We start from the raw sequence: 280,167 nt of genomic DNA on the forward strand, positions 1-280,167 counted from the left end.
ACACCCACTAGAACGGCTAAAATAAAAAAGATAGACAATAACAGGGGCCGGCCCAGTGGCACAGCAGTTAAGTGCGTGTGCTCCGCTTCAGCAGCCTGGGGTTCAGAGGTTCGGATCCCAGGCGTGCGCCGACGCACTGCTGTGGCAGCATCCCGTATAAAGTAGATGAAGATGGGCATGGATGTTAGCCCAGGACCAATCTTCCTCAGCAAAAAGAGGAGGATTGGCATCAGATGTTAGCTCAGGGCTAGTCTTCCTCACAAAAAAAAAAGATAGACAATAACAAATGTTGGCCAGGATGCAAAGAAATAGGAAATCTCAGACATTGGGAATGTAAAATGGTACAGCAACTTTGGAAAACAGTTTGTCAGTTTCTTAAAAAGGTAAATATAGGGGCCGGCCCAGTGGCGTAGTGGTTAAGTGCACACGCTCTTCTTCGGTGGCCCAGGGTTCACAGGTTCAATCCTGGATGGGGACTGATGCACCACTTGTGAAGCCATGCTGTAGCAGCATCCCATATAAAGTACAGGAAGATGGGCACAGATGTTAGCCCAGGGCCAATCTTCCTCAGCAAAAATAGGAGGATTGGCAATAGATGTTAACTAGGACTAATCATCCTCACAGGAAAAAAAAAGTAAATATAAATCTACCATAAGACCTAGCAATTCCACAATTAGGTATCTACCCAAGAGAAATGAAAACCTATGTCCACACAAAGACTTTTACATGAATGTTTATAGCAGTGTTATTCACAATAGCCAAAACCAGAAACAACCCAAATATCCTTCAATGGATAAATCGATACACAAAATGTGGTATATATTCATACAATGGAATAATATTCAGGAATAAAAAGGATATAACTGGAACATAAGGTTGATTCAATATTTTAAAAATCAATTAATGTAATACATTCTATCAGCAGAATAAAAAACAAAAATTACATGATCATCGCAATAGACAAAGAAGAATTTGACAAAACCCAACATCCTTTCATGATAAAAACACTCAACAAATTAGGAATAGAAGGGAACTTCCTCAATCTGATCAAGGTCATCTATGAAAAACACACAGCTAACATCATACCTAATGGTGAAAGACTGAACGCTTTCCCCCTAAGATCAGGAACAAAACAAGGATGTCTACTATCACCATTTCTATTTAACATTGTACTGGAGATCCTAGCCAGGGTAATTAGGCAAGAAAAAGAAATAAAAGGCATCCAAATTGGAAAGGAAGACATAAAACTATCTCTTTTTACAGATGACATGATTTTGTATACAAGAAATTGAAGGAATCACTAAAAATGATTACAAATAATAAACAAGTTTAGCAAGGTTGCAGGATACAAGATCAATGTTAAAAAAAAATCACTTGTATTTTTATACGCTTGCAACAAACAATCCAGAAATGAATGTAGGAAAAAAATCCATTTTGTTAAGTGAAATAGGCCAGTCACAAAAAGACAAAAATTTTATGATTCTACTTATATGAAATACCTAGACCAGTCAAATTCATAGAGACAGAAAGCAGAATGGTGGCTGCCAGGGGCTGGAAAGGGGGGAATGGAGAGTTAGTATTTAATGGGTATAGAGTCTCAGTTTGGGAAGACGGAAAAAGCACTGTTGATGGATAGTGGTGATGGTTGGACAGCAATGAAGATTTTATTTATTTATTTTTCCCCCAAAGCCCCGGTAGATAGTTGTATGTCGTAGTTGCACATCCATTCTAGTTGCTGTATGTGGGACGCGGCCTCAGCATGGCCGGAGAAGCGGTGTGTCGGTGCTCGCCCGGGATCCGAACCCGGGCCGCCAGCAGCGGAGCGCGGGCACTTAACCGCTAAGCCACGGGGCCGGCCCATGGACAGCAATGAGAATGTACTTAATACTACTGAACTATACACTTAAAATGTTTAAAATGGTAAATTTTATGCTTTGTATATTTTACCACCATAAAAAGACGGAAGGAATGAAGTACTGGTACATACTACAACTTGGATGAACCTTGAAAACATTATGCTGAGTGAAAGAAGCTAGTCACAAAAGTCCACATATTACAATTCCATTGAAATGAAAGTCTAAAATAGGGAAATCTACAGAAACAGACAGATTAGGGCTGGGGGTGGGTGATGGGGAATAAAAGACTGATAACTAAAGGGTACAGGGTTTCTTTTTGAGATGATGAAAACGTTCTAAAGTTGACTGTGGTGATTGAACATATCTGAACACATTTTTTTAGCAAGAATATTTTATTTTTCATAAGGAGGCACACAACGTCTGGTTGTCTCTTTTTTTGTGTTAGCAGCCACTAACTGCCTAAATGATTATTGGGGGATGTGAAATGCAAACCTACATTTCTCAATTTATAACAACAGGAATATTAATTTCTGACCTTAGAGACACCAGGCTTCTTACTGAGATTAAACAGGATAATTATAGTTATTTGTGGAGCTACTTTTCTTTGGGTGCTGTACATAATAGTGTGAGGTAGATACCAGGCCCAATAAACAGATAATAAAACTAAGATGCAGAGGTAACTCGCCCAAGATCACACTGTTAAAAATTGGTGGGGTCAGGATTCAAACCCACGTCCATCTAACTATAAAGCTTATGTTTTTTCCATTGCTTCCCTAAAAGATTTATTTCTTGTGGGACTCTAAGCATTTTAAATTAATTATGCAACTCTCCAATAGTACTTTGGTATTGTTACCACACAAAGCACATGATATGCTCTCAGAAAGACAAAAACCAGTCATCAAGAGGCAAGATGGTGGCAGAGAAAGGGCATTTTATTAGAGCTTGCTAGCAAGGGGGAAGATGGCCGACTAATGTCCAAAAGAACCATCTTAACCAGGGCACAGAATCTTGAAGCAGTTATATAGCCCAGTGGGTTATAGGGCAGGCGGTTAGGAATGTTGACCCTCTGGTATTACAGACTGGGAGTCACCACACCAGATCTTTCAGTTGTCATTGCCGATGGCTATCAGCATAGACTCTCTGTCTGGCGGTCATCACATTACTAAGGAACTCAAAAGAGCATAGACTCTCTGTCTGGTGGTCATCACATTACTAAGGAACTCAAAAGAACAAAGAAATCGTCTTATCACAGCTAGGAGGTACATACACAAGCTGGGGTCATAAAATCTACAGAGCAAGTAGATCTCCTGGAGGGTACATATCCAGCTGGGTTAGTTAGTCAGAGGTGATCCAAAGTTACAATATGGTTTCTTTTCTACAATATGGCTTCTCTTATGTCAACTTTGTGTTGAGCCAGTAATCATTATTGCCCCCTTTGTACAGATAAAGAAACTGAGGTTCAAAGAGGTTAGGTAACTTCCCCAAAGCCATGCAGCCTTGGAATAAGGAAGAAAATGGTCTCAGTGTCCTGAAGTGCCATTATGCGTCCGTGTAGCACGCATGTTTGGCTTCCCAGTTCTGTAAGCTTTAAGAATTAGAGAGTGCAATGCATGTGCCTGCTAATAAACAGTAGACAGATGGGAGCCAGTACTTTACGTGCGAGTGTATGAAAGACGTTGCTCTAGTACCGAGATCAGCCCACACGCTAGCTAGGCAGCATAACCACGCCGAAAAGCAAGGTTGCAAATGCACCAGCGCACTGCTTATCATCGGAAGCAGAGAGCAGTGCGCATGCGCGCAGAAGCCCGGCGAATGGGAGAGGCGAACGGTGCCTGAAAGGTCATCCCGCCTCTAGGGGGTGCCAAGCGAGCCTGGCCAGCACCCCAACCCCGCGGCACGCTCTTTTGCATGCACCAGTGCTCGGGATCTCGGGATCCGGTGGAAAGCAGCTTCTTCAGGTTAGCGGTTCCGGATCTCTGGGGCGGGAACACAAGGAGGCAGGGTGAGTGACCGGTCCAGAAACCCGCCAGTTCCGGGGAGCTAAATCGCCCCCAAGTCTACCGCTTGAGGTAACGCGAGAATCGGCGGGGTCTGGCTTCGTGGCGGAAGCGAGGGGAAGTCCTGTTTCGAGCGTGGAGTTGGAGGCGGGGAGACCCGGCTGGGACGCGCTGTCAGGGTCAGCTGACACCACTCCTCTTCCTGGTCATCGTGCTGTCCTCTTTCCCGCCACACCCCCACACACACCCCCCACACCCCCGCCCCGGGTGCACGCTCCCTGCCTGGACCTCGCCATTGGGAAAAGGGATTCCCCCTCTCTGGGAGGAACCTTCTCTCTCTCCACCCTCGGCTTTTCCCGCAGGTGAGGCCTCCATGGAGCGGCTCCTGGCCCAGCTGTGCGGCACCAGCGTGTTGCATCCGCTCCCGTTGTGGGAGGGGGACACCACGGGCCACTGCTTCACCCAGCTGGTGCTCAGCGCCCTGCCCCACGCGCTCCTCGCCGTGCTCAGTGCCTGCCACTGGGGCACCCCGAGGTGGGTAGAGACGGGTGTAAGACATCTGTCCATGTGTGCTTGCAGACCTGACCCGAAACCCTCATCTCCGCGGCAGGATAACCAGAATACGTAGTGAGGACTCTGGAGGCGGACAAAAGTAGAATAAAATCTGGGCATTACCACTTTGGAGCCGTGTGGCTGTTCTGGGGCGTTATGTATCTTCTCTGAGCCTCATAACATCGTTGGGAGGTTTAAATCACATAATGCATTTAAGCATATAGTGCAGTGCCTGGCACATTTTTAAAGGCCCAGCGCGTGATAGAAATCATCACTTTTGTAGATTTTCAGATTATAAGACTGGTTGATGGCTAACTTGGGGTCAGTGTACCAGCCTCCAAGAGCCCGATGTTCTTTCTTCTGTCCCCACATCTCAGGAAATAGAATTATTAACGGTTGCCTTTTATTCCAATGCAAACCCCTCCATATAACTGTGATCAGCTGGACTTTTTTAAAGAAACCTAAAGCACTCGACAATTAAACTTTTTTAGTAACCCAGCCCTGCCAATAAAGGGAATAACAGTCCTCTTTTTATATGAACCTTCAAGACATTCTAATATTGTCTGCTGCAGCCATGTTTTCCTGTACTTGATTTTAGGGCAGACAGATCACCCTTTTGTTTATTAAATATGTTTTCTGCATGACAAGAAGATATAGACAAAACTGAAAAGAGGTTTTTCTTTAGCTAATGGAGTCACAAAAATGATCCACACCACCTTCTACAACCATTGGTAAGACAGAGTAGAATATTCTGAGATTTCATAAAATTTAGGCTGTAGTATTAGAGTATAGAAGCTGTATGTAAGTCAAATTTTTCTTCATCTAATAGTGCTTCAGGTGAATTTAAGGGTTATTAGGTAGATAACTCTCGTAAAAATGAATACTCATCACTTAGTGGTTATCTGTATGAAAATTTAGGATTTTTTTTTTTTTTTTTCTAATTAGGGTCTTCATGTTTGGTACAACCTTAACTCAAAATTGTCAGTTTCTGGGGCCAGCCCCTTGGCGTGGCAGGTAAGTGCACGGCTCCACTTTGGCAGCCTGAGGTTCGCAGGTCCAGATCCCCGGTGCAGCCAACGCACCGCTTGTCAAGCCATGCTGTGGCGTCGTCCCATAGAAAGTGGAGGAAGATGGGCACAGATGTTAGCCCAGGGCCAATCTTCCTCAGCAAAAAACAGGAGGGGTGACATGGATGTTAGCTCAGGGCTGATCTCCCTCACAGAAAAAAAAAAAATTGTCAATTTCTGTGGTGAAAGGATGATCAGAAATGTGGGTACATTAGAAAATGGATTAGGTTAATCGAGGAAGACTTCCTGGGAGAAAAGACCCTGGATTCCAGGGTAAAATGGGATAGAAATAAGGTGTGCAAGACAGAAAAGGGAGTTGATTCTCTCTAGGTAAGTGAGTTATTGGAGGTATGTTTGGGCCCTGAGTCAGCCATGATGTGCCTCCTTTTCTCTTTTCCCCCTTGTCCCCAGGAATCCAGATTACATCCTACACTGCAGTTCTGGCTGGCGCCTCCGACTTGCAGCCTCCTTCCTGCTCTCCGTCTTTCCACTACTAGACCTCCTTCCAGTTGCTTTGCCACCAGGGGCAGGCCCAGGGCCCATAGGGCTAGAGGTGCTGGCAGGGGGCGTGGCAGCTGTGGCCTGGATCAGCCACAGCCTGGCCCTGTGGGCATTGGCGCATTCCCCTCATGGCCGCTCCCGGGGGCCCTTGGCTTTGGCTCTGGCTGCCTTCCTGCCAGCCCCAGCCCTAGTGCTGACCCTGCTGTGGCACTGCCAGCGAGGCACACTTCTGCCCCCACTTCTCCCAGGGCCCCTTTCCCGCCTGTGCCTTCTCATCCTGCAGTTGGCTGCACTCTTGGCTTATGGACTGGGCTGGGCAGTCCCTGGGGCGCCACAGGAACCCTGGGCCCAGGAGCCCCTTCTATCCGAGGGACAGGAACCCGAGGTAGCTGAAGATGGGGAGAGTTGGCTGTCACGCTTTTCCTATGCCTGGCTGACACCCTTGCTGGCCCGCGGGGCCCGTGGAGAGCTCCGACAGCCCCAGGACACTTGCCGCCTCCCCCGCAGGCTGCACCCAACCTACCTGGCCCGTGTCTTCCAGGCACACTGGCAGGAGGGGGCCCGGCTGTGGAGGGCCCTGTATGGGGCATTTGGGCGGCGCTACCTGGCACTTGGACTGCTGAAGCTGGTGGGGACCATGCTGGGATTCTCAGGGCCCCTGCTGCTGTCCCTACTGGTGGGCTTCCTTGAGGGGGGGCAGGAGCCACTAAGCAACGGCCTGCTCTATGCCCTGGGGCTGGCCGGTGGGGCCGTACTGGGCGCTGTGCTGCAGAATCAGTATGGGTATGAGGTACGGAAGGTGACACTTCAGGCACGGGGGGCTGTGCTGAACATCCTGTACCGGAAGGCTTTACAGCTAGGGCCCAGACGCCCTCCTACCGGGGAGACCCTGAACCTACTAGGCACTGATTCTGAGCGGCTGCTCAACTTTGCTGGGAGCTTCCATGAGGCCTGGGGCCTGCCCCTGCAGCTGGCCATAACTCTTTACCTGCTGCACCACCAGGTGGGTGTGGCTTTTGTGGGCGGTCTGATCCTGGCACTGCTGCTGGTACCTGTCAACAAAGTGATTGCCACCCGCATCATGGCCGGCAACCAGGAGATGCTACAGCACAAGGATGCGCGGGTTAAGGTGAGGGGCTGTTTGGGGTCTCTCAGCAGTCTGGAGACCCCACCCAGCATCCTGGTCCCCAGGTCCTCCCATGCACGGTGCTTGAGAGAGAGAGTGTGATTAGAAGTTAAGAGCTCAGACTAGAGAAAGACAGACATGGATTCACATTCCAACTCTACCACTTACTAGTTTAATTGCCTCAGGCAAGTCACTTAACCTCTGGGCCTCCACTTCCTCATTTGTAAAATGAGGATAATAGTAGCTTGCGTCATAGGGTTGTTGTGGGGATCATCTGAGATAATGCTTGGTACAGTGCCAGTCACAAAGGGAGCACTAGATAAATGTGGCCCGTTAGTACTATAGTATTAGTTCATGCAGCCCTAAGCAGCAGCCCTAGGAGGGAGGAGGTAACTGGTCTGGGACCAAATGGGTTTTTAGTGTTACAGCCAGGACCTAAGTCTCCCACCTCCTCATCTAGGCGCCATCCCATGGCCGCGTGTGGAGAGGCCTAGGAGAACCCCAGCTACCTCTTAGGGGTGGGCTGTGGGGAAGGGAGTAGGTCACTCTCCTGCCTGGGCCAACTCTAGGTGTTGAGGGTCTGGCTGAGTCAGTTCTGGATTCTGCAGTGATTGTGGGGACCTTTACAGAGGGGATGTCAGGCGGGGGGTCTATACAGCATAGTTGTCCACCTCTTACTGGAATAGCTTGGAGTGCTAATCGAAGGGTGTGTCCCTGAAAGCTAGTTATGGGATGAGGCCTTTTTCCCTACCCATGACATCTACACGCTACGTCTCCAGGGCCATCTGGAAAGGCTCCAGTGCCTCCCTAGCTTACAGGCTGTGGATGTGCAAATATTAGGATCCAAGGATTTCCTCTGGCCTTTGCCTATCTGGCCTGGGCCCATCAGCCTGTGTGACCCTGGACTGTGCTGCAGCCTCCCATAGCTGTATACTCCTACAGGCATAGTTCCCATACTACCCAAGCCATAGGTCGGACTGGTGACCAGCCTCTGAAGCCCACAACTTCTGGCTTTGGGAAATAGTCCTTAGTCCCTCATCTAATGGAAGGAGGGCTTTACCCCAGCAGGTTAACGCCCCTGCACTTTCCACCACTTCATCTCCTAGGAAGGTGGGGGGATTCCAGCTCCGACCTGCCCTCAGCTGGAGCATATGGAGGAGAAGTAAAAGACTGGCAGGGCAAGCAACCCAGGGCTGAAAAGGGTTTGAGGGCAGGATTTCTGGAAAGGGCTGAGGTGAGGACAACCAGGACTGGGGAGGTACAGAGTATCTGGGGGCTCAGAGTATTCAACATGCTCTGCCAGGAGCCTGGGGAAGACGGGCCGAGGAGAAGGCACAGGAGCAGTGTCTCCACTTCACACTGCTCTCTTGTCCCTGTCCCTAGCTCATGACAGAGCTGCTCAGTGGCGTTCGGGTGATCAAGTTCTTCGGGTGGGAGCAGGCGCTGGGGGTCCGAGTAGAGGCCTGCCGGGCTCGAGAGTTGGGGCGACTCCGGGTCGTCAAATACCTGGATGCGGCCTGTGTGTACCTGTGGGCTGCCCTGCCAGTTGTCATCTCCATCATCATCTTCATCACCTATGTCCTCATGGGGCACCAGCTCACTGCCACCAAGGTGAGGACCAGGAGGGGAGGAGATGGCTGTAAGAGAGCATGGGAGGGAAGCAGCAGCAAGGTGACTGCAGGGGGGTGGGGAGGTGGGCTCAGGCCCTCAGTGCTGGCTGGGAAGGAGGGGAGGAGGATCCTTGGCTACCTTATCCTTTCCCGACCAAGGGGAAATTCTCTGAAGTGACCTTTTTCTGGGGCCTCAAATATATAACACTTCCCTCTGTGAAGGAATTCCTCTTTTTCTGTCTCCTCTTCCTTCGTTTCCAACTTCCAGTCAGGCCCAGGCTCCTTATCCCCATTCTGATGGCCTGGGGAAAAAATCCATGATCCAGTGCTGGGTCTAGCCAGCGCCAGCTGATGTTGCTACTTGGAAATTCTGAGAACATCTCAGGATGAGCTAGGCCTGTGTGCTTATCAAGATGCAACCCTGGAGGAACATCTGGGATTTCAGGGATTCTTGGAGTGGCCGCCTCTAACCCAAGGATTGTCCAGCCAGCCCCAGTTTTGCCACTGCCCTGCTCTTCCCTCAGCAGACCTGTCCACAGGGCCACCCCTAGATCAGGCCTTCAGATAGCTCCTGGGCTTCAGCTGATGCTTCCCCCCGCTCTACCCAACTTAGGTGTTCACTGCCCTGGCACTGGTGCGCATGCTCATTCTGCCCCTCAACAACTTCCCTTGGGTGATCAATGGCCTCCTGGAGGCTAAAGTGTCTTTGTACCGGATCCAGCGTTTCCTTGACCTTCCCAACCACAACCCCAAGGCTTACTACAGCCCAGGTAATGGGAAGCTAGAGGGCAGAACCTGGCACAGGGTGAGGAGGGAACTCTGGCTCCCTGGGGGCTGGACATAGACACTGTCAAGAGGAGCCAGAGGCAGCAGAATCCAGGCCGAGCTGGTGGCCATTTCCTCAGGGAGAATCCTTAGACCAAGACCGAGGCTGCCTTAGCCCTGGGCGGGTAGATATGGGACAGGCAAGCCAACGACATGCCCGTGGTGTACCTTCCCCGAGCAGGTAGGTTGTAGATTAGAAGCCCAAGTTGAGTGGCTGCTTCCCTGTTCAGACCCCCCTACAGAGCCATCTACAGTATTAGAGCTGCATGAAGCCCTGTTCTCCTGGGACCCAGTTGGAACCAGCCAGGAGACCTTCATCAGTCACCTCGAAGTGAAGAAGGTTCGTTGGTCAGACACCCTGTGAGAGTCCCCAGACTAAGGAGGGAGATGCAGACTCAGTGACAGATAAACAAGGACAGAGCCAGTCATAGCCAGATGGCCCTGTAGCTCTGATTACTGAGGGAGGAACTGGAGGGGTTTGCATGAGCAGGTTCTAATCGGAGAGGAGATGACAGCTCATTTCTGAATGTCATTCCTCCAGCACACAGCTTTTTTAGAGTAGTCACATCTCTCCTTGGTCTTTAGACAGCTCACATCCTCCCAGTCCAGACCAACAAGTGTGTTTGTCTCTCTGTGTCCCTCAGAGGCTGTCGAGTTCAGAACAGACCCCAGAGCTTATCCAGCTTCTCCCCCAGGCTGGGGACCTGGGGAGAGGCCCAGCAGCCTTTTCGGAGAAGGATTTTGCAAATAGGACAGATAATCTTCTTTTTAGCCTGGTGAAAAGGAATCACACCCTGTGACTCACACCGGCATACATCGTCAAAGTACTTGAAAGAACATTCCTGGCAGGACAGCGACTCCTGTTCACCCCAGTCCTGAGTTTTCACTCTCCCCTGACCCTAGTCCAACCCTTTGCCCCGCAGCTCAACCCAGCGTTCCCCAGTGGTGCTCCACCACTGCCTCTGCCACCTGTGGCTCACATTTCTGGCTTGGGCTACATGTTTTGTTTTGTGTCTTAGTTCAGGCAAGACAAGGCTGGAATTTTTCAAAGGAATTTTACTAATGTGTCATTTGGGCTTTTTTGGATATAAGTTATAGAAACCCATTGGAGCAGCCTAAGCAAACAAGAGTTTATAATAAGGTTATAGAGATGAATTGCAGAATCAAAAGGCGAGCACACAGCCAGATCTCAGCAACAGCCCAGAACCAAGCCTCGACTCGCATAGCTGTCCTGTCTGCTTCTCTATATTTGCCTCATTTTTCCCTGTGGACCCACTTTCCACTGAGCAGAAGATGTGACTTCAGAGAGCCCTTAGGCTGCAGCCTGAAAGGGAATTCCCAGGGAAGGGTCTCGGATTGGTCCAGTGCCCACTCGTGATCAGTCAACCCTAGCTGGCAGGGTAGGGGCATCACAGACAGAATTTCTGTGAGCCCCACCTATTTCTAGGGAAGGATTTTTTTTTTCCCTTTATGTACAGGGAGATAGCTCAATGAATGTATGTTACAGCTAAGAAATGAAGGGAGAACAGAAAATTTTAAACTGCAAATCACAGAAGTGGGCACTTGTGCAAAGCACTGCTTTTTGCCCTGAGATGTCAGAAGTCTAGCTGCAGGTGGACTTAGCCAGCCCAGCATCCAGGCCGCAAAGCCTGGAGTGCTTCTTTCCCCCTCCCCGTTCTGGGATGCTTGTCTCAGAGCTTTCCGTGGAAGTGCTTAGGCAGTTTTCCTCCCGTTCTCTCTGGCACACTGCTCCTCTTCAGAGGCCATTCACACAGACAGTGACCCTGATAGCCCCTCTGGGTGGAGAATAAAACACCCCACTTCTCTAGGTCCAGCACAGCATCAGTCACTGAGCCACAGCTCAGCCTGTGGGGTGGAGACTTTCTTCCCTGCAGACTAACTAGGGCCTAGAGAAACCTCCTTTCTGTGGGAGTGACTGGCAACCCAGTGCCTCTGGAGGGAGACCTGACACTTGTGTGGCTTCCTTGCAGGGTGTCCTGGTGGGCATTGTGGGGAAGGTGGGCTGCGGGAAGAGCTCGCTGCTGGCCGCCATCACTGGGGAGCTCCACAGGTAAGCAACCTCCAGCACACTCTGTCCTCAGCTCTGCCCTTCAGCAACACTTACCTAGCCCCTGCTGTGTGGTGGACACCTCTTTAGGGGCCAGAGATGCCAAGATGAACAAGACCTGGTCCCTTTCTTGGGAGAGTTTTCAGTCTGGACCAGGAAGGCAGTCAAGAAAGTGAGTTCTCATAATCATGACACTGGAGTGTTCTAAGTGCCATAATAGTGAGTGGAGAAATAAATGGAAATATCTAGCATGAGCTGTGCTTTCAGAAGATGTGGTTGTGCAGGGGAGGGATCCAGAGAGGAACAGAGGTGTGAAGCAGGGCCTTCTTATGTTACCGTGAGAATGAATGAGTGCAGGGTGGTGGCACACTCTCTACTGAGCACATCTAGATATGACAGCTGCTTGGCTGCAGCCAAAGAGCAATTTCTTCCCTTCCCAGTCCAGAATGAGCTTACAGCCTTATTAGGACCCCTTGACCTCAGTGGCTGCCAATCCAGAGAGCCATGTGACATGCAGGGGGACCCTGTGTAGAAGATAGCAGTCTGGAGAGGCTTCTAGGAGGCAGGGGCTGAGTCTGGAGGGACCCACTTAGGAGCTGGCCCCTCATGCTGCTGGCCTGGCTCTCTATAGGCTGTGTGGACGGGTGGCAGTGTGGGGGCTGTCCAAAGGCTTTGGCCTGGCCACCCAGGAACCCTGGATCCAGTTTGCCACCATCCGAGACAACATTCTCTTTGGGAAGACATTTGATGCCCAGCTGTACCAGGAAGTGCTGGAGGCCTGCGCCCTCAATGACGACCTCAGTGTGAGTACCTGGCCGTGAAACCTGGCCACCTGCTTCCCCGTGTCCCTGACACCTCAAGTCAGAGACTTGCTTCTTTGGAAGGGGTTGCTTCTACCTGGGCACCATTTACCTAGACTGGCTGTCAGCCTTCGGTCCTCCCAGGGTGTCCAGCTGCTCAGTTCCCCCTTCCGCATAGGGCCCGGAGGAGTGGTGGTCACTGGGTGTTCCGCGCAGCTGCTGGGGGAACCCTGAGGCCTCTGGGGCTAAGGGAGGGTTCCCTGCGAGGCTTGGCTCTCCGTAGGTCTGACTCATGGTTCTGATTCAAGAGGCCCTCCCTCACCTCCCACTGGGAAGGCTTGTGAGGGTCAAGGTTACTATAGGGAAGGCTGGCAAGCCCTAGATCCCTCACATCCAGCGTACTGAATTTAGAGGGAATGAGATTCCAGATTTCTCCCGTGACTTCCCCACCCAGCCCCCATGTTCCCTGCAGGACTATCATTCCCACTACCCTGTCCAGATAAATGCGGAACTTCCCTAGGAAAGAAGGCCTTGGGTTTGACCATGGGGCATCCTATGTCCATTTATCATTTGTTTCTTTTGTTTTGTTTTGTTTTTGTGAGAGAGATCAGCACTGAGCTAACATCTGATGCCAATCCTCCTCTTTTTTTGCTGAGGAAGATTGGCCCTGAGCTAACATCCGTGCCCATCTTTCTCTACTTTATATGGGATGCCGCCACAGCATGGCCCTACAAGCAGTGCATCGGTGCGCGCCCGGATCTGAACCGGCGAACCCCGGGCCGCCGCAGCGGAGTGCGGCGCCACTGAGCCGGCCCCTATCATTTGTTTCTTCATCAGGCATTTCCCAAAGGTCTACCGGGTACTAGGAACTGTTCTAAGCACTAAGAAAAGAGATGAAGAACAAAGCTTTGCCCTCAGGGGACTCACCATCTGGTACACCATAGGTGCTTCCTCTGGTGTGGGGACCCCTTAGCTAGGGGACCACTCCTGAGGCCGCAGGAAGGCTCGGAGTACATTCCTTCTCTAAAACCCTATGAAAGCCTTCACGTCAAATTTGCCCATCATCATCTTTGCCTGTTACAAAGTCAGGGTAGTGAGTGTGATGGAATGGTTAAGAATCTATGTTCGTGTCCTGCCCTTTACTAGCTGTGGAACAGCCTTGGGCAAGGTAGTTACTCTGAGCTTTGGTCTCATCTGTGAAAAGGAAATACCAACTTCATAAGGTTGTCAAGGGGGTTGGATGAGATGATGCCTATAAAGCACTAAGCACACGAGAGTGTTCAACAAATGCTAGTTGTTGTTGGAATTATGGTTTATCCCCTCTGGCTCACTCACCCCAAATTCAAGTCCAGGCGCCTCAAACTCCCTGGCTCTCTTTTGTTTGTTTTTTTTGTTTTTGTGAGGAAGATCAGCCCTAAGCTAACATCCGATGCCAATGTTCCTCTTTTTGCTGAGGAAGACTGGCCCGGGGCTAACATCCCTGCCCATCTTCCTCTACTTTATATGGGACACTGCCACAGCATGGCCTGACAAGCGGTATGTTGGTGCGTGCCCAGGATCTGAACCTGCGAACCCTGGGGCCGCCAAAGCAGAGCGCGCGCACTTAACCACTGTGCCACCGGGCCGGCCCCTCCCTGGCTCTCTTGACCCGCCGCCGTCTCTTCCCTGTGAAGGGATAGGAAGTGGGGCACAAGGTACAAGGGAGCTCACTCACCAACACTGGGGGGCTTGTCCTGTCAGATCCTGCCTGCTGGGGACCAGACAGAAGTGGGGGAGAAGGGTGTGACCCTCAGCGGGGGACAGCGGGCCCGGATTGCCCTTGCTCGTGCTGTCTACCAGGTAAGTTAAAGATGAGGGAGTCCAGAGCCTTGGGAGCTTGGCTGAGAGAGAAGGGATGGGGATATTTTCGTTAGCATCTGGTTTCTTTTTTTTTTTTTTTTTTTGGTGAGGAAGATCAGCCCTGAGCTAACATCCGTGCTAATCCTCCTCTTTTTGCTGAGGAAGACCGGCTCTGAGCTAACATCTATTGCCAATCCTCCTCATTTTTTTTTCACCAATGCCCCAGTAGATTGTTGTATGTCGTAGTTGCACATCCTTCTAGTTGCTGTATGTGGGACGCGGCCTCAGCATGGCTGGAGAAGCGGTGCATCGGTGCGTGCCCAGGATCTGAACCCGGGCCACCAGTAGCAGAGCGCATGCACTTAACTGCTAAGCCACAGGGCCAGCCCAGCATCTGGTTTCTTCCATGTTCTTGAGGTGTTGGTCCCTTGGCCATTGCATCCCCCTTTTGTAGTTTCAAGGCAGAATTAAAGACCCTTTACAAAGCTTTATGTGGCTTACCTCGCTGGGACCTAGCAAAGCTGAGCACTGGCCCTGGGGCACTGGCCTTGCTTGGCTGGAGGGAAGTCCACCCTCAGGTCTCACCTCCTTCTCTACTGCCATAGGGGTAGCCCCCAGAGTTCCTCTCGACTGTCTTCTCTGACTGCCTCAAGATCATGTCCTAGGAGAGGACCTGGGACATGGTGCCCATGGTGTCCCCTCCTCTCCCTAGGAAAAAGAGCTCTATCTTCTCGATGACCCCCTGGCCGCTGTGGATGCACATGTGGCCAACCACCTGCTGCATCAGTGCATCCTGGGAATGCTGAGCCACACCACACGGCTGCTCTGCACCCACCGCACCGAGTACCTGGAGAGGGCTGATGTGGTGCTGCTGATGGAGGCCGGGCGCCTCGTCCGGGCGGGTAATGTGGGCCACCAGGTGGGAGCCCAGCCGAGTGAGGGAGCCATCTACCTGGGTGTGACAGGGCAAGAGGGACAGATGGATTTTCAAGTGTATAACTTGCACCTGCTCCGTGTGTGGCCTGGGCCCGGTCATCCTTCCGTCTAATGGGAGACCCTCTCCTGCCTTCCCAGAACTGGTGTGAGGAACTGGAGAGCAGGAGGGAAAGGTGCACACTGGTGACGTGCCAGTGGGTTTGGGACTCGAGCTTTGTGACTGGGTGCTTTGGGAACTTAGAGGCCCACGATCTCTGAGAACAGTCTGATGTTCTTGGAGAAGAGAAGCAATCAGATTTAGAATAGTTTTTTTATTAAAAAAAAAAACAAAAAAAACAACCTCTGAAGGAGTATTATCCAGAGGGACATGACCATCTGCAAGTTTACTGGGAGAGAGACAGGAGGAAATGAGGCTCCACCAGAGTGTTAGGAATTTCATGAAGCACGAGGGAAAATCTCTGCAGTAATGAGAGGTGACTGGACAGGGTGCTCACGAGTGGCTGTGACTCTCCTTCTGGAGTGAACATTTTCTCTCTGTGCTGATTGGACTCCAGACACAGAGGGATGGACTTGATGGTCCTGCTCAGAGTCTGGGGGTCCAGGGAAGGGTCCTGTTAGGAAGGGTCAGGGAGGAGGTCTGAAGAGAATAGGAGGTGGATTGGCACACACGTTTAGAAAGCCATAGTATATTCCCAGACAGCCCCTCCTCATCTCTCCTGCTACCTTCCAGGGCCTCCCTCTGAGATCCTGCCATTGGTACAAGCTGTCCCCAAAGCCTGGGCTGAGGAAGGACAAGAGTCTGACACAGGTATGGCCCAGGGGTGAGAGGAAAGGGCTTGCTCTTTACTCCCACACTGGAGAGATGTTTGCTACAGTTCTGAAACACTGAGGTTTTCAACTGTCATCCTGCGAGCTTAATCCCCCCCGACCTCCCTGACCCCTGCAGCCACAGCCCAGTCGGTACAGAACCCAGAGAAGACAAAGGAGAGCCTGGAGGTGGAGGAGAGCACATCTGGCCGCCTGCTGCAGGAAGAAAGCAAGAAGGAGGGTGCCGTGGCCTTCAACGTGTACCAAGCATACTGGAGGGCCATGGGCTGGGGCCTGGCTGTAGCCATCCTCTTCTCTCTGCTCCTCATGCAAGGTAGGAATAAACCGTGGCGCCTCCTTATCCCACCCACAGCCCTATCATCTGGTCCCCATCACATCTGTCACCTTGTACTAGTCATTACAAAGCCCAGAGACTCCCCAGGCTTGGGCAACAGCTGGGACCAGAGGCAGGCTCCCAATTCTGAGAGCGTACCAGGGGCGAGAGGGGTGTGCTCCACAGCCATCTTCTGGACTGCCTCCCAGGCTAGCTCCCATTCTGCAAATCTGAGCTCATGGTCCCTCCAGAGCTGAAGGGTGATGACCCAGGAAAGAAGGGAGGACATGGGATAACAGCACAGTGGGGAGAGCCAGGAGGGTGAAGAAGGGTAGAAACCAGAGTCAAGGGCAGAGGAGGGGATGTTTGACTAGAAGGAAGGAGACGAGTCTCTCTCGCAGCTTTCCCTTCCCATCCCCACCCAGCCACAAGGAACGCTGCTGACTGGTGGCTCTCCCACTGGATCTCTGAGCTGAAGACAGCCAAGAACAGCTCCCAGGAGGCGCCAACCCCCACCAGCCCAGGCTCCACTGGGCTCCTGTCTGCCCAGCTGCTCCTCTTCTCCCCCGGAAGCCTCTAGTGAGTGGCTGTGCTAGGAGCAGGCCTGGTGCTCCCACGGTGGTTGCCAGGCAGGGAGTGAGAGTTGGGGCTGGTGTCTTCTGGAGGACGAGGAGAGGTGGTGTGGGGGAGGGGAAGGGACCCCTGAGTGGCCCTACTTTTGGTTACCCACAGCCCCCTCCCCACCACCCAGCACCTCAGTGTTCCCACTGCCCAAAGCTGCCCCCAATGGCTCCTCAGACATCCGTTTCTACCTCACCGTGTATGCAACCATTGCTGGCGTCAACTCCCTCTGCACCCTCCTCCGGGCAGTGCTCTTTGCGGCGGGCACCCTCCGAGCAGCCACCACCCTGCATCGCCGCTTGCTGCATCGAGTCCTTCTGGTGAGGGAGTAGAGGGCAGGGGGTGGCGTGGGGGAGCCCTCCCAGTACATGGGCTCCATCGGGGGCCCCAACCTTCCTCCTAGTCCTTAGGAGAAAATAGCCCCTCACAGTCCTTGACAACTTGAGACCTGGAGAGGCCGAGAGCAGAGTGGCTGCCTGGGTTCCAACCCAGTTACTTAAGCCTATAGCTTTCTCATCTGTAAAATGAGGAGAAGAGAATCTTCCTCAGAGTCACTTCCATTTTGGACTTCAAGCGCAGAGGGCTAGAAGAATTAATCACCCCTTAGTTCATGCGAGGTCCCTTTTTTGTTTTACTTATTTATCCATCCCCTTTTATCTGCATACCCTATTTCCATTTCCCCTCCTTTCCTTGATAAGCAACCATTCTGTGTTTAATATGTATCTTTTTGTTCGTCTTTTTGCAAAACGCCTGTTTTGTGCGCACGTATATTTACAAATGACATTCCATTTCTTACAGTCTTTATTTAGGGCTGTATCTAAGGTCCATTCCTGTTGCTATTTGTATATCTAGTCTGTCGCTTACCCCATAGACTTATTATGAAGATTAAATTAATTAGTATGTGGAAAGTGCTTAGGACAGTGCCTGGCACATACTAGTGTTCAATTAGCAATTATTATTAATGTTGTTATTATTACAAAGCCCTTTTTTGTCTGTTATCTTTTTAGGGCCTCATAATAACCCTGTGAGGTAGGTACTATTATCCCCATTTTACAGATGAGGAAACTGAGGCTCTGAGAGTATAAGTGACCTGGGCAAGGCTGGTTCCATGGAGAGCTGGGCCGTGAATGCAGTGGCTGTCAGGGAGCAGCTGCCCACTGTCCTGTCTCTCCTCCAGAAGCCAAGGAGTGGACACCTTTAGGCTATGAAGAGATTAATTTCTCATAAGCTGGCAGTAGGAGGTGCTTCAGAAAGTCCTTTGACCTAGTCCCCTGCCTTAAGATGGGACTGTTCCCCAAGTAAAGACAGTTGGGGGACAGGGAAGGCAGGGAGGGGAAGGGGCTGTCTTTGAGACTGTCCCTCCCAACAGGAATCCAGATAGCTAGCAGTTCCCGAGCACTTGCTCCATGCCAGGCAGACTCTGCTAAGCACCTGACTGCTGTATGTATGGCCTTTAATCCTACTAACAGCCTTGTGAGGTGCAATTCCATTATTATCCCTGTTCTTGAGATGACGAATGGGGGCCTTTAAGAGATTAAGCCTCTTGCCTGGCGTCTCACATCTAGTAAGTGGTAGGGCTGGAATCCAAGGAGCAGTCTGACTCCAGAGCCTGAGTGCCTAACCGTGAGACAACACTGACTTTGACTGCTGCCCTCACCCCACTCTGTCCAGCCACAGGCAGTCAGGGTGTTCCTCCTGACATCTAACTAAACCTCACTCACTGGCCTGAAGTCCCCATCTTCTGGAGAGAGATGAGCTCCACGCCCTTGAAAGGGGAGTAAGCATGTCCAGCACAGAGATAGAGGAATGGCCAGCATGGCCTCAGGGTCGCCATTGGCCAGAGGGATGGGAGACTCTCCATCTTTCCCACCCTGCGATATTCTTCCTCCAAGCTCCGCCAGCTGCCCCCAAACTCAGGGGACTACCCCTTTCCTATTCTCTAACTTGGGCCTTCCATCCCCCCAGGGCTGCCCCCAAACCCTTTTCACCAGGCCCTGCCCTCACCTAACAACACCCCCCTCCTCCCAGGCACCAGTGACTTTCTTCGACTCCACGCCCACGGGCCGGGTCCTAAACCGCTTCTCCTCCGACGTGGCCTGTGCGGATGACAGCCTGCCCTTCGTCCTCAACAGCCTCCTGGCCAACGCAGCAGGCCTGCTGGGCCTCCTGGCTGTGCTGGGCTCCGGCCTGCCCTGGCTGCTGCTGCTGCTGCCGCTACTGAGCATCATCTACTATCGTGTGCAGCGCCACTACAGGGCCTCCTCGCGGGAGCTGCGGCGTCTCGGCAGCCTCACCCTGTCTCCACTCTACAGCCACCTGGCCGACACCTTGGCTGGCCTCCCCGTGCTCCGGGCCACCAGGGCCACCTACAGGTGTGTGAAGTCTGCCTCTCTCAACCAGAGCCAGGGGGATGAGGGCTGGGGAAGGGGAGAAGAGGGACCCCTGAGAAGAAGGCCTTGTGGGGGAAGGGGGCTTCAGTTCTCCTGAGAAGGGAAGGGTGGGTAAGGGCACTGGGGGAAAGAGGAAAGAAACAGAAGAAAGGGATAGTGAGGCAGAGCAGACCCCCCTACAAAAGAGCACATTGGCTCCTGTAACCCTGAGGTGAGGCCTGTGGGTGTGCAGATCAGCTCCAAGAAGGAGGCGCTCTGTGGGGAAGGAGTCTGGGCGGGTCAGTGCAACAGTAGAGCGGCCTCCTTCCCTCCTGGCCTCCCCCAGGTTTGAGGAGGAGAACCAGAGACTCCTGGAGCTAAACCAGAGGTGCCAGTTTGCTGCCAGCGCCACGATGCAGTGGCTAGACATTCGGCTACAGCTCATGGGGGCCGCGGTGGTCAGCGCCATCGCAGGCATCGCCCTGATGCAGCACCAGCAGGGCGTCGCTGACCCAGGTGCCACCCCGGGACCCTTCACTCTCACCTCAGAAGCATGTTATTCCCACCCCCTGCCCCCTACCTTTCCCTGCACTGTCCTCCCAACATTTTCACCTCCCACCCAGAGTATCCTGTGAGGATGTGTTGTAATTTTCATTGCCCCCATTTTGGAATTGAGGAAGCTGAGTCTAAGGAGTGACTCGCCCAGGTGGCGGTGGATCTAGGACTTAGAAGGGTCTTCTGATCCTCGCCCTGCCCTGCTCCACCCCATCCCCAGCACTCTGCTCCGCCCCACCTGTCATCCCTCACAGCCTCTCCAGGCCCACTCCACTCCCTTGCATGTAGCCTCCTGTGGTCCTGGTCTGGGTCCTGGCATCTTTTTGTTTCTCTGCTGGCTTCCTTTAAATGCCCACAGTCCGCAGCATGGGATTCCCCTGTTCTGCCCCACCCCTCCCCACACGCACCCCAGTGTCTCAGCCTCCCCTAGCGGCTAGTGCTCCTCTTCCCCAGGACTGGTGGGCCTGTCCCTGTCTTACGCCCTGTCCCTGACGGGCCTGCTCTCGGGCCTGGTGAGCAGCTTCACGCAGACGGAAGCCATGCTGGTGAGCGTCGAGCGGCTGGAGGAGTACTCCTGTGACCTGCCCCAGGAGCCCCAGGACCGGCTGCCACAGGTGGGCTGCACCCCCGCCCCAGTCCTGCGCGCTGGAACCCTGAAGGACCCTCCTGATGGCCCCAGTTCCTTTCCTTTCACTCCTCCCATCTCTCTCAGCTCCTTTAATGTCCCCGTGTGATCTCCCTGTTCTTCACGGCACCCCTTTTCTTTGTGTCCCTGCTCCCCATCTCTCCTATACTTGCCCCCATTCCCCCACCTCTTCTCTCACGCTGTCTGCTTCTCATTCTCTTTACTCTCCAACCCCCCTCCTCCTTCTCGTTCCTCCCCATCTCACTCATCTCCCTCCGTCTCCCACCACCAGCTGGGCATCGGCTGGCTGACCCAGGGGAGCGTGGAGTTCCAGGATGTCGTGTTGGTGTACCGGCCAGGGCTGCCCAATGCCCTGGACGGGGTGACCTTCCGCGTGCAGCCTGGAGAGAAGCTGGGCATCGTGGGCCGCACGGGCTCCGGCAAGTCCTCCCTGTTGTTGGTGCTCTTCCGGCTGCTGGAGCCCAGTTCAGGGCGAGTGCTGCTGGACGGTGTGGACACCAGCCAGCTGGAGTTGGCCGAGCTCAGGTCTGAGGGAGGGAGGAGAGGGGAACCAGATTACTGGCACTTAGGAAGGCCTAGCCAGGAAGGCTGTATATAAACTCCGGGCAGCCGGGGCCGACTAGGGGGCGAGGCGGCGGAGAAGACGAGCAGGTGAGGAGAGCAAGCTCCTAGTGCCCAGGTCCAGATTCACACTGTGGTCTCAAGGTCTTCCATCTGACCCAGGCCCACCTTTCAGCTTCATCTTTCTTGTACTTCCCAGCATACACCCTCCACTCTAGACCACCAGTCACTGCCTCCTGAGTCACTCCCAGGTGCTGTGCCCGACACTGATCCCCTCAGCCCTCAGGCTCAGCAGGCGGTGCTTGGGACAGCTCAAGACCTGGGCCACTTGCCCCTGGCCACAGTGGCCTCATCTGGGGCTAACATCTCCCCACCCCCACCCCCAGGTTAACCCAGTATGGTTTTCACTGAGTTCCATGACGTGGAAAGGTAGGGAAGCTCTGTCCCAAACCCCATTACTGATCTAGGGCCCCGGCCCCTACCCTCCCTGCCTTACCTCATAGCTCTACCATAGAGCTCCCAGGACCCAATTCCAGGCCTGCCTCCAACCTTGAAGCATCCCCTCCCCGTTCAATCTCTGGTCACTCCTTGCCTATCACTGCTGTCCCAGTGACTGCTGGAGTCAGTGCCACACAGTTTAGCTCACTCTTGTTCTCTGTTTTTTTGCACCTCAGTGAGATGCAAGCTCCTAAGGAGCAAGTCTGGGCCTTTGGTTTCTTTGTATTCTTCAGAGCACCGCACAGTTCCCGGTACCCAGCTGACCAGTGCGGGTGCAGAGAGGGGTTATATTCAGATCTTATCCCCAAGCTTCCAGGAGGTGCTAGACCTACAGCTAAAACCCATGCTGCAGCAGAAGTGGCCTCATTTCCAGCCTAGACCCCATGTCCTGTCCCCCGGCTTGTCCCCCAGGTCCCAGCTGGCTATCATCCCCCAAGAGCCCTTTTTGTTCAGTGGGACCGTGAGGGAAAACCTGGACCCCCGGGGCCTGCATGAGGACGGGGCCCTGTGGCAGGCTCTGGAGCAGTGCCACCTGAGGGAGGTGATCCTATCCCTGGGTGAGTACAGACCTCCCCTGCAGGGCTGCAGAAGGAGGGAGCAGGGAGAGGCCCGGGACCTGGGGCTGAAGCTGCTGTGCCTTGCAGGTGGTCTGGACGGTGAGCTGGGCGAGGGGGGCCGGAGCTTATCCCTGGGGCAGAGGCAGCTGCTGTGTCTGGCCAGGGCTCTCCTCACAGATGCCAAGGTAAGGCGAGAGGAGGAGACAATCGAGAGGGCCAGGAAGAAGGCAGGAGACATGTCAGGGGTGAGGATGTGCGTTGGGGAGAAGTCTCAGGGCACCAAGTTAGTTTCCTTTTAGAGCTGGAGGTGGGGAGCTGTAGGCTGGGCTGGGCCAGGAGTGGGGGCTCGTGGTTGGGTAGGAGTGAAAGCTAACCCTCTTCTCCCTCTTCCTCCCCCACCCCCTCCACATGTTCCAGATCCTGTGTATTGACGAGGCCACAGCAAGCGTGGACCAGAAGACAGACCAACTGCTCCAGCAGACCATCTGCAAACGCTTTGCCAACAAGACAGTGCTGACCATTGCCCACAGGTGTGCAAGCGTCCAGAGTGAGACTCTAACGGGGCTATGGCGTCAGGGACCCTAGGGGTCAGGGCCCTAGAGAGTCCACCCCCCCATGAACCTCAGCTCCTCATTCTCCAGGCCCTGACCCAGGCCTTTATAGCACATTGTCTGAGGGAGTCTGCAGCCCCTCCCCTAGCACAGAGCCAGGGACTAAGGCCTGCTGGGCAGACCTGTGCTGTCCAGGGGAGGAGAAGAGGGGACACAGGTCAGCTTTCTTCTCTAGGGCGTTGTCCCCCATGCCCCCACTGACCACCATCTCCCACACAGGCTCAACACCATCCTGAACTCGGACCGGGTGCTGGTGCTGCAAGCAGGGAGGGTGGTAGAGCTGGACTCCCCTGCTGCCCTGCGCAGCCAGCCCCACTCGCTGTTCCAGCAGCTGCTGCAGAGCAGCCAGCAGGGAGCCCACTCCTCTCTCTGAGGGCCCGAGCCCAGTCCCCCACCCTGCAGGGTCTCCCCTCTGTCTGACCCTCTGCTGGGCGGCTGCAAAGGGGCAGGCTGCTTGTTTACATTCTCCTCTGTGGCTCTACCTCTCCCTCATTCCCCAGAGGGAAAAAGGGTGCCCTGGGCTCCTCTTTGGAAACCACTCCTTCTTGAGGGGCAGAGTCCCAAGGCTTGCCCAGGACCAGGCCTCTGCTTGGGCCCTCTTGCATCTGCGACTCCAGGCAGGTTCTTCTGGCAAAGGAGCCCATTTGCACTTTTATAATTTTATTTGATAAAATTCCCATCTTACATTCTAGGTATTAAAAAAATAATATTTCTGGTGTGAGGCTGAGGTCCCTCAGTGTGTGTACCCTAGCTAAGGGGTGGCAAGAAAGGACCACTCCAGTCTGAGGGGTGGAGGTGAAGGAGGGGGCCGGAAAGCCCCCCCGCATCACAGTGCTGTGGTCTTGCCAGGCTCAGAGGGCAGGTCAGGCGGCGGGGGCAGCCCTGCTGGCAGCATGCTGACCTGACACTCCTGGTCCTGGCGGGCTGGGGCATAGTGTGGGGCTGGGTAGCAACAGGGTCCAGGGGGGCAGACACCCCGGCGCCAGGCCCTCAGGGTCAGCAACCCTGTGGACAGGACCAGGGCAGCAGTGAGGGCCCCAAATACCACCACGGCCACCAGGCTAGACTCACCCAGCCCAGCCTCCTGCCTCCGCACCACCTCTTTCACTGAGATGCGCAGCAGGCCAGCCCCCACACTGTGGGGGACAGGCCCCGTGGCAGGTACCACCGCAGCCAAGGTGGGCCCCCGGGGGCTGTCTTGTGTGGTGGCGGGGTCCGGGACAGGTAACACTAGCTCACAAGTCTTGCCACCGTAGCCACTGGGGCAGAGACAGTCGAAGTCATGGACACGGTCCCGACAGCGGGCCCCTCTCTGGCATGGGCGGCTGGCACAGTCATCCAGGTTGATGGTGCAGAAGCGTCCAGCAAAGCCCTCAGGGCAAAGGCAGGAGAAGCGGTTTATGCCATCCAGGCAGGTGGCGCCGTTAGCGCAGGGCCGCATCAGACAGTCGTCTACGTTCACCTCACAGCGGGCACCCACAAAGCCCACCAAGCAGCGGCACGTGAAGTTGAGGGCATAGCCCTGGTCGTCCTGGCACTGCCCACCATTCCGGCATGGGGAGCTGGGTTGGGGGTGGGAGAGGGCATTGACACTGACTTACACCTGCAGGGTGGCCCAGGTCGGCATCCTGACCACTGCCCCCCTCCTTCCAGCTGTGTCACCTTGAGCCACTCTCTCTGCACCTCAAATGCCTCATTTATTTATTTTATTTTTTTGCTGAGGAAGATTCGCCCTGAGCTAACGTCTGTGCTAATCTTCCTCTACTTTGTATGTGGGTTGCCCACATACATTGACCATTGCCCACAGGTGTGCAAGTGTCCAGAGTGAGACTCTAACCAGGGGCTATGGCATCAGGGACCAGCATGGCTGACGAGTGATGCAGGTCCGCGCCCGAGATCCGAACCTGCAAACCTGGGCCACCCAAGCAGAGCGTGCCGAACTCAATCACTATGCCATGGGGCCAGCCCCGAATGCTTTGTTTTAAAAAGGAAAATAAGAATAGTACCCAGCTTCCTAAATTGTGAGGGTTAAATGAGATAACCCGATGTCAGGCAGTTGCACAGGGCCTGGCCCAAAGGCAAGGCTTAAGGCCAGTGTGCTATTATCATCCCCGTAGGCTCTCAGGCCTGAGGCGGAGACGAGGACAGGTCCAGTCCTGCAGGCCCGTTTCTTCACTCGGAATGAGACGTAAGGCTGCCATGTGGAACATCCTTAGGAGCTGCATCCCAACTTCCCTGGGAGGCTGAGGGGAGTCCTAGGTCCTCTACCTCCGCACACCCACCCTCCCCCGTCAGAGCTGTCACACATGGAGCTGGTATACCTCCAGCTCCTACGGATTTTTTGTTGTTGAAGAAATGGTTCAGATGGTACAAAAAAAGTTGATAAACCCTGAACTAGGATAGTTTGCCAGGCTGGGGTTTTATCCTTGGGTGTCCCCATGTGGGGCATCTCTCAGCCCTAACACTTCGCCACCACCCTCAAACAGTCCTGCCTCCTCATCTTCCCATCACCAGATTCTCATCTGACCTCCCACTCATCCCACGGGGCCAGCACTCACCCTGCTTGCTCACAGGGTCCAGCCTTGCGCTCACAGTCACGCCCGTGGAAGCCTGGTGGGCACTCACAGTGGTACTCGCCACCTCCGTCATATATGCACTGGCCTCCGTTCCAGCAGGGGGACTGCGTGGTACAGATGTGCTCGTCTGGAGAGGAGACCAGGAAGGCTCTGGGATAGCCCCTCACATCTGGCACCCAGAACTGCCCAGTTCCCATCCAAGGCTCTGTGGGTGTGGCTTGCACCACAAACCCACCCCGGGCTGGTATGGTGTCGGGGAAAATAACAACAGTGAATCTGGAGTCAGGAGGCTCCTGGCACTGCCAGTCTGTCTCACAGCGACTTTGGACAAGTTGTATCTCATCTGTGGGTCTCAGTTTCCTGTATACAATTTTCCTGTATACAAAATGTATACAGTTTTCAGCAGCTGCTTTGCCTACATCATGGGGTTATGTTCAGGACCAATTCAGACAACAGATAGGTGTAAAGTCTAAAATGATAAAATACCATGTATTTGAAAGATTGAGCCAGATAACAATAGGTGCTCAATAAATATGGATGGGTGTTCTCCCAAGACACATGTTCTCCCCAGCTCCACAGCCACCCTCTCTACTCCCCTACCTTTGTCACAGAATTTGCCCGCCCAGCCACTGTGACAGATGCACTGCCAGGGCTGGTGGCAGGTACCGTGCTGGCAGCCAGGCATCCTCACACAGCGCTCACAGTGCAGCCCCTCCCAGCCTGGGTCACACCTGAGGGGGAGAAGCACAGTCAGGGCTCTGGGTAGGGAGATGTGAGGAAATGGAGGAGGCAAGACCAGAGCTTCTAGAAAACAGGAGGACATAGGACAGCCACTAAGGGAAAGCAGGCCTATCCCAGGTAGGTGTAGGGCTGTGCAGGGTCACAGGACACATATGGAATCAGACCATCAGACACCAGCATCAAGTCCTGCTTCTGCACTTACTTTCTGAGGCTTAGTTTTCTCATCTGTAAATTGGGGATACACCTGGCAGGGACATGTTGAGGGAGAAATTAAATAAGATGATGTCTATAAATGCCCCCAGTACCATTCCTGGCATGTCTGAGGTGCTCAGAAACCCTTAAAAAACAAGAGTGACCTTGAAAGGTCATCAGGATTATCTTCCCACCCTGATTCCAGGCCAAAGCCTGACCTATTTCAGAGAGTCCCCAACACCCCTAGCCTTTCCAGCAGCTTGCCTTGTCAGCTCATTTCTTTATGTCCAGACACTTCCCTCCTGCTACAGAATTTGCCCAACCCCCATCCCAGTGAGTCAACTTCAAATTCATAGAGAAAGATCCTGTTTGATGAGAGTGTCTCCCCAGCAACCCTCCAGCAGCCTTTCTTTTCCAGGCTAAACTAATTATCTTTCCTTTATCTTCCTCTTTCCTCATGGCTCCCAATCTCCAAACTCTCAAGCTTCAGGTCTTTCTCCTGGTATCTTGAGCAGGAATGTTTCAGAAATCCTGATCAAACTTGGGAGAGTAAAGAAGCGGGGAGACATGAGCCAAAAGCGAGGCACAGGGGAACCAGGGGTGGGGAGAGGCTGGTCAGCCCGCCCTGTGGGCCATGAGCGGCTGGCGAGTGAACAGTAGGGTATACACGCCTAGACACTCTGCCCTGAGGCTTGACCTGATTGTGGGTGTGGAGGGCTGGGAAATGGGGAGCAAAGGCTTTGGGAGCACATGCTCGGGAGAAGTACCTGCAGGAGCCGTCAGGCGCACAGCAGCCGTGGGCCAGGTCACAGTAGGAGCTGCAGTCATTGGCTGCAAGAGATTGATGTGGGAGGGCTGAGCCCGGGGTCAGGGTTCAGCTCCCTGAGATGCGGGTCGGGAGAGGTGCGGGTGGACTCAGCTTTGGGGCAGGACAGAAGAGACTCTCATGCTATTCGAAAGACAACCTGGGTCGGCCAACCCCGCGGGTCGGAGCGGCTGCAGTGCCGTCCCTGGCCGGCAGAGGTCAGCGTGAAAGCGAGAGACGGCCAGACAGGGCCTCGACCTGAGCCCGGGGGCGCGCTCACCTCGAGCAGGCAGAACGGGTGCCCCCAGGATGCACAACAGGCACACGAGATGTAGGCAGCGGCAGCCGCTGGGCATGGTCAGCGCCGGCCCCAGGAGGGACGGACGGATGGACGGCCGGACGTGCGGACACCTGTGGGACGGCACAGGCTGGCAGGCGGCCGGACGCGGAGATAGCGGCTTGGATTCCGGTTCCGAGTGACAGAAGCGGAGCGGGGAGAGGGATGTCCTGACAGAGGGGGATAGGGGCAGCGAGGGCGGGGGTGGGGAAGGTCTGAGCAGGCGATGAGAATGGAGACAGGAACCTGGGAACGGACTCTGTGGGAAGGAGGCGAAGGATGGGCAGCGCAGAGCGAGGTCAGGGCGCGGGAAGGGCCGGGGCTGGGAACGCAGTCTGGACGGAGGAGTCCGCGGGGGACAGCGCCGAGAGGCAGCCTCGAGCACGGAGAGGAGGCGAGGGCCGGTTCCCGGCCGCTAGCAGTTTCAGCCCCCCACCCCGGACCCCCCAGCACTTGCTCCCACGTCCCCTTCCGATCTCTGCCGCGCTCGGCTCGGCCACGGCGCCAGGCCTGGAGTCCCCAGAGCGCCCCTAGCCCTGCGCGCCCCTGCCCTCGCGGTCCTCACCTCGGGCTGGGAGGCAGCGCGCCCCGGGGCTCAGAGCGAGGCCGGATCCGACGGGCTCCGCCGAGGGCCGAGCTGGGGCAAGGGGCCGCCCCTAGCGGGCTGCGGGGCCGCGAGCCGAGCCCGCTGCCATGCGAGCCGAGCGCTCGGGAATCTGGGGCTCAAGGCGACTCCGAGCGGCGGCGGCAGAGGCAGCGGCGTCTCCTCGTGCGCGCTTAGGCCGCCTGCCAGGGGCGGCTTGTGCCGGCGGAGCCCGCCTCCCCCCTCCCTCCCCTCCCCGGGCTGCCGCGGGCCCGGCCCCCCACCGCCCGCCGCCGGCGCCCACCCCGCCGCCACGCACGGCGCGCACCTCGCCCCGAAGCTCGCCCCTTCTTCCGCGGTCTCGCGCTCCCCCGGCCCCTACGCTCTGCTGCCGCCTGACCTCTCCGAACGTCCCTTTCTTCAAAAAAGGAGGAAATTACGGGAATCTCAATGGGAGCAGATTGTCAAGTGCCGGCCAAATGTGCGCAGGCCTATTATTCTCCCATCTCGCATCCCCGCTCTCCTGACCCGCGCCCCTCTCCCCACGCCCCACCTCTGCTCTCACCAACCCGCTTCCCATCACGCTTCTCATTTATATCCCATGCAGGCTCAGGGCACATTGCCGCTCCCCGCCCTCCTCCTGTCACCAGCCCACGCCTCCTCCGTCTGTAAATCCTACAATACCTGCTTCATCTGTCTGCTCTTCTCCTCGGCTCTCTCCGCTTTCTTCTCTCCTCATTGCCATCCACAGCCTTCCAGGATCAACCCACGCCTATCTTGAGTATCAGCCTGCCCCGCCCCGCATCCCTCCCGCCGTCAAGTCTGTCTTTCCCACTCCATTCCTTTTCGTGACTACTACTGGGAAGCCTCCCTGGGTTGGGAACGCCCCTGACTCGTAAATGTTCCTCCCAAATTGCCACTTCTGTACCCCGGATCACATCCGTTCTTGACCTCAGGCTAATCGTCAACTGCCCAAACCCAGAGCTCAGACTGAGAATTATGTGGAGGGAGTGGGGAGGACTACCGGTACCCCCAGGCTAAGGGCTCAGAGACACCTGTGCACCGCAAGGACAGGAAACAGAGGGCAGAGGTCAGGAATGCCACTGCCCACCTCTAATCCCTCAGATCAAGATTTCACCACCTTTAAGTTCAAAACATTGGAAGGAGGAGTCCCTAGCCCGTGCAGAGCAGCTTCCTACAGATAGCACCCCACCCACCCAGAAGGACGGAGCCCCTGGACTAACTTTTCTTGCAATCTCCATTGGACTTAGCCACACCCACCCCATCACTCTAGCCACCTTCCCCGAAACTCTGCTCACCTCTTTCCTGAAGCACTTTCTGAATTTGAGTAATGCCAGGGCTCTCAAAATAAATAAAACAATTTTATTTTGTTTAAATTTTTTTTCAGTGAAAAATTGCAAACAACCTATAATGTCCAAAATTACTGTAGGCCAAATAAATTATATGTCAGCGCTATGTGACTATTTAAAGTCATCTTTTTGACGTCTAAAGATGTCAAAAACGCTAAGAATATGTTAAGGGGGGGAGCAAGAAACAAAGCAGAACCTATCTCAATGTTGGCAGTGATTTTTTTTTCTGGATGATGGAATTATAGGTTATTTTTTTCCTATTGCTTTTCAGCATTTCCCCCTTTTCCACAATGAACATGTACAACTTTTTTTGTTATAAAAGAAATTCAATAACATTAAGGAACTTTTGGAATAAAGAAAAAATCACCCATGATCCTAAAAGCTTGATAAAACCACTATTGTTGTTTTGTCCTCTTTTCCTACCCAGATGTTTTTACACAGTACCTGTAATGTTGTATCCTGCTTTTTTTACATGTACTTGTAATTTTTATCCTGCTTTTTACTCCATATCATATGTTGGTAGTCCTCAAAAGCGTAATTTTTTATGACTGCATGATATTCCATTAAATAGACATACCATAATTTATTTGACCTCATTATTGGATGCTTATAAAGTTGTGTTTACTTTTGTGCCATTGTAAATTCATTCAACAAATATTTACTGAGCACCTGTGTGCTACTATTATGCACCAGACATCATCCTAGGCACTGGGGACACAGCTCCTGGATAAATAGTAGTGCCACAAATTTTCACGCATATAGTTTCTTTCCATGGTTTAGGTTCCTTCCTTAAGATAGAGTCTGAATTGATGAGTGGCTGAGTTAAAGAAGTTGTAAAAATGAACAATTCCTTTTCATTAATGAAATTCATTGACACTCACTGATGGAACAATAGAGATATTTGAAGCTTTGGAGGTTGATGGCATCAGACTATATCACTTACTACTCCCTTGTGCTTTGAAGATTTTGGCACGTGGCTTGTTGTCACTCTCTTCACTCCCACTTCTGTCAAATTCTTGGTGATTCTTAATGATGCAGTACCACATAGACAATTATTCCAATAAATGTGATTGTTTGTTTGCAAAGATGGCCAGTACGCTTCCTCCTGTCCCACATGACCCTTTGCAATGATTTTGCTGCTTCTCCTAGCAAAAGGTGGAGTCTGTTTCTCAGCCCCTGGAGTCTGTTTCTCAGACCCTTGAATCTGGGCTGGCTTTATGACTTGCTTTGACTTGAATGTGACAGAAATGACATTGTGTGAGTCCCCAAAGTCTAGGTCTCAAGAGACCTTGTAGCTTGCCCCTTTGCCCTCTTAGAATACTTCTAACATTGTGTAAAGAAGTCCAGTGTAGCCTACTGGAAGATGAGAAGGCCATGGAGGAGAACTGAGGTAACCTGGCCAACAACCACCAGACATGTGAGGTCATATTACCAGCCCCAGTCAAGCTTCCAGATGACTGCAGCCATATGAGTGAGCCTAGGCAAGACCAACAGAAGAAATGCTGAGCAGAGCCCAGCCCATATTACCAAACTACAAGCAGATAAATGGTGGCTGCTTTAAGCCACTAAGTTTTGGGGTGGTTTGTTAATATGGCAATAGATAACTGATAAAACCGGCTTCTCATTTCCTTAGTTTCTTTTTCTCCACCAATGAGGATGGTCCCACCCGAACCTTGTTATTACCAATACTTCACACACTCCATAATCTCAATTTTAAGTATCACACTTTCCTATTACCAATGTGTATCTTTTCAGCCCATGCCCTCTAGTACCTAGACTCAAACAATTTTGGATATTTAGGTTGTGTTTACTTTTCACCATTATAAATACATTCAACAAATCTTGAATTTGGATTCCCTGGGATCACTTATAAGTGCCACATTACAACTTTTGTGGGTCCTCGGCACTTCAGTGAAATTCATGGGCCCCTTCCTTCACAAAAGAATATTAAAAATGATATTTTATGACTGCATTGGTATAAAGACAAATATAATCCAAGCTAGATCCATTATTATTTATTCATTTTTATTATATTCTATTTTTTCTTCTGATTTTAAAATAAATTACAATTAAATCATTTTGTGGGTCTCTAAAGGTATTGTGGGCCTTTGGCACTGTGCCTCCTGTGGATAAGTTGGCCCTGTCTCTCATCTATTGATCATACCTCCTCTTCAGTGTCCCCTAGCCCCATCGCATCCACCCTTCTCTCCTTATCTAGCTTTGATTCCATGATCTGTCATTATAATCAGTCCCTTGCATATGCCAACTCCCTGGCCCCTCTTTCCCATCATATTCATCTGGTAAAACCCCATCACGGTGCCTTCTCCAGCCTGCACACAAGCAGCTGAATGTGGCTGGAAAAACACATCTTCAGGATGACTGGTCTAACTTAAATTCATATTCTCAAACACCCTTTGTGTTGATCACCAATGCTCCTGCCTTTCCTCAGTTCTGTGCACTCTCCCACCCTCCCTGACAGCTATTTTTACCTTCTCTCTCCTCCAACCTCTGACCTGTCCTCCTGTCTCCTCATTCTGCTGGTGGTCTAGCTTCTAACTTCATGGAGAAAATAGAAGCAATCTGAAGAGAATTTCCACATGCTTCCACCGCCTACCTGCATCTGTCTCCACGTATTCTGCAGTCCCTTCTGTTACCATAGATGCACTGCGTGCGTTCTTACCTAGGTGAACCCCTCCACCTTGGCACTAGTTCCCATCCCTCCTCACCTATGTAACTACAGGGCTCCACCAGTTCTTTCCACCTCTTCTGCATCATCAGTTTGCTCATCTCTATGGGATCATTTTCATCATCCTCTCTTCCATCTTAAAATAAATAAATAAGCTCCTTCAATCCCATATTCTCTTCCAGCTACATTTTTCTGCTCTCCTTTACTGAAAACTCTTCAAAAATATTTGTCTATAATTGCTGTCTTCACCGTCTCTCCTCTCATTTTCTTTTGAACTTACTCTCACCCCACGACTCCACCACAATTACTCTTGTCAAGGTCACCGATGCCCTCACCATTGTCTAATCCAATGATTACTTCTCAGTCCTCATCTCACGAGCTCTGTAAGCTGCATTCGATACTGTTGTTCACTGGGCTTCTGGGATCACTCTCACTAGCTTTCCACCTACCGCAATGGCTGCCCCTCCTCAGTCTCCATTGCTTCCTCCTCATCATTCCCAATTTCTTCCATAGCCCCAGGGCCCAATCCTCAGCCCTCGTATCTTTTCTACCTTCATTCACTCCCTTCATGATGTCATCCAGCCTAATGGCTTTAAATTCTAGCTATAAGTTAAGGACTCCCAAGTTAATATTTTCAGCCAAGATTCATCCTTGAAATCCAACTGATTACTTGACATCTCCACTTGGATTGTCCAATAGGCAACTCAAACTTAGCATGTCCAAGTGCAGACTCCTGATTTCCATCCCCAAACAGTCTTCCTTTGTCAGTCTTACCCATCTCAGTAAATGGCTAAGTGTTTTAAACCAAAATCCTTGGCATCAGACTTACCTCTCCCCTTTCACATCCCAGGTACTGCACATCCTGTTGTTGGCTTTGCCTTCAAGTTCGTCTAGAATTAACCACTTTTCATGATCTGACCTCTAACACCCTGGTCTGAGTCCCATTATCTCTTGCCTGGATTACTGCAACAGCTTCTTAATGGGTCTAATATTATCATGTAGCAGCCAGGATGATCCTGATAAAACGGAAGCCAGAGAAATGTGATGTGGAATTCTAAATTGAATTTTGAAACAGAAAAAGATCATTAGTGGAAAAACTGGTTAAGTCTGAATAAAGTCTGGAGTTTAATTTAAGTTAAGGTACCAATGTTGGCTTCTTAGTTTTGACGAATGTACCACGGTAATGTATAATGTTAACACTAGGGGAAACTGGGTGAATGGTATATGGGAACTCTCTTTACTATCTTTGCAACTTCCCTGTAAATCTAAAATTATTCAAAAATAAAAAGTTTATTTAAAAGAAAGAAGTCAGATTATGTCACATGCCTGCTCAAAACCTTCCAGTGGATCCCTCTGACCTTATGTCCTACACTCTCCCTGCCTCATTCTCCTCCAGCTAAACTGGCACCTGTGTTGATCCTTGAATACATCAAGCATGTTCTATGCCTCAGGACCTCCGCACTAGCTGTTCCCTCTGCCTGGAATGCTCTTACTCAGATAACTCCATAGCTCACTCCCTCATTTCATTCATCTCTCAGTTCAAATTTTGTTTTAGTAAAGAGGCCCTTCCTATATAATAACTCTATCCCCACCCCTGGCATAGTTCCTTTATCTATTTTATTTTTGCCCACAACACTTTTATCCACCTGGCCTATATATCTATTACCATATTTATATATTTGCTGGCTCCCTCCACTAGATTATAAGCTCCCTGAGGGCAAGGACTTTGTTTTGTTTACTGCTGTAACCCAGCTCTTGATTTATCACATCACACCTTATACTGCTTATCACTGAATTTGCACTCTTATTGGTCTTAGTTTCTCTGCCTTTATTGAGACTCGGGTCTGTTTCATGGGCAGGATGAGGGATTTAGGTTGATGGTGTGTTCACTGCTTTCTCAAAACTTAGAAGAATTAAAAAATGAATTTCCTATGGGTCAGGCCCTTCCATTTAATCCTCACCACAACCCTGCAAGACAGTCATTATGATTATTCTGATTTTATGAAAGAAGGAGAGGATACAAGGGGTTAGGTGACTTACCCAAGATCACAGAGCTAGTGAGTGAAGAAGCTGGGGTTCAGAGCCAGGCCTGTCTTCCCTTGTGCCATGCTGGTGATCCAGGCAATTGTACAGGGGTGTGGCCGATTATATTTTCCAAGGATGGCTGCCGCAAGATCTCCCATCCCACATGCTCTTCTTATAATGTGACTTTGACACTCCTCCCATTGAGAGGTAGGGTCTATGTTCCCTTCCCTTGATGTTAGGCAGGATTGTAACTATGGTGGAAGTGATGCTATGTGACTTCTGAGGTTAGATCACAGAAGATGGTCTAGGTTTCACCTGATTCTCTTGGGGCGCTTGCCTTTGGAGATCTGAGTTGCCATGTAATCAGTCTGATTGCCCTGAGGTTACTGCGCTATGAGGAAGCCCAAGCTAGCCCCAGCAGAGAGGCCACGTGAAGAGACCTGTGGCTACATGGAGAGGGAGAGAGGCCCAGACAGCCCCCAGCTGCTGCAGCTCCTGCTGTTTCAGCTGCAGCCACTGGCTAACTGCAGTTGCCTGAGAGACAAGGTCAGAACCGCCCAGCTGAGCCCTTCCTAACTCCCTGACCCACAGGAATCTGAGATACTAAAATGACTATTGTCTTAAGCCACTAATTTTGAGGTGATTTGTTATATGCAGTGATAGATAACTGGAACAAAGGGAGTGACAGAACGTCAGAGGTAGGCAAGTCCCTTCTTTCTGGCCTTAGCCTTCCCTTGTAAACAGTAGGCATTAACTCTGTGATCTCTGAGGATGGTTCCAGCCCTGATGTTTGCTGCTTATCCATATGTTGCCACATCCCCCACTGTCCATTTTCACTGCGTCCTCAATACCCAGTCAGTATCCCACCATTTTGTTACTCCCAGAGAGAAAAGTAACACCCCCGGGGCACCGGGGGTTGTCTGCAGATCTGCTGAGGAAAGGAGGTGGGTGCCTCTGGCCTCAATCTGCTTGAGATGTCTTGAAGTGGAGGTGTGGTGTAGTGAAGTAAAAAGAACAGGATTTGTAATCTGGTCGCTGATTGGCATTGGCTGTGTGATACTGAGAAAGTCTCACAGCCTTTTTGGGCCTCAGTTTCCTCATTTGTAAAATGGAGAGAATAGTGCCAGCCTTAATCTCTAACAGGGCTCCAAGCCCACCCCTTTCTCCCATACACCCATTCTGCAGGATGCCTTGAGGTTAAACATTCTGCCCCAGCATTGTTGCCATCCCATTCTCTGGCTCAGTAGCCCAGGATCACTCTTATTACTCTTCAGGCTGTGTGATGTCAAGACAAGAGTACCAGAAGCTGCTTTAAATCCTGGCTCCAACATCCACAGGTGGGTGACCTTCAAGAGACATTTAACTTCTCTGAGCCTCAAGTCTTTGCTGGTAAATAGACAGACATCTGTGTACCAGGCACTGTTCTAAGAACTTTACAAGCAGAAGCTCATTTGAACCTCACAATAACTCTGTGAAGTAGGACTACGCTTAACCCATTTTATAGATGGAGAAACTGAGGCACAGAGAACTTCAGTCATTTGCCCAAGTTGATGCAGCTAGTTAAGTGATAGAGCCAAGACATGAACCCGGGTGGTCTGCTCCACTGTCCTATCCTTGGGAAAGAGACTGCTATGGGCTGTGTGGTCAGAGCCCTCTGGCTGATGCTAATCAACTCGGCTTTCATTTCTGCTTCATAGCACAACTACTGGCTTTCTTTGGAGAACTTTGGGAACAAATTGTGCTGGAAGCCTGATGACCATAGGGTTCTCCTAAGCCTGCCTTAATAGTGGCCTCTTTTCGGGAGCGGGGGGGGGGGGGGGGGGGTGACACACCACTAGACATATGAGACTCATTTCTGGCTTTGATCTCAGACCTGAATAGTAATCACAGCTCCAGAACACCCCAGTCTCCCACCCCTCAGGATTCCCCACTTTCCTGAGCATTTCTTTTCTGAGTACCTGCCAATAAGTCCCTCCTCCAGGGCTCCCAACCACATGGATTCATCTTTTTGGCCTCCTCACCCCTCACCTAGGGGGTGAGTTCTCCAGTTCTCCTCCTCTCTCTTCAGCCTCCTTTTCAAACAAAAAGTTTTATGTACTACCAACACCAAATAAGGGTGCAAAGACAAGAGAACGGGGAGCAAGAGGAGCCACACATTCATTGACCCATCCGCTCGCCGTCAGAGCCTAGCACCATAGTAAGCACTGTGGTCAGGAGCAGGGGAGGGACCCCAGATGCTCAATGAGCATTAGTTGAATCAGTGAATGAATTAACATGAGTGAAAAAAAGTACTGGGCCTTGACCTCGAGCAACTTATAGTCTAGTAGGGCAGGCACATCCACTCACTGCCCACACAGTCCAAGTAAATGAGGGATCAGATGCACCTGTGGGCTCTGGGCCTCATGGAGACCCAGGGGCATGCAGGCCTGGTCCTTGTCCTCACCAGGTAAGAGGAAATCATCTACCTGCTTGTTTTGTCCTGCCACCATCTCTCCAAGCCAGTTCTGGCCAGCCCAGCAAGTAGCGGCCCCAGGCGGGAGCTGAGTTGGTGCAGGGAGGGAGTCACGCATACTCAATCGGTCCACTCTTCACTGGGGCTTTCTGCCAGCCCAGGGGCCTTTGGATCCTGAAACAAATGTCCTCCTCTGGTTGTTTCCTGTCCTCCACCCCCACCGCTTCCTCACTGCAGGAGTTGGAGCCAGCTGCTCAAGGGCTGAAATCCAAACCAGCCATTGTGCCCCACCTCTTGGCTATGTTTGACTCTCTGTGTGTGTTGGCAGGGCCTGTCGTGTGCCTCAGGGGCTGCAGTGCCAAGTCTTAGGCCCTGGGTGCCATGCTTGGGTACCTGGAGATACCTGTTTGGGGAAAGGAGGAAGCTAGGCTAGGGTAGGTGCTAATACTGATTGTGGGCTTTGGGGTTAATTGAGAAATGGCAGAGGGGGACGCTTTTCCCGCTGCTGGGCCCAGTGTACAGTCATGTAGCTAGTGTCCAAAATGTCAGGAGAGCAAACATGTCCATTTGGAATCATGAGAGTGTGCCCACACATGTGCACAGGTCTGGAAGGGCAAGAGGTTCGCCCCATCCAGAATTATGAGCGTAAAGCACACTGGTACCATGGATTCACACACTTGTGAAGCCCCTGCCACCCTGGAACCACCCAGCGCCCCTGAGGGGGTCGCGGATGCATCAACAGCCCAGGCAGGTCATGCTCCAGCCCCTCTAGCAGCTGTGGCAGGAGCCAACCCTGGAGGTTTACTTGAAGCTTCTGGAAGCTGGGCCTCCTCTCTTAACCTTTCATGTATAAATAATTGCTTAGCCTATGGGACAGCACACACACTCAAGGCCACATTTCAGGTGCTGACCTGGGATGCAGGGAAGCCCTCCTGATCAAGCAAAGAGAATGAGGACCGCAGAACTACCCAGTGCCTACCAGGTCAGAGCGAAGAAGGGCCTGACAAACGGGTCCCAGTGCAGCCCAGAAGAGGGAGGTAAGCTGCTGCTTCTGCACTTTCCAAGCTTCCCCAGGACTCAAAATTGAATTCTGAGAGGGGAGGCACAGGTTCTCACTTCAGGCCCAAACTCCAAGGGGGTAGACAAGCCTTGCCCTCAGGGAGTCCCTGCCTTAGAGTTGGGAGGGCTGGGACCCCACCTGAAGCCAGAAAACGAGACTCAGTATCATATAAAGATGTACGGGATGTATATTTTAAGTATATATGTGTGTGTGTGTGTGTGTGTGTTTGCGTGTGTGTGTGAGGAACATTAACCCTGAGCTAACATCTGTTGCCAATCCTCCTCTCTTTGCTGAGGAAGATCGGCCCTGGGCTAACATCCGTGCCCATCCCATCTACTTTATATGGGATGCCGCCACAGCATGGCTTGACAAGCGTCGATGCGCACCTGGGATCTGAACCTGCAAACTCCGGGCCACTGCAGCAGAGGGCGCGCAGTTAACCGCTACGCCACCAGGCCGGCCCCTTAAGTATTTTTCTTAACTGGAAATATTTTTTATTGTGGTAAAATATACATAACATAACATTTACCATTTTAACCATCTTTAAGTGTACAGCTCAGTGACTTAACATTGACTGCCAACATTCACATTGTTGGGCAACCATCATCACTATCCACCTCCAGAACTTTTTCATCTTCCCAACCTGAAACTCTGTACCCATTAAACACTAACCCTCCATCCTCCCCTTCCCCCTGCACCTGGCAACCACCATTCTATTTTCTGTCCCTATGAATTTGACTACTCTAGGTACCTTATATAAATGGAATCATACAGTGTTTGTTCTTTTGTGACTGGCTTACTTCACTTAGCATAATATCCTCAAGGTTCATCCATTTTGTAGCATGTTTCAGAATTTCCCTCCTTTTTATGGCTGAAAAATATTCCATTATAGGTATATACCACATTTTGTTTAGCTATTCACCTGTCGCTGGACACTTAGGTTGCTTCCGTCTTTTGGCTATCGTAATAATGCTGCTATGAACAGCGTTATTGCATACATGGGTGTACAAATATTTGTTTGAGTTCCTGCCTTCATTAAGTACCTTTTAAGAGTTAAGCGGTTTTAAGAATATCAAAGAATGCAAGATCCCACCAAGTTTCAAGGTTTTTAAAATTACATTTCCTAAGCTCCCATCAAATACAACAACCTGAGTTAGGAAAAAGACACTTACACATAATAAAAGCTTATCCACCAGCGTGGCAGCTGTGGACTTCCATTAATAGATGGAAGAATTAGGAAATGGGTATAACTTAAATTTATTTATTTAATTTATTTAGTGTGTTTGTGTGTGTGTGAGGAAGATCAGCCCTGAGCTAACATCCATGCCAATCCTCCTCTTTTTGCTGAGGAAGACTGGCCCTGAGCTAACATCTGTGCCCATCTTCCTCCACTTTATATGGGATGCCGCCACAGCATGGCCTGACAAGCGGTGTGTCGGTGCGCACCGGGGATCCGAACCCGGGCCGCCAGCAGTGGAGCATGCACATTTAACTGCTACACCACAGGGCCGGCCCTGGAAATGGGTATAACTTAAATCTAGGGAAGCAAACCAAGTTATAACCTCTTGAAGTATTGAAATCATTGTTGGGCTGGCCCCGTGGCTTTGGGGGGATAAATAAATAAATAAAATTAAAAAAAAAAAAAAAGAAATCATTGTCAAAATAACCGTGTAAATAGTGTCCAGCATGTCCAGTCAGGGTCACAAATAAGAATAGAGGCAGGCTCCTGGCTTCAAACTGTTAGTAGATAAAGTCCATTGCAACCAAAAAGACTGCATATGGTCTAAGGCCCTTCTAGCTGTCATGATGAACAGTTTAAAGGACTATGGGGCTGAGCCAGGATGGTTTCATCTCTTTTGCCAGCAGTTTCCTCCAATACCCAGAGCTCAAATAGCTGTCTTTGTCCAAGACTCATTTCTAATCCAAGGTCCTTTTCCACCTACATAGCCTGTCAGGCCAAGCCTGCACTCTGCACCAATACATTCAGTCCAGTTGGGAGACTAGGTCTACGCAAACGAAATCAGGAGAAAGAATGGTCTTGGATGGGTGGCTTGTGTCCTGGGAAATACTTGACCACGCTTGTGCAGGTGGGCCCTGCAGCCCCTGCCTGCAGCCCTGTGGACACCGAGGCACAACCATATGAAAACTGTCATCGAAACCTAGTGAGCCTGACTCTTCTGCAAATTGCGGCTACTTTGTAAAACCCTGAAAGCCTAGAAGAGATCTTCAATCTTCACCACCTTCCTCAGAGTTGTCTTATGGTGATAGGATCAACTATGTAATTGTGGCCTAATGAATATATAGGTATACACACATGCATTTGTACATCCACAGAGGGAGTGATGAGGTAAACCAGCCACCTCCTAGTAAAAAGAACTTTATCTCACATATCCTAAAAGTTAAAAACTGTGGAGGACTGTGACTCTTTTTCTTTTCAAAGATACGTTTCTATTTACTTATGCTCTCCTCGTTTACAAAATACAAACTTGGATCCCTTTTCAAATTTATATACTATAAGTTTGTTTACCTGACAGTTCATGGGCCTCCCTTTCCCTGTGCATCACAGAATAATTTCCGGAAAGGTAGAGAGGAGATCTGGGGGTTATAGCTGTTTCGAAAAGAAAACTAGCTTCCTCATTTCTTCCTTTAAGCAGATTCTTTTTAGTAAACAGTAAAAGTCCTGTTTCAAAAAATCTGAGTTTGTGGTCTTCTATCACAATGAATGTTACATTTTGACAGTACTGTATGGCCATTTAAGGGGAACCACGTGGAAATGTATAATGATAAGGAGCCCTTATTTTAAGCTCTGCAAGAGCCAATATGATTGATTCATTTAGTGTAATTTTATCAAATTAATAATAAGAAGAAGTTGTATGGGATTGAAAAGCATGAACAGAATGGGAAATAAAAATGACTGACCCCTCCCTCCAGGGACTGGGGACTCTCTGCTGAGGTTTTATTTGTGTGTGTTGGTGGAGGAGTGAGTGCTTGAGGCCAGTTCCACCAAGGGACAGACCAGCTTCCACCCCTAGGCTCAGGGAAATGGGACACCTCTCCACTCTGAAATGTTGATGAGCAGTGGAGGGGAGAAGACAGGGGAGCAGATGGAATTCCTGGACAATTGTTCCGGCTGTCACCAGAGAAGACAGGCAGGAGGGGGCACTGGATAATTTACAGAGGAACAGATGCTGAGGCTTCTCCGGAACCATCTGGCCAAGAGAGGCCTGGGCTCAGGGTGGATATTTTCTTTAGATCTGAGTAAACTCCTCAATCTCCAGCCCACCCCATTTCCTCTACCTGAACTGTGGCTTTCCCAGGAGGGCTCTGCTCCCTGCGGACCCACCTCCAGAATTCCACCTGGCTCTCATCCCACTCCCTCCTTTGCTGAGCCTGGGTTTTGTCTTTGCTACCATTCCTGATAGGGCCAAGCCTGGCGTTGGGGGCCTGTAACTTCTACCTATGCATTTCCCTGTTTTGTAGTGTTTGCAACCCTTCCTCTCTACCACTATATTCCAAAATCCCTCTATCACTCATCTCCATGCCATTTATTCACTCAATAAACATTTATTGAGCACTTACTATGCCAGGGTTTCTTTTAGACACTGGGGATACAGTGATGAATGAGAAAAAGTCCCAGACCTCTGGAGTTTGCATTGTAGTGGGAGATGGTCAATAAACAAACACAGAAATATTTAATATGTCAGATAATTATAAGTGCTATTAAAGAAAATATTAAAGCAGGGTAAGGAAGAGTGACTGGGAATGTTGTTTTAGATCAAATGGCTATGGAAGGCTTCTCTGAGGTGGTGACCTTTGAGTGGAGACACGAATGGGAATATCTGGAGGAAGAACATTCCAGGCACAGGGAACAGCAAACTAAAAGCTCTAAAGCAGAAGTATGCTTAGTGCGTTGGAGGATGCCATGCTGTTTATTCATTAAGTATTTACCTTGTGCCAGGCACCTGCTAGGGAATACGAAGACGCAATCAGACATAGCTTTTGCCCTGAAGGAACAGCAGCTTAGTGAGGGATACACCATGTAAATAAATCCTTACAGCACAGGATAGCTACAACGAAGTTATGTGCAAGTGGCTAGAGATGCCCAGCAAAAGGAGCACCAAATCCAGTCTGGGGGATTGGGGAAGGCTTTCTGGAGGAGGTGACAATTCGAGCTGAGGGCTGAAGGAGGAGTAGGAATTGATAATGCAAGGGGAAGAGAGGGTGTGGACATTTTAAGGTCTGATGGCCTGAAAACACAGGACAATTGGAAACCTGAAGTCCCTGGGAGAGGTCGAAAATTAGGCTGGTAAGGTGGAAGAGGCTGGGTCATGCGGCTCTCCGCATGGCAAGCTGAGAAGCTGCTTTTATCCTTTGGATGATGGGGAATCAGTGCTACAACTCTATTTTTGTAGTGTTTTCCTCATTCTTTTTTTTTTTCCGGAGCACCAGAATCTTTCCCCACCCTTCCTGCCATTGCCCTACTCCTGACACCTCCTTCCTTCTCCAGCAGCCAGGCCTCCAAACCCTGCTCTTACGAAATCCGTATCTCCCCCACCACCTGATGCCCCAGTTCCGCTCCCGTAGGCCACGCCCATGGCCACGCCCCCGATGACGCTCAGCGCCTTGTGCGTGGGGATTCCCGCGGCCGTGGCCACTACCCGGCCTGCCTCTCGGCAAGATGGCGGCCTGAAGGGAGCGGGTAGCGGCAGAAAGTTTGTTGTGGGATTGGAGTTGTCGGGCCGGGAGGCTAAAGTTGGGGGGGATCGTGGGGACGCTAGCGTGGAGTAGGGGCAGAGGAGGGACTAGCTCCGGGGTTGAGAAGAGGAAATGGAATGGTGGAAGGTTGGAGGCGGGGAGAAAAAAAGAGGGAGATGGGGCGGAGGGGAGGGGGCCTAGGATCCAGTGGCGGCCCTGGGGGAGGGGGTCCAGGACCCAGGAACCCGAAGTAGGTGTGCAGGCCCTGGAGAAGCAGAGTCACGAGTTTGAGGAGAATTTCTTAACCGAGAGTAAAGAAGCCTGGAGCTTGTGGCCGCGGCCCATCTGTGCCAGGCCGCTGGGAGAGGAAAGGGGTCTTTTCTGTGGAGGAGGATAGTAGGGAAGAGGGGCGGAGAGACATGGAAGATACTGGGCAGGTTTGGTAAGGAGGGAACTAAGGCCAGTCAAATGACCCTCTTCCAGACTTAGATCGGTTTTCTACAGTTCCTATAGCAGCGTCTGCCCCAATTTCAGCTGACGACTCAGGGGCCCCAGGGACTGGAAGAAATCGCAGTGCCTGCTTGGAAAGAAGAGGTAGCGACTTGCCCCAGCCCAACCCCAGAGCGGGTAAGGTGGCCTCCAGTGACAGGCTGGCATGTCCCCTGGAAGTAAGGATGCATGGGCCCCGAGCGACGCTGAGAATCATTTAATCTGAGAAGGGCGCTCTTCTATAGAGGTTGCCCTTTGCTTGTGGTCTCTAAATTACCGTGTTCTGCTTAGATTGCACTCAGGTGTTTGAGAGTTGGGTTAGAATTGAGTCTTGTGTGCCTTTACCTGTGCAAGCAGACATGGGCAAGGGCCTAGAGATCAGGCTGAAAGTATTTTAACACATCCCTGTCACAAGCAGTTTCTTACAAGCTCGTTGTATCTTCTTCGATCTTCCCATCACGTCTCCAGTTGGGCATCCTGTCTGAAGTGATTTGTAGGTGACAGATGGTGGGGAGTCTTGAGAAAACTAATTTCTGATGGTGTTCACTGACCATTTAGGTACCTGCTGTCACCAACTCCTGAATTCACTCTTGCAGCGTGTTTACTTCTTTTGATCTTTTCTTTTGGTAAGAAGGGCTCATTGGTGTTCCTTTGGGGATGTGGATTTGGTGGGTAGGTGGGGTCAGAGGTGGGGGAAAAGGCAGATTGGAATTAGGGAAAAGAACCCCAGATCAGTTTATGGTCAAGCTGACTGCTGTAGAGCTCTGGGAATGTTTATCACATGACTTTCTGTGTCTGAGATCCCTGTTTAAGAGCTGCTTTACAGTCTGGACCAGTGTGGTGACGGAAGGAAAGGATTGTAGAACTTGCCCTTTTTTCTTCTGGTAGCTTTATTCTCTTCCTTTGTGTTTTCCCCATCAAACCACATTTAAAAAAACAACAACGAAATGTGTTTCAGTAGCCAAACTAAGCGTGGCTTGAGAGATAGTGGACTTGGGGTTGGAGAAAAGGGAAGGGGTCTGGGGCTACAGAGAATACAGGCCTCACTTCCTTTGATGCCCTGTGGTTATGCCCAAGCTGGAGTTGGGAGCTAGCTCTGCTAGCTCAGGACTAGCATCTGCTCCATGATTGGGCTGGGAGGTCTGATTTGATCCAGGACTCCTCACTAACCATCTCTGCTGCCCCCTCCTCAACCGCCCCCCCCCCCAAAAGAAAAGGCTTACTCTGGACAGACCAACCCAAATCACTGTTACTAGGCCAGCTTCAATGCCTCAATACCTTCAGGTGTCTGAAGAACTGATGCTATTTAGCTGTGACTCCATTCGTAGAAGGTTGAGAACCTTCTCTTCCTGAGGACAATTTGTGGATCCCCCCTTGGAAATTGTGATCAGCAAGGACAGTGTGGTGAGCGTACGTAGAGATTAGGAGCACTAATTCTGGAGCCACACTGCCTGGTTCAAATCCTTACTTTGCCATTTGTAGCTTTGTGATCTTGAGAAATTGCATAGCTCTCTGTGCCTCAGCTTCCTCATCAATCAAATGAGGATGGTAAGAGTACTGGTCTCGTAGGGTTGGTGTGGGGGTTAAACAAGTTAATACATTAATGTATTTAGAATAGTGCCTGACACTCAATACCTATTTGTTGTTATTATGCTAGTCAGATCTCAGCACTAATTTCTGCTTCATGCTTGAACCTGGTGTCTCTCCATGGAGGACCTGTACTGGTTTGGGCTGCTTTCCTGATGTTAGAGAGATGAGGCACAGCTTTTGGATAGTATCAATTTTGCATGTAGTGAGAATATCCTCATTAGGCTGTTTAAAGTGATGTTAAAATGTCAGTGATTTCGTGTTTGAAGCTGTGAGGCTATAGAATTATCTTCTTTGCAGTTGAGTGTTAATAATAATAATAGTGATAATAATAATAGTGCAATAGAGCACGTTCTATGTGCCTGGCACTATTGTAAGTCCTTTACATGTACTAACTAATTTAATTTTCATAACAACCCTATGAAGTAGATGCCGTTTTTATCTCCTTTTTACAGGTGAAGAAATAGAGGTGCAGAGTGGTTAAGTAACTTGTTCAAGGTCACCCAGTTAATAAGTGGCAGAATTGGGATTTGAACCGAGGCAGTCTGGCTTCAGCAATTTAACTTTTCTTTTTATTTGGTATGAAGTTAACTTAAATATGCCTCGTGGCAGTTTGTGTCTTTGTCATGATGGTTAGATGTAGACCTGTTTTTGTTGTTGTTAGTGTTGTCAAGTGGATTTCGACTCTTAGCGACCCTGTGTACAGCAGAGCGGAACCCTGCCCAGTCTTTTGCGCCATCCTCTACCGTCTGGCGCTATATCAGACAATGCTCCACTGCTATTCATAGGATTTTCATGGCCAGTTTTTTAGCAAGTGTGTGGCCAGGTCCTTCTTCCTGGTTTGTCTTAGTCTGGAAGCTCTGCTGAAACCTGTCCCCCATGGGTGACCCTGCTGGTATTTGAAATACTGGTGGCATAGCTTTCAGCATCACAGCAACATGCAGCTGCCACAGTATGATAACCGACAGATGGCTGGTGTGGTTCCCTGACTGGGAAACAACCAAGGCCACGGTGGTGAGAGTGCCGAATCTTAACCACTAGAGCACCAGGGCTGGCTTGTATACCCATATTGTAGTAAAATTTTTGGTTATTTAAAAAATGTTTTAAGAGCTGAGCTGTTCCTCACAGCTCTCTCCTTCCTCTCAGAAATAACAGCTGGTGCAGGGACTGTAGTGAAGGAGCCGTATGTGCCATGTTAGCCAAATCTGGACTCTCTTCATGATTTGACTGCCCTTTGGAAAACCTTGGGCCTAGGATGCGTGAGCAGACTGACATTTGGATCTATTCTTGGCATGCCTTAAAGGTGTGTGTGTGTGTGTGTGTGTGTGTGTGTATTAATGTAGGTGTAAATATAAGGCTCGTTTCTGACTGATTACTGACATAAGCAGTTGAAGTAGCCATAGTGTTAAATTCATAGACAGTCTGGATGTCATCTTTCTTTTAAAAATAGCAAGTAGCAAACTACATAGAAAAAAAAAAAGTGGCATTTTAAACTGCTTCCCCCCCGCAGTTTGAGAGGAAAATGGAAAACCAAAGTGCTTCTGCTAAAGCTTGTGTTGCTGAGGAGGGCCCTGGCGCAGTGCTCCAGGCTCTCCCTTAGCTAGGCTGGAGGCCCGTGTGCAGTCTTAGGGCAGAGGTGTGCCTGAGGTTTGATTGACTGGCTTTCCTTTGCCCTATATTTAAAACTCACTCTTCCCCTCCTTCTGAGTCATGTCCTGTCTATTTAGCACGCCCTCAGGGCCCATCTTTTTCTTCAGTAAATGACTCTCTACCCTGCCATCAAGAGTAGACACGCGCCTGGTGTCTAACCAGATTTAAGGGGAATTGGGGGCTCAGGCCTTAGAGCTTTCCCTGGGAATCCTGACCCAGCCCTGTGATGACTTTTCTATTTGTTGTGGCACATGTGATTTTGAGAGTTGGACGGTGTCTGTCAGACTCTGCTCCCCTCCTCCATTAACTTAGGAGCTACATATCTTAGGATAATATACTTTATCTTGATTTGTGCTGCTGTCAGCATGCTGAAATGTGTTATCTCCTTAGAGTACACCTTTGTGTTTTGGTAGAAGTCTGACTTTCTAGATTCAGGTCACATTTTAGCAAATGATTGAACTGCAGGGTGAAGGCTAATGGATTTTGAGCCGATTCTCCTCCTTTGCTGTTTTCTTTTTGTTGTTATCTAAATCAATTTCTTCTCATAACATCCGTTACGAGACCCGTTATTCATTCGTGTACTATCTTTGAATCTAATCCCTTCACATCCTTTTCACCACATATTTTGAGTGCCAAAGACCTCTGGGTAAACTGGGCCTTCCTTTCTCACCTGGATTCAGCCAGCTCTCTGCACTTATCTCATTCTCTCTTGCTTCTGGGCCTTTGCAGGTGCTGGGCCTGCTGGTGCTGCTGGTCTGGAAAGCGTTCCCCCCTCCTCCCTTTACCTTCCTTTTTGTCCTTCAGGTCTCAGTTTAAATGTCACTTCCTTTGGGATCCCACCTCCCTTTAGTGCCCCTCTGTACTTACTTCTATTTTAACACTTGTGCTGTATTGTAATTGCCTGTTTACTTGTCTGACTCTTACAAGACTTAAGTGCCCTGAGAATAGGGCCTGTGTATTATTTGCTGTTGTGTTCTACCAGTTAGGATAGTGCAGGGCACATAATATTGCTTTATAATGCAGTGGTGCATATAGAATGAATGAAATGTGGTGGGCAGTCTCTCCCCACTCCAATCTATCTTCTGTGCTGCTGTAAAAATTATGTTCCTATAGAAAACGATGCCTGTTCCTTTAGAAATGCTGTGGGTTCTCCCTTGTTTAGGATAAAGTCCACACTCTTTGGCTAGGCATGCAAAAAGGTTCTTTACATTCTGGCCCAAACCCAGCCCTCTGGCCTGAGGTGCTGCCACTCTACTTCATTTTCCTGTTCTTCATTGATCCTAAATTTCCTATGGCTCCTGAACCTGTTATGGTTTACTTTATTCTTTTTTGCTTGTGCACTTCACTCTCTCCATAATGGCCACCCTGTCTCTGAAACTTTGCTCATCCCCTAAGACCCAGCTCCTGTGTCACCTCCAGTGAGGAGACTTCCCTGCTCTCCTTTCCTCCTCGGCCTCCACAGCACTTTGTTTGAACCTCTGTTCTGGTACTTTCCATACTGAGTGGTGAGTTCTCTGTTTACTTGTCTGTCTGTTTCACTGAGCTGACCCTCTGTAGAGGAGGGACCCTCCCTGATCATGGGGTAGGGAGTTGTGAGTGGGGTGAGTAGTGTGATAGAGTCTGACTTTGGAGCTAGGCAGACCTAGTTTATTTTTTTTCCCCCAAAGCCCCAGTAGATAGTTGTATGTCATAGCTGCACATCCTTCTAGTTGCTGTATGTGGGATGCGGCCTCAGCATGGCCGGAGAAGCGGTGCGTCGGTGCGCACCCGGGATCCGAACCCCAGGCCGCCAGCAGCGGAGTGCGCGCATTTAACCGCTAAGCCATGGGGCCGGCCCATAGGCAGACCTAGTTTAAATTCTGACTCTGCCTCTTACCAGCTGGGCAACTTGGGGTAAGTTTCTTAATCAGTAGGATCCTTGGTCTTGTCCCCTATAAAATGAGAGTGACATTATCTTTTTGTAGGAGTATTGGGTATTAGAGATAATGTGTTCACAGCATGTAACATGGTGCCTAGCATATGAAGGATACTCAGTACATATTTGTTGAATGAATGAATCCCATTTTGGAAAAGTCAGTGGATAAGAAAAGGCTTTTTTTAATTCAGGTTAGAATAAGCCTTTTGATTTCTGCCCAGTAGCCAGGAGCATTTCTGAGATGGGAGTAAAATTGAGAGTGTCTCTTTTCTTGTGTTGACGCAATAAAGAAAAGTGAGATTGGGGGCTGGCCCTGGGGCGTGGTGGTTAAGTGCGGTGCGCTCTGCTTCGGTGGCCCGGGTTTGGTTCCTGGGTGCGGACCTATACCACTCATTGGTGGCCATGCTGTGGCAGTGACCCACATACAAAATAGAGGAAGATTGGCACAGATGTTAGCTCAGGGCGAATCTTCCTCAGCAAAAAAAAAAAAAAAAGAAAGAAAGAAAGAAAGAAAAGTGAGATTGGGGACATCATCAATGAGTAGCCTGTGCAAAATAGGATTATTGATGCTTTTCTCCATCTCCTATGATGTAATGACTCCTTTGACAGATCACGACATGCATGCGAGAGTGGTGGTGACCTTGGTGGATGCGGGTGGGGGCGGGTAGGTGGTGGATTTGTAATGTAGTTAAGGCTGTGGATGACTGGATGGGGTGTTTGAGGATCCACGTTTCCTGGAGTTTTATGGACTGAAAAATGTTGGGTGAAGCTGATGGAATACATCTAGGCATTGAGAAAGCCAAACTTCTTGGCCCTAGTTTTCTTAGGGCTTTGATGATCTTCTTGTGCCACAGAACAGGCTTAACTCAGATGCTCCCCAAAAGTGGGGCTGGTAACTGAGAATCACTGTCCATTCTTTGCTTTTTTGTTTTTAGTGTGTCTGATGTAGTTCTTAGGGCACCAGTTCCCAGCAAACACCAAAGGAATTTGTTTCTATAGGTCCAGACCACTTAATTGTATAATGCCAGGTGGTGCTCCGTGTGAGTTTACAATCAGATGAGGAAGATATGTCTGAGTTTTCAGGAGGGCATCCTTCTTGTCTGGTCCTTAAACCCCTGCCCCAGCCAGATGCCTTTCCTCTCTTTCAAAGCACTCACCACACTAGAATGCAAATGGCTGTTAACCTGTCTCTCCCTCACTGAGGGCAAGGTCTTTTACGGAAGGCTGAGCATTTAGGCCCTATATAGTAGGTGCTAGGCAATCCTGGTTACTGTGGGACCTGACCCAGGCTTTCCTTGGTGAGACTAAAGCAGATAGGATCTATCTGGCGAAACCTTTTGAACTCTTAGGACGGAAGATCCTGCATAAGCAAAAGGTGATAGCATTGACAATAGCATTCCTAATTATTTTCCAGGGTTGAGTTAGTGTGGTTAAATGATCTTCCAGGTGCTTGGCTTCAGCTGTCTCCCTTTTCAGCCTTTTTATGTTCTAATAACACGTCCCTGAGCCAGCAGGAAAGGGTTAAAAGAGGAGATGAAGTACACATCGATATATTTTCTTGCTTAATTACCATCTTCTAAAAAGTCTTAGGCTGCTGCCGTCCTCTGTTCTTCGTTAAGCTCCTTTTAGTGCCCTGTGTAACTGGCTTGCTTTTCTGGTTGTATCCTAGTCCTATCTAGGTGTGCCCCATGCCCACAGCCAGGACTTACTACAACTTGTTAATGCCTGGACAAATCAAAAGGATGTAACATGTAGCTACAAGTGGAACGAAGGAGTTTTCCCTGGGGTCTACCCCTTGTCCCTTGGTGCGGGAGTACGCGTGGCAGTGTGGTATATCTTCACTGATGGCATCTTGGCAGGAATGATAAGCTACATTGTATGTTAAGCAGATTTAAGAGGAGATTGCGTGAGCCAACTGGACTGGATTGTGTTGTGTACTTTTTTGGGACTAAGTCTCCTGGACTGGTCATGAGTGCGGCCTGTTCTTTGTTAGTTACTATCTCGTAAGTGCCAACTGTGGGCTAGGTGACATTTGGAATCTATAAAGGACATGGCCTCCTATTTGTGAAGAGCTCCTGTGCTCTCACAGTGAACTGGTAGGAACTCCCTGAGGGGAGGACTGCCTCGCAGGAAGTCAGCCTAGACCCGAAAGCCCTGTGCTTCCACTCAGCTAACCAGTAGGGTGGAACTCTGTGCTTATTCTGGGTCCTGAGCAGTGGCCTCTTTGCACCTTCACAGATAAGCGAGGTGGGGAGTTCAATCTCAGAAGCCTTTGAGGGTCTTTACATCAGGGCAGAATTGCTGTGGCTTTCCTGTGGCTCCCTAGAGAAGACAGCTTTCCAGGCTTTGCACTGGAATTGGAAACTGAGGGTTCTGTCCCAGTTCTGTCTGTGGTCTTGGGCCTCTCCCACTTCAAAAGGGGAGAACTCCACCTGTTCTGTGGGCCTCACTAGGCTACAAGGATCAGAGGAAATATAATGGAAGGGAAAGCACTTCCGGAATGGTAAAGCACAGTGCAGATGAAGGGGCTTGTCCATATGTCTAGGAATTGTATGTTTTCATGATAAACATAATGTATGTCCTTGTATAAAATACCAACCATATAGAAAAACGTACAAAATAAAAAGTGAAAAGACCCTCCTTTTCTTCCCACACTGCTTCTGTCCAAGCCCTATCCCCAGAGATAGTGAACTACTGTTAATCACTTGTCATGTATCCTTCTAATCATTTTTGTGTACTTCTAGACATTCTTATCATGTATTGCCTATAAAATAAACAGAACTCACTAATAGTACATACTGTTCTTCAACTTGCTCTGTTCACCTAACAAGTTACCCCGGGGTCAAGTAGTCCCTGTTGGAGCCTTTGAGGAGCCTGGTTGTAGCTTCTTCCCAGCTTGGTGGCTCCCTCTGGGGCTGGCTCCTCAGAAGGGATGGAGATGCTTTCCTGGAGGTTCTCACCACAGCAGGCCCCTTGGTTATCTCGGAGGGATTATTTTTTATTCTGAGATGAAATTGTCTGGCAGGAGTGGCCTTCAGTGGGAATCAAGATAGATTTAAGTGCCATATGGGCATCAACATTTCCATCTCTCATGTTGTTTCTCCCCTTCACTCCTTTTTTATTTTTGGCTGGGAAGAGAGGAAAATTACCTGATTTCTTAGCCTCTATTTCAGTGCAGAGAGAGTCTCTGGTTTCTGAAACCTTGGATTAGCTGGGTTACTTGCTGCTCTACCTTTTGAAAGCAAACCAAACCCAGCTGGTATTTTTTTTTTTTAATTTTATTTATTTATTTTTTCCCTCAAAGCCCCAGTAGATAGCTGTATGTCATAGTTGCACATCCTTCTAGTTGCTGTATGTGGGACGTGGCCTCAGCATGGCCGGAGAAGCGGTGCGTCGGTGCACGCCCGGGATCCGAACCTGGGCCGCCAGTAGCAGAGCGCGCGCACTTAACCACCAAGCCACGGGGCCGGCTCCCAGCTGGTATTTTTTTGATTTTGTTTTGTGGGTGAGGATTCTGAAGGTAGCCTGTCAATGGCCATGCTTTCTTAGCAGTCCAGGGAAGAGGTCAGAACCCATAGGAAGAGTTGGTCATCTTCTCTTCCAGGTGGTTGTCTCACCTGCAGTCAGGCCTTGGCCTTTTGAGCTCTGGGGCTGTTGTCAGAGCGATATAGGGAGCCCAGTGAGTAGGCCATTGCGTTGGGAAGCCTATTGGAGGCTTTTCCTGCCTGCATTAGTCATTAACCTAGGCTTGAGAGAGGGCCAGGCCCTTCTGTGGGGCCAAGGTGGTCACTGTTCTCCCCTTCTACCCCAAGGCATCTACAGGGCTTTCCAGACCAAAGGGAGAATCCCTCTCCTGTTTTTTCCTTCCCAGCATGTTGCCCTTCTCTATTAAGCACAAGCAGTATTTGCTGATACATTTGTGGTAGCTTTCCTATCCTGTTGCCCCAGGGGTCACATCTTGTGGGGTCTCTGGGACTCCACTGCTGTGGCCGCATTTGTCTTGAGATCTCTAAGCCAGGGTATGTCACTTCCCCTGGGTGGGTCTGGAGGCTTCAGGAAAGTGTTTTCTACTGTTCCTGGGCTTGCTGTGATGGGAACACTAGCCTTTCTGAGTGTTGCTCATTCTGAGGGGATGGATTAGTCCCTGTTGGAGTCTGAGAGCCTGGCTGTAGCAGAGCCTTTATCCTCACTCTTTGTGTTCCTAAGGGGCCAGCTTTCTGGGCAGCACCATCCCCCTGGCCCTTTCAGAAACTGAAAAGTGGCAGTGTGCCGCCTCTGCCCTTGACTGGCCGAGCTCTGGGCCAGGTCACACATTATGCCTCATTATACTGTGCTTTCCATGCAGCTCTTGTTGCAGCCTCTGGTTCCTGGGCCAGTGCTGTCTCAGCCCCTTTCCTTGGAGCCTGTGGGAGGTGGTGGGGTAAACTCTGCCTGCACAGGCACGGGAGGGGTGGCAGCTGCAGCTGTGGGTGGCTTTGTTCTTAGAGCTCAACTTTGAGGACTCTGGTGGAGCCTGGCAGCAGTGTTCAGGGCATAGGCGAGACAGGGGTGCTGCTCCCTGGTAGCAGTGCCCCCTTCCACAACAGCTGTCCTCTCTTTCTGTTGACCAACTAGAGAGCCTTGTTACCTGGGGTCAGCGAGCTGGACTCACTGGTTGGCAGGGGGAGTGCTGCACTTCCACGTGGCATGATTTCTGGATGGGAGAAAGCCCCTGAGGGTATAGTGGTAAGTCTGGAGGAGCTTGCCCTGTCAGGCGAGTGCGGTGTGCACCCTTGGGCATCCTGCAGCTAGGCCTGCCTCTGCTCTCTTTTTGCAGCTCCGGAATTGGGCTGCTCACAAACCAAGCTGTCTGTTTATATGGAGTGCCTGGAGGGCGTCTGCCATGAGTCTGTCGCTAACTGCTAACCGTGCTAACCGGGAGAGCTGGCTGACTGGGGAGAAGACACTAACCCTGTGAGTCTGACTTGGGCCGGCAAACCTGCCCTGGGGGTCCCACCAGCAATGCCTCTGTCCTCCCCTCCTCCTCTCAGCCTGACTGCCTCCTCCCCTTAGTTTACAGCATGGCATCTCCTCTGCTGTCTTGTCCTTTCTACTGAATTCCTTCCATCTTCCCAGTCTCCTTGCTGTGGGTGGGGATGTGCCCCTCCACAGCCAGGAGAGGGGGGCCTCCTATGCACAGTCATCTGCCCCTCTGCCAGCCTGCTGCTGGACTCTGCTCCCCTCACCCTTCCCTCAGTCAGTACCATACCTCTCAGTGCTCCCTTAAAACAGAATTGGTTAGAGTTTCTGTTTCATCTGCTTTTAGCACATGGAGTTTGAGACTATCCCTCAGTTACCATGCTGTTTCTGTTTCACGCCTCAGAGACGGATGGAACTAGAGTAGGAAGGGAATTTTCTTCTAGACCGGATAGTTTGCTCCCTCTATCAAGAGGGGCAGATTGAATGATGTCCCTATTATTCTCACCCCAGGATGATAATTTAGGATCAACTGCAAAGTTCTCAGGGTTGGGGAGGTTGAAGAAAACCTTGGCATGGCTGTGAGAAATTCCCTGAGCAGAAGAGTGAAGCTACTTAAAAGCTGGAGCTCAGAACCAGGTACCCATCTGAGATGTAGCTCCTATTGGTGACCGTTGCTCTGGGAGGTGGAGTGGGTGGAGTTTGGCCCCCCACCTCCTTCCACGTCTGGAGCTTCACGTGGACTTTAGCCGGGAAGAGCTGGGAAAGGCGCCTCAGCCAGAGAGGGCAGGACCTGGCTTTGGACTCCACAGTGGGCCTAAGAGAGGCCTTGGCCTCGGATTTGGAGACGGGTGAACAGGCTGCCATGGAGAAGCTCCTGCCAAACTCCCTTCTCCCTGCAGGCTTGGAAAGGAGAAGGGGGTTCTAGAGATAGTAGGAAGGCTGAGTGCTCGGGGCTCCCTAGTGTTCTACACAGGTAACTCTAGACAGACTCTCCGTGTCTCCAGCCTTTGGAGGCAGTGCAGTGTGGGGTAGGCGGGATGGGCGAACTGGAGACCTGAAGGCCCTCCAAGTGGGTTCTACTCCCCTGGGCTACGAGGGCGAAGGCAGGGAGCTGCCCTCCAGCATGGGATGGGAGACGGGAGTGTGTCAGTGTGAGAGGGCATAGGTGCTGCATGGAGTGTGGGGACCGTGACTGGGGGGTCAGCAAGCTGGAGGGGTTTGTGGCTTGGCTCTGACCAGGAAAGCAAAAGGGGCCTGGAGTGGAGGGCTGGTTCAGGGCCACCCCTCACTGTGCCCTTCCTTGGAGAGGGCATGGGGACTAATGTCAAGTACTGGTTATGATCTTGAGGATTTTTTCGGCCCTCCCTTTATGAGGGGTGGGGGAGTTTGGTTTGCTTGGATCATCATCAGTAGTCTTCAGCCCCTTTGCTCCTGTCAAGTGTTTGCTTGAATGAGAGGCCAGGTGGATAGACTTGACGTATTTGCTCAGCTAGGGAGCCAGGTGAGCTCTCACAGGTCACCAGCACTAGTTCTGTGTCCTCAGGATTACTCTGGGGCAGAATAATTTCCACCCATTTTGGCTTTTAAAAACCTGTCAGTCTGTTCCACTTAGAGCAGGCAGGGGGCCAGTTCAGGGCCACAGGCAGCTTGTCCCAAGACGGTGAGGTTGTACTTGCCCAGAGGGGTGGCAGGCATGGCTGTTAGGGGGGCAGCAGGGCTGGTCTGGGCACAGACTGGCATCTTCCAGTCTAGTCATCCGCCCAGAGCAGAGCCTGCCCAGGCCCCACCCCGTGCTCTGCTGGCTGCTTGCCCGCCACGCGCCCAGGATTGCTGAGGGCTTTGCTCATGTAGCTCAGGAACAGCTGCATGCTGGGAACTGGGGGCTGGTGGCAAGCAGGAGGGGCACCAGGGACGGTGTGGGGAAGACAGAACCCAGCCAGCTCTAGTAGGATCAGCTCACTGTGCTGGGAGACTGTTCTGCCATTCACTGACAGTCAAGGTGGAGAGGGGTCATATTCATGCTGGGGGTGGGGGGGAGGTCCTTGTGAGCAATCCCCAGGGCCCCTGCTGGGTCACCTGGTTACAGGGCTGGCCCTTGCAGGGTGGTGGTTTGTGTTTCTAGGGCCTCAGATGGAGGCAGAGCCTGGATTTCAGAGGCTTGAGAAGCAGCTGGGCTTGCATAGCAGGAGTGTGCCCTGCCCCAGAGGTGCAGCTTCTTCCAGGCTTACAGAGTTCAGAGACTCCGCATCCAGGGTTTATGGTTGAGGACGCTTCCCGCAGGGAAGGCTCTAGTCCCTGTGTGATCAGATGTTCATGTTTTAGCAGTTGATTAGGGGCTTTAGGAAGGGCCTATGTTTATGTTTATTATTTATTTATATCCTGCTGGGTTCCCAGGGAATTAAGGCAGCATACAACACAGCTGGAATGTTCTGAAAAAGGGCTAGTTTTCCTTTTATATTAAAAGCAGTAGCGATTGCTGACTTCTGTTTGACTTTCTTTGGGTGAATTATGAAGAAGAGCTTTAATGATTTTTGTGGTGATGTGTGGGCCCTCCCTGATTCAGAAGATTGGGTTCATTGACCCTTCAAGGTCCGTCACTTGCTTGATTCAGTGCCAGCTGTGAGCAGAAAGGTATATCAGTAGGTGAGGAAGTGGTCTGAGACCAGATAAACTGTTGGGCCATCGTCTCTTAAAGAGACTGTGGGTGATGTGGGGAGCGGGGGAGGGAGCTGATCTCTCTAGGGCAGGGCAGCTGAACCAGTGCGGGTGGAGTGAGGTAGCAGTGCAGAACTTGGGGCGCTGGAAGGGACATCTGGTGGGGGGAAGTCAGAAGTTTGAAAAGCCAAAGAGCCACAGCCATTTTGGATTCCATCCTGTCTGCCTCTACTGGGCCATTGTTGAAGGGGTGGTCTCTGAGCCCTCAGCAGGGAGAAGGCTGGATGCTTGGACCTCCCCTCCTCTCCTGCACCTTTGACTTTGCCCTGGGCCTTGGGCAGACCCACAGAAAGGAAGGCAGAAGGAAGTGAGAGAGTGTCCTTGGCTCTTGGGCTTGAACCTTTTTGCTGTTGCCTCCTGTGGGTGTTTGCTGGGAGTAGGAATTAGGACAGTGGTTTGGAGAGAATCAGGATTCTGAAGAGTTTTCTCCTTATCCTACTCGGTCTCCAGCAGCGGTGATCCCAGACCACGGTGGAGGCCCCTGTCACATACACATACTCTCTGATCCATGAAAGGGAGCAGGTATGAGTCCCAGCTCCTGGTTAAAGAGTGATCCTTGGCAAATGTTTTGTCCTTCGATTAAAGGATACTGCTCAGCCAACTTCTGGCACATTTCTCCTTATATTTGTCTCTGTCTACATTGTCTGCTCAGCTATTCAGTAGGTTCAGAGTGCAGGTTCGCTGTGCGTGCCGAGTCCCATTTCTAATGAAAGTAGACTTTGTTCTCTGGAGGCAGCTAATCATGCCCCATGGGCTGTAATCAGGGAGAAGGTATTTAATACGGGGCAGGCGGCAACAGGCGGCCTGCACCGCCTGGCAGATTGCAACATGGCAATTAGGAAGCTATCACCCCTTCTCTGCCCCAGCAGATACGTGGTTGAGTCTCTCTGAACTGATTTTGAGTAAGTGAAGAATGAATACTATGCAGAAGAGGAAGGAGGAGGCGGGGTTAGGTGGAGTGGGGGCAGTGAGAGGTGAGGAGAGCTGCTTTCTCTTCTCACCCCACCTCCATGAGATGGGGAGGGTTTACTGCTGCTCTGGGCGTCTCCCTCAGCAGTGCCTACGGGTCCAGCTGGAGGAGCCCCAGACCAGACTGGGTCAGCCAGAGGTTTTCACCTAGGCCTCAGTCTTCCTCCCAGAGCATGGCTGTTCTTGTAGTACAAACCCAACACATCATCTGGTAGCTCCCCGTTCTAAGTCATCTGCCTCCAATTCCTTGAAACTCAGGTAGTTTGGGGTGAGGGATGGGAGTGACATTCATCCCTGTTGATTTCTAGACCTTCCAGAAAACCATTTTCTTGGAGGTGCCCTGGAGCCAGCTCAGGACCCAGAGGCCAAAGCCCTCAGAGGCTGCTTGCTTGCTCGTCATGGCCCATGTCCCATTCTGAGTTGTCCAGCTGCTTTATCTAGGGGCCTTGTCTTCTTGACACAGGATTGGGAGTCCTCCTTGGGCTGAAACACTCCAAGGCAACCTGGCAACCTTTGGTGAAGATGTGGCCAGGGGAGGCCGCACATGGTAGCTGGGTCTTCCTGGAGGGACTGCTCTGCTGCCTTCCAGCTCACCTTTCATCTTCTCCCAGCTCGTGGGCCTGGTGTCCAGCTGCTTCTCGCTTTGTTCTCCACTGCACCTGGCATTGGCTCTTACCTCTGGGTCTGTCCTTCCCTGTAGCACTTCCAGTCAAGGACAGCAGCCTGCCAGGCCTGTTGTGTCCCTGTTCAGTGCTGGAATTGTGGGCCCCTGTGGGCTGGATCTGGGGCACTTATCAGATCTCAGGAGTTGGAGCTAGGGCCCCAATACACACTACTATTTATGGACATGGGGTGGGGAGTAGCATAGACTCTCCCTCATGGACTTGTGTTGGGGATACTGCAGGCTCCCTGGTGGCCTGTCTCCCTAGTGGCATTGCCTTCTGCTTCCCCAGTGGGGAGTGGTTCCCCTCCTTGTGACTCTGACGTGTATGGAAAGAGCAGACTGGCTGGGGGAGATAACCCCTGCCCCAGTCACCGCTACCACTCATCCCAGAGAGTCTGGATTGCATTTACTACCCATCTCTACCAGCCACATCTACACTTTCTGCCCCCTCAGCAAGCCAGATATCTGGCCATGGAAGCCCTGGGAATATGTGCCAGGGGGCCAGGGAGTGGGGACTTGAGGTCAAGATGAGGCAGGATGAGGTGTAGGATGTGTGACAACTAGAGCTGGGGCTGCGGGCATGGAGTGAGGCTGCTCTGCCTACAGGTAGAATTTACCAGATAGCTGAGCATGTCAGTGTCCTCCCTGCCCGCCCAGTGCCCATTCAACTGTCCTGGTGTCTAGAGGACGGTGTGGGCATTGGCAGGAATAGGGCTAGGGAAGAAAAGAATAGGCTGAAAATAGAGGGGGGTACACAGGGGCCTGCAGGGAGCAAGCAGCAACTCAACTGACTGGGGAGTAGATGGGGAAGGGCACGGGGGCCTAATTTCTCTGCAGAGAAGGGGAGAAGGCCAGGCCAGCTCTGGAGCCTGCCCTGGATTTTGAAGAAGCCCTTGGCTTCCTGTGTCTCTTACTTCTGTCTCTGCCACCCTTTCCAACTCATATGTACCACACACTTACACCCCGCAAGGATCAGAACCCAGGTATCCAGGCTGGCTTGGGACTTTCTGGGCCTCTCCCCCAGGCCATAGGAGCTCCCACCCCTGGGGCCTTCTGGAGGGGTGGCCCCGGGGAACCTGTAGGGCTGCCTTGCTTGCTCCTCACACCCCAGGAATGTGCTGTCCTCTCAGGCCCGCCCGGATTCCTGCGCAGGGAGTCAGCCCGACACAGCATGCTGCTTGTGCCCTGTGGGGACACGTTCTGCCTCACCATCAAAGGGGTGAAGGTTGGCGGCTCGTGCCTGCTGCCATGCCCCAGTTCCCGCAGAGCCCCAAGCCAGAGACCAAGCTGCCCAGACAGAGGAGGGAGGCCGCTCCTGTTCCCCGCCCTCCCTCCTCTCCATTCCTCCTGCCTCAGGCCCTATTGGAATGTGACAGGAGTCATGGTCAGGGCATGTCCCAACAGCAGGAACACATGCTTTAGCCCGCAAGGCTTCCCTCAGCCCCCAGCTCTGTTTAGGTGGATGGCAGTGGGAAGATTGTTTATGCCCAGAAGGCCACCTAAGGTTACTGCCTCCATTGGTCCCTGTGGTGCCTGCTGCCCCCATGCTGCAGCCTAGCTTATTACAGGTGGGGGCAAAGCTCAGAACCCCAGGAACCTGGAGGGGTCCTCACAGGTCACTCAGACCAGCCACCCTTGTGTAGATGAGGAACAGGCTTATCCAGTTCCTCATCTGGAAGGGACTTACCCAGGGCCACGCAGTGTGTCAGAAGCAGCACTGAGCCTGGAACCCAGGTGTCTCAGCCCCTAGACTTTGGTTTTCTACACTAGGGTTTCTCAAGTTTGGCACTGTCAACATTTTTGTGCTGATAATTCTTTGTCATGGGGGCTGTCCTGTGCATTATAGGATGTTGAGCAGTATCCCTGGCCTCTACCCACTAGATGCCAGTAGCACCCTCCACTGTCATGACAACCAAAAATGTCCTCACACATTTGCTAGATATCTGGGAAAGGCAGGGGCCCACGGGGGGACCAAACTCACCCTGGTTGAGAACCATCATTGCTCTAAACCGCTGCCTTTTCAGATTTTCTCTCCTGGACCTACCCTTCCTCGTTGCAAAGTCTGTTTACCACCATTGTACATGGTGGTAGTCTTTGGGCTCCTTCTGAAAACACTGGTAGGAGCTTTCTTTCCAGCATCTTCTCTGGTATCTACTAGGCTTTTTCCTGGTGTTCTCTTCTGCAACCCATGTTCCCCCAATCTCTTAGTTGTTTCCAGACTCTGAGAGGCCTGGGATATGAACAGGACAGATGTGGGGTAGGAAATGTACAGGACGGGACTAGGCCTATTCCAGAATCAGGTGTGTGGTAAGCTGAGACCATGGACACAGACACGTGACAGTGCTTTCATGGAGAAAGGCAGGAGCTCAGTGCTTCCAGTCCTCTCCCGCCTCCACTGCTTTCCCTTCAGACTCCTGTTCCATGGCCTGGCTCTCCCTGGGGGCCTGCTAGGGACTGGGCAGACCAGCCTGTGGTACTGACAGACAGGCGGCTGACACCTGGTTTCCACTTTCTTCCCTTCTCCGGTTTCAGGATCTCTTGGCTAGAGGAAGTGAAGGGGCCGTGGGATGCGGAGAGCCCCGGGCTAACTCCCGGACAGCAGAACAGAGCAAGCTGCCGACAGACGGATGGTATGTCCCTGTGATGCCTGCACCCCCTACTTGGCTCTCTTCTGGGGACGCTGGCAGATGAGGGGGCTGCCGGGTGACCCCCCTTGGTCGGGGCTGAAAAGAGAGTGGTGGAGGCCAGAGAGGCTTGGCCTTCAGAGCTCGTGAGCTTGGAGACCCCCACTGAGGAGCCTGGTTGGGTGAACATCCTCAAACCCTTACTTTTCTGGTTACGAATTTTTTAAAGCTAACATTTACTGAACATTTCCTAAGTGCCAGGTACTGTTTTTAGTGCTTTATATAATCTTCACAACAGCCCTATGAAATTGCTGCTATTCTCATCCCCAATTTAGAGTTGAGGAAACCGATACATAGGGAGCAGGTTTTCCCTCAGAGGCCTTCTCTTGAGCCCACAAGAGTGAGTGGTGGGCTGCTCTTTGGACTCTTCGCCCCACTCCTGGGGCACAGTCCATTCCTCCTGGTGCCCAGGCCCTGGCCCTGCCTTTCCCACTCTTCTCTTCCCATTGGACCTGGGCTCCCCTCTAGCACTCCCCTGACCCATGGACACTGACACACCAGAGTTCAGTCCTTCTAATGACCCCACCAATGGCCCAGACCTGCCTGCCTGCCTGGTGGCTCCTATCTCTGTCCCCTTTTACCGTTCTTTTTTCCCCTCAGTCCAGAGGCCTCTTGTCCAGGTCTCTGAGCCTCCTACTTCCTTGCTTCCCCTCAGCAGGTCGAGGAGCCCTCACCTCCCAGAATGACCAGTGCGGCCCCTGCTAAGAAACCCTACCGTAAGGCACCACCTGAGCATCGGGAGTTGCGGCTGGAAGTTCTTGGATCCCGGCTGGAGCAGGAGGTCAGCAAGACTGGTACCCTGCGCTGGCTGGCAGAGGCAGGCCTCTGAGGCTGGGTGTCTCGCTGGCTTCTCCCACCTGAGGGGACTTCTCATCTTCTGAGTTGGGGTGAGGCGTTGCTAGTACAGGCCTGGAGCCTGCTAGCTGCAGCAGTGCTGGAAGGGGCAGTGTTGGCTCCTAGAGGACAGCTGTGAGTACATGTCCACAGGTCATGGAACCCCTGTGGATCACTTCGTAGCGCAGCAGAAATGATCCTGCACAGTATTGTTCTTCCTGCAGGAGGCAGCCCACCAGACTGAGGGGTCCTAACGTGCTGGAGGCTGGGACTCTGGCCCTCTGCCAGTGGAGGAGGGCCCTTCAACCTGCGGCCCCTCTAGGGGTTGTTAGGAGGCGGTGCTCCAGCACTTCCCACCAGGCCAGCTGTTCTTCTCTGGCCCTGGAAGTCTGGCCCTTCCTCCAGCTTTGCTTTGTTTGGCTGACATTTGTTAAACACGTGCTGCCTGCTGGAAACTGCGTTAGGTTCTTAGGAGGCCTTCTTCAGTCAACTGCAAAACGTTCTCCAAATCGGTTATCCTCCCTCATTAAGTTTACTGACAGGAGGAAACGAGTGTTGCCGTGGTTTATTCACCTTATTGCCTTGTTTCCACCCTGTTGCGGCAGATGGAGCACGTTTACAGAACCTGAGAGACAGTCAACGCATGCTGCGCATCTGGTGTCCCATGGCCCACTTTGGTCAGATGCAGGGCAGAAGTGCCATGACTTGCCCACTTCAGTTCAGGGAACATGAAATAAAAAGGCCGAGTGTTGTGCTAGGTGCTACCCAGTGGGCATTCCCCTGGTTTTGTAGATAAGGACACTGAGGCTCAGTGAGGTTAAATTAGCCGTAAGCAGTGTGTGGTAGAACGGGATCAAATCCAGGTGTCAGTGGCTCCAGAGGCTGTGGTCTGGGCACCCAGCACATTTTCCTGCCCGTGCCTGGCGTTCTGAAGCAGTCAGCTCCATTTGGAGTGGCCCCGTGACATTTCCCTTTTGCCGTTAGCATGTGCCTGCTCTGCTTTGTGGTTGGCTGAGCTCTGGCTCTTGGGCTGTGACCAGCGTGGGGGCTTGGGGAGGGTGGGGCAGGTGGTTAAAAGCAAGACAAGACACGTCACTCTCTCAGTCAGGCTTGGCCCAGAGGCGCTCTTTCATCCATGCACTTGTTCCTTCCGGGCCTCAATAAAGACCTAACCCTAACCCACCTTCCCCCCAGGGGACAGGAGAGTTTGTCAGAGCTCAGAACCCTCCTAGAGCTCACCTCCCTTCTTCACTTCCCAGGAAGGTCTCTGCCTTGCCTGCAGGGCCCACTGGGAGCTCAGTGAACAGCTGAGAGTCTCTCTTTATCCCCGGGAGAGGTGGCATAGGTACCAGGATTCATTTGCAACTGGCTTTAGGATTAAGAGAGGGGTTGGAGCTGGTGTGGGTAAGGGTGAGGGTTGGAAGGGGTTCTGGAATCTTCTTGTTGGCAGGGGAGAGAATAATCTAGGCTTGTCTGGGCGTTACTGGATTGCCTCCATCTCTGCAGGACCTGATAGCCTACTCTGCTGTGAGAGTCTTTGGGCTTCAGACATGGCCCTTTCCAGGGCTGTTTGGAGGGTGGGCTAAGCATAAGGCCAGTTGGTCCAGAGCTGAGCCTCAACCTTCTGTTCTTTTGTGCCCAGGAGTTCCTGACTGATGCGGAGAGGATGAAGTGAGTATCTGCTGCCTGAGAGCCTGCCCTGCCTCAACTCTGTCCCTCTTAGCTCCAGGCGAGGCTCTGGGTACAGTTGGGCTTTTCCTTGGATTAGGTAAATATTGGGGTGGGGTGTTTTAGGGACTCTGGGAGCAGGCTTGATGTTGTAGATATTCCTTTTGGGAAGAGGTTTTGTTCCATGGGCTCTAAGAGAGCCTGGAATCAAAGGGGGGCTGGCTCTGAGGGCCTGCTCTTGCCAGAGAGCCCTTCCCCAGCTCCTGGCCCCCCTGTGCCAGCTGCCTCCCTGCAGCCCTTTCTGTCAGCCATGTGAGGCCTCTGGAGAAGAGGGCAGTGCTGGGCTGGACTTCCAAGAGATTAATAATGGAGCAGCCTGATTGTGCAGTGAGGAAACTGGAGCTGGGGGCTTGGTGGCCGGCTGGCTTGGGCTGTAACCAGAGATAGGCTAGGAACTGTATCCCCCCCATTCTGTCTTCTCATTCTTGTCCAATGACGGGGTGTTGGACTGCCCTCTGCCTCCCCCATCCTCCAAGCCAGGTCATGTTCTCAGGACCAGCAGGCCTATGGAATCTACTGCCCTAGACTCAGGCTGAGTCCTCATGTCATCCCTACTTCTTCCTTCCTGAGACCAGCCTGGGGCTCCAGGGCTGGGCCTTCTGTCTCTGATGCCCCTCTGCCCTTAACCCCTCACCCTGCTAGGCTGTTGCAGCAGGAGAATGAGGAGCTTCGCCGGCGCTTGGCCTCAGCCACCAGGCGCACTGAGGCCCTGGAGCGTGAGCTGGAAATCGGGCAGGACAGCCTGGAGCTGGAGCTGGGCCAGAGCCGCGAGGAGCTGGACAAGTTTAAGGACAAGTTCCGCAGGTGTGGGCACGAGGGGCCAGGACACACGTGCACACATCTCCCCATTCATAGGTTAGCTGGAAGAGGCCTTCAAGATCATTTGATTCTCATGAGATAACTGAAATTCTGGGAGGAGAATGACTTGCCCAAGATACCATATCAAGGAGGGGCTGAGCAGGGTCCAAAGAATAGGATCTTGACCCAGGGCTCTGCCTGTTATTCCTTTACAGGCTGCAGAACAGCTACACGGCTTCCCAGAGGACCAACCAGGAGCTGGAGGACAAGCTGCACACGCTGGTAACCTGTCCGGGAGGGCAGTTTGCCTGGCACTGTGTTCACAGCATAGCAGGGGGCTAGGACTTGTCAGGGGAATGCCGTTCTGCCCTGGGGCTTGGGGAGGGGGGTGCAGGGGTGCAGTGGTGGGGAGGGGACCGCAGTGTGCTGTGCAAGTCAGGACTGTCCTAATGCTCACACTGTTTCTCTTCTCTCCTCGTCTTCCCCTCATGCTGCCGCCGTTGCTGCTGTGCTCTCCTCTCAGGCCTCTCTTAGCCACAGCTGGATTTTTGCAGTTGCGTCTGAGTTTGTGTGTTTCCTCCTTTGCCCTGGCCTCCTCCTCAGCTGAGATCTGGGATTGCTGGGCCCTGGCACTTTCCTCTGCCCACTCCTTTCCTCTTCCTCTGTGAGGCCCGTTCGGTAGTCAGGGCCTCCCTCCTGGGGGACAGCTGGGGAGCCTGCTCTTGGCTCCAGCAGAGGTGCTGACTGATGTCACCACTGAACACAGCTTCTCAGCTGCGGTGGCAGCGAACCAAGCCATTAGGGGAAAGGGGGGCTGTAGATCCAGTCTGTGAGCTGAAGATCAGAAGTCTGCTTTTGAGCCTTCAGCTCCCTCCCAGCTCAACTAGATAATCTCCCAGGCGCCCCAAGCTGCCAGCCAGCCCCACTCCCCCCTCCCTCCTCCTAGCCCGATCCTGGAAACAGCTACACACAGGCTTCAGCCCCTGGGTTTGCACCGTTATTGCCTCTCGGGTACCAGCTGCCTTGCCTAGGGCGAAGAGCCCTCCAGTTCCCTCAAGGGATGGGCGGCTCTTACACAGCTTCTGTCCCGGGCCCCGGCAGCAGTAGGTCATGCTCAGAAAGCCCCCGTTCCACAGCTAGCCCAGAGAACAGGAGAGGTGTCTGGTCTCCTTCTGTCTGTCCATCATCTGTCTCTATTCCGTCCGCCTTGGCTGCCCTAGCGCCTGTGGCTTCCTGTGTCTCTGGGCTGGAGGAGGTGGAAGGGGAGGAATGGCTGGCTGGGGTGTGGGCTGGGTTCACCACCAGTCTTGTGCCTCAGATCAAGAAGGCTGAGATGGATAGGAAGACACTGGATTGGGAGATCGTGGAGCTGACCAACAAGCTGCTGGATGCCAAGAACACCATCAACAAGCTGGAGGAGCTCAATGTGGGTGCCCCTCGGGGGCCTTCCTCGCCTGTGGCTGGCCCAACCCTGCTCCCTTGGGCCGGGCCAGGCTCCGAACCGTGTCTGTATCTGCAGGAGCGGTACCGGCTGGACTGCAACCTGGCTGTGCAGCTCCTCAAGTGCAACAAGTCTCACTTCCGTAACCACAAGTTCGCCGATGTGAGTAGAACACCCTCCCCGCCAACGCCAGTCCAGCCTTTTTAGGGCTCCTCTAACTCCAGTTTCTATGCCTCTCTCCATTCTCCTGCCTTTAACTCCCCCTTTCTACTTTGCCTTCCCCTCGCCTCCATGTCTCTCTCAAGCCGGTCAGCTGCCACTGGTTGGTGTCCTGTGTCCTGTGCTGTCAAGGGCCCAGCACTAGGGCTGGGGGCTGGCCCTGTTGGTATTTCTGGAACAGAGACAGGGTGAGAGGGACTCAACTTCCGGGTCCCATGCAGGAAGGAGGGGGTGGCCAGAGCTATCAGCCAGAGGAGTATTGAGAGAGGATTGGGCCCAGCTGATCCCCTAACCCCCAGGGGCAAACTTGGGACCCCAAAGCCTCAGGCCTAAGGTTGATGTGGCCTACAGAAGGAGTGAAGGTATTCCCAAGGCTGCTGGTCAGTAAAGATTCTCAAACTTATGTCTGGTTTGGGCAGAAGCCACTGCTGAGATGGGGGAGACAGAAGTTTGAGAGCACGTGGGCCTTAGCACCAATTCAGGGTTCAGGTCCTGGCTGTGTTCATCAAAAGCTTCAAGTTATTTTACCCCCACTGAGCCTCAGTTTGTCTGTGAAGTGAGGATAGACCTTGGCGTGCTGCGAGAACGAGAGAGAGCAGAGTGCGGAGCACACAGTGGTCCTAGTATTTGGTAGCCGTTACTTTTGCCATGAGTCAAGCTGTCTTAGGCTGGGATCAATCATGTCTCTTCCCTTCTTCCGCTCCTTCACTCCAGCTGCCCTGTGAGCTACAGGACATGGTTCGGAAACATCTGCACAGTGGTCAAGAGGCTGCCAGCCTGGAACCTGCCCCTAGCTTGGCACCAGGGGCTGTGGTACCCACCTCCGTCATTGCCCGGGTGTTGGAGAAGCCAGAGTCGCTACTGCTCAATTCAGCCCAGTCAGGCAGTGCCGGGCGCCCCTTGGCTGAGGATGTCTTTGTGCACGTGGACATGAGTGGGGGTGCCCCGGGTGACCCAGCCAGTCCCTCAGCCCCTGGCAGCCCCACCCCCCAACCCAATGGGGAGTGCCAATCTCTGGGCACTGCTGGGGGCTCCCCAGAAGAGGAGCCGCCCCTGCCGGCCTTTGAGAAGCTGAGCCCCTACCCCACCCCGTCTCCACCACACCCACTGTATCCTGGCCGCAAGGTAATAGAGTTCTCTGAGGATAAGGTGCGAATTCCGCGCAATAGCCCCCTGCCCAACTGCACTTACGCTACGCGCCAGGCCATTTCCCTGAGCCTGGTGGAGGAGGGGAGTGAGCGGGCCCGCCCCAGCCCAGTGCCCAGCAGCCCTGCCTCAGCCCAGGCTTCACCCCACCACCAGCCCAGCCCTGCCCCCCCAACACTCAGTGCCCCAGCCAGCTCTGCCAGCTCTGAGGAGGACCTCCTGGCCAGCTGGCAGCGGGCATTTGTGGACCGTGCTCCACCCCCGGCCGCCGTGGCCCAGCGCACAGCCTTTGGACGTGACGCACTCCCTGAGCTGCAGCGCCATTTTGCTCTTAGCCCAGCTGACAGAGATGAGGAGGTTCTGGCACCCTCTCCCCCACCCAGTGAGAGTGGGATTTTGCTGCTACCAGAACCTGACTCTGGCCTTCCCAGGGAGGAGGAGGAAGAAGAGCTGAACCTGCCCATCAGCCCCGAGGAAGAGCGCCAGAGCCTGCTGCCCAGTGGTAGTGGCACAGAGGAGGGGCCTGGCACCTCTCACACTGAGGTTAGGACCTGGGCACTCCCCAGCTCCAGCCGCCCCCAGCGCAGCCCCAAGAGGATGGGGGTGCACCACCTGCACCGTAAGGACAGCCTGACCCAGGCCCAGGAGCAGGGCAACCTGCTCAACTAGGGCCCCTGCTTGCCTTCCTGCCGCTGCTGCACTGGGACTGCAAGGAGGCCTGGACCCTTGCAGCTCAGGGTCCCCTGCCCACCCGAGCCCTTGAACTTTCCTCCCTCCAGGCCTGCACAGCTCTGTTCCCTGTGTGGATGGGGTCAGGCGGTGGCCACATCAGGCCTTTCAGCTGCATTAACTGTGACTGGCACTGGCTTGCCTCATGGTTTTTCCCCTTTCTTCTTAGACTATTTATTCTCCAAAAGTAATATGCAGCCAGGGCTCAAGACCTTTCTTCCAATCAGCCCAGCCCAAATTGGGCTGTTCTGGGGAGCTGAGGGGTTTATTACATAAGTGTTCACTCTCCATCCTCCTCTCAAATCCATGAGTTTTGTTTGTTTTTTTCGGGGTGGGGGGTGTTGTTGGGATTATTAACCTCTAATTTCTATTTTCCACCTGTTTCCCTCTCCCCCAAATCCCCTGCACGAGCTGTTGCCTTCAAGGGGCCTGGCATGGCAGGCCCTCGGGGATGAGGGAGAGGGCTGACTCAGGGCTCTCCTCAGCTGTTTCCTTCCTCCCTCTGGAAGGGAGTAGAGGGTGGGATTCGGGGGCTTCAAGCTCGGCTCTATGTGAGCCCTAGCCCCCCTCCCAACCTTGGCTCTAGACTGTTACTCCCAGCTGTGGGAAATTTTCACACTGATGACTTTTAAAATTAAATAAAACTATTTTACTGGTATGGCCTAATTTGTCTATTAATGACCTTCCTTCTGCCATTCTTCTCCCCATTCTTGAGTATTGCCAGTCCTTATGATGTCTTAGTCTTTGCTAGTGACTCTCCCTTGCCCCACACTGCCAGGGGCTTCCCTGGGCACGGAGCCTCAGGCAGTGGGAGAGGGTACACCTCAAGTAACCTTGGTAGGGCCCAAGTCTCTCCTTGAGGTGGGGTCCAGTCCAGCCCAGCTCTAGAGGTGGGCTCTTTACCTTAGTTATGATTCTTATTGTGGGGCCTGTGTGTCATCCCAGAACCTCAGGACAGAGACCTGAGCTAGACGGGTTGGGGACATTTGGGGCCAGAGAATGGTGCCTGGAGCTTGGGCTGTGGGGTGGCACTGCCCCCTAGTGGTGTCTAATGGTAATTCCAATTCCTCCCCTACTGCCAGCCCCCAGTGACCACAGCCACATGCCAGGTTGTAGAGTTCATAAAATCTCTTCCCAGCCAGTGGGCTGCAGTCAGAGCTGCCAACAAGTGCAGAGGCATTGCTTTGGGTTCAAGTGCCCCCAAGGCTGTTGCTCAGTCACAGTTTCCAGAGCCTCCCACCACACTGCCAGGAGCTGCCAGAGCCCCAGGTACCCCCTCCCCCTCCCAAGCCCCAGAGCCTGACCCTCATATCTGGGGTAAGGTGCTGGGGACACAGACAAATGTAGTGATGCGCAGAAGCCCATATGGAGAGTCACATCTCGGTCTCAGCCAACAGACTGTCCCCTAGTCCTGACGTCATCAGTACCATCTGAGAGCTGGGATCTGTGGAAGGGCAAAAGGGTGTTCAGACCACAATTTGTTCCTCCAGTGGGGACGGCAAATAGGTGAGAAGTGGCCTAGGTTTCCCACACCCACTCTCACTGGTCCCAAGCCTCTTCCAGACCTGGCTCTGATCAACCCTCAGGGCTCTTACCACTGGGGCACATCCAGGGACTGCTGCCCCTCTGGTGGGCAGCGGGCTCCTGCCCTCTCTCTCGTTCCTGGGTGTTGCCAGCCCCTCCTGCCATCTCCTCCTCCTCCTCCCCCTCAGAGAGGAGGTCACAGATCTGCTGCTGCAGCTCCGGGCTAATGCTGTTCTCAGCCAACACCAGGCTCCGCAAAGCCGTGGGGTAATTTTCCACCATGTCCAGCAGGGTCTGAGGTGCAGGAGAGTATGGAAAAGGATGAATACAGTTAGGGCAGCTCCTCAGGCTCCAACCTGCCACTCTTCCCATATGTCCATAGATGCACTGGCTAACCACCACCCCAACCCCTGGCCCATCCCCAAACATGAAGACTTCTTACCTGAGCTGACTGGTTGGTGAGCCCTGTGCCCTCCAAGTCTAGGACCTCTAAGGTGCGGCTGGAGGCCACAGCTACAGCCAGCATCCCTGCCACGTGGTCACCTGGAGAGACAGCACACACTCATCTGCAGGCCTGCTAACCCCTCCTCCCCCTCCACTCTCCATTGCCCTAACAACCTTAGATTCCCACCCCCAGGCCAGGAAACATTGACAATTGGTAGGTGGCCAAGAGGGGAGGATTGTGATTGGTGAGCGACTGGTTGAAGCAGGCCAGGCCCAGGGACAGTGAGGGATGCTTTGATCTACCTGTTGGTCATCTGGTTCTCCACACAAGTGGCTCCTCTACTACCTCCCAGACTCCCCTCTCTTCTTCCTTTCTCCAGTGTGGGCGTTACCATGACAACTGATGGTCCCAGGTTCTTGGATGGGAGTGGGGTGGTGAGAATTGAAGGGGGCTTTCCTGAGCCTCACCCAGGGGGTTGTAGTCCAGATTGAGGACGCGGACCTGGGAGCTGTGGGCCACAGCAATGGCGAGGCGGCTCCAGCCCTTGGGGGTGATGCCAGGGTTGGCACTCAGCGTTAACTCCTTCAAGCCTGGGCAGCATCACAGCAAGAAGCCAAGATGGAGAAGTTCAGGCCCCTCCTCAAGCCCCTCCCCCACCCGGAGTCTCTGTGGTGTCCCTAGTGGCTGGGAGCCCCCCCACAGAGCTCCAGGGCCATTAGAGACCATGCCTTCCCTGCAGCCACCCCCTGCAAGCCTGGATTCCTGCCTCCCTCCTGCTCAGCCCCCAATCCTTTTTCCTGAGAGGATTTTCTCCCACTCTGGCAGAGCCCTCAGCTCTGGGCCACGCGCCCCCTGCTCTCTGCACTTAGTTGTTCATCAAGGCCACACCAGCCCATGCCCTCAGCAGGGCCCTGCTCACCAGACTTGGCCCCATCTGGGGGGAGGAGGCCACAGATGAGGTTGATGGCTTCATCACCCAGCATGCAGTCCCCCAAGTCCAGAGCCACGAGGGCAGGGTGGAGGGCCAAGGCTGGATTTAGCAAGGCCAGCCCCGCATCTGTCAGGGGGCTCCCATGCAGGCTGGGGGTGAGACCAGAGAGCAGAGGTTACTGTAGTCAACAGCCCCATCTGTAGGGGGAAGCAGCACCTTCCCTTATGTGAGCCCTAGAGGTGAGGAGGGCACTCGGTCACAGCACTTGGGAGAGGCCTTGGGAAGGGAGAAAGAAAATTCTAGGTTCTAAAGGAATACAGGTAGAAGATGAATTTCGTTTCTTTTCTGGGGCAGGGACTGGGATCCAGGACGCAGCACAGACAAGGGGTGTGTGGGTGGTGGACTGGGATTCTTCAATGGGCAGATGTAGGGCAGGGGTCTAGTACTCCTTGGGAACTGAGGAGCTGCCCCCGAGAAGGGTGCTTAGGTGAGGAGGTACACGTGCCCTGCTAGGAAGGGGTGGATAAACTATCTCATTTGGGGTGGGGCTGCGCCTGCAAAACTCGGAGATAAGGCATGTGCTTGGAGGGGGTTGTGGACGCCTGGGCAGAGGGATGAGGCGTGTGTGTAAGCGGTGAGAAGGCAGGTTGGTGGAAAGACAGGTACAGGAAAGTGTGTGGAGGAAGAGGAGGTGGCGGGGGAGTGCGAGGAGGGGTGCAGTGCCCGGGACCCCCGTGCGAGGGAGCGCACTCACAAGAGGGACTGGATGGAGCGGTTGGTCCGCAGCGCCTCCGCCAGCTGCTTGATGCGGCTGGGGCTGGACACGACGCCCAGGTTAAGGTTGAGCTGTGCCAGCGACGTGGCCCCGGCCAGGGCCCGGCAGATGCGGCCGAAGTCGCGGTCGCAGAGGCGGCAGCCGCGCAACGAGAGCAGGCGCACGGCGTTGTCGCGCAGGCCGCGGCAGATGTCCCGCACCTCGGCGCCTGACAGCGGCTCCCCCGAAATCTGGATGGAGCTGGGCAGCATCGTACCCGCGGCTGGGCCTCTGGGGCCGGGGCTGGGGCCCGGGCCGCGGCCGAGGTTGGCGGGGCCGCGGGCGGGGTCTGGGTTGGGGTCGGGGCCCGGGCTGGGGGCGCGGCCGAAGCGGGGGCAGCGGCTGCGGCAGAGGCGCAGGCGGAGGCGGCGGCGGCCGCAGGGGCGGCGGCGGCGGCGGCGAGGACCCCGGGGGCCCGGGCCGGAGCCGGCCGGGGTTGCGGGGGCGCCGAGGTCGCCGGCCGGGCCGAGACCGCCGGGCGCTGCGGCCGGGGTGGACCGTGCGGTCCGTGTCTGGGCGGCGGGCCGGGGCGCGAGATCCGGAGCCGACGGGGCGCTGCCTGCGCTTGTCCTCGTCCCTCCGGGTTGCGGCGGCGGCTCGGGGGCCTCGGCTTAGGACGCGCGGGACCGGTCTCCGCTCGGAGGCCGCATCCCCCTCCCCTCCTCCAGCCCGGCTCCCCTACCGCCCCGCGGGGAGAGCCCGAAGCGGGCAGGCGGGCAGCCGGCAGCTTCGGCTTCAGCTCCTGCACCCGAGCGGGCGGCGGGTTCCCATGGCAACCGCCGCGTCACCGCCGCTCGCCCCGCCCCCCGCCCGGCCTAGGGCACGCGGGACCACGAGGGTTGCGCACACCGGGTGGTTCAGGAGTGATGGGCACGCTCTTGCCCCGGGTGTGGGGCCTGACAACAGGTAGCATGTAGGTAGCGGGGTTGAGGCCCGGGACGGGCAGGGGTGGGGACGGGAGAGTGGAGGCACGGCACACGGAAATGGCGTTTGAGACTATTACCGACCGGCCTTTTTTGCCCATTCTCTCGTCGTTCCCCATTCCTAAGGCCAGACACTCGGTGCCTTCCCCTGGACCCCAGGCACGCCCTCGCGTCCCCTTTGGAAGTCCCCAGGGCTTCTCAGGCGCGCCCCGCCCCGCCCCCACGTTCCCGCCCCGGCCCCCGCCAGCGCGGCACGCGCGGGGATGCCAGCCGGGGAAGACATCCCCGCGCGGCCCTCGCCAAGATGGCGGCCCCGGGTCACGGCGGGGCGGAGGCGGCCCGAGCGGCCAGGCGTAGCGGACTCCAAAGGGCCCCTGGGGGAGGGGAGCGCAGGTAGATGCAGGGTGTTGGTGCCGCCCCTTCCCCAGGTGCGTGGGGCACTGAGGCCCTGAGGTTCTCGGTCCCCGTGAGACTAGGGTAGCCGAAATAAAGGGGGTGCCCGGACCAGCGACCTGGGGTGGTGGCAGGGCTATGGAACGTGGGCTGCAGCGTTCAGGAAGGGCACAGTGAGGGCAGTGCTGTTGGAACGTTGTCCACTGGTGATGGTGTGGAGGCCTCACTGTAACAGTCACGCAGGCAAATGCAGGGCATGTCTTATAGTCCCTTGATCGGGAGGGAAAGGTGCTGACCCAGATTTACTAGGGTAATGATTTTTTAAATGAATAATAATAAGCGTAGTGAAGGGAGGTGGAAAATTCTGCGCGCTTGTAACCACCTGAATTAACTCCCTAAGTGGGGGTGGATGGTGCTCTGCTTGGGGTGGTGGTTGTTTTTAAGAGTGAACAGCACTCTTGAAGAGGAAGGATGGAGACAATTCTTGAAGAGTGCTTTGTTCCTCTGGCCCCAGGATAACCAGGGCAAAGCCAAGTTTGACTTCAAATGTGAGCTCCCACAGGAAAATTATCCCTACACAGTGGCCTGGGTGCATAAGGGCTTTGTAATGACACGGGGTCGAGTCTGGAAGTTTTTGTCCAATTGTCATTACTCCACTGGCGTCCCAAGAATGAGGGTGAGCCCAGACTCAAGCTGGGCATGCTGTCCCATCAGGCTCATGGTTCTTGTGTTTGAGGCCTTCCTGCCACTCCAGAGGTCAGGTGTCCCCTGCCCTCAGGGACAAGTTACATATTCAATCACTGCCTTCAATGTAGTCTGGGCTGTCCCACCTTCATCCTGCCTGGATGAGGGTATAAAGAAGGGAACAGGTGACATTACCACCACTGACAAGAACAGGAAAGTGTATAGGGGGCAGGGAGGACCACTGGAGGGGTAGCTGCAGTTCCAGACTTCAATCAGTATTTTAATTACCAAGTCTGTCTTAGCAAGACATTGTGTGAGAGACAAAGAGGAAGGAAGGGGTAGGTGGAGAGGGCCTCGGAGGAGCTGGCCCACTTTCTGCACTGGCTGCAGAGCCTGCAGTCCCGGCCACGCGTTCTTGGCCTTGCGCCCTTCAGAAGCCCTGACAGGCGTCAAGGAGGTGCTTAAGCGGCTACAGCTCTGTGGCAGCTGCAGACCCCATCAAAGAGACACATGTCATCAGTACTGTCCTTTAATCCTCCTCCGCTCCGCAGCTGGGGGAAAGGGGGCCGGCCAAGGATTTCAGGTGGGGTCAGTGTGACTGCAGGGTCACTGCGACAGCCTTGGCTGTGGCGTTGAGCAGGGTGGCGGGAATCCTAGCAGCAGGGAGCGCAGCAGGGATGTCTCTGGGGACCCTCTGCATGGGTGGAATGTTGGGGCCCTCCAGTGTGTCCAGGATCCCTGAAAGGAGGACGGAAGGTGAGTGAGAGTCGGCTGGGCCCTGCCCTAGGCAGCTCTCTCCCCGCCCCCCCGGCCCCCCAGGCCCTCCTGTCACTCACCCTCTACCACCTTGTGGTAGGCAAAATGCAGATAGAGCAGGAAGAGCATGTGCAGGGCAGCCAGAGTGCCACAGAGGAGCAGCCGCTGTGTGGGGCCCACAGTCCGTGACACCAACACTGCCACCTAGAGCCACAGGAATACAGTTCAGAGGGCCTGGCTCCGAAGTGAGCAGTGTGGAGAAGACACTCCTCCCTGGAGCAGAACCATCTTTGGGCTCCTCCCTCCCACTGAGAGCACTTTGTGGGGTTCTGCCCGAGCTCTGGGCTGTTTAACCCAACTCCCTGGGAGGACAGCCCACCTCTGGACACCTCTTGCCCAGCTTACCATGCGCAGGGTGGACAGCCCCCCCACCAGCAGCCAGAAGAGGTAGAAGAGGGCGTGGAGGTGGATGTTATAGGTGATGAACAGGACGATGCAGTGCCCAAAGAGGCCGTAGCCCTAGGAAGGAGGATGGTGGAGAGGAAAATCACTCAGGCTGTGCTGGCCTAGACCCTCATGGGGACCCTGACAAAGAAGTGGTCCACTGGCCAGCTCACCCCACTCCATGCCCTGGGGCCCCAAGACAGATGCAGACCAAGGCCTAACTACTCTTTTAAGATCACCCTTGCCTACAACCATGCGGGACTCCTTACCAGCAGTGCCAGCATCTGCAGCATGGTGATCTGGGCATTGCACAGGTAGGCGAGGAAGTAAATGAAGGACGAGACACCCAGCCAGTAGCCGAAGCAGGTGCCAATGGCTGTGCCCATCAGGGTGCCCTCCCGCTGTGGGATGAATGCTCTACTTAGTCCTGGGAGGCCTCTGGTCTCAGCCTCCCCCAGGGCCTTCCTCAGAGGCTGCTGCTACCTCACTCCACCATCGTCTCCTTGGGCAGCTTTCAACTCAGTTCAGCCACCCCCCAAAGTCCTCTGTCCTGCTTACGATAATGGTGTCAGATGTCTTCATCCCGTGGAGGAGGATGGCAACCAGCGTGAAGACCAGCATGAGAGGTCCATAGAGCTCACCTGCGATTTTCTGTCAATATACCAACTCACTCAGGCTGGAGAGTACAATGGCCCTTCTGTTGATGCCTTCCCATGCTTTGCCTGGTGGCCCCACCCTCTGCCCTAGTGCCTCCCCGGGCTCTTCCAGACATGCTACCCCCTATTCACCTGGGGGAAGTTGACCATCTTGATAGGGATCATGGACTCCAGGAGCCTGGGAGAGGAGAGGAGAGATGAGAGCAGAGGCAGCACTAGGCTATGAGGTTCTGGAGGGCCTGAATCTTATTCATCTCTCTAACTCCAGAGAACATGCTGGATGGTAAAGGGAGAAGAGAACAGTAAAGATGGACAAGGAATGAGGGAATCACTTCCTTGCCCCTAAAAATGCTTCCAGGAAGGACAACCCTCCGATGCCGTGCTGACTGATGCAACAGCAAAATGGAGAACTCAGCCCAGCTGGGCCTCAGGAGAAGGCATGACCATTTACCTATTTGACCTGCTCCCCTTTAAAAGACAGGCAAACCCCAGGGGAGAATGCCCAGCATTCAGGGCTGTGAAGGTGAAGCCCTGGGAGAGGTTTACAAGGAAAGGTTTTCCTTGAGGGAGCCAGTGTGCCTCCTGCCTCTTCCCACTTACCGTTTCTCCCGGCACTGCTGAGCTTGTTCTTTAAAGTATAGCTAAGTGGTAAAAACATCCAGGCAAAAGGAAGAAAAAGTACAAGTCACTCCCTCACCCTCTTCTTAAGCGGGTAGCTCCTAACAATACCTTGGATTTTGGCTAGATTTTACTTCCTTTGGCAAACCTGCCTTGTCCCACCCTCCAGCCTACTCTGGGTCCAGGTGTCCCTCCCGTGTGCCCCACCATAGCACATGAGTGCTGTATTGTAACTGCACTTGAGGGCAAGGCTCTCATCCATTTTTACCACTGAATCAGACATAACTACTAACGTGCCGGGCACAGAGCAAATGCTTCATAAAGCCTTGCGGAGTGGTACTGGGTATTTGATAAGCATTGGTTACATTAACGGGTAAACAAAGAACCAAGCCAAGATTAAATCCAGTTCTTGAAAAGTCATTCAACAACTATGCACTGATGTTCTGGTTCAGAAACTGTTGTGGTGCTGGGAATAAAAAGATAAATAAAACAGAGCCTGCTTTTGAGGTGAAATCTGGGGACACAGACACAGGAATAAGAAAGTACAGCTTGGCTGAAATGTTATCTGTTAGAGGAAAGCAGAAAGATCTATAGGACCACTAGGAGAGGACAAAAAGGATGGGGATGAGGAATGGAGAACAAAGGAAGTGACATCTGAGCTAGGTTTTGAGGGAAGATGAGTAGTTTGCTAGATGGAGAAGAGGAAAAAGGCAATGCGTTATCCCCATGTCCTGTTCTATGACGGGTAAGAGGTACGGTGTGGCTGGGCACAGGTGCAATGATGAGGCCTGCGGGGGTCATGAAGAGGGGAGCCTAAGACTTGGTATCTGGTTGTGGTTTGGATGAAGGACTAGGTGTTAAGAGGGCAGCTTCTGTCAGGAGAAGGATCCTCACCTGCTTCGCACCTGGGCAGGCTCCACATCAAAGTAGGGTCTCAGGATGTCGATGTTGGCGTACAAGCTGAAGGCCCTGGAGGCTTGTCTCTTCCCTGCCTGCCACATCTGAAGTAAGGAAGACGGGGGTGGGGTGGGTGGGTATTGTGAGACTCTTGGCTCTAGGCCTTGTAGCTTATTTTCTGTTGGATTTCTACATGGTTCTAACTGGACAATCTGGGGTGAACTTCAACACCAACTCCAGAACCTGGGGGCTGCTTAGGTATACTTTTCCACCTGCCAGGGATCCACTCTTGCTTACCTGATCAGCCACCTGCCTGCTCAGCTGTCCCTTAAAGCCCTTCATGCCCAGGAACTCCCCATCCTCTTCTTCAGCAGCAGCTGCATCAGCATCTACTTCTTCCTCGCGCAGGCGCTGATGCAGCTCACCCATGTCCTCGAAGCTGGAGCCTGAGGTATCATCCATGTTCTCCATGTCAATCACAGCCGAGCCCCCACCCTGTGAAGACAATGGCTCCTAGAGTGCAGGACCTTTCTGCTCCATCCATTAAGTCCTCCTCTGTTCATCCCAGGGTTTGGGGCCTTGTTCTGTCACTGCTGGGGATATGGCTTGGAATCACCACAGATCATGCCACTATCTTCCCCTCTTTTGCTCTCAAAACGCTTGGTTGGTTGGCTCTCTTCTTGCCTGGGAAACCTACTCCCTGTCTTCCATACCTGTCTTTCTCCTATCTTCCCTATCAAAGCCTCAAAGGGCTCCAAAAGTGTCCATGTCCATTTCCTTTGTCTTTCCCAACCCCTAAACGAGGCTGCGTACACAGTATGGTTTTAGCCAGCGCCAGTGGATCCCGCCCACCACTCCGTCATGCCTGACCCCGACCGACCTCCTAATTGTTCCGAAAGAGCGGGCGAGCCCAGAGATCTGAGGCCCTCCGGCTGGAGTACCAGTCTGGACCTTTCAGGTCAGCACTAACCCCAATGCCTTTCGTGTGCACGAAGACCCAAAGGAGAGCAAAAGGGCTGCAAATGGAGCAGACGTCCAGGCTCCAAGGGAGGGTCCCCACGACACTTCAGGACGGCTGCCGGCCCTGGGGCTGCTAGCAGTCGGAGCCTTGGGGCCATTACCTGGATGTTTTCTTCGAACCCTCCCCATTCTGGGCCAGCCCCGTTTCGGGCGCCCCCGGCCGGCGCCGCCGTAGTTGCCATGGCTCTCGAGAGCCCCCGTCGCTGAAGCCCGCGCTGGCACCGAGCGCGGAGTAGTGGGAGAGACGTGGGACTGACGGAGGGAGATGTCCAGGGACGAGAGAGAGAGGTGGGACCCACCGGAACGCAAAAGAGACGAACCCGGATGTTTGGCCAAGACTGACTGCCGGAAGTTGGGGACGTGGACGGAGGCGGGGCAGAATCTCGCGATATTTAAGATTCCAGGAGGTGGTGCGTTGCCACGGAGACGGAGGAGGGCGACTAGAACGCACGCGTCAGTTTGCTGCTCTAGTCACGTGCAGAGGTTGAAGATGGCGGCGGCGCAGGCGGTGGAAGAGATGCGGAGCCGCGTGGTTCTAGGGGAGTTCGGGGTTCGCAATGTAAGCCCTGTGCCCTTGACCTCGGGAGGAGAAATGAGAGCGAGACAGGGATGAGTTTGGATCGGTGTGGGGACAGACTTGGGCTCGCTGCCCCTTCGCAGCAGACTCGTCTCTTTGCCCTAGGTTCATACCACCAACTTTCCCGGTAACTATTCCGGCTATGATGATGCCTGGGACCAGGACCACTTCGAGAAGGTGGGTGGGGCCGGAGAGGGTATGAGGAACGGACCGTGTGATGTGAGCAGCCCCTCCCTTACAAGGTGCCCTTGGGGGTTCGCTCCGTTCATGAAACGTTTATTGAGCAGTGTGCTAGGCACTCCGTGTACACGGTTTCTGCCCTCTTTTGCGAACAAGAAGTTCAGTCTTGTTGGAAAAGAGCGCGCGTAAACAAATGATTCCAGTATGATGTGGTAAAAGCGGTGAATGGCAGTAAGGAAGATTGGGGGTGGGGTGAGGGGTATCCCACAGAGGCACTTAATCTAGAATGGGAAAGGGGGCAGAGGTATGAATGATTTTCTTACTGAAGGAGATGACATCTGAATTGAGCCTTAAACGGTGAGTGGAAGCTGACGACAGCGAAGGATGAGGAAGGACTAAGAACAGAAGCTGAATTATAAAGGCCTTTGTGAGCTGTGCTCCGGCTACGTCCAAGCAGTTAATTATTGCTAGAATGTAAAGCGGGCCGGCGTGCATAGGAATAAGGAGCTTTTGAAGAGCTCTTAAGTAGAGCTGATAAGATTTGCAACTTTAATGGTTGGGAGAGAATGAATCTGAGGATCATCGTATGGGGCAGGCAGATTTGTGATAGAATTGTATAGGGAGCTGAGGTTGAAGGCATGAACTAAGATTATCATCACGGAAATAGAGCAAAGGAGAGAGAGAAGGTAAGTTTGGTGATTGCTTTGATATGGGCTGTGAGGGGGAGCGTGAGATGATCTAGCTCGGGGAACTGCTTTGATGGATGGTGGTGTCCTTTACTGATGAGAAATGGGTCTGGGGGAGGGGAATGATGATGCGTTCCGTTTCCTGCATGTGGAGAAGTCTAGCAGGCTAGTAGAATATATGTTTGAAATGAGATCAGAAGTGAGATATAATGTGAGGAGTTGTTAGTACAGATAGTTGCTAAAACCATGAGTGTGGTCAGGTCACTCTGGAGAGAGACAAAAACCTGGGAAATAGTAACATTTATGGGGTGGGTGGAAGATAGTGAATTTAGGATTCATCGGAAAAAGAAGGAAGAGAACCAGAAGACTGGTGCTCAGAAATCAAGGCAGTAGTTTGAAAATAGGGAGATTCTAGCAACAATGCCAAATGCAGCAGAGGAGTCTAGTAAGATAAGGGTTAAGTAGTGTCACATGGAAGCCTGTTCTTTAGTAGAATAGCCTCCGTGGATGGACTGGCTGGAAGCCATATGGCAGAGGGTTTTAAATGAATGAAAGGTAAAAACAGGAAGACTTTTCAAGAAACTAATAAAGGATTGGAGGAGAAAGGAACATCTAATGAGGGACATCTGGGCCAAGGGAGGTTTTTGGATGAGAGAGAATGTTAAAACGTTGAGAGGAAGGTCCAGAGGGTAGGTACCCTGTTCTATAGAGAACAGACTTCATTTAGTGCTTTTCCTGTCCTTTTAGAATTTCCGTGTGGATGTGGTACACATGGATGAAAACTCATTGGAGTTTGACATGGTGGGAATCGACGCAGCCATAGCCAATGCTTTTCGACGCATTCTGCTAGCCGAGGTATCGGTGGGCATGGTGGCAAGGGTGGACTTGTGAGGGGAAACAGTGCCATGGCCTCGCTTGGAGAATTATCTCAAGCCACCCCTCCTCTTTATTTTTCCTGTAATATTGCTGAGCATTCCTCCTCATTCTTTGAAAACTTTTTATCAAGCATTCTTCTAGGAAGAGGTCTCTCCCATCTCCCTATGTCAGGAGGCGGGGAGTACATGGGGAGTCTATGAGATCTTTGTAGATGATTCTTATTTCTTGGGCAGGTACCAACCATGGCTGTGGAAAAGGTCCTGGTGTACAACAACACGTCCATTGTCCAGGATGAGATCCTCGCTCATCGCTTGGGGCTCATTCCCATTCATGCTGATCCCCGTCTTTTTGAATATCGGAACCAAGGTGAGTGTTTGAGAAAGTGAAATTTTGGGAAAAGGCAAGCAGCTTGCCTGTGAAGTAGATTCTGGAATCAGACTGCCTGTGTTCAAATCCTGGATTGACTACTGCATGACCTTGGGCAAGTTACTCATCTTTTGGTACATCAGTTGTTACCTCTGAGAACACTTGCCCTTGCCTTCCTCAGTTTGTCAAGAGGATTAAATGAGAAATGTAAACAACACACTCAGTATGGTGTCTAGCACTCAAACGTTGACTAGTTCTTTAAGAGCTGCCACCTCCCCCCTTTCTGCAGGAGATGAAGAAGGCACAGAGATAGATACTCTGCAGTTTCGGCTGCAAGTCAGGTGTACTCGGAACCCCCATGCTGCTAAAGATTCCTCTGACCCCAATGAACTCTATGTGAACCACAAAGGTGAGGAGTGGTAGGGAGAGGGAGAAGGCCCACCTGTTGGTGGGTGCTAGTTTTAGGGACTGAGGTCTTCTGATGTGCTTCTCCCCCCAGTGTACACCAGGCACATGACATGGGTGCCCCTGGGAAACCAGGCTGACCTCTTCCCGGAGGGCACTATCCGACCAGTGCATGATGATATCCTCATTGCTCAGCTGCGGCCTGGCCAGGAGATTGACTTGCTCATGCACTGTGTCAAAGGCATTGGTAAGAACTGTATGGGCTGCCCTGGGCAGGAGGGCAGTTCAGTTACAGTGGGGCCACGTGTGACTGAGGTACTCTGCTGAGGTGTCCCTGACAGGCAGAAAGCCAGTGGGCCTTTGCTGTTAGTGGCTTAGGGAACGTGAAGAAGGGTTTCTTACAGGCTCTGATTTCTCTCTTCCCTCCAGGCAAAGATCATGCCAAGTTTTCACCTGTGGCAACAGCCAGTTACAGGCTCCTGCCAGATATCGCCCTGCTTGAGCCGGTGGAAGGGGACGCAGCTGAGGAGCTGAGCCGTTGCTTTTCACCTGGTGTTATTGAGCTGCAGGAAGTCCAAGGTATGGTTTTTGGGATGCCGTTCAGGTCAGGACCTCAAGTATGTATTTTTTGAAGGTAGCACAGAGAAATAAAAGCTCTGGGCTCACGTATTTATAACATAGTTTGTTTTCATTAGGTAAAAAGGTGGCCAGAGTTGCCAATCCCCGGCTAGATACCTTTAGCAGGGAAGTCTTCCGGCATGAGAAGTTCAAGAAGGTTGTACGGCTGGCTCGGGTCCGGGACCATTATATCTGTGAGTATCAAGCTGGGGGGCGGGGGGCAGGTCTTCGGTACTGCAGCTTCCTTGCAGAGTCCAGACGTGGAATCGGGCAATAACTTACACAGGAGCTTTTGCAGGCCCTGCCTGGGCTAAAGTGTCTCTTTGGTCCCCAGTCTCTGTCGAGTCAACAGGGGTGTTGCCACCAGATGTGCTGGTGAGTGAAGCCATCAAGGTACTGATGGGGAAGTGCCGGCGGTTCTTGGATGAACTAGATGCGGTTCAGATGGACTGAAGTTTACACTGGACTTATGGCATGGCTGGGCTTGCAGGCTTGCTCCTGAGGCCAACTGAAGATTCTGGATTTTTTTTTTTTTTTTTTGTGAGGAAGATCAGCCCTGAACTAACACCCATGCTAATCCTCCTCTTTTTGCTGAGGAAGACCGGCTCTGAGCTAACATCTATTGCCAGTCCTCTTCCCCCCCCCCCCACCCAAAGCCCCACTAGATAGTTGTATGTCATAGTTCCACATCCTTCTAGCTGCTCTATGTGGGATGCAGCCTCAGCATGGCTGGAGAGGCAGTGCGTCGGTGTGCACCCGGGATCCGAACCAGGGCCGCCAATAGCGGAGCATGCGCACTTAACCGCTAAGCCACGGGGCCAGCCCAAGATTCTGGATTCTAACTTGCCCCCACAGGAGTGCTGTAGAGAGCCCAGTGTGACTAGGGGTCCTCAGTTTTTCTGGGACAATTACGGCTTTATTTTCAGTCAATACATTTTGTTAAGTGTACCACAAAACGTGACTTTTATGCCTTTGTAAGGTGTTAATGTAAATAAATTCACATTCAAAAAGCCTTTTGTCAGAGACCACTTCTTGAGTTTTGGCCCCCAAAAATGGGGCCTCACCTAAGAACAGGCTTGGTATTATTTAGCAATTTGGAACACTGGGCTCAAATGTCACTGTGGGTCAGGGCTAAGACCCTCTGACGCCTCATGAGAAATGCCAAATTGAGGTGGTTTCTGGGGGGCACAGCCAGACCCTAGAAAAACATTGTGTGCCACTGTAATCCACTGTCTCCTGGATTATTACCAGAGGAAGTTCCTGTTGGAAAAAAGGTGGCTTATAGCAGTCAAGTCACATTGCTATTGGGCCACATGAGGAAGAACAGCAGTTCCCTTTGGACAGTCTCTCAGTCAGGTCCAGAGGCCACCAGTGACCACTGTGAGAACGGTATGGGCTGCCTGGTCTAGGTGTCAGGAATAGAAACCTTTTTCTAGCTGGCATACTACTTCAGAACACTTGACGGAGCAGGCCCATCAGTCACGCTTCTTCCTGCGCAGTCCCCTTAGCAGGATGCTCACAAGGAACATTGACCCTGGAGTATGCCACTGGTTTGAAAGAGGCAGCTGGGGCCCTTCTGTAGGAAATTGAGATTTTTACTGACATGCAGATGTGCTTTAGAGTTAATGTTTCTACAAAAGGTTCTATAAACAATAGAAAACTTCTAGCATGAAGTCACAGGATGTTAAAAATATTACAACACAATAAATACAACTATGCCCTCCACAGCCCCAACCAGAGGAGTAGGCAGCATCAAGTCTGGAGGGAAACATGCGTTAAGAAAGCCTTCACAGTTGACAGGAAGAAGCCCAGAGCACCACCCAGAAAAAGGGTGTGGGGCAAGTCTGTGCCGCAGAACAGATACACGGGACTCCAAGTCCTGTTTCCCCAGCTTCGCCTCTTCCCTACCCAACCCGCACCAGCTCACAGCTGTAGCTTCGGTCCACGCCACTCCACTCAGTCCTCACTGAAACCCTCTTGTCAGCGGATTGGATCAGTGATAGGCCTGTTTTTGTGCAGAACTCAGACATACTATATGGTTTCTGGAGGCATTAAGCCTGACTATGGCCAGCAACGATCTCAAGGCTAGGGTTCCACATCCATGTCCCCTCTGCTTACAGGGCTGTCCAGTGACCTCTAGAATGGAGACTCACAGGTTGTGATGGGAAGGCATATTTTCTTTTGGAAATGGCCCATGAGAGAAGTGACCAGGGACCTGAAAGACCATGGGATTTTTGAAGGCACCTGGACTCAGCTAGTCTAGGAGAAGAGACCAGGTGGCTTTGCTAGCTGCTTGTCACAGATGTAGCCTAGCTGGTCTGCATTATCCTTAGATGCCAGTGGCATCATGTGACACTAGATAGGGTACTGTGGCTCTTGTGCCTGAGTGGACCCTGGGGCTGAGGAAACCACACTGAGGGGTCGGTCATGGAAGGGGGACATTAGAGAGCACTACAGACCCTGGCCCAGCCTGTCCCTGAAGGTGCTACACTTGCTCATGTCCAGAGCTTAGCAGTTGCCTGTACCGTGGGATCCCATCAGGTAGCCAGATTCTTGCTCAAAACAAAGAGAGGGAACTGGCCAAATTCACTTCAGCATTAGGCACCTGACCCAGACATGTCCCTGGGGGATGGGAAGGTTCCCTGCCAGCCCAGCAGCAAGGGGGCTCAGGGGGACTGCAATGGTCCAGGAGAAACTCTGGCACAAGTAGTTCAGGGCTGAGCCCTCGCCGTAAGCCTGGCTAGTCGCAGTGTCGGGGACAGCGCCCCTTGTTCCCACTGCACAGGCATATGGTTGCACGGGGGCAGGAGCCACTCTGCTCTAGCTTTTCTCTCTTGGAAAAGCCAAAACTCCAAGTAGAATGGGAGCTACCTGGGAGATGCAGACAGAATGGTGTAAGCCCTGACTCCCTTTCTTGATACTTGATACTTTAGTATAATGACTTCCGGCCCTGCACAGGGCCCACTCTCTCCAGCTCCAGACCTGGAGCTTTCTCCAGGCTGACAATGGTGGAAAGTGAGGTGGCAGTGGAGAGGGGCCTGGACATTAGCTACGAAGGGGAAGAGATGACAATAAAGGCCGAGGAAGGATGCCCAAAAGCTTGATTCAGGGTTCAAAGATGGTGGCCAGGCTGCCCTCCTCGTTGTCCAGCACCTCTGTCTCCAGCATTGGCTTTGTTTTTTTGAAAAGCGAGGGAAGATTCTTAATGTGAACTTCCTTTCGGAACTGCTCTCCCAAGGGTTTCTGTGGAAAACAAATGAGAGAGAACTAATGCTGGGCCCTGAATAGTGGGTTGTTTTAAAGACCATTACCCACCGTAACGGCCAGTGGCTATAGGTGCTTTCTGGTTTGTCTGTACGCATGGTCGAGGAAGACTGCAGGGGTGGCTGAGAGCACTAAGGAAGGGGCATGACCTACCCCGATGCAACCCGCAATGAGGCGTTTGAACTGGTCCTTCCGACGCTTGTCAGCCACCTTCTGCAGAGAGGGGTTCAAAAGCTTGCAGTCAAACTGGTCCAGAGAGTCCTTCTGTATTTCAGGAATCTGTTCCATCACAGCTCTTATCTCCAGGTACCTAGGGCGCTGAGAATGGGGATGCACCCACTCAACGGTGTGGGTTTGGGCCCTGCCACCTTTGCCAATCCCTGCCACACCCACCTCGCAGGGGCATCTCTAGCAACTTCGCAGCTGCCTCCATTTAGGATAAGGCCCAAATGACTGGGAGCAGGCTGTGACGGTGAAGCCACAGCCCCCCTGCCCCCTTGCCTTTTCCACTCACCAGCGCCTCATATATCTGGAAGGCCAGGTGGACCAGGGAAGCCATGCAGCCGTCGTGCTGCCCGTGTGTCTGTAAGCCCTTTAGCACACTGGTGAAAAGCCACGTAACGGCGTCTGCCAGCAGCGTCCCTGATAGCACCTGGGGAGACAGCTGTGCTCAGGGCCAAAGTGGACTCTGAAGGGCCGGCCCAGCACCCCAATCTCCCAACTGAGTCAGTCAATCCTCATGACCCAGACTTTTCAAAAGGGGTGAGAAGGGGTGAATAACCGTACTTGTTTGAGGAGAGGCCAGCAGAGCTGTGTGGTTGTCCTCTGGCAGGACAGAGTATCCTTCCAGGCCAGGGAATTGAAGGCAGTAATTAATAGCGCTGTACAAACATCCTAACGAAAGAGGATGAAGGATTATAATGAGAAAACAAGCGCAGTTTTCTGAGTATTATGCATCAGGAGCTGGAGTTTTAATAGGTAAGCAGGAAAATGATAACAGCAGCTACTGAAGAGAAATGAGTTTACTTCTCTCTACGTATATCAGGCAGTCAAAAAGAAAAATCAGAGGCCGTCCTGGTGGCATAGCGGTTAAATTCACGTGCTACACTTCAGTGGCCCAGGGTTCGCAGGTTCAGATCCCGGGTGCGGACCCGACACACTGCTCATTGAGCCATGCTGTGGCGGCGTCCTATATAAAGTAGAGGAAGATGGGCATGGATGTTAGCCCAGGGCCAATCTTCCTCAGCAAAACGAGGAGGATTGGCAACAGATGTTAGCTTAGGGCTAGTCTTCCTCACCAAAAAAAAAAAAAAAAAAAAGGAAAAAAAACCAACATAGAAGAGAAAACCTGTGTGCAGGAAGGAGAGAGAGCTCAGGCCCAGGGGAGGCTGCACTCCAGGAACTGGCATCAGTGTGCCTGTGTTTTCCTGAGAGCCTTTGCCCACGCCAGCACGGGAGACCCATGGCCTTGCGCTTTCCCCCATTTTCGGGGGGCTTTAGGAACAGGAACTTAACTCATATAAAGGAGTATTACCCAAAAAACTTTTCTGACGGAATCACAGTGAGAAAAACAGAAGCTGGCTCCCCGGCCAGGAAAGGAGGGAAACATCACCTGCTTTCCACCCACCTCATGCTTCATCAGACATTTGCCCAGGTCCGTAAGCTCCGCCATGGCTGAGGGGGCCACCTCTGTGGCCATCATCTCTTCATCTGCAAGCAGAGAGCAGAATGTTAAGCTCCATCCTTCCAGAACAGAGAAGAATATCCTGTTCTGACAGAAGCCCAAAGTAAAGGACAGTTGAGTATCCTGGGCTGACTGGTGGTTGAGCAGGACTGGGACAGCCCCCAGCCTCATAACAGGGTGCCCTGGCCACGGCAGATCTAGAGACGCATCTAGCTGTACACCTGGCAAACAGTGGGGAACACGGGATTTTCTGGACAGTTACTTAAAAAGCTGCAAATGCTGAGGATCTTTTGTCGCTGAACAAATATTTGTGGACCCGCGGCAGCAGGCACTGACTTAGTTACTAGGTTATAACAGGAACAGGACTAAGTCCCTTCCCTGATTGGAGTCTACATTCTAGTGAGGGAGACAAGTAATAAATGGATATATAAATAAAACAATGCTAGGCAGTGATAAGTGCTATGAAGAAAACTAGAGCAGAGGAAGAATGCAGAGTGGCTGGGATTGCTGTTTTTGACAAGTTGGTCATGGAAGACCTCTTGGAGGTGACATTTGAGCAGAAACCTGAATGAAGCAAGGGGATAGGCACATATACAGTTGGGAGAAAAATCTTTCTAGACAGAGGAAACAGCAAGTGCAAAGGCCCTGAGGTAGGAGTATGCTGGAGGAATACAGCAAGAGGGCCAGCACAGATCAAAGCTAGATACACAACATCTTACCCACACCAGGCTTCAAGGGAAACAGTTTCTATGGGAACTGAGCTAGTTACAGAAGGGACAATATTTAGGAGCCTGAGGGCAGACCTCCGAGGGCCATGCAACAGGCTCACTTACCATCTCCATCTGCAGGGGGAGCAGTACCGTGGTCAGCACCTTTCTTTGAAACACAGCACACCGCTAGAGCAAGAAAGCAGGGTTACTGGGCTTACTACGGCCAGACAACAGCCACCTCAGGCCAATGGATCCCAAACGGACTCTGGGCAGGTGAGGAGGGGGAGGTGGGGTACTGTCCAGGCACAAAATCAGCTTCATCAGAGGAAAAAGAGGCATTCGACCAGACTGTGTTCTGGTTCCTCTTCAAGTTCAATTAACTGGAGGAAGATTACAGAATTCTCTGAGAGTAAGTGACGAGGAGAGGATGCCTGACACATCCCTGGTCTACTGTGGATCTCAAACAAATGAAATGACCAAAACATAAAAAAGAAAATTAACCACCTTCATTTCCAAGAATTAAAATTTTTCCCTATTTAGACAAAGCTAGGAAGTTATTCCTACCATTAATCCAAATTCCTTCTGCTATTTTAGACATTTCCTCATAATCTGGCCTTAGTATGAACAACTACAATTCACTTCACAATTCATAAAATGCCCTTGGTTGATTTAAGGACTACCTAGTTTCTATCTAGTTAATTATTTCTTATCAATCTGTCAGTATCGCTGCAAACATGCCTTATAATGGGGCTGGGTGACCAGTACTTTTTCCAGAAAAATTCTTCTCTACTACCCTGGATTCCCACATTCCACTTACTGATTAGGTCCATGACTTCTCGGGTTAACATCCTCACCAGTTGTTCCTCCAGCATCTCTTGAGACTCGGGATTTTCATCTGCAGTCTCATCTTCTCCACTGCAGAAAACCAGGGGGCCCAGTTGCATGGGAGTGCAAAGTGACCCTAACCAGACCCTCTGTGCCCACCTCCTTCTCCTGGCTTCCTTCTGGCCTACATTCTATGCAAATGTTGGGAATGGATAGTAATGATCCACTGAGGGATATTATTACTTATGACTATATCCATTTGGACAGAGGGTACTGGATCAAAATCCTAAGTGGGTACGGATGTCTCACCATCTTCCTAAGGCAGCTGAAGATTGCCCCTATGAGCGCTTCATCTGAGTCTGCCTAACGGTCATAGACAAGCCATCTACCGTCTAGGCCGAGAATGACTATAACCTACTGCTGTTCGAGCCCTGGATGGCAGAATCCTCCCCTGCCACCCTCTTCCATCTCCCACCCCAAAAGTGGCTGCCAGCTCATCCAGCAAGAAGAGATGTTCCTTACCAAAGCAGGCTCCTCTGGTTGATGACTTGCCATTTTTGGGAAAGCCTCTGAGAAAACAAAAAGGAAATAAACACTAGTACTGGGGAGAAGGTTGGAACAGATAACATCTAAGGTCCATTTCATGGTTAGAATTAGACAATGATGATTCCAGACTTCAATGACAGAGCCTTGGGAGACCCTACCAGATACGGTTTCTGTAACCTCTCCCACACCCATGATGAGGGCAGCATATTAAACACTACTTTGCTTGGAAACGGTCAACAACATTTTAGAATTTCTGGGTCTCTCTGGACACACCTGTTCTCCACCCAGCTGGTCCCCCTGCTTAATTCCATAGTCAGAGAAACAGACCCAGGGGGAGTACCCCCCCATGATTCCCCTTCAGTTAACGGGAGGCTAGTAGCAGAATCTGAGCCTATAGATGCAATTGAACCACTGTGTGGGCAATTGAACCAGTTTGGTTCTTGCGGGGCTGCTCAATCCACTGCAGCAAGGATAGTCTGCTGGGGGGGGGGGTGGCTGCACAGCCATCCTGGCAGGGCTAGGAGACAACACTCTCAGGAGCTCCTGACTTGCAAAACTCATGAGAGGCCATCCTTCCTCTGTGAATGTCTGTCTATTCAAGTCCATTGCCCATTTTTGAATCATTTTTGTTGTTGAGTTTTGGAAGTCACTCTATATATTCTGAATATTAATCCCTTATCAGATATATGATTTGCAAATATTTCTCCCATTCTGTGGGTTGCCTTTTTACTCTGTGGATAGGACTTTTGCCAAGTCCTATCTGCTGCCCTTTCTGACCGATCTCTTACCATGTGGAGGTAGGTGAAGAGAGGTCCAAGGATGGGAGACACCAGGGCTTCATAGTGCTCCGGGGGACAGAAGAGCACCAGAGGCTTCACAAAGACCCATGCCACAGCACGTTAAGAAGTTTTAGCACAAGAGTACGCACCCCTCACCTGCCAGGCTGGAAACCTGCCAGGCAGCAGGTTGCTCCCTTGGGCAGAGTCAACCCCCAAAGGACTTGCAAGATACCAAGAACATCCTGTGTTAAAAGGCAAAAATCTTCAACCTCTTTTCCGAAAATCTGAAGCTGCATGGATACTCAACTCTATTATATTTTTAGTTGAACTGTCTTTTCTACCAGGCTGCACGTTATGGGCACTGGGTTGCCTGAAAATAGGGAAGAAAAAAATAGGAGGGACACCCTTATAATATTGTAAACTCTCCTTTACCATTCTCCTTACAATATAACTTCAGGGAAGAAAGACACTCATAAAAACATTTAAAAAAAGTCCAAATGAGAATGAAGTATGAGTGCCTTTTCAAAGAGGAAGCACCTGACAAAACATAGAAAAGGGATAAAAGCTTCATCTTTCCTATTTCTAAGAAGTGGGATGGTAAAGATTTACCCCTAAGGAGAAAGAGCTTTTCAGGACCCCCCTGGACTGCCTTCGTGTTTTTCCTGCTATTTACTTCCATCTTCCTGTCCTTGTAATGTGGTTATTATACACTTAGAAAAATGATTCCATCTATTCCACACAGCTCAGCTCTGCCTCCTCTGGTGCCTGTGAACTGTTCCTGTCTTCAATCTTCTGGCCCTTTGGGTTATCTAGGGACTTTTGAAAGGATATGAAGCATGGGTCTGAGTCGGTAGTCAGGAATATTGTTCAAGTTGACGAAGGCCGAGCTGAGGAGCTGGGTAGCAAGGTGTTCCACGGTGTAGAAGTCCTGCTGCATGGAAGGGCCTGCCTTCCCTAGGATATGAAAACTGTAAGGGAAAATCATGGGCAATGACAAATCCAACATCTGTTATTGCCAACCCTGGCTACCCCGGGAATTTCTAGTCTATGATAAGACCTCTCAGTTAGAAAAGCAATTGTATTTACTCCCTAAGAGAACTTTAGCTTCATCAGTCTACTTCAAAGATGTGGACTTAATCTTTTATCAAAAGTGAAAATAACACCTCCCCCCACCCCCCACTTTTAAGGACACTTCTTCTTTTTTTTTTTTGTGAGGAAGCTCGGTCCTGAGCTAACATCTGCCAATCCTCCTCTTTTTGCTAAGGAAGACTGGCCCTGGGCTAACATCCATGCCCATCTTCCTCCACTTTATATGGGATGCCGCCACAGCATGGCTTGACAAGCGGTGCGTCGGTGTGCACCCGGGATCCGAACCAGCGAACCCCGGGCCGCCACAGTGGAGTGTGTGCACTTAACCACTTGCGCCACCGGGCTGGCCCCTAAGGACACTTCTTGATAGCAGATTCAGCATCTTTTTTTTTTTTTGAGCAAGATCAGCCCCAAGCCAACATCCATGCTAATCCTCCTTTTTTTTTTTTTTTTTTTTTGCTGAGGAAGACCAGCTCTGAACCAACATCCCTTGCCAATCCTCCTCCTTTTTTTCCCCAAAGCCCCAGTAAACAGCTGCATGCCACAGTTGCACATGCCTCCAGCTGCTGTATGTGGGACGCGGCCCCAGTATGGCTGGAGATGTGGTGCGTCGGTGCGGCCCGGGGTTCCAAACCCGGGCTGCCAGCAGTGGAGCGCACGCACCCAATGGCTAAGCCACGGCACTGGCCCTCAGCATCTTTTTAAAGACAGAAGTTGGTACCCAGGAACTTCATAAGTAATGCGGATTTACAATGGAGCATTTCTCACTAGCTTGGCTCATTAGAGGAGCACTGGGTTAGTGAGGCCAATGCCCTGGGTGTGGCGGAATACAGGAGCGCCAGCTACCTCCCCATCCTGCACCCAGGACCCAAAGACAAAATCTGGCCAACTACCTTCCAGCGTCCCATGAAAAGCAGCCACAAGGAGTGAGGGATCTTAGAAAATGCATTCCCACCACTAGATTTTCTATTTTGGTCTCATCATTTTACGTAATGGAGAACACACCTACCTATTTTTCTTTTAAAAGTTAATTGTAAAACATTTCAAACATACAGAAAATTACAGAATATAACAGACAAGTTGGGCATAAAATATCAAGTCATGGCTAGGACTGACGCACCTATGACAATTATAAAAAAGCAAATGCAAGAAAGCAGTCTGTTCATTTTGATGTGACACTAGAATCATTAGTTTCCTGTCAAATTCTTACCTCATCTTACCTGTATACTAGAATTCTAGATTGAAAGTCCAACTCATGGCCATTCCTATGTAATGCATATCTAGGAGAACAGGGAGAGGCAGCACTGGTTCCTTACCAGTTTTCATAGAGGGTGCTGAAGAAACGCTGCATTCTTTCCAAGACTGTTTTGTAGACAGGATAGTCATTCAGTTCCAGGAGAGGCTGAGGTAATCCTACAGAGAAAGACAGGTCAGGAACATGCTGCTTCACTGCCCAGAGTCTCACCTGCCAACACCCTGCAGCAGGCAGGTGTGGTTTGGGGGTGGGGGGTGAGGGGACTATAAATGAAAGCAGCTGGCCAGTTGGAGGTGCTAAGGGCTCCCCTACAGGTGACCGCTGCACTGTCTTGGCAGGGAAAGGTGAAGGCTACTGAAGTACCCAGAACTTCAGAGTAGACCTGGCCACTCCAACTTCTGCCTGGGTTTCTCCTGATGGGACTTGTACCAAAACACACAATGACAGCTCAAAATGATCTCTCCATACAACAAGCGGATGCCCCTCATCCCTTTTTACGTTGTGGAACCTCTTTTTCAAGCAAAACTTTATGTAAAAGCCCAAGATGTGTAGTAGATCAAAATGAAACCCACTTACCTCAGTATAACAACTGCCTTAAAAGATCTATACTTCTAATCAGAGCAAGTCAAGTCTTGCTCATGGCTGGAAGCTGCCAGAGGGAATTGTTTGTCCATTCTAGTATGTTTTGGTTGACCATTTACTTCTATAGCGGGAGTTCCTGGCTTAATTTGAATAACTGAATAGGGGGGAGGGGAATGGATTATGAAGCAACACCTACTTTTTATATTAATGGCAAGACATTTCTTGGAAGTTCTACTTTTACTGGTGTCTGCAACATGGACCTTAAGTGTAATGGTGCCAAAGGAATGGCCCAGGTCTGTGCAGGCCAAGACAGAAGGACATGAGCTCTGGAGAGGCAAACCAACACCCTTCCTTTCATTAATGTCACAGCTGAGGAATGCTCACTGGATTGCTTAATCATGGCCACGCCCAGGCAGAGGTTATGGCTGGAACGAAGAGATACTGAGGGGGCTGTGATGGTGAGCCAGCATGAAGCTTCAAAGATTGGGATAAGGTTGAGACAACTCTGGACGTCTCTAGCTCTAACTTCTAACCACTGCCTTGCTCTCTGTGTTCCAGCCACATGAGTCACCCCTCTCTACTCCCTGGACATATGAAGCTCTTTCCTGCAGGCCTCGGGATCTTGTACCTGCCATTCTGTTTGCCCAGAATACTCAGCATCTCCTCTTGCCCCCACCCTGGTAGGCTCCTACTCATCCTCTAAGTCTCCACTGGGAGGCACTCTTCTGACTCCTCTCCAAGACTGGGTTAGGTCTCCCAATAACCACACTCACAGCCACTTTCCTTCACAGCATATATCACAATTATGATTGCACAGTTATTTGCTAATGGGAAATATGACTTAAAGCAACATTCTAATCAAGGTAACAAATGGGAAACCTGGCTTAGAATCTATTCTTTTAAAAATTTTGATAATATACATAATATTGTACTCATTAAAGCTATTTAAGCTTAATTGTTTTCATACTTTTTTTTTCATATATGAAAGACAGGAAAGTATGCTAATATTCTTCAGGCCAAAAAACCATAGTTTATTTATAATCTAAAGGCTCTCAAACACACTACTACCTGGAGGGGTTAATGTGGGCAGGGGGAGAAACTGCCTCTGAAGACCTTCTCTGTACGCTAAGGTAACGAAGTAAACGCACTTGTTCCTAGACAGTGTGTAGGAACTCCATATATTTCTGAACAAACAGGTGGTCAAGGTGAGGACAAGGAGGTGACACAAGGCACAGGGAAGCTGCTTGAGGAGCCCAAGAGATAAGGTGAACTTCAAGAAAACAAAAGGTTAGATTTCTTACCTAAAATAGCAGATTTTTCCGCTTCAAGCATATCCAGAGCCTTTGTGAAAGGCTCCGCCATTTTGGCTAGCATTTCTGGTGCATATAAAGTATTGTGAGTTCTGAAAGAAACAAGGATGCTCTGTGAACTTTTCCTAGTCTGCCGCAGAAGGCAAGTGTAGGTTTCACCTTGTAATCAGTGATACTACACTTACATAGAAACAGATCTCCCTATGAACACTACTCCCAGCAGGGGAAAGAAAAGAAGGTATAAACATGTAAATGTCTCCCTGGAAAAGGGAATAGGCTTGAAGCTATTTAGCTGCATAGTATACAAACCTAATAGCAATCAGGACAAGAACCACATCCTGAGATAGCCAGACAACATCATAGTCTGAAGCTAGAAAGCAAAACTCTTTTAACCCTGACACGTGCCTGGCACTCCCAGTTTTCTGCCCGCCAGTGACACAGGATGAAGTGTCAGGGGCACTGTGGATTCTCAGGCAGGAACTCAGGGCAGGGAGGAATATGCCGCCATTTTTCAGATGTTTTGTCTCCATTCCAAGAGCTGGGACCCTCCAATGCCCTGACAGTTGTTCAGCCTCCGAGAGGAACACTCACAATTCCCAGCATGTGCGTGTGTCCCCCACCAAAATGACTTACCTGAGCAGTTACTGGCTTTGTGTGACTAAGGAGCACTGACTACGGACCTGATCTACCTGCCGTCCACAGTGGCCCCTCCTGCCCACAAGAACTGCACCACTGAACAATCTACAGCCAGAGAGCACACCTGCCTGTTTTTCTTTTAAAAGTTAATGATAAAACATTTCAAATATACAGAAAATTACAGAATATAAAAGATATCAGGCAAGGGTAAATATTTAAGATGCACACTGAACAGATCATTTTAGACCATGCTTATTAAAAACAAAAACGTTAACATTGTTTTTTAAATCTAACCATGTACACTCACTAGTACGCACATTTAAACCGCCTTTTAGGACACCACTTAATAAGTTAATTCCAGCTTATTTCCCCATGTCCCTACTGAGAGGTATTGTTTGTCTCCACTATTTGCTTGCACAAAGAGCCCAGCAATGAGCTTTATCTATGGAGGTCTCCTTGGGTACATGTCTGAAAGTTTCTCTGTGGTGGACATAAACAGGTAGAATTACTGGATACTGGGTCCTTTGCAACTCATGGGCTGCAAATACCTTCTCCCAGTCTGTGGCCTGACTTGCTTATACTGACATTTGCAATAGGCTTTACTTTCTTTTTTTTACTGTGATAAAATAAATATAATATAAAACTTACCACTGTTAAGTGTACAGTTCAGGGGTATTAAATACACTCCCACTGTTGTGCAACCACCACCACCATCCACCCCCATGACTATTTTCATCTTATAAAACTCAAACTCTATACCCATTAAACGATAATTTCCCACTCCCCCATCCCCCTAGCCCCTGGCAACCACCATTCTACTTTCTGTCTCTATGATTTTGACTACTCTTTTTTTTTTTTTTAATTTTATTTATTTATTTTTCCCCCAAAGCCCCAGTAGATAGTTGTATGTCATAGCTGCACATCCTTCTAGTTGCTGTATGTGGGACGCGGCCTCAGCATGGCCAGAGAAGCGGTGCGTCGGTGCGTGCCCGGGATCCGAACCCCGGGCCGCCAGCAGCGGAGCGCGCGCACTTAACCGCTAAGCCACGGGGCCGGCCCTTGACTACTCTTTTAATTATCACATATAAGTGGAATCATACAGTATTTGTCTTTCTGTGACTGGCTTATTTCACTTCACATAATATCCTCAAGGTTCATCTATATTGTAGCATATTGCAGAATTTCTTTTCTTTTAAAGGCTGAATAATGTTTCATTATGTGTGTGTATATATATGTATATACACCACATTTTGCTTATCCGTTCCCCCATCAATGGCCACTTGGGTTGCTTCAATGTTTTAGCTATTGTGAATACTGCTGCTATGAACATGGGTATACAAATTTATCTCCTCAAGACCCTGTTTTCAATTCTTCTGAGTATATACCCAGAACTGGAATTGCTGGATCATATGATAATTCTATTTTTAATCTTTTGAGGAACCTCCATACTGTTTTCCACAGCAGCTGTACCATTTTGCTTTCCCACCAACAGTGCACAAGGGTTCTAATTTCTCTGCATCCTCACCAATACTTGTTATTTTCTGTTTTTTTTATAGCCATCCTAATGGATGTGAAGTGGTACCTCATTGTAGTTTTGATTTGCACTTCTCTAATGATTCGTGATGTTGAGTGTCTTTTCATGTACTTAGAGCATCTTTCCATGTACATCCCTTTATCTTCTTTGGAGAAATGTCTATTTAAGTCCTTTGCCCATGTTTAAATTGGGTTTTTTTGTTGTTGTTGAGTTTTGGAACTTCTCTGTATATTCTGATTATTAATCTCTTATCAGATATATGATTTGCAAATATTTCTCCCATTCTGTGGGTTGCCATTTTACTCTGTGGGTAGTGTCTTTTGATGCACGAAATTTTAGGAATTTTCACGAAATCCAATTTGTCTATTTTTTCTTTTGTTACCTGTGCCTTTGGTGTCATATCCAAGAAATCATCGCCAAATCCAAAGCTGTGAAGCTTTTGCCCTGATTTAAGAGTTTTGTTTTAGGTCTTAACATTCAAGTCCTAGATCCATTTTGAATTAATTTTTGTATACGGTGTTAGATGAGGGTCCAACTTCATTCTTTTGCATGTGGATATCCAGTTTTTCCAGCACCATTTACTGAAAAGACTGTCTTTTCCCCATTGAATAGTCTTGGCACCTTTCTCAAAAATCATTTGACCATATATGTGAGAGTTTATTTCTGGCTTTTCTATTCCATTGGTCTATATGTCTGTCTTTATGCCATTACCACACTGTTTTGATTACTGTAGCTTTGCAGGAGGTTTTGATAATAGAAAGTGTGAGTCCTCCAGTTTTGTTTTTCTTTTTCAAGATTGTTTTGGGTATCCTAGGTGCCTTGAGATTCCATATGAATTTTAAGACAGGTTTTTCTATTTCTGAAAGAAACGTCATTGAGATTTTTAGATCGTCTAGATCCTTCTGGACGTGAATGTAGTATTCACATTTTAATAATATTAAGTCTTCCAATCCATGAACATGGGATGTGTTTCCATTTATTTATGTCTTCTTTAATTTCTTTCAGCAATGTTTTGTAGTTTTCATTGTATAAGTCTTTCATCTCCTTGAATAAGTTAATTCCTAAGCATTTTATTTTGTTTTTGATGCTATTTTATTTTTTTGTGTGAGGAAGATCAGCCCTGAACTAACATCCGTTGCCAATCCTCTTCTTTTTGCTGAGGAAGATTGGCCCTGGGCTAACATCTGTGCCCCTCTTCCTCTACTTTATATGGGACACCGCCACAGCATGGCTTGACAATGATGCGTCAGTCCGAGCCCGGGATCCAAACCTGTGGGCTGAAGCTGAGCACGCAGACTTAACCTCTATGCCACCGGGCCGGCCCCTAGTTTATTTATTGTAGTGTAATGTTCAAATTCCTTTCTCATTTCCTTTTGTGTATATTCTATAGCTATTTTCTTTGTGGTTACCCTGGGGATTACACGTAACGTTCTAAAGCTGTAACAGTCTAATTTGAATTTTCACCAGCTTAACTTCAATAACATACAAAAACTCTGCTCCTTTACAGCTCTGTCCCCACCCTTTTCAGTTGCTGATGTCACAAAATTACTTTATACACTGTGTGCCCCAAAACGTAAACTAATAATTCTTTTAAATGCATCAGTTTCCTAAATTTTGTAGAAAACAAGATTTGAAGTTATAAGCCGAAGTTACAGTAATACTAGCTTTTACACTATCAGTTTTTTTTCTTTAAATGTATTAGTCTCTTAAATCATGTAGAAACGAAACAAAAGTACTGTTACAAACCATTGTTACAATAACACTAGGTTTTATAATTATCTATGTACTTACCTTTATTAAGATCTTTATTTCTCCATACAGCTTTGAGGTACTGTCTAGTGTCCTTTTATTTCACCTTGCAGGACCCCCATGAGCATTTCTCTCAGGTCAGGTCTAGTGGTCATGAATTCCCTCAGCTTTTATTTATCTGAGAATGTCTTCATTTCTCCCTCACTTTTGAAAGACAGTTTTGCCAGATATAGGATTCTTGGTTGACAGTTCTTTTTTTCTTTTAGCACTCTATCAGCCTACTATTTTCTGGCCTCAGAGAAATCTGCTGAAAATCTTTTTGAGGATCCCCTGTATATGATGATTCACTTGTCTCTTGCTGCCTTCAAGATTCTGTCTTTTGAAAGTTTGATTATAATGTGTCTTGGTGTGGGTCTCTTTGAGTTCATCTTACTCAGGGTTTGATGAGATTCCTGAATGTTTAAGTCTTTCATCAAGTTTGGTAAGTTTTCAGCCATTATTTCTTCAAATATTCTCTATGCCCCTTTCTCTCTCTTCTCCTTCTGGGACTCCCACAATTCATATGTTACTCCACTTGATGGTGTCCCACACATCCCTTGGGCTCTGTTCACTTCAATCTTTTTTCTTTCTGTTCCTCAGCCTCGATAATTTCACATTCGCCGATTCTTTCTTCTGCCTGCTCAAATCTGTCTTTGAATCCCTTTAGTGAATTTTTCATTTTACTTATTGTACTTTTCAGCCCCAGAATTTCTGTTTGGTTTGTTTTTAGGTTTTCTATCTCTTTATTTATATTTCCATTTTGTTCACACATCATTTTCTTTTTTTGCATGTGTGTATGTGAGGAAGATCAGCCCTGTGCTAACATCTGCCAATCCTCCTCTTTTTTTGCTGAGGAAGACTGGCCCTGGGCTAATATCCGTGCCCATCTTCCTCCATTTTATATGGGACACCACCACAGCATGGCTTGCCAAGCGGTGCGTCAGTGTCTGCCCAGGATCTGAACCGGCGAACCCTGGGATGCTGCAGCAGAGCACGTGCACTTAACCACTTGCTCCACTGGGCCGGCCCCCACACCATTTTCTTGACTTTCCTCACATCTTCCTCTAGGTCTTCCAGCATCTTTAAGATAGCTATTTTAAAGTCTTTGTCTAGTATATCTACCATTAGGTCTTCTTCAGGGATAGTTTCTGTTGACTTTTTTCCTTTGAATAAGTCATACTTTCCTGTTTCTTTGTATACTTGTGATTTTTTGCTGAACACTGGATATCTGAGTCTAATAATGTGGTAACTCTGAAAATCATATTCTCCCCCTTCCCCAGGATTTGCTGTTTTTTGATTTTTTTTTTTGTTCTTTTGATTTTTTGATTGGCTGTCTCTGTGCCAAAGATCCACCTGAGCTGTAAACTTAATGTCTTCTCAGGTCTTTTCTGAGCCTTTCCCTGGGCACACAGAGATACTTTCTAATTTTCCCTGTATAAATAGTTGTTTTGGAATGTACTAGTCTTTAAAGTCTGGCTCCCAAAAGGGGAAAAAGCAAACAATGAAACAGGAGAGGAAGGGCACTGGCTCCTTAAATCTGAAAGTCACTTCAGTCAGAGGGGGAGAGGCTTGCAACACTGTGGGAAGGTACGACAATGGGTGCCTCTGTGATCAGAAGCAGCAATCAGTGATTAAAGCACAGATCTCCGATATTTGGAGTACAGGGTCCTTTTTGTCCATCCTGGCTCCTGCAAGCTGTGTGCAAGCTGCACTAGGAACATGTGCACAGCTGCCTGCCAAGGGATGGGTAGTGGGGGTGGGCGATGGGTAGTTGCTACTGTGCTAAAGAGCTGATATTGACCAAAAATAACCACAATTTACTGTTGGTAAGTTTTCCCCTGGAAGTTGCAAGGTTTCAACAGATTCCAGAGTTCCAAAACAGTCACATCAGACAGATTCTGCCAGTGCACTTCTTGTCTAGGCAGGGAGATACAATCCTGGTGCTTTCTACTCTGCCAGCTTTCCTGGGCTTTACTTGTAATGCAATCAAACTTATCAACCTCTACCTTATGGTTTGTTCTTCTTGTGTCTTGTTTAAGAAATTCACTATTCTAATACCATAAGTACTGCCTCGAAGTTTTGCCTTCAGGGTTTTAATCCATTTGAAATTTATTTTTGTGTACAGTGGCAGGTAGGAATCCAATTTTTTCTTCCCATAGAAAGACAATTGTCCCTACACCATGCATTGAATAATTTATCTTTTTCTCACTGACTTGTATTACTTCTGTCATACATCGATCTGTCACACATACCCTAATAGTCTTTGTAGACACTTTTACCATGGTGTTGAACCCATCATCACCTATAAAGGATTTCTACTAAAAAAAACCAGTATCAGATTAATTTTCTAGTCCAGGAGTCAGACAGTAAATAGTTTAGATTTAGCCAGCCATATGCTCTCTCTCTTTTTTTTTTTTTTTTTGGTGAGGAAGATTAGCTCTGAGCTAATAACATCTGTTGCCAATCCTCCTCTTTTTGTTGAAGAAAATTGGCCCTAGGCCAACATCTGTGCCCATATTCCTCTACTTTATATGTGGGACACCTGCCACAGCATGGCTTGATAAGCGATGCATAGGCCTGCGTCTAGGATCCAAACCCTCGAACCTCGGGCCACTGAAGCACAGTGCACGAACCTAACCACTAAACCACGGGGCCAGCCCCTAGGTTTTCTATCTTTTTAAGTTAGTTATAGTAAGTTACATTTTCCCTGGAAATTATCTTTTTTGTTTTGTGAGGAAGATCAGCCCTGAGCTAACATCCATTGCCAATCCTCCTCTTTTTTCTGAGGAAGATTGGCCCTGGGCTAACATTCGTGCCCATCTTCCTCTACTTTATATGGGACGACGCCACAGCGTGGCTTGACAAGCGGTGCGTCAATGCGCACCCAAGATCCCAACCTGTGAACCCTGGGCAGCTGAAGTGGAGCGTGTGCAGTTAACCACTTGTGCCACCAGGCTGGCCCCTATCATTTTTTTCTTAAGCTTTCAAATTTACTAATGCTATTATTGATATTTTTAAAGAACCAGCTTTATTTTTATTAAAAATTTTTTTTATTGAGGCAAAATTCACGTAACATAAAATTAACCATTTTAAAGTATACAATTCAGTGGTATTTAATACATTCACGATATTGTGCAACCACCCACTATCTAGTTCTTCCCCCCTCCCCAAGCCCCAGTACATAGTTGTATGTCATAGCTGCACATCCTTCTAGTTGCTGTATGTGGGATGCGGCCTCAGCATGGCTGGAGAAGTGGTGCGTCAGTGCACGCCCGGGATCCGAACACGGGCCGCCACCAGCGGAGCGCGCGCACTTAACCGCTAAGCCACAGGGCCAGCCCACCCACTATCTAGTTCTATCAAAACATTTCTATCACTTCTCCAAAAAACCCCTGTACCCATTAAATAGTAGCAGTTAATCTCCATTTCTCCCTTCCCCCAGCTTCTGGCAACCACAAATTTATTTTTTGTCTCCACAAATTTATTTTTTGTCTCTATGGATTTATCTATTATAGATATTTCATATAAATGGAATTATACAATATGTGGCCTTCTCTGTCTGGCTTCTTTCACTTAGCATAATGTTTTCAAAGTTCATCCACATTACAGTGTGTATCAGTACTTCATTTCTTTTTGTGGCTGAATAATATTCCATTGTATGTTTATACCATATTTTGTTCACCCATTCATCCACTGATGGACATTTAGGTTGTTTCCATCATTTGGCTATTGGGATACAGTGCTACTAAAACATTAGTTAACAAGTATTTGTTTGAGTACCTGTTGGCAATTCTTTTGGGTATATACATAGGAGTGGAATTGCCAAACTGTTTTCCACAGTGGTTGAACCATATTACATTCCTACCAGCAATGTACAAAGGTTCCAATTTCTCTACTTCCTTGCCAACACCTGTTATTTTGGTTTATTTATTTATTATTATTATCTATTATAACCATCCTACTGGCTGTGAAGTGGTATCTCATTATGGTTTGTTTTTTTTTTTGAAATTTTATTTATTTTATTCCCCCAAAGCCCCAGCAGATAGTTGTATGTCATAGCTGCACATCCTTCTAGTTGCTGTATGTGGGATGCGGCCTCAGCATGGCTGGACAAGCGGTGTGTCGGTGCGTGCCCGGGATCCGAACCCAGGCTGCCAGCAGCGGAGTGCGTGCACTTAACTGCTAAGCCACGGGGTCAGCCCTCATTATGGTTTTTGATTTGCACTTCCCTAATGACTAATGGTGCTGAACATCTCTTCATGGGTTTGTTGGCCATTTGTATATTTTCTTTGGAGAAATGTCTATTCAAGTCTTTGCCCATGTTCTGAATGGGTTGTCTTTTTTTTTTTTTTTTTGTGAGGAAGATCAGCCCTGAGCTAACATCCATGCTAATCCCCCTCTTTTTGCTGAGGAAGACTGGCTCTGAGCTAACATCTATTGCCAATCCTCCTCCTTTTTTCCCCCAAAGCCCCAGTAGATAGTTGTATGTCATAGTTGCACATTCTTCTAGTTGCTGTATGTGGGACGCGGCCTCAGCATGGCCGGAGAAGCGGTGCGTTGGTATGCCCCCGGGATGCAAACCCGGGCCGCCAGTAGCAGAGCGCGCACACTTCACTGCTAAGCCATGGGGCCGGCCCTGAATGGGTGGTCTTTTTCTATACGTCTATCCTTATGCCAGTACCAAACTATTTTGATTACTGTAGCTTTATAGTAAGTTTTGAAACTGAGAAGTTTGCATCCCCCAACGTTATTCTTTTTCAAGATAGTTTTGGCTTTTGGAGGCCTCTTGCAATTCCGTATGAATCGAAGGATCAGCTTTTCCACTTCCGCAAAAAAGGTCACTGGAATTTCAATACGGATTGCATTCAATCTCTAGAGTGCTTTGGGTAGTATGCCATCTTAACAAAATTAAATCTTTCAATTCATGAATATAGGATGGCTTTCTATTTATTTAGGTTGTCTTTAACTTCAGGAATGTTTTATAGTTTTCAGTGTGTAAGTCTTTCACATCCTTGGTTATATTTATTCCTAAGTACTTTATTCTTTTGAATGCTATTATAAATGGAATTATTTTCTTAATTTTCTTTTGGAATCATTCATTGCTGGTGTATAGAAACACAACTGATTTCTGTCTGTTGATCTTGTATCCTGTAACTTTGCTGAATTTGTTTTATTAGCAGTAGTAATTTTTTTGTGTTTTTTTGGGGATTTTCTGTCATTTGTGAATAGAGATAGTTTTACTTCTTTGCCAATTTGGATGCCTTTATTTCTTTTTCTTGCCTGATTGCTCTGTCTTGGACTTCCAGTACCCAATGTTGAATAGCAGTGGTGAAAGTGGGCATCCTTGTCTTGTTGCTATTGGTAGGGGGAAAGCTTTGCACCTTCCACCATTGAGTATGAAGTAAGCCATGGATTTTTCATAAAAATAATTTTTCATGTTGAGGAAATTCCTTTGTAGTCCTAGTTCGCTCATTGTTTTTATCATGAAAGGGTGTTGGATTTTGTCAAATGCTTTTTCTGTGTCAGTTAAGATGATGGTGTGGGTTTTTTCCTTTGTTCTCTTAATATGGTGTACTACACTGATTTACTTTCATATGTTGAACCATTCTGACATCTCTGGGATAAATCCTACTTGGTCATGGTGTATAATCATTTTAACGTGCTGTTGGATTCAGTGTGCTCGTATTCTGTGAGGCTGCCCACAACTCTGCCTTAGCCTTTACCTCCTGCTGTGTGGAGCCCAAAGACTGGTAAGAAGTGCCATTTACTTTTAAAAGCTACAATTTGCCATCTTTTTAGTTTCTGAATTAAGTTTTTCTTGGTTGTCTGGGAAGATGTCTAACACCACAAAATGATTTCTGATAAAATCAGTTCTTCCTTAGAAGAAATTCATAGTCTTTTTTTTTTTTCCCTCTAAAGCCCCAGCAGATAGTTGTATGTCATAGCTGCACATCCTTCTAGTTGCTGTACGTGGGACATGGCCTCAGCATGGCCAGAGAAGCAGTGCGTCAGTCCGCGTCCGGGATCTGAACCCGGGCCGCCAGCAGCGGAGCGCACGCACTTAACCACCAAGCCACGGGGCCGGCCCAGAAATTCATAGTCTTAAGTTTGACAGGGAGCAGACGAGCTATCTGTTTTGTATTCTTTAATGAAGTGTGATTGTGACCTCAAGATATAATTAAAAAAACAGAAGGGTTAAAGCATCATTATGTCAAATATTCCTGATGCTACAACAGAATCTTGTATTCTTTATAGTCTCCTCTCCTCCTCAAGGAGATGGCACCATGGTGGGTGCACCTCTAACTCACAAGCAGTGACAGGAGGACTCAGACTACATACCGCTCCAATACCTCTGACTCCAGGTCAGGTGGTCACAAGCAAAGACATCTACAACCCCTAGTAATATTCAGGCTCCTGAAATATCACCTTTCGTGACACACTTGCAAGTCAGAGCTCTGTGCTTCCATGTTAAGAGGCACTAGTTATTGCTTGGCAAAGAAAATGACAATCAGATAATAAAAGTTGTAAGTTTTGTACCATCTGTACCTACCTGAAATATTCTTAGTATCACCAGCTAAGAGTATAATCACTATGCAAAACAAGATTTTACACATATAAAGATTTCAACAAAATATATAGAAAATTTATGGAAACAATGTAACAAACTTAAGTTAACCAAAAAGCTGTTATCATTCTAAACAGACGATAAGAATGTACCTTTCGAGAACCAGAGAATTCTGCTCCCCACATCTGTCCTCCATCCAACCCACTAGGAACAACACTGTCCAATAGAAATACAATGTAAGCCACATAAGCCATTTAAAATTTTCTAGTCAGCCAAACTTAAAAAGTGAAAAGAAACATATTAAATTAATTATATTTTATGTAACCCAATGCATCAAAAATTCATTTCAACATGTTATCAATATAAAAAATTATTAATATTTTGCATTCTTTTTTGTACTAAGTTTTCGAAATGTGATGTGTATTTTACACTTACAGCTTATGTCAATTCAGACTAGCCACATTACATCACTTGGCTGGCTCAATACCCAGCCACGTGTGGCTAGTGGCTACCATATTGAACAGTGCAGCTCTGACACTTTCTTTGCTTATCAGACAATCTACAAGAGTTAAAACTCACAGCTCCAATACATAATTGGTGGGAATGTAAATTAGTACACCACTTTAGAAAACTATTTGTTTCTATCTACGACAACTGAAAATGCACATACCTTATAAACCAAGAATTCTACTCCTACATGTAGGATTCTACTCCTACCCAACAGAAATTATGTATACACCAAAAGACATTTACAAGAACATTAACAGCAGCACTATTTGTAATAATAAAATGCTGGAAACTACCCAAAAGTCCCTCAATGCTAAATGGATAAATAAGTTACAGTATGTTCACACAATGAAATACCATATAAGCAATGAGAATGAACAAACCACAACTATATGCAATAATAACACAGATGACTCTCACAAACAATATTGAGCAAGAGAAGCCAGACACGAAGGAGGACATGCTTTTGACTCCATTTATTAAAGCTCCAAAAACCAGAGAAAATGCTAAAAGTCAGAGTAGTGGTCAGCCTTGAGGGGCAGGTACTGACTGAAAAGAGGTGTTGGGTGAGGTTGTTTCTTAATGTGGGCGCTGGTTATACAGATGTGTCCACTTTGTGAAAATGCATCTGCAAGCACTCATAATTTGTGTCCTTTTCTTATATATATTTGTGCCCTTACATTATACTTCAGATAAAATTTACTACAAAAACAAGACAAAATTCTGATAGCTCCAGCTGCATAGTACTCAAGGAATCTAACTGCTCCATAACTACAGTCAACATTTTTCAAAATACCTTTTGATTGACTTTGGGATGTTCCAAAAGCACTGAACTCTTAGAAAAATATCAAGGTAACAACCATACTGTTCTTGTGGCCTCCTCGCTGAGCCAGGCATGAACCTTGTTTCCAGGTCTGAGTTCTCATCACATGGACTCTGGCCACAGGCCTAAAAAGGCCGCTCAGTGAATCTGCTGCAATCTGACTTCATCACTTTCATATTTCTCTAAGCTACAAAAGAACCTTTTGGTTGTAAAAACATCAATATGGAAACAAATCTTTCCTTGACTAAATATTTTATTACCCTTTCAACATGCATGCCATACTTCTTTACTGAAATCTCTTTCCTCCTTTTTTTTCTTGTGAGGAAGAGTAGCCCTGAGCTAACACCTGTTGCCAATCCTCCTTTTTTTTTTCTTTGCTGAGGAAGATTGGCCCTGGATAACATCCATGCCCATCTTCCTCTACTTTATGTGGGATGCCTGCCACAGCGTGATTTGATGAGTGGTACATAGGTCTGCGCCTTGGATCCGAATCTGGAAACCCTGGGCTGCCAGAAGCAGAGCGCACGAGCTTAACCGCTATGCCACTGGGCCAGCCCCTTTCCTCCTTTTGAAACCACAACACAATACTGCCTACTTCCACAGACACATCTACAACTGGAGTGTGTGAACAACTCTTTCACACACTCCAGTCCTCCAATTAGGTCAACATTAACTTAAAACCTTTGATTCTTAAGCTTATGATCTAAAGTGTCTGGTGCCAGCAGAACATCCCCGAGACATGAGTAATTTGGTTTGCCCAGTTGAGACTTCACTCTTACCCCCTGGATAAGAAGCCAAAAAGCATTGGAACAGAGTTCTAACCTGTAACTCAGAAATACTATGAGATATAAAAAGCGATCCAGTTTTGCTTTGGCCAGTAAGAAGTGAATTCTATCCAAAGCCTACCTTTCTCTGCAGAGAGCATCCCTGAATCATCAAACACACATCAAGGAATCAACAAGCCTGGACTTTGCCTACTTCCACTTGTGATTTATAACAGTGATTTTGAACTTTTAATGTGCACACAAACCAGCTGGGGATCTCACTAAAATGCAGATTCTGTCTTACTATGTCTGAGGTGGGGCCCCGATTCTGATTTCAAACAAGCTCTCAAGAGACTGCTGACGCTGCTGGTCTGAGGACTCAGCTCCTCAGAGGTAAAGACCTAGGAAAGTGAGAGAACATGTAGCATGCCTTCCTTTGGCATATTTAGCCACTGGATGTTTGGTCCATTTGAGGTCAGAGTCATTACGGATAAATTCAGATTAGTGCATTTGAATACCACCCAGAGAAACACCACTACAGAAAGCAAATGTCCTGCTCCCAATAAATAAGTCTTTTAGTGGCAAAAATTTACACCAAATAAAGCTTAAAATAAAAAATAGGGATGAAGTATAAAGAAGCAGGAGAAGAACACAGAAGAGGCTCGAAATGAGAAAAGGCATTTTGAGATCAGCCCCATGTGTTCACTTGGAATGCAAGACTTGTGCAAGTGAGAGCTAATATTATTTTTAAAAAGAGACCCCCTCCAGAAAGAAAGAGGACCTAATCCCTCATTTATCACTACCATGATCTGAAGAAATATAAACAGATTCAACTTTTGAGATTCTTAAGGTAAGAAAATAAAAAAACAACAGAGAAGAACCATTATTCTGACTCACCTTATAAGGGCAAGCAAATTGTCAAGAAGTTTCAGAATCTGTTCTGTGCAGGGGTTACGGAAGACTGGATTTCCAGTGGGCATATAACCCACCACGAATCCTCCAGCTTTGGCCTCTTCTAGGTCGGTGGGCCAGCAAGTTCGTTTCACAACACCCAGGATGCTGTACACACAAAAGCTCATCTTTTAAAAAACATAAAAATGAAAGGTAAGCATAAAAGGGGAAGAAAAGACAAAAGTGCTATTAGATCTATGCAAGGTTATGGCAAAAGTGATACAGAGGCCAGAGAGAAGGAAAACAGCCCCGCCCCCATCCCTGTCCCTTCCTTTAAGGTCACATCCAAGAGAGGTTCTTTCATTGCCATCTGCAGGATGAGTGGTAGGATCTAGAACCTTCCCTTTCATGAGGATGTCCTTCCAGAGTCTGCAGTGACCCCCTCGCAGGACCCCAATTAGAAGGTGGCTTGGACATGGTTCAAAACAAAGTGTTTAGACTCCCAACATTCCATCCTGTTTTGGAGTTGACCCTGTACCCTCCAGCTCAGGCCTTGATGGCTTTTGCCCTAATCCTCACTCATGGTACTCTCAACCAACCTAATATAACTTTTGCCATAATGGAGCCAGAAACAGTGCTTATTTGAATAACAAAAAACTGAAAAATTTCAGGTTTGCAAGTTAAGCCATCATTTAGAACTTTACATGCCAGAGAGCAATGGCAGGGAGGACTCACCCTGCTGACCAAGTTCTGACCTACTTCCTCATTACACCTTCAGTCTCCAGAGCTATTCAGAGATCCTTAAAACCAAATTAATGATTTCATAGAAAAGACTGTCTGCTCTGCTGTGGGAACTAACTTAAGAATTCAAGACTAAAGAAGAAAAGAAAGGAGAAGCTTAGGGAGTGGAGACCCCCAGATTTCTCACTCATATAGGAAAAACAGAAATCTATAAGAAACTTGACAAATGATAACACGCTGCTCCTACCCGTGGCCAATGCAACCTCCCATTCCCAGGAGAGGCTTACTCACTCGTGCACGGTTTAAGCCACAGGGATCCTCCAGGCCCGGGTCACAGCTCTTCTGATCTGCACCCACATAGGCAATAAAAGCATCAACATCTGACAGCACTCTAAAGGTTGGAGGGGAAAGACAAGTTACTCCACGATTCTAAGCAGGGACGGTTTCTTCCACAGGAGCTAATAAGCTATGATTACTGGGCCCCAAAGAGCAATTGTTACAGTGAGAGGAAGTTAATCATGTTAATTGGCAGCTGTCATTTGAAGGTTCAAACTTCTCTTCCCACTTCTAAATGTTATCATCGACACTTTAAGAATCAAAAAGGGTACAAGCTTGAGAATGCTACGTAGGCACAGATGAGTGTCTGTGTGGCTCCGACTGTATGTGGCCCCAGTGGCTGTCCTCATTTCTCTACATGTGCAGGTGCTGCAACGCAGACATCACAGTAGACCTCGCTCTGTGGCCTCCTGACACATACTATCCATCTTCACTCCCTACACCTCTGTACAACACGGTGATATTTTCAGCGATTAGAACACAAGACTGCTTTCAGAGGCCTCCAGATATCACCGAGAGTGCATTACACCTTGGTATCCTTACACCCCGCCCTGGGCATAGGTCTTGAAATAGAATGGGTGCTGAAGTGCACTGAGGGGCAGGGGCAGGGCATCTCCTCCACCTGTGCATGTCTTCAGACAGCCAGAGGCTGGCCACTGGTGCCATTAGCTCCTCTAGGAACACCTTCTGACGCTCGTAGTTCTTGAACTGGTTGCTAATGAGAACCAGGGCTTCCATGAGGGCACACTTCTCCATCTGTGTCAGGAGTAGCTCATTGGAGAGGAGTTGCTTCACATGGTTATAAAGCATGTCGAAATTGGGCTGAAGATTACAAAGAAAAACGCAGATTACAAAGAAAAAAAATTTAGAGGTGGTGAAGGTCTGATTTTTGGGGAGAGGTGGCTCAAGGAAGGTGGAAAGAGGACCAAGGCATTCCCAGGAAGGTCAGGCCTATCAGACTGTCACTTAGCAATTTAGTCATAACAGTCTTCTTTTGCGAACAAGCAAGGCAGTTTAGGCAGAAGGTGGTTCTTGTCTGGAGTATTTGGGGAACTGCACTTTCCCATACTACAGCTGTGAAAACAATCTGTCTTTTTTCTACATCAGCTTTTATAGTATCTTCACAAAGATCAGTTGGTTCTATATATATATAGGGAGACAAACAGCTGCTGTGCATTCAGAGAAGAAATTTCTGGTTAATTTGTAATCTGGAGTAGTGCTAAATTTCTTACAGAAACCTTCCAAAAAAGGTTGGGGTTTGCATCTGGCTTCTCTCAAGATTAGGCACATCATTTGGCAGCAGTAGTTAAGAACATCAAATAGTACAATAAAGAGGTGTACAATGACAGGGAAAACTATTCATTTTGAGGGAATATATTTTCATTTATAACTCCACTATTAAGTAGGAGAGGAAGAAGACACCAACTCAAGAATGCTTATTCTAAGCAAAGCTCCAGCTCTTAGCTTTCCCTTTATGTGAGGTATAATTAGGGCTGGATTTTCAGAGAAACGTAACCAAACTCGACAGGTCTCAGTGGCTACTTGGCCAGTCCAGTGGCTTACCAGCACGAGCTGGGGGTAGTCACGACACATCTTGATGATGGAGGAACAGGCATGTCTCCTCACATTCCTCACTGCCCGGGTTCTGGGGGCCTGGGAAGAGACAATCAACAAGCTTGGAGCCACTTTTAATATAATTTATAGATGCTGCATAGAATCATGTAAATATCTCCTTCAGAGGCAAATTCACAGTCAGTTTTCCCAACTGTGGGAGTACAATGGAGTGACGTTTACAGTCACTATGAGTCCACATGCTGACTGTCTGCCCTAGAGTATGTCTAGTACAAACACTCTATCTTCTGACAGTCGCCTGCCTTCACTACCCCTTCTACTTATGAAAAAATCTAGACAAAGTATTAGGGATTCATACTTTTGCTCTCAAGAAGTTAGAATTTGTTGAATTCATGGTCTTACCTTACTTTCTTCAACTGTTTCAAAAGTGACAGATGAAAACAGCTAAGGGAAAGGAAGAAAAGGTTACTCATCAGTACCAAATGCATAAAGTATTTTAAATAGCAGTTATCATAGAGTTTCCAAAAATATCCCAAAAGTGTAAACAACATGGTAACAAAAGGGCTTTCAACTGGTGTTACAAAGTTTTAGATGTTCATTTTCTCAGATAACGACAAGAGGCTTGAGATCACAATTTTACCATCAAACATTTTACAAAGATAAAGGTCATAGAATCCCAGAACAATTCATGCCATCTACCAAGCACTCTCCCTTCTCCACGTTTTAAGAGTTGAGTGATCTACCCTCCCTGATTCCGTTTCGTAACTTCCCATTTCCTCTTTGACTCAATGCACTATGACTGCTGCTCTAGTCACTGTGATGGAACAACACTCTAACACAGATCCAATCGAGAACCCAGTGGACATTTTCCAATTCTTAGAGAATTTTTGTTGCGACAAATGAGTCCACCTTTTTGAAGTTCTATGGCCTTTGTGACACAACACGTTCTCCACTTCTCTGGCTCTCTCTTTTTTCTTCTTTGGCGGCTACTTCTCCTTTTTTGCCCTCCTCCCCCAGTGACGGTAAGCCCCAGGGTTCCCTGCTTGAGCTACAGGTCTAACTCTGGATACATATCTTCTTTCCTAGGGCTTCACCTCTACTCTTGGTACTTCTATGATGCTGCTGCCTTAATTTATCTCATTGTTTTCTAGAGTCTAAATCTTTAACCTCCAATAGCCAATTTACTGTGACGTGTCGCCACCTACATGTTGTACATATACTTCAAACACAGTATTCCAAAACACAACTCACTCCCTTCTCTTCCTTACTGCTATGGAATCCAGTATTCTCACTCAGGAGGTGCTCTATGACTCACCTAGTCACCTAAACTGGAAGCCCGAAAACTGTCTACACTGACTTTCCTTGCACAAATTCCCCCTCAGTAATCCGCCAGCAAGGTCTGATACCCTTCTTTAGGTATGTTTTCCATTTCTCAGTGTATATGTCTATAAATTGCAATGCCATGTAGGTACGGTATTGGTTTATGTCACTTTCTTCCCAAAGAGAGTGCTCCTAAAGGGTGAGGCTTTTCTACTAGCGTGGTGCCTGATCCACAGTTAAGTACTGAGTAAGTATTTGATAAACAAATAAATCACTGTCTGTTTACTACTTGTCTCACACTTTCAAAAACAGTTACAAAAAATAATTAGCTTAAAAATGCCAAAATAAAGTTTACAAAGGAGATGGAGTTTACCTTGGAGAAGACCTGGGGCAGGAACTCTGGTCTGTAGGTGACAAATGGAAAGAGTGCTGAGACATTAGTGAGGACACAGGACAGGATAAGGGGATCCTTGGTGTCAAAGTTCAGGACCATTTGCAATAGCTCTATTCCATCATTAACAGGAATTTCCTGTAATACAGACAGGAAAAGGAGGTTGACACGGCTGATGACCACTTTTGCTAAATTTCCTTTAGACTCTAGTTTATAAATACATAGTAGGTTGCCACATATGGTTTTATATACTACTGCTTTTTAACCTTTAAAATTCTAACCATTACCCCCATGTTATTAAAAATTTTCATAAATGATGCCACCACGTGCCATCTTAGGGTCGCAGCTTTTCCTACTACTAGAAATTGAAAATGTTTCCAGTTCTTCACTATTGTAAATAATGCTAATAGCAAAAATATGTTTGGCTACATTTTCAATTATTTCATTTGAATAACAGACTTTTGGGGATGGCTGTAATTACTGGGTCAAAAGATTGTTGCCTTTCTTCTTTACGGGCTGTGTCAATTGATTCTCCAACCATCCATTCTTATCATGTTCTCAGCAGCAGTGAGTTTATTCCCTAAACCCTTTGCTTATTTAGTAAGTAAAAAAAGATGAGTTTATTTAAATTTGCATGTCTTTATTAATGAGGTCGAATTTTTTTCATATTTATTAACCACTTTAGTTTCTCCCCTGTATGTTATCTGATCACATCTTTTGTCCATTTCTCCATTGAGTTCTAGTATTTTTCTTATCAATTTATAAAAAAATCTTATTGTGAAATATTCCAGGCATTTAAAAAGGTATAAGCAATACTTTATGACCCTCCATACAACCACTTTGAGAGGTACAATGTTACTGATACAGTGGTTGCTCTGTGCCCATACCCTCCTTTTCAGCCCTAGAGGTGGCCACTATCCCAAATTTGGTGTTCACAGATTCCTTCATTTCTGTATACTATTGCCACAAATGTACATATTCCTAATTACACAGTGTTGTGTGTTTACTTTTGTAGCTTGCTGTTTTGGGTCAACATTATATTTCAGAATCATTGTTATTCACAGTATAACCCTAGTTCATTTTCACTGCTCTATAAATATATCACAATCTATTCTATACAATCTATTGGTGGATATAAAGTTTTTTTCTTGGCTTAACATACAAGGCTTCTATGAATACTGGTGGTTTGGTACCAGGGTTTCTTCAGAGCACAGACTTAGGAGTGGAGCTGCTGGATTGTAAGGCTATGCATCTTCACCAGGATAGTGCCAAATTATTCTCCAAAGTTGTAATATTCTTTGTACTCTATAAGCAATGTTTATAACAGACACAAGCTTTCTATAATATGGATATCAATCCCATTCATATTTATTGCAAATACTGTTCAAAGTTTGCCTTTTAAAGTTTATTTTATAAGTTAAAAAAAATATGTACAGCCATTAATTTTTTTGTGATTACTTTCATTTTTTTTCAACTTAGGGACCTTTCTCCAAACAGTTAATTTTCCCTAATGCTATTTATTAAATGACCCAATCTTTCTTGATTTCTTTGGGATGCTTATATATGCTCCAGGTTGTTTCTGGCTATTTTGTTTCAATGAGCGATGTCTAATGCCAGTACCACACTGCTTTAAAATACTGTAGCTTTATATTTTACTCTCTGAGGCAAATCAATCCTCATCTTCAACATATGATCCTTTTTTCTCCAAAGCTGCTCCCTACATTAATCCATTGCTAAAGCTGCTGAAGCAAGGCTCTACCCAATGTTCTCAGATGCACACTACTGGAAACACCAGCTCAGCTAATGCCACTATGCACCAGGTGAGGAGCTTTGCCACCTTTTTAGCCAAAGAACCTCTTGGTCAAACTCTTTCACATGATAAAAGCTGAGCTGCTCTGACTGACCCTGGGGTGAGGGTGGGGATTGAGGGCAGAAACAAAGCAGTCTGCAAAACCACTGGGCTAGGTAATACTCTGCAGAGTCAGAAACTGACAGCAGCAAGTGGGAATGTAACAGGCTGAGATCTGTCACTTGCACACTCCTGGGACATATAATGTGTTAGCTTCATTAACAAGTAGGTGAATAATTTCATCACATGTATATATATTCACCAAACACTCACCTGTCCTGATTAGGAATGCTTCATTCTGACTCATTTCATTTTGGTGAAGAAAAAAAGGTTTTAGAGTCAGAGGTTTACTTTAAGTCATTAACAAGCCTAAATACTACCATCTGGGATTCTCCTGAGGAAAAAAATAATTCAGTTCTATTTGTTTTTCTCCCCACCACTTGTTCTGACTCCTACCAAATTTCTAATTGTCACCTATGCTTTGTCCCCAGCCCACATCTTTCTCCTATATACATTCCAAACTATTTTTTGTATCTTTTGACCAATTAGTATTTGGTATTATGAGCAAATATTATCATATTCAAGGTCTTAATATAAAATCCAGCCTACAAACAACTAGGCACCACTCACCTCCTAATACTGCCAGTCCTTTCACACATCTAAAAACATGTACTTGACTAACCCTGACCATTTCATTCTCTTGCCTTCAAGCAGGATTATACCCACATATGTGGATCCCTTTAAGGTGTCTAACTTAAAAAATGCCAGGAAAGGAAACAACAGGACCACTTCCCTTGATTTAAGAAAGGGCTTTCTTGATTTGCCACACTTACTCTATTAGATAAGTTCCATCTAAATCTGAAAAAAGGCTAACTTAGTAAAAAATGCCGGATCCAAGTAGGGTTTCCCATCTAGATTTTGGAATAAACTCAGGATGCCATCATTTCAAACTGAAATGAATCAAAATAAAAGCAGATGAAGTTAACGATCCTGAGATCTAATTTGTTAATATACCACTTGTAAGAAAAAGCACTATAACTCACTTACCTTCAAGGGACTTAGAAAGATTCTTTCTACAACTAACCTAGAATATACTAAGGCATAAGTATCCCAAACTGAGTGATCCAATTATTTTAATCTAATTAATGTAGTTAATATAGTATGTACCGTTATCCAATTAATTATAGCTGCATCTAATGTAACGTTATAAGAGAAGGGTGAGAGGTGCCATGAAGTATAGAAAAACAAGTACTATTTATTCAGATTATTCAGGGAAGAGGATCACTGATCAGCCAACATGAATATTCTGGTCTATTTGCCACAAACTGAAAAGGATGCTTAATGGGAAATATCTCTTAAGATTTTCCAATTCAGTGTTTCCATCACTGTCCTTACTGCAACAGTTATCCTACCTGTGGCTCACTGTACTATCAGGCTTGTCTTACTATCCCCTTAAAATGAATACTAAACAATGTAGGGGCTTAGAGACAGGGAGACCTGAGTTTCGGTCCCAGCTCTGCTATTTACTAGGTATTTGAACTTGAGTATATTATTTAACCTCTCTGAATCTCAGTTTCCTCTTCTGTAAGATGCACATCCACAGATTTTCCTCTCCCTCTGCCAGTTTTCAAAAGATCAAAATCATTATGCAATCAGCATGGGAAACAGTTACTTACTTCTTTATCTAGTGTTCGAAACATCTGGTTGATTACACTCTCCAAAAAAAAAGTCATGGCTTCCCACTGCACGAATGAAGGTGAGAAGATGGAGCAGAGGGTGCCTTCTCCAGTTCCAGCTGTAGGAGAACAGGGTTTTAAAACACACACACACACTTATCAACACTGTAGGATCACAGAAGACACAGAGAGACAGTGGGGCCTTAGAGATCACTTGGTCATTTCACGGTTGAAGTAACAGGGCAATCTAACCCCTCTCAGCCTGGGAAAAGAAAAGAACAAAAAGCAGAGACGGGTCCCTATCCTGCCTCCACCTCTAATGATGAGCTGCCTGAATTCACTATGAGCCTTGTCTGTAAAACCATTTTGAGCACTGAATGAGATTTACATGTAAACATCAAAAACAAGGCCTGGCCAATTAGAGGCATAAAAATTAATTTCTCCCATCCCCCTCCTTTATAATCTGTCTATGGGAATATACATAATTAAGATATTTGAGACCATAAAGAATCCTTCCAACAAAGAACTGATATAAGATACAAAATGCTGCTTCACATCTAGCAGCCTCACGACAATGGCAAGGGCAATGTCTACAGAACTGTGCCACCCTCCAAGGTCACAAGTATCATCAAAGTACATCACTCAAATAGCGAGGCACAGGCAAAAAGATTTAGAAATTACTTCTCTTGCTTCCATAAAGTATTCTTGTTTACTAGCTTCATCTTGGTGCAGCATATTTGGGCCTCCACAAACATTCAGTTACTAGATGCTGGGGATCTTCAATGGTCAATTGTGAATATGCAAAACTGAAGGTTAAATCCCATGAATGTCAAGTAACTAGTGTACTTAGTAATTGACCATTAATATGGAACTTTTCTAAAGCAGTCACTTACACCCTCTCCTGCTTTATTAGTCCTGCCTGTCACCCACAGCATGCATTAATAAGATGATAGACAGAAGATATGGAGTACAGAGAAGCTACCTGGCTTATGCATTAGGGTAGAGGGGGGTTACCGTGATTTTAAATAAAGTGGCATTTCCCAAAGGCTTTGAGGTGGCTGACTGATATGGGAAGTCCCTGTACTGCTGTTATGCCTCACTAACAAGACATTCTTTCTGAGTTTAGGAGTGGTGCTACGCAAGAACTTGGTCAAAAAGCTTTAAAAAGTTAAATCATGCCATTTGTTAAGATGGTGCCTGAACTGAAGTAATAAAATCAACAACAAACAACTGGTTGATTCTGTTCGAAAAGAAAAATGAAGGCAAAACTTATAGGGACGTGGGTTTACCCTAATTTAAACAGATTAAAAATTTGGTGTTTTCTGCTTTCTCTGTCTGGGCGTATAAACGAAAAGGCTCACTGCCTAGGATGAAACTGGACAGTGAGCAAAGCTATTTTTGAACACTATTAACATATTATTCTGAAGTGTGGCTCAGAGAGATTATTTCCTATGTATAGTTTTGATACAGTATTTCACTAATGTTCCGAAATAAAAAAAAACCCTTACAGTTAATGGAGCCAGTATCCACAGAAGTTGAGAGCTGATACTTTAGCCACTCTCCAGACATCTGGAAGCTAGTCTTGGGATCCAAACGACATGCTAACCTCATTACTTCTCCTTGCTGGGCCCGGGAGGCTGCCAAGAGAAAGACAGGAATCAATAACTGGCACATAATAGGTACTTAGTTAATGTTCATTCATTTATCCATCCCAGGGGGAAAATGGTCAAAGAGACTCTGTTTTGCAGACTTGTGCTATGAATATAACAAATGTTCCATAAAGCTTTGTTAACAAATCCAGAAATTTTCAAAAATAATCTCTGGAAACTGTGCTACCAGCTAGATCCTATGAGCAGTAAACTAAAAGTGGTCGCCCAGTAGCGTAGTGGTAAAGTTCGTGCATTCCGCTTCGGCGGCCCGGGGTTCCTGGGTTCAGTTCCCAGGCACAGACCTATGCACTGCTCATCAAGCCATGCTGTGGCGACACCCCATAGATAAAGTAGAGGAAGAGTGGCACAGATGTTAGCTCAGCGACAATCTTCCTCAAGCAAAACGAGGAGGATTGGCAACAGATGTTAGCTCAGGGCCAATCTCCTCCCCCAAAAAAAGTGGTTTCTCATTTCTATTGAAAGGAAATCAGGTTGGTACAGATGTAAAATGATACAGCTGCTGTGGAAAACAGTCTGGCAGTCCCTCAAAACATTAAACATGGAATTACCACATGATCCAGTAATTCCCTTCCTAGGCCTATACCCAAAAGAAATAAAAACAGATGTCCACTCAAAAACTTGTACACAAAAAGTTATCAGCATTATTCTTAATGGCCAAGAGGTGGAAACAACTCAAATAGCCCTCAACTTATGAATGGATGAATAAAATGTGGCATATTCATAAAATGAAATATTATTGACAATAAAAAGAAATGAAGTACTGATATATGCTACAACATGAATGAATTTTAAAAATTCTACTCAGTGAAAGAAGGCAGTTACAAAAGACCACAAATTGTATGATTCCATTTATATGAAATGTTCAGAATAGGCGAAATACAGAAATAGAAAGTGAATTAGTGGTTGCCCAGGCCTGGGAGGGATGAGGTTTGGGGATAACTGCTGATAAGTACAGAGTTTCTTGGGGTCACGAAAATGTCCTAAAATTGATTGTGGTGATGGCTGCATAACTCTGAAAATATGAAAGTCATTGAATTATATACTATAAATGGGCGAATTGTATGGTAAATGAATTATATTGCAATAAAGCTGTTATTAAAAGAAAAACCAGGCTACAGAAAACCCAGCACAGAATTAGGATATATATCGGTTTTTATTCTCTTTTTTAGAAGAAAGACCCACAAGGTAAGATGGTATTTAATCCTAAGTAAAAAAAAAAATCCAAGAGTGCCTTTTGTATGGTTACTGGTTTTTTAAAATTTTTTTTTTGAGGAAGATTGGCCCTGAGCTAACATCTGTTGCCAATCTTCCTCCTTTTTTCCTTTTTTCTCCCCAAAGCCCCAGGAGATAGTTGTACATCCTTTTAGTTGCTCTGCGTGGGATGCCGCCTCAGCATGGCTTGATGAGTGGTGCATAGGTCCGTGCCCAGGATCCGAACCTGCGAACCCCAGGTGACGAAACGGAGAGCACGAACTTAACCGCTACGCCACCGGCTGGCCCCTAGTTACTGTCTTTAAACATCAGTGTCCAGAGCCAGCCCCGTGGCTTGGCGGTTAAGTGCGCGCGCTCTGCTGCTGGCGGCCCGGGTTCGGATCCCAGGCGTGCACCGAGGCACCGCTTCTCCGGCCATGCTGAGGCTGCGTCCCACATACAGCAACTAGAAGGATGTGCAGCTATGACATACAACTATCTACTGGGGCTTTGGGGGAAAAAAAATAATAAAATTATAAAACAAAACAAAACAAAACATCAATGTCTAAAACAGTATGTGTGTGGTTGTGTGTCTGTGTGTGTGTGTAAGAGAGAACACTACACCTGGAATGAATGAGTATGATCCAGCACCTCTGCAATGTGAAACTAGAGATTAAACAGGCTGCTGTAGATTTGGGGCTCTTTAATATAGAACCCCAAAGATCATGCACCATGATTCATAACACTAGATGTCATTCTGAGACTGTTAGGAGAAATTTCAGGCCAATAGCACTTACAGTTGAAGAAAGCGTTGAAGTCCTCATCACTATCAAAATCAAATCGAGAGTATTCACAGCTAGGGCTGTCTGTTTTAGAAGGAAAGCCCATCTGGAAAGAGAAAGATAATCAGGGTAGGGATGAAAATGGACCTACCAAAAGAGTCTTAAACTCCAGGAGCTCAAGGACTTTTTAATTTGTTTAAGAAGAATTAAGGGTTTGCATGAGATACTTTGTGATAAGTAACTGCTTCTCGTCTACCCCAAGTCCACAATTTGCTCCCAGTTCCAATAATCCTGAGAGTAGTACAGAAGAGAAAACTATTAGATATTCTCTTCCAGGTTCCTCGTGGAGAATTAAATTCTGCAATTTGTTTAGGGTCTTTGAGTATAAAGATGTCCCAAGACAAGGTGCTAATACAGCATGCAATAAGTAAAAAAGAATTGAGAACTATTTGTCTCCTTAAATGAGAATAAGCATGGAGCTTTGTATGTTTCATTCACAAAGTATTGAAGACCATGGTAAAGAATTAGAACATGGTGTGCTAGGCGCTAGATGAATCCCTTGAGGAAATAAGAGGACCTTGAATGGGTCCCATTCTCTGATTTTTTTTTTTTTTTGCTGGGAAAGATTTGCCCTGAGCTAACATCTCTTGCCAGTCTTCCTCTCTTTTTTTTTTTCCCCTCCCCAAAGCCCCAGTACATAGCTGTATATTCTAGTTGTAAGTCCTTCCAGCTCTTCTATGTGAGCTGCTGCCACAGCATGTCTACTGACAGACGAGTGGTGTGGTTCCACACCCGGGAACCGAACCCAGGCCGCCGAAGCAGAGTGTGTCGAACTTTAACCACTAGGCCATCAGGGCTGGCTCCCATTCTCTGATTTTACAAATTAAGATTAAGCATCTGTGGGCTCCAAGAGCCCTTCGCAGATCTCAGGGAATTTATAAGCACCTCTCTACTGAGGTAGTGAGCAACCTGCTTCCACTCTCCCTCCCTTCTCATTCACCTTCCTGACTCTCACTTGACCTTCAGAAACAATCAGATATTATTTCCTCTTGGAATCCTCTTGACTCCACCCTCCTTTCTGCTTTTAACCTCTGAAAAGTAACTATCACATTGTATGGTCATGGTCACTGTTCTTGTCCTATCCCTTCTTTCTCCCTAGCACCACCAATACTTGGTAAATGAGTGCTCCAAAATATGAGAGAGTAGATATGATAATCATTATGGACTGCTTTCTTCTTGAGGAATAAGAGAATAATATGCCCAAAGAAAGGATCTTAGTGACCAAGACAGCGCTGTCAATGATGCCAGTCTAAGCCTTATTATGTGTATTCATCTACATGCCACGTGTTTAGATTCCCACAACAAACCTTGACCAAGTTAGTCATAGAAGCACGAAGATATTTTGGTATTATTGCTAATAGCAAAGGGTCACGGGATAGGATCTCATGCCGGAAGAGGGCTCCCCAAGTCATTTGAGTTGAAGAGCGTAGAAACTAAAGAGAAAAACAGAGAAAAATTTCAGTTTAAGGATTTGGATTTTATCTTAACCAGGATTATTACTTAGCCCAGCAATTATCAACTATATTTCTTCATGGAAGTAAATCTCTATAATACTCTGAACTGTCCATACTGTAGTGTAACAGTAATGACTGCTCATTATGGACCACACATTAGTAAGACAGGCTGTGGACCAGGTGCAATTCCTGGAATGTGAGCTGAACTCCACTACTTTCTCCTTTATGCAAGAAAGGATGTGGGAATCTCAGCGTGATATTACAAGGAAAATATTGAATTGGATGAAATTACTTTTATAATAACACAATTAATCAGACTTTTCTATTTAAAATATCTTTAGTGGAAAATCACCTGGGACATAACTGATATCTGCCTGAGCATTATCAGAACATTACCTGAGGGCAAAAGCTACTGACCTAGATGCTGTGATGCTTAGCTCAGAAAGAAGACTCAATAATTCTCTTAATGAAATGACACTATAGTTATTCCCTAGGGCCTTAAGAGTCACATTTTACACATGAGCCACTAATGACTTCAGGCCACAGTGCTTGATTTTGGTTTACCTAACTAAACTTTTGAGAAGTTACCTGCATAAAGTTTACCTGACTTGGATGGGTTGTGAAAGCAAGAAAGGATTCCAGGTATTTTCCAAAGTTTGCTGGTGTTTCTACATCAGAATCCACGCCCTGTAGGACAAAAAGACCACACTACATCAATGATGTTGATGGAGGGCTAGGGGGAGTGGGAGGAGAGGAGTAACAAATACAGATAACTGAAACCCTCAGATATTTCAGTTTTGAAAGGACTTTGTACTTTCTTGTAGTGTAAAGGCATCATTTCAAGGGCTAAAAAACAGGAAAGCTGCTCTATCGCCTAATCGTCATTAAAACCCATTCTGTGGTCAAATAGTAAAATGAAAAAGAGGTTTCATTTCAGAAATCACAGGAAGAAGAAATCCATATTATTTATTCACACCTGGTCTATCCACATCTCTGTGACCCAACCTATTAAATAACCACTCAATGGCATCTGTCTTCTGTCTGAAGCTCTATCCTCCCTGACCATGCAAGCCACCACAAAACGGCATGACATTAAACACAAATGTCTGTACCAATGCCTTATCTTCTAGCTTGTAAGACTGAGTATTACATTTTTCCATAAAGACAGGTATTTCCAGGTCAATCCGATGAAAGTTTTCTTTTATGATCCAATAATACATCCTTTAGATTTGGGAAAAGGGTTCTTTATTCAAATCCATGATCTAATACGACTTTAAAGGGTAATGCACTTAGCAGACTGATGTTCTACAAGTACCAAAATTCACAAGAGCAGCGTTGACTTTATGGAATTACAGATGTGGATGTTTGCTGTTGATATTTAACAAATCAACAAACTGATTTGTTAAAAGAAATTTATATCATTCAAACCCTATTAAAAGAATTTATAGAATAATATGAAATAAGCTGTAGGGCAATACCTCATCAGGCTAAAATCAATGGCATGTGTCACCCCTTATACAAATACAACTTTCTAAATGCTCTCCTCAAATGGCCCTGAAACTCTCCAGAAAGTAAGTGCTCACCAGCAATGCACACAGCTGATTGCCCAGAGCACACAAGACCTGACAGAGTCTCTTTAGGAAGACATAGTGTTTTTCTACCAAGCCTCCTCCGTCAGCAGTCCTGTAAAATGAGAAAATGGTCTGATTAATTGCACATCAAGAAAACCAAAGGGATTCCCATCAAATGGAGCTGTATGTGGTCTGTACTTCAACAATCACATTTCAGTTGATTACTAAAGTTAAAAAAAAAATACAAAAAACCACCACCAAAAAACCTTCAACCAAACATTAAAAAATTGATGAGGAATAGGGGTTCAATACAATCTCATCCCTAAAGAGACACTCTAATTTTCGGCATTATACGGTCCTTGGGTATTTTGGATAATAACATAAACTCTGAGCATGACTCGATAAAACATGCATATACTTATATGCACAAGAAGCTGCACAAAAAGACAATGGTTGATACCCAGGCAAGACTTAGATTCCTAGGAGAGCGTGTAACAATTCCTCACAGCACTGACAAAATTAAAAGGACTATAATCAAGAGAATGAGAAGACAAGCCACAGACTGGGAGAAAATATTTGCAAAAGACATCTGATAAAGGACTGCTACCCAAAATATATAAAGAACTCTTAAAACCCAACAATAAGAAAACAACCTGATTGAAAAATGGGCCAAAGACCTTAGCAGACATCTCACCAAAGAAGATACACAGATAGCAAATAAATATATGAAAAGATGCTCCACATCATATGTCATCAAGGAATTACAAATTAAAATAATGAGATACCACTACACACCTATTAGAGTGGCCAAAATCCAGAACACTGACAACACCAAATGCCATCAAGGATGTGGAGCAAAGGAACTCTCCTTCATTGCTGGTCAGAATGCAAAGTGGTACAACCACTTTGGAAGACAGTTTGACAGTTTCTTACAAAATTAAGCATACTCTTACTATATAATCCAGCCATCGTGCTTCTTGGTATTTACCCAAAGAAGCTGAAAACAAGTACAAGTTCACACAAAAACCTGCTTGTTTATAGCATGTTAAACCTGGATGTTTACAGCAGCTTTCCTCATAATTGCCAAAACCTGGAAGCAACCAAGATGTCCTTTGGTAGGTGAATGGATAAATAAACTCTGATACATCCAGACAATGGAATATTATTCAGTGCTAAAAAGAAATGAGCTATCAAGGCATGAAAAACAGGGAGGGACCATAAATGCATATTACTAAGGGAAAGAAGTCAATCTGAAAAGGCTACGTACTATTTGATTCAACTACATGACATTCTGGAAAAGGCAAAATTATGGAGAAAGTTAAAGGACCAGTTGTTGCCAGGGGTTGGGGTGGGGGAGGAGGGATGAATAAGCACAGTACAGAGGATTTTTAGGGCAGTGAAAATACTCTGTATGATTCTATAATGATGGATACATATTATTACACATTTGTTGAAACTCATAGAATGTACAATACCAAGAGTAAACTACGGACTTCGGATGATTACTTTTCAATGTAGGTTCATCAGTTGTAACAAATTTACCATTCTGGCGGGGGACGTTGATAATGGGGGAGGCTATGCATTTGTGGGGGCCTGGGGTATACAGAAAATCTCTGTACCTTTCCCTGAATTTTGCTGTGAACCTAAAACTGCTCTAAAAAAAAAAGTCAAAAAAAAAAAGACTAATAAAAACATAACTTTGTGTCTCATTTTTCCGAGTCATTTAGTTTAGCTCTGTAATCCCTTATCTGCTATTTTAGAATCCAAAAAGCTCTTTAAATTAAAAAATTTTTATAACTTATTTGGCAGCAAAACCTGACCTGATATGATGTAGGACTATTCACACTAACAGGAATTAATAATGACAAGTGTGGACAGCAGCCTTATTAGCTGTGTTCTGGAGGCAGTAGAGAATAATGTAAAAAGCATGGGCCTCAGGGTGAGCAAGACCTAGGCTTTAGTGATGGCGAAAGGCAGGATGGCATTACGGCTTCCAGTGCAGGTTCTAGAATCTGACTGCCTAGGTTTGAATCATAGCTTTACTAACCAGTACCAGTAGCACAAATGGCAATGGGACACCTCAGCGTGAATGTCCTGGTCTCTCTGGAACTAAGAAATGGGCCTTGAAAGAGCAACTACAGTAGCCACCCAAAAGTCATGTTATTAATTTAATTAACAGAGCCCCTTAAAAACAGAGCTGTAGTTTCCATAGGAAAGAAAGCCATCATAAAAGCTGTGTTGGAATGGACAGTAAGAGATTTTAAGTAATACATATGTATCTCACATCTTTTCATTTGTCCTCGGAACCAAGAGTAAGTGAAGAGTATTGAAAAGAGGGTGTTGCGACAGCTTCAACTATTTGTAATACACAGTTCTACCTGACCCCCTGGTACAAAACACATATCAGAAAAGGCTTTAATAATTTCCAGAGCAATTAGAAGAAAATAAGCAGAAGCCATTATTTCAGAACATAGAATGTGTTTAAAGGTTTTATGCACACATTTCTCAGTGAACACAGTATTCCTGCTGCTTCCAAGAGCCTCAGCACTCCAAGCATTGATTACTTTGACAAGGAAAGCAGGGAGGAGAGTCTGGAGTTCTGCAATCAAGGCAGGCCCTGGGACAGACTCTGGTCCAGCAGAACAGTCTTCTCAGGCCTAATCACCAAGGCTACTAGGAGGCTTAAGGATCATCAGAAGCAGACAAAGAGAATCAAGGAGATGAGCTTTCTGGGGAAAATGGGGAAAACTGTGAAAGTGAGTGGGTGCTGTGTGTCAACGGGCACATCTTATTTCCACATAAAGTCTTCAGAAAGGTTAAAAAGTCCCTTTAAGGGCCGGCCCCGTGGCTTAACGGTTAAGCGCGCGCGCTCCAATGCTGGCACCCTGGGTTCGGATCCCGGGCGCGCAGTGACGCGCCGCTTCTCTGGCCATGCTGAAGCCGAGTCCCACATACAGCAACTAGAAGGATGTGCAGCCATGGCATACAACTATCTACTGGGGCCTTGGGGGGAAAAATAAATAAATAAAATCTTAAAAAAAAAAAAAAAAAAAAAAGTCCCTTTAAGACTGCCTGATTTTCCTATTAAAAACACTGTCAATTGACTGCCAACATTCAGATAGGAACTTTAGATATATCCAAATAAGATATAAAAACGACAAAGAAATTAGAAAATACAGAGAAAAGCAGACACTCACTGTGCAGCAGAGAGTATATAATGCATGGCAACATCTCCAAATAAGACCATCAAGGGCTTCCGGTCTTCCAACTTGCCCTAGACCCAATTTTGGGGAAACACAGGTAACACAAACTATATTATTAAAAGCCTCCAAGTACTAACATCTCTTATACCTACACAATCAAACATACTGACTTCATAATTTCTCACATAGCCCCGGAGCTGACTGAACACTAGAAAAAAGCCAACTCTTTAAAACCAAATCTGGATATGACTTATATTTTTTAAATGTATTGGGCAATAACGCTGATAGGAAAGCAAAGTAAATTACATCTGAAGATAACATTCCTATGGAGAAAAGAGTCATGGTCCCATTTGTTAGCCAAGACAGATATAAAGCTAGTGTCACCACCATCTAAGATTCTCTGACATAACACTAAGTGAGTTTTAAACTTTAACATCACTTTTATCTCATATCTTAACTGTAAAGTGCCAAGATTCATAGCTGTTTCAAGAACCAAGTAGCCTGACAAATCTCTGTATATTCTGCCAATGGATCCCTAGAATACTGGCAAACTACTGTCCAAAGGAGTTGGAGGCAGATAATTAAGTTGGCATCAAGTAAAAAAAAAACTCCAAACCTTTAAATGTCTTTTTGCTACAACACGCAATTAAACAAACATACACACCCTTCAGAGAATCCGAGGATAAAAGTCAGTTTGAAGTGGTAACTTACTTTTCTGCTGACTGCAATGAGAAGACACTCAGCTGCTCCCAACTGAAGTTCCTGCTCGTTCAGAAGCAGGCACAGCATCTCTAGCAGTTTACAGTTTTCAGCAGTAATATGACTCATGGACACCCAGTCAATGTAGCCTGCTAGAGTATTCAGTGCTGCCACTCCTACTCGACAGTGTGCTTGGGCCTGCATGAAAAGAAATTATCTTTGACCATTAAGTCCTCACTAACAGACAAGGAAGCTGTGGTTATACCTGAGCTGCTTCTATTTTCTAATTCTAAAAAGAAAATGATTTTTAAGAAAATGTACTCATGGAACAGTCACTGATAGGGAACTCGAAAGTTTTCTTCTGATACACAATCACTTTTCAAACGATGGCATTTTCAATGTCCATCCATAAGACCATACTGGCATGTGTGGCAATTTTATCTCCTTCAAGAAATCTCAAATATTATAATTTTAACTCCCTTCCACCAGAGCTCAGTGATCAAATAAATCAAGGCTGCGGTCACCCTCCACTAGGTGTATGCATCTCTGTACCTGAAAGCCTCAAAGAAGTCTCCTTCCAACTCCACAAAGAGCTCTTACCTTTAACTCCTGAGAATTATCTGTCTTCTGAAAGAAAAGAAGTATAAGGATCCAGTGTTTTTAATGAGGAAAAGGCTATGTAATAACTTTCCACCCCCATAACCAAGGCCTTGAATAATGATTTTCAAATACAGACTCAACTTTTAATCTTGGAAAAGAAAACAACTTGACTAAGAACACATAAGTGATATGCTCCCTAAGAAGGACAGGTTATTTTAATCTTAGCAAAATGACAAAAAGTTAACAGAGCTAACACAAATTTATTAGAACATTAAGATCCACAAAGACAGTTTCAAAGGACACAGTTTACAAAGAAATACAACTAACAGATGATCAATGAATACGGCTCAACATTGCTAATGAGGAAAGAAATATAGTTTAAAACAAAGTAGTGGCATTTTTTCCATATTAAAATAAAGACAAATTATAACTAGCAAAGGTACACTGAAATGATGTAATGTTAATGGAAAAAAGCAAGAAACAAAATTAAATGAATACAATTTATGACCATGTATGTATGGACATAACTATAGGAAAACCATGTACACAAAAATATTAGATGCTAAATAGATGAAAATAATATCTGTTCAGTAAATATATAATTATCACTTATTTTTACCCTTATATTTCAACTTCCATAAAAATATTACACAACGCTTATAATTTACAAGTGTATAAAATTAATATTTTCCCAGCAACTTGTGAAATTAAAATTAAGAATAACTCCTGAAGACAGTTAAAGGAGAATACAAGCAAGAATAACAACTTCTGAAGTATCTGAAAACTGACCACCATTAGGATCATAAAAGATTTATTTTACAATTCCTTCCCTCAATTTTCAAAAAATATTTTTTTAATAAAGAACAAGTATTAATGGTGACAGATGGTAACTAGACATATCATGGTGATCACTTCATAATGTACAAAAATATCAAATCACTATGTTGTACACCTGAAACTAATATATTGTATGTCAATTATATTTCAATTGAAAAAAAAAAAAAGAACAAGTATTAAGCCTTCATCATCAGTGATCAAGCAGAGATGTTAATGGGGCAGAGATGAGTAGAACCTCTCACCAGCATCTACTGATGCTGCCCAAGAAGGAAAAGGGATCCAAGTGACAACAGCCAAGTCCAGCCTTTACCCTCCACTCCAACAAATCTTCCTTCCGATTTGGATCCTCCATGCCCCCTGGGACCAGTGCAGGAGCCAGGTGATGGGACAGGGAGAGTGAGCCTACTCAGCCCACAGTTGTTTACCATTCAACCTAGGCCCCAACTGGGAGAGTGAAGGGATGGAAGCAGAGAAGGAACTATGAGCAAACTGAGAAGTTCCAGGTACAAAAGATGGCTTTGGTCTGCTCTGGTCCTGGGCACAAGTGGTATGGTAGCCTAGTTTAAGAGATGGAGAGAACTGAAACTAAGGCTAAAGAAAAACACCACAGTGGATGTGTCTCCAACCCGTGTCAGACCATCGCCAATCAGCCCTGCTCTGGCACACTGGCTAGATTTCTACAGCATCTAAGTATTCGTACTTTGTTCTTCTTCTCCTAGGGGAAAATGAAAAGAACAGCTCCTTCACCCTCAACACACATAGGATTTTAAATGCAAATATTTTCTTTTGAAAAATGTTGGGGAGATATTTGTGGGGAAAGAGTCCATTCTAGTAAAAACAATGGGGTTTGAATTCCACTGCAACCATTTATTAGGAGATCTTTAATAATACTCTTGGGGGTGGGGGGAATACTCTCTGAACCCTGGTTTCCTCATTTGTAAAATGTAGGTGATACCTTCTGACTCTTAGAGTTGTTCTGAGGATTAAATAACATATAAAGTGTCAACAAGTGTATGGCGTATTAGGTACTCACTGTGAGTTCCTCCCCACTCTAACAGCTCATAGTACCCTCTCATCATCTGTGTCAGTTATCTATCCCTTCTCTGAAAACAGACCAATGAAGCTGCCAGGGGCATAAAAATAACTAATTTTAATTAATTCTGTTTTGTGAAATAAGCACATATAAGAATTCTAGATCAGGGTTTTTCAACCTCAGTACTACTGATGTTTTGGGTTGGATAATTCTTCATTGTGGGGGACTGCTCTGTGCATTATAGAAAGATTAGCAGCATCCCTGGCCTCTACCCACTAGATGCCAGTAGCAACCCTTGGTTGTGACAACCTAGGGGGCAAAATCACCCCCTGTTGAGAACCAGTGTACTAGACTAACTTTCACACTGCCTTCCTCTGAAGGCTCTCTGCTAAAAATGACAATGTTTGGAGAGACAGTATCTGGCTTGCCCTTGTCTGCAGAAGAAATACTTCATCAGGAAGAATAAAATATCTGGCATATGTAGTCAAGATTAATAAGACTTGCAGTTTCCTCTGCAAAAGGGACCAGGACCAAATGGGACATCAGAATTTAACAGGGATACTGCTCCGATCTATCAGAAATCTGGGCTTTCAAATATTAAGAATTAACCTTCACTTTTAAAACATTTTAAGAATTTTTTTTATTATAAAAGGAATTATTTTTTCTAGTAGATGTGGAAACTCACTGAACTGAGTTTTTCAGAAAATTAGTTCAGTTTTTCCTGTCATCTGTTTCTTTTTTGCTTATAAAATGGCCTTTTGTTTTGCTGAACTCAACTCCCTACTTCTTTGCTAAAGGATTATTTTAACTTTAAAAAACAAACAAAAAAACCACTCATATTAGAAAATAGGACTTTGGGAGGCGAGGAATCCCTTACCACTTGCCGGTACTTGTTTACATTTTCTTGAAGTGTGTTAAGTAGAAAACTGAAGATCCTTTCCATGTTCTGGGTTAATGTTTGCTGGATATCCCTTCTTCTTTGAGGGGGTAGTGTCTGAAAGGTCACTACGTCCTCTGCCAGTCGCAAAAGAATGAACATGACTAATTCTGTCTGTGTTTCCTATATCAATAGAAATAAGCTAGTTAAACTAAAACATCTTTTTCATTATAGGTATGCCCAAAGGCTCTTTTCTGTTGACAAAACAAAGAAACCCCCAAAGAGCCAAAAAAAACCAAACTGAATTGATACAGCTGTGTTTCATACCCCTTGTTTGGAGAGAGTGTCCAATTCTATTAGCATGTCAGGCCAGTGCTGTGGCCACTCCCGCTTGATCATTTCTACTACAATTCGAGACAGGACGTCTTTAATATGGTTCTCCTCTTCCAAAATATTCAGTGTTCCCTGAAAAAGAACAAGAGATAAGTCTGAAAGACTGCATTCAAGGTAAAAACCTGGGCTGTAAAAGTGTACAAAACTCATCAGCAGGCCTGCTTTGAAACTAACCAAAATAAACAAACCTGTTCTCCATGTCTGAGTCACTTGTCCTGCATTCTCACTAATCATTCTGCCCACTTAAAGCTTAAGGGAGGGTTGCATCAGCTAATAAAATGGCTGTCACACAGAGCAAGGAGGACATCACTGCTCTCCTTTACAAACCGAAGAGACTCTCATATTGTTTCATTTTGTAAGAGGGTCAGGGGAGAAGTATAGAAATAAGGAGTACATGGAGAGGCTGATAAAATGAGAGTTACGAGAAGCAACTGAAAACTTTACCAACAGTTCTACTATTAGAAGATACAGAAAGACTATTACTGGGACTCTCTTCTGAATTTTGATATCAAGATTAATAAATTATGACTTCTATCAAGTTTCCCCAGAACTAGCAAAATACAAATCCTAGCTAGCTATGTTAATTAATAATTTTAAAGGGATTTTTTTTTTTTTTCCAATAAAGGCACTAGACTTTGGGGATGAAAAGGGGTGGGAATTCCACTTTTCTTGCCCTTTGTAAAATAGAAAAAAAAGGCTGTGGATTTTAAACATGTTTAAAGTCATATTATAACTCCTGAAACAAATTCATTCTGCAATTTTTTATTGCTAGTATCATAGTTCATTTTGGAATAAAAGGAAACAAACAGCAAAGTGCCATCTAATTTAGATCTAAGAATCTTATTCATTTGCTGAACAAGTTTAATCTCCTCTGCCCTATCTTCATACTTTTAAAAACAGAAGTCAACACATAAGGGATTAATTAAACCTAGTAAGACAAATGTGATGAATTATGATTTCTAGTGATGGTGGTTCTTTTTACCTTGAAGGTTAACATTTAATATTATACAAAGCATGCTGTTTGACCTTTGTAGAATCAGTGAATTTTTACACAAATGCTACACTGAAGAAGTCACACCTTGTCTAAACTACCTTGGAAACACAAGTCTTCCAATCAACCATTCCTTACATTTGCAATCAGCTCCATGACACTATTCTTCAGATAGACCTTCTCCAACCGAGACATGCTGTTCCACCGAAACCTGGTCAAAATGCATAAAGTCAACAGAACCACATTAGAAGTCTTCTCTTCATAAGAGACTAGCTTCGATTCCTGTGTTAGGTTATGCTGGTGATTTCATTAAGAAATTATACTTTTGACTTTGTACCCTTCGAAGAATGGACAAAACCAGTCCACATTTAACCAAAATGCTAAAATAACAGAAAAATTCTTGGGAAAGAGTTTTATATAGACAGTGGTCTATTAACTGGAATCCACACAAGATTTGTGCACAGATTAGCTCTTCCCCTTGATTTTACTGACAAACTAAAATCAAATACATCTGGGACAACTGCAACAATGTAGTTGCTTTTTGGAAAATACCATCTTGATACCACTAACTCCCTTTCAGGCTGGCTTACAAGGTAATGGCACAATTCCAGAAAAACTGTGGCGAAGTCTTAAAAGCTGATTCTTCTGATAGGCACTGGGCATAGGAGACTCAAGTCAGGAAGGGTTTTCAGTTATTCTCATATAAGCCTCCTTTGGATTTGCCCTTCAGAGAAGGCACACACTCAAACTTAAAAAAAAAAAACTTAAAGGCACAGTGATTAATCAGAGATTTATTTACCTAAACATTGCATTATTCTAATAACACTTTGAGTTGGCTGGTATACAGTAAGAGCTCAATAAAAGCTGGCTGAATAACTATCAGCTAATATTTGTAGAATGCTTAGTATTAGTACCACTCACTTTACATGGATGAAGAAACTGCAGAAGAGAAAGGTTAAATGCTGAATGAGAGCTCCCAAGAGGCTGTACTAACCTCTCGGGGACCATTCCTTTCTTCTTGGGGACTGCTCTTTTCTATTAACCCAAAGAGTATCTCTATGAGTTACATAAGAAACAAAGATTTGCTCTCTCACAGACTTCGGTGGTAATATCCAAAAGCTCCTTACTTGACAACATGTTCCAGGATCTGAAGGCCAAAATGTCTGACGATGGCAATTTGTGTTTTCTCAGCCAACCTCAAGCCACAGGGGACACAGATAGGGCACTTTTCTTTAAACTCCTCACAAAACTGAAAGAAGAAAAGTTAGCATTTCTCCTAGGAGCCAAGACAGTGGGGACTAAAAAATCTTCATCTTAAGAAACTCTAACCTGAACTATATATAAATATATATATTTTTTTTTTCTGAGGAAGATTCACCCTGAGCTAACATCCACGCCAATCTTCCTCTATTTTTTAGTATGTGGGCTGCCAGCACAGCATGGCTGCTCACAGAGCGGTATAGGTCTGCACCCAGGAACTGAACCTGGGCCACTGAAACAGAGGACACTGAACTGAACCACTCGGCCACTGGGGCGGGCCCTGAGCTTTATTTTTAAGTTGCAAAATCTAGATCAATATTATATGAGTAAAGAACCAATAAACATTCCTTTCCTTTGGATAGTTCCAGATTTTCCATGCTATGTCCAACTAATGTTGAAAAACATTCTTGACCTAAATGAGTAAAAAATTATTTGTTAGATGTGATACACCTGCGAAGTACATAGGGGTGACATGACAATTCCTAGCATTTGCTTTAAAAACCTTTGGTGGAGGGGAAGAGATAAAGCAAATGTGGCGAAATCTTTACAACTGCTGAGTTTAGGGGATAGGTATATACAAGGTCACTGTAGTATTCTACTTTTGTGTCTATTTTCAGTATTTCATAGCAAAAAACAAACTAATAGAACCCAATTGTTTCTGATTCCAAATCCTGTGGCATACATCTAAATACCGAAACGTTTCCTCCAAGTGATGCTCACTTTACTTTATGAAGTTACATCAGTTAAAACAGGCATAGCACAAGTGTTTTTTCCGAGTAGTCATTTCTCAAAGCCCACATACAGAGTTTGATACGGGAATAAGTTTGCACTCTACTAGTATCCCCATTTGTATTAGCATTCCCAAATTGCAACACGAGAGTCAGTCCCAGGAGCTGAGCATCCGGGACTCAAGAAAACTACTTTCAGGAAACCAAAGTGCCCTTGTTAAAATGCAAAGTAAGTGGTGGAAGTTCATCTTTGCGAAAAATAGCCTAAGAATAACCCAGACTAAAAAACATGGGGGAAGGGGGTGTGACAGTTAGCCCAGAGATACCCAAGATACAGAAAAGGGTTGGCGAGAAGTGTAAGGATGCAAGTAAAGAGGTGCTAGGGGGGCTGGAGCTCGATTAGGACGGGTCAGGAGAGTGGGTGAGCAAGGAAACGTTTAGCGCAGAGGAGATCATAAAGAATGTAGCTGGTGTTGGGGACGGGATGGGCACGTGTGCCACGGGAAGGCGAGGGGACGCGGGGATGCGGGGCTTGAGGGAATGAAATGGGTGCAGCCGGCTCTGGAGAGGGTCGTGGTGCGGACAAAAGTGAACGGAAGTGAGGAAGGGGGAGGAGAGGGCAGTGGGAAGTGATCGGGAGATGAGAAGCAGCTAGGGATCGGAGTGTCCCGGGAGAAGGGGAGGCGCGGCGAGCAGAGAAGGCGGGGATGGGAAGAGGCGCGGAGGGCGGCGAGGCGGAGGCCCCCCGGGGTTGGGGAGGGAGGTCCAGAGGCCTCGTGGCCCGGAGACGACCAGGGTTATGGGCGGCGCCGGGACGCCTGGGGCTGGGGGAGGGTCTCGGGGCAGGCCCAGGTCGCCAGACCCCAGCTACCTTGAGGGCTTCCAGCCGGTAGCGCTGGGTGGAGCTGGGGTCCATCATGACCGTCACCGCTTTCACGAGCTGCTCGCACAGCGCGTTCACTTGATCCATCGCCATGGCTAGTGACTTGTGCCGCAAGCGCCCACCACAGCCGTCCCAGGAGCACGAGGGACGCACGGCTCCCTTGGCGGGACCCACGCTGGTACCGGGCCGCGGCGGGCTGGGGGGTGGGGAGCGGGAGGAGGAGCGTGAGCGGCAGAAGCTCCACGGGGAAGGAGCCGGCGCTGCGCACGCGCCCGACTCGCCACTGCGCACGCGCCCGACTCGCCACTGCGCACGCGCCCGACTCGCCACTGCGCACGCGCCCGCGGAAGTGGAGGCTCTCTGGTACGGTTACTCCTCGGTGGGCGGGGCGGGAGACGGAAGGGCCGCGGTGCGCAGGCGCGTCAACGGCCCTTCGCGGCGCGCGCGCAGTTCGATCCCTGTCAGGCGGGCTGGCAGCTGGGTGCCCCGCCCTGGGCTGGACCCACCCGGCTGTGCGGCGGCTGCCCGAGCACTGATCCTTTGCGACCCTTGGTCCGTTCCTCCGTCGTTACGGGGAATAAATCTCACTCGAAACCAGAAACTGGCCCGCTCCTGGAAAGGGGTCAGATATTGCAGATCCCTTCGTCTTCCAGTGGACCCCCAGCCCATCATCGGCGGCGTCCGCGGTTGGCAGTTTTGCCCGGCGTTCGTCACCTTGGTAAGAGAATTTAGAACCGTTCGGTATCACTGTTTTCAGACTTTGCATGTTGCCTTGGCTGTTGGTTTTATGATATAGCAGTGGCCAGTGACAACGTTGGGCCGGAATTACATGAATTAGAAATACATGCTCACTGAGAGATAAGCCCTGGTATTATCCTCTAAGAGCATTTTTCTTGTGGAAACTATATTTTTTCCGTAGCTCTTCACTTGTACTGCTTTTCCTTGGATGTGTTATTACCTGATCAGCACCAAACTTGTTTTGTACAGATTGGTATAAATGGCGATATTTAAAGATGAAGCCGGTCCGGTGGCACAGCGGTTAAGTTCGCGCGCTCCACTTCCGCGGCCCGGAGTTCCCAGGTTCCGATCCCGGGCGTGGCCCGACGCATTGCTTGTCAGGCCATGATGTGGCGGCGTCCCACATATAAAGTAGAGGAAGATGGGCACGGATGTTAGCCCAGGGCCAATCTTCCTCAGCAAAAAGAGGAGGATTGGCATCAGGTGTTTGCTCAGGGCTAATCTTCCACACAAAAAAATAAAGATCAATTATTGAAGGTTTGTGCAGTTTTGATCACTTGAAATGCTGTATATAAGACTTCAAAGTAGTGTAATCCTTCCGAAAGGAGGGTTTTTGCAGAGAGTGTTTCATTTTCCAGCAAGCTCTTGCTTTAAAAAGCTCTTGCTTTCTCCAGCAAAATACCTAAACTGAAAACTTCAACAGCCTTATTATCTGTTAAAGTCTGCATATGGGTTTTTGTGTTTGTATATTCAGTAAAATGTTCGCTGGACTTAAATCACTGCTTCCTATTCATACTCCACGTCTGCTATTTGTATCTAATATGGAACTTACCTGGGTTTTTTGTGAAAATGCACTTATTATTTTTATTCTGGCATTATGTATTCCAGTACCACACAAAAGCCACTGCAAAGTAAAGTGATTTCTGACATGTTATGGTTTTAACTTATAAATGTTTAAAGTATCACATTCTGCCTGTTTTAGGTGAGTGGAATTTATAAGGAATCAATGCTTTGACTACTCTGATTTTTTTAATTTATTGTTTTCTTTCCACTAATCTTCCAACTTGTAGTTGCATGCCACTTTTTTCAAGGTGAATGGTAGTTTTTGACACTTTTTTAGAATACAGTTGAGTACTTACTCAACTGTATAACCTGTGTTTCTCGTATTTAAATCATGAATTACTGGTGTTTCCATAAGTATCTTATTTACTTTAGGTCAGTGGTTCCCAATCTGTACTGCATATTAAAACTGCCTAGAGATCTTTTAAAAATCACAGTGCCCAGGTCACACCCATACCAATTAAATTAGGATGTCTGGTGGTAGAAGCCAGATATCAATATTATTTAAATGTTACTAGGTGATTCCAATTTGGAGCAAAGTTTGGGAGCCACTGCTTTAGTTTACATTCCTTCTTTCAGATCTCTAACAATGTTAAATGATAACATTGGTCTCTATCCACTGTCAAGTATGTAAGGTTTGTTCTTGCAGTCTACCATCCATACCTTTATGTATGTCTACCCATGAATAGTGTGTAAGTATTGTTTTCTTTTATCTTGAAAAATTGATGTGAATGGGTAGAAAATCACCATTAGAAGAACACTATAAAGTAATTGTTATAGGTAAGATCCACTGATGGGTGCTTAGTGGTTGAAAGTTTGAGGAGAAACAGGATATTTGCATAGTCTCAAAATATCTCCCCTAAGATATCAGTTACAAAAGGAAAAGTAGTAACTTTACAGTGAGAAACCTGGCAAACGCTATCTCAACGAAATGATCATGGTTAACATCACCAGTAATAAGACATATTGACATCTTGTACCTCCCAATGTGATACACTGAGAGGAGCACATCACTTTCATAATATTCTTGCTGAAAATGCGTAACTTCAATCTAATCAAGAGAAAACATCAGACAAACCTAAATTGAGATACAGTCTCAAAGTAACTGACTAGTTCTCTTCAAAAGCGTCAAGGTCATGAAAAACAAGGGAAGACTGAGGAAGTGTCACAGATTGGAGACCACTAAGGAGACTTGATGACTAAGATTGGATCCTAGATTGGATCCTGAAACAGAAAAAAGACATTAGTGGAATAACCGGTGAAATTCAAGCAAAGTATGTAGTTGAATATTATACCAATATTCATTTTTGTTTGTTTTTATTTATTTTTTGTTGTTGTTTATTGCGGTAACATTGGTTTGTAACATTGGTTTATAACATTGTATAAATTTCAGGTGTACATCATTATACTTCTGTTTCTGCATGGATTACATCATGTTCTCATGTTCACCACCCAATATTCATTTTTTAGTTTTGATAATTGTGCTATATAAAATGTTAACATTAGGGGAAACTGGGTGTAGGAGAACCCTACTGTTTTTGCAACTTTTCTATAAGTCTAAAATTATTTCAAAATAAAAACTTAAAAAAATTCACATGAATGCTATGAGGTTATATAACATTTTCTGCTTCTCTTTTCTCTGAACTTATACTTGAGATTTGTCTATCAACTAGATTAACTGTTGGGTTTATCCCTCTATTGACGTGCATTGTGGTTTTAATTTGCATTTCCTATGACTAATGATGTTGAGCCCATTTTTGTGTGCTTTTTGACTATTTGTATATCTTCTTTTGTGAAGTGTTCAATTCTTTTGCGGGATGGGTATTTTTAAAGCTTTTAATACTTATTACCTTCCTAAAATTGTACCAATTAATTATTCTCCTGCAAGCAATATATGCAAATACCTATTTCATTCTTATTAGTTTCCATGCTCCATATGCTCATGGTAACTCAACAATGGAAGAATGGAGATAAAATTTTCCTTGGCACTTTGGATTAGGTATCCTTTCTGACTGTCCATAAAGTCTTAAAATACTGTCTTACAGAAAAATGGCTGATGGACAGGACCGGGTGGTTGTTCTAGTGGACATGGACTGTTTTTTTGTTCAAGTGGAGCAGCGGCAAAATCCTCATTTGAGGAATAAACCTTGTGCAGTCGTACAGTACAAAACATGGAAGGGTGGTGGGTATGTATCTTAGTTATTGTTGTAACTGTCAACTACTATTTTAATTCTGTAAGACTACAATGGCACTATGCTAGGTCCTATTTTTGAGATTTCTGAACTGCCGTGTTTGAGATCAAATAGTGGCATCTGTGACCAAAGTTTCTACTATTATGTTTATAGGCTATTCATGTTAAATTTTAATTATTTTTGATTGTGATCATGTAATATTTTTCTGTTTCCCTTTTTTCCTAACCTTAGAATAATTGCAGTGAGTTATGAAGCTCGTGCATTTGGGGTCGCTAGAAGCATGTGGGCAGATGATGCTAAGAAGTTATGTCCAAATCTTCTACTGGCAGAAGTTCGTCAGACACGTGGGAAAGCTGACCTCACCAAGTAAGAAGAAAAGATTGTTTAAGGAGAATGGGAGAGTTGGAAATAATATTCCATGAGGCTAGGAACTGATGTCTCAAATTTGTTTTGTATAAATAACATCTGAAAAAGTTCCCTTTGGTCAGCCAGCTTTTCTGTGTGAAATGAAAACAGATTTTGATATTGTGTTGCAGGAGAAGGTCTGAGTCATCATAATCTATAACAATTGCTGCCCTTAACACCCTTTCAGTTCCTTAATTATTTAAAAATTTGTTGTTATGATTAAAACTTACTACCAATTCCCAGGTTCTCAGGCCAAAAATCTGAAGTGTTTGAATAAGTTGTGAAACTAAGAGTTTTTCCAGAGAAGGCTGAGTCAAACTGACATTCTAGTACGATATCTAGAATTACTTGCCAGAACTGAACAATCTCAAAGGAGATTACCTTCTCTGTTTTTGAACTGAGCTGTCTCTCCCCAAATTTTGGAAGGTTAGCCCTGGAATTGGAGACTTGTATAGGCATAGCCAAGTTAGAGGTAGGTACAAGCCCCAGCCATTATAATAATTCTAATAGCTAGTATGTATTGAGCATATGTCATATGCAAGGTACTGTGTTAAGCTCTCCATAGGCAATATCTCTTAAATCTCACATTGTTATAAGGTAGGTTCTAGTATTAATTACCCCTCCCCTGTGCCACCCCCCAACTCCACCCCCACCCCATCCCCCACCGACACACACACGCACACAGATGAGGAAACAAGTTTAGAGAGGTTAAATAATTTAAGTTCACACAGCTAGAAAGAAGAAGACTGGGGATTCGATTTTTTTCAGATTCCAGTATTCATATCCTCACAGTACACTATATTGTGTGGTGTTTGGGGATCATGCTTTGACTTAAGATTTGAGATATTCCTGAATTCACCTATGAATTAGAAGTTTAAAGGTGGAGTGTCATAGCCAACCTCACATTGGAGTTATTGCCAGAAAAGAAGACAGATTTGACTGAAAATTAATACCTTAACCTTAAAGTAGAATTAATTAGCTAATGGACATATGTTACATTGCACTGAATAGAATTTTATCCTGGTAAAGACAATATAACTTTCCAGAAATATAGGTGTCTTCAGAGTGTGATTTTGAAAAGCTACACGCCACCAACTTTAAACTGGATCATTTCATTCTTAAAATCTTCATCAAATAATGAACAAAGGCAGTTTTTAGAAAATTTAGGAGTGAGTTCATAGACTAGAGAGTTATTAAGACCTGGAGATTTAAAATTCTTATTTTAATAAGTAACCTGAGATACCAGGTTATAACAATATGATTTTCAGAAACATATATACACTAAATTTATCAAATATTCTTAAAAATACCTTGGAGTAATTTGCTCAAGAGGCTGTGAAGGAACACCAACTATTGCAAGAGTATCCTTTCCTTCTCTGTATGTGTGTGAGTATATTGTGCTCTCATGCCCTCACGCACGCTCGCGAGCTCTTTTTTCCCTTGATGTCTGACTCTCCTTTCTCCAACCCAAATAATGATTAAAAGAAAAAAAGCTTTCTCTAATTTTTTCTTTCTCTAATTCTCTCATTTGAGAATGTTTTAGAACAATAATTATGTTAGCTTTTATAGCTATCTTAGTGAAGAGGTGCAAATATTTCCATTTTTATAATAAAAAAATACATTCAACAAGAGCAAAGAACTTACTTTAAATTCCATAGCAAGTCCAAAGCAAGGAAAATATCCATATATTGCCATAGAAAACTAGCTATATACAGCCAACAGAGCTGCTTGTTATGGTTTGAATGGAAGGTATATGGTGAGATTGGTATCCCCTGGGGAAGGCTGTCTGTCTGCCCAGATGCATCACCACATTCTAGACACTTATCTTCAACTTGATAATTTGAATGTTAGTATATCCAGAAGTGATTGGACTTGGTTGTGTGTGTGTGTATATATATATATATGTAGGGAGGACCAACTCACATGTTAATCAAACTCACCAGTGACTGAAGTATAAAATCCATATGTCACTTTGTTAATTTATAATGAGAAATACCATCCTGAGGAAGACCAGATACTCAGGTTCACTGATCAGTGCAGTGTTCCCTGTAAGATACCTCTTATTTGAAGACAAAAGTAGAAGCAGAATACTATGTGGTGGATATATGAAAATAACAGAAGGAATAGGTGATCGTAGTAAAATGTTTTCTAGTAAATAAGTCTGAAGCATTGTTTTCCTCTTTAGAGAGATCCTTGTTTATGGTCGGGATGCTTTCTACTTTGGTATTGCTAGAGTTGCACTAAAAATGTTTGCCTCCATGGTTCTTTTTCCTTGCTTTTGTTATTGACCATCTGCCTGCTCATTCACCCCTTCAGTTGGGCTACTATCTACTCTTTGTCAGTCCGCCCTTTCTCTCTTTAAGGAGACTTACACTGGTTATGTATATTATTGTTCCATTATGAGAGGGAGGGGATGGGGTCAACAATTTCAATGTTGCCTTCTTCTATTGCCTACATGTATAATCTTTATACTTTTTAGGTACCGGGAAGCCAGTGTGGAAGTGATGGAGGTAATGTCTCGTTTTGCTGGGATTGAACGTGCCAGCATTGATGAGGCTTTTCTAGACCTGACCAGTGTTGTACGAGAGAGACTACAAAAGCTACAAGGTCAGCCTATCTCAGCAGACTTGTTGCCAAGCACGTTCATTGAAGGGTTGCCCCAAGGCCCTACAACAGCAGAAGGGACTGTTGAGAAAGGTACTTCCATAGCATCATATTGCTTCTGCTTCCTGCCTTTGGAACCTGCTTTGCTTGGTCACGCTGACCTTTCTTGGATTGATTGAAAGGAAACTTAGACTTCAACCTGAATGAATCACAAAGACTCACATGGAAGGATATACAAATTCTCTTATCTTTCCAGGTATATTGATATTGAGAAGCTGTGAAATCTGTATGAAATCAAGTTTCTCTTCGATATAACTAGGGCAGATTAGAGTTATCAATAGAAGCCTGATGAGCACTTCCATCATTTGTAGGTTAATTTGTATTATTGTAACTTGGTTTCTTCATCGTAAGAAGGGTGAGCTTTTTTAAGGGGGAACTTCAAATAGAGGGAGTTGAATTTCTAATCAGTTCTTACACAATATCATCAATGGGCTCTGCAAGGCCTCTCTCATTTTATTTTACTTATTTTTACTTCTTTTCCCCTTCATAGTGATTCCCCCTACTCCCTCTACCCTCCCACCCCTCACACCCTCTAGCACCCACTGATATATTTGGTGTATCTTCTTAAATATGTATATGTCTTTATAAATTATATAGTGTTGCTTGTATATGTGCTTTTTATCTTTTTTTATTTCTTTTATTTTTGGTGAGGAAGCTTGTCCATGAGCTAACATCTGTTGCCAATCTTCCTCTTTTTGCTGAGAAAGATTGGCTCTGAACAAACATCTGTGCCCATCTTCCTCTATTTTGTATATGGGACGCCTTCACAGCATGGCTTGATGAGTGGTGCATTGGTCTGCACCTGGGATCCGAACCCTCGAACCCCAGGCCGCTGTAGCGGAGCGTGCAAACCCAACTACTATGCCACCCGGTGGCCCCTGTATATGTGCTTTTTAAATTTGTGCTTTTTTTGAGGAAGATTAGCCCTAAGCTAACATCTGTTGCCAATCCTCCTCTTTTTGCTGAGGAAGATTGGCTCTGGGCTAACATCCATGCCCATGTTCCTCTACTTTATATGGGACGCTGCCACAGCGTGGCTTGACAAGCAGTGTGTCGGTCTGTGCCCGAGATCTGAACCTGTGAACCCTGGGCTGCTGAAATGGAGCGTTTGAACTTAACCACTATGCCACCAGGCCAGCCCCTTAAATGTGTGCTTTTTAATTACAAGATAGTATTGTATTATAGATCTCATTCTTTTTCTTAATTTTCTTTCAATGGTGATTTTACAGATCTATCCATGTAGGTGTATTTATGTGTAATTGATTGCTTTTAATTGCAGCATAATCCATGATATGGACCTTCCATGTTTACAGACCATTCTCCTAGCAATGAACTCATTTGTTGTTTCTAACTTCCTACTATTTATATGATGAATGTCCTCATTCATTGTCTTTTGGACCAATGCAAGGGTTTCTCCAGGAAATGTTTTCAGGAGTGGACTGCTAGGTCATAGGATATACACATATACTTAGTTTCACTAAATACTGCCAAATTGCTCACCAGAATGGCTGTAACAGTTTAACCTCCCCGTGGGCAGTTCATAAGAATTCCCATTTCCCGCTTATCCTCACCAGCAATTGGTATTATCTAATGTTTAAAAATATTTGCCAATGTGATGGCTATAACGTGGTATTTTGTATTTTTGGTTTGTTTTAATTTACATTTCTCTATTTACTAATTGAGGTTGAGCATCTCTTTATATACTTGTTAGCCAATTGAGTTTCTACTTTTGTAAATTGCTTATTTATAATCTTTACCCAATTTTCCATTGAATTTCCTGCCTTTTTTTTTGTAAGAGTTCCTTATATATCCTAGTATTAGTCCCTTGTCTATTTTTGACATTGCAAATATCTTCTCCCAAGTCTGTCATCCATTGACTTTGTTTACGTTGTACTTTGCTGAACAAAATTCTTTTAGTCTATCAGTTTTTCACCTTATGGCTTGTGCATTTTTTTGTGTGTGTGTGTGAGGAAGATCAGCCCTGAGCTAACATCTGCCAATCCTTCCTCTTTTTGCTGAGGAAGACTGGCCCTGGGCTAACATCCGTGCCCATCTTCCTCCACTTTATATGGGATGCCACCACAGCATGGCTTGACAAGCGGTGCGTTGGTGTGCGCCCGGGATCCGAACTGGCGAACCCCAGGCCACCGCAGCGGAGCGTGCGCACTTAACCACTTGCGCCACCAGGCTGGCCCCATGGCTTGTGCATTTTGAATCTCATTTTAGACATTCATTTCTACTACCAGAAGTTCACAAAGACATTTTTCTGCATTTTATTCTATTTGCCTTATAGTTTATTTTTAGATATTTCAACCATATGGAGTTCACCTTTTTATTTGATTTAAGGTAGGGAGCCACCTTAATTATTATTCTTATAGTGAGCCAGTTTTCCCAACAATTATTTATTAAACCCTCCATTATTTCTCAACTTCCTATATGTAAGTGGGTCTGTTTCTGTAGTGACCCATTAGTCTGTCTGCTTCTACTCCAGAAATATTGTTTTTATTACTGTTTGTAGTATGTCATAATATTTGATAAGGACTCCCCTCTGCTTTTTTTTTTTTTTCAAAATTATCTTAGCTGTTTGTGCACCTTTATTGTTCAGTATGCATTTTAGAATACATCAGTTGAATTCCTCAAAAACTCCTGATGGAAATTACATTGACTTTACATATTTAGAGAGGATAGTTATCTTAATGTTAAATTATCTCATCTATAAACATATCATAGCTCACCAATTTTTAGGTCTTCATTTATGTCCCTTTTAGTGATTTTTTTTTAAGTTAAAATTTTTGATTTGTCTGTTGTAATATTTCTGCTTCTTCTGAGGTGTTGAATCCAGTATATTTTCCTTTTTCTTTCTCATCTAAACTTCTAATTATAATATATAGAATTATGTAATATATATAATATATATAAAGTATACTGATTGTAAGTGTACATCTTGACTAATTTTCATAAAGTAAACCCCTTCTGTAAGCAGCACCCAGATCAAAAAACAACATCAGAACTCTAGAAGCCTACTTTGCTACCCTTCCAGTCACTATCCATCCGTCTCTTGCCTCTCCTACAGTAACCACTGTTCTGATTTCTATTTAGCTTATTTTTAAACTTTATAAAATTGAAGTCATGCAGTATATACTCGAGTCTGCCTTCATTCACTCAACATTGTCTTTGTGAGATTCATCCATTCTGTGTATGTAGTTGAGTTTGTTTACTGTCATTGCTGTGTAGTATTCCATTATATGAATATACCACAATTTATCCATTTTACTATTGATGAATATTTGGGTTATTTCCAGTTTGGGGCTATTAAAACTAGTTCTGCTATGAACATTCTTGTAAATATCTTTTGGTGAACAAATGTATGCATTTCTGTTGGGTATGTGACTAGAAGTGCTCATTGTAGGGTTTGCCTATATTCAGCTTTAATTTGCCTATAGTCAGCTTTAGTAGATACTTCCAAACAGTTTTCCAAAATGGTTGTACCAATTCATAATCTCACTAGCAGCATATGAGAGTTCCAGTTGTTCCACATCCTTGTCAACACTTGCTTTTTTCTTTTTTTTCATTTTAGCCATTTTGATGGATGTGATAAAACCACATTGTGGATTTAGTTTGCATGTCCCTGTTGTTAATGAAATAGAGCACCTTTTTGTAAGTTTATGGACCATTTATATATCTTCTTTTATGAAGTGCCTGTTTAAGTCTTTTGTACATTTTTTGGTTGGATTGTCTTATTCATCTGTAAGACTTCTTTATATATTCTGGATATGGGTCCTTTATCAAATATATGTACTGCAAATATATTCCAGTCTGTGGCTTTTTTTTCACCCTCTTAATGGTGGCTTTTGATGAACAGAGGTTCTTAATTTTAATTTGGTCCAATTTATCTTTTTTTATGGATAGTATTTTTTATGTCCTGCTTAAGAAATCTTTACCTACCTCAAGGTCATGAACAAATTCTTCTGTCTTATTCTAGAAGCTTTATTGTTTTGCCTTTTACATTTAGATTTAAAATCCATTGTGTGTGTGTGTCTGTAGGGTGTGAGGTAGGGATCAAGATTCCTTTTTTTATTATATGAGTATCCAATTATTATATCTTATTAAAGCTTTACTTTTTTTCTATATAAAGGTCTTGTGCATTCATTTGTTATGTTAGCTCCTAGATGCTTTAATTTTTTTATTGCTATTGTGATTTTACATTTTTTTCTGTTGTATTTTCTCCTTGACTATTGATGTGTAGGGGAATGATGTAATTTTTTCATAAGTTCATCTTTATTTATCTACCTGTCAAAAACTTGTGATATAATCTGCATGAAAGTGCTTTAATAAATAAAATGTACTTGATGGTTAAAAATATTTTCTTATGGGCTGGCCCCGTGGCTTAGCGGTTAAGTGCGCGCGCTCCACTACCGGAGGCCTGGGTTCGGATCCTGGGTGCACACCGACGCACTGCTTCTCCAGCCATGCTGAGGCCCCGTCCCACATACAGCAACTAGAAGGAAGTGCAGCTATGACACAACTATCTACTGGGGCTTTGGGGGAAAAAATAAATTAAAAAAAAATTAAAAAAAAAAAAAGTATTTTCTTAGACTAGAATAAAATTAGGGCAATAAAATCTTGCTTTTGTGTTAATATTAGATTATGATAGTTCTGGGTAACCAGAGCTAAGAGAATCTGGGTCTTATATTTTTTTAATCAAATATTATGAAAGTGGAACTCACCTGGATCTCCCAGAACAAATAATTCTGCATCTAGAGGTTTTTCAACAGGGTGTCTACACTTTTTTTCTAGACATTTTTCTAGTACTTTTGATAATGGCTATATTCAAAACACTGTATCTATTTTCCCCTTCATTTGTAACATGTACTTTTAGAACTATTATTTTGTAACATTATTCAGAAGAGCTCTTTCAGTAAAAAACTTAGAATGTTGGACATTAACAAAAAGGAAACTGGATACAAATCTATAGTAAGTTAGCTTCTTGGGGGGAACTGTAAGCCAATTTGTTATTACTTGTAAAAACTATACACATTTGTCTGGAAAAAGCTCCAAGAGAGTTTAGCTTATTTCTGGTTATAGTGGCGAATTTCCCATGGGTTCCATATTTTAAAATAAGATGTAAGATGTCAAGTTTCCTTTTGCTGTTGAACAGTTGTATGATATGCCTTTAATATGTTGTGTTGAAGGGTAATAGTAGAACTGCCCAGGGAAGCTTGTGGGAAGGACCATTGAGGAATTATTTTATTCTCTGATCCTGATTTAGCAGAGTTTATCAAGCTAAAGGCTGTAGATCCTTTAGTTCTTTAGGGAAAATACAATGAACAATAAAAATGTGCCACTTAAAGGAGGCAAAATTATGTACATAAACATTTGATGATGAAACATGTCATGATTTTCTTTATTATTCTGGGATCAGAGTCAGAAATTTAATGATCATAATAAGGAAGATTTTCTTTCGTCTCAGCTGTGTGTATCACATTTTATTGAGTGGCTAATTTTTTTTAAATAAAAAATTGGTTTTTTGAGGGCTATATACCCTTTTTTGTGTGTGTGTGTGAGGAAGATCAGCTCTGAGCTAACATCCATGCCAATCCTCCTCTTTTTTTTTGCTGAGGAAGACCGGCCCTGAGCTAACATCTATTGCCAGTCCTCCTCCTTTTTTTTCCCTTTTTCTCCCCAAAGCCCCAGTAGATAGTTGTATGTCATAGTTGCACATCCTTGTACTTGCTGTATGTGGGACGCCACCTCAGCATGGCTGGACAAGCGGTGCATTGGTGCGCGCCCGGAATCCGAACCCGGGCCGCCAGTAGCAGAGCGCCTGCACTTAACCGCTAAGCCACGGGGCCGGCCCTACCCTTTTGAAAATCTGTTGAAAGCTGTGCACCTTTGCTTGCCTTGGAAAAATACATATCTACACATTAGACAATTGTGTGTGCAGTTTTCGGGAGATTCACAGACCCTCTGAAACCCACATACCTCAGAGTAAGAACTATTATTACACATTACATTGGTTCTGGGCTGCAATTCATTGTTGAAGAGTTCTCTGGCTGAAAATGATGGTACATACCTTCGTTGGTGGTCAGATATTACTTCAACTCAAATGGATGTGCTCCTCTTTCTTCTACACCTATCTTTCTTACCAATGTACATTTTTATTTAAAATGCCAATGTTTATAAAGAAGTGTTAGCAAGACTGGCCCTGTGCTAACATCTGTTGCCAATCTTCCTCTTTTTCTTTTTTCTCCCCAAAGCCCCAGTATGTAGTTGTATATCATAGTTATAGAGTTGTAGCTCTTCTATGTGGGACACCACTTCAGCATGGCTTGATGAGTGGTGAGTATGTCCGCACCCAGGATCCGAACCTGCAAACTCTGGGCCACCAAAGCAGAACACGTGAACTTAACCGCTACACCACTGGGCCAGCCCCAGAAGTCTTATTTCTATGTCTTATATATCTGTTGCTTTAATGTGTCCAGTTTAAATATTAAGCTTCCAGGTGCAGTGATATCTTATTTATAGAGTTCAGAACAGTGCAATGTCTAGTAAATGGTTTATGATGATATTTCATATCATATTCCTGAGTCTTCATATGATGTGTACAGCCAAAAGAACTGATAACAGAAATTAGCTGATCTAAGGGCATATAAGTTTCCCAGAAATTATTTTTCATGGATGTGACATATTTTAAATCTAGGAAAAGAGACCAGGTATTTGTGATGTTTTGATACTGATGTTCCCATTCAACTTTACAATCCTGCCTCTTTTTTTTTTCTTTTTTGTGAGGAAGATCAGCCCTGAGCTAACATCCATGCCAATCTTCCTCTTTTTGCTGAGGAAGACTGGCCCTTGGCTAACATCTGTGCCCATCTTCCTCCACTTTATATGGGACGCTGCCACAGCATGGCCTGACAAGCAGTGCATCCGTGTGCGCCCAGGATCCGAACCTAGGCCGCCACCAGCGGAGTGTGCGCACTTAACCGCTACGCCATGGGGCCGGCCCCCATCCTGGCTTTTAATTCAAAGCTGGCAGTCTTGCTCAGTAATGCTGCATTTACAACTCTGTATTTTCTGTTTCTGAAATAGTTATGTGTGTGGAAAGTTTAAGTAGTAGGATTATTTAAAAATAATACTCAAAAACTCCCAGTGAAAACTTTCCCTTTGGGGCCATTTTGTAACTAATTTTTGTTAACTAAGGAACTCATTTGTTCTCTCCTCTCGTTGCTTGCTCTTAATTCATTTCTTTCTAAGCACATATTGAACATCTTTGAAACAGTTGTGTTTCAAATCAACTGTCAAAGATGAGAGTTGTGGGAGTTGGAGATACGCCTTGCCAGCTTTGAAGAAGTAAGCTGCCTTCTTATGAGAGGGCCTTTGGAGAAGCCCCCATGGCTAGGCCCTGAGAGCTGCCCTCTGCTGACAGCCAGCAAGAAAACAAGGAGCTTAATCCTACAGCCACAAGATGATAAATTCTGCCAACAACCAGAAGGAACTTGGAAGGCACTAATCAGTTCGTAGTAGAGAGGAGGGCACACCTGTTATCAGTACAGGGACTTCTCTTTTGTAGTTACAGTCCCTGGAGTTGTGGAGTCTAGCTAGAGGTTTATCAGTTTAACCCCAAAGTTTTGGCACAAGTCATTAATGCTCATTCTTATGCCCGTTCTATTCAACGTTGTACTGGAGGTACAAGACGGTGCCATCAGAACAGAAGAGGAAATAAAAGATATTCAGCTGTGAAGGAAGAAGTAAACCTTCTTTGCAGGTGACATGACCATGTTTGTAGAACATCCCAAGGAATCGACGTCTCTCCCCCGAAAAAACCAACAAAATTAGAATAAGCGAGATTAGCATTTTGCAAAGGTCAAAGTCAGTACGCAAAAATCAATAGTATTTCTATATACTAATATTAAAAATGGGAAATTAAAATTTAAAAAGCAATATCATTTGCAATAGCATTAAAATCATGAAATTATTAGAGGTAAATTTAACAATATACATGAGAAACCAGTTCAGTGAAAAGTACAAAACATCACTGAGAGAAATTAAAGAAGATGAAATCAATGGAGAGACATACCATGCTCATGGATCAAAAGACTAAAGATTATTAAAGCTCAAGTCTTCCCAAATTGACCTAAAGATTCATTGCATTCCCTTGCAAAATCCCAGCAGGATTGTATAAAATTTGACAAACTGATTTTAAAATTTGTAAGGAAAGGCAAACAACTTTGAAAAAGAAAAAAACAAGTTGGAAGACTTACACTGCCTGATTTTAAGACTTCAGTATAAATTTACAGTAACGGGCAGTGTGGTATTGGTGTAAGGTGAGACATATAGAGCAATGGTATGTACAGAAGAGAAAGCACACAGTCCCCACAATTGTTTTGGTCACTTGGTTTCCACAAAGGTACCCAGATAATTCACTGGAAGAGGAAAGTCTTTTCTCAGCTTTAGTGGGCATTTTACACCAAAAACTACCTGAATCTTCTCCCTCTAGTCCAGTGTATCAGAGAAAAACCAAAATTTTATAGGTTCTTCTTACTAGAGAAGAGAAGGAAACAAAAGAAGGCTGCTGATTTTCTGCAGTCCTGATGAATTGATGTGGATACAGAGTAACAGGAGATCACAGTGTTACCTCATCCAGAAGAGCAATAATGAAGAAACCTACAGCAGAGAAAATTTGGCTCTACTAGTTAAGAAAAAGAGTCCAGAAAACCCCATAATTTCAATAAATTATTCATATTTTTATGTTTCCCAAATCTAATATATGGTTTTAAATGAAGGATAACATTTATTGTGGTTTTTTTTTTTTTTTTGGTGAGGAAGATTAGCCCTGAGCTAACATCTGTTGCCAATCCTCCTCTTTTTTTGCTGAGGAAGATTGGCCCTAGGCTAACATCCATGCCCATCTTCTTCTACTTTATACATGGGACTCCTGCCACAGCATGGCTCAATAAGCGGTGCGTAGGCCTGCGCCTGGGATCCGAACCTGCAAACCCTGGGCCGCTGAAGCGGAGCACGTGAACTTAACCACTACACCACTGGGCCAGCCCAACATTTATTGTTCTTAATATATGCCAAGGCACTGTGCTAAGGAGCTTTACATAAGATTATATATCTATTAATCCTCACAATAATCCTATGAGGCACAGAACTCTCATCCTCATTTTATAGACAACGAAACTGAAGCTTAGAGAATTATGTAACTTTCTCAAAGTCACATAGTAAGTTGTGAAGCCAATATTTGAACCCTGCCTGACTGCAGAATGTGTTCTCTGCTACACCTGTTACAGATAAGAGCTAAAAGACTTTAGTGGGGCACCCCAAAGTTAGCCAATGTAATTGGAGAGGACCTCATGGTAGATGAGACTTGAATAAGCCCTGAAGTATAGATATGATTTATGTAAGCAGAGGAGAGAAGAACAGAGTTAAAGAGTAAGAGCAGGGAAATAGAATAAATGATATCTTAAGATAGAAGCATGATATATTCAGGAAATTGTAAGGATATAACAAACTTGGGATTAGCGGAAGATAAATTGAAAAGGGCAGATGGTGTTCAATGCCAATTTTTAGAGTTGGTACTTTATTCTGTAGGTGTGAGAGAGCAAATGACAGTTTTGAACAGGGGATAAGATTCATAACATTGGTATTTGATAATATTTAATTTGTGGGCATTGTGTAGAATGCATTCAGGGAGAGGGTGGTTTAGGAGTTAAGGTGGTCTAGGCAAGAATGAAGAAAAATTGAATAAAATAGGGTGGGTTGCAGTGGATATGTGAAATATTTTGAAGTGGGCTTTGTTGACTAACTAAATAATGGGGAATGAAAGAAAAGAAGCCACTATTATTTGGACTTTAAGACTTAACTAGCAATAGGGTATTGTTTGGGAAAGTGAGCCTTTGAGGAGGAAGATATAATAAAGGTTGATTTTAGTTCTGTTTAGTTTGAAACTATAATGAAAAATTCAAGAAGTGTTATTGTGTAGGGAGGTGGAGATAAGGGATTAGAGTCTAAGAGTCTGGGGATAGAGATTAAGATTTACATGTGCTCAGCATAAGCAAACTGAAACATAAGCCAGTACCAGCTCACCAAGAGAAAAAAGCATATATACAGAGAAGAGGAGAGTGTTGCTCAGTGTCTACAGTTACAGTGTTAGAGGAGGGAGATAAGCCAGCAAAGGAAAGAAGCAGGAATCATCAAGAGTTGGAAGATATTTCCTTCTGTGTGCTCATCTTCCTCCTCTTCTCTATATATGTCAACCTTCACTCTACCTCGCCAAGATACTTTGAGCGTATTTTCTTACCTTGTTCATACCTCATTACTGCCTCTAAAGCAGCATGTCTCTATTTCCTATGTACCGAACTCTCTTGCTATATAATTATTTTTGTATGATTTTTCAAAATTGTGACTAGTTCTAAATTGATAGTAAGATATTTTCAAGGCCCTGAGTCCCAAGCTCCATCTAATTTAAATAGCTTGTCAGAAGAATAAATCTTCTAGTGCCTCTGATTGGATTTTAAGCTACTCAACTGGAACTAGCCTCTAAAAATATAGAAATACTAACAAGTTTATATTGAAGTGTGAGTTCTGAATATTTTCTAATTGAATAACATAGAATTCTTGGGGATATACAAGGGGAAGTTGGAGGAAGAATGTTCAAGAGAACTGAAGAGAGAAAACAGATGTGCTTTTAAATCACTGCTCATGGAAGATAATATTAATACAAAATATTTGTTGCATATTAGAACCATAAGGTTCAGCCTGTGCTGAAGCCAAGGCTGCTGGAATTGGTATGAAGGAGAAATTGATCTCTCTTGTGAGTACTGGATAGTCTTGCAAAATGGCTGCCATTTTTTGTGACAAACTACATGTCTAAAGTACCTGAAATCTAAGCATTTTTGTATTAGATAACACAAATAAAATCCTGATTTAAAAAAAAATGTCTGAATGTGACCTCTCAACTTTTTCAGAGGAGATGCGAAAACAAGGCTTACTTCAATGGCTTGATTCTCTTCAAATGGATAACCCCACCTCTCCAGAGCTGCAGCTCACCATGGGAGCAGTGATTGTGGAGGAAATGAGAGCAGCCATAGAGAGGAAGACTGGCTTTCAGTGTTCAGCTGGAATTTCACACAATAAGGTGAAGGCTAATAGATTTCAAAGAGAAACACAGATATTTGTAGTTAAATACAGCAATCATAGATATGAGTGGGGCATTTAAGTCATTACACATATACTTTGAAATGGGTTTCTATTTAAAATTCATGTTGAGGACCAAATAAAAGCCTAAGTAATTCTTTAATGAACCAGCCTTGGTGGTCTAGTGGTTAAGATTTGGCACTCTCACCTCCGCGGCGTGGATTCCTTTCCTGGTCAGGGAACCACACCACCCATCTGTCAGTTGTCATACTGTGGCAGCTGAGTGTTGCTGTGATCTGAAAGCTATGCCACCAGTATTTCAAATACCAGCAGGGTCACCCATGGTGGATGGGTTCAGTGAAGAAAGACTAGGAAGAAAGACCTGGCTACCCACTTCTGAAAAAATTGGCCATGAAAGCCCTATGAATAGCAGTGGAGCATTGTCTGATACAGCCCCTGAAAGGGTAAGAGGATGGTGCAAAAAGACGGGGCAGGGTTCTGCTCTGCTGTATACAGGGCTGCTAGGAGTCAGAATTGGCACTAACAACAAAAATTCTTTAATGTGGGAATCAACATTGAACATGTACTTTCCTAAGAAGCAGGCTGAAAATTTGCAGAACATATTTATATAGTTGCATCCCAAGTATTTCCTTAGTGATTGAACTCTCTACAGGAAGGAGGAGGCTAGTCTTTGAATTTTATGTATGAATCTATTTCTTTTCCTTTCACTTGCTGGATATTCTAGTATTATCCCATTTCTTATGTGGAGTTGCCTGAGTGTTTTATGCTTTTGCCCATTCCCACTTTTCTAATGAGAGCAATAAGAGAATGGAGCAGTAAAATTTTATTAATTTGGATCACTTTTTTCACTTAGGGAATACAGACAATTCTCAATAATCCAGGGGCAGAATAACTGGTTTTCTGATTCAAGTGCAGTGAGGGCCTGGGATCTTCATCCCCTTCAGTCCAGGCTCAATCATTGGGCGGTGGCTCATTATCCTTGGTTACTACCTTCTCCCCCTTCCTCCAGTAGGAGGAAAGTTGCCAAACTACCTGGCAGAGCTTTGTGGGTTTTTTTCTGGTTGGGTGGAGGGAGGGGAAACCAAAGTCCCCATGTAGTAATTTAAACCAGACTAAATGTTGCCCAGTAGAATTTCCAGAGAATCTCTCCAATGAAGTTAAAGATTGATTTTATACTTTTCCTACCAATTATAATTTGTGAAATGATACCACTAAAGTACCTTATTCTTTGACAAGAGTTCTCCAGGATTTAATTTTTTTCAATTTGAAGTCTTGTTTATAGTATAAGAAGATTTTTGCTATTGGAGAATGATTTTGAGCCTAATTTCTATTGAACCAGATACTAAATTATGGTAATCTATATTAAATCTGAGACTCAAAATGGACTAACCATTAATCAAGAAGTGTAAATAAATGGTGTAGGGTAAAACAAACTTGTTTTACCATCTTAAGTTTCTTCTGCAGCTTCTCTTCATTTACCCTCTTGAAGTGGGAGAACCTCAAGGAATAGATGGGGGCGGAAAAAACTACTAAAGGAAAACCGAGAATGGAAGATGTGAAAAGAACAATGAGGATAATGATAGTGGGTCATGTTTTCCACTGAGGATGTTGTGGCACACCACGGTTTAGAGATGTCTTGAGTTTCTGGTTTTGTTTTTGTTTTTAATGTGGAAACCATTAGTTACAGCCCTTAAGCTGTGCCTGTATGTGTGTGTTCATATTCACCAACTCTGTGTGTGGGTGGCGTTGACAATAATCAGGTTTTATACTTTCCATGTTCCAGGTCCTGGCAAAACTAGGCTGTGGACTAAACAAGCCCAACCACCAGACCCTGATCCCACATGGGTCAGTCCCACAGCTCTTCAGCCAAATGCCTATTAGCAAAGTGTAAGTATTCAGGGAGCACCTTAAATTTCACTCACACACTTGTGAAGGCACTCTCTGTAGTTTCTTCTGTTCCTTATAAAGATTGGAGCCAGGGAAAATGGGTACCAGGGAGGTAGGAGGGAAATAACACAGAAAGTTTTGAAAAACACACTTAGACTTTTTTCTTAATGAACCTTCAATTCTGGATTACCTGTGGAAGACACTTAATCCTAAATTTTAAAAAATGAACTGATTTTTAGCTATAAGTTTAACTTCTCTCTAGGCTTTTTATTCAAGTCTATTACTAAATAACAAAATAAATAGGAATTTTCCTTCTTTTCTTTCTTCTAATATCACATCAAGGTGTTCAGGGCTACTGAATTGCTCCAAACCAGGCATGAGAAAAGAAGCCAAATAAAATGAATAACTAGGTTGTGCCTACCAACTGTGTGTCCTTGACAAAGGCTTATAATATTGTTGAAGGGACAAAATATAACAGTTCAAAGCAACAAAGTGCTATCACAAGACTGTACACGAGTAATTGCTGCTAAATGAATTGTATAGATAGTGACCAAACTCACAGAGGAGAAGAGTAATCTGAGAAGGATTTATGAAAAAGGCATGGGATTTTGTTTTGAGATTTGGCAAAATTTGGAGAGTCAGATGAGAATAGAAGAGCAATATTGATTAGGAGAATGTTTTGAACACAAAGGGGGAAAGTATAAGATATTTTCAGTGAACTGGGACATAAACTAGTTTAGCTGGACCATATTGAGAAAGTGATAAGTGATCTTATAGGACTGAAAAGATAAGTTGAGGACAGATTATAGGAAGCCTAAAAGGCCAAGCTGAATAATTTTGACTACATTCTTAAATATAAAAGGTTTTAGCCATGAAAGGGATTTGTTTTGGGATTGGAATTTTAATCCCTAAATGGGACAGTAGATCCTATATAATTGAAAGTTTTATATACAGTTGACTTGATAACTAATGACTTTAACCTTTTGTTTATGCTATTGTTAATCTTCTTCCCATGTCTTAACTCCCAGAGTATCAGAATTCTCAGAATCATCTAGTCTTAAGCTAGAAAATTAATGGTCTACAGGACCAATATGTGCTCTCTCTTTTTTGTGTGTGTGAGGAAGATCAGCCCTGAGCTAACATCCATGCCAATCCTCCTCTTTTTGCTGAGGAAGACTGGCCCTGAGCTAACATCTATTGCCAATCCTCCTCCATTTTTTTTTCCCTTTTTCTCCCCAAAGCCCCAGTAGATAGTTGTATGTCATAGTTGCACATCCTTCTAGTTGCTGTACATGGGATGCCACCTCAGCATGGCCGGACAAGCGGTGCATCGGTGTGCACCCAGGATCCCAACCCAGGCCGCCAGCAGTGGAGCACGCACACTCGACCGCCAAGCCACGGGGCCGACCCTCTCATTTTTTTTTTGAACCTACTTACACGAGCAAAATACCTTATGTCTAGCAAAATACCTTATGTCTGCTGCTAACGAGATATTTATGATGTGACCTATAAATTCTTTGTCTTTTTTGTTAGCCGTAATCTTGGAGGAAAGCTAGGGGCCTCTGTCATTGGAATACTGGGGATAGAATACATGGGTGAACTGACCCAGTTCACTGAATCCCAGCTCCAGAGTCATTTTGGGGAAAAGAATGGGTAAGTGATTCCTAATACTTTTAAATCATAACCTTTATGGAGATGCTAAATTCAAATATAGACAAAAGCATCTAGTAAAATCTAGACCTATCTTTAGGTTAATGTTTGTTCTTCAAGGTAATTTCATTGGTCTTTTTGCTTTAAAATATTAGATCACTATGGCCTATCAGTCTGGAGTAGTTTTCTCATGTACCTAAATAGGTTGATGGATAGGAACTGTTACTTTGAAGCTTGGATATATACAACATTTGTGTGTACTAAGATGCTGATATTCCCTTAAAATCCTTGTATTTAGGCTTAGTAAGTACCAAAAAACTTGAGGATATGAATCAATGGCTTGCTTGGCACTTTTCCAAAAATACAGCTGATGACTTGGCTTTGGAAAGCATAACTGGTGTCCCTCTCCTTGGCAATATATTGCACTGGAATTCATGGGGAAGGGCAGGGATTCTGTCAGAGGTGAGGTATACTTAATTTTGGACAAATTCTTCCTTTTTCATGAAAGGGATAAAAGGGTAGTATAATATAGGTATTTTGTTTTGTTTTAACAACAATAATCATTTGCTTTCACCTTAAACTTTTTTGCTGGTTTTATTAGTTCTTGGCTATATGCCATGTGCCGTGGGATTGAACATGATCCAGTTAAACCCAGGCAAATACCCAAAACCATTGGCTGCTGCAAGAACTTCCCAGCAAAAACGGCTCTGACAACCCCGGAACAGGTAGGCAGGCATTCTTGACAGAATATTGCCTCTTTTAAGGGGGTTAGGGGGTAGGTTTTGGTAGCTGTGGAAGGTTTAATAAGTTAGATGGGACCTTTATGCTGTAAAGTATGAAGGGAATAGAAGTCCTTTTTTTGTGTTGAAGATTGACTAAACTTGTGATTTATTATTTTTTCCTTTTTTTCACCTAAAAAAGAAATAAAATGGAACTGATTGAAGTTCGAAATGGAATTACTCATTTTTTGGTAGGTGGAAACTTGGAAGGCCTAGGATATTGTACCTCGAGTTTATGTCTTTTCTTTTTTCTCAGAGCTGGAACATGCCTGAAGTTCACCTGATGGCATGCCAGCAGGAAAAGAAAATGAAAATCTTGAGCTAGGGCAGGTCAGAGTACTGAAGACTTCTATGATCTGGGGATCCCTTGGTTATGGGGGAGCCTTTTTTGCACACTTCCATTTGGGCGAGAACTGAACAAATCCACCATCTAGTTCTATGATAAACCTAGAGTTTTTAAGTGAAAGATTAAAATCTCAATACTTTTTTAGGTACAATGGTGGCTTTTGCAATTAGCCCAGGAACTAGAGGAGAGACTAACCAAGGACCAAAATGATGTAAGATTTTCTTTCTTTTTTCCTGGGATGAGCTTTGGGATTTAAATACCAGTTGCTTCTTACCTTATGAAGTAGAAACAAAGATACAAAAAGACACCAGCCTAGGAAATTTTAAGAAATCGTTTATCTTTTTCCATAAAACTCAACATGATCTTTGAAAGCCTGGATCTTTGAACATAAGACCTCACTACCCCTGTCTCCCTCATTACCATTTGCCTCTACTTTCTTGTAGATTTCTTACCTAACTCCTGCTGCAACCCTGAATATACAGTGGTTCTTCATCAGAGCACTGAGCCATTAAGTAGGACAGTTAGGAAGTGGACTATAAATTATTGGACCTAAACATAGTCCATCTGACGAAGAAGTACTGGCAGTTTTAGAGACAGAATATTACACCAAAATTTTGACATCTGATGATTAGTTTCTTTATCCTCTCCTTTTTTTCCCAAACAACTTTATTAGACATATATTTTATATACCATAAAATTGATCCTTTATAGTATACAGTTCAGTAGTTTTAGTATATTCCAGAGTTGTTCAACTATTCCAGTCAATTTAAGAACATTTTCATCACACACACAAAGAATCCTATACCCATTAGGAGTTACTCCCCCAGCCCTAGGCAACCACTAGTTTGCTTTTGCTTTGTGTATCTATAGATTTACTATTCTGGACATTTCATATAAATGGAATAATATAATATGTGGCCTTTTGTTACTGGCTGGAAATCTTTCAGATAACATAATATTTTCAAGATTCACCCATATTGTAGCATGTATCAGTACTTTATTCCTTTTTATGACTGAGTAACATTCTGTTGTATGGATACACCACATATTGTTGATCCATTCATCAGTGAATGGATATTTGAGTTGTTTCCACTTTTCGGCTGTTATGAGTAATGTTGCTATGAACATTCATGTTCAAATTTTTGTGTAGACATATGTTTTCATTTCTCTTGGGTATATACCTAAGAGTAGAATTGCTGGGTTACATGGTAACTCTAAGTTTAGCATTTTGAGGAACTGCCAGACTATTGCTGCACTGTTTTACATTCCAAGAAATATAAGCGAGTTCTAACTTCTCTAGATCTTTGTTATTTCTTTTTTTATTTTAGCCATACTAGTGGGTGTGAAGTGGTATCTCACTGTGGTTTTCAGGTGCTTATTGGCCATTTTCTTACCTTCTTTGGAGAAATGTCTGTCGAGATCCTTTGCCCATTTTTGAAATGGGTTATTGTCTCTTTATTATTGAGTTTTAAGAGTTCTTTATATATTCTGAGTATAAGTCCTTTGTCAGATATATAATTTGCAAATATTTCCTCCCATTCTGTGGGTTTTCTTTTCACTTTCCTGATGGTATTGTTTGATGTGTTTGCTGTGTCCTCTCCTGTTGAAACATCTGGGAATCCTACAAGTCAACTGTACCCTATCATGAATCATCCAAAACCACCGGTTTGTCCCTTTTTAGCTGAATTGGTGGTGAATGTTCTTTGGTAGACAACATAAAGAGGGATATGATCCCAGTTGTGTTATGGGCATATTGACTTTGTCCACTAGGTGTCACTCTGTTCTCCTCTCTCTATAATAAGCCCCTGGGCTTTTCTTCCCACTTTGTATCCATAGGGATCCTGAAAATGAATCAATCCTTAAGCTGCCAAAAAGAATTGTGACATAGAAGATCCAGTCACTTCACTGTTTAAAATATTCTGGTGGCTTCCCTTCACACTAAGTCATGTGTGGATTTCTTTTCTCTTATTCTATAACCAATATGATTTGATGTCTGGCTACTTCTCTGACCTCATCTCCTATCCTCTCCCCTTACTCACTCTGCTCCAGCCTCCACTCCACTGGCCTCCTTCCCTTTTATTTAACACACCAAGTAAGCTCCCACCTTTGCACTTTGTACTTGCTGTTCCTTAGGTCTGGAGAATCTTTGCTCATATATTCTTAAAATTTGTTCCTTCACTTTATTCAGGTCTCTGCTCAAATTTCACCTTCTCCAAGAGGCATTCCTCAATTACCCAATCACATCAGCAGCCTCCATCACTCTCTGCCTTACTCTACTTTTTTCCATAGCAGTTTGTAGTCATTTCTATTACATGCCTACTTGTTTATTACCTGTAGATCCTACTATAAGGTAAGATCCATGAGGGCCTGGACTTTATTTTGTTCTCTCCTGTATCTCCAGACAGTGTCTGATACATAGTAGGCATTTAGTTATAGTTGAATGGTTTTAGTTAACAAGGACTCATTTGTAATTGCCAATTTGTATTCTCTCAAGATATACAAATCTGTATGAATTGTACCTACAAAATGTACAAAAATACAAAATATATTTTTACCCAAAAAAATAGTTGCTGCTCTTGGCTTGTTTGCCTTAAGCGTATTTCTTCTCACTAGCATCTTTTGATTTAGAGGGGATCCCTATGTAGACTTTTCAGCTTTTTATATTTTAGCCTCTTGACCTTTATTTCTTAGTTTTCTTTACATCAATAGTATTTAGATGCTTACACTTCACTGAAAAGTGAATCGACGATCTTGTTCTCTGGAGGCAGGCTCACTACACTGTATCGTCTATAGAAGGGCTGTAAGAAGGAGGTGTTAGTAGAAACTTTTGCTCTTATTAAGCATAAGAGCATCAGGACAGATTAAAGAATAGATCCACTACTTAATCTTGACATTCTAGCTTGGAACTTCCTTTCAGACAATTACTTACATGAACCCTTCCTTCAGTCACAAAATAGAATATAGTACTGTAGGTATTTGTTATAATCATCCTGCATGGACACTAGAAAAAACATTCAGGAGTCCATTTTCATTTATTCTGTCCTGTTCCCATCACCTGTCAAAATATCCTAGATATTCTAATATTCCATCATCCAAATTATTATGTCTTCTCCAATTACTTCTTATACCTGGAAATAGCACAAAATTTTTTTTAAATTTTAAATTAAACTTGAGTATTTCCAAACCATTCTGTCACCCTGATTCGTTTAATTTCCTCTTATGCAGTTCAGTATATAGAATCCAGATGCTCATGGTAACTTTAGTTCTAGTCTCAATCCTTTTACACCCACAGAATGACAGGGTGGCCACCCAGCTGGTTGTCAGCCTTCGTGTACAAGGAGATAGACGTTACAGCAGCCTGCGCCGCTGCTGTGCCCTTACCCACTATGATGCTCACAAGATGAGCCATGACGCATTTGCTGTCATCAGGAACTGTAATACTTCAGGAATCCAAACTGAATGGTGAGTTTCTTTCTAGCTTGTCTTCTCAGATGAGATTTATACTCTGTTCTTGATCTAAAACAAGTGGGCATATAAACTTTCCAGCTGAGTAGGTTCTTTGTGACTCTGGCTAGCAGGAACTATTACAGAGGGGAATGGTCATGCACTAAGGCGAGAGAACATAGTAGAAACACTAGAAACAAGGCAGCTCAGCTGCAGTTTTGTTTTTTTTTTTTTGTGAGGAAGATCAGCCCTGAGCTAACATCCATGCCAATCCTCCTCTTTTTGCTGAGGAAGACTGGCCCTGGGCTAACATCTGTGCCCATCTTCCTCTACTTTATATGGGATGCCGCCAGAGCACGGCCTGACAAGCGGTGCGTCGGTGCACGCCTGGGATCTGAACCCAGGCTGCCAGCAGCGGAGCGCACGCACTTAACTGCTACGCCACGGGGCCGGCCTCGCAGCTGCAACTTCTTTGGCTGCATTTGGTGCATTCCAGTTCCCACTGGTAGGTTTGAGAGGCAGGGTGAACCAATACTATCCCTGCCTGTATCCATTTGCCATAGTTAGGGGAATGACCAAGTGCACTTGGAAGTACAGAACTCATTTCAAGAATACACATAGGAACTTCTCTGTCAACTACTTGATTGTTCTATCTTAAAAGCATCTTCCTTGATAATGAAAGTACCTATATTCACTGATAATCTCTATCTAACATCCCAACTCAGTTGCAAGCTCCACTGGTATAACACCAAATGTCATATTAATAAACTTCACTTCAGGTGGTCATGAAAAATAACCAAATATATGATTGGAGTGTGTTCACTTACTGTCCAGATATTAAGGATTTTCAGTATTGAAATCCTTTAATTTTTTACTTAACATAGCCTGTTGCACTGAAAAAAGGACTCCAAATTCACAATGGAAATATAATTATGTGAGAAAGATAAATTGGTGGTTTACTTATAGATCTATATTGAAGATTATAAAAATAAAAGTTCAGTTAACCACCTAAGTTATTGCTTATCTAAATATGTGGGCACTACTATTATATGTACAGACCTACAATATGATGGGGCCTCTAAAGTTGGAGTCTTTATTCTTCACTTAGAATAATTTATTTAACTTTTACTTCCTGGTATATTTGTTTATTTTCAAATATTGAACAGTTTTTTACTGAACCAAATGATAATTGTGATACTATGTTTATATGAAACCTTAAAAATTGACAGACTATAACAAACTCTACTCACCAAGAGGGTGAAACTTATTGACGGGGAAGCATCAAAATTATCTGATTTTATAAGACTGTCCCAAAGCATGAAACTGAGGATCGTGAGATACTGTCATAATAATTTTAAAATGGCATTTACTTTTTACCTCATCGAGGGACTAATCTGTATATAAAAGCACATTTCAATTTCTGAAATTCAACTTATGTGAAAATTTATTTAGGTAATTAGACATAATGAGGAACTTTATGACAGGAATTTCTTGAAATGTTTTTGAGACTAGGATAGCTATCCAAAAGCAGTTGTGGAATTTCATTGTCTAGAAATTCCAGAGCTGAAAGTCTGTCAGAGTTAGGGTTAGGTGGTACCCTCTTTAAAAACCGGAGAATGGGTAATAGGATTTTTCAAGTCTTTCCAGTCTAAATATTCTAAAGTTGCCCTGAATAAAATTTCTTGCACCAACCTGAATTACAGCAGCTCTTCAGCAGTATCTTATGAAAATAATAATACCTAGCTATCAGGGGATCTGACTTATTACATGTCTGACTTAGTAGGTGCTCAGTGAGTCAGTGGTTCTCAAGGTGTGATCCTAGACCAGCAGTATCAGCATTCCCTGGGAACTTGTTAGAAAGGCAGATTCTCTGCCCATCCCAGGTCTATTGGATCTGTATTAATCTGATATACCCTAAAGTCTGAGAACCAGTGCAGTAATAATTTCCTCTTGCGGAAGAACCAGAATCCCAGTCAAATGTAAATACAAATTGAATCTGTACCTGGTGCTAATCCTGTGCCTTTCCTTTCTATACAGGTCCCCTCCCCTCACAATGCTTTTCCTCTGTGCTACCAAATTCTCTGCCTTTACTCCTTCATCTTGCACAGACATCACCACTTTCCTGAGCAGTGACCCATGTTCAATGCCAAAGGTGCCAATTACTAGTTCAGAAGCTAAGACTCAAGGAAGTGGCCCAGCAGTGACAGCCACTAAGAAAGCAACCACTTCTCTGGAATCATTCTTCCAAAAAGCTGCAGAAAAACAGAAAGTCAAAGAAACTTCGCTTTCATCTCTTACTGCCACTGCCCAGGCTCCCATGAGCAATTCACCATCCAAGCCCTCATTACCTTTCCAAACCAGTCATGCTACAGGAACTGAGCCCTTCTTTAAGCAGAAGAGTCTACTTCTAAAGCAGACCCAGCTTAATAATACTTCAGTTTTCTTCCCTCCACAAAATCCACGATCCAGCCCTCAAGAGTTACCAAACGATTTTGCAACAGAATATCCTGATTGTGCCCCTGTCTGTGAAGAGGTGTTGAAGCTAGGATCCTCTAGAGCAACTCCTGCAGAGATGGATTTGACCCAGAACAGCCCAAGCAGGCTTGCTTCTTTAACTTCCAAGTGTGCTCTGGAGGGAGCGCAGAAGGCAACTACCACCCCAAGTCTCCTGGCTGCTGAGGACCAAATGCCCTGTGAGAAGTGTGGCTCTCTGGTACCTGTATGGGAGATGCCAGAACACACGGACTATCATTTTGCATTGGAGTTGCAGAAATCCTTTTTGCAGCCCTACTCCTCAAACCCCCAGGTTGTTCTTGCCAGTTCTCCTCAAAGCAAAAGAAATCCCAAGAGCCCTTTGGCTTCCAGTAGTAAACGCCCTAGGCCTGAGGGCATGCAGACATTGGAATCATTTTTTAAGCCATTAACACACTAGTACTGCCCTTAGGCTTGCTGTAGGGTTTTAATATTTTATCTGTAACCTAGGAGATGGAAATATGTTCACTTCTCAATGAAATTCGTAACTTTATGAAGTTTTTAATACGAAAAGTAATCCAGCTAGATGCTGAGTTAAGGCTCCCATCTTTTCACAGGCATGGATTCTAATCCCATTGCTGATAGAGATGTACAAATTTATCTTCCAGAGATATAACTGCTTTGAGTTTTTAATTGTTGGAGTTTAAGAAGGCAGCGTCATATAGTAAAAAATGTGTGGGCCTTGAAGCCTAAGAGATGTGGTTCCAAACCTGGCTCTGCCTCGTGGAATATGGCCTTGAGCAAGTCACTTTCCTCACTTTTCCCCATCTGTAAAATTGAGATAATACCTTATGGATTATTGAAGATTAAGAATGATGTATTTAAAGTAGGTAGCTTAAAGTTGGCACAGAAAAGGAACTGAGTAAAAAAATGTTTTAAAAAAAATTTTTCCCCTAGCTCTGTGACGGGGCAGTTCAGATAACACCTTGACCAAAATGTGAGGTTTGAGAATGTGAGGTGAAGACTTGAAACCCTAAAGTGATAATTAGTTTAGGGCAGGGCTCTGTATACAGAAGCTTTTTTTTTTTTTTTTTTGCTGAGGAAGACCGGCTCTGAGCTAACATCTATTGCCAATCCTCCTTCCCCCCCGCTCCCCAAAGCCCCAGTAGATAGTTGTATGTCATAGTTGCACATCCTTCTAGTTGCTGTATGTGGGACGCGGCCTCAGCATGGCTGGAGAAGCGGTGCGTCGGTGTGTGCCCGGGATCCGAACCTCGGGCCGCCAGTAGCGGAGTGCGTGCACTTAACCGCTAAGCCACGGGGCCGGCCCTACAGAAGCTTGTTAGTGAACAAAAATTCAACGAGTAAACTTAAAAGATCTAATTTGTTTTATTCAACGATTCATGAATCGGCAGCATCCCATCTAGTAAACAGAAAGGTGCTCAGATGAGTTGTACAAAATGCAAGATATTTATAGGCAGAAACTGGATGGGACAAGAAAGTTATTAGCAAAAGAAAAGGATTGTTTCAGGCAAGGTCACCAGTCACCTTTCTTTGGGGAAAGGGTGGCAGGGTCTTATCAGGCAGATTACCTCACTAACGTTTTCAGGAATTTCTGGACTTATCAGTTTAAGGTCACATTCCTGGGAGGGACTGAAACTGCAATTAAGTCTTGCTTTGCTGTCCTGGGTACAAGTGACTCCACCTTGGGCCTGCTGTTTCTTTTAACAAGCTACTCAATACTGAATTTCATACAAGTAAACGCTATTATAGCCACAATTTTAGTCAGTAGCCCTTCTACCTCTTGCATTTTGTTCTAATGTAGAATGATGATGTTACTGGACCAGTTCAGGAACTCTGTTTAGATTGGAAAAGTCATGATCAGAACTAGAGCATCTCTAGAACCTTGCTACTCAGTGTGGTTTTGAGGAGCAGCAGCATCAGTGTCAGCAGGGAACTTGTTAGAAATAGTCTCAGCCTCACCCCCACCCCTACTGAGTCAGAATCTGTGTATTAACAAGATTCCCCAGGGTGTATCTTAAAGTTTGAGAAATACTGATTTAGAAGATACCAATGGCTGGCCAGGTTTGTAGAGGGCAATGACATTTCCTTAAATGCTGAAATACAAATTTAAGAGGTAAGTGCTTGGGCCTTCAGGGTCACTGGCATGTTCATCTCTTCCCTACTGAAGTATGAATAGTTTGCTTAGGGTTTTAAATTAATTATTGGAGCTTATTGTACTTGTCCATGTTTATAGTACTATATTCTTAATCTTCATTCTTATTTGTGCAAAGTCAGTGTCTTTTTTTGGCTTTTCTGATATGGGATACCTTGAATTACACAGAGAACCCGAGTGAAGATGAACTGAGCTAGGCGGTGGTGGTGGGGAAAGTGGGTACGGAGAATTGTGTACATATCCCCCCTCCCATACATAGAAACAAACCAACTGCTTTTGAAGCTTATTTGTAAATTGGGGGTCTGTATTTAGTTTGAAGAAGGGGGGAATGTTTGAAAACCACTGGGTCTAGCAGGAAATTATTTCTTCCTCCAAAAACATTTTCCACTTTGGTGGCAGTTAAATATCTAATAAAAGACAGTATTCACAGGCCGCCACAGTGGCGTAGTGGTTAAGTTTGCATGCTCTGCTTCGGCTGCCCAGGGTTCGTGGGTTCGGATCCCAGGTGTGGACCTAGGCACTGCTCATCAAGCTGTGCTGTGGCATTGTTCCATATACAAAATAGAGGAAGACTGGCACGGATGTTAGCTCAGGGCTGATCTTCCTCACCAAAAAAAGAAAAAAAAAGACAGTATTCGCTGTGTACATGGCCCTTTCCCTACTAGATTTGTAGTTTCTTGAAGGCAAGAATTCTGCACAGTACCTTGCACATAATAAGTATTTGATATTCACTGGATGAAACATACATAGTGAAAAATTTTAGATGATTACCAGAACTGGAAAAATAAAAATGTACATACTACTGGCGGGGGGGGAGCCTGCCTTATATGTTTTTATCCTCCTAAATATTCCATTAATGTAGCAAAGTGAGTCACTAGTTCCTAGAGATGTCTCATTAAGTACAGAGATAATTTTCCAAATTTCCTTACTTAATCCAGAGAAAAGTTAAAAAAGAAAAAAAAAAAAGCCTGAGATGAAGCAATCATCTCCTTTGGGCGCTGTACAGATCAAGCTGAACAAATTTTTAACACGTTGGTTGACTGGAAGGAGTCATACTGAAAAGTAATATGGACTTCATTGGACTTCTAGAGGCCAAGATGGGTAGTGGGGGCAGGGGGTGGGGAACTAGTGGGTAATCAATAAGACAATACCAGCAGCACACCTTCTGTTTTCTTGGCAATGCCAACCCTGCCCCAGCACACTGGCAACAAGCCTGTGGAGGGGACAGCAGACAGACATGCAAAGGTCAGTGTTGGGTGAAAGCTACAGTACCTTTTTGCTGAATATAACCTTTCCTCAAAACTGTTTATCAGCAACTGTACAGAAGGAAGTAAATAGCTCTTAGTTCCCAACACAGGAAGAAGTTCTTCAACCCCAGGCTTCTTAGTAGCAAGTTAAACCAGTGACATTTCAAAAAGCAGCTGAGCTTGAGTGATAGGGAAACTATCACTTTAACACCTTGGGATGCCCCAGGGGAGATTAGGCCATGTTTATCATTAAATTTCTTTTGCAAAGATCAGTACTCAAAATGCAGACCCTACTTTTCCAGTTTAACCTTAGGCCATATTCCTCTACCCATAAAATGTGATAGGTACAGGAAGAAAGGACTAAGGTTTGGCCAGGCAGCCCTCAGAGCCAAGAAGCCAGTTTAGGCTATATAAACCTCACTTCAGGCTATTTTGCATTGCTAGGAGAAGCTGAGGACCAGATTACCATATCTCTAAATTCTACTCTTCATTAAGTAGCTGGCATGCTAATCTCTATAAATTTCCAACAGGGCACAGTAGTGGGCTCCTTACCATTGTGACCATTAGCAAGTGTCCACTCCTCAAGTACAGGGTGGTGACCCATCTCAGCTGAAAAGGCAGCAGTTTCATTTGCTATTCTGGTCACTCAAAGAACTATGCAAAACAGGCCAGAATACTTGGTCACAATACTGGGACACTGATTGCATGTTGGGGAGAGGAAAGGAAGAATGGCGAATGAGATACCAGACAGGTTCTTTCCCCATTCAGGGCTCAGCAGTGTTAGGGTTTCACTTGTCTCTAATCCTGGAGAGGAGTCTAGCTCTGGAAGCTGAGCCTGTGTCTTAAGCATAAGCACAGTGTGTTCAATAAAACATTTTTATTCTGTACAATATATATATGTGTATTTAAATATATATATATTTATATGCAGAGAAACCTCAACCACCAAATCCCTGAGTCCATGGGAACCCAGGACACTAACAAAAGGAAAGGAGGGAGTCCATGCCCTAAAAAGTAGAAATATGGCAACATCTTTCCCTTTCCTCTAGGTTCCCTGCAACAGAGGGAAAGGGATGGTCACTGCAAATTACTAAAACGAGAGGACTTACATGGGAGCAGGAAGGGGGGTGAGGGTGGCAGGATGGGGAGCTGTGGGTCAGGTCCCCAGCCACCACCAGTCTGGGAGAGGAAAACATACTGTTTGATCCAGCATTAAAACCAACAGGTCACTGCAAAGGGGAGGACAAGACTGATTAACGTGCAGCTGACCTTCGGTATGCCGAGCCTCCGCTCGGCAGCCCCACGCCTGGGCCAGCACAACAAATAGCACCAGTGGGGCCTATGGGAGGACAAACTGGGGAAATGGCCCTTGAGTGAAGAAGGGAAGGGGGATAAAGCTGAAGAACGGGCCTCATGTCTCAGCACAGGGTGGGAGCACAGCCATTCACTGTCCCTGTGCCATTTCTTCAGATCCTGGGCCACCAGATGGCCAGGAGCAGATGTCTTTGTCCACAGTCAGTTAGAGATGGGCAACTTACATGGTCTTGAGAAGAGGTATAGAAAAAGGAGTGCTTCCGAGGACCACCCCCAGTTGTTGTGACAATTCCTGAAGTGCAGGGACCACACCAGCCCAGTCCTGACAGTGGGGCCGAGGTGGCAGCAGTCAGCTCCCTCCAGTGGACAGGCCATGGAGTTGCCCGGGTTGATGGGCCAACCAGGTGGACACAGTTGCTGAGCACTGCCCTGAATTCTGTCTTCTCCCTCAGGACTGCCCCTCCCTGGCCACACTAAGCTTGGCACCTCTCCAGAAAAGTGGCAGGGAGCACCCCTCTTTCCCTAGCCTATTAACACACAGAGCCGCCAACGTGGGGCAGCGTGGCCAGAAGTCACCTTATATATTGTAGGGACAGCAATAGAGCTGTGCCCGCCTGGAGTTCAGAAGCCCATGTTGGCCTGGGCCTCTCCTGCTGCAATGGCTTGCACATCAGTGACATGGCCGATGCCCTTGGTGACACCCTCCCGGAACAGCAGCTTGGCGCCCACCTTCAGGTACTCTGGGTGTTTCAGGAAGCGGAAACGTACCACTGCCTTCTCCCCTGTCCGCAGCTTGTCCTGCAGCAGACACGCAGTCACTGGCCCTGGACAGTGCCTCCTGTCCCATTCTCTACCAGCTTTGGCTCTCCACCCTCAGGGGCCTATCAGGCTTCTACCCACCCCAAGTGGGGCTTTGTTCCCTTTGTAGGATCAGGGAATTCTCTACAAGTCTAAGGTCAGACCTCCTTCCTTTCTGGAGGCAGGAGAATTCTGATTTTTTCCTGGGAAAACGGGGGCATGGCTGGGTCCCTCTCACCTTGGCATGGATCTTTTCCACCACTGCCGTCTGACGTACGTTGCCCACATGTACTGTCACCTGGAAGCCTCGCCGGAAGGTGGTAGCATGGAATAGTAGGACTATTTCTGCCTCGAACACTGAGCAGATGGTGGGATTCATCTCGGGGCTCACCATCACCATGCCCTGGGGAGGCACAGCCCCCAGACCCAGAAAGGGCAGACCTCGCATTAGTCTCTCCCTCCCCAGCCACCCTCACAGCCTTTACAGCTCCTAAATTTCCTCTTTTTCTAGGACTTCAAACACAAAGACCTCAGGCGACAATACTCAAAACGCTTCTTTTAGAGGGAACCCATCCACCCACCTCCCATGTCCTCTAACTCTTCTAATGCTTTGAATTTTTAGGGTCCAGGACACTCGGATTGCACCACAGTGATTTATATTTAGTGATTTGTGCTTTATGAGTATTCTAAGCATTTTTAATACACGGACAGTCTGTGTAACCAGCTTTCTGGGTTAGAGACCATGTTTTCTTTGAGGGCCTCTGAAGCATCTTAGACAGGTGCTTCTCACTCAAGTAGCCAGTCTCCCAGGCACTTCTCTTTGTGTTCCCTCTCCAACCCACCCTCCCACCTCACCTTGCGAAGAAGTGCACGATCAAAGTCCCCGAGGGCCAATGTGGCAGCCTGACCAGCTCGCAGCACACGACAGGCGGAGCGGTTGCGCTGGATGCTGCATACTCTCAGCTCCAGGAAGCAGCCATCGTCCGTGGGGCCCACCACCAGCTGGTCCCCCTCACGGCAAATCCCACTGCAGCCCAGAAGGCAGGTGGCACAGTGTCAGCCTAGCTCCCCTACCTACTTCTCTGCTAGGGTCACCCAGACCATTCTTTCTCTTCTAAAGTTGAGTCCCTTAGGTGGGGAAAGAGACCCTAAATTCTGATCTGGAGGAAGGGCAGATGACTGCCTCGCCCCAGTCCAGAGTTGAGACTCTGACGGCTAATGCCAGGAAAGGCAGTGACGACTGGCAGAAAGGTAACTGCTGGTTTGACAGTGAACACCTGATCCCTGAAAGAGCAAGTTATCCCCTTGGGTTTCAGCCTCTGCTTTGGAAAGAGTCTCAAGGGACCTCTCATTTCCCTACCTGGAGATTAAGTCAGTTGAATATATTCTAGTTTTCTTCTTGGGGCCCAAGACCCACACTTCTCCCTCAGGGGCCTGGAGATTCCCAGTAAGCAGCAATAGTGTTTCTTCCCTCATAAGCCAACAGACTAGCTTTCTCCAGCTCTCTGGATGGTGAAAGCCTAATCTGGAAACAAGTGCATCTTTTCGATGGGTTCTGTTCAACTCCAGGGGCTCCTGTGGGCCACGATGTCTTCAAGTGTATGGGTATGTGAGGGCTGAGTGGGTGGGGAGCAAGCAAGTAATTCACCTGGAAAGTGTCCCTCCAACGACTGTCCCCACCTCTGGTACCGTGTAGATTTCATCCACCTTAAGCCAAAGAAGGTTCTATCAATGGCCTGCTAAGCAGGGCTGACAGGTCCCCAAATCTCTAAACAGATTCAAGGCTCAGTCAGAATCAGTCCCTCCCAGTTCCCCAGCTCACTGCCCGTTTGGGCGGCCAATTACCTGGAACTCCGTCAGCTGCTGCATGAGTTCCTCCTGCTCTTTGCTATTGGTGAGTGGTGGCAGGATATTCAGAAAGACTTTGAGCAGGTCCAGACTCTCTCCAGACACGCTAGACAGTGTGAAGATAGGGGTGACACTGTAGAGGGAGGCATAGAATGGACAGATGAGGAAAGTTCTAACAAGAAGCAGAAGCTAGAGCCACATATATGGAAAGGTGACCTTCTCTCTGGGTGGTTAGGGGCCCTTCTTTCCTATCTGCTAGCCATCTCAGGAGCTCTGGGCCCTCTCTCTGTCAGCCAGCCAAGGAATGTGGCACGTGAAGCCCATCCCAAAGCCCAAGGGAGACGGTGAACGCCAGGCATAGCACTTCGTCTCCAGGGTCTCAGGCATCAGCAAAGCTCCAGGCTGGCTTGGGAGAAGGGCCAAGCCCTCTAGCCAAGACTGTCTCCCACAATCCCGACCTGAAAAACCACAGAACTAAGCCAGAACTGGTCTGGTCCTGGGGTGGAACACCATGCTCCGGGGCTCTGTGGCAGTCTTCCCGGTGGATCAGGGCTCTGGAGTGAGAAAGGCTTACTTGGGTGACTGGGCAAACTGCTGGGCAGCAGTGACGGCATCATCCTCGGAGGTAACCAGCATGGGGACCTTGTGGCAACCAGGCTGCTTGAGGACCCGCTCTAGCTGCCGTACCGTCCTCTCCACTGTGGTCTTGGCACACAGGTCCACTTTGCTGACCACGATGAAGAAGGGCACTTTCAGGGCGAGGGCCAGGCCCAGATGTTCCCTGGTGGTGCCAGCTGCCTCAGAGAAGGCAAGCAGGCAGAAGGAGAGAAGAATGAGAATGTGGGAAGGAAGCAAGGGAGCCAGAGTTCATCTGGCTCCCAGATTTGAAGAGGCCTACGGTAGGAGAGAGTGAGCACCTCCCTCCAGCCCCACCCCTGTCCCAATGCCTCGTACCAATCCCAGTGTTAGCACTGACGAGGAGCAGGGCACAGTCAGGGCAGTATGAGGTGAGGCCAAAGATGGTGGTGTGTAGGTACTTGTGGTGGCCTGCCAGGTCGATGAAGGTGATCATCTTGGAGCTGCTCTCACAGATCTCTTCTGCCGTCCGTGAGTCACTGTAATTCACCACCTAGCCCAGAGCCCAGGGCTCTCAGTGTCCCCTGCCAGCCTCCCCAACCCTTTAAGAGTCGCCAGGACCTAAACCAGTCCCTGGGTGACCCTGCTTCTTAACCTGAGCCCCATTTCTGATTCCATTCAGCTGATTCCCCATTTGTTTTCTAAGGAGGCCAGAGCTTGTTCAGTGCCCTCTGGGCTTTCATCTACACTACTCCAAAAAGTCTCCACACTCTGCCCTCGGACTCGGTCCTTCTCCACACCATCCCATCCTCAGAGTCCGGCCCCACTGGGTCCCGTTGATTGCATGCACCTCTCCCTTGCTGTTAAAGCCCAGGATCTCGAAGCTGATGCTGGAGGTTCGGCCAGACTGAATCTCATGCAGGTGGCGGAAAAGGTTGAGTCGAGCCCGGCCCCGCCCATTGTCCAGCTCTCCCTGGGTCAGGACTCCAAGCAGAGTCGACTTCCCTGAGTCCACATTCCCCAGGACGGCCACACGGAGGTCTAGGAACTGTGGACGAATTGCCAGAGGTAAGGGCTCCAATCCCTCACCTCTCTCCACTGAAGGTTGGGTCAAGGGCAGTGACACTCCCTGGGGAATAAATGATGAACTAGACAACCCCGGGATCTCAGGCTAGGGGAGAGCCTGCCGCAACAGGGCCCTCCTGGGAAGCATGTGCGTGGGAGGCGGAGAAGGGTATGTGCTCACCTGCTGGTTGTCAGGGACCTTTCGTACCAACACCTCAGTGATCTTCCGGGGCATGTCGCTATCATAATCTACTTCTCGCTCCCGGAGAACAGTGATGTCGGCCCCGACCCTGTTACAGCAAGGCCACAGGTGCCATATCTCACCTGTAATTCCGCCCCAACCCCCTTCCATTTTGGCTCTGGACGGATGGCCTTCTCACACCTCCCACAGAGCTCCCAACACTTTACTTCACATTCTACCACCCTCCAATCTACCCCGCGTCCATAGCTCCCTTTAAACCAACCAACCAACCTCAAATCAAGGAGCAAAAAAGCCTAGATCCAATGAGGAGGAGCCCAGAACACTAATCTTTTGTCAAGAGAAGGCAGCAGAAGGAAAGTCCCTCCCTGGCCCCTCCGGCCCTAGGTATGCATGGGTCCTCCCCAGAGTAAGGTAAAGGAGAAGGGAGGGGAGGGGAGGGGGAAGAGGAAACATACTTCTCCGCCATCCGGTGCAGGGTCTTGAGGGAGGCCCGCATCTCCTCCTCAGCCAGCCCCACCAGCAGCCCATTGTCCTCTACCCCAATCTGGTAGACGGCCTCACCGCGGCCCTCCTGGAGCCGCCATTTCATCTGTGTCACCAGGTGCTCAAAGCGGTACTGGGATGGATTCACTAGCTTCAGCTTAGGGCAGGTGAGGTATCATGAGAAGGTGAAATCAGAGATGCTCCTCCTAAACCCACATGCTCCCCACCTGTCCTGCTGCAAGGACCAGGATCTTCCCTTCTCACTTAAACCCCTTCATCTCTGACCTCCTCTAACAGTGAGTCCCCCTCCAACAGAATGAGGTACAGAGCCCTTACTCTGAACCACATCCCTAAATTGCTATAGAGATCATGAAATTGGAAGATGATTTCTCAGAGAAATCATCCCACACCAGCAAGGACAACCTGCCCCTCCCCTAAGACTCACTTTATATTCGATGTTTCCATCTTCAGCCTGAAAAGAAACAGGGAGCAGTTTTACCACACACCATTCAGACCCAACCCCTACTTCCCCCTGATTCTCGATGAGGCCTAGGCAGCTAACTCGAGAGCAGGAAGCCTCAGCCGCACCTGCTTAGGCAGGTGCACGCCCAAGGTCATTGGCAGACAAGCCCTCTACTCAGCCCCAGTGTGACCTCTCTGAAGGAAAGGCCTCTCTAAGAACAGAGCAAGTCACCTATCTAAGCCAGGAACAGAACTCTGAGTCCCTCCTTTCCTTCATCACTGGCAGCACATACTTCCTAGACGCAAGATCACTCCTTCCTTCTCCCCAGGGCCTCAAACTGCTGTCCCCAGAAGTCTATGTCTCCTGTGTGTCCAGGCTGCTGAGGCTGTTCTCTTCCACTGGTCTGAGAGACACCATTTCCTTCCTGCCCGCCCCTCTCAGCTGATGTCATCAAGAGTAAGATGCAAGAGGCTGCAAGAGGTTCTGGACCAGGGCCAAAGGATGAGCTGAGTGCTGGTCACAAGCCCAATGAAAGAGGAGCCCAGGTGAGAGAGGTGCAGGGTTCCAAAGTTGGGGCTGAGATGAAAAGAAGATACACAGAAAATGTAAGGAAGGGGACAGACTCCACAAACCAGACTCACTGTGGCTTTTACCTCCTGTCTCCTGACCCTCACGCTTCAGTTGAGGTGAAATCCTGAATCCACCCCACAATCTCCTCTACCTCTTCCCTGTATCAGGTGACCCAACACAGAAGTGTCCTGTTGCCTGAGCCTTCCCCTCTCAGCTGCAAAGGGATATGACATTTGCTTGTTCTGCCTGACCTGCATTTCTGCACTCCTCCTCCCTGGCCATTTCATTTTTATTCTTCCGTTCCTGTCATCATTCCACCCCTTCAAGGCCCTCTGACTCCCAAGCTCTAACAGGGTTTCACCCATAATCTCCACCTCATGGAGTATAAGGGAGATCTTTTTCCATCAACAGAGACCTTCCTTTATCATTTTGCTGGAGATGCATAATTAGGATGGGTGGCTTCAGAAAACTGATACAAGGATGATGGTCCAGGCCAATGATTCTCAAAGTATGGTCCTAGGACCAGCAGCATTAGCATCACCTGGGAATCTGTAAGAAATGCAGATTACCAGGCCCACCTCTGACCTACTAAAATCAGAAATTCTAGGTGTGGGGCAGCAATCCAGGTGATGCTGATACACGCTAAAGTTTGATAACCAGTGGTTTAGGCTCTTCCCCTGGGTCCTCCTTTCCTAAGAGCGACAAAGTAGCAATTACTCTCTGCCTTAGGGATTAATGAAACAGGTATGTGGAGGCTGTCCTCACTTCCCCGTAGGACAGGCAAAGGGCAGGAGGACTAAGCCTGACTGTTGTCTGGTTGTGTTTGTGTGTGTGTGTGAATGTGTGTGTACTCAGGGACAGGGAGGGAACACATTGCTTTTTTCCTCGAGTACTCCCCTCCTCCCTTTGGAACAAGTTTAGAAAACTCTGCCTCTTCATCCCAGCATGCCGTCTCCCTTCTCCTGTTGCAGCACAGGCAGGGGGCCGGGGCATTCTACTCTGCTCTTCCCAAGGGGATGCGGTGGGATCCCCTCTCCCCACTTCTCCTCCTGGAGTTATCTAGATCAGAATGGGGGAACCCTCCCTCTCCACTCTTCCTCCTGGGGTCCTGACACCAGAAAGGAGGCCAGTCTCTATCACTCCTCCTGGGGTCCTGGGACCGGAAGGAGTGGTTCTCCTCTCCCCCGGGGTCTTGACACCGGAAAGGGGTATTAATTGTCCCTGTCCCGCCTTCCTGGAGTGCCCGGACCGGAAGGAGTGGTTTCCTCTCGTTCCGCCACTTCTCAAGTGCTCACCTCGGGGGGCAGGTACGGGGGATTGTTGGCTTTGGCCGCTCTGTTCCTTCCGTTCTTCTTCTTCCCCTTTGGGCCCCCGCAGCCGCTGCTGCCGCCGGCTCCCCTAGCCTTGAGGGTTCCGCCCACGGCTGGGCCCCCTCCCGGCCGGCAGCAGCCGCCGAACAGCTCCGATACCCGCGAGTCCATCGGCCTCTGCCACCAGCCCCCCGCCCAGCCCCTCCCCCCCGCCACCGCCACCGGGGCCGCCGCCGCCCCTACTGCCGCCGCCGCCCCTACTGCCGCCGCCGCGTCCGGCCAGCCAGAGGAGAACGGGGTGGGGCCCTCCGCAGGCCACGCCCCCTCCTCTGGCCCCGGCTAGCGTCAGAAACAGCCGCGGGGCACCACGGGATATAGAGTCCTCAAGCCTGGGACCTCCCTCAGAAGAGCTCACCGCCGCCCTACAACTCCCAGGAGGCATCGCGGTGCAAGGGGCCGCGCTGGGCTTCGGGGCGTAGGCAAGGAGCGCGCCTTTGCGCGCAAAGACCTAAGGGAGCTGTAGTCTGGTTCCTAGTCTCCGCGCTCCGAGCGGGTCTTTTCCTAGGGCCCGGGGGAAGTTTAGAGCCCGGCGGCGTGTGGGTGGGGCAGTCCCAGGAGGCTGAGGGTTTACATCAGAATCAGGCTTTGTGTACGCTCCTCGGTTTGGCCCCTTAGCTCAATCCCAGACTACAGTTTTTGGACCTGGAGAGCTGCAAAATTCAGGGCGACTGGTCCCTCCCCCCTGCTGTCTCCGCCCCTGCCTCAGTTTCTTCCTCGACAGCTGGCGTGCTGTCGGGGTGAGTCAGGGCAAATGCCAGGGCAGAGGCGGATGGTGGTTAGCCTAATTACAGCTGTTATTGTTGCGATGATTATGCCGCCTTTACACAGTAGTCACTGCTTTATTACCAGGTTGGCACCCTCCGGGGGCTAGTTTTAGCAGCGGGAGACACCGCGGTGGCCCCGACACGAGGCCCGAACCCGTAAACCAGCCTTGCTGCTTGAGGGCTACAAGGATGCCCGCAGCGAGTATTACCCCTCCTCTTTGTTTTGAAGCAGAACCAATCCGGGAGAACGGAGTTTGGTTTTAAAACAGCCGGGGCTGTAGGAGGGGCCTGGCCCCTTCTCGGGGCGGGGCTGGGGCTCCGGTTACGTCAACCACTGCGAGGGCGGGGGACGTAGCTGAGAATAGAAACTTGGCCAAGGGCCCCGGGGGAATACAGTACTGACTTTTGACTTTTTTGCCAAGGCATGTCTCTTGCTCTTTAGGGCTCTTGCAGTCAGCAAAGAGTAAATAAACCAGTGTACAAGATACTAGAAAGGCAGAGTGGAGAAGCAGTTAGTGTTGCTGGGCTGGGAGTCAGGACGCCAGGGTTCAATTCCCAGCCCCCACGGCTGTCTCATGACTCACCACCACTCACCGTATGTCCACTTCCCCTCTTCACAAACAGCGAGATGCTCTCACACAGCCAAGAAATAAAACAGCCCTTCCCTCCAGACCTCAGTTTTCCTTGGAAAACTCGAAGCAGCAATAGTGGCTTACCTCGGGTGATCGTTTCAGGGGTTCAGACCTGGTGGAGTCCATGGCTTTTCCCCAAGAACAGGAGGGACGCAGGTTGCTGTAGATCACGTAGTTGCTGTCCACATGGCATAACTTCCCAAAGCAGTGGGAGCAGAAGGACCAAAATCTGCAGAAGGGCCTAGCAGACCCAGCCAATTATGTGGTCTTCAGTGGTTGAAAGCACATGTGACTTCTTTCTTCTCCAACCTGTTCATCTAAAGGAAGGTTACATTGCAGAGGTCAACCCTAGCCAAGGGCACAGTTCCACCAGGGAAACTGCCACGTAGAGGCTGAGGCTGAAGAACTCAGTGAGAGATCTCAAGAAGGATGGGGATTGGAAGGGAGAACTAAGACCATACCCACAACATTCTCACCACCACCAGCTCTGGTCTCTTTTGATAACCAGGGCCTGCTGCACTCGCCTGATAACACCTGTCCTCTCCTCTTCATGGATTTTCAGCCACCTCAACACACAATTTCACTTCATCCATCCCAAAACCCTTGTCTTCTAAGTGGAGAACTTCTTTTAAGAGATGAGAGGGGGTAACCTGTTCTGATATCCCATTCTTGAACAATCTTGCTTACCAGACAGGAGTGAAGGCTGGCAGAGGAGTAGGCTGAACAGGGATGTCTGTCCAGGAGGAGGTCAGGGTCCTGGGAGATGGAATGTGGTCTTTGTGTTTAGTTCCCTGGAGGTGTTACTTATGAGGTGGTTGGCTGTGGGATATGTATACACATACACACACACACATTTTTCCTGGCCTGTAATTAGTCATTTATTGTTTGTGTATATGATACCAAACCTCTTAATCTCAAGTTCAGGTGCCTGATGCACAGCAAGCCAAACACTGAGACATGGGTGCTTAGAGATGGAGAAAGATTTATTCAAATTGGCCAAAATGAGTAGATGGGAGCCTGGGTTCACTCAAATCTGCCTCCCCAAGAACAGAAAGCAGGGGTTTTATAGAGTTTAGCAAGAAGAGCTTTGGGGAAACAAAAGGGTCACTCCCGATAAGCCCCTGGGCAATCTGACTTCTGGGCTTCAACAGCTGCTGGGTGCCTGCCATTGCCATTCGGTGATCGATCCCAACCTCCCCGAAGGCATTCTCTTTCTTCTGCAAAACAAGCTCACAAATCCTCAGAGACCCCTGGGTCACCTCTCAAGTTAAACAGGAAAAACAGCAAATTTGTTTAATATCTACACTACATCTCAGGTACCCAGCTTCATATAGTACATTTACATAGTTTTAAACTCAGATTTAGCAATCTTTCCCTTTATACTTTTTTGGTTTTGTGTCATGCGTAGGCTAGCCCCACTCCTAGATTATGAATTATTCCTTTTTTTTAAATAATTTTATTATTATTATTTATTTATTTCCCCCCCCAAAGCCTCAGTAGATAGTTGTATGTCATAGCTGCACATCCTTCTAGTTGCTGTATGTGGGACGCGGCCTCAGCATGGCCAGAGAAGCAGTGTGTCCGTGCGCGTCCGGGATCCGAAGCCGGGCTGCCAGCAGCAGAGCGCACGCACTTAACCGCTAAGCCACAGGGCCCGCCTATGAATTATTCCTGAATATTTTATTCTAGGAGTTTGAGGTTTAATTTTATGTTTAGATCTCTGATCCATTTGGAATTTATCTTTATGTAACATGTGTAGTAGGAAATAGTTTGACTTCTTTTCCCTCTAAATGGGTAGGGAATTGTCTCAAGCTATTTGCTTTGAAAAGTCAACCTCATTATATACTAAGATCTACATATACGTGGATCTGTTTCTGGACTTTCTTCTGTTTTATTATTTGTTTGTGTATTCCTCAGCCAATACCACAGTATTGTTAAAGAGAAAACCATAGGCCCAAAATGGCGTTACTTGTGCTAAAGCCCACGATACCAAACCCAGATTTAATACCTAATGTAACTGCAGTTTCAACCTTCCCTGGAAATATAATCTTAATCAGCCAGTCTGGAATTTTCTGGTTAATACCAATGAGGTAGTCTGTCATGTGGGCTCTCTCCATTCCTCCAGACCCCAAAAGGAAGCCAAGGCAATCTGCATGATATACCACTTGCTGGTCAATACCACCGCCCACCCCCACCCCCCCGCCCCAGGCAAAAGAAAATGCCCCGGCCCAAAATAATCCTTTTTTGTCTTTTGCTAATAACTTCCTTGCCCCATCCTTCTGCCTATAAAAACTTTCCATTTTGTATAAGTCCTAGTAGTATCTCTTGGCTTGCTAGAGGAGATGCTGCCTGATTCATGAATTGTTTAATAAAGCCAGTTAGATCTTCAAATTTACTTGGTTGAATTTTGTTTTTTAACAGTGTTTTAATCCTTATACTTTTATAGTATGTTTTGATCTTTGGTCCCTACTTCCTGAAACACACCCTTTTCTTGGCCTCTGTGACCTGACCTTGTCTATTCCACCCCCCACTCCCCCCATATGTCTATTTTTCTTTATACTTCTCTAGCTACTCCTTAGTCTCCTGCACAGGTTTTTCTCTCTGCTCATCCTTTAAACATTAGTGTCTTCAGGAACCTAGCTCATCCTCATTCTACACACCCTCCTGGATGATCTTATCCACTCCCATGTTGATGACTCTCAAATACATATCTTTATTCCTAGTGGTGTTCCTAAATATCCTAAAAATGGAATAACAAACTCAACCTATCAAAAACTGAACTTATCTTTTCTCCTTACCTACACGCCAATAAACCTAGTCCACCTCTAGTATTCTCTCCTTCATTGAATGGCACAACTCGCCATAGAGTTGCTGAAGTCAAAAACCTGCTTGTCTTCTTGGCAGTCTCTCTCTATTTTTCCTCTTCTTCCTAGAATCAACCACCAAGTCATGCTCCTTGGACCTCCTAAATATCTCTAGGGTTCACCAGTTCTCTCCACCCCACTGTGACTACCCTAGTTCAGGCCTCTTTCACCACTCACTTGGGTAATTGCAGTAGCTAGTTCTAACTGGTATCCCTGCCTCCTCTTTTACTCTCCCTGTAATCTAATCTCTACACTGCAGCAGGTGTAGAGATTAAATTTATAAAATGTAAATTTAATCATGTCACTCTCCTACTTAAACCTTTCAAAGCTTCCCCATCCCCCTACAGGATCAAGTTCAAATTCTTTAAGATGGCTTATAAAGCCTTGCCTTGATCTGGCTCCTGTTTGTCCACCACAGCTTTTTTTTTTTTTTTAAAGATTTTATTTATTTTATTTTTTCCCCCCAAAGCCCCAGTGGATAGTTGTATGTCATAGCTGCACATCCTTCTAGTTGCTGTATGTGGGACTCGGCCTCAGGATGAACGGAGAAGCGGTGCCTCGATGCGCACCCGGGATCTGAACCCGGGCCACCAGCATCGCAGCGCACGCACTTAACCGCCAAGCCACAGGGCGGGCCCTCCACCACAGCTTTAACTCTCTATAATCTGAACTCTTTTCATTCCTTGAATAGAGGATGCTCTTGTCTCTCGACGTCTCCAATACCTCCAGGCCTTCCTCTTTACCTTTACTCATCCTACAGGTCACAGTTTCTTGGGCACATTTGCTCTGGGACCACCGCTTGCTCCCACTCTGTCTAGGTTCGGCGTCCCGGTTCTTCACGTCCACCGCCCATGCACACCCCACTGTATAATTCATCACATTGTATTGTATCTATAGGCAGTGAACCCCTTGAGGACAGCGCCTGCCCCTGGCTTGTCTGCTGCAGTCTCCAGCACCTAGGACAGGGCCTGGCACGAAGTATGTGCACAGTGAATAGCGAACGGAGGAGAGAACGCACGCGTGAGGGGGGGTGTCCGCTGGAAGGCAGCGCTCAGTGGCTGAGAGCGCGTGGGCTCCCTGTCGAGAAAGCGCTCGGTGTTCCCGTGCCAGCGCGTCGAGGAGGGAGCATAAGGTTCAAATCGTAACCCAGCCCAGCCTCCACCACACTGCGGCGGAGCCACGCCCCCTTCCGGCCCCGCGGAGCCGGAAGTGGAGGCGCGGGCTTCCCATGATACCCCGCGGGGCGCATATTCAAACCGCACGGAGAGGAGGGAGGAGGTCGTGATGGCGGCCCCAGAGCCGGAAGTGCTGTCTCAGGCAGCAGTCCCTGGTAAGGCCTGGGATCCCGAGCTCGGGGATCCTTGGCGACCTGTTTCGTCCCTGCTGCCGCTCTCTTTGGTCACTTAACCCTTTGCTGTTTTCTGGCCCGTCTTCCTTGTCCCCATTCGCGGCGTCCCTCCCGGCTCTGGCTGGGCCCCAGTGACTCCATCGCCCCCACCCTGTCTTCGTCTCGGCGGCGTTCTGGACTCCGCTGGACTACACTGTCTTTCAGCTCGTTTCCCCAGATCAGGGCCTCCGCTTTCTGAGCGGAGACCCAGTCGCTGCCTCCGAAATTCCCCCCTACCCCATTATCTGGCGGTCACTTAAATCTCCGTAGGCGACTGGGATCGGGAATCTCCCCACCGTCGCCCACGCAGGAATTTGCGGAGGGAATGTGCTTGTGTCCACCACTCCGCAGTGGTGGCTGATGTGGCCACAAGGGAATGAGAAACCCGACTTTGGTCTTTTAAGTTTTTCATTTTTCTCTCTTGTCCCTCTGTGCACCTGCTAGATTTAGAGTGGTGTGAGAAGTCGGAGGAAACCCACGCCCCCCAAATAGAACTACTTGAGACCACCTCTGCTCAGCAACCTCCTAACCCTTCGGAGCCCTTTTGCCCCAGAGACTGCATGGTGCCAGTGGTGTTTCCCGGTCCTGTGAGCCAGGAAGGCTGCTGTCGGTTTACTTGTGAACTTCTGAAGCATATCATGTACCAACGGCAGCAACTCCCTCTGCCCTATGAACAGCTTAAGCACTTCTACCGAAAACCTTCTCTCCAGGTAGGCACATGTGGGGAGACTTTGTGGCTATTAGATGGTAGCCTGGTAAAAAGGGGATCTAAGGGATTCTTCCGGGGCTGTCGGCCTAAGCTCTAGGGAATGTGTTTCAGCCCCATGGCTTCAGTCACCTTCTCCCCACTCTAGTCTTCGATAGTCTAACCTTCCTGGCTTATTCTCTTTTTTTTCTGAAACCCCTATTGTGTGTTGCATTTGGACTTCATGAACTGACCCTGTAAGTTTAGTCTCTTTTCTCTCCAAATTTTCATCTCTCTGTTTTTATGTTATACTTTGTGGCAGACTTCCTTGACTTTATATTTTATGTTCTAACACTTGTATTCATTTTTTCTCTTTTTGAGGGCAATCATAGTCTTAAGAGCTCATTCTTAAGTTTTGGGCGTACCTTTTTTTCTTTCTTTCTTTTTTTTTGTGAGGAAGATCAGCCCTGAGCTAACATCCATGCTAATCCTCCTCTTTTTGCTGAGACCCTGAGCTAACGTCTATTGCCAATCCTCCTCCTTTTTTTTCTTTTCCCCTTTTTCTCCCCAAAGCCCCAGTAGATAGTTGTATGTCATAGCTGCACATCCTTCTAGTTGCCGTATGTGGGACGCGGCCTCAGCATGGCCGGACAAGCGGTGCGTCGGTGCGCGCCCGGGATCCGAACCCGGGGCCGCCAGTAGCGGAGCGCGCGCACTTAACCGCTAAGCCACAGGGCTGGCCCTGCGTGTACCTTTTTAATGGCATCCTGTTGTTTCATGTCTGTATGAACTTCTCTTACCTGAGGATATTAATTATTGTATTTTTGAAGTTTCCTTCTGTTCCTTGCACTGTCTCAGTTTCTACCAGATTTCTTTTTCTGTTCGTTTTGCTCTCTGACTTTAATGTTAGAGGCTTTTATTCTGTGTCTGGTAAATATTTAAGAATAAGTCATTGAAGACTGTGTGCGTGGCTGGGCCTGTGAGCGGATAGACTTTGCTCTAAGAATATTGGGTGGGAATCTAGTGATCTCCTTGGGGGACTTCCAAAACGTCAGTGTTGGAAAGTCTTCTCTCTGGGGGGAGAAAATTGGCACAGGTTTTCACACAGTCCCCCTGTGTTCACTCTTGCCTTCTGTGTCTAAATTGCCAATTCCTGAGCCTTTCTGGGGTTCTGCAGTTTCAATCAGTTTGTTTCTCATGGGGGTCCCTTCTGTCAGCACTTGGTATTCAGCTCTTTTGAACTCTTCCATCTGCTCTCTCTTCCAAAAATTTGTTATTGTCTTCGGCCACTGTCGTCTATTCTCCGGTTCTCTTTGTTGTTTGGAGTTCTCTTTCTCTCTCCTCCCCCCCCTTCCTTCTTTCCTTTCTTCCTCCCTTGCTTCCTCTCTCATTTAGTAGTGTTTCAAATGGGATCACAAATAAGCATGTATTCAATTTGCCTTGTTTAACTGGAAGACCAATTCCAGAATCCCCTTTATTAAACCAAATTATCCTCATTCTTGTTATGCTTCCAGCACAGCAAAACTTTGCCGCCTGCCATGCTACCAAATCTCCTTGACTATTTTAGTTGCTTATTTCTGGATGCCTTCCTGCTTCAGAACACTGTCTTTGCTGTTCTAAGCATGGGAGAATTATAGTTTGGTAAAAAGAATATATTTTCCTTTTTGATATATTGCCCTCTGATAAAACTCAACGTCTTAGCCATGGAAATTCAGTCTTATATGTCTACTGCATCCCAACAGGATTCTTCAAAGGGCATTAGCTTCTCCCTCCCCTGTCCTGCTCTCTCACTATTCTGTGTCCTCATAGGCGGAGGACGTGGTAAAGAAGAAACCTCGAGCCACTGCTGAGGTGAACAGCAGGAAATGCCAACAAGCCCTGGCAGAACTGGAGAGTGTCCTCGGCCACCTAGAGGGTCTCTTTGCCCGGACACTAGTACCACGAGTGCTTATCCTCCTTGGTGGCAGTGTTGTAAGTCCCAAGGAGTTCTACGAGCTTGACTTGTCCCGCTTGGCCCCCAACAGCATGGACCAGAGCCTGAGTACAGCGGCTTGTTTGCGTCGTCTCTTCCGAGCTATTTTCATGGCTGATGCCTTCAGTGAGCTGCAGGCTCCTCCACTCATGGGCACCATCGTCATGGCACAGGGGCATCGCGACTGTGGGGAAGATTGGTTTCGACCCAAGCTCAACTACCGAGTGCCCAGCCGGGGCCATAAACTGACTGTGACCCTGTCCTGTGGCAGACCCTCTATCCCAACCACGGCCTGGGAGGATTACATTTGGTTCCAGGCACCAGTGACACTTAAAGGCTTCCATGAGTGAATGGGGGTACTTCTTAACCGTGAACACAATGGCTAAATTATTTTTCCCCCTGTGGCTATGTGTCACCCATCTCTTGCTTGGAGCTAGAGTTGCTTCCAGGTGAGAGGAAGGGTCTGTCTTTCTGGCTGCCTGCCTGCCTGCCTGCCCTCCTCAGACTTCCTGGTGGGTTGATGGTATGGCTGTGGCTGTAATAATCATCATTGAACAACATCTCTTTGAATCCAAGGTTGATTTTCCTAGAGGGTGCTGGGTCAGGCATTTCTGTTTGGGGTTGGAAAGCAAACTTGGGCCCGTAGACAGATACTCCTGTGGGAGTAGCCCTTTTCTGCTTTTTGCTGTGGCCTTCCAGAATTTTTACCAGGGACATAATAATGTGGGTGTGACTCATGAACTTAAATATAAAATGAATGAATTCATATTAAATTTTCCTGAAACTCTTTTGGCTTACAGAGACTTTTCAGGCTTGAGGCTAGAGTATTTTGTTTTTCTCCTTGGCCTCTTATGCTTCAGGACTTCCAGGATTTTTTTACTAATGGCTCTTTCTCTTCATCAGCTCCAGGCCAGTCTGGGAGGTTAAGTGACTTGGCCAAGGTTCTATAATGATTTGATATCAGAGTTGGGACTAGGGTCCTCAGCAGCTAACTCCTAGCCGGATGTTCTTTCCTTGCCACATACTGGTTTTTGTGACCGTTAAAATATATGTGCCCAAAGCAGAGGTCACACAGGGGAAGAGGCTGAGAGACTGGGCTGAGAAAAGAAAACTGAGAGGGTCTTTGCAAAGCCTGATTGAGCTGTAGGCTAAGGCCCCAGGACTGCCCTGTCGGATCAGCTCCCTGAGGCCAAACGTCCGTCCTGGAGTTCTGCCCAGCCTGTCTCCATTACGGTTGTCTGGCAGCTGCTGGCAGTTCCTGTTGGCAGTGTTGTCCTTAGGCAAACCCTGCCCTCCTGCCTGTGGCGCTTCCTCCTCAGCTGCCCTCTGACGTGGCTGTCCTGATCCTTGCTGTTATCTTTTCTTGCTTGATGCTGTCCTCACTGCTAAGCATCGATGCTTTGTCTCTGAGAACACCTGCTTATTTCTTGGAAACAATTTGAAGACAGAATCCTTACCCTGCTAGTGTTGGAGGTGTGTGTGTGTGTGTGTGTGTGTAAACGAGGACAATATAAATATAGGCTTTTTTTATGTTTTAAGAAGAAGGAATGAATATTTTGTGTTTTGTTAAAACATAAAAATAGTTTATATTTTATACTATGTTTTAAGCACTTTACATACATTATCTAATTTAACCTTACAAAGTACGTATTATTGTTCCCACTTTGTAGATAAGGTTTGGGGAGATTGAATAACTTGCCTAAGTGGTGAAACCTGGATTCAAACCCAGTATGCCTGGCTTCAGAGGCTGAGTGCTTCACACTGTGCTGTACACCCTGTGTGGTTTTACTCTGAAATAATGCAACTCTGCCAAAGGTGGTAGCATTGGAAAGCTGCAGCACTCCCCTCTCTGGCTTCAGATTGTGGTTCCTGATATGGGACCTGACATTAAAAGATGCTGAGTAAATACGGAATCAGTGAAAACAAAAGGTTTGGGTTCTTTTCTGTGCCGTGACCACTTAAAGCATATTCTATCAGCTAGAATTTCTGCTATTTTTATGTCTGATGATATTACCTTACAGAAGAGGAATAGGGCCATGTCTCCCATTGGGAAGGGACAGGCTGAGGGGTCTGACTAAGGGGATGGAGAGCTTTGAACGAGGGAGTTATAAATTGTTTAAGAAGGAAGACATATTAAGCCAAGTCAGCTGCCTCAAATACTACTTCTAAAAGCCTTCATAAACAATGCCTAGACAATCAAAACAAAGTAATTAGCTTGGTAATTTAGACACTGAGTTCTCTATTGGCTTGGCATTGGGGCCCAGATCATTCTGATTTCATGAGTCCTCTCCAAAGGAATCCAGAAATTAAAAGATCAGGTAATAATATTAACAATAAATCCCATCTCCTTCCCTGACAACAAGCTTGCTGAGGTACCTGTTTATCAGTTGGACCTTGGCTGGGGACTCCAGAGGTGGATGTGAAAAAGTAGTCTCTAGCCCAGGGGGTGAAGAGCCCCAGCTGCAGTGGGGTTCTGGTCTTTCATTTGTTGCTAACATTTGGGCCTAAAAGCAACGGTGGGGAGCCCAAGGTAGGTAAATGTAGGTGGTGGTTGATGGGAAAGTGTAGTCTGTACATGTCACCCTTTTTGTACCTCTCTTCACACCCTGCTTTCCCAAGGTGTGGCTCTATACCTTGCCCCACTGCCTAGGTCTCCATTTGCCACTTTGGTGGAATAGTCCTATGGAAGGGTAAATAAAGAGACATCTGGTGAAGACTGAAGAAAGTGGAATGGATGGACCCCATTCTGTAAGACCTCAAAGGGGGATTAATTATCTTAGAATCCTAGACTTTTAGAGCAAAGAGGATCTCAGACTCTTTTCTTCACAGATAAATCTGAGTCCAAGAAGGGACACGACTGCAGTGAAATAATACAGCTAGTGTCACTATTGTTTGTCTTCCCAAGCTCCCCTGCATATATGGTGAGGACTCAATAAATGTCAGCTATGTGGAAGGGCTCAGGAAAGGCAAAAATACAGTAGTTTCCCTTATCTGCGGTTTTGCTTTCTGCTGTTTCAGTTACCGGTGGTGGTCAGTTGCAAAGCAAATGAATCTGTCCTCAGGTCAGTAGTAGCCTGACGCTACTTTACAATGCCCACCTCATTCCCCTCACTTCCTCCCATCATGTAGGCATTGTATCATCTCAAATCATCATAAAAAGTGTGAGTACAGTACAGTTAGATATTTTGAGAGCGAGATACCACCCATTTACATAACTTTTTTACAGTATATTGTTATGATTGTTCTATTTTATTTGTTTTTTGTTAATCTCTGTAATTTATTTATTATTTATTTTTTTTGTGAGGAAGATCAGCCCTGAGCTAACATCTGCCAATCCTCCTCATTTTGCTGAGGAAGACCGGCCCTGAGCTAACATCGGTGCTCATCTTCCTCCACTTTATATGGGACACCGCCACAGCATGGCCTGAGAAGCGGTGCGCCCCCGGGATCCCAATCGGCCAACCCCAGGCCCCCACAGCCGAACGCATGCCCTTAACCGCTTGCGCCAATAGGCCAGCTCCTCTGTGTGTAATTTATAAAACTTTATCTTAGGTATGTATGTATATGAAAAATCATAGTATATCTAGGATTGGGTACTATCCGTGGTTTCAGGCATCCACTGGGGGTCTCAAGGATAAGGGAGTTGGAACCTCCAACCCCTCGCTGTAGCCTGTCTCTGTTGGGGAAATCGCCCTGTTGCCGTGACAACTGAACATATCCGGTCTCCAACTCCGGAAAGGAAGAGAGCGGGAACTAGTATATGTATGCCCAGGCTTTTTGGAAAGGCTCCTTGAGGAGAAGGGCTGGCCAGACGACCCGAGAGGGCTGGGCCAGAGGCGGTCAGGTGGGTGGAATCCTGCTCCCTGTCTGGCGGAAGGGCGGAGCTTTGGGTTTCCATGGAGCCGGCTTCTCCTAGCAACCTGGCGGGCGTTGAGCAGAGCCGCCGGGGCGATGGACGCCGAGAGCCTTCTGCTGTCTCTGGAGCTGGCGTCCGGCAGTGGGCAGGGCCTCAGTCCGGACCGTCGGGCCTCACTGCTTACTTCCCTGATGCTGGTTAAGCGCGACTACCGCTACAATCGGGTCCTCTTCTGGGGCCGCATCCTCGGCCTCGTCGCCGATTACTACATCGCGCAGGGCCTGAGCGAGGACCAGCTCGCACCGCGCAAGACACTCTACAGGTGGAGGCGGCGCCCGGGGGCCGAGGCCGCAGCGGGATGCTGAAGGGAGGGTCGGGGGGGCCGGGAGGGGCGGTGCCTACGGGGTGGAAGACGCGGGTTGACAGGGTCCGAGGAGGAGGGAATGGGGAGGGGCCTGAGAGGCGCGGCCCGGGACCGAACGAGCAGTTTGAGGATTAAGCGGGACCCGAGTACAGAGCTAGCCTGAGGGGGCGGGGAAATGGTGGGCGGGGTCCAAGAGGGCGGGGCCCTGGGAGGCCACGCTCCAGGCGTAGGGGGCGGGGTGCAAGAGAAACTTAGAGGCCGGTGGGTTTATAATAGAGGCACAGTCAGGAACAGAGGCGGAGCAAGGTGAAAGTTCCTGGAGAATGGAGACCTGGAGTAGAAGCCAGGCGTAAGCCAGAGCCCGGCCTGGCATTCTGAAGAGCTCAAGTTGGAGAAGGGTCAGAGAAGCCCCTGGGGGTGGTGCGGTGCTGTTTGGAAGCGGGTCCAGAAGCATCTTCGATGGAGTTGTTGGCTGTTGGCTCACAGCAGGAGGCGCTTTAGGAAGCAGTGAACGAACGCGGAATGAGAGAGAAGGGATGTAGAACTGGAGGAAATTCCCTGGACAGTACCATACAGGACCATCCTGCTTCTTTTTGACTACCCCCAGCGATGACGGGGAGCTCAGCATCTTACAAAGCAGTCCCTTCGGGCCACAGGGAGATGGATACTTCATTTATCTATCCATGCATCAATCCAACATTGGTTGGATGCATCCTGTGCTAGACTTTGCTTACAAAGATGTTGCTAAGACTCACCCCGTCTCCAAGTTATTCACATCTTGAGGAGGGAGACGGATGCGTAACCCAGTAATTACAGCAATAATGTGTTAAAACTAGAACAGAGTTGTATACAAAGGGAGACCAAAGCGGGGCATTCTTCTAGCGAGGAATTAAATAAGATTACTAAGGGAGTAACTTCGTTGAGATCTGAACGATGATCAGGAGTTCTCCAGGAAGATGTGAGGGAAAGGCGTGCCAATTAGAGGGAACAGTTATGCAAACTTGTTGGCTGGAGCTGGCTTGGGGTGTTTGGGAGAACAGCAGTGGCAGCCTCATGTGTTATATAGAACTGGATGGAGAAGCCAAGGGGTTTGAACTTTGTCTGTAGGCTGTGGGGAGCCATTGAGGAGCTTTAAGCAAGAAAAGCCTGCTCAGATCTGAGTGGGCAGGATGGCCTGGAAGTGGGTGAGCATTTAGGAGTCTCTTGCAGTGTCCAGATGAGGGGGACTGGAAGGAAGAGGTAGCTGAGGGAATGGAGGGGAGAGGATAGGTTGGAAAGATTTAAGTGATAGAACTGGCAGGACTTGTGACTGATTGAATGGGGGAAAGGTGAGGAAGAGGTCAAAGTTGACCTCTTCTTCCAGCTTAGGCAGCTGGGTGGGTGCTGGCACCACTCACTGGGAGAGGATTCGGGGAACAGGACTAGGGAAGACCTAGTGAATCTGGCATGAGGTGCCTGTGGGGCAGGGTGATAAGGAGGCATATTCAAGTACAGATCTGTAGTCCAGAAGAAACATTTAGACTGAAGATAGTGATTTGGGACTCATTTTATTTTTTTCCCATAAGTTTTTGTTTCTTCAGCACCTGCTATGTGCCAGGCATTGGTCTAGGTGCCAGGAATTCAATGGTAAATGAGACAACGCCCTTGTCTTCATGAAGCTTACATTGTAGTATGTGTGTAAGGGGAGGGGAGACAGACAATAAATAAACACGCTCATGTATTACATGCCAGCTGGTGCTAAGTGCCAAGGGGGAGAGAGAACACAGGATGGGGCCCTATTTGGTGGTGAGGGATGGCCTCTCTGATAAGGTAACCATTGAGAAGAGACCAGAGGCAACTGAGAGAATGAGCTATATATTTATCGGAGAAAAGAGAATTCCAGGCAAGTGCAAAGGCCCTGAGGCAGACATGTGCCTAGGGTGTTTGTGAAGCCCCAGAGAGTCTAGTGTGGCTAGAGAGGAATGAGTGAGGGGGAGCATTGTAGGACATGGGGTCAGAGAGGTAAGGGACCGGACACAATCACGCAGGGCTTCGTGGGGCATTGGAAATAGTTGGTTTAATGGGAAGTCATTGGAAGTTTCTGCACAGAGACATGATCTGGCTTAGGTTTTAACAGTTGGGTGGGAACTAGACTGAAAAGGGAGCAGGTCTGGAAGTGGGGAGACCGGTTAGGAGGCTATTGCAATATCTAGGCAAGAGTAGATGATAGCTTGGACCAGGGAGGAAGCAGTGGAGGTGGATGGATTCTGGACACCGACTAGGCAGTAGCTGGGGCTCTGTGAGTGAGTGGCTGAGTCAGGTGGGTGAGACTGCAGAGAGAAAAGAGGGGTGAGGATAGATCCCTGCAAATACTTAGGACACTGGAGGAGGGAGAGGGAGGTGTCACAGGAAATAGAAATGGAAATGCATCTGTTGGCTTTTAGGTCCCATGGATGACTTTCTCCTAAGCAGTCTCTTGGGTGGTGGGGGCAGAATCACGGTGCAGTGGGCAAAGAGTGAAAGCAAGGGGGAGGAAGGGCTCCCATAGGGCAAATCATTGTTCTGAGGTTGTTGTTCAGAGTTCGGGAAGACGAGGGAGGGACAGGAAAAGGGCATTTTCTGGAGAGGAATAGATTTGAGGGCTATTGTTTTAGAAAGCTGAAAAGTTTTTATGTTGAGAAGGAGCCAGTGGAGAATGAAGGGTGAAAAGATGAGCAGAGACTGGGCTGGGGACACAGGTCCTGAGTGGATTAGAGAGGAGTGGGAGGACATCCTCTCCTGGCAGGAAGTGAGAAAGAAGGGACCAGGCTGGCGAGTGCTCCTGGAGACCTCAGAGGAGGGGAGGTCCTTGAGCCTGGGTTGGGCTTTCTTGAGAAACGGGGGGAAGGTGGCTGTGCTGCTGGCTCAGTAGGCAGGCTGAGCACGAATCTGGGGCCCACCAAAGCAGAGACACCTGCAAATAAGGAAAGTTCAGCTTCCAGAAACTCATCTGGAATCTCACAGTATAGAAATCTAGGAAGAAGCTCTTGGGATTTCGGCATACGTGAAGCTTTTGTGACCTTTTTAAAAAAATAAAATTGAGGGACCTGCCCGGTGGCATAGCACTTAAGTGCGCGCGCTCCGCTTCAGCAGCCTGGAGTTTGCAGGTTCGGATCCCAGGCGCACACTGACGCACTGCTTGTCAGGCCATGCTGTAGTGGCATCCCATATAAAGTAGAGGAAGATGGGCACGGATGTTAGCCCAGGGCGAATCTTCCTCAGCAAAAAGAGGAGGATTGGCATCGGATGTTAGCTCAGGGCTGATCTTCCTCACAAAAATAAAAAAAATAGAATTGAATTTGCGTCACATATGGGGGTGGGGTGCACTAAGGGCACTTGGGGCTTCTAAGGGGAAAACTATGCAGCTTTTCTTGGGCCTCACCCCTTGGGAGAAGGGGCAGTGGTGGGACCTGAGGGCGAGGGGGAGCTGGAATCCGGGGTGATGCGGGTGTTGTTGGCAGCCTGAACTGCATGGAGTGGAGCCTCCTGCCCCCTGCCACAGAGGAGATGGCGATGCAGACGTCTGTGGTGAAGGGTCGCTTCATGGGGGACCCCTCGCATGAGTATGAGCACACCCAGCTGCAGAAGGTGCACGAGGGCGAAAAGGTCTTTGAGGAAGAAGTGGTGGTGAGTGAAGGAGGGCCTGAAGGAAGAGGGCCTGGGCCAGCCCTAGCCCAGTAGAAACTCTGGCGGCAACAACATAACACACAGCTCCAGAGCCACAGGGTGGAGGGTGGATGGGCAGCTCTTGTGGGAGCCTGGCTCTGGGGCAGGGGCTGGGAAAAGGGGTCTGTGCTGTGCTCTAGGGTAAGGGAATGTGCACAGGCTCTTATATGTTTGTATCAATTTTTATCTTACTAGATAATACATCCACACGGTTCAAAATTCGAAGGTACAAAAAGGAATATAGTAAAGTTTGCCTCCCAGCCCTGTCCACCAGTCATCCAGGCCCTCTTTCTGGGGCACATGAATGTAATCTTTTTGCGTGTGTGTTGTGTCCAAATCTTGCTACTCAAAGCGCAGTCTGGATTAGAAGCATCACCATGCCCTGGGAGTTAGAAATGCAGAATAATCGGTAACATCAGGATCTGCATTTTAACACATTCCCAGGGGATTCGCATACACATTCTAGTGTGAGAAGCTCTGCTTCCAGAGATGTTTGATGCGAATACAAGCTCAGCAAATACCTTACCTCTACATACAGTCATGTGTTGGTTCACAATGGGAATACGTTTTGAAAAATGTGTCGTTAGGCAATTTCGTCATTGTGCGAACATCATAGAGTGTACCTACACAAACCTAGATGGTGTAGCTTACCACACATATAAGCTAATGGTACTAATCTTATGGGACCACCATCGTGTATGCTGTTCATCACTGACCGAAATGTTATGCGGCGCATGACTGTAGTCTCTTTTTATCTTAAAAAAAACTAAAACAAATGGCAGCACGTTATGCACACAGTTCTGCACCTTGTTTTTTTCACCTAACAATACATTTTGGAGATCTTTCTTTCTCAGTACCTTAAAGAGCCTCCCATTCTTTTTACCATTGTGTGAATGTACCATAATTTAACCAGTGTCTTATTCATGGAAATGTAGGTTTTCACGTTTTAGCTCTGACAAGCAGGGCCATGATGAATGACCTTGTACAGACGTCATTTCCAATGTGTGGAGTCTATCTGAAGGATCAATTCCTAGAAATGGAATTGCTAGGTCAAAAATAAAGAGCCCAAGTTTTGAAACTAGACAAACTCAGAATTCAAAGTCCAGCCTCTGCACTCGAGCCTAGGTGATGCAAAAAGTCTGGCTCCAGGTCTGTGATGCCTCAGCTGCAACCCCTGCCCTTCCCACCTGACAAACTTAACTTTCCCTCAGTTTTATTTTCTGTAAAATTGGGATAATTATATTTACTTAGCAGGCTTGTGCAGATTAAATGAGGTGACATATTTAAGGCCCCTGGCCTGGGCACTTATTAAGTATTAGTTTCCATCTCCTCCTTTGCAGACAATTCTGGTAGGCAGCCCATGGAAAATAGGTGGCCGAGTGACTCTAGGGACTCCTGGTGACATGTTTTCCTTGTCACATGCGGCTTTTTCCTAAACTGAAGTCCTTTAGTTTAGGGTTGCCCTTGATATTGATGGTAACCAAATTTCATCTGTGTAGAGATATTATAATATGCGGTGATGCTTGAGAAATAGTATTAAGTCAAAGAGCAGGATATGAAACTATATAAAATTTTGCTTTAAATATATACATAGAAAAAAAGAATGGAAGGAAGTATATGTTATCAGTGACTGTCTTTAGGAGGTGGGATTATGAGTGGTTCTGATTTTCTTAGGTATGTGTAAAATATTTCTATATTACCAAATATTCTACAGTAAGCATGATTGCTTTTGTATTTTAAAAAGGCAAAATAAGCAGCACTTAAATATGATGATAGGATGGTATGTTTCTGGACGGGCACATAAGAAACTGTTAACAGTGGTTGCCCCAGTGAGGGCAATTGGGGCACCAGGGATGGGGTGAGAGAGACTGCTTTTTTTTTGGAGTTTTAAATATTGCACCACCAGTATGTATTACCAATTTAAAAAAGAAAGAAAGATGGGGCTGGCCTGGTGGCGTAGTGGTGAAGTTCACGAGCTCCACTTTGGTGGCCCAGGGTTCACAGGTTTGGATCCTAGTTGTGGACTGACGCATCACTCAAGCCATACTGTGGCGGTGTCCCACATACAAAAATGGAGGAAGATGGGCACAGATGTTAGCTCAGAGCCAAGCTTCCTCAGCAAAAAGAGGAAGATTGGCAACAGATGTTAGCTCAGGGCCAATCTTCCTCACCAAAAAAATAAAAAAATAAATAAATAAAAGAGAAAGAAAGAAAGAAAATCTTGATGGGAAAGACAGGGAGGGCTCGCTTAGCCAGTGATTTTCCATGGACCTGGCATCTACACTGTGGTGACCCACGTCAGATGGTCATGCCCTTGGACCAGGGGTGAGTGGGTACAGTGCCCTGACAGGATGGCTCATCTCCTGTCTTCTCAGGTCCAGATCAAGGAAGAGACCCGCTTGGTGTCCATCATTGACCAGATTGACAAGGCTGTGGCTGTCATTCCCCGAGGCGCCCTCTTTAAGACTCCTTTTGGACCCATCCATGTCAATCGGACCTTTGAAGGTGAGTTCTCTGGGGCCTCTCTCAAGGGCAGGAGGGCGTCTCTTCCCAAGCATAGTCAGACACATGTCTAGGAGTCCAGGGAAACCTGCCCACTTCCTCAGAGAAGGAATAGTTGTGGCCACATCACTTGGGAGGATGGCCCAATGGCCTGGCATGGGTGGTTGGCAAGGGCTACCTGGTCACTGGACAGTGACTCTTTTCTGCCTGAGGGTGGGAGAGCATTTGGCTATCTGGGGCCCAGGGCTTTGCATGGGTCCCTGCCTCTTCCCACCTTCCTCCTCTTTGGTTCCTCCTTATTGCAGGATCTGGGCCAAGTTTGGGCTGAGGGAACATTACTGCCTTTTCTTCCTTCAGTTCTCTGTGGTCCCCTCCATGTGGTCCCCATGCACAGAGAAAGGGGGCTGTGGGGTTTGGCGCTGACCATCCCTTCCTACCTGCTATCTCTTTTTAGGACTGTCCTTGTCCGAAGCCAAGAAGCTCAGTTCCTACTTCCACTTCAGGGAGCCTGTTGAGCTGAAGAACAAGACCTTGCTTGAGAAGGCCGACCTGGACCCCTCCCTGGACTTCTTGGACTCCTTGGAGCATGACATCCCCAAAGGTAACAGTCTATTACTTCGAGGACACTGGATTTGCCCCTAAGTCAGAGCAGTGGGCCATGCCTCCTGCCACTCTTCTCTGAGAGTGGAACCAAGGGCCTGGGTGGGCATTGGTGGTTCACTGTAGGCCCTTGAGGGTGGGGCTTCCCCAGGGCCCAGTACAGGGCTCAGGTCATAGCAAAGAGTTGGTAAATGTGTGTGGACAAAAGGAAGGATTGTCTTCCATATGCTTCCACAGACAGGAAGTCTCTCAGTGTCTCTTTTGATTTTCCTATCAATCATGGATGGAGGCAGGTTGGGAATCTTCCCCCAAACATCTCTGAAAACACCCCTGAAGATACTAGCCGTACATATGTCTCAACTGTTAGTTTTGGGGTTAGATCCAGTGCTTGGCACACAGCTGGTGCTCAGTGAGTGGGTGCTGATTGACTGACTAGCTAACCACTTGCTAAGGAAATGAGTTCTGTCCATTTGCATCCTGCTATGTGTGTGGTACTTTTTAATCTTAAAACGTACAGCTTCAGAGGCTTTCCTGTACTTCAGGGCCCAGGCACACACCCAGGCACACACCCAGCACTTGGTGGTGGGGTCACAGAGACCCCATTTCCTTCCCCTGAGCCTCGCCAGTACAGAAGAGCGTGTCCTGGGAAGAGGCTCTTGCTTGGATGCTGTACCCAGGACAGGTGCCAGGCTCTGGGAAATTGGGGGCCAGACCCAAGGCACTGACTCAGTGCCCCTGCTTCTTTCCCGCCCCACGCAAACATGTTCTGTGAACTGGAGGGGTCTGTTGTTGATGATGACAGTGACAATGATAATGATAATAACAACTCATAAAAGCAATGACACTGCTTATTGTGTGCCAGGCACTGTACTCAGCCCTCTCCCTGCCTTATTTCATCTTAATCTTCACAGCCAACCTATGAGGTAGATACGATTATCATCCCCATTTTACAGATGAAGAAATAGAGGTTCAGAGAGTTAAACCCAAGGACACAGTAAGTGTTCGAGTGCTAGACTCCAGGGCTCTGGCATGAACTGTGGTGTCAAGTAGATGGTGTTTCCTTTTAAGTGGCAGTGAGAACAGCAGGACAACAGTCACCCCAACCCCTAGGGGAATACTTCTGAGGAGCAACGAGCCACTCTGTCGGACTGGAACTCAGAAGGGAGTGGGATGGCAGGGGTGGTTCAAGTCCAGGGCTCTGGAATTAGATAGCCTGGGTTGGAATCAACCACTTACTAGCTGCGTAACCTTGGGTAAGTCCCTCAATTTCCTTGTGCCTCAATTTCCTCATTTCTAAAAGGAGAAGAATATTTTCCACCTCACTGGGTTATTATGAGAATTAAATGAGTTAACATGTACGAAATGCTCATAACGGTGCCTAACACATAGTAAGGACTCAAATAAAGATTAATAAGGCCTTACAGGTGGGTTGGGCTGGCCTGGGAGGGCCTAGAAGGCCAAGGGGTAGGAGGCCTAGACCAAGGCAGTAGGCACACCTGGTGGCTTGTGAGCAGGTCTGTGATAACAAGGCAGTGGTGCACGGATGGATGGGGAAAGGGCAAGCCAGGGATCTGGAGGCCACTTCAGGGCTACTGCAGTGCCCCAGGGGCCAGATGATGGGTCCTGAGTGGGTCAGCGCTGCCAGCAAGGAATGGCTACTCTGGCCTCCACCACAAGGGGGAGCCCAAGTCAAGCCTCCTTGAGCATAGAAAGGGGCTCCTGGACCCGTGGGGAGATAAAGAAGGTTTACAGGGGCTGGGGCATTTCTCATCCATCAGGCACACTTTCCAGACTCCTATTATCTCCTCCAATGCTGTGCTCCCAGCCTGGCCAGGAGCCGGAGGGGGCTGCACATCCCCGGTTGATAAATGGAGTCAGGAACCCTGTGGTGGTGGGACCCAGCGCCAGGGGCTCAGTGGTGGGCTGAGAAAAGTCTTCTTAATGTCCCTAATCTGGGGGCAGCAGCCCTGCCTCCCTGATTCAGGGTGTGGCTGGAAAGCTCTGCTGGGTGCTGACTTCCGAGCCTTCTCACACCCAGCTGGATGCTCCAGGGCGGGCGGAGGAGGCCCTCCCTCCACAGTGCTGCGTGATTAGGAGGGCTCACACAAGAGCACCTTCTCCCCCTTAGAGCCTTGTCCTCTGTGCAGTGCGAGGGGCGAGGAGGGTGCTAGACCAAAGCCGGGCCTAGATGGGGTGTAGGGACCCAGCGAAGTCTTCCTAAAGGAACCCTATCCACCCTGTCTGCTCTGCCATTTGGAATAAGGGGACACAAGAGGCAGCTGTCTCTCCTGCAGCAGAGTATGTAAGTTATGGAGCTTTGGGGGTCTTCCTAAAGGATGCTGGGGCCACAGTGATGTGTCCAGTTGGCAAGTGAATTCATCAGGCCCCTGGGAGGAACAGGATCTGGGCCTGGGAGGTGGGTGAGTTGCAGTGGCCTGAGGCCCAGACATCTTGCCCTACTGGTGGGCCTCAGGGCTGAAGGACTCACTGACGTTCAGCATCCCAGTCCACCCCTGCATGTTGCTTTGTCCTCAGTGCTGGAGCCTTGGGAGCTGAGGGCTTCTGGTATCTCCTGGGCATGTGGGCCTGAGGGGAGGGATGCTCCTGGCCTGACCCTGGGAAACCTTACAGCTTCTGGGCCTCCAGCTCCCTTCCTCCCAGATCCATCACCAGAAAGCCTCCAGGAAGTCCGGCCCAGCTTTTTCTCACGATGGCTTGGCGGGGGCCGTGGTGTGAGGGTGGAAGTGTGGATGGTCGGGGGAGAGCAGACACTCTGATTTTGCTTCCAGACTCCCTTCCTCATCTGCCAGTCAAAGAGCAGAAGGAGCTGCTGGGAGGCTGCCCTGCTAGGCAGACAGCAGCCGGAATGGGCTGGGCTGCTAAGTGAGGCCAAAATCCTTGGGACACCAGCACTGGCTGGAGAGATGGAATTTGGCCGCTATTTTCTGCCGAGGTAGGATCATTGTTTCCTTTCTGGGTCTGAGGCAGTTGTTCAGGGGGACTTCATGTCACCTGTGAGCAGGTATGGTTTAGGTTGGCCCTGTCCCTGGGACTCCTGCTCTCTGTGCCCATGGAGGTGGGCCAGTTGCTCGGCAGTTTGACCCTGGGCCAGCCTTGGCTGAGGAGAGGATAGGGAGGGATATTGCCTGGGCCACTCATGCCCTTCTAAGCTGTCCTGTCGTGTCCTGCGGTCTGCTGAGTTTTGTGGGAGTGGGTAGCTTTGGGGGCAGAACCATAGTCCTGGTGGGCGCAGGGCAACAGCTAAGAGTTCTCTGAGCTTGGGCTGCAGCCAGGTGAGACATATGGAGCACCAGGTCAGGAGGCCAGATTTCTAGGTAGTACTCTGCCATTCAATGCTCCTTAACCTTTCACTCCATCAGCAAATAGCCACTGAGCAGCCACTATGTGCCAGGCACTGGGGATGCCGTTGTGAACAAGACAGATGCTGTCCTTGCCTCACAGAGATCTGGGAAGATCAAATGAGACAGAGGATGGGAAGTAGAAATGTGAAATAGAAGCTGCCTCAAAAACAAAGTCAGTGGTGTCCTGGGAAGCAGAGAGGGGCAGGCAGAGCTGAGACGGAAGCAGAGCGCAAGGGGCAGAGGGCAGAGCTCCTGTCCTTGCTCCGCCTCGGGCTGGAGCTGGCAAACCTCAGGAACGGCCAGGCACAGGGCCTCTGGGGTTCCAGCACAAGCAAGCTCTCAGCAGCAATGCCCAGTTCAGGCAGCAGAGGGCAGCAAGGGGCCTCCCTGCCTAGAAACCAGCCTTTAAAAGGTGGTGGTCGTGGTGGCTGGGGAGGGGATGGGGGACGGAGAAGACAGGAGCATTGGAGAGTGGTGGGAACAAGGGGCCCAGGATCTTGTCGGTGTGTGCAGGTGGCTCCTCCCACCCAGTTCCTTGGCAGCCTGGCTGACAGGTGCTCAGCCTTCTGGACCTGGGCCTGGCCTGGTCCAGACAGGCCATCAATTAGACAGGGCACTCTTCTGCCTCTCGCCCCACCCCGCCAGACTCTACGTGGTTTGACCCTACCTTGTCGTTCTGGTGTGTGTGGGGAGAGTGGCCGCTCTGAGAAGGTACCCATGCCATTTCTGTGGTGTGACAAGTTATGTGGTGCCAGTCTGAGAAGAGGGTTTAAGCTATCTGCTGCCACTGGACAGCCCTGATCCCCAGCCTGGCCCACTCTCCCCCTCAAACTTAATATAAGAACTTTGTTGCCTTTCTTCCTGGAGGGCAGGGGAATGTAATTATGATTAGCATACCCTAGCCTGAGGTTTCCACACTAGCAAGGTGGGTGAGACCCCAAGGGCCCAGGAAACCCAGGAGGACTTCCTACTGATTGCAGGAGGCCCCATTCCCGATTTACCAGCTTGTTCCCCACCACATCTTCAAAAAACAGAGCTTGTGGAGAAAAGTGGCTGCCAGGGGGCAGGAGGGGAGGTTTGGGGAGACTTGGGGGAGACCAGGGGCTGTGAACTGAAACACAAGGGCCGCAGGAGGCTGCTTCCCCTGGAGTCCTAGAGGCGGCAGCAGCAGCTGGCTGGGCCCAAGCCTTTCTAGCAGTTGCAGTAAGACAAGCAGGTGAAGGTGACAGCAAGTGCCTGGCTTCTCAGGTAGATGCTACGTGACTCCTGGCACGTTGGGAGTCTGTGTGTTTCCTGGGCGACCAGCTGAGCCAGGGACAAGGAGAGGACAGGAGTGTGACAGGAATGCAAGGGAGGGAGGGAGGCAGTGTTGTTGGCTGGCGTGCCCCTCACATGCCGCTTCTATACTCTGCCAGCACTCTTAGGCCTGCTTGGCACTGCCCCCTGCCCTGGTGGGGTCACTGCATTTCTCTAGCATCCTTGACAGTTTCTCCTTGCTCTCTAGGGCTGGGCGAGGGGGAAGCCCCTGCTGATGAGCCTGGGCCTCCTCATCCACTGGAGGCAAGAGGTGGCCAAACCCTAGGTGGGCAGCTGGTATGAGGGGTCAGGACCCAGCCCTTGCCCAGGGGTGTGCCAAGGTGCTAGCGACAGCGACGTGATGAGAGTGGTCTGGTTGGGGCACTCCAGGACTCCATTTGGCCCAGGCAGGCTGCAAGCTGCCCTCTCCGGGTAGGCAGAGAGGAGTGAGGCAGAGCGTGACCTTTCTTAGTTCAAAGAGGCTGTGTGGCCAAGGGCAGGGAGGGACTGTCTCCAGATGATCCTCTGGGCACTGGTGGGGGTGACTAAGGGGGGCTAGGGAATGTCCCTTCCTGGGGTCTGTGCTTCTGGCTAAACGCTGAATGCAGCCAACTGGGAACACTTAGTTCTGTTACATCCCACTCCCATTACCCCTAAGCAATGTTTTCTGGAATGAGTGACTAGGAAAGTGACAGGCTAGGGCCTCTAGAACTCTGAGGGCCTCGGGTACCCAGAGAGACAAGTTGTAGGAGCCAGGGGAAATACTCCCCCCTTCTCTGGCCAGGAAAGGCACCCCCTCTTAGGTAGTGCCCCAGCCAGAGCTCTGGTAACCCAGGGACACTCTTCTTTCCTCTTGATGCTGTCTGGCTGGCACTGTGTGGGCCTGGGGGAGTGGAACCAAGCCCACACTGGCTTCCACTTCATCATCTCATGCATGGGTGGTGGCACTTGCAGGCCACTGCAGAGTGCTGAGATGGGCTCCAAGCCAGCCTCTCTGTAAGCGGCCAGGGCTAGCTGACCTACATGCACCCGGAAAGCTCTGGCTTTGACCTGGGCAGGTGACAGACCCTGAGCAGGGTTGAGCTGCCAACAGGGCCAGGGGTTCCTGGCCGTCACATCTCTTGGATGCAGGGTGGCCCCCTGTGGGTGGGACTGAGCTGTGAGGCTGCTGGGTGTGGAGTGACCAGGGTGGGCCATGGTTGGAGGAGGCCTGTGGGAAGCTGGGGCAGTGGGAGCCAAGCAGCCGGGCTGAGCTGGCAGCCGATGAAGGCCTCAGCGAAGCTCAGTGCATCACAGGCTGGTCCAGCACCAAAACCTTCAAAGCATTTGCCTTTCTGGCGGGGCCTGGAACAGAGCTGCGGCTGGGCCAGGGAGAGGCCTCAGCGCGCAGGGGAATAGAAGCTCCAGATCTGCATCCAGAGGCGATTTTCCCAGGCTCCTTCCTCCCACACAGCAGCTCCCTCCCTCGGTCTGGAGCTGGATCAGGCCCTTCCCACCAAGTCCTCAAGGCTGCACAACTCAGCCCCAGGCTGGGTTGCTCGTCTAGGGAGCAAAATCTGGGACAGACAAAGGCTCGTTAGCTGCACTCAAGTCCCCTCCAGCCAAGACAGCTCCCAGTCTACCAGCTGCCAGAGAGGGCTATTGAGCTGGGAAACCTGAAACGGCCAAACTTCCATGTGAGCCCCTGGTCAGGTCTACTCCTTATCAGAGCAGAGGCTTCTGGGACTGGGGAAGAGAGAACAAAATGGCAAGCAGGGGCAAATGGCACTAGGACTGAAGGTCACTGGTGACTACCCCTGGTTTAGGGCACGGGAGCCTGGAGTCTCCCCTAGTCTGGCCCCAACTCCCCTCTGCCTGTGGATTCAGCTTCCTCCCCCACTCAACCTTTAACTAGATTTGCTGACAGGAACAAAACGGACTGGTTTGAGTTTCACCTCTTTTCATTTCCTTTGCCCTCCCTCTGGAAGTGGTTTTAATGAGCAGTGAAATGGCTAAGAGGCAATCAGGAGGAGTAAAGCACAGGGATAATTAAATTGTCTTCCCTTTTCCCAGTGGAACCTTAGCACCCAGGCCTGGTTGCCCAAGGAGCTGGGGGCCTCTGCATACCCAGCAGAGCTCCAGCTCCAGAGCACCCAGGCCTTGCCTCCTGCCCGCCTCCTCCCAGGGTCCTGGAGCATCCAGATGGAGAGGGGCAACGCCCTGGTGGTCCTGCGCAGCCTGCTCTGGCCAGGCCTTACCTTCTACCACGCTCCCCGCACCAAGAACTGTGGCTACATCTACGTGGGCACCGGTGAGAAGAACATAGACTTGCCCTTCATGCTGTAGGAGAGGGCCAGCCAGGGATTGTTTTGTAGAGTCTAAACATTATTTTCATAAATTTCAGTCAATTTGGTCTGTTCTGTCCTGCTGCTTCCCCTCATCTCCACCTCCATCTGGTATCCAGGTTCTGAGGAGAGGACCACTGAGCTGGAAGACCCAGCTCTAAAGCAAGTGGCAGAGGGTTGGAATGTGCTAATGAGAGAGATGATGGTGGGTGGAAATGGCAGCGGGAGAAGGTGACAGCCAGAAGCCCTTTGAGGAAGGCACTCTCTTGGACTCAGATGAGAGCTGCATGTAGGCCAGGCAGCCCAACTCACCTCGTTGCAGCCCCCCAGGCTGAAGAGCTAACAGCTATCAATAAAGAGAATGGGAACCTGTTTGGCCCATGAACTCCCTCCAGTTGCATTCATATAGCCCATCACAAGAGCTCAGCAACTGGCTGGAAATGGGCTCAAGGCACCCCCCACCCCTTCCCAAGCAGTGAGCACACACACCCAGTGGGTGAGTACATGAGCCTGGTTTATGACATTCCTTTGGGCAAAACTCGTGTCCCCCAGCACTGAGCTCGGCCCAAGCCAGTCATGAGACCACAGCAGCTGCCAAGGGACCCAACTGCCCTGCCTGCCCCTAGCTCCCCGCACTGTTGCTGGGCAGGTCGAGGGCTCTGAAGTTGGTCCCACTGCCCCTCGTGTCCTTCATGTTGGAGGCGCGGGGCCGCCCTGGTGGGATGGGGTGGGAGTGGAGGAGGAGCTCTGGCCAGGTTCTCAGGAAGCCCTCAGTCAATGGTACAGCACCAAAGGCCTTCTTGAGTAGGAGATGTTGTCTTTCAGGAGGGGTGACCCGACAGCCATGCGCACCTTGTTCCAGCGGTGGCCTTTATTGTAGATGGGCTTGACAGAGCGGGGAGACCAGCGGGTCAGGTACCTGTACAGGGAGGACCAGGGGGTGGCTGTGAGGCTTGGGGCCCCTGCTGGAGCTGGGAGAGTGGGTACTGCCTTCTTGGGCCAAAGCTGTGGTTGGCCAACCAAACCCTTTCACCAGTTTTCCTTTCTCGAGGAGTAGGGGCTTTTCCTGGGAGCAACCGCTGAGTGTGCTGTAAACAGATGGGCTGGGCTCTTGCTGCCGCAAGCGTGTGTGGCCAGGGTCAGGCAGCCCAGGGCCACGCTCCCTTGATCTTTATGAGTTGTCAGTGTTTGTGTGTATTTGCTGGGGGAGAAGGCGGAGGAAGAGGCTGCTCGGAGAGCAGATCACTCCTCTCTGGCCTCAGCCATGGGGAGAGGAGAGGTTGATTTAAGGGCCTGGAGGAATCCTTCCCTCTTCCCTACTTGGCTCACTCTGCCATCCCAGCCTTCAGGGAGCTCCCCTGGGCAGCCAAGACTGCTGCAGGACCCCAGCCCATCACCCAACCTATGACGGAGGCTAAGGGAGAGAGCCTGTGGGTGCAAACCTAGCCCAGGAAGGTTCCTGTAAGTAGCAGGGGGGTGAGGAAGGATGGCTGCCGCCCACAGACCTTTAGCCTCCTTTGGGGATGTCCAGGGCCCTGATAGTTCCTGGAAAAGTGGCTCATGCCGGCTGGGATTGGGGTTTACTCCATCCAGAATGAAACTTGGACCCTGTCCAGAGAGGCCCACCCTTCGTCCTGAAAGCTCAGCCACGGCAAAGGCCAGGCTCCTCCCCTGCCTCCACTCTAGGTTGGGGCTCAACCCAGCTGCCTCTAGAGACTCTCAAATGAGGGTTTTTTAATTAAAAAATTAATAACCTTCACTGAAAATTTTTAGATAAAAAATGATTGCTCATTTATACATTTCAACTGCGCTCCCCTGGACCTCGGTCTTCTGCCCTCAGCCCTGTGCAAAGGGGACAGCTCTGAGAGGAAGTAAAAAGCCATGGGACGTGCTGGCCTACACTCAAGTGTGCGGTGGGCACGCAGGGGAGTGCTGTCGAGGTCAGTGTCCCCAGCAGGGAGCCGTGTGTGGAGTGAGCTGGCCTCAGGGACTGCCTTTTCTGTGGCTGGCGTTGCGGGGCAGCAGAAGCCTACAGGTAAAGGGAGGGGAACCTGGCAGGCCCCATGCCGGCACCTCCCGGTCTTCAGACGGCGGCCGTGGGAAAGGAGTGCTCGTGGATTCAAGGACCCCAGGAGGTGCCCAGGCTGGCCGGTTTCTCCAGAGCTGCTGTCCTAGGGCTGTACTTTCCCCCCTGCCCTGGAGAGCCCTGAGAGAAGCTGGGCTTCAGCTAGCCCTGGGCCCGATGCCTGTGCCACAAAGAGCAGCCAGCTGGCAGGGCAGGGGAGTTGGGGGGCCTGCAGTCAGCTCTCTGGGAACACTGCAGCTCTAGGAAGAACCAAGGCTCTTTCCTAAGTGAGCTCCTTCCTACCTCTCCTGAGCGGGCGGGGAAGAAGGAAGCGTGGCTCCCCCGGGGCCCCAGCAGAGCGTGGGCCAGCGCATGGCAGCTCAAGGACCTCTGGATGGAATCATAAAGTCCCTTGCAAGGGAATCAACCTCCCTCATAGCCAGGACTCTGCTTCCCCCCTAAGATGGCCTTTTGCAACCGAAGAATCCCCACACGTCATCAATCCTGTGTCACGTTAAAGGACACCGGATATATGCGAGGGAGCCTGGCCTCACTTCAAAGGCCTGAGGGCAGGATGGCTTATGTCCGTAGGCCTGCTGCTGTCTCTTAACAAGTCAGGGTTGGGGGTGGGGTGGGCTCAACCCCAAAATGGTCCACAGCATGTTTGGGAGACAGGAAGAGGTTAATATGTGCTGTTGCCCAATGGCTGCTGGCAGATGGCCCAGCTAGCAATGTGGGAGGTGCAGGTGGAGATGCGCACAGGGCCAGGGTGCTGGCGAGGCATCAGTGAAGACCTAGCTCTGGCCCTGCACCCCCAGCCCAGCACTCTGTGGCTGGTATCTGCCTGGCCTCCCACCTTCCATGCCTGGCTTCTGTTGGGGATCAGCCTAGGAGGTTTGCTAGGGGTGGGGTGTCTTGCTTTGCTTCAGCCGTCTTTGGTGCCCTACAAAGAGCAGTTCCAGTGGCAGCTGGACAAGCTGAAGGAGGGAGGGGCCACTGATAGGGGAGAACAAGAAGAAACACCAAAATCAGTTTTATAGACTCGTATCTACAATCAAAAAGGGGGTAATATAGATCTAAGAGTATGTGAGTGTGGTAATGTCAGAGATGGGGGAGGGAAAGGAACTCACAATAGGATGGCTGTTTGAGTGTTGGACAGGAATCTGCTCCTATACCAGAGGGAGCCACTGTGCTTAGGCTGAAAGGCAGAATGATTGACTCTAGATTCTAGGGGCCTTCCTCTCTTCCTCTATAAAACCTCAGGACCTCCTGGGCAGCTGTGCAGGATGTTAACTGCACAACTCTAGGGAGCACCATTTACAACCTAGTCTACATGGATGCTGCCTTGCAGTTTTGCAGTGTACGACTTGCACAGCTACATAGAGTGGCCCTACCCCAGAGAGCCCTTCCATTTGTAAGGCCTCATCTTGCCCTTTAATAACCCTAGTGCTCGGATACTGAAAGTTTGTAGAAGTACTCTGACATTCCCATAGCAACCCTGTATGATGTCATAAACAGGGGATTAGCACATTCTAATGCCCAACCAGCAGAGCTTCTTACCCTCCTTGCCCCTGTGCTAAGTGCCCTACTGGGGAGGGCAGAGGAAAGAGGCTGAGGCCAGCAGGGGAGGGTGACAGAAGCGTGCACAGTATCAACTGCAGCAGCAGTGGGACTGATGGGGGTGGGTGCTCAAGCTGGAGGGATGGAACGGACAACCAGGGAGCACTCGAGCTTTCCTGAGCTGTGGGATGAGCTCCAGTAAATGGCTTCCCCAGAGGAATACAGTGAGACTGAGGGCCTGCAGAATGCATAGGGTGTTGACACCCAGGGTTGCTTACCGGTTGAGCTGGGGTTTGCTCTTCGGAACGAATCCTTCAGGAAGCCGAGGCCTATGATTTGGGAATAGACCTGAGTGGAGGGAAGCATATAAGGGGATGGTGTCTGCAGCTCCCTCTGCAGCTCTTGGGGGCCAGAGGGAAAGCCCACCCAAGTGGGTAGAGGGCTGGCACTGGGGGATGAATATAATGAAGGCTCTGGATGTCCATTTCTCTTCCTGGAAGAGCTGGAACATGGGGCAGCAGGGGGGAGGATGGCACGTATAGCCCTCTGCCCCTTAGCCCCGAGGGGGCCTTCTACCTGCTCGGTGGGCCATCTTCACACACTCCTCAATCTTGCGGTGCTCTTCCTGGCACAGGCCTGTGATTTTTCGGGGCAGCATGCCTCCATGAGGCCGGATAAACTGACTGAGCAGCAGAACATCCTAGTGGAAACAGAAAACAGGAGATGAGGGTCAGTTGAGTGGATGTTTGATGCTGGGGAGCCAGGGCCGCGTGGCCTACAGGGGAGGCTGTCGTACCCTGGCACTCCAAGAGGCTGATGTTTCCCTTGGGAAATGACCTGAGCCCACTCCCTTCACACAGAGCTTTGCACACTGGTCTGCTACCTTCATCCTAACAAAAGTTAAATCGCAACTTCGTAAGATTTTCTGACCGCATTACCAACCCCAAGAGCTCCCAGCTCTTCCATGAGATAAAATCTTTTGACAGACTAGAGAACAGAAACTCTTTGGAAGTGTTAACCATCTATCATGTACCTGAAGTATCTTTCCTGGTGACGAAAGGTCTGTTGTTATTCTCGGGTGAGGCAGAGGGTATGTCATCTATTTCCATACAGGAGGGAAAACCTGTACTATTTCTGCGCCCAACACCTACATGCCACAGGCCAGAATACACACAGACAGCCCCCTCCACCTTCTGCCGTGCCCTCGGAAGTGCTAGTTGGCGTACAAACTGAGGAAGAAGGGAGCAGCGTTGTGAAGTTAAATCCCACATCTTCGAAGCCCCCTGTGAGCAGTTGTGAATGGCTTCTTGGGCTTCCTTTGGTCCATCAGACTGCTTTGGACAAGTCAAGGAAACAAGGATAAACAGGAGCCAGAACCAAGATAAGAGACCACTTCCCCTCCCAGCTCTCACAGGATGGCTGAGGGGGTTAAATAAAAGCCACCATCTCCCATCCCGCCCACCCCCAGGGGCCTGGCGTGCCATTCTTAGCAGTCATGTTCCACAGCCCGACTTGCTGCCCTGGCAGGCGCCTTGCTGTATAACCGCAGATTTGTTTTAATCATTGGACGGCTCCTGAGGGACCCAGGCCCCCAATTCCCACCCCTGTAATCTTCAGAATCGGATGAAAAGAACTTGGATTGGATTATCCAGGGCTAATAAACTGGGCTCACACCCCAGCCCCCCGACCGTAGGCTGCCAAACAAGCTGACAGCTCTGTGCAGCTCAGGCTAACGGCGTCCTAAGTGGAGGGGGTGAAAGAAAACAACTTTAGCCTTTACCTCGGAGGGGATTAGATTTCTTCTGCTGGATAAACAGAGCCAAGTCCATTTCCTGGAAACGGCTGGTAGGAAGAGTGCCCCATGGTGGCTGGGCAGGTGTGGGGTTCACCGCCCCATCTGCCGCTGGGATTCCAAGTATGCCCACAACCCCACTAACTTCCATGTCAAAAGAAGCTGTGAACACTGCCCTGTGGCCTGCAAGCTTCCTCTTACTCCAGGCAGCCATAAGCAGAAGGGCCGGGGGCACGGCAAAGGAACCCCCTGCCCCACCCGGGGTGGCCTGAAACCAAGGCTCCCAGCCCAGGAGATTAGTTGGGTCATTCTGTTCAGATCCCATGCGCATGTGGCCTCTCCTGCTCTTACCACCTGACGGGGATCTCTGCCCTTAACCATCCCATTCCACAGAGGGGCATAAGGACAACTTGCAGGTCAAACTGGCCCAGAGCCTGAATCACCTGAAACCTAAAAATAGCGTGCTTAATGTCACCAATAGAACTCTGCAAGACAAGTATGGATTGCTCCAGGGCTGTGTCCTTTCCCCCAGGCCCTCCCCATTTCTAGGGAGGATGTCGAGTAGTAGTTGACATCATAGGCTCTGCCTGGGTTTGTGTCCCCAGAATTTGTATCCCAGCTCTGATACCTACTAGCTGGGTGATCTGAGGCAAGTTCGTTAACTTCTCCATGCCTCAAATTTTCTCATTTGTAAAATAAGGATGAAAAAACTACCTATTTCATAGGGATACCATGAAAACTAAGTGAATGAAGACATGCAAATGCTTCCAACAGGGCCTGACACAGAGCCTGCACTCACTGCAGGTCACCTATCCTTGTTACTCACTATCATCTTTCCATGGAAACAACAGCTCTAGAAGAGCTGGAGCAAACAGGAGTCTTTGTAGCTCCAGTATGGTAAGAGACAGTAACGTCCCCAGATCACAGTGAGGACTCTCCAAATACACCCTCATTATAAGAGGAGGAAAGCCAAACCCAGATCGTGATTCCCTCCCCTTGGGACTACCACCCTGCAAGAGCAGGTCCCAGGGCTATGGTGGTCTGAATCCCATGCATGCAGACTGTGAACTAAGTCAGTGACTCTTAGCCCTGGCTGCACATTAGAATCACCTGGGGAGCTTTAAAAAATAATGATGGCCAGGCTCCACCCCAGGCCAACTGAATCAATGTCTGGGGGTGGGGCCTGAGCATTTTTTTAAAGCTCCCTCGAGATTCTAATGTGCAGCCAGGGTTGAGAGCCACTGAACAAAATGCTCTGTCTTTGCTGGCTCCATGAGATGTAGCAGTGGCTATGGGAGGGGATGCTGCTTAAGTTCACCAGGAACATGACCTCTGGGACACGCAGAGCAGAGTGAATTGCATCCAGACTTACCTCATAGCCATACTTATGCTTCAGGTTCCACCGGCAGATGGGGCACTGGCCTGAGGGGTTAGGGGGAAGTGGACTTTCCTGGGGAGTCCCTGTGATACGGCCTTCAATCTAGGAGGCAGAGAAAGAGAGCCAGTAAGGGAGAGGGCCATGTGGAAGCTCTGATCCTTGAGCAGCCCCTCAAATGGTGGGAATGCTGGTGAAAGTTCATCTCTGGGGGTCTTGTGGGAGTAGCTAATAGGTCTCTCCGGCTGAATTGTGGTGGTGGTTCTGTGGTTACTGTATATTGGACCATGGGGGTGGCCATAGAGATGTGGTTTGGTAGCCTGCAAGGGTAGTGGAAACTGAGCTTAATGCTGGTGGCAAAAGGGAGAGGTTTGCTGTATCCGCTGCATGGTACCTTACCTTCCTCAAAAAAAAAAAAAACACCAGAACATTATGCTTCCCTCTCTTCGATTTGCGAAAAAGTAATGCACATGGTAAAAAGTTTCAAACTGCACAGGGATGTAGAGTCCAAGGGAAGTCTGCCTCCCACCCCACATACCCTTCTCAGAGGAAACTGCAGTTGCCAGCTTTATCTTACAGAGGTAAGTCTATGCCGGGGGTTCTCAACCAGGCATGACTTTGTTCCCCAGGAGACACTGGACAATGTCTGAAACATTTTTGATTGGCATAACTGGGGGATAGGGTGCTACTAGCATCTAGCAGGAAAGCTGCTAACCCTCCTACCATGCACAGGACAGCCCCCATCACAAAGAATTAGCCAGCCCAGAATGCCAGTGGTGCTGAGGCTCAGAAACCCTGGTCAATGCCTATACAAGCAGATATCTATGTGCACCCTTGCTGCTTCTCTTTTTTTTTGTTTTTGCTGAGGAAGATTCGCCCTGTGCTAACATCTGTGCCAATCTTCCTCTACTTTGCATGTGGGACGCCACCACAGCATGGCTGGTTAGTAACGCAGGTCTGCGCCTGGGATCCAAACCCGTGAACCTGGGCCACTGAAGCGGAGCACGCAGAACTTGAACCACTTGGCCATGTGGCTGGCCCCTTTCTCTCTCTCTTTTTTTCCTTTCTCTCTCTCTTATTTTATTTACTTATTTATTTATTTATTTTTTTAAAGATTTTAGTTATTTATTTTTTCCCCCCAAATCCCCAGTAGATAGTTGTATGTCATAGCTGCACATTCTTCTAGTTGCTGTATGTGGGACGCGGCCTCAGCGTGGCCGGAGAAGCGGTGTGTCAGTGCGCGCCCGGGATCCGAACCCGGGCTGCCAGCAGCAGAGCGCACGCACTTAACCACTAAGCCACGGGGCCGGCCCCTTTCTCTCTCTTTTAAAACACAGATGGGAGGATACATTCCCCTGTCATCCTCCTCACTTTTATCATTTTGGATGCCACCTTTCAAACCCTGCTGAGGCCACGTGTGAAATGATCTCCGCCATCGGTGCTGCATCCTGGACACAGCCTTGGAATTACGAAGTGCAATAGACCAATGATCTGGGAGTTAGCTCCAATTGTAAGAGGCGGAGTGTAGAAAGCCTTGCTGATTGAGGCCATGATTACCAGAGTGAGGCTGGGCCAGGTCTGAGAGGCTTTCGGAGAGTAGCAGCACTGTCCCCTGGGGGAGAAGTGGCAAAAGGGAGAGGGGGCTGGAAGCAATGCTTGGCTGTTCAGGGCATTGCTGCCTACGGTTCTGCCAAGGCCACCACAGCTGTGCCAGAAATGGAGAAGTGGTTAGGGAAAATGTGTAGGTGCTTTGTACACCTTGGGAGGGGGTTAAGGTAGGCCTAGGGAGAGACCTAACATTTACTGACCCATTATATGCCTGGCTCTATGCTAATAATGGTTCACATGTATCATCTCATTTAACTCCCACAACCTAGTGAGGGAGGCATCATGATCTTATTTTAGAGATGAAGAAAGTGAGACCCTAGAAAGTGAGCAGTACCCAAAGTCAGCCATGGCAGTACCTCTCCAGGCATGGATGGGCTTCCCTCCCCCAGGGGCTCTCACAGTGCCCCAGTGTCTCCATGTTCATTCTACAAATAGCAATTCACACCCCATATGAAAAACATCCTTCACACTCAAAAGCCAGATGTGTTTCTCTCCACCAGCATGGAATTTCTAAGGTGAACGCTCGTTTCGGCTTTGAATAAAGGAGCCAAAAAGAGGACAGGGCCCCCTAAAAGAACTGTTTGGAGGCTAAGCAGTGAAAAGGCTGAGGGAATATTCTGGGGAAGACCCAAAGAGGGAACCCTAAGGGCTTGTCCTGGGGAGAAGACTGCCTTGGGGAGGACTGAGCCTGGCTGGCTGCCAGAAGGGTTAAATCCCTGGTTGACAGGGAACTTACAGAGGCTTCTGGGAACTCTGGGGAGTGGTTGAGGATTTCTTGGAGGCATGGAAGGCCATGTGAAAACAACATTGTCTTTTAGGGATTATAGGATAATCTAGGCCCCATGACTCCCTGAGGAGGGGAGGTGAGATGGGCCCAATGAGGGAAAGGGGGGAGTGGGTGGATGAAGAATCCTTCTAGCTTTCTCACCCACAGACAAGCCAGGGCGCCAGCTAGTGAGCCCAGGACCCAGAGAGTGCCACCTTTTAAACTGCATCACGTAAGAAGTAGCTTCTAGGAGAAAGGAAAGGAACTGAGATCTAGGCTCCTGGCCCTGGGTCAACTCACTCTGGCCTCTAGACCTGCTGTTGCCTTAGTTTCCCCTTTGGGAAACTGATTTATCACCTGCCAGAGAACATATCAGCAAAGACCTCTGAGACTGTGTCATACGAAAGGCCACTTTAATCAAATAACAGATGCCTCAGTTCAGGCACAGCGACTGTTCCTGATTAACCACACTAGAGCACGCAGCTAGAAAAAGAGCAGACTGGGATCTGGTCACAGAGGAGCTGATCCTGGAGCCAGGAGTCCAGTTTGGGCCTCCCTCTCTCAGAGGAGCAGCCAGGCAGCTCCAAGCCTTACAGAGGTTATAAGTGGCCAACTCGATGATACTTACTATAGTCGTCTTCCCTTCTTGGATCTCCACCACTGCAGAGATAAAGGGGAAAAATTAGGTCAGCCATTTAATAAGGAACAGGGAGTTTCAAGTAACAGCTCAAATTCTACACATGCAGAAAAATGGAGCCTTCAGTCTGCACTCTCCCACGGTTCCCACCTGGAACAGAAAGCGTGCAGGGTTCACCTCCAAGTGCCAAGGCTCTATGCCCTCGAGACTGGGTGGGGGCAAGCCCAGATGCCTAAGTAACCTCATCTCTCTGGGATTAAGGGTCTCCACACTCTTTTTGCCTTTCTAAGCTGAGATTCATCTTGGTTCTATCCAAGGGAATTGGCAAGATCCTGCCTTACAGTGGCCAGCAATAATGACCTAAGAGTGGGGGCGGGGGACAGCAGCATCTCAAAGACCTTCAAAAGTAACCACTGCATGTGTCCTTTCATGAAGAGAATCACACAAACATAGTTTCTGACCTTGAGGAGTCTGCAATCTAAAATACAGTGCCGAACTAACACTGCTCCAGGGGCCTCTCGGAGGATAAGCAATGAGACAAGCTCACTCCTAAAACTCACCAAGAGCCTTGTGTTCAAGCTGTGCGACGACAGCTGATGAGTTAAACCCTCTCCTCTCCCTGCAGGGTTGCATTTTGTTACCCACATTGGAGAGGGGTGATGGAAGACGTAAAGGGCCTGCAGACACTGGGTCCAGACAGAACTTCAAGGCGAGTACTACGATTCCAAATCGAGAGGCACTCCCTCAGCTCTTTGCTGATTTATGTCTGAGGTGGTCAGAGGGAACTTGAGGGCGAGACAGTTAAGTTGCACACATCTGTCAGGTTGTCATTCTGCATCTCACTTACCCAGGATGCAGAATGACAACTTCAACAATACTCAAAGGAAGAACTAAGCTAATAGCCCACATTTGGCAAATATAATCAAATAGAAAGTTCTTGGAGATTCTCCCTTGTTCTCCCAGTTTCTTTAGAAAGAAAGAAGCAATAGCTGTTAGCATAGGAACTGGCATACAGCAGATGCTCAATAAATGCTAGCTAGCATTTGGGGAGCAAAATACTTACCATGGTCCCCTTCTGACTACTAATTACTGTAACAGAAAACTTTGGCCCACATAGCTAGGCTGCAAACTGTCTCCCCAAATACTAAAAGCATATTTTAATAGCAGCTTGGCTACCACAATGAGTTTTACTCAGCTCTACCAAGGCAAGAAGTAGTACAGATTAGAAAGAGCCCAAGGTTCTTAACTGTGAGCATCTAGTGAAGGTTCTAGACCTCTCCCTAGAACATGTCCATCAGCATACACACAGGTAGACATGGATTTCAGGAGGCTCCTCGGCCCCTGAAGCTACGCTCCTAAATGGTAATACTGGGTTATTGGGGGGGGGTGGGATTTTAGCTTGTTCATTATGCCTATCTGTATTCTCAAAGTTTCTAAAATAAACATGTACTGCTTTTGCAATAAAAAATAAACAATAAAAAGAAAGAACGAGAATGTCTAAAGAAAAAAGTGAGGCAATTCTAACCCCACCGGAGGCCCACGGCAGCATCTGTGATCACTGAGCTCTGTGACCGACACCTAATTGGACACAGACTGCCAGGAATTGTCCCTTATTTATTTTCTGGGCAAGGCCATTCATAAAGACTCATTATTCCAAACCAACCCACCCGAGAGCCCCTCTGTGTCCAACTCCAGACACACAAAGGAGTAACAATGGCCAGAAAGGCCCTGAGGCTTTCTCCAGAGAACTGCAGTCACTAAGCAATTCAAAGACAAACAAGGTTTCTCCCTGTAAAAGAAAATGCGTCACCCCACACACAGATCTACTTGTACAGAACAGAGACCAGCCCAAACGGGATGTGGGTGAGACCAACCTGGTGCTCAGTCTGGAGGCCAGCACAGCTGCAGGGGGACAGGCACTGCAATGTGTCACCCTACAAATGTAGGGGAGCAGCAGGGAGGCACGGCCCAGCCCAGCTGGGCTTCCAGGCACCCCAGAAACTTTGCAAATTTCCACAAACCAAGTTGGGAGAGGGACAGGCAACCAAAATCTGAGCACAGGTTGGGGGACAGTTTTTAAGAATCCCGATAGGAAACAAAAGGAGACACACATCCTGGTACCACTCGAATCAGCACGAGAACAATGCCCTAAAACACGATGCAGATAAACATGTGGTTCCCCTCTCCATGGAGGCACTTGGGTCCTAACCATGAGGTAAACAAGTCTAACAAAACACACATCACTCCCGGCAAAGCACCAAACCCTGAAGTCATCCCGCTGGCCCCTGGAAAAGAGATCAAAGACTGTGGCAAGCTCCACTGTTCACGAGCTCCCCACACAGCAACTCTACGCCAGTGAATCATCTTACTATAAGCCAATGGGTAAAACAATAGGCAGATGCTTATCTAATAGAGAAAATTTGTCAACCAGAAGGAATGACCTGAGAACTCATCCGAGATTGAGATTGATCAGGGCGGCCGTCTTAGTCCAGAGGCAAAAGGCCTGGCTGGAGCCTAAAGAGGCCCTAGCAGATTTTAAGCCTCTGAAAACAGGAGATAGGAATCAAAATAGCATTGATTTTCAGTATGCATACAAAAACATGTCAAAAACAAACAAACCCTGAGATCCATTTTGTCCCTGGCCTCCTCTCCATTCAAGAGAAGTGGGGGTGGCTAAGAAAAGCTGAACTAAGAGATTTAGGCACTAACAGAAGACTTGTTTAGAAACAGATAGAATCACCCTTGTGTTCTGAGAGATGGCTATATCAAGTATACTTAGGACAGATAGGAAGCAGTTTTCTAAACTAGAATTAAGGGCCCAAATCTTCTAAGACAGGCACTTCTCATACACATCAAATAACGTGACCCACACGAGAAAACACATTTGCGGAGCATCCGTGGAGTGTACAACCCAGTTCCACCTACTGCGGAGAGTTACAACAGAATGGGAAGACACGGTCTTTGCCCTAGAGGAGAGAAGGGAACTAAACCAAGTATGGGAACTTTACCATCAAGTCCATGCCTCATAAAGACGTCCTTTGAGTACTTGACTGAATACTCACCTAGGATGGAGTCCAAGATAACTGAATTATAATAGTCTAGAGCAAACAGCATGGCAGTGAGATTGCATTGAACGCAAAAAGACCTTGATGGCCACAGAAACACAGACACAGTAAACTGCAGCAGTATAAAGACCCAACTGTTTAGTAAAGGAGGAAGTGAGCAAAGACGAATGAGGAGTGGAGGGCGCTGCTGCAGGAAGTGCCCAGAGACCAAGATCCTCCTTGGAAAGGAAAGAATGGAGTAACTGAAAGGCAAGATGGCTAAAAGCGGCACTAGCAGTCTTATGGAGTGTGTGTCTGAGGTGTGTGCTGGCACCTCTGGCCATTGACTACTTTTCTCAAACTCCTTCCTCACTCAAGCACTGCTCCCTTTTGTTCATCTTTAATTCTACCACTAAAGTTTTCCGATTCTCTCATCACCTACCCCCTTCTTTGCCCTTGGACCCCAAGGGAATGTCCTCTGTGCTATGCTTCAGAACGAGAAGTCTTATTGCTGCACAAAAATCTCTTTCCACAGGCAGGTTACTCTGGACTCCATCCTTTGAATTCTTTAAAGCCCCCACTCACTCACTCCTCTCTCAAAGCTTTTAGCTATAGGGCTGCCCATCCTGCCAGGCACATCCTTGTCTGAAATGTTAGGTCCTCCAGAAGGCCTCTTTAGCTAACTGGAAAAGATGAAGAGAACCCCTTCAGCCTTACTCATTTTAACACACTCCGCTCTGAGTGTCTGATAGACCATTACTGTTGATTCAGAGTTACATGTGTTTACTGTTCTTGTTTTAAATACATTTCCTTCACAAATGCTCTATGAGTGATAAGGCAGGAATGAAGTCTAACACAACCTTTGCTAACTCTGGCGTGGTCAACCATAAAAACACTAAATGGTCTTCAGCAAGTTAACTGATGAGAGCTTTCAGGGAACAAGGGGACTCGGGAAAGCCCTGCCATGGAGTACCAAGGTGACGTTACTGGTGGAGAGGGAAGAGTGCTGGCTCTACTTCCAGCTCCACCACTTACTGCTGTGTGATGTTGGGCAGCTACTGAACCCCTCTAAACCAGACTTCCTCATTTATAAGAATGTCAGTAAGAATTTAAGGATTGTTGAGAAGACTGAATACATGTGGGTGGAAGCACTAGCACAGTGCTTGCAGCAGGCATTCAGTAAACCAGGATTTCCATTTTTGTCATCCTTCAGTCTTGCTTCCTCCATAATAATCTTTTTTCGCTTTGTGTGTCCCTCTTGTCAAACTTTAGACCAGGCTTTCTCAACAGCAGCTGACATTGTGAGCTAGGTGGTTCTTTGCTGTGGAGAGCTGTCCTGTGCACTGTAAGATATTTAGAAGCATCCCTGGCCTCTGTCCACCAGATGCCAGGAGTATCAGTTGTGAAAACCAAAAATGTCTCTAGACATCGCCAAATGTTCCCTGGGGTACAAAAGTGCCCCCAGTTTAGAACCACTGCTTTAGACTGAGAGTGTCTACAGGCAGGAGCACTGGTGCTGGGTGCTCAAGAACGCTGACTAAAATTAAGTAGTACTACCTGATACTCTGAAAAGGAGGATGCTTGAATATTTTCAGCAAGACACCCAGCTTCCTTCCTACAACTTTAAATTCTATGTGTACAATATTGTTTGGGTGTCAAATACACCAGCTGGGACCAGCGAAAAATTAGCTATATGTGTAATACTTTATGCCTTATACATAATGGGTAGAATACCAAGAGAAAGTATTTTCATTTAGAGGCTTTGGAGACAGGTAGTTCTCAAGAAGAATACAGAATATGGTAGTGCCTTCATGTAAGATTACATCAATTCAATTATTTGGCTTTTAAGTCTGACAGTGAGTAACACAGAAGAGCCACCAACCCAAGTATTTACAGAGAGGCAGACTTCAGAGACCCACCTGATTATATAGTCCATCATTTTACAAACTCTCCAACTGAAAAAATTCAATCTCAAATATTCCTTTGTGAAAAAACAAACAAAACTATTCCTCTTGCCTATCCTCTGGGAACACGGCACAGAACTGTTTTCAACTTTGAATTTCATAAAGGATATGTAAAGTTCAGCTATTCGTGTTTCACACTTGGCAGACACCCTCAAAAATGTTATGGGCATACGCTTATTTTGCAGCATGGGAATAGATGAAACATCTTATCCAAGTCCTTTCTATCATCAGCATCATCTCTTTGGCGTCTTCCAAAAGAAGACTCTGAATGGATTAGTTTATCTAATGTTAACCAGGCAGCATCTGGATTTTGTTGTTCTTTCTAGCAAATGTTTCATCTTCGCTTCACAGCTAAATTCTTCACACGTACCTATTTCCGTTTCCTCGTGAACTATCTCTTCGATTTCCCCAAACTAAGTTCCTTGTCTGCCATTCTATTAGAATTACTGTTTGAAAGCTAAAAAAGGAGATCTCTTCTGAGACAAGTCCAATACTCTCTTCATTAGGCTCTTCATTTTGGACTCTTCTGCTGCCTCTGACACAATGATCACTCTTTTCCTCTAGATACATCTCAGCTTTAAAGGATATGCTGGTCAATACTATGCCAGAATCTTAAAAAAACAAAATCACATCACTTCTTCTGCATATCACTCATCCTTTCCTGCTTTTAGCAGTGTACAAAGGAAGGCTATGTCCTGAAACACCTTTTCATTCTCTGCTGGATTCTATCCTTTTATAAGCCTGTTTAAGACACATCCCCCTTATAAAAACTTCCAATTGGGTTCCTGTTTCTGTTAACCAAATCTCCCTGTACTTCCTCATGTAAATACAGTAGTCCCCCCTTATTCGTGGTTTCACTTTCCATGGTTTCAGTTACTCGTGGTCAACCACGGTCCAAAAAAAAAGGAAAATTCCAGAAATAAACAATTCATAAGTTTTAAATTTGCCACCATTCTGAGTAATGTGATGAAATCTCACGCTGTCCTGCTTGGGATGTGAATCATCCCTTTGTCCATCCTATCCACGCTGTATAGGCTACCCTCCCATTAGTCACTTAGTAGCCATGGTTATTGAAGGGACTGTTGTGGTACTGCAGTGCTTGTGTTCAAGTAACCCTTATTTTACTTAATAATGCACACGGGTAGCAATGCTGGCAATTCAGATATGCCTAAGAAAACCTGTAAAGTGCTACCTTTAAGTGAAAAGATGAAAGTTCTTGACTTAAGGAAAGAAAAAAAATCATATGCTGAGGTTGCTAAGATCTATGGTAACTTTTATTACAGCATATTGTTATAATTGTTCTATTTTATTAGTTATTGTTGTTAATCTCTTACTGTGCCTAATTTATAAACTTTATCGTAGATACGTATGTTTAGAAAAAAACATAGTACGTATATATAGGGTTCAGTACTATCCACGGATTCAGGCATGCACTGGGGGTCTTGGAACGTACCCCTTGCAGATAAGGGGGGAATACTGTACCTAACTCATATTTATTGCAGCGTATAGGTACCATCTCATTAGAGCCTAACTTCTCAGGAAAAGGGCTGTGTATTCTCTTTATCCAGAATCCGTTGACAGCTTGAAGTACAGCACTTGGCCTTCAGTAAGCTCTCAGGTCAATGCTAGAATCAGGCTGCCTTTCCAAACTTAAGACTAACGCAAAGCAGAACCACCGTCTAGCATTTGCCTCTGTTTCAGCTGTTCAAAGGCCTTTCCACCTTAGCTTCCACCTCCCAGGGAGACTAGCGGCCCAGGCAGAAAAAGCCGCCGTCAGATCACAGCATTTTCAGAGGAGAAAGTGGAAAAGGAGGCCCTGGGGAGGGCATCCAGATGTCCTTCCCACATGGCCCAGAGATTCTTTAACGAAGGAGGCGGTGGTTCGGCGAATACAGAAGAGAGAATTAACATGCAGACCCTTACCGAAAACTTTTCTGAACCCTGGGACAGGTTTCTCTTCTGTCCCTAACTAAGCAGGCTTTTCCCTCCGTCCTCCCAGCCCCCCCCTCCCCGCCCGTGAGGACATTCACGAGGGGTAGCGAGTCATGATAACAGCATCAGGGGCTGTAAGAGACTTTCAAGCAGCCCCGGAGCGCTGGCCATCTCCGACGTCTCAGAACCGCGGGCAGAAAAAGGAGGGAGGGGCGCACAGGGGCCGGAGGAAGCAACCTCTGCCGCTCTTCGCAACCTTGGGAGGTCGCTGGGACCCAGGACTCACCTTCCCTGAACCCGCGAGCTGGAGGCCGAGCCCAGCTGGTTGCGGCCGGGCCTCCCACGAGCCCTCGGAACAGCCGCCCACAGCCGCTTACCAGCACATTGAGGGCCGCCATCTTGAAAACCAACGCTGACCCCTTATGCACTTCCGCTTCCGGAACGGCGCGCGCAGCTGCAGTGGTGGGCAGGAACTGTGCGGCTTGTGGGCTTGTCGCTCAGTTGCTACTGTTAGTTCTGTTTCCCTCACCACTCCGGCCTTGGGCTAAGTGGAGAGGGTACTGTGTTAGGCCTGTGCTTCATTCCAAGGGTCTAGGGGAGGTCTTCTAGCTCCTGTCTGCCAGTCCTCGAAGTTTCCAAGGTGGCTTTTGTTCCCTGGCAGGCTTCCTTGGTCAAATCGCATGCACTACCCCTATTTCTTTAAAGCTTTTTCTTCTCTGCAAGTCAGATGTGGGTTTTCAGCCTCTTGTGGCTGGAGCTAGGCCTGTACAGGAGAGCAGGAGAGGTTGAAATGATTAGGAACTCTGGTTCTGGAGCATCAGGTATAAGGCAGACCTGGGACAGAATTAATACCCCCCCCCCACTTGTCCTTTCATTCTCATACACTTAGCACTTCCTTTGGGCCCCAGAGCTTGTGCACAGCTATTGCCTCAGCCTGCTCTTTGGCCACCTGGTAAACTCGTAGTGTTTCTCAGGTCTCAGCTCAAACTTCACTTCCATGGTGGAGTCTTCCTTAAAAACCTCCCTGTTACTGGTTCTCAGCACCAGATAGCTCTCCATCTTAGTCCTTGGCACAACTGCAGTTTTACATTTCTTTGTATATGTGTCTCCCCACCAGACTGTAAGCTCCATGAAGGCAGGGACATTGTTTTTTGTTGAATCTCATATCTCAAGCACTTAGCACAGTCCCTGACACATAATAAGAGTGCAATATATATTTGTTGAATGAATGAGTAGAACCTATTTTATATGGTTGTTGTGAAGATTAGATAAAACTTAAGTGCTTGATAAACATAAGCTAATTAATAGGGCAATTACTGAGATGGCCCTCGTGCCAGGGCCAAACTTTTCACAAGTTAGACTTACTTGCCTAGTAAGGAAACTTATAGTACCAAAAAGAGAACACAACTGCCCAATTTTCCCTCTTTTGGATTTTCAGGACATATAGGATGTTCCCCTGGGGCCATATAAGAAAGGAAAGCCATTCACAGCTCAATTCTTCCACTTGGTGGTTAGCATATTCTTTTCCATCCTCCACAATAAACCTGGAGGGGATTTTCTAATTATCCTACTCTGATTCATAGATGGGAAAATCAGGCTCATTAAATGGCACAGCATGTTCCCTGAGAGGGGGAGGGGAAGGAGCCCATCTTCCAGTTGGGACTGCCTGGAGGACTAGGAGGATGCAGAGCAGCTGCTGCATCTGGAGCTTGAGTGGCATCACCAAAGACAAGGAGAGCAGAAGAAATGTGTTGGGGTACCTTAAGACATTCCATTCAGCAAAGGCAGATCCTGGGAAGGGGAAACTTGAGAGAAAGGTCAATCTAGGTGGGTGAGGCAGACACATGGATTAGGAGTGGAGCAGAGGGTTTTGGTGGGATATAGGTCTAGGTATCCAGGCCAGGGTCAGGCGAGCCTTGGCTCTTTCTATAGCTCCCACTTTCTGTCTGTACAGATGACCTTGAGTCCTTCCTGCTTGTACCACATCCCTTGTTTCTTTACAAGTCCCCAATTTCTGGGGATCTGGTAGGGATCAGGGCAGTAACAGAGCCCCACCTAGAACTTGTTTTGGAGATAGTGAGCTGAAGTACTCGAGTGCCAACCCTCTCCTCATTATCTTATCCTAACTTATCAAAAACAAATTTCATTTTAAAAAACAACTTGTATTTTCTACAATGACAAGTAACATGTGATCATTGTAAAAAAATGAAACAATAGATAAAGTAGAAAGAAAATAAATATCATCCATAATCCAGAGATAAGCATAATTTGCATTTAGCAAAATGAAATAATACTATGCATATTCTTTGCTCTGTAATATTTTATTTTTTCTGAATCCATTTATTATTTGTTCCTACATGAAAAAACAATTCTGTCAGACTAGATTTTGCTCAGGAAACTAGCCTTTAAAATTTTTTTTTTAGTTAAAGAATAATCTATATAACAAAGTACCTAAATTATCAGCGTACTAGCTTGATGAATTTCACAAAGGAAACACACTACCCACATCAACAAGTAGAACATTACTAGTGCTCCAGAACAACCCCTGGTGTCCCTTTCCAGATATTACCCTCCTAAGGGTAATCATTTATCCTGAATTTTTGCACCATAAATTACTTTTTCCTGCATTTGAACTTTATATAAATAGAATCTTATGTAGCATGTGCTCTTCTGTGTCTACCTTCATCTTCTCATCAACATCATGTTTGGGAGATTCACCCATATTGTTATATATGGTTGTCATTCACTCATTCTCATTGCTGAATAATGTTTCACTGTGATTGTACTAGAATTTATTTATCCTTTCTTTTGTTGATAGGATTTGGATACTTTCCAGTTGGGACTATTACAAATACTGCTGTGATGAACATTCTTCTATATGATTTTTGGTGAATGCAAGAACAAACTTCTCTCAGGAATATATGTAGGAGTAGAACTGTTGGGTTGTAGCGTATGTATGTCCTCAGCTTTAGTAGATACTGCCAAACCGTTTTCCAAAGCAGTTGTACGGTTTATTCTGGTACCAGCTGTGATTAAGTTTCCAGTTGCTCCACATCCTTTTCAATATTTGATATTTTTTTGTACTTTTCATCTTGGCCATTTTGGTGAGTATGGAGTAGGATCTCATAGTGATTTTAATATACATTTCTCTGATGCCTAATGAAGATGAGTCACTTTTCATATGTCTATAAGCCACTTAGATATCTTCTTTTGTAAAATGTCTGTTCAAGTCTTTGGCCCATTTTATATTGAGTTGCCTGTCTTTTTCTTATTGATTTGTAGAAGTTCTTTATATATTTGGATACTTGTCCCTTGTTGGATATACGTACTGCAAATGTCATCTCCCTCTCTCTGGGTTGCCTTTTCATTCTTCTATAGTATATTTTTTGAGGAAAAGTATTTTTAATATAGTGTAATTTATCAGGTTTTTTTTCCTTTACGGTTGGCATTTTTGGTTTCTTATTTAAATTTATTTCTTCTTCAAGGTCAAGAGGAAGTTCTCCTATGTTTTCTTCCAAAAGCTTTATTGTTTTGCCTTTCACATTAAATCTAAACTTATTTGGTATTGTTTTTTATGTGGTCTGAGATTGGGATTAAGATTCGGTTTTTTTCCATAGTGATATTTAACTGACCCAGCACCATTTACAGTCATGCATCGCTTAATGACAGGGATACGTTCTGAGAAATGAGTCATTAGGTGATTTCGTCATTGTGAGAACATCATAGAGTGTACTTAAACCTAGATGGTATAGCCTACTACACACCTAGGCTATATGGTGTAGCCTATTGCTCCTAGGCTACAAACCTGTGCACCATGTTACTGTACTGAATACCGTAGGCAACTGTAACACAATGGTAAGTGTTTGTGTATCTAAACATGTCTAAACATAGAAAAGGTATAGTAAAAATATAGTATAAAAGATAAAAAATGGTACACCTGTATAAGGCACTTCCTGTGTATGGAGCTTGCCAGACTGGAAATTGCTCTGGATGAGTCAGTGAGTGAGTGGTGAGTGAATGTGAAGACCTAGAACATTATTGTACACTACTGTAGACTTTATAAACTATACACTTAGGCTACACTAAATTTATAAAAAATATTTTTCTTTCTTCAGTAATAAATTAGCCTTAGCTTACTGTAATTTTATAACCTTTTTAATTTTTTTTAACTTTTTGAGTCTTTTTTCTTTTTGTGAGGAGACCAGCCCTGTGCTAACATCTGCCAATCCTCCTCTTTTTCTGCTCAGGAAGACTGGCCCTGGGCTAACATCCGTGCACATCTTCCTCTACTTTACATGGGACGCCGCCACAGCATGGCTTGCCAAGCAGTATGTCGGTGCGCACCAGGGATCCGAACCGGCGAACCCCGGGCTGCCGCAGCAGAGCTCGAGCACTTAACCGTCTGCGCCGCGGGGCCAGGCCCCACCACATGGCTTTGACAAGGGTTGTGTCGGTGTGCGCCTGGGATCCAAACCTGCGAACCTCGGGCTGCTAAAGCGGAGCTCGCACACTTAACTGCTTGCGTCACTGGGCCGGCCCCTTTTGAGTCTTTTGTAATAACATTTAGCTTAAAACACAAACATTGTACAGCTTTACAAAAATATTTTCTTTCTTTATATCCTTATTCTATAAGCTTTTTTCTATTTTTAAAATGTTTTGTTTTTTACTGTTTTTTACTTTTTTACTTTTAAATCTTTTTTTGTTAAAAACTAAGACACAAATACACGCATTAGCCTAGGCCTACACAGGGTCAGGATCATCAATATCACTGTTTTCCATCTCCACATTTTGTCCCACTGGAAGGTCTTCAGGGGCAATAACAGACATGGAGCTGTCATCTCCTATGATAACAATGTCTTCTTCTGGAATACCTCCTGGAGGACCTGCCTGAGGCTCTTCTTGAGGGGGTGTCACTCCAGAAATATGTCCATGGTGGTTTGCTTGGTTTGTTCCTATCTTTCTTTCTTTCTTTGTTTTTTGTGAGGAAGATTGGCCCTGAGCTAACATCTGCCAATCCTCCTCTTTTTGCTGAGGAAGACTGGCCCTGGGCTAACATCCATGTCCATCTTCCTCTGCTTTATATGGGATGCCACCACAGCATGGCTTGCCAAGCGGTGCGTTGGTGCACGCCCAGGATCCGAACTGGTGAACCCCGGGCCGCCGCAGTGGAGCGCGTGCACTTAACGCTTGCGCCACCAGGCCGGCCCCTGTTTGTTCCTATTTTTCATCACAGATTTGCTTGTAAACAGATAACGCACCATGAACATTCCTCTCTATTATTGAAAACCTTCTGGTGTTAGGCCCAGGTTTTCACACTTTTTAAGGAGCTTGTTGAGGTTTGGAAAAGCTTCTGCTAAACCCTTCAGTGTGAATTTTCTTGGGGTTCTTCTTTTTTTTCTCCCGCAGTTTCCTTTTCTCATATCTGTTCTTCAGCTCTGTGTTCCTGTTCCAGTTCTGATAATTCCTCATTAGTCAGTTCCTCAAGAACCACCTCTAGGAGCTCCTCAATGTCATCCTCATTCACACCCAGGTTAAAGTTGTTTGCCATCTCAACCACAGCCCTGTTGATTTTTGCAACCTCCTCATCCTTGGCAAATCCTTTGAAGTCATGGAAGAACCTCTAGAATGTGTTCTTCCAGATGCCATTCATATACTCCTTGGTGACATCACCCCAAGCCCAAGCAAGATTCTTGATGCAGTCATAGATGTTGTAATCCTTCTAGAATTGCATCAGTGTCTTTCTCAGTGGCCGCAATAGCCTGGGCAAAGGTCCTCCTTAGGTAATAGGCCTTAAAAGCTGCTAACTTCTTGATCCATTGGTTGGATCAAAGAGGTGGTGTTTGGGGGCCGGCCTGGTGGTGTAGTGGTTAAGTTTGCTTGCTCCACTTTTGTGGACCGGGGTTCACAGGTTCCGATCCCAGGCGTGAAGCTATGTGCTGCTTGTCAAGTCATGCTGTGGCAGGCGTCCCACATATAAAGTAGAAGAAGATGGGCATGGATGTTAGCCCAGAGCCAATCTTCCTCAGCACAAAGAGGAAGATTGGCAACAGATGTTAGCTCAGGACTAATCTTCCTCACCAAAAAAAGGGTGGTGTTTGGAGAGAGATACACTGGTTTGATATTGGGATAAAGATCATCAATAAAGGAGGATGTTTAGGAGCATTATCAACAAGAAGCAAAATCTTGAAAGGTAAGTTATTCTCCAAACAGGACTTCTCCATTTTGCCTGCATAGCAATTCAGGAGGGCATCTTGGGAGAGGAGCTGGGTCATCCATGACTTCTTACTGCTCCTGTAGTACACTGGCAGTGTGTGCTTACTGATATGCTTGAAGGCCCTGGGTTCTCACTGTGCCAGATCACAAAGGGTTTCAATTTGTAGCCTGCAACATTGCCCCCAAGCAAGACTGTCATCCTGTCCTTAAAAGCCTTGAAACCTGGCATTGACTTGGCCTCTTTATAGATGAAAGTCCTTTCAGGCATCTGTTTCCAGAAAAGGGAGTTTTCATCCATATTGAATATTTGCTCTGGCAAGTAATTTTCCTCCACAATCAGCTTATCTCAAGTTCCCAAAAATTCTTCAGCTGCCTTCACATCAGCACTTGCAGATTTACCACTCGCTTTCACAATATGTCATGAACAACGATTCTTGAGTTGTTTAAACCACCAGAGCCAGCAGTAAATTCAACATCATAGTCGAATCCTGCCTTTTCTTTCCACATTGCAAACAAACTTTTTGTTTTGGCCATGATCGTCATGTTGCTGAGAGGGATATGCTTCTGTGTCTGGTCTTCAATCCAGGTCATTAGAAGTTTCTCTGTCTGAAAAGTGCTGTTCCCAAATTTTTGTTAGTCTCATTGCCTTCAGTGAAGCAGATCCTTTAATAGCTCCCATCACTTTGTTCTTCAAGATCGTAGCCATGGTGGAATGGGACATGCCTGACTGGCGAGCAATGACCATCACAGATTTTCCAACTTCGTAGTCCTTCATCACTTTAATTTCATTTTCAGGTCAATCACTTGACATGGCCTCTTACTGGAAACATTAGCAGTAGATTTTGTATGCTTAGGGGCCATGATGAACAAAACAACACGAGATTAAATCAGGCACGAGAGAAAATGATGCAATCAAAAGACACGGTAAACATGAGATGTATGAGGCTGCTGCCAGTGTAACACGGCATGCTGTTTTACAGTAAGCTTTTTTTTAATAAGTAGAAAGAGTACACTCTAAAATAACAATTAAAAGTATAGTATAGTAAATATATAAACCAGTAACATAGCCATTTATTATCAAGTATTATGTACCATATATAATTGTATGTACTGTACTTTTATATGACTAGCAGTGCAGTAGGTTTGTTTATACCAGCATCACCACAGACGTGTGAGTAATGTGTTATGCTACCACGTTATGATGGCTACAGTGTCACTAGGTGATAGGAATTTTTCAGCTCCATTATAATCTTATGGGACCACTGTAGTATATATTGTCCGTCATTGACTGAAACGTCCTGATGTGGTACATAACTGTATTAAAAATATCATACTTTCCCCCATTACATTTTTCTGATGTAGATCTGTTTCTGGAATCTCTATTTGTGTCTTTTTCTGTCCTTTAGCACCATTTTTAATGGCTGTATACTGTTTCATTGTCTGGAAGTGCCATAACTTACTCAACCAATTACCAATTGCTAGGCATTTAGGTTGCTTTTAATTTGAACATATTTTTAAGACCTATCTCCTTACTCTAAAAGTACCATCTTCTATTTCATCAGTGAGTCTATACCCCTCTCCCCAGTTGGGTATGTTGTGGATTGTTTTTTTTTTTAAGTACAACTGTGTTGTGGAATAAAAGGGAGTGAGATCCCTTCTCTGGGGTCTGCAAAATGGTAGCTGCCACCCAAAGGAAGGATCTTTTCAAGAGCCAGAGTTTCTGGGGCTGTTGGCAGAGTCACTCACATGAATGGGAAGTATTTCCAGCTGCAATAGCTATCCTGGAACTTGAAAAGCAGCAATGATACTGTATGCACATATATGACAGAAGGGAGGCTGATGAACCTCTCTTTATCCTGACAAAATCTTCTATCCACCACCTCTTCTGAGGAGCCCAGCCCCCTTGCCTCTACCCCATTTCCCAAGGAAATCTTTCTTTTTTTTTAAATTTATTTTTTTGGTGAGGAAGATTGTCCCTGAGCTAACATCCATTGCCAATCTTCCTCTTTTTGCTTGAGGAAGATTGTCCCTGAACTAACATCTGTGCCAGTCTTCCTCTATTTTGTATGTGGGACACTCCCACAGCATGGCTTGATGAGCAGTGTGTAGGTCCACACCCGAGATCCAAACCCGCGAACCCAAGGCCGTCGAAGCTGAGCGTGCTAACTTAACCACTACGCCACTGGGCTGGCCCCCAAGGAAATCTTTCTTCCACCTCTTGTCCTGGACCCTATATCTTAAATCTGGAGATAACTCAAGTCCCAAGTAAAGTGTCCTAATGAAGATGTTCAGGGAAACATTCACACGAGAGGAACCCAGAAATGTTCATTTTGCCAAGAAAAACTTAAACTCACAGCAGAAATGATCTGGTCTGGTGACTTGCTGCCAGTCAACAGGGCAGCCAGCTCAGGCCAGAGCGAGGGCAAGAATTAGGAAGGCACGGGTGGGTCAGCCTGTCCATGGCTTTGGGGCTGAGGCAGTTTCTGGTCCCATCTGTGGATGAGTGTTCTCTTCCAGCCTTCCTTCCACCTCGCCCAGGAAGAGTGGGTCAGAGCCAAGAGCCACACAGATGTGCGCTGTGAATGAGCAGAGGCAATGAAAAGGCATGGGAAGGTGGAGAGAGCTGATCTGGTAGAGACCCCAGTGGGAGGGGGCTGCAAGAGAAACCGGGAGAAAGGGCTGGCAGAATGAGTGACTGTCATGTTGGCTTTCTCCTAATTAACCATGGTTCCCTTACAAACCCCCTGCCGATTCCCAGCTTGTCCACTGAACCATAACAACACGTGGCCTGCCCTGCCCAGGCCGGGAGCTGCGAGCTGAGGCTGTGAGCCTCCCAAGAAGGGTCTGGTTTCATTTGCAGCCACTGCCTTTCCTCCCAGCTGACTTTGTGCAGATGACGGAAGGGACAGCACTTCAATCTGTGGAGAGCTCGGGGTTGGGGGGACAGCCAGGGACTGCTGGCTTTGGGCTCTCCTGGCTGCTCACCTCGGTTTCCCATGACCTTTAAAAAAGGGCAGTTTCCTGCTTGTTTGGGCTGCTGCCTCCAAACAGGTATGAGTGGGGGTGAGCGAGGAGAACTTGGACAAAGAACCTCTTGCTTGGTGGTGGCCTCTCTACAGGTGTGCCCTGTTGACGCAATGATCCCGGAAACAACTGGGGTGTGTCTAGAGTCCTTGCTAATTCATTATTTTCCATTGATTTCTCAGTGCGGCTTTTCTTCCTCACTAGGGCTCTTACTCTGTCCAAGTTCTTCGTCTTATCCCCTCACTCATTCATTGATTCATTTCACCAACAAGTATCAATTGAGCAGCTACTATGTGCCTTTTGTCAGCAAATGAAAACATGCACCAGGGGACCACTCTTCAGGAGTAAACTCTCTTGTCTGACAAAGAAACATTTTGTACACCGGATGATTGCCCTGGGATTTATTTGCTTTCTCTCTCCCTCCCTTTCCAAAACTTTTGAAAATAGTGAAATAAAACACACATTCAGAAAAAGCACATCAAACTTAAATGTACCATATAACAGATTAATTATAAAGCAAAACGGATTCATTTCTGTGCTGGATCCCTAGGGCATGTTGCTACCCTAAGATGGACAAGGGAGGAAAATTCAAAAGAGAAGGGGAACTGGTGAGAGGCAGCTTGAGGGGCCTTCAGAACCCCGAAACCTTTCAGGAAAGTGAGGCCAGAGGAGGGAGGCCCCAAGCAAAGCTGCTGAAGCAGAGAAAGCCTCCGGTGTCCTTTGTGTGCACTGCTCAGGCACAGGCCAGCATCCTCTCCCAGTGAGTGCCCCCCAGTAGGGACCCCCAGTGCTTGGCCGGCATTAGCTTCACCCCGGCTTCAGCCAGTGGTTGGGGCCAGCGAGACCTACCCAACCCAGTTTCCTCCCAAACTAAGCCAGCGCTGGCTGTGGCCCGCGGTTCTGCAGAGGGCTGGATGCCCCTTCTGAAAAGGCCTTCATGTTCCTGTCAGGCTGAGAAGCTCATCAGATTTCTTTCTCCCAGTGCCGGAATTCACTTCTTGCATAAGGAGAAGGTTTTAACGTTTTAGAACACTTTGGACTATTGGCACAGTTTTGCTAATGGGTACAAAATGGTCCCCTAGGCAGATGCTGTCCCCTGTACGCACATGGGGACTTATACAAAAGCAAAAGAAAGAGCTATAGACTGAAATCTGGCTCTGCTCTAACCAACTAGCAACCTGAAGTCAGATCCTCTCTCTGGGCCTCAGTTCCTCCATCGGTAAGGAACCTATCTGGTTCTAGAATTCTGATGCTATGAACAGTGCCATCCTTGTAACACAGAGTGGCAGAGTTCAATCTTTAGCTTCCTCCTCCCCACTCTGCTCTCCTTCAGAGAGCTCACCCACTTTCACTCCTTGGCTCTCCCCTTGAAGTTGATAAGTCCAAATTCATAGCGATGCTTTTTTGAGCTCCAGCCTCTGTCTCTGACTGCCTACAGAAATTTCCATTTGGTTCTTCTGAAGGAGCTTGAATGCACACCATGTTTAAGTAAGGCCACTACCACCTTCGTGAGAAATGCCATCAGTGCTGTCGGTCTCCCTGTCATTCACAGCATCACCATCAACTGCCCCTCCATCCAATTTCAGACGTTTTCATAAATTTCACAAATTTCAAAGTTACCTCATGATTTCCCCTTCTTTCTTACCATTTCAATTTCCACCATCTTCCAATAGCTCAATTTGCCCATTGCCTTCAGTTTCCCCATCTCCAATCTACTCTACTTTCTCTGTCTAATTTCTCTAAACACCCTTGGTCACTTTCTTGCTTGATGGCATCTCATTGCCCACATCTGGCCTCTGAATATGCATTTTTAAGCAACTCTTGGAAGACTAAAGTCTGAGAACTGCTGACCAAGGGGACAAAAGTCCCAGCTCTGCAGCTTGACATATAGGGCCTTCCATGATGTGGCACTCCCTATCTTTCCCACTTTTTTCCCCCTCTTCTCCCACACAGACTCTCAAAACCTACCCTGTGCTCATTTTCCTTCCCTCCTTTACTCTCACCATGTTCCTCTTCAGGGGTGCCCTCCCTCAGCTCCTATTCAAAGCCCTCCCTTCCTTCAAGACCTGGCCCACTTCTCACCTCCTTTGTCAGGACTTCCTCCGTCGGATCTCTCTGCACATTCTCTCTTCCCTTCCTGTCACTCCAGTGCTGGTCTTCTCCTACCTCTGGCTACTTGATTGCATGCTATTCCACATTAGCCAGGACTCTCTGGGTTGTAAGTGACATGACTGTAGAAGGACATTTGCTGACCTCTTATAACCAACCCAGGATGGGCAGGGTTCAGTGGGGCTGGGGGGCAGCTGGAACCAGAGACTCAGACACCCCCAGCCTCCTCCTATCCTCCTCATGTCTCTCTTTCTCTCTGCATTTTGGCTTTATTCACTCGTTCTCTCCCTGTGAGGCTGCCAGCAGTTCTAGCCCCGAGATAGGGCTTGAGATACTAAGATTGGCAGGCCCCAGTGGAACTATAGGGAGAAACTGCAGGAAAGGAAAAGAAGAGGGGTTTCCCCAAAGAAAGGAAGTACTATTTCAAGATCAAGAGAAAGTGCTGAACAGAAAAAGTAACAAATGGTCTCCCCCATGTTATTTAGGAGTCAGGTCAGCTCTGCATGACAGAAGACCCCAAATAGCAGTGACTTAATAAGGTGGCAAAGGACTCTGGAAGCAGTCAGAGACCCAGGCTCCTTCTGGCTTCTTGCTTTGCCACCTCATAGTCCTAGATGACTGCTTGAGCGCCAGCCATTCTGCCCAAAGAGTCTAGGGAGCAGAAAGGAGAAATAAATGAAGAGTGGCCTATCATGCCACCCTTTAAAGAGCCAACTGGAAGTTGTATGCCCTTTAGCGTATATCCCTTATGTTGCCAGAACTTAGTTATACAGCTATACCTCGCTGTAAGGGCTTCGGGGAAATGTCTTAATTCTGGGCAGCCACGTGCACAGCTAACAATCAAGGGTGCTATTACACACTAAGAAAGAAGGAGAGAATGGATGTTGGACAAGTAGCAGCCTGTGCCATGACCACATCCATGAGGTGCTTTGAGGGGGCATTTCCAGCTGATGGGGAACACACTGCTCTGCAAGGTGACCTGCTCCATTTTTGGACAGCCCAAATCTTCCCCTCTGGGACTTAAACCTGGTCCTGCTGGTCCTTGCTCTGCCCCCTAGCCTTTTCTACACTATGGCATTTAAATGATTGGAAGACAGCACTGGCACCCAAGTCTGTTTTGGTCCAATCATCCTTAACTTTTATTTTTCTCTTATATGTACCAGACCTCAGTGCTCTGGTGTGCAGCTGAGGCTCATCAGTATCTTCCTTAAAATGTGATGCCCTAAGCTGGGCCCAGTGTCCCAGATGTTGTGTGACCAGTACAGGATGTCATTGGGCTATTGGCACCCCCATCTCATCCCCCTACATCTGTTAATGTGCCCAAGATTGAGAGAGAATGTGGCATCTCAGGTCTGATGGGCTTGTTGTCAACTTACCTCACATTCATCCTTACGTGGATGTGACGGTGCCAAAGGGCTGACACTCCGTAATCCGTTCCTCTGGCGGGCTGTCTGACTCCAAAGCAGGTCTTTACACGCATCTGTGCCAACTGCCATGTTGCTCTTGTGGAACCTTCATTTAATTCTTGTCTGTTGGCTGGTGGATTTGCTTCTCCTTCTGACTTCTGCCAGGGTCAGGAGCCATGTCCTCTTCATCTTCCAAGTTCCCCATGGAGCCCAGTTTCGTTTTTTCCTTCCTTTGGGTGAGTTTATTTCCCTAAGTAAAGTGCAAGGTCTTGCAGAGCAATAGAAAGCACCCTGGACTCAGAGTATGTTGCAGACTGGGTTCCCGAGAAGTGGACTCTGAGTCGCGGGTTAGTGTGGAGTGAGTTTTTTAGGGAGTGCTCTTAGGATCAGTGCTAAGGGAAGGGATCCCTGCTAGAGGGAAGGGAAGGAAGGAGGATTGGCAGAAGGAGAAGTCAAGCTGCATTGGGGTCTCAGTGAAATGTCCCAGCCCAGGGAGTTCTGGAGCTGGGATGATCTTGTCCCTCAAGGAGGGACAAGAGAGCCAGGTCTTTATATCTTCATGACAATCAGCCATTGGATGTGGGCAGGTCACCCCCTCTTCAGCCAGGTGGTCTCCACGGAGATTGGCAGCTCAGGCCTTTCTGCCTGCAGCACTCTCAGCAGCTGGAAAATGGGGTCTTTACTCCTGAAATGGGGTCTGAACAGTGTGCCCACCAGAGTGGAAGACCTGAGTGGGGGCTCTAGAGTTGTCACTGACCAGCTAGGTCAGCCTGGGCCAGTTCTTTCCCCTTGCTGAGCCTCACTTTCCCCTCTCATAACAATGATGTCTGGGGAGTCACCAGGTGGGATGTGCTGAGGGTGGGTCATGATCTGGTGTTCAGATAGGATGGGAGCTCTGCTAAAAGGCATGATCTGAATCCAGGGGAGATGCCCAGGTCCTCCCACAAATCCTCAGCCCTATCTGGGTTGTTGTGGGTGTTATCAGAGGGCCAGAGCTGGGCATCTAGGTGAAAGGGAGACCACTTTAGGAACCAGTTGGCAGGAGCCCCTGGGGAGCTCTACCATTTGGAATGGTTTTCCTCTGAATCCTGAAAGGCCTAGTAGGGGACAAAAGCCACAGAATGGTTGTCATGGACTGAAAGTTTGTGTCCTCCCCAGATTTACATGTTGAAGCCCTAACCCCCAATGTGATGGCATTAGGAGGTGGAGCCTTTGGGAGGTACTTAGGTTGAGATGAGTCATGAGGATGAAGCCCCCATGATGGGATTAGTGTCCTTATGAAAAGAGGAAGCGACAACAGAGCTTCTCTCTCTGCCTTGTGAGGACACGGTGAGAATGGGGCCATGTGCAAGCCAGCAAGTGGACCCTCACCCAGAACCAAATCTGTCCACACTTGATCCTGGACTACCCAGCCTTCAAAACTGTGAGAAATGAATGTCTGTTTTTTAAGCCACCTTGTGTATGGTATTTTGTTACAGCAGCTCGAGCTGACTAAGACAGTGGTGGTGGGAGAGGGAGGAAGGAGACAGCTGAAGAAAGCCTGGGGACATTGCTGATGAGTAGGCAGGAGAGCTGGGTGTGAGTGTTCGGTCCGCCTCCAACTGGCCATGTGACCTGGCGCATCGCCTAGCCTGCTCTGGACTCCAGTGACCTCATCTGAAGAGTGGAAGGTTGGGCAGGGAGTCTCTGAGGTCATCTCCAGCTTTATGATTCCATCTCTCTAGAGCTACACTACTTCCGTCGCTGGGGCTGGGATGGGCAGAGGGGAGAGACTGGGAGCCAGGAGACTGAGCTTCCTCCTCTTTTCCTTCCCTCTGGCCCTGCCGTTCCTACAGATGCCATTGCAGGCACCGCATGAAGACTGTCCTTAGGTGGAGGTGGGTCAGGGTGGGGTTGGAGGGTAGGTAGGGGTGGTGAGGAGACTGCAGCGGCCAGACAAGTGCAGTCACAACACTCCCTCGTGCTGTCCTTCCCTGCTGTGGCAACCTCGGGGTCAGCTTTGGATCTGACAGTTTCAGGATGAATTTATTAAAGATATTAATAATAAAAGAATGTAAACTAGATTTTATCTGTGACATGGATACTCACGACCACGTGGTATGCACTGCATGCACAGCTCATGTGTACGTGTGTGTGTGTGTGTGAGAGAGAGAGAGCGGGCTGTCATAACTTGGTGTTTGGAAAAATGCCACCTTTCCCTGTTGCTCACAGTTTCCTTTTGACCCCTGAGGAGATTTTCCGTTGTATTTATCACCACTAGCTGCCAGGCCTTGGACCGTGAGAACCCAGGGGAGGAAGTGGAGCCAGCCTCTCTGCCCACTCCTTTGGGTCATTGGGAGGCACCCCGAGCAAAGGGAGAGGGAGAATGCTTTCTTTGCTTTCCTTTTTCTATCCCATCTGACCTTTCAAAGGGATCTAGGTCCTGCTACCCTCCTCTCTGAGAAACTGCATGCAGGCTTGAGTGGAGGCAGGGGACGGATGGGATGCTCCTTAGGGGCTTCCCGGCCAGCTTGGTCCCAGGATCTCCGTGGGGGCCCAGGGCATGGGGCCATTCCACAGTCCCTGCTGCCTCTGTCCCTGAGGCCTGTGAATGTCATTGGCCTCAGGCCTCCAGGTTCCCAGATTTGAGGGTCTCTTACCAGTGGAATCACCCCTTGTTCTCCCAGCAGTCCTGGGAGGCAGGAAAGGGCAGGCAGAGCTGGTTCCTCTTTCTGGAATGACCTCCCAGCTCCAAAGAGGACAAGTGACTTGCTCAAAGTGACACAGAAAGTTAGAGACAGACTCCTAGTCAATCAAGTGACCTGGCATCTAGACATGGAGGAATTGTATTTGCTTTCTCTGGTTGGGAGATGGGAGGGGCTGGAAAAATTATTTTCGGCTGGTCAGGTAGTCCTGGGGGGGCAGGATATTCCTTGTGGTCCCACCCATGGTCACCTGCTGTGACTAAGAAGGGCCTGTTCTGCTCCCTGCACCCTGAATCTGCCAGGGAACTGGGTGGGGGGTAGGGCGTGGGGAGAGAGCAGAGCTCAAGATGGAGAGAGAGAGAGGCCAGGACAGGGGAAGGCCGAAAGGGAGGGAAAGGGCCTGGGGACAGAGGGAGTTGGAGAAGGAGCAAATACTGTCCTGGAAAACAACTCGCTTCCCCTTTCCAGGCTCCCTGCCTGCCTGCCTTCCCCACTGGAGACAGTAATTTAGAATAACAAGTCATAATTTGATTATATTCTCTTCCAGCCTCCCAGGGTAAACAAGGATCTCCTCTAGAAGGAAGGAACAGCACGGCCCAGACTTCTGCACACACTCCTGGCCTGGACAGGGGTTTCCCCTCCTGGCTCTTCCTGGGTGCGCTTGAAACACATTTGGGTGGCTTCAACCCCCATATTCTCTACTAAAGTTTACATTCTCCTTCTGTCTCCCGCCCCCTCCTCCCCCTCCTCCTCTTGGCCCTCCCTGTAAATGTCCTCACCCTGAAGCCTGCATGCCGTGTAAATATTTAAATCCATCTATTATTTCCTGTTTATTAGCAGTGTAAATCCTGAGTTCATTCATTGTGCGTCTGTCCTGCTGTATCTGTCTCAGAAGGGGAGGCCTGAAGGCAGGGCCGTGTGTCCATCCTTCCCTGGGGACAGCCTTGCTCAGGCCTGTGGTCAGCTGTATCACCAATGCTGGCTTTGATTTTATTTTTTTCCACATTTTTTTTTATTGTGGTAAAATATGTATAACGTAAAATTTACCATCTTAACCATTTTTAAGTGCACAGTTCAGCCCTATTAAATACATTCATAATGTTGTGCAGCCATCATCACCATCCATCTCCAGGACTCTTTTCATCTTGCAAAACTGAAACACTGTATCCATTAAACACTAACTCCCCCTTTCCCTCTTCCCCTAGCCCCTGGTAACTACCATTCTACTTTCTGTCTCTATGATGTTGATTATTCCACATATCTCATATAAGTGGAATCGTACAGGATTTGTTTTTTTGTGACTGGCTTATTTCACTTAGCATAATATCTTCAGGGTTCATTCACATTGTAGCATATGTCAGACTTTCCTTCCTTTTCAAGGCTGTATAATATTCCATTGTGTATTATACCACATTTTGCTTATCTATTCATCTGTCAATAGACACTTGGGCTGCTTCCATGTTTTAGCTATTGTGAATAATGTTACTATGAACATAGGTGTGAAATCAGCTTTTATTTTTTATAATAAAAGTCTACTTTCAGGGCCGGCCCCGTGGCTTAGCAGTTAAGTGCGCGCGCACTCCGCTGCTGGCGGCCTGGGTTCGGATCCCGGGCGCGCACCAACGCACTGCTTCTCCGGCCATGCTGAGGCCGCGTCCCACATACAGCAACTAGAAGGATGTGCAACTATGACGTACAACAATCTACTGGGGCTTTGGAGGGAAAAAAATAAATAAATAAAATCTTTAAAAAAAAAAAAAAAGGCTACTTTCATTGATTGGTTACTAAATGCTCAGGACTGTGTAGACTTAATCACTTAATTATCACAAGTACCTCCCGGGTGGCAACTATTCTCTCCATTTTATGGAGGAAGAAATTGAGGTTCTGAGAAGCCAAATAATTTGCCCAAGGTGAGGACAGGGGAGAGCGAGGACCAGGGTCTGCCCATGCCCTAACCAGGACCTTTTACTGCATTGTGTTGATGGTGGACTTGAAGCAGGAGTCTCAGGGTATATTACCCACCCTGCAGCCCCAGAAAGGGCAGACTCCTTCCCTGACCCTCTGCCCAGTGAGAGAATCCATCCTCCTGTCTGCATGACTCAGTCAGGAGGGGTTCTTGCTCCTGGCTACACATTGGAATCACCCGCAGAATCACCCGCGTAGCTTTAAAAGCAGAAGATGCCCTAGCCTCTCCCCCGAGTTAAATCCACCAGTTAAATTGAGCTCCCTGGGGGCTGGAGCCCAGGCATCAGCATTTAAAAAAACCTCCCCAGGTGCTTCTCTGTGCTGCCAGGATTGAGAAGCACTGGGTTGGAAGAGAGGAGGGGAAGGGGACAGAAGGATTTACTCCCCATTCATCCTCTTGTCTTCCCCTGTGAACCACCCCAAAGGGCCATGGATGCCCCAAGTCCAATGGCTCATAGCCCCTGGGATGCCTCGTCTTCTGCCTCCAGGGGTTCTGTTTAGTGTATGTGTACCTCACAGACAGGATGGCCTGGACACAGGGCCCTGTGGGGCCCTGGATGGACCTAGCAAAACCAGCCAGACCTTAGAATGAAAACAGTTGCTGAGAACCCTCAGGCTGCCGGCATTTCTGTCACCTCCTCATCAGGGATGAGAGCAGTGAGGTGGGGGGCAGGGGTCAGTGTGTCATTAGGAGGGTGGGGAGTAGAGGGAGCCAGGAGTACTGGGGCTCCACAGGGTGGGGTCAGGGAAGTCATCATCCATCCCCACCCCTAGCTCTTTAGCCTGTGACTGTACCACATCTCTCCTTGGTGTCCCTGCTGCCAGCAGCACCCATCCCCCCAGTCTCCCTGAGATCCTGTTAAATCCAGGGTGGTGTCCAGGCCTGGAGAATTTCCAGGTTGGGCTCTGCCCTAAGGCCTCCAGCCTCAGGGGCTGCTTGAATGAGGGCACATTGGGGTGAGGAGCTCGATTAGTCTGTCCTGGATCTCTTCCTCTGAGCCAGCCTTGAGCCAAGAACTCCAAGGTCCATGTGGGAATAGCAGGCAGCCAGTTCAGTTCCCACCACAACATGGAGGATGTGGGGGTGGGGGGTTGAGGGTGGGCACAGCAGGAGGAGGCTTGCCTTGGGCACTAGAAGACTTGGGTTCAGCCACTGCCATGCTGTGTGATCTTGGATAATCGCTTCTCCTCGCTGGTTCTAAGCATCTCCACCTGCATTATAAAGGGGTTGGCCCATATCACTGGTTCTCAAACTCATCTGCACATTGGAGTCTTTTGGGGAGCTTTAAAATCTACCATCACTGGATTTCATCCTCAGAGACGCTAATTTAATTGGTGTAGGTTGTGGCCTGAGCATCAGGCGTTTTAGAAGATCCTCAGGTGATTCTAATTTACAGCCACGTTTGAGAACCACTGTTCTAGATAACTGCTCCCTAACCACAGTCACATCATGGCACCCATAGAACGAGGTAGTATTTTAACAGCACCCTGTTAACAGAGGTGACCGCAGAGGAGGCTCCAGCTGCCCACCTGCCAGGCCGCCCCTAAGGGCCGCAGGGCTCGGGGTCTCTGTACCAGCAAGAAACTCTTGTGTCCCTCCAGCTGAAGCTTATTGCCTCATTGGCCCTCCAGGCGAGGGATACGTGATGTTCGCGCTGAAGTCCCGGGTGGTTTACAAAGTTACAGGTGAAACATGGGGCATCTTCTTGGAGCATAAATTTCCTGGAAGACTTTAGGAAAACAAATTGTGATTCACTTTGTAAGTAACTTGAGATATTTAAAGAATATAATAACAGGGATAGCTATATCCTGGAGTAGAACGCAAGGCTCACATATATTTGAAACTAAAAGATCAGATGTCAAAGAGATTTGACCATTGTGTCAGGAGGCATGGGCCTGTGCCTGGATAGAGGGTCCATATTCCCTGACTTGGATGACAGTTTGAGGAAAACTCTGGAGAAGCCCTGAGTCCGTCTGTGCATCAGCACATGGATCAGAGGGAAGGAGAAGCATTAACTCCTGTCAGTTCAGGAAGGCTTCTTGGAGGAGGCAGCATTTTAGGAAGGTTCTTCTGGAAGGGGAGGGAAGAAAGGAACTGGTTGGGAGAAGGGCATGGGCAGGCTCTATAGAGCCTGCAGCAGGAATACAAACTCAGACAATGTCCTTCTCGCCCTTGGCCTGTGAATTCAAGAAAGCCCCCTAGATCCCTCTAACACACACGCCTACCCCTCTAACACACACACCCTTGAGGCTGACCTGGCCCTCAGCCCACCTGCCTGGAGCATCTGGTGCCAGATTGCAACACCAGAGCCCTCTCTGCCTTGTCCTGGCTTTAGCAGCCTGCCACTGAGTCACTATTGCAGAGGTAGCAGCTGACCACCCAGGCAGGAGAGCAGCCCAGTTGCCCCAGTGTCCTGCCATTTCCCCCTGCCTCCTTGCTCTGGTCCCCAGGCCTGAGAGAGGCCCCCTGACCTGAATGGTCAGGAGCAGGCTGGGAGAGGGGGAAACGAAGGCTCCCCTGTTTCCTCTGTGAAGTCTGCCTGGCAGACTGCCCCTCCCCAGTGGCCTCCAAGAGATTGGGTACAGCCCAAGGAGACTGTAGGAGGGGCACTCAGGGCCTGAGCCCTGGGTCCTCTGTCCAGTAGCCTCGCTATCAGAGAGCAGGCATGAGCCCCAGAGCCTACCAGCTTCTTAGCAGAGTGGCTGGGCCCATAATGCCCTGGGGCACCGAGCATCTTCTCCAAGCTTGAGGACTGACCCTTGCTTCTGTGCATCCCATCCCAGGGAGGTAGCACAGCACAGCTGTTGACAACATGGACTATTTGTAAATTCGCTATGTATCTACCATCATGTCCTGGGTGCCTAGACAGAGCCTGGCACATAGTAGGTGCTCAGTGAGTATTTCTTGAATAAACAAAAGGAGCCAGACTCTGGATTTGAATCCCACTGGGACTTCTCTGGGCTGTAATTATTTAGTTCTGTAAACTGGCGACAGGAGTAGAACCTCCTCCACAGGATTAACGTGTATAAAGCCTTGAGGCAGTGCCTAGCACATGCTAAGCACTCAGTAAGTGTTTGCTGTCATCTTAAATCTCTGGCCTTATTTTCCAGTTCCACCTCCCCATGAAAGGCTCTCTCTTGCCCTCCTCTGAGCCCCTGCTGGGGTGACAGCTGATACCAGTGGGGACCAGCTGGACCTGGCATTACACACTTTTGGGGCCTAGGACAGTGTCCAGACCAGCCATGTGTGGGGCCCTCTTCCTTTCCCTTCCCTTAGCATGCCTGTGGGTGAAATGTGGTTCAAACACATGTAGACAGAGTCCTGCCTGGTGTGAAGGGCAGGAGGGGCTCATGGACCATGAGGTAGAGTGACAGGGCCCAGGATTTCCCCTCTGGATCCTTCCTTCCCCTGCCAGAGTGGTCTTGCTAAGCCAGAAAGAAGACCATGTCACTCCCTTGCTTACTTCTCCTCCATGGTTCTCTGTCTCTTGCAGCACAATCCCAGGACCCTGCAGGGGCCTGCATGGCTCCCAGCCTTCTGCTCCCCTCCCCTCCCCATCTTGTCTGTGGCTGTGACTCTTGGGCTCCACATGCTGGTCACCCCAGATGACCTACTCTCACCAGCTGGCCCACAGTCTCCACAATATGACGCATATGCTATCCAGAGAGAGGCCTGGTGGCCTGGCCACCACACAAATGAGATGGCTCGGGCTGCTGCCTGGAAAGCTCCGCACCCCGGCTCCCCCTGCCCTCATTTACTTTTCTTTGAAGGTTCAGCTCAAACATTACCTCCTTTGAAAAGCCTTTGTTGGGCCGGCGCCATGGCTTAGCGGTTAAGTGCGCGCGCTCCGCTGCTGGCGGCCCGGGTTCGGATCCCGGGCGTGCACTGATGCACTGCTTCTCCAGCCATGCTGACACCGCATCCCACATACAGCAACTAGAAGGATGTGCAGCTATGACGTACAACTGTCTACTGGGGCTTTGGGGGAAAAAATAAATAAATAAATAAAATTATTAAAAAAAAAAAAGAAAAGCCTTTGTTGACTCCTGCAACCATTTGGCTCACAAATTCCCTTTCCAGTTGTCTAACCGATAAGGAGCTTTATTGTGCTTCCTTGTTCATGTGCCACTTTTCTCCAGTCGATGAGTAACTTCTTCAGGGGCCCGTATCCCTGGTGCCTATCATGGGGCTTGCGGTTTAGGGAGCTCAGTGAAAACTTGTGAAATGAAGAATGGGTGAAAGGATGGATTTCCTGGTACACATTACTCACTGGTACACATCAAAGCTGAGGGGTGTTGCACTCGGCGGGGCCGTGGGGCATATCTGCTTGGGCTGGGACTTGTGTGTGCACACACTTGGGAGCACGGACAGTGGGGAAGCAGGTTGGGCCACTCTGGGCCGGGGTTGGTGGTTTGGGAGCTGGAAGGGCCAGCCTTATCCTGTCCCCTGCCTGTTTCCTGGTAGCCTCGTTGGGGCCTCTGACTACTGGGCAGGGATTTGGGGTCAGACCAAGATTTGTCTTTCTTCAAGAGCTGTGTTGCTCCCTACCTTTCACCTCTGGCATTGGTGGCTGCTCCAAGCTGTACCCATCAAGGGGCCCCCAGATGTAGACTTCTGCCCTTCAGGGTCTCGGCTTGGGTGAGAGTCAGAGGATGGAGAAGATCTTGGAAGGTGATCTTGTCCAGCCCCCTGCCTCCAAGCAGGCCTAGACTGAGAGTGTCTGTTCTTTTCCTCAAAAACTCTGGAGAGGGAGACTCCATAAGGCCTTTTCCTCCCCATTTCAGCCCCAGGCTCTGGCTGGGCTGGGCCCCTCCATCTCATTTGTGTGGTGGCCAGGCCAGCCTCTCTCTGGATAGCACATGCTTTATATTGTGGTCGTGTGAGGCAATTTAAATAGTTGAGAGCGTTATGTTCTGGGTTCAGATTGGGTTCAGACCCCAGCTCTGCCACTTGTTAGCTGTGATGTTGGGCAAGTTCCTTAATCTTATCTGTGCCTCAGTTTCCTTATCTGTACAATGGGGATTAATAATAGGGTTGTTGGTAGGGTTGCTGTGAAGATTAAATGAGTTGATGCATGAAAAGCATTTAGAGGAGCATCTGGCGTGTAGTAAAATGCTCAATAAATGTGAGCTGTTATTCTTACACAGCTGCCCTCCTGCTCCAGATCTGGCCTGTGTTCCACACTCTCCGTCTGTCTTCCCATGTCCCTGCACTTACTTCACCAAACCTATTCGTCTGACAGACATTTAGTAGGAGTCCCCTGTGGGAGCCATGCTGTGCCAGGCATTGAGGGAGGGACAGAGGAGAATAAGTTGGGGTCCCTGCCCTTAGGATGCTGAGTCCCCTGGAGCCTTGACATGGTGTGCATGCAAACAGCTGTGATGCTAGAGTTAAAGGATGAATGAGACAGGTTTCTGCCTTCAAGAAACTCGCGGTCCAAATGGGAGGCTCGTGCGCCAACAGACCCGCAGAAAAACTGAAACGCCATTTATACAGAAGCTGCTGCAGCTCTTTCTGCTTTCTAGGAATGTGGTATGTTTCATCTTGGGGAAGTGGTTCTTTTGTGGGGAAAACACAGCGATGGGCCTTTTGGGTGAGAAAACCATGGTCTGAAGGGTGAAGATGAGGTCAAGAGAGAGCGAAGGTTTTGCATAACATAAGGTGTTGAGGAAACTTGGCGTCTCTGAGGCAGCTGGGCAGAGAGGGATGCGGGTAGGGCCCTTGAAAGAAGGCCAGTGGCTGAGGAAAATATATTTGCATATTTCAAAATTCTAAGTGTACGAAGGTGTATGTGAGGAAAAGTCTCCCTCCACCCCTGCGCCCAGCCACTAAGGTTACCACCAGTTTCTTATGTGGCTTCCCAGAGATATTCTATGCATATACAGCAAATGTATATAGACATATTTTCCCTTCTTCCGTCTCCCCCTTTCTTTTGCAAATATGTCATTCACAGTATCCTGCACCTAGCTTTGTATTTACTTAGTGGTCATTCCGTGAGCAGCAAGAGCTTTCTCATTATTTTTTCACAGCTGCGCAGCGTTCCTCTGTGTGTGCGTACCGGGGTTTATTTACCCAGACTCCTATTGTTTCACCTTGATGTTGAAGTTGGTTCCTGCTTGGTGCTGTAATTTCCTGTCATACACTTGAAACTTCAGGAAAGTCTGCCACACAGATGTGGGCCTGATGAAGCATAGAAGCAGATCACCACCCAGCCGAGGGCTTCATGAGGAAACACTTGGAAGACCCCCCTGTCCCAGCCCTCAGGGACACTGGGAAGGGCTCTGCACTTTCCACAGCATGTGGGTGGGGGCTCAAGCCTTCCTCCGGGGTGTTATAGGAAAGGGTAAGTCAAGGAGGCCCCAGGTCAAGAAGTCATCCAGATTTGAGATGCCCGAGTTAGTCAAATAATGGCAATATAATTAGAAATGCAGGCGAATGTGATCGTGTGGGCAGAATCCCAAGGTCACAGAATGCCAGAGCTGGAAGGACTGCAGAGACCACTGAGCACTCCCCCCTCGTAGTCATATTAATACAAACAGTTAACATTTGTTGAACCCTACTCTGTGCCAGGCAGAGTTCCAAGTGCTTTGTATTTGTTAACCCGTTTCATCCTCACATTAGCCTTTGAGGTGGACACTATCACTATGCCCATTTTAGTTAAAGAAACTGGGCTGCCAAGAGGACACGTAACATTCCCAAGTCCACAGAGCTAATAAGAGAAGAGCTGGCAGTCAAAACCCAGGAGTCTGGTCTGGAGCCCATGCTCTGAATCTTTGCACATTCCACCTCTTACACGGGTGAGGAGACTGAGCCCAGAGGGGACGTCACACAGCAAGTTGGTGGCAGAGCCGGGGGGCTAGAATCCAGGACCCTTTTAGGACACCGCCCTTTTTGGACATCATTTTACCTGATGAACTCAGAGCAGGGTATGTGTGCATGCAGGCGCACGTGCGTGTGTGTGTATGTGTGTGTGCAGGGGGAGAGGCCAGCAGGGGTATGGCTCTGTGCGGATGAAGAGAAATCCTTCGAATTCGTTCCGGGTGGTGGTTGTGGGGATAGCCTGGTGCCTGGGGACATGCTGAAGACCTGACACAGGTTGGTCTGGGGTGTGTCCTGAAGACCCCCACTGTTGATTCAAGAGATATATTTGACTCTTGGTGCTCTTCCAACTGTGGTTTGTCCACTTGGTGGCTTTTCTGTGGCCCAAACTGGCTCCTTGCCTTGTCCACAAGCCCACCTATCGTCAGTAGCATCACTTTACCACATAAGCAGGACCCACAGTGTTTATGGGGTGGGGAGCATTTACTCAAGAAAACAAAGAAACCACATGCAGGTTAGAACCGTGTATACAGTGAGGACTCCATAAATGCTCTTAGGGGTCCCCTGTAAAGGTCTAATGAAAGTGACTTGGGGATTGGGAGTGGTGGCTTCAGGAATCTCTTTCTGACCTCTTCCACGATGGGGCACTTTCAACAACTGTCCCAGTTAGGCTACAGAGCATGCCACCTTGCTGGTGGCCACTCCCCAGGCACAGCCCAAGTGTCTGTCTGCTGCAGCTCTGAGGCCACCTGTGAGTCTGTCTCAGACTGAGAGTTCCACCCCACTGCAGTCGGTGAAGACTGTGAGATGGTGCAGGGCGGTTGTCCCGTCTTGGCTCCTGTCTCTTCTTCCTGCTCCCACAACAGCCTGTGCCCTCCCACGGCTCTGCTCATGTTGGACTTGCCCAGCACTGTGAGCAACTCGAGGGCATCTCAGCCTCCCAGCCCCCAATACAGTGCCTGGCGCTTAGTGGGCCCACTCATCAAAGCCCACGGAGCCGACGTGTGAGTCCACCAGCCTGCCATTCTGTCTTAGAGGAACGCTGTCTCCTCCTCTGTTCTCTAAGCCTGGCCCTCGCTAAGTCTCCCTTCCTGACTCCCAAAGGAGCTCGTGATTCTCGCCAGCCTGACTTTTTTAAAAAACAGCTTTATTGAGATATAATTCACATACCATAAATTCACCCACTTAAAGTGACAATTCAGTGGTTTTAGTCTGGTCACAGAGTTGTGCAACCGTCCCCACCATCAGTTTTAGAGTGTTTTCATCACCAGCCCGCCCGTCTTTTGGCAGCACCCATCCTCCTCAGCTTTCAAACACCCACAGGTCTTCCTCAACTTAAAAAAAAAAGGAAAGCCTCCCCTGACCCTGCTTTGCACTCTCTGGCCATTGTGCAACATGTTTCCCTCTTTCCATGACTAAACCTCTTGAATGAGCTGTTCACGCCCACTGTCTTCATTGTCTCAGATTCAAGAAACATTTTTAAAAATTGTCTACAAGGAACCATGCCAGAGGTTTTCCTATACATCATCTCATTTAATCCTTGCAAACATCATGTGAGCTGGGAATGATTACCTCTATTTTAGGGGTGAGAAAGCCAAGGCAGAGAGAAAAGTGACTTGCCCAAGAGGCTTGGCCAGGATTTGAACCCTACTCTGCATGAATCCAGGGCTGTTTTGCTCTGCTGCCTGCCATCCCTGTGGCAAACCTAGCTGCATGGTGCAGCTGTTGGCCTTCTCGCTCATCCCTTGGGCTGGGTGCTCCTCAAGTTCCACTACCCCTCAAATGACCATTCTGTTTCAACCAGCTTGATGTCCTTCATGCCAGGCTCATTCTCTTTTCTAAGCCTTTGTTCAAGCTGTTCCTCTCACCTGGCATCATTTTCCTTCCTCCTTTCTGCCTTGGAATAGCTGAAAATTCTTTTTTTTGGATCTGACTCAGATCTACTTTCCCCATGAGAACTTCCTAAATCTTTGATTGAGTCTGCCTATCCTTGATTGAGCTGAGTCTTGAGGGCTATGGCTTGCTTCATTCCTTATCTAACAGCTTGGTCTTGATATTGAAATTGTTGTGGGCGCAGTTTTAAATCTCCTGGGGCTCTGGAACCACATTGGTACCCTACAACCTGCACTTTGCTATGTTATGAATGGAGCAGATGCTCAGTAAGTGCTCTGGAAGAAAGGAAAGAAAGGGAGAAGGAAGGGGAGGGAGGGAAGGAGGAGGGGGAAAGGAGGAAGGAAGGAGGGAAGAAAGGATGGAAGGAAGGAAGGAAGGAAGAGTTTGGGGGTAATATGGTGGTAGTGAGAGTGAGGGTCTCAGGAGATACAGATGTGAAGGTATTTTCAATTGTCAAGCCTATTTTAAGGGCAAAGTAAAATTGGTGTCTTAGCAAGGAGCCACACATATGCTATGTGCTCAATGATTACTGTTTGCATTAAGATGAATAACCCCCACCCCGACTCCCACCCCCTGCAGGAGATGGTGGAGGTGGTGCTTTTGTCCTCTTCTGGGTAAAGAGTCTTTGGAGCTGGGACCACATCTGTCCCTGATGACTCTCCTGGACTCAGCACAGGGCCTGACACATGCAGCTCTCCAAAAATGTTTGGCTAAAGAATGGATTTACCTGTAGTCCACTTGAATCCCCTGAGATGTGCTGTCCCACAGGTGTCCTCAGGATATATACCAGCTCAGTTTCCTCCTTCATTCAAGAAATATTTATTAAGCACCTACTGTGTGCCGAATGTGGTTCTAGGTGCTTGAGATGCAGCAGTGAACAAAACATATAGATTTGCCTGCTTACGTGGAGCTGACATTCTAGTGGGCAAGAGAGATGATAAAGAAGAAAGCATAAAAATAAGTCAATTATTGGGTATACTAGAATCCGATAAGGGCTTTGGAAATTAAGAGTTGAGAAGGATAAGGGGAGAAGATTGGGAGTGTTGAGGGAAGGGTGGTTACAGAAAAAAATAGTTTGATCAGAGTAGGCCTAATTGAGAGGTGAGATTTAGGATCAAAACCTGAAGGAAGTGAGGGAGTGAGCCATGAGGATATTTGGGGGAAGAGCATTCAAGGCAAAGAAAACAACTAGAGCAAAGGCCCTGAGGCAAGAATGCAGTATATGGGTCAGTGTGGCTGGAGCAGGGGGACGCGGGGGAGTGGTGGGAAGAGAGGGAGAGGGCGGAGGTCAGATGGTGTGGGTCTTGGAGGGCATTATGAGGGCTTGGCTTTACTCAGAGTGGAAAGTAATGGTGGAGGGTGTTGAGCAAAGGAGGGATGAGGTTAGCTTAAAAATGGTCAACTCTATCTCTGGTTACTGTGTGGAGGGTAGACTGTAGGGTCCAAGGGCAGAAGGAGAGAGACCTGTAAGACGCCACTGAAGTAATTCAGGAGAGGGCGGGTGGCAGCCTGGCGCAAGCAGTGGAGGGGGTTGAGAGTGGTGGGTTCTGAATATATTTTGAAGGTAGAGCCAACAAGACTTCCTGGTGATTGAAGGTGAGATGTAGGGAAGAGTTGTCAGTGGCAGCTCCAAAATTTCTGGCCTGAGCCAGAAGGATGGAATAGCTGTTAGCTGTGATGGGGAAGCTGTGGGTGAAGCGCCTTTAGAGGGAAAGTTCAGAGGTTTGGTTTTGGGCATGTTGAGTTTGAGATGTCTAAGCGCCCAGGTGGAGCTGACACTTAGGCAGTTGACTGTTCAGGTCTGGAATCCTTTGATCTGGGTGACTTGAGTCTGCTCTTTCCCACCTGTGCAGGGCTGCTGCCAGGCACAGATGTGCTCTTCCTGTGGGCTACGACCGTTCAGTGAATGGGGTTGCCCTGTTTCTGAGGCTTGGTTTCCTCATTTGCAAGACTGATTTAATAATACTCATTTTGGAGGCTGTTGTGGGGGGTCCAATGAGAGAGTAGACTAAAGCACTTAGCACAGTGCCTGGGACAAAAGAAGCACTCAGAGGGAGTGAAAAAATAACAGAGCACCAGCCTGGATTGGCTCCTGCGGACCAGTCATGAAATGGGTTAAGGGGGTGTGGATTAGGGAGGAGGGAGAGGAAAGGCTAAGAATGAGGCCAAGCCTGGGGGATGTGATTTCATTGTTCCAGGGGGACTGGAGCTTGTCGGGCAACAGGAAGGAGAACGAGCAGTTGAAGTGGGTGTAGGGGCCATGCAACTGCAGGTGCCGGAACAGCTCCTTGGCCTGGGGCTGAGCAGCCGTTCTCTGAGTGTCCCAGCCGGGATGATGAGGGGCAGGCTGTCCGGTTGCGTGTGGACATTGCCCCTTTGCAGTAGCAGCCGCGGGAGACGTTAACCAGCTCTTGGCTTTTTAGAGCCCATGACTTCCCAGGGGAGAATCCAGGACGTCCTCAGCTTTTCTTTCAGGCCCAGCACATGGCTTGGTGTGCAGCAAGGTTTGGTTTTGGTTTAATGAATCTTAGTATCTGTCCTTCCCTCCACATCTATAAAACCGTGGCTAAGAAACCTTAGTTTCCAGAATTGCTGTGAAGATGACATGTGATGGCATATAAGGAAGCACCTTCATAGCAGTGATGACATTTAACGCCTGGGATAACTGAGTCTCAGAGAAGTTCAGTAATCTCCCCAAGGCCACAGGTGTTACGGGGTGGAGGGAGATTTGCACCCCATCTCCCTTAGCAGGGGGTCTTCAGCAAGTCAGGAAAGTGAGGAGGGCAGAGCTGGGCAGAGACAAGGGAGTCAGGCTCCATCTGGGTAGGGCATGGCTTACAGAGCAGGTCCAGGCGTGGGGTAGATGTGCTGGATGTAGGCACTAAAGAGTGAGACCCCAGAACGTGGGGCAGGGAGTAGAGTGAGGGGAAGGTGTCCCCCCAGCTTCCTGCAGCTCTTAGAGCCGAGGGAGTGAATGTTTTTGGGTGTGGACCAGACCACGGAACCCTCTTGCTGGGGAGGTTCCGTCCTCCATTGCACAGATGAGGCTGCTCAGGCTAGGACCTTGCTCAAGGTCACACAGACCAACAGTAATGGAGCCAGGATTGTGACCCAGCTCTGCTCGACCACAAAGGCTGCCCTCTTTCCACTACGCCACACGAGGTCATAGTGACCCCCAGGCAGCAGGGGGATGGACAAGATCAGATGACCTTTTGATGATCTCTTCCGGCAGAAACATTCTCTCAGTTTCTGCTCCCTGGTCTCCCTCCACACTCGCCCCTGCCTCCTCCCTTTCTCTTCCCTCCTTATTACTCAACCCCTAGTAACCCCACTGGCTGTCTGCAGGGCTGGGGGAGGAGGAGACCAGCTCTTCTGGGTGACGGTTACTCACATTAATTCTCTGTGGCCTGCCCATCTCCCTCCCACCCCACCAACACGTGGTGCAGACATCCCTCCCCCACCCTGTCCTCTGCAAGCAGCAGCGGCTGAGGGGTACTTTCCAGAATCAGCCACAGAGAACAGCTGGAGCAGGGAGGGGGAGGTGGGAGAGGAGATGGAGGCTAACATCTTCCAGATGTGCCAGGGCACGAGAGCTGTGGAAGCCTCCGGTCCAGTGGTCTCCTGCCGTGGCTGGGCGGCTGGGATGGGCTGGCTCCCATGTCCAGGGCTTCAGAATTGCCAAGGCAACTGGGCAGATCCCTACTCGAAAACTGCATGCAAATCCAAGTGTGCAGGGTGAGGGAGACCTCCGTGCTGCACCTGCAGGGGCCCTGGGAAAACCCCTGGGGCCCTGCTGCTCTCTGTGGCCTTTTTTTTTTAACAACCAACTATTACTTTATTTATATTACTATGCTTCAGATAAATGAAAGAGACAACTAAGCAGTTCTGCCCCATTTCAGGAAAAGTTTCCAGTCAGCACCAATTACCAAATAACTAGGAATGGTGACATCGTTGGGTCAAGACCAACAAGGAAGAATGGGCTCTGGTGCTGCAGCTCATCTCCAATGAGATGAGGGCACGATGGCCAGCACAGGCCAGGCTAACACTGCGCTGAACGCGAATTCAGCTCTCTCCTCAGAAGGCGGCAAATCAAGTGAAGTAACTGGGTTTTTAAAAAAAAAGTTTTAAAGTGAAGCCCAAATAAGTTTAAAAACTATGCTCTTGACGTATTTTCCTTCTAAAATTTCCATAAAACACACTTTTTCCCTAAGGATATTAATGTTAATACTAATACTGTCTACCCGGGCTACGCTGCCAGTCGGGGAGGCACAGGGCACAGCAGCTCAGAGGGCAGGGTCTGATTCACGTGCTCAGACTCAAATCTCAGCTCAGCCACTTACGGCTCTGAGACCCGAGGCAAACTGTGCGGCTCCCTCAGCCATGAAATGGTTTCTATTTCATGAAGTTTTTATTAGTTAAATGAGACAGTCTATGCAAAACACTAACGCGGTGCCTGGCATGTAGTAAGTTAGTACCGTTTGGAGAAGACCTACTTGTTTCAGAAGCTATGCCATTTTATCCATGCAACCTGGAAGCTAGCTATGAGTACCCTCATTTTTATGAGAGGAAATTGAAACTCAGAAAGGCTAAATTACCTGTCCAGGGCCACACAGGTGTTAAGTGGCAGGGCTGTGACTTAAACCCAGACCTATTAGACCCTGAAACCCAGGCTCATTATGCTGTGCCCCTCCCTGTGTGTTTCTTTATTGTTTTATCATCAGTGGTAGAAGGTTGTAGGACCTGCTGGGGGCTCAGGACGTCATTTTCAGTCCTGCCTGTTGGAGGAGAGAACTGATTCAGAAAAATAGACAACAGCTTGGGGGTTCAGAGGGGCCCTGGAAGGAGAAGGCAAGTGTCCTGGAGGGGGGACTAGGGACAGGAGATTTCAGGAGCGTGGTAGGAGCAGGGGACAGGGTATCTAGAGGTTGGAAGGAGTCCAGGTTGTCCTAGGGTGCCCTCAAAGGCTACTCAGAGCCCCCCTGAGCAGAGCCCCAGAGTCCACTGGTGGCTCTTTCTCTCAGTGTGTGTTTCTTGCTTTGCCAGTTGCTGCTCCTCTTCTGCACGTCTTCTCCTTGGCTGGGGCGAGGTGGTGGAGGGTCTCCAGAATTCCCCTTTGTGGGATGGGGGGAAGGAGAGCAGCGAGGAGGAGAACCAAGTGAGGGGCTGGAGCCGGCCAGCAGGGAGGCCCGCCACTGGCCCAGCTCCCGGGGCCTGGGCCTGAGAGGGGAGCTGCCTGCCCCTCGCCATTCCCTCCCCCTGCCCCCCAGGGCTCCTTGGCCACTGAGCCTGCCAGCTGGGCCTCCGCCAAGCCAAACAGCTGCCAGGGGGAGAGGAAGAAGCATTTCCGAGCAGAGAGGCCCCTGTGGGCTCCGACTCAAGCCTAGAATCCCCCTTTCTCATCGCCAAGTGAAAAGAGGAGTCTGTGCACATGCACACAGGCATGCACGCATGGCACCAGGGAGCCCGGGTCACAGGGCCAGAGGACCAGGGATGCTGTTGGGGGGGGCCGGGGGGGTGGATGGTGTCTGCGAGCAGGGCTGGGGAGGGATAGAGGACAGGGTCTGTGACTGTGCCAGGTGGTAGGGAGGTTGGGGAATTATGCTTGGCTCGCTCAGAGGTTGAGGGGAGGTAGTGGGGTGAATAGTTTCTCCCCAAAATTTGTATCCGCCTGGAACCTCCTAGTGCGATCTTATTTGGAAATAGGTCTTTGCAGATGTAATTAAGGTAAAGACTGAGATGAGATCATGCTGGATTAGGGTGGGTCCTAAATCCAGTGAAAGTAGCCTTCTAAGAAACAGAAAAGAATATACAGAGACCGGGGAGAAGGCCATGTGAAGATCCACATGGAGACAGAGGCACAAATTGGAGCCCCAGGCCGGCGAACGCCTTGAGCCACTGGAAGCCGGAAGAGATGCGGGAGGATTCTCCCCTGGAGCCTTTGGCAGGAGCAGGACTCTGATGACACCTTGATTTCAGACTTCTGGCCTCCAGAACTGCAAGAGAATAAATTTCTATTGTTTTAGGCCACCAGGTTTGCGGTAATTTGTTATGGCAGCTCTAGAAAACTAGCGCAGGGAGGCGTATGGTTAAAGAGGTCAGGGGAGTGGGTGGGTAGGCCAGGGCTTGATAAGAAAGCCTTGGAAAACAGAATGAAAAAGATGTATTATTTATCGTGCCACTCTTCTGTGCCAGGCATTTTTAAAGATACTTATCTCAGTTCTTACAATGACCCTGCCAGTAAGAATTATGATTCCCGTTCTGCAGTGAGGTTCAGACCCAAGGTTGTTCTGCTTAGTTGGGATTCCAGTGTCGGATCCTCTGTCTCCTAGGCCTGGCCTCTTCCCACCTTCACTCAAGCGAGTCCTCAGCAACTTCCGGGTCAGATGATATGTGCTTCAAGTTGGAGGGAAGGTCTCCAGAAGTCCAGGAGGGGAACATATTACGCCTCACTGGGGCATTGGGGAAGGGTCATTACCCCATTGCTCTGGGGGGCCTTCTGTGACCGGATGCCCTGGACAATCTCTACTCACCACTATGCTCCTATAGTCCTCAGGGACATGTCACATCCCTGAGCCTTAGAGAGAGGAGATAGCCCCATTCACCCTATTCCCACTGCCACAACCACCATCACTACCTCCACTGCCGTCACCGTCTCCAGCAATGCCACCACCTCTACCATCACTACCAGCCCCTCCATCACCACCAGCCACCATCACCTCCACAACTGTAGTCATCATCACCATTACCACCAACACGGCCTCCATCACCATCAGCACCACTGAAACTGCTAGAACTACTGTCACAGCCAGTCCTTCCATGTCCATGTAACCACCTCCATCACTTCCCCTCTACCCCTTCCACCACCACCACCACAATCACCATTACTACGTGAATTAATGGAGAGGTTAGAGGCAGGCAAGGGGACTCAGGAGATTTCCTGTGACAGGACAGCTGAGCAGAATTTAGCAGGGGAGGAGTTGGAGTTGGGATATGTCTGGCTGACAGACGTGACCAGTAGTAAAGGATTGCCCTAAGTTCAGCCTTGTTGAGAGGGGAGTTGAGTCCTGGCTGGACTAAATGCTTAGCGGGACAGGCTGTCTTCGCAGGCATGGGTTCGGGCGGGTGGAGGTTGTTTGAGCGACATATCCCGGCCCTGGCTGGCTCGTGCTAGTCTCTGGCGGATGTGGATTTTGGCGGGTCCCTGGCTCTTGGCCATCAGCTCGGCCAGGCCATGGCAGTGAGGTCATGAGAGTGGCTGTACTGGGAGTACTGGGAGTGGGGAGAGATGGAGGGGGCCCGCCCTGGCTGGGAGAGGAAGAAGGCCTCTCTCCCCAGGCTGACTCTACCGAAAATGATGAAGTAAGCAAGTCTTGCCACTCCATTCCCCCCAGACTCCCCTCCACTCTGCCTGCCCAGCATCTCACGGGCTCTGGGTGCTATGGGCTCTGTCTGCCACGGGATCTGAGTTTCTCTTTCCTAGAGATATCTGGCTAGTCACTTCAGCCATCTGAGAGAATACAGGAACCAGAAGGCTCTGATCTGGGGGCAGGGAGAGAATTGACTATTGCAGAGGGGTGTCCCATTTCTCCACTTGGCTGGGCAGCCCCTCCTTCCACATTAGGCCAGGTGTGTGTGTGTGGTGGTGGCGGGGATGGTGGCAGAATATTCCAGAAGCTCAGGCCACAGCTGCTCCCCTTGCCTCTTCCCTGCAAGCCCTGCCACCTCCACTGCCTTTAAGGATGGGACTGGCTGGCTCTGGGAACAGCCTCTCTCAATCCTTTCAAACCCCTAAACTGCCCAAATGCCAGGCTAATCCCACCTCTAAGATCGCACTTGAGAGCTTCGGGAAGTGGGAAACAATACTATCGTGGGATGTGTTTATCTTTGCATCAGGCGTGAGAGCTGGGCAGACAGGCTGGCGACTAGAGAGGCCGAGGGGCCACTGAGTCCCAGAGACAGCGGATTGGAGAGTCAGGTCAGTGAGCACTGGGGAGGGGCCCAGGCTTTCCCCCATGGCCTGGGAAGTGGGTGTGGCTGAGCCACCTCCCACTTGCCACTGCAAATCACTCCTCAGGGGAAGGCCTTTTGCTTCTCCTGGTTAGGAAAGGGTTTCCCGGGTTAGGAAAGACTTTGGCAGGACACGGAGACCTTTTGATGATGACACAATGATGACAGCCAGTGTTTATTGAGTGCTCACTATATATTAGGCCCTTTCCAAGCATTTTATATGTATTAACTCATTTCATCCCCCGAAAATCGCTATACGATGAGATTACCGTTATCTGTATTTTACAGTTGAGGAAATGGAGGCACAGATGAGTTAGGACGCTTGCTGAAGGTTGTACTGTTGATGAGAATTGGGCCTAGGATTTGTACGCTGTCCGTCTGGCTCTAGATCTCGTGCTCTTCTTTACTCCAGAGTGGGGTGGGGGTGGATTTCCTCCTCTGAAGTCAAGTCCCCACTCCAAACCTGCAGACTCCTTCTTCCCCAGCACAGAAATGGGAGCCAGGAGCCTTGGGGTCTTGTCCCTCTAGTGTGCTCTGTGACTGTGGGCGGATCCTGGCTCTCTGGCCTGTTTCCTCATCTGTCCTCTGCAGGCATTGCACTGAGCCTGCTGCTCCCTGAAGGCCCTTCCAGGTACCATCCAGAGTTGAGCTAGCCCATCTTGGAACTACTCCTGTTTGTTGGGCCTCCCTGGGAGCAGCCTGGCCCCTGGGAATGACTCAGGGAGAGGGGAAGACAATGGCCTGGAAGACCCCTGTGTGTCTGGACAGCTCTTGTGTGGCCCTGTGGCAGCCGCCTCTTTGATTCTGCTCTATCAAGAGGAGCAGCAGTATCACAGATTGGAGATGATAGCCAAATGTGCTCACTTACCCAAAGACCCCCGTCTGTGGGTGGGGGTGGGGGCGGGGGCTGGAAGAGGGTCTGCTGGGATCTGGTTCCCACCAACCCTGGACTCCCCCTGGCCTCCCCTCACTGTGCCCCCTACCTCCAAGGCAGTGGTAGAGACAGGGGCAGACCCTTGGCTCTCACTACCCTCTTATCTCACTTTCTCCTCCAGCCCTCAGAGCACCCAGTGGGCAGCATCTCAAATTTTCCTCCTCACCCCACCAAGCCCTTTCGTCCCCTCCAAATCACACCCTGGACAGCCTTTCTATTTATCCAGTAGACATATACTAAGTGCCTACTATGTGCTGGGCACCATGCTGGGTGTAGGAAGACAGGGACGGATAAAGCTTGATCCCTGCCCTAAGGAGCTCACGGCCTCGTGGGGATTAACCCCAAACCAGTCCCTCATTCCTCACCATCCATACTTTATCACTTAGGTGCACCCTCACGCCTTTGGAGGATCACCAAAGGTGGAGGACAGAGGTGGAGAGAGGGATTTTCTGGGGTCTGGAGGTCAGACAAGTTCTGGAGGCACCAGAGCAAGCAGTAAGAATGGAAGCTGGAGACAGCAGGCCCCAGGAGGGGTGCATCTGGCCTGGGACCCCTTTCTTTTCACAGCTGCCTGAGCCAATGCCTGAGGAGGAGCAGGATGGTGGTGCCATCTTTCTCGTTGCTGGAGGAGACTTCCTGCAAGACAATAGCCAGTTTGCTGAGCTGGTATCCTGAGACCTCTTAAGGCCAACTTGGCTGTGGTGAGTAGATGATCCCAGAATTTTAAGAGAGAGGAGCACAGAGCCACAGAGGTTAGGATGGAGGCAGGGGAGGGCAAACTTCCGTGTAGGGCAGTTAAACTCTGTTAGAGAAGCTGGTGAATCTGAGGAGGTGGGTCTAGTTGGGTTAATCTGTATGGAAAGCAATTGCAGGGCCTTGTGAAATGGGGAATAGACTCATTTAAAATATTAAGGTCATTCATTCACTCATTTCATCGACAAAGTTTATTGAGTGACTAGTATACTCCAGGCACTGTGTTAGGAGCTGAGGATTCAGGGGTGAAAAGACGGATTCAGTTCCTGCCTACTCGAAAATTGTGTTCAAGTAGAGAGAAAGACAATAAGATGATTACTATATGAAAAAACTATTTCTATACAGATTTGAAAAGCATTAGAGAGAAGTATAGGATGGGTTGCTACGAGAATTTATAACAGTTCGACCTGCCTGAGTCTGTGTGATTGGGGAAGACTTCCCTGAGGTAATCCATTTAAGCTGAGGCTTACAGGATGAGATCAGTGTGTTAGGGTCAGCTGTGAGCGACAGAAAAACCTCCCAAATAATGGTGGTGTGAACGAGATAAAAGTTTATTTCTCTCTCACACAAATGAAGCCCAGAGCTAGGTAGTCCAGGGCTTATAGGACATCTCCATAGCCATCAAGGACCCAGGCTCCTTCTAGGAGCCTGATGTTGCTCTGCCATTCTCAAATACATACACAGCTTCCATCCCACAGTCCGAAATGGCTGCTTCAACTCCAGCCATTACGCTCACAGTCCTGTCAGTGGGAAGGAGAAAAGAGGAGATAGAAGGGCATGCCCCTTCCTTTAAGGAGACATCTTTGTGGGTAGCACACACCATTTCTACTCATATACTACTGTCCAGAGCCTGGTTATACACCTAGCTGCAAAAGAGGCTGGGGAATTTGTCTTTATTCTGGGCAACTATAGGGCTACCTACAGATCAGCAGTCCTATTACTAAAGAAGAAGGGGACATGGATAGAAGTCTATGCCACATGGAATTAGCTGGGTGAGAGATGGGGGTGATGGAGACTAGAGTGCCAGAGAGGACCAGCATGTATGAAGGCCCTTAGGCAGGGAGGGCATTAAGAGTGAATCAAAGACTCCTGGTTTCTGGTGTGATCAGCTGAGTGACTGGTGGTTGCATTTGCTGAGCTAAGGAACCCCGAAGAAGGAACAGGTTTGGTGATCACGACAAATTCACTGTTGGACCAATTGAGTTGAATGGCCTGTGAGCCATCCACGGAGAGAGGCTCATGGATGTATGGGTCTGGACTCAGGAGACAGGTCTATATTGGGAATTGTAGGCATATTAGTGGCAACTGCAGCCATCACAGGAGAGAATGAGAAGGCCCAGGGAGCAGTGTAGAGTAAGGAGAGAAAACGTCTGAGAACCCCAGGAAGATGTTCACCCTCATTTTGTGGCTTCCTGGTCTCTGGTTCCTTTTTGGGGAATCGTCTCTCTGCCAACTTGTGGGATGATAAATCAGCTGATCTACTCTGCCACTCCAGAGTTTGGAAGGATCCCTAGAGACCTGTTCCACCAGACCCTCCCTCTCACCTCCATGGGACATAAGCTTAGCTGGCCAGATGCTCTCTTGGGACGGCCATCTTGGGCATCCTGACATTAGCATGGAAGAGTTGAGCCAAGTAATTTCTGTCCCATTTCCAGGCGAGGTACTCCAGCATCCCCGTCAATTCCCTGAGCTAGTCTCTCAATATTTTTTGAGTGAAGTCTTTTTCTTTGCTTATAAGTGCCAGAGTTGGTTTCTGTTATTTGCAAGCAAAGAGGAGCCAGCAAAGGGAAATGAGACAGACAGGACTTCAGGGGGGCCAGAGGAAAACTAGGAGAAAGAGGTTTCACAAAAATAAGCGAAAAAGTGTATCTTGAAGGAAGGAGTAGCCAGTGGTGTCAACTTTTATTTAAAAAATGTCCAGTATGTCTAAATAAACACAGGAGAAAAAGGCAAGAAGGAGACACAGCTGTTAACAATGATTAACAATGGGGGGAGGCTGTGATAGACTTCTGTTTCAAAGGAAGGAACCCAACTCATATTTGCTTAAAACAAGAACAACAACAAAGTAATTTATTGGCTTATGGTTGCTGAAAAGTCCAGGCGTGGACCTGCCTTTGGCACAGTGTGAATAATGTCATCGGGGCTGGTCTCAGCTCTCCTGTGTTGGCTTCCTTCTCAGGCATGATCTCCCCAGGCAGCACTCCTGGCAGCTCTTGACAGACGCATACCTGGTTAGCAACTCCACAGCGGAAAACCATTCTCCTTCTCAGTGGCTCCAGTCAAAGCCCAGGATTGGCTCTCTTGGCCTGGTTTGGGTCATATGTCCTTCCTGAACCAATCACTGTAGCCAGCACATTTCGGTGCTTGAGTGGCCAGGCCTGAATCACATGTCTCCTCTGGGAGATAGGGGGATGGCGTCATCTCCATCCACGCCACTTTTACTGAGGGCCTGGGCATTGCCCCAAAGAAACCTAGACGCAATTGTCAGAAGAGAGGATGGGTCCTGGGCATGAAAACCACATCTGCAGCCCAACTTACCAGGAGGAAGGGTACAACGACTGGCCAGGTTTGGCTCACAGGGCCATACCTGGAGGGCGTGGGGCAAGGCCCACTGAGGCCCACTTCCCCAAAGCAGTGGGTACTGGGCACACAAAACTACACTTGAACATGCAGGCAGGCTTGGTGGGCAAATGCAAGAGCGGTAACATAGGATAGTGGATAAGTGGATGGCCTCTGAAGTCAAAGACCCGGATTTGTGTCCAAGCTTTGCCATTTACTAACTTTCTTACTTCTGAGTCTCAGTTTCTTATCTGAAAACTGGGTTCATACAGGAATACTGCCTACCTCTTAGAATTCTTAGGAGAATTAAATGGAATAATTTACATAAAGGGTTTAGCAGTGTTCCTAGAAGATAGTAAGTGCTCAGTGCATATTTGCTATTACTATAGTGGTCTTGGGGGTGTGCCGTGCCCTTGATAGGGCAAGAGGCAGCCTTTGGAGCCCCCTTCCTCATGCCATCAGAGTCTCTCCAGTTCAGGCCCCAGAATTCACTAATGGACTCTATCAAAGCCCAGCCAGATTCCAACCCCAGGGATGGGGAAAAGAGTGGGGGACCTTGTGGTAGGGTGTGGTCAGAGTGAATCCCAATAGGGCTGGGTCAAGGCCAGTGGGGAAGATGCTGGAGGGTCAGGTCCTAGGGAGGAGAAGGAGGTTGAGGAGGGTGAGGTAGGCCAGGAAAGTCAGGACGAAGGGGAGGGGTGATTTTGGGCAGAGCCACCAGGGGTCACTGCAGATCTTAGTAACCTCAGGGAGGCAGCTGGGACACCCCAGGGCCCTCTCATGTTACTATCTGCCTCGTAACTGTCATCGCTGGGATGCAGGGCTTGGGCCAGTTCTGGGCAGACAGGTTGGGGTTTGACTCATGCAATTGGAGATGGCCACCTAGGGCAGCTGCCCTCGGTGCCCTCTGGGGCCTGGGCCGTCCCTCCTCTGATGGAGACCCTTACGGTTGGGTGTGTACCTGGCTTTCTGCCTCACTGGAGCCTGAGTTCCAGCAGTACCTGGAAAACGTCTCTTGAGATGCTTCCCTATGAAGAGCTCTGAGACAAAATGTGTTTCCTTGCCTCATTCCTGCGCTCAGAGGGTTGTGCCCTGATTGGCATGTTGGAGGCTCAGAGCAGTCCTGCAGTCAGGACACCTGTCGGACACCTGTCGGACTTGGTTTAGCCCAGGCCTCCTGTGCTCATTTGAGCCCTTTCACGGCAACACGCTTAGGGAAACACTGGTAAAGCATCGTCCTGGTCAGAGGGCAAACATCCTGCGGGAGGTTAATGCCTCAGGCACATCCTCCCCCCACCTCCCCAACCAGCTATTGCAAAATAATATGTAACACATGTTTGTTGTAGAAAAATGGAACAAAATAAAAAATGCAAAGAAGAAAATTACTTCCCCCCCTCCTGCTCCTTAGACTCACCTGAAAAAGCTCTGGCCACAGTCCTCCCTCTTCACAGAGGGGAGGAGGTGACCATGGGGTTCCCCTCAAGACACACTACTTTAATGAGGGGAAGCCCCATCAGAAAAGGGCCCTTTTAGAGATCATCTCATCCAACCCTCTCTCTCCACCCTGTGTAATTCCTGCCTCCCTTTCTCGTGGACATTCCTAGGGGAAAGGAGGATGTTGGCCATGGTTCAGAGCATGTTGAGTGGCACAGAGGGTAAGCAGGTATTCGGATCATCAGGCTGGAAGGAGATCTTCCTTTATAGGTGGGGAAACAGGCACGGAGAGGGGACGTGACTTACTGGAGGTTCACAATGAGCCAGTGGTAGAGCCCACAGAATCCTGGCTCCCGCCCAGGCGCCCTCCCCACCTCTGCCCCAGCTCTCTCAATGCCAGCAGGCTGTAGGGGGGCCCTGTGCCCTCTGTGCAAGGCTGTGGTTTCCTCTGTGGGACTGTCAGGCCACCCTGGGTGTGTGGGTGCCCTGTGCACGCACCACAGTTGTGTAACTAGCTCTGGGGTGTGTGCACGCGCTCAGTAACCTGATGCAACAGGGAAGTTGCGGTCCCGTGAGCTGGGGTGTGGGCGCTTGGCTGGGTCCCAAACCACAAGGAGTATTTGGCTTGTGGCTGCGGAGGCTGGGCACGGGGGTCGCAGAGTTGTCTATGTCAGGGCTTGTCCATCCCTGCATGCCCACATCATTGTCCCTGTGGGCACAGGGCTTGAAATGGGGCTGCCTGGCCAGCTGATGCTGGAGGTGAGGTTGGGGCAGAGAGGGGGACCTTGCCCCATCCTCATCCTGTTTGCCTGGATGCCTATTGTGATGGGGGTGGGGCAGGCGGGACTTCCTCCCTGTGGTTCTGTCTCTTCCATCTCTTCCTGCTTGTAAAACTGCCTCCCCCACCCCCCCAATCCTGTAGCCCTCACCTCTGTTCCAGGTCATTCTGCACAGCAACAGCTGTCTCTCATTCCCTCCACCAGCCTGAGTCCCCCAGCCCTGCCCTCCCTCCTTTCCCCCTCCAATGGTCTTTCCTGCAGGGTCCCCATTGAGGAGAAGCAGAATAGGGAAGGGTGAAAAGAGCAGCCACTTTGCAGCCAGGCCAGATTCTAACCACTACTGCCATTTCTGAACTGAGTGACCCAGAACGATCTGTGTTCTCCCTCAGCCTCCATGTGCCCATCTGAGAGATGGGGGCAATGATACTTCCACCACAGGGCTGTTGGAAGGGACCCTAGGATCTAGGAAAGAACCTCATGAGTGGAAGTTGCCCTGTGATTCAATCTCACATGGATTGAGTGTCCGGGTACTCTCACCCTCAGCATCTCTATCACCAGATGGGGCAACAGGCACTTTGGAGAGCCAGGGACCCTGGAAGGAGATGGCCAGGGAAAGCAGGCACTATCCTGTCTGTCCTGTGCCTGGTGAGGGTCTCAGCGGCGGCCTGTGAACCCTCCCTCCTCTCTTGTCCTGGAGGGAGGTGAGGCATATGTTTCTTCTGCCCCATCCCACCTTCTCCACTCCCTCAGAGAGGCAATATTCTTGAGGGTGGCCAGTAGGCTGCAGGGCTAGGTGAGGGGAGGAAAGGCATCTGTGTCCAGTGTCCTCACCTTTTTCCTTGGCTGGGCTGCACCTGGCCCCCTGGGGCTCCTCCCCAGTGCTCCTAGAATGCCTTGCGTCTATATCGCTTTATCCTGCACTAACTGCCTAATATTTTGATGATCTGTTTATGCATGTATTTAAAAACAATAATAATAGGGGCCAGCCTGGTGGCATAGTGGTTAAGTTTGTGCACTCTGCTTCGGTCGCCTGGGGTTTGTGGGTTCAGATCCCGGGTACAGACGTATACACCACTAATCAAGCCATGCTGTGGCAGCATCCCATATACGAAATAGAGGAAGAGTGGCACAGATGTTAGCTCAGGGACAATCTTCCTCACCAAAAAAAAAAAAAAAAAAAAAAAAAGATAACATATAGTGCTTACTGTGTGCTGGGCTTCACATGTATTAACTCATTTCCTCCTCACGGCAGAGGGAGGCATAGTTGTTATCTCAGAGAAGGGAAGCACCCGGCTCAAATTCAAATAGCTTGTGTTGTATAACCTCAGTCACTATCATATCACCCTGTTTTATTTTCTTCAGAGCCTTGGTCATAGATAGTAGTCTATCTATTTATGTGTTTGCTTGCCCGTTGTCTGTCTCTCTGTCTAGATGGCAAGCTCCATGAGGACAGGGACTTCATCTTTCTTATTCACATTCCCAAAGCCTTGACTGGCGCTTGACGCGTGGTAGACGCTCAATAAATATTCATGGAAAGAGCGAGCCACTGACCCACTCAATGGAGACTCCTTGAGGGCGTGCTCTGCGGCTGTTCATTTCTATTACCCCAGCGCTGCCCAGCACAGGGCCTGGCCCAGACCCTGTACTCAGTAAGTGGTTTGCTGAATGAATAAATGAATGAATGAATGAATGAATGGAAGAGAGTCCAGAGGACTCAGTTCGCGCTGCTCTCCCCTCCAGACTGTGGGAACCGGTGGAAGATCTTCAGCCCCAGGAAATATGGGGGAAGAATTTATTCTTCCTGGATCTCTGTTTTGGTTTCTCTGTGTGATTTTGTGTGTGGGCACGGAGTGGGTTACAGAGGGGGAAAAGTATGAGAAAAAGACTGGAAAAAAAACAACCCCTGGAAATGACTCCTTGAATAATTGCTTCATGTCCAAAGGCAGGAGGAGATATAAATAGAGCGCATGTGTGTGGCCCAGAGGAGGCTCCTAGCAAGTGACGAATAAATGAGTGAGTGGGTAAGTGAGTGAGTTGAGTCAGCTCCACAGTGAGCTCCTTGAAGGCAGGTCCAGGTCATAATTTTCTTTGTAGCCTCAGCCCCCAGCACAGGCCCAGAGCAGAGTTTGGTATATGTTTGCTGAATGAATGAACAAATGAATAAAATGAATGAATGAGTTAGTACCAAGCAGCCTGGAAACGAACAGAAGGGGTGGATGCTGCAAGGGGCCCTAGAGCCCTCGTGAACCAGACCAAGGATGCAGATTCCAACCTCTGGGTCTTTTTCTCGGCAGTCAGGGTCCGAGAAGTAAGGAAGGGGCCTGGTGAATGCCAGGAGCCTGGCTTCCCTACATTCATTCTTTCTAGGTGATCTGTCTGGGGTACTGTGTAGATACTAATAATAATTATAAAAAAATAATGAATGCATATCTACCGAGCACTTAACTGTGCCAGACTTGAAGCTCTTTACATGTGTTAAGTAATTTAATCCTTTCAGCAACCATATGAGGTTGGTGTACTATTTTCCCCATTTTATAGAAGAGGAAACTGAGGCACAGAGAGGTTACATAAATTGTGAAAGGTCACACAACTAGAAAGCAAACACACAGTCATTGCTCAGGCTCTGCTGGGGATAGCAGCAGCTGCTCACCCATGTGCCTAGTAAATGATGCTCTCTGGGTCTTGCTCTGGTTGCATCACCTCTCCAGGCCTCAGTTTCTTCATCTGTAGAATAGGAACATACATTGTGATGTGTTGGAAGATGGAAGTCAGGATTTTGCAAGTGAAGGGGCTATAGGGCTCTTTTAATGGGATTTTCCTCCTCCTCCTCCTGAATCATCATCATCTTCATCATGATCATCTCTAGACCTGGCCTCCTGCCATTGATATGGCAGGCTATGCTACAGCCTGGGAGACCCTGGTGAGACAGACAAACCCACTTCCCACTCAGGCATAACTGTTGTCTGATTTGGCCTCCACTTATCTCTTATTTCCATTTTTCTTCTCTACCCTCTAAGCCTTGACTCAGCTCTAGCCTCATCTTCTCTTTCCTCAATTATTGCAACAGGCTCCCCATTGGCTTTACAGCCTCTGGGCTCTTCTCCACTCCATTAAATAATTTGCTTAATATGTAAATCAAAACCTATCACTCTCCTGCCTTCATACCAAGAACAGACTATAAACTCTTCATGAAATGAGAGGTCCTTAGTAATGGGGTCCCTGGAAACACCTCTTTTCCAGCTACCCCCAATGCCCTCCAGCCATGCCATGTGGCTAGCAGTTCCTGTAACAGGGCATGGTTTTCATGCCTCTTTGCCTTTGCCTGTGCTGTTCCCTCGGCCTAGGAGGTCTTTCCTGACTTTGTCTCCACAGTAATTGGCCACGCATTCATTTTACTCTTCAGAACATAAAAGGCATAAAAGTCATGCATGTTCATTGTAAATAATTCAAACAATGTAGAATGCACTAGGGGAAAAAAAAAGGAAATGTTTCCTCTTCCCATATTTCCAACTATTGGAGATAATCATCATTAAAATACTGATGAGTATAATCATGAATTTTTTCCTATGCATATATACATCTATATCTTTAAATATGTATAAATACACACATACTTAGAAAAATGAGATCATTCATGTTATCTGATAATCTACTTTTTGCTCTAAGTGAAGTATTTTGGACATCTTTTCCTGTGAATAAGCAGTTTTACATAGTAATTTTTGTTTTTTAAAACTCAATTTCAATTTAAACGTTTACTGTCCTGGAAAGCTCTCCTGATTCTCTCCTTTCCTCTCGTCCCCATCCACAGTGCCCTTCCTCTGAGGACTCATTGTACCTTGTATCCCTTTCTTTGACAACTTTCCCATGTGTAAGGTCGTTATTTGACTTAAAAGGCAAATGCATAAAACAATAATAATCTATGCTAATGGGCACACAATGTATAAAGATATCATCTGTGACAACAATATAAATGGGGAAGAGGCGGAAATGTAAGGGAACAGAGTTTGTATATTGAAACTAAATTGGCATTATTAAAACTAGGTTGTTATAAGTTTAAGATGTTATTGTAATCCCAAGGTAGATAAGAAAATAACAAAAAATATACAAAAAAGAAAAAAAGAAGAGTGTCAAAGTGGTACACTACAAAAAATGAAATAAATATTTTCAAAAAGGCAGTAACGAAGGAATTGGCGAACAAAAAACATATAACACACAGAAAACAGCTAAATGGCAGAAGTAAATCATTTTTAACCACAGTAATTGTCAAGGATTAAACTATCCTATGAAAAGTCAGAGATTGGATTAAAAAATATGCTGTCTATAAGAGGCTCACTTTAGATATAAGGGCACAAAGAGACTGAAAGCAAAATGATGCAAAAAGATATCTCATGCAAATAGTAGCCAAAAGAGAGCTGGGATGTCTATATTATTGTCATACAAAATAGACTATAAGTCAAAAAAGACTACGAGAGACAAAGGAGGACATTGTATATTTATAAAAGGTTCCATTCAGCAAGAAGATATAACAATTATAAACCTATACACACCTAAACACGGAGCCCCAAAATATATGAAGCAAAAATCGACATGATTGAAGGAAGAAATAGAAATAATAGTTGGAGACTTCAATACCCCACTCTCAATAATGAATAGAACAATTAGACAGAAGATCAATAAGGAAATAGGGGACTTGAACAACACTATGAACCAATTAGACCTAACAGATATATACAGAACACTCTATCCAAGAACAGCAGAATACACATTTTTCTCAAGTGCACATGGAATATTTTCTAGGATAGACCATATATTAGCCACAAAACAAATCTTAATAAATTTTAGAAGATTGAAATCATACAAAGTATCTTTTCTGATCACAATGAGATGAAATTAGGAATCAATAACAGGAGGAAGACTGAAAAATTCACAAATATGTGGAAGTCAAACAACACACTCTTAAACAACCAATGAGTCAAAGAAGACTCACAAGGGAAATAGAAAATACATTGAGATGAATGAAAATGAAAACACAACATAGTAAAACTTATGGGATGCAGGGAAAGCAGTGCTCAAAGAGAAATTTATAGCTGTAAATGCCTGCATTAAAAAAAAAATCTCAAAGCAGTAACCCAAGTGTACACCTGACGGAACTAGACAAAAAAGAGCAAAGTAACACCAAACCTAACAGAAGAAGAAAATGCTGTTTATTGGAGTTGAGATAAATGAAATAGAGAATAGAAAAGCAATACAGAAGAAAAAAATTCTTTGGAAAGATCAACAAAATTGACGAACCTTTGCTATATTGACTAAGAAAAAAAAAGAGAGAAGACTCGGGGCCTGCCCCATGGCGTAGCGGTTAAGTGCGCACGCTCTGCTGCTGGTGGCCCAGGTTCGGATCCCGGGCGCGCACTGACGCACCGCTTCTCCGGCCATGCTGAGGCTGTGTCCCACATACAGCAACTAGAAGGCTGTGCAGCTATGACATACAACTATCTACTGGGGCTTTGGGGGAAAAAATAAATAAATAAATAAAATTATATAAAAAAAGAGAAGACTCAAGTTACTAAAATCAGAAGTGAAAGCAAGGACATTACTACTGACTTTACAGAAATAAAAAGGATTGTAAGAGAATACAATGAAGAATTATATGCCAAGAAATTGGATAACCTAGGTGAAGTGGACAAAGTCTTAGAAACACACAAACTTCCAAAACTGACTTAAACAGTATCTGAATAGACCTATAACAATTAAAATAATTTAATCAATAATCAAACCCCTCCCCCAACAAAGAAAAATCCAGGACCTTATCGCTTCACTGGTGAATTCTACCAAACATGTAAAGAAGAATTAACATCAGTTCTTCTCAAACTCTTCCAAAACATTGAAGAGGAGAGAACATTTCCAGCTCATTCTATGAGGCCAGCATTGCCCTGATACCAAAACCAGATGAAAATACTACAAGAAAAGAAAACTATAGACCAATATCCCTTATGCATATAGATGTACAAATCCTCAACAAAATACTAGCAAACAGAATTCAGCAGCATATTAAAAGAATTATACACCATAGCCAACTGGAACTTATCCCTGGAATGCAAGGATGGTTCAATATATGAACATCAGTCAATGTAACACATTAATAGAACAAAGGAAAAAAAGACACACGATCATCTCGGTTGATGTGGAAAAAGCATTTGACGAAATACAAAAAAAAAATTCATGATAAAAATACTCAATAAACTAGAAATAGAAGGGAACTTTCTCAACATGACAAAGGCCATATATGAAAAACTCACAGCTAACATCATATTCAATGGTGAAAGACAGAAAGCTTTTCCCCTACAATCAGAAATAAGACAAGGATGCCTACTTTTCGTCACTTCTATTCCACACAGTAATGGAAGTTCTAGCTAGAGCAATTAGGCAAGAAAAAGAAATAAAAGATACCCAGTTGGAATGGAAGAAGTAAAATTATCTCTGTTCATAGATGACATAAGCTTACCTTACCTTACACTATATATAAAGATTACCTCAAAATGGATTAGTGACCTAAATTTAAGAGCTAAAACTTTAAAACTCTTAGAAGAAAACATAGGAGAAAGTCTTCAAGACCTTGGATTTGGCACTGATTTTTTTAGTATGACACCAAAAACACAGGCAACAAAAGAAAAATAGATGAATTGGACTTAATCAAAATTAAAAACTGCCACTGAATTCTATGCTTAAAATGGTTAAAATGGTAAATGTTATGTTATGTATATTTTATCATAATAAAAAAAGTTAAAAAAAAATAAACTAGAAAAAACAATAACCCTCAATTCCAATTCAAATGTTTACTGTCCTGGAAGACTCTCCTGGCTCTCATCCCTTCCCACCTGCTCCCACCCACAGTACCTGCCCTCCGAGGACTCATTGTACTTTGCACAACTCTATTTAAAGCCTTTCCCACTTATAAGGTCATTATTTGTTTACAAGTTGGTTACAAGTCGGCCCTGTCCCTCTCTGCCCCCACCATGTGTTCCCTGCAGGCTGTGTAGCACAGTGGTTAAGATGTCATATGGTGGAGACTGAGTTCACATCTCCGCTCTGCCTCTGACCACTGGCAAGTTCCTTAACTACTCTGGGCCTCTACACCGTCATCTGTAAAGTGGGGGTGATGATAGCACCTACCTCACAGGGCCGTGGTGAGGAGTCAATGGGGTCATGCACCTAAAGGTCTTAGAAGGATGCCTGGCCCACAGGACATGCTCAATAAACGTTAGCTATTATTATGTGAGCATGGCAAAAGGCAGATGGCTAGACAGTTTGTAAAATGAATGTTCAACAACAATCTCTGCTCTCCTCCCCACCATCCCCAGAGGATGGATAGACTCTCTCTCCACGTGTATGCATTTGAATGTTCAAACATGTGTGTATGAACCCCAGGATGGGGAGAGGAGGGAACAAGCCCTGGTTTCCCTTTGCTGGCCCTGTCCTCTCTGGCCCTGGCTTAATCCACCCTCTGCCCTGCCTCCCCTCCCTGCTGGGCTGGGGTAGGGAAGATTAGACAAGCCTCCCCCCTCACACCCTGTCCTGGGGGTAATGTCCCCAATGGTAGCAGGAGCCCCACTCTTCTCTTCTCCTCGGCTTTTGCCTGTCCTTAAAGCGGGCCCCTGGGCGTGCCCGGGTTAGGGAGGATGGGAAGGGCTCAGATTTGGGGGTTAGCGTCAGTCACTGCTGCCATATCAATCAGGGCCCTTTCATCAGCCGGAAACAGCTGCACCCGGCTGCCCCAACAAGTCCAGACGGGGGTTCCCTGCCCCTCCCCAGCCTGCCCCTCTTGCCCCCCTTCCTCAGCTGACAGTCACTCTCACCCTTCCCCGGATGCAGGGGACAGGCTGGGGCAAGCCAGGGACACACTCAGTTTCTCTTCCCTGCTGCCCCTCCCTGTAGTGACACCCACCTCCTCCCCAACCTACACCCCACCTGCCCTAAGTCCCCAGGACCCGGCTGTGGTAGAGCCTGGAGGGGAAGTCAGGAGAGGAGTCTACAGGAGGCTGACTGCCATCGGCCTGAGCTCCTCGGGCAAGATGCTTCAACCAGAGTCCTGGAACAGCAAGGCCAGGGGGACTCCAGAGCACAGAGGGGGGAGGCACTTGCCCGGGGTCACACAGTGGCTGAGTCAAGACCAGAGCCCAGAGCTTTGGATGCCCACTTTTCTGTCTGTTACCCCACAGCCTCAGTTTCCCTATCTGTCTGTTGAGGGACTACCGGGGGGTCTCCTGACTCCCTTCCAGCTCTGACCTTGTGGGCCTGCTCAGAGTCTCTCTCCTCTTCCCCTCCTTGTTTCTCCCTGCTGAGTGCCCACCTTTGCTGGTGGAGGTGGCTTTGCTAGGAGGTGGTGAGGGAAGGGGGCCTTCCTGCTGGTTCAGCCTCTGTTTTCAACAACATAACCCTCCCTGTAGACTAAGAGACCAGAGGCTATTGCGTGGGGAGTGCCGGGTTTGGGCAGTGGCCAGATTAGTTCTGCTGGGTTCGCAGCTCAGTGCTCTGTCCACTGGACCATCCAGCCTGGAGACTGGCAGATGCCTGAAAGTCGCCTTCTGCCAGCATATGATTGTTCAAGGTGCCTGAGGTGTGGGGAGGGTGTGTACGGATGTGCAGGCAACAACGTGGGCAGGACCCATAGGGGTTGGAAAGCAGGATCCCAAATGGGGTGGGTGGGGGAGGGCCAGCTGAGCCAAACTCAGAGCCAGGCATCAGGGGGTCCAGACTGTGGTGTTGCTCTGCCCCAGCCCCTTCTGAGGGTCAGGACCTAGGCTGGAGTGCAGAGGGGTCCTGAAGGTCTGAGAAATGTTCTTCCCCCTCTGACTTCTGATTGCTCTGCTTGGAGGAGTGAGAAGGTATCACTACGGTAATAGCCAATGTCTTCCCTTTCGGCCAGCACCACCTGACAAAGCCGAGGCTTGGTCAGGGGATGGAGGCCACGGGAGCCCTGGACTATGCTCTGGGACCCCTGGGCTCTTCTCCTGGCTCCACCCTCCCCCCATGGGCTGCGTGACTTTAGGTGAGTCATTGGGACTCGGCCTTTCCATCTGGACAATGGGTCCCTGCCCTGCCCTCTTTCTACTGAAGGTAGGTGTGGGAATCTCCAGGAAGGAGAGGGTGGGTCTCTGGGACAAGATGGTCCTTTAGCATCTACCTACTCCTCACCCCAAGGCCTGAGGCAGCAGCTGCTGAAAAGACAATTGTCAACAAATCCTGAGTCAAAACACCTCCATCTCCAGAGAACATCTGACACAGCGCCTGGCAGGACATGGCCCTGCCCTCGGGGAGCTTACTGTCAGAGCCAGCCAGCCCGTACAGGCCTACAGGCTGGGGCAGACAGAGGAGGAGGTAGGGGAGGAGGAGTCCCCACAGCCACAGCCTAGACACAGTGGTTGGCCCCATGCCTCTGCCTCATAAAACCACAGAAGGCCTTTCCTGACCAGTCCCAGAGGCAGCTATGTCCTTTGTCCTCTCATCTCTTTGTGCCCCTCCCTCTGCCAGGTGAATGTCCTCTGTCTCCCAGCAGGCTGTGAGCGCCGTGAGGACCCTGGGGCCTAGCGCAGTGTCTGCACATGAGACATGCTCATCGGGTGCAGGAGGGCATGGCTGGTGGAATCCAATCTCTGCCAGCTTTCCCATTCCCTGGACAGAGCCCCTGGCCTGGGGTTGAATACTTCAGTGATGTGGAATATTACAAGGTCACGGACAAGTGTGTTTTTGGAGGGATGTGGGGTCCAGAAAAAGAGAGGGAAAGAGAAATACTATTCCAACCAGACCCTGGGTGAGGGGGAGACCCGGGTAGAAACTCAGAAGAGGGTGGAAGTGGGGTGTCTAAGAGGTCCCCTGGAGCTGCAGACCCCTCTCCTCCCTACAATCCTAATTTGAAGCTAAATGTTATGGGGGTAGCATGTCCTCAGACATAGAATCTCACAGAAAACTTCCTCACCACATCCTTGCTGGTTCTCTGTCTGGCCTGGGAATTGAGGTCCCAGGACTTGCTCTTTTGGAGAAAGAGCCTGGTGCCTGGGGACTTAGAAGGTCCGAGAGAGGCTTTGAGGCCGAAGGTGGAGTAGTAAGGTCTAGCAGGGGCATGTGCTGAGGGTGTGGGGCAGGGAAGGTCTTGGACAATGGGTGGGCCTGGGTGGTGGAGGGTGCCTTGGGGATTCCCTATCCTCACCCCTACTCCTCACAGAAAGTTGCCAGATAAATTCAGAATTCCTGCTTAAATTTGAATTTCGGAGTCCTCAGCTCTGGGATTCCCTTCTGCATAAAGAAGAGAGAGTAAATAACTAATAATTTTTTAGCATATTTCAAATATTGCATGGGACAGTGGGTGTCCTGTATTTTATTTGCTAAAACTGGCTACTACCCCCACCTCTACCATGGCCTTCATCAGGAACACCTGTCTCCCCCAGGCTGTCTGAAAATGGGGAAGGCCCAAGTTCCGGTTGGCTGGCCACTCTGCTCCCAACTGGGCTAGGAAGGCCCAGGGATGTTCTGGCTCCACAGCTGTTGCCGCAGGTACAGACAGTGGCTGTGGTGAGCAGCAGGGCAGGGTGTGTGTGGAATGGGGGAGGGGAACTGGGCAGTGGCAGAGCCAGAGAGACAAGGGAAAATTTTTCTGTGGGTTCTTGTCTCGTCCCCTCCCCAGACTCACCGCCAGCGGGGGCCTGAGTCACCAGGGGAAGGGGCTGGGACAGACCAAATTTTTCCACTCAGCCCCCAGCCTTGTAACAGGGCTCACCTGATCGGCCCCACCCACCCAGAGGGAAATTCCAGTCCTAAATCCTGTACAGAATTCTCACTCTGGCCAACCAGCTCTGCACTGGGGGGTGGGGAGCTTTTGGGGCCAGGGGACACCTCTGGGACTCCCTCCTGCATAAAGAAGAGAGAAGCTTGCTGAGGCAGGGCTGGTGTGGGCACAGCTGGGACAACCACGGGGCTGGGCACGAGCCAGCAGGGATGTGAAATCTGAGGCTGAGGCTGGGACAATGTGTGGAAAGATTTCTTTTGAGCCCCCCACCCCCGTCCAGTTGACAGCAGCTTAGACTATCCCAGGCCCCAGTGTGTGTATGTGTGTGCGTGTGTGCACGCCCTTCTCACCCAACTGCTGGGGGTGGAGGGGCTGGAATTACCAACATAAGGCCCATATTCTTTAGCCCGATGTTCAAGGCCCTTGTGTTGAGACCTCAAGGCACCTTCCCATGGTTGTCCGCTGCTGCTCCCTTCGGTGTCCTGGGCTCTCGTCCAGGTCCTCAAACTCAAATGCCGACAGGGGCCAGACAGGTAACTGGGGACAAGGGAAGTGGACTGGAGCAAAGGGGGAGGTGTGCTCCTCAGCTTCTCAAAGGTTGTGCATTTCTGGAATTTAAGGCTCCAAAGCCGGCCCCCCCTCCACTCCCTAGCCTCATTGTTTACCTTCTGGCTCTGGAGATGGACTGCGCCTTTTTCAAGGGTGCCGTGCAGACCAGCTTGGGAGGGCCAGACAGAACACGTCTGAGGGCCGGATGTGGTCCACAGGTGCCAGTTTGCAACCTCCCCATCTGGCCAAATTGTACCTTTCGCCGTTTCTTGTATAGGCCCCTCCCATTCCTGCCTCTGTATTTGCTTAAGCTGTTCCCTTAGCCTGGAATGCTCTCTGCCATCTCCGGGTATCTAAATCCTATCCATCCTTCAAAGTCCTGCTCACAGGCCACCTCCCCCATGAAGCCTCCGTCACCCTTGCCTTGCAATCCCTCCATCTGTACATCTTCTGTGACCCAAATCACTTCCTGCCTTACGTTAAGTTTATTTATAGTCCTGCTGAATCACCTGTAGGGGTCAGTTCTGTGGTCAATTAACCTCTGACTGACTGGCCCAGAGAAGCATTACAATAAATATTTGTTGAATGAATGTCAAATGGATGAACGTAAAAAACCCACCCATCCCTTTGAGTCAGAATTGGGCTAAAATCATGGCTCTGCTCATTTGTTATAGCTGTGTGACTTAGGGCAAGTTACTTTGTCTGAGTAACTTTACAGTTTCCTCATCTGTAAAATGGGTATCTTAATAGTATCTACATCTGGTGATAGTATGAAGAATAAATCTGTTAATGCATAAAAAGCACTGAGAAGTGTGCCAAACACATCTAATAAGTGTAAGCCGTTGTATCATCATCACTCTTATTGTTATTATTACGAAGCTCAGATGCTGCCTCCTCCATGAAGCCTTCCCCAGTCCCATAGTTGAAATGAATCTCTCCCTCCACTGAGTTCCTATTGTACTTTGCCTGCCTTGTGTTATAATTAGTAGTCTCCATAACTGACTCTCCTATCAGATTGTCACCTCTTGGAGGACAGGTCTATGCCTCATTGATCTTTGTGTTTCTCGGTCATTCATGCAGCAGTTACTGAGTGTCTTTGAAAGCCAGGCACTGTGCCAGGGGGCTGGAGATATGCTGGTGAAAAGACATGTCCGTTATAGCACTTGGCACTGTGCCTAGGTTAGTGTTTGCAGAGTCACCTTCTTCCTGCCACTTGGTGTCTCCTTGCATCACTGGAAGTGGGCTGGAATGGAGTGAGCTGGAATGGGGTGGAGGGTTCAGGGCCCAGCAGTGCCCAGCTGACCACCGAGGGGTAGCTCTATGCACAACGTGGCCCCACCGTGCTGCGAGGGCAGGATGGAGCTGGCACTCGGGGAGCAGCGAGCAGGTTGGACATGAGGGTGGCAGGTCTCCTTGTCTGCCTTGGGTCTTCCAGGTGGGGACTGAGACGGTCCTGTCAGGGTAGGGACCAGCTCTATGCCCAAGCTAGGTGGAGAGTCCCCAGCTCCCGGGTCAGCCCCCAGTCCCTGCATGCCTGCATTCCCAGAGACATTCAGCTGCAACTTCAGGATTCAGGCCTTATACCATGATGCAACCTAGAGAAATAATTGCAAACCAGATGTTTACAAGCTCTAGAGACAGACTCCTGGGTGTGGCTTCCAGCAGGTTACTTGGCTTCTCTGGGCCTCAGTTTCCTCATAAGAGGAATTATGTGAGTTAATTTCTATAAAGTTGTTAGCATTATTCTTGGTTAGGTGCACTAGGCTGGCATTTAGGAACCTCAGGTTGATTCCTGGCCTGCTCCTAACTCCCTGTGGGACCTTGGACAAGCCCTTTTCCCTCTCTGCGTCTGAGTGTCCCATGCTGTAGGATAAGGAGTGGTGTGTACTGATCTGCAAGGCTCCTCCCCTCTCTGAGAGCCTTTGAACCTAAGATGCTTTCCCTGGGGACTGGCCTCTCCATTCCTAGAGGCCAATTTCTCCACTCAGGTCCCAGGGATCCCAGCCCCAATTCCTCAGTTCCTTCTTTGGTCTTGGGATTCGAGTGCTCAGTCTCTGCACTCTGGCGGTGCTCTGGGGGAGCCTTGACGTGCTCCTCTTTCACCACCTCCACTTGCGTGTGGGGCTAGGCTCCACGTCACACCAGATGGCAGTGGGGTCCCTGCGCCTGCACACCTCACTCTCCCATCCCTTCACCAGAGGCCACGGACTGTGTCCAAGTCCCCCAGCCAGGAGGCCAGGAGAGAGGGGAAGTCGCCTCTGAAGCCCGCCTGCAGGAGCAGGTGGTATAAGAGGGGCAGGAGGGACGGCTTTGTCTTGAAGGCCCACAGCTGTGAGTGGGGATTTTGAGAGTGTGTGGCTCTGGCAGGCCCTGGCTGCGAGTCCTGGGGGGCCTTGGACGGGAGGGGCAGCCATTATTTTGGCCTCACATCTGCACCCCAGCAGGATCAATCGGTGGGCCTCCAAAGGCAGGGGAGAGGGGAGGAGGTGCTGACAGAGTGCTCTTGGGAAGCCCAGCGTGGGATCCTGGGCTCCCCTCCTCCACTCAGGCCAGGAAGAAAGCTCCCTTCCCTAACCCGGTAAGTCCCTGGTCCTCATTAAAGACCCTAATCCTCCAGCCCTGCTGCAGATTCAGAGGCCTCCACCCCCAGGTCTGGTGGGGAGGGGACAAGTGATGGTTTCTTTGTCACTTTTCCCCTCCCCCCACAACCAGGCCCAGCCTGGGCACCTGACTGAATGGTCAAGGGGCATCTGGGCCACCAGGACCCCAGGATGGAGCTTCTGGTTTTGGGAAGTGGAGGAGGGAGAAAACGGGCCTCTGAGGGGAGGAGTCCTGGGAAAAGAGGGAAAAGAGGAGGAGGTGGTAGCAATGTTCTGACCAAGTGGGAGAGTCCCTGGCAAGAGACACTTCTCTCTTCCCCTCGCTCCTTGCCACCCCGGAGATCCCCGCTGAGGGGTGCCTAGAGGGCTGGCAGGGCACCCAGCTCAGCACCTCTGCTGGAGCAGAGCAGTGAGGGCCCAGGCCGGGGGCCCTCAGGCCTCAGTTTCCCCGGCTCTCCTGTGGGGCTGATCGCTCCCTCACTTGCTCTTGCCTTCCCTTCTAGGGCCAGCAGGAGGGCAGAAGGAAAGGCCACACACTTGGGCAGGTAAGCACAGTAAGTGCTAGAGGAGGCTGGGGCCAGTGTTTGCAATTGGCTCCCGGTCCTGATGGCCTGGTGCCTGCCTGCGTTATTTCCACTGGCCCAGAGCTTCCTGGTGGAGTGTGGAGCAATCCCGTTCCTTCCCTTTTACCTCCATTCCTCCTGGGAGCTGATGAGAGCAGCTTCCCAGGCCTCTTCTTTCTATGCTGCCTAAAAGGGCTTCGTTGGGAGGCCCAAGGGTCTCTGTGCCCACCCATCCCTTGTGTCTAACAGGCCTCCCTAGCCCGGGGGTGCTGGGCGGGGGACTGCTGGGAGCTCTGGGGACAGAAGATAGCCTGTCCTCAGGCAGCTGCCAACTGACAGGCCGAGACGCAGCCTCCACCCCTAGAAAACAGACTTGGACAGAGATGCCTGCACTGAATATCATCCACAGTTGACTGAAGGGGGCAGGGGGTCAGTTATGTGGACCATGGACGTAATCAACTATATTTCAGGGAAAGCAAGACACACAGTTAAATTACATACCGCCGAGAAGAAAGAATATTGCTAATTAAACTATGACACAGTGTCTTCTTGTTATTGATTGTAAGGCGCCTCCTGATTTCAGAGATGTTCACATGTGAAAAATGTGTGTCAGAGAACCAAAATAAAGGGAAAAACATTTCTCTTGGACTCACATTTTTTCGGCATCTAACAGTGTTTACTCAGAGGGTTGTTCTGAGGTTTATGAGATCTGACACGTAAAGCAGCGCAGTGCCTGGCACATATGAAGGGTCACTAAATGTTAACTGTTATTGCTGTTTGCTCTTGTATGTACACGGATTTTATATGGACACGAAAGTCCTTTTTGCTAATTTTATATTGTTCTAGAGGCTAAGGTCTCTGAGAACAAAAGTGGCTGGAGGAGAGGAGCCAGGAGAGCTGAGGAGGCAGCTTGGAGGGGACTCTGTCCCGTAGGTGAAATCTAGTATACCTGTAATCCCCACTGCTTTTCTGAGTCTCTCAGAAAAGCACCACCCCTGACTCATTACCCCTATCAATCAGTCAATCATTCAATCAGTTCATTCATTAAGACATTTATTGACACCTGTGCTATGACAGTCATGGTGCTAAGTCCCCTCCTCCAGCATCCCCCGCCTGGACCCCGCCTGGCCCCTGCCTGTTAGGAGCATCCAGGCCTCAGCTATTGGAATTGGCACATCAAAGGCGGACTGGCCCTGACCCCTCATCAGAGGCGTTTTTCCAGGGATCAGCAGCTCTCCCTCTCTCTCACCATCCCCAATCTCACCCACATCAGGGGAGGGGATCTTCACTTCCCAGGCACTCCTAGGCCTTTGTAGAGGCTGTTCTCTCTGCCAGGACACCTCAGCCCTGTTCTGTGCAGAGCCTCACTCTTTCCCCTTCCTTAAAAAGAGGTTTCAAGCCCCTTCTCCAGGAAGCCTTCTCTGAGAATGCCTGCCCTATTTGTTAGCACACTCAGGACATAGTCTGCACCCTGCAAATTGGACCTTCCTGTGGTCTGGGCTTCCCAGACCTTCCTGTGTCCCATCTCAGGTGGCCAGATGCCAGCTGTGCAAGGATAGGTCACCTGACCCTAGGATACTGCCACCCCGGATCTACTTCTGAGTTCTCGCCGCCCAAGCCCATATGGTGTGCTCATGCGAACCAGGTACCGTGACAGGCCGGGGGGTGGCCCTGCCCTAAGAGCCCTCAGCCTACTGGGATATAATGTCATCCCTTGCCACGCCACATTCCTTATGCCTCAAACCCTCGCATCCCAGCCTCCTCCAGTGGGGACTGATCCTGTGCCCTCCATCCGATTGGGGTATCCCCCCTTGAGCGAGGAAGGCTGTGTAGTAAGCTCTTGGAGGGACCCTTGTCTCCCCCCAGCCACAGAGCACTAGCTAAACTCTGTCCTCATGCTCCCTCCTACCCAAGCAGGCCCTCGGTTGTTTATTGTTCAAGTGCAGACCCCAGGGGCCTGGGCCTTTCCCACACCCAGGACTGCGCTGTCCGTCCCCAGCTTTCCAAGAACAGGCTCCATCAAGTGCACACATTGTGAAACATTCCTGCAGGGCCCTCCAGGGGATGAGGCCAGCTGTGGGCTGAGTGGGCCACTGTGGGCTGCCAGGGGTCAGGCTGGGGACCTGCATGTGCTGATCTCCTCCACACACAGCCTCTAGGAGCAGGGAGTGCCCGGGGAGTGGGGAGCCAAGCCCCTCGGGCTCTCCTCCTGCTTGCCTCCCCACTAGGGCCTCTCCAGAGAAGACAGAGGAGGAAAATAGACCTTCTGAGCTCGGGGGCGAGACTGGCTATATAATCTATGGGCCTAGCACAAAATGAAAATGCAGGTCTCTTGTTCAACAGCAGAGCAGTAAGCCGAGCACGGGGCCTGTCACACCCCCTGCTGGGAGGCACTCTAGGAGTCCTGTGGCCAAGCCCCACACTGTGCTGAGGAGGGCTCTGTGGCCTGAGAGGGGCAGGGCCTTGGCCACTGCCCAGGACTCCTGCTCCTTGTCCGGTGCTCGCTCCCGGGCCAGGCTGCGCTAGGAAGGCCTTCTTTCTGTCCTGGGCCTTCCCCTCACCTTGTCCTCCTTGGCTCCCTGTCTTCCAGGCTTACCTCCTTCGGGAAGCCTTCCTCTCCAATTTAGACCAGTTTCATCCGCTGATTATTCCCAGGCTTCTTATCCCTTCCCCGCTCAGTTGCATAGCTTTGCCCTTGAACTTCAGGGTCTTTATATGTTAGTATATGTTAGTGAGAGAGAGCAGCCTCCATCCTCCCTTGCCTACCAGTCTTTGGGGGTCTCCCTCACCAGACTAGGTGCTCCCTGAAGACAAGGCGGGGCCTCCCTGCAGACTGGGGTCTTCCTGGGATTGGAAGCCTTTCCAGGGGCCTCCCTCCAGGCTTGCCTCTGCACTGCGGAGGCTCCCCTGACATTGCACTAAAAGGGAGACCGTGCCCCTGTGTGGGACCCAGTCGGCTGTGCGTGTTGGGGGAGTCCTGCTCCTGGTTCCCCACCACCTTTGCTGTCCTTTCCTGATCAGTGGCAGCAGATTCTGTGAGTGAGGCTGGTTGGGGGAGATGGAGCCAGGGGTGAGGGAGGGACATGTGGGAGCAGGAGCAGGGTGGCCCCCCACCCCTCCTCCCAGCAGGGAGGGGGCAGCATGACCTCTCTGCTGTGGCTTCCTCCTCAGGGGTGAGGGAGGAGGGTCAGTCTTGGGCTGGGGTCAGGGTGGGGGGAGTGGCCACTCAGCTGAGGCCATTCACTCAGAGGCAGGGTTTGTGGCATTTGGGCCGGCAGGGGAGAAGGGAGGGAATGTGAGGAATATCCTGACTCAGCAGTCGCCCCCCAGCTCTGGATAGGCGTTGGGGAGGACTGATTGCTGAGAACACGCAGATGGTGGAGGCCTGTCTGCTCCTCCCTCCCCCATCCTCATTCTGAGTCCCCCTGGGCTGTGTTTAGGGAAGACGCTGGGGACAGACAGAAGTCAGAAACACTGGAGTCCCCCAGAGACACTGGGGAGGAAAGGAAGGAGGCTGAGGAAGGGGGACCCAAGGGGGTGGTACCTTTGACATTGTCATAGCTGTGACTATCAGTGACATGCAAAGGAATGTCCCAAACACGAAGAAGATTACTCTTTTCTTGGGGGAAGCTGGGGGACAGCATGAGGGGGGTGCTTGGCTAGTGAGTAATGTGGGGGAGGGGGAGGGGTATTAAGAGTGAGTGAACAGTGGCCTGACCCCAGGCCCAGCCAAGTGGGAGGCAGACGGAAGCCTGCTTTAGCGGAATCGAGAGCTCCTTTGCACAACTGGGTTATAAGCTTCGTTAAGTCAGGGACCATCTCATAACACCTCTTAATTATCTGACAACCCCTCCACGGAGCTAGGTGCAGAGAGGGCACTGGGCCCAAGCTTGATTTTGAGTATGCTTAAATTATTTTTAAAGTGGTTGTGTAATATCAGGTACCCCTGATATTAAATTAAACTCACACTCATAATCCCGGCTATTTACCTTTCTCCTTGTACCTTCCGACGTCTTTATAGGTATACACTTACGTAAGGCTGACTTATGTAAACTCAGCCTGAGTCAAGCTTTTCCAGCAGCCTTGGCAAGAGAGGCACTGGCTGACGGGGTGTAAACGTGTGTGTCACGCTCCTTGCTCCTTTGCTCTGCAGTAACCCTGTTCACGGGCAAGGAGAGCTGGTGGCACCCTCACTGGGCGGGTTTCCATCCTCCCCTCTGTGTTGACATTGCTGCCAAGCAGATACCTGCTCTGTTTATCTCCTGAGTTGAAAGGATTCTGACTTATGTAAAAATGGACTTATGTAAGATTTGCCAGAACAGAATACTAATGTGATTTGGGGACCGCATGTGGGCAGCAAGTGTTGGTTGTCTTCATGTACAGATGCTCAACCATTCTGAGCTATAAAACCCTATTTTAACACTAAAAAAACTTCAACCATCACAGAACTCCAGAGGACAGGTGTTGTATGACAGGTATCCATCATTTGAGAAATTCTGTGAAGGAAACAGACTATGGTGAAGTTAGGAATAATTCAAAATGAAGTTGCATATCATTAATCGCTGTAGTTTCTACACAAGTTTGAAAGAACAATAGCAAATGTATTCAGGAATATTACTCCCTCAACTATGTGAACAAAGATGTTCATTGCAGTGTTATTTAAAGTGAAAGAACTAGGATCCATCTGGGGAAATGGTCCATAATTTGGGTGTGTGATGCCACCATTTAACTGTACTGTGTAGAACTGTGGGGGGTGGTGCATGCGAAAAATGAGAAGGAAAGACATCAGAAAACAGCATTTTGTGTGTGAAAATTCAGTGGTCCTCGGGGGAGGATGGAGAAGGGTGGGTGGCGGGGAGGAGCTATGCTGATGGTCTCAACTCTGTAGGTGCTGGGAAGTCCATTCTGAGAGCAAGTTAGTATCCGGCCTTGAGTTCTGGGTGAGGGTGCAGAGAGGAGGCGGGCAGAGGCCAGATCATGCAGACTCCCATGGATGATGCTAAGAGAAGAGACTGCTTCTCTGGGTATGATGTGAGAGACAGCTGGGAAGTGCTTCCCTGTGCTAACTGAGATCCTTCTTGCTGTGGTTTCCAATCCATCTCTTCTTCATTTCTCTCCATTTTATATGATTGCTCACTGTGCCCAGGGCAGCTGAATACAGAACACTAATTTGCAGTTCCAGGGACCCTACTTCCCAAATCTGGGCCTGAGGTCTGACAGGTCCCAGAAGAGCTGTGGGGATTATGAAGCAGGATATATAAAATAATCAGGGCTGTCCAGAAAGCCAGAGCCAGAGCAGAGAAGCTGGGGCCCACTCCCACCTCCCCTCCCTGCTGCGGCCTCCTGCCTCCCCACTTCAGGGGGCTGGGAGCAGTCAGCCCGAGGCGTCCCTGCGTCTCCACAGCATCTTCCACTGGGTGCTTCTCAGAGAGCAACGTGCTGAGAGAGCACTTGTGAGGCGTGGGGGCAGGGGTGGGGTCAGGGGTCAGGGTGCTTTTTAATTTCTCGTTAGCGATGACAGCTGTAGAACTCAAGCAATTAAGGAGGAAGACTCCCCCAGGATACCAGAGGGCCAGCCCCCCCAGCTGCGCACATCTTCCTCCCTTCCTCCTTTTCCATTACCCACCCCCCACACATGCGTGCATACACACACTCTCTGGGCCCAGGAAGCTGTGGGCTACGATTACAGAGAGGAAAGTGTTGCCAAGGGGTCCCCTCCTTTGGGCTTCAGTAGGGGGAACGGACAGATGGAGTAGGGAGAGGCCGCTGGATCTAGAAGATGCCTTCTGCATCATCCACTCCTGGGGGTGGGCTGGACTTGTGGAAAGGGGGTCCACTCTCTTCGGAGTTGGTATTGAGGTTGGGGGCATGACCAAGGCCATAGAAGCTTTCCCTGTGCTTCTAGACTGAGTGACCCCAACTCCCCCAGCCTGACCCTTGGAGTGTGGGAGAAGGGTCTCAGGTGGGGAGGACAGGGGGAAACTTTTATTCTATTAAGATCTCCAGGGCATTCAACATCTCGAAAATTTCCTCTCCATCATCTCTGGAGATTCCTTCTAGCAGCCTACTCTAGATCCTGCCCATTTCGTGGATTCTTGCTCTGTCCCCAGCTGTAGGGGCGAGGGTACACATGTTCAACGCCATTCTTTTATTAATATCGGTCCTGCTGCATGGGCGGGAGTCTGTTTTTGGATGCAGGAGCAAAGCTCTGTATCCCGTCCAAACATCTCACTCCATCCACTAGCTGATACTTGAAACCCCACCATTAACATTTGCTTCCTTTAAGGCTGTCTCTTTGCTAAATTGCAAATATGCTTAGGAAGGGAACCCCTTTATCCTGAACAAAAGCTCTGACAGCTGATATCGATAAAGGAATAACTGGGGTGGGGGCATGCTGGCCAGGATTCCCAGGGGTGGTGAGTGGTGGGGGGTAGTAGGTTTATAGAGAAGAGTAGTTATGCTTCACAGCTTTCCCCTGCTTCTGATTAAGTCTTAGAGCGTGGGAGAGTGACAACCCAGGCTGGTCTTCTCTGACCTAAAACAAAAGGAAGCCTCCAAATTCTCATGGTCGTGACCATTATCATCAACAGCCCCACGCAGACCTGGAATACCAATATGCTACAAACATGCTCAACACGTGGCCCTTGCTCTCAAGATGCTCACAGCCTGGTGTGGGGTCTCCAGCTCACCCGAGTGACCAATCAGGAGCCTAGGGAGGTTTTAGAGGAAGAGCTCTATTATCTGTTATCTTAGCGGGATTAGGCAGGTGGTGGCGACCAAGAAGGATTTGAGGCAGGGAAGAGGGACAGTGACGCTCTTTGGATGCCCTTGCTGTCATGCGGGTGAGAGCTGAAGAGGCCTCAGTCAGGCCGATGGTGGTGGGAACACAAAGGCTGGGACTTGTGGAGAGGTATTTTGGAAAATGAATCTCCAGGACTCTGGCTGAGGGGAGGATGGGAGAGGGAGGAATTGAGTGTGAGTCTAAGGGTCAGAGCTGGGGTACCTGGGCGATGGTGGTGTTACTGGCAGCGGGTGGGAAAGTCTGGTGGAGCTGTGTTTGGATGGAAGGTGAGTTCTATTTCAGCACGCTGCATTTGAAGCTAAGTCTTTCCCCGGAGAAGAGGGCAAGACTGAAGGCAAGCCATGCATATACAGAGGGCAACTTTTTCTTAAGGAATTTGTACAAGTATCAGTGGTCCTTCAAAGTGATCCATATAAGAGGCTGGACAATTTTCCCAAATAGCTTGCCTTTGATCAAAACGTTTTACTCATTTGTGGAACAGTTCCTGGGTGTCCACTAGCACCTGGCCCAGTCTTGTGTAAGGACATGTAGACTGTTGGGTTTATGCCTTTGGGGAGCTCACTATCTAATGGGGTGCCATTAAAGTAAAACTGATAAAAAAGTTTCTACCTATGGCTTTCCAGCATACTGAGTATATTAGTTGTCTTTTGCCATATAATAAATGACCCCCAACTTAGCACCTCAAAACAACATCCATTTATTAGTCCCCAGTTCTGTAGGTTGGAAGTCTGGCATGGTGTAGCTGGGTTCCCTGCTCAGGGTATCATAATGCTGAAATCAAGGTGTTGGCTGGACTGAGTTTCTATCTGGAGGCTCTGGGGGAAAAATCCACTTCCAAGCTCCTACTTATTGTTGGCAGAATTCAGTTCTTTGTTACTGTAGGAGTGAGAGTCCATTTCCTTGCTGGCTGTCAGCCAAGGCTACTTGCTGCTGCCTGTATTCCTTGCCACATGGCTCCCTCCATGATGAAGCCAGCAATGGCACATCAACTCCTTCTCATGCTTTAAATCGCTGACTTCCTCTTCTTTGACCAGCCAAAGAAAACTCTTTGCTTTTTTTCTTTTTCAATTTTTTTTACTGTGGTAAAATACACATAGCCTAAAATTTACCATCTTAATTATTTTTGACTGCGCAGTTCAGCTGTATTAAATACATTCAGGATGTTGTGCAACCATCACCACCATCCATCTCCAGAACTCTTCATCTTGTAAAACTGAAACTCTGTACCCATTAAACAATAACTTTCCATTCTCCCCTTCCTCTGGCAACCACCATTCTGCTTTCTGTCTCTATGATTTTGACTACTCTAAGTACTTCATATAAGTGGAATCATACGGTATTTGTCTTTTTGTGATTAGTTTATTTCACTTAGCATAATGTCCTCAAGGTTCATCCATACTGTAGCATATTGCAGAATTTCCTTCCTTTTTAAGGCTGAATAATATTCCATTGTATGTATATACCACATTTTGCTTATCCATTCATCTATTGATGGACACTTGGATTGCTTCCACCATTTCGCTATTGTGAATAATCCTACTATGAACATGGGTGTACAAGTATCTCTTCGAGACCCCGCTTTCAATTATTTTAGGTATATACCCAGAAGTGGAATTGCTGGATCATATGATAATTCTATTTTTAATTTTTTGAGGAACCTCCATTCTGTTTTCCACAGTTGCTATACTATTTTGCATTCCCACAAAGAGTGCACAGGTGTTCCAATTTCTCTACAACCTTGCCAACACTTGATATTTTCTGTTTTTTTTTTTTATAATAGCCATTGTAATGGATGTGAAGTGGTATCTCATTGTAGTTTTGATTTGCATTTCCCTAATGATTTGTGATGTTGACCATCTTTTCACGTGGCCATTTGCATATCTTCTTTGGAGAAACGACTCTCCAAGTCTTCTGCCCATCTTTGAAATGGGTTGTTTGTTTGTTTTTTGTTGTTGAGAAAACTCTCTACTTTTAAAGGGCTCCCATGATTAGGTCAGGCCCATTGGGATAATCTCCCGTTTTTAGAGTCAACTGTGCCATATGACCGAACACCTAATCATAGGAGTGAGAGCTGTCATAGTCACAGTCCTGGGGTTATACAAAGTGTGCATACCAGAGTGCAGGAAATCCTGGGAGCCATCTTAAAAGTCTTCCTACCACACACAGAATTAAATATGAAGTTTCTACAGAGGCCTATGAGACTTTACATCTTCTGACCCCTAGCTACCTCTCCCCCCAGCCATTTAGACATTCTTTCTTTTCTTCAAAAAGACAAGCACGTTCCAACTTCAAGGACTCTGTA

At 48.0% G+C, this 280,167-nt stretch overlaps 12 protein-coding genes across 42 annotated transcripts; 6 read left to right on the top strand and 6 right to left on the bottom strand.

The window, feature by feature from the left end:
• The first annotated feature begins 3,715 nt into the window (after nt 1–3,715).
• On the top strand, nt 3,716–23,458 carry ABCC10 (ATP binding cassette subfamily C member 10). Of its 6 annotated transcripts, XM_087438625.1 has the most exons (23): nt 3,717–3,858; nt 4,216–4,387; nt 5,351–5,419; nt 5,884–7,102; nt 8,483–8,710; nt 9,323–9,479; nt 9,765–9,874; nt 11,526–11,605; nt 12,234–12,405; nt 14,143–14,241; nt 14,954–15,143; nt 15,908–15,985; nt 16,124–16,318; nt 16,744–16,897; nt 17,070–17,259; nt 18,968–19,311; nt 19,655–19,824; nt 20,317–20,477; nt 20,781–21,034; nt 21,980–22,125; nt 22,213–22,310; nt 22,543–22,655; nt 22,956–23,458. In XM_087438625.1, exons 1-23 carry the CDS (start codon nt 3,765–3,767, stop codon nt 23,107–23,109), a joined length of 4,647 nt encoding a protein of 1,548 aa, XP_087294751.1. In that variant the 5' UTR covers nt 3,717–3,764; the 3' UTR covers nt 23,110–23,458. The 6 variants fall into 6 exon arrangements, 3 of the variants coding, with proteins under 3 accessions (XP_087294751.1, XP_087294752.1, XP_087294753.1); XM_087438626.1 differs by lacking the exon at nt 17,070–17,259 and having other exon boundaries at nt 19,072–19,311; XM_087438627.1 differs by lacking the exons at nt 20,781–21,034; nt 21,980–22,125 and having other exon boundaries at nt 22,956–23,097.
• DLK2 (delta like non-canonical Notch ligand 2) lies at nt 23,380–28,451 on the bottom strand. 2 transcript variants are annotated; one of them, XM_087438628.1, is made up of 6 exons: nt 28,299–28,451; nt 27,331–27,461; nt 27,013–27,076; nt 25,913–26,043; nt 25,295–25,439; nt 23,380–24,298 (listed from the first exon to the last, which is right to left on the bottom strand). In XM_087438628.1, exons 2-6 carry the CDS (start codon nt 27,404–27,406, stop codon nt 23,563–23,565), a joined length of 1,152 nt encoding a protein of 383 aa, XP_087294754.1. In that variant the 5' UTR covers nt 27,407–27,461; nt 28,299–28,451; the 3' UTR covers nt 23,380–23,562. The 2 variants fall into 2 exon arrangements, with proteins under 2 accessions (XP_087294754.1, XP_014638177.1); XM_014782691.2 differs by lacking the exon at nt 28,299–28,451 and having other exon boundaries at nt 27,331–27,777.
• Nucleotides 28,452–42,195: 13,744 nt separating this feature from the next.
• Nucleotides 42,196–67,451, top strand: TJAP1 (tight junction associated protein 1). 15 transcript variants are annotated; one of them, XM_087438640.1, is made up of 13 exons: nt 42,196–42,275; nt 42,742–42,885; nt 43,306–43,373; nt 52,514–52,624; nt 52,716–52,852; nt 59,739–59,836; nt 60,546–60,671; nt 62,367–62,395; nt 63,095–63,307; nt 63,466–63,532; nt 64,569–64,676; nt 64,770–64,853; nt 65,625–67,451. In XM_087438640.1, the coding sequence occupies exons 6-13, from the start codon at nt 59,834–59,836 to the stop codon at nt 66,723–66,725; spliced, it is 1,731 nt and encodes a 576-aa protein (XP_087294766.1). In that variant the 5' UTR covers nt 42,196–42,275; nt 42,742–42,885; nt 43,306–43,373; nt 52,514–52,624; nt 52,716–52,852; nt 59,739–59,833; the 3' UTR covers nt 66,726–67,451. The 15 variants fall into 15 exon arrangements, with proteins under 15 accessions (XP_087294766.1, XP_087294773.1, XP_087294775.1 ...); XM_087438647.1 differs by having other exon boundaries at nt 42,742–42,852; XM_087438641.1 differs by having other exon boundaries at nt 42,202–42,275; nt 42,763–42,885.
• Nucleotides 67,424–71,100, bottom strand: LRRC73 (leucine rich repeat containing 73). Its single transcript, XM_004424093.3, has 6 exons — nt 70,440–71,100; nt 69,674–69,834; nt 69,222–69,344; nt 68,752–68,852; nt 68,381–68,603; nt 67,424–68,229 (listed from the first exon to the last, which is right to left on the bottom strand). Exons 1-6 carry the CDS (start codon nt 70,709–70,711, stop codon nt 68,159–68,161), a joined length of 951 nt encoding a protein of 316 aa, XP_004424150.1. The 5' UTR covers nt 70,712–71,100; the 3' UTR covers nt 67,424–68,158.
• Nucleotides 71,101–72,758: 1,658 nt separating this feature from the next.
• YIPF3 (Yip1 domain family member 3) lies at nt 72,759–77,220 on the bottom strand. 2 transcript variants are annotated; one of them, XM_004424091.3, is made up of 9 exons: nt 76,992–77,219; nt 76,168–76,365; nt 75,868–75,974; nt 74,488–74,533; nt 74,258–74,350; nt 73,969–74,100; nt 73,661–73,774; nt 73,336–73,459; nt 72,759–73,237 (listed from the first exon to the last, which is right to left on the bottom strand). In XM_004424091.3, the coding sequence occupies exons 1-9, from the start codon at nt 77,070–77,072 to the stop codon at nt 73,089–73,091; spliced, it is 1,044 nt and encodes a 347-aa protein (XP_004424148.1). In that variant the 5' UTR covers nt 77,073–77,219; the 3' UTR covers nt 72,759–73,088. The 2 variants fall into 2 exon arrangements, with proteins under 2 accessions (XP_004424148.1, XP_087294779.1); XM_087438653.1 differs by lacking the exon at nt 73,969–74,100 and having other exon boundaries at nt 76,992–77,220.
• A 102-nt stretch (nt 77,221–77,322) lies between these two features.
• On the top strand, nt 77,323–81,608 carry POLR1C (RNA polymerase I and III subunit C). Of its 2 annotated transcripts, XM_004424090.3 has the most exons (9): nt 77,323–77,449; nt 77,573–77,644; nt 79,081–79,188; nt 79,443–79,575; nt 79,865–79,984; nt 80,075–80,227; nt 80,410–80,559; nt 80,676–80,792; nt 80,933–81,608. In XM_004424090.3, the coding sequence occupies exons 1-9, from the start codon at nt 77,381–77,383 to the stop codon at nt 81,049–81,051; spliced, it is 1,041 nt and encodes a 346-aa protein (XP_004424147.1). In that variant the 5' UTR covers nt 77,323–77,380; the 3' UTR covers nt 81,052–81,608. The 2 variants fall into 2 exon arrangements, with proteins under 2 accessions (XP_004424147.1, XP_087294778.1); XM_087438652.1 differs by lacking the exons at nt 77,323–77,449; nt 77,573–77,644 and adding an exon at nt 77,957–78,333.
• A 602-nt stretch (nt 81,609–82,210) lies between these two features.
• XPO5 (exportin 5) lies at nt 82,211–132,523 on the bottom strand. 2 transcript variants are annotated; one of them, XM_014782677.2, is made up of 32 exons: nt 132,256–132,522; nt 130,524–130,645; nt 129,535–129,607; nt 128,340–128,477; nt 128,013–128,195; nt 125,266–125,292; nt 124,678–124,863; nt 123,961–124,037; nt 120,776–120,875; nt 119,796–119,879; nt 119,046–119,171; nt 117,694–117,784; nt 115,544–115,672; nt 114,036–114,154; nt 110,493–110,648; nt 109,202–109,243; nt 108,791–108,880; nt 107,850–108,049; nt 107,183–107,282; nt 106,157–106,338; nt 92,634–92,734; nt 90,812–90,908; nt 89,238–89,374; nt 88,416–88,513; nt 87,604–87,650; nt 87,074–87,171; nt 86,380–86,442; nt 85,490–85,572; nt 84,649–84,756; nt 84,377–84,514; nt 84,016–84,180; nt 82,211–83,841 (listed from the first exon to the last, which is right to left on the bottom strand). In XM_014782677.2, the coding sequence occupies exons 1-32, from the start codon at nt 132,358–132,360 to the stop codon at nt 83,704–83,706; spliced, it is 3,603 nt and encodes a 1,200-aa protein (XP_014638163.1). In that variant the 5' UTR covers nt 132,361–132,522; the 3' UTR covers nt 82,211–83,703. The 2 variants fall into 2 exon arrangements, with proteins under 2 accessions (XP_014638163.1, XP_014638164.1); XM_014782678.2 differs by lacking the exon at nt 125,266–125,292 and having other exon boundaries at nt 132,256–132,523.
• On the top strand, nt 132,506–163,452 carry POLH (DNA polymerase eta). Of its 5 annotated transcripts, none has more exons than XM_087438629.1 (12): nt 132,511–132,985; nt 133,894–135,119; nt 135,891–136,031; nt 136,269–136,403; nt 138,922–139,139; nt 150,077–150,246; nt 152,050–152,153; nt 153,687–153,806; nt 154,405–154,528; nt 155,074–155,139; nt 158,221–158,390; nt 160,410–163,452. In XM_087438629.1, exons 3-12 carry the CDS (start codon nt 135,895–135,897, stop codon nt 161,302–161,304), a joined length of 2,139 nt encoding a protein of 712 aa, XP_087294755.1. In that variant the 5' UTR covers nt 132,511–132,985; nt 133,894–135,119; nt 135,891–135,894; the 3' UTR covers nt 161,305–163,452. The 5 variants fall into 5 exon arrangements, with proteins under 5 accessions (XP_087294758.1, XP_087294755.1, XP_087294756.1 ...); XM_087438630.1 differs by having other exon boundaries at nt 134,972–135,119; XM_087438631.1 differs by lacking the exon at nt 133,894–135,119 and having other exon boundaries at nt 135,870–136,031.
• Nucleotides 163,453–165,129: 1,677 nt separating this feature from the next.
• On the bottom strand, nt 165,130–173,103 carry GTPBP2 (GTP binding protein 2). Of its 3 annotated transcripts, none has more exons than XM_087438635.1 (13): nt 172,882–173,103; nt 170,999–171,025; nt 170,526–170,710; nt 170,050–170,158; nt 169,654–169,851; nt 169,182–169,356; nt 168,802–169,021; nt 168,225–168,333; nt 168,028–168,086; nt 167,740–167,904; nt 167,235–167,406; nt 166,618–166,782; nt 165,130–166,379 (listed from the first exon to the last, which is right to left on the bottom strand). In XM_087438635.1, the coding sequence occupies exons 1-13, from the start codon at nt 173,065–173,067 to the stop codon at nt 166,203–166,205; spliced, it is 1,947 nt and encodes a 648-aa protein (XP_087294761.1). In that variant the 5' UTR covers nt 173,068–173,103; the 3' UTR covers nt 165,130–166,202. The 3 variants fall into 3 exon arrangements, with proteins under 3 accessions (XP_087294761.1, XP_087294760.1, XP_004424144.1); XM_087438634.1 differs by having other exon boundaries at nt 168,225–168,360; XM_004424087.3 differs by lacking the exon at nt 167,740–167,904 and having other exon boundaries at nt 168,225–168,360.
• Nucleotides 173,104–178,447: 5,344 nt separating this feature from the next.
• MAD2L1BP (MAD2L1 binding protein) lies at nt 178,448–182,033 on the top strand. The gene is made up of 3 exons (XM_004424086.3): nt 178,448–178,546; nt 179,048–179,313; nt 181,098–182,033. Exons 1-3 carry the CDS (start codon nt 178,501–178,503, stop codon nt 181,608–181,610), a joined length of 825 nt encoding a protein of 274 aa, XP_004424143.1. The 5' UTR covers nt 178,448–178,500; the 3' UTR covers nt 181,611–182,033.
• Nucleotides 182,034–183,245: 1,212 nt separating this feature from the next.
• On the top strand, nt 183,246–199,713 carry RSPH9 (radial spoke head component 9). 2 transcript variants are annotated; one of them, XM_087438654.1, is made up of 5 exons: nt 183,246–185,438; nt 188,960–189,125; nt 191,540–191,669; nt 192,121–192,268; nt 199,063–199,713. In XM_087438654.1, exons 1-5 carry the CDS (start codon nt 185,212–185,214, stop codon nt 199,247–199,249), a joined length of 858 nt encoding a protein of 285 aa, XP_087294780.1. In that variant the 5' UTR covers nt 183,246–185,211; the 3' UTR covers nt 199,250–199,713. The 2 variants fall into 2 exon arrangements, with proteins under 2 accessions (XP_087294780.1, XP_004424142.1); XM_004424085.3 differs by having other exon boundaries at nt 192,121–192,267; nt 199,089–199,713.
• A 32-nt stretch (nt 199,714–199,745) lies between these two features.
• MRPS18A (mitochondrial ribosomal protein S18A) lies at nt 199,746–216,410 on the bottom strand. Its single transcript, XM_004424084.3, has 6 exons — nt 216,278–216,410; nt 209,043–209,074; nt 206,038–206,145; nt 203,450–203,573; nt 203,152–203,221; nt 199,746–200,167 (listed from the first exon to the last, which is right to left on the bottom strand). The coding sequence occupies exons 1-6, from the start codon at nt 216,387–216,389 to the stop codon at nt 200,023–200,025; spliced, it is 591 nt and encodes a 196-aa protein (XP_004424141.1). The 5' UTR covers nt 216,390–216,410; the 3' UTR covers nt 199,746–200,022.
• Nucleotides 216,411–280,167: the final 63,757 nt, after the last annotated feature.

This window comes from Ceratotherium simum, chromosome 13 (genome assembly GCF_057802395.1).
Source record: "Ceratotherium simum simum isolate JZ-2026a chromosome 13, ASM5780239v1, whole genome shotgun sequence".
Lineage (NCBI taxonomy): Eukaryota > Metazoa > Chordata > Mammalia > Perissodactyla > Rhinocerotidae > Ceratotherium > Ceratotherium simum.

Coding starts and splice junctions, on each gene's coding strand:
- ABCC10 (XM_087438625.1), top strand. CDS start 3,765: ATGCACCAGTGCTCGGGATCTCGGGATCCGGTGGAAAGCAGCTTCTTC. Junction 12,406..14,142: donor CCCTCAATGACGACCTCAGT/GTGAGTACCTGG, acceptor TTGTCCTGTCAG/ATCCTGCCTGCTGGGGACCA. Junction 22,656..22,955: donor GTGCTGACCATTGCCCACAG/GTGTGCAAGCGT, acceptor TCTCCCACACAG/GCTCAACACCATCCTGAACT.
- DLK2 (XM_087438628.1), bottom strand. CDS start 27,406: ATGCCCAGCGGCTGCCGCTGCCTACATCTCGTGTGCCTGTTGTGCATC. Junction 27,077..27,330: donor ACCCGTTCTGCCTGCTCGAG/GTGAGCGCGCCC, acceptor AATCTCTTGCAG/CCAATGACTGCAGCTCCTAC. Junction 25,440..25,912: donor GGGCAAATTCTGTGACAAAG/GTAGGGGAGTAG, acceptor TCTCCTCTCCAG/ACGAGCACATCTGTACCACG.
- TJAP1 (XM_087438640.1), top strand. Junction 62,396..63,094: donor ACTGATGCGGAGAGGATGAA/GTGAGTATCTGC, acceptor TCACCCTGCTAG/GCTGTTGCAGCAGGAGAATG. Junction 64,677..64,769: donor ACAAGCTGGAGGAGCTCAAT/GTGGGTGCCCCT, acceptor CTGTATCTGCAG/GAGCGGTACCGGCTGGACTG.
- LRRC73 (XM_004424093.3), bottom strand. CDS start 70,711: ATGCTGCCCAGCTCCATCCAGATTTCGGGGGAGCCGCTGTCAGGCGCC. Junction 68,604..68,751: donor TCACCAACCAGTCAGCTCAG/GTAAGAAGTCTT, acceptor CCTGCACCTCAG/ACCCTGCTGGACATGGTGGA. Junction 68,230..68,380: donor TCCCTGGATGTGCCCCAGTG/GTAAGAGCCCTG, acceptor GCCCTTCCACAG/ATCCCAGCTCTCAGATGGTA.
- YIPF3 (XM_004424091.3), bottom strand. CDS start 77,072: ATGGCAACTACGGCGGCGCCGGCCGGGGGCGCCCGAAACGGGGCTGGC. Junction 76,366..76,991: donor GGTTCGAAGAAAACATCCAG/GTAATGGCCCCA, acceptor TTGTCTTCACAG/GGTGGGGGCTCGGCTGTGAT. Junction 73,775..73,968: donor TGCAGATGCTGGCACTGCTG/GTAAGGAGTCCC, acceptor CCTCCTTCCTAG/GGCTACGGCCTCTTTGGGCA.
- POLR1C (XM_004424090.3), top strand. CDS start 77,381: ATGGCGGCGGCGCAGGCGGTGGAAGAGATGCGGAGCCGCGTGGTTCTA. Junction 79,189..79,442: donor GACGCATTCTGCTAGCCGAG/GTATCGGTGGGC, acceptor TTTCTTGGGCAG/GTACCAACCATGGCTGTGGA. Junction 79,985..80,074: donor ACTCTATGTGAACCACAAAG/GTGAGGAGTGGT, acceptor TTCTCCCCCCAG/TGTACACCAGGCACATGACA.
- XPO5 (XM_014782677.2), bottom strand. CDS start 132,360: ATGGCGATGGATCAAGTGAACGCGCTGTGCGAGCAGCTCGTGAAAGCG. Junction 108,050..108,790: donor ACTACCCCCAGCTCGTGCTG/GTAAGCCACTGG, acceptor TGTAATCTTCAG/CCCAATTTCGACATGCTTTA. Junction 84,515..84,648: donor GCTGGCCTCTCCTCAAACAA/GTACGGTTATTC, acceptor CTGTCTCCCCAG/GTGCTATCAGGGACGCTGCT.
- POLH (XM_087438629.1), top strand. CDS start 135,895: ATGGCTGATGGACAGGACCGGGTGGTTGTTCTAGTGGACATGGACTGT. Junction 150,247..152,049: donor CTGGAATTTCACACAATAAG/GTGAAGGCTAAT, acceptor TCCATGTTCCAG/GTCCTGGCAAAACTAGGCTG. Junction 158,391..160,409: donor TCAGGAATCCAAACTGAATG/GTGAGTTTCTTT, acceptor CTTTCTATACAG/GTCCCCTCCCCTCACAATGC.
- GTPBP2 (XM_087438634.1), bottom strand. CDS start 173,067: ATGGACTCGCGGGTATCGGAGCTGTTCGGCGGCTGCTGCCGGCCGGGA. Junction 167,905..168,027: donor GTTGGAGGGACACTTTCCAG/GTGAATTACTTG, acceptor ACTTGTTTCCAG/ATTAGGCTTTCACCATCCAG. Junction 166,783..167,234: donor ATCGTGCACTTCTTCGCAAG/GTGAGGTGGGAG, acceptor GTGCCTCCCCAG/GGCATGGTGATGGTGAGCCC.
- MAD2L1BP (XM_004424086.3), top strand. CDS start 178,501: ATGGCGGCCCCAGAGCCGGAAGTGCTGTCTCAGGCAGCAGTCCCTG. Junction 178,547..179,047: donor GTCTCAGGCAGCAGTCCCTG/GTAAGGCCTGGG, acceptor TGCACCTGCTAG/ATTTAGAGTGGTGTGAGAAG. Junction 179,314..181,097: donor ACCGAAAACCTTCTCTCCAG/GTAGGCACATGT, acceptor GTGTCCTCATAG/GCGGAGGACGTGGTAAAGAA.
- RSPH9 (XM_087438654.1), top strand. CDS start 185,212: ATGGACGCCGAGAGCCTTCTGCTGTCTCTGGAGCTGGCGTCCGGCAGT. Junction 189,126..191,539: donor TCTTTGAGGAAGAAGTGGTG/GTGAGTGAAGGA, acceptor CTGTCTTCTCAG/GTCCAGATCAAGGAAGAGAC. Junction 191,670..192,120: donor TGTCAATCGGACCTTTGAAG/GTGAGTTCTCTG, acceptor ATCTCTTTTTAG/GACTGTCCTTGTCCGAAGCC.
- MRPS18A (XM_004424084.3), bottom strand. CDS start 216,389: ATGGCGGCCCTCAATGTGCTGGTAAGCGGCTGTGGGCGGCTGTTCCGA. Junction 206,146..209,042: donor AAGAAGGGAAGACGACTATA/GTAAGTATCATC, acceptor TCTGCCTCCTAG/ATTGAAGGCCGTATCACAGG. Junction 200,168..203,151: donor AGCAAACCCCAGCTCAACCG/GTAAGCAACCCT, acceptor CTCCCTGTACAG/GTACCTGACCCGCTGGTCTC.